The following is a 288,358-nucleotide window of genomic DNA, read 5'->3' as shown; positions in this document are numbered from 1 at the left end:
CGTATACAGGGACCTTACCAACACGTCTACAGTGACCTTACAACCAAGTCTACAGGGACCTTACAACCACGTATACAGGGACCTTACCAACACGTCTACAGTGACCATACCAACACGTCTACAGAGACAATACCACCACGTATACAGGGACCTTACCACCACGTCTACAGAGACAATACCAACACGTCTACAGGGACCTTACCACATAGTCTACAGGGACCATAACAACACGTCACCAGGGACCATAACAACTCGTCACCAGGGGCCATAACAACGCGTCAACAGGGACCTTAACAACATTTATACAGTAACCATACCAACACGTCAACAGGGACCTTAACAACACGTACACAGAGCCCATACCAACACGTCTACAGGGACCTTTCCACCACGTCTACAGGGACCTTAACAACAAGTCACCAGGGACTTTAACAACTCGTCAACAGGGACATTAATAACACGTCACCAGGGACCTGACAACTCGTCACCAGGGACCTTACCAACACGTCTACAGGGACCTTAACAACACATCTAAAGGCCCTTAACAACAAGTCACCAGGGCCCATAACATCACGTCACCAGGGACCATAACAACTCGTCACAAGGGACCTTAACAACACGTCTACCGGGACCTTAACAACACGTCAACAGGGACCTTAACAACACGTCAACAGGGACCATAAAAACTCGTCACCAGGGACCATAACAACACCTCACCAGGGACCATAGCAACACGTCACCAGGGATCTTAACAACACGTCACCAGGGACCATAGCAACTCGTCACCAGAGACTTTAACAACGCGTCAACAGGGACCTTAATAACACCTCACCAGGGACCTTGACAACTCGTCACCAGGAACCTTAAAAACACGTCTACAGGGACCTTAACAACACGTCACCAGGGACCTTAACAACATGTCAACAGGGACCATAACAACACGTCACCAGGGACAACAACAACGTGTCACCAGGGACCTTAACAACACGTCACCAGGGACCTTAACAACACGTCACCAGAGATCATAACAACTCGTCACCAGGGACCTTAACAACACGTCAACAGGGACCTTAATAACACGTCACCAGGGACCTTGACAACTCGTCACCAGGGACTATAACAACACGTCTACAGGGACCTTAACAACACCTCTACAGGCCTTTAACAACACGTCACCAGGGACCATAACATCACGTCAAGGGACCATAACAACTCGTCGTCAGGGACCTTAACAACACGTCTACAGGGACCTTAACAACACGTCAACAGGGATTTTAACAACAGGTCACAAGGGACCATAACAACACGTCACCAGGGACCATAACAACTCGTCTACAGTGACCATACCAACACGTATACAAGGACTATACCAACACGTCTACAGGGACCTTACCACCACGTCTACAGAGAATATACCAACACGTCTACAGGGACCTTACCACCACGTATACAGGGACCTTACCACCATGTCTACAGAGACAATACCAACACGTCTACAGGGACCTTAACACCACGTATACAGGGACCTTACCACATAGTCTACAGGGACCATAACAACACGTCACCAGGGACCATAACAACTCGTCACCAGGGGCCATAACAACGCGTCAACAGGGACCTTAACAACATGTATACAGTAACCATATCAACACGTCAACAGGGACCTAAACAACACGTACACAGAGCCCATACCAACACGTCTACAGGGACCTTTCCACCACGTCTACAGGGACCTTAACAACAAGTCACCAGGGACTATAACAACTCGTCAACAGGGACATTAATAACACGTCACCAGGGACCTGACAACTCGTCACCAGGGACCTTACCAACACGTCTACAGGGACCTTAACAGCACATCTACAGGCCCTTAACAACACGTCACCAGGGCCCATAACATCACGTCACCAGGGACCATAACAACTCGTCACAAGGGACCTTAACAACACGTCTACCGGGACCTTAACAACACGTCAACAGGGACCTTAACAACACGTCAACAGGGACCATAAAAACTCGTCACCAGGAACCATAACAACACCTCACCAGGGACCATAGCAACACGTCACCAGGGATTTTAACAACACGTCACCAGGGACCATAGCAACTCGTCACCAGGGACTTTAACAACGCGTCAACAGGGACCTTAATAACACCTCACCAGGGACCTTGACAACTCGTCACCAGGAACCTTACCAACACGTCTACAGGGACCTTAACAACAAGTCACCAGGGACCTTATCAACATGTCAACAGGGACCATAACAACACGTCACCAGGGACAACAACAACGCGTCACCAGGGACCTTAACAACACGTCACCAGGGACCTTAACAACACGTCACCAGAGATCATAACAACTCGTCACCAGGGACCTTAACAACACGTCAACAGGGACCTTAACAACACGTCACCAGGGACCTTGACAACTCGTCACCAGGGACTATAACAACACGTCTACAGGGACCTTAACAACACCTCTACAGGCCCTTAACAACACGTCACCAGGGACCATAACATCACGTCACCAGGGACCATAACAACTCGTCGTCAGGGACCTTAACAACACGTCTACAGGGACCTTAACAACACTTCAACAGGGATTTTAACAACAGGTCACAAGGGACCATAACAACACGTCGCCAGGGACCATAACAACTCGTCTACAGTGACCATACCAACACGTATACAGGGACTATACCAACACGTCTACAGGGACCTTACCACCACATCTACAGAGACAATACCAACACGTCACCAGGGACCTTACCACCACGTATACAGGGACCTTACCACATAGTCTACAGGGACCATAACAACACGTCACCAGGGACTATAACAACTCGTCACCAGGGACCATAACAACTTGTCACCAGGGACCTAAACATCACGTCACCAGGGACCTTAACAACACGACACCAGGGACCTTAATAACACGTCACCAGGGACCTGACAACTCGTCACAAGGGACCTTACCAACACGTCTACAGGGACCTTAATAACAAGTCTACAGGCCCTTAACAACACGTCACCAGGGCCCATAACAACACGTCACCAGGGACCATAAGATCACGTCACCAGGGACCTTAACAACACGTCACCAGGGACCTTAACAACACGTCAACAGGGACCTTAACAACACGTCAACAGGGACCATAACAACACGTCACCAGGGACCATAACAACTCGTCACCAGGGACCTTAACAACACGTCACCAGGGACCTTAACAACACGTCAACAGGGATTTTAACAACAGGTCACAAGGGACCATAACAACACGTCACCAGGGACCATAACAACTCGTCTACAGTGACCATACCAACACGTATACAGGGACTATACCAACACGTCTACAGGTACCTTACCACCACGTCTACAGACACAATACCAACACGTCACTAGGGACCTTAACACCACGTATACAGGGACCTTACCACCTAGTCTACAGGGACCATAACAACAAGTCACCAGGGACTATAACAACTCGTCACCAGGGACCCTAACAACACGTCAACAGGGACCTTAACAACACGTCTACAGGGACCTTACCAACACGTCTTCAGGGACCTTAACAACACGTCACCAGGGACCATAACAACTCGTCACCAGGGACCTTAACAACACGTCACCAGGGACCTTAACACCTCGTCACCAGGGACCATAACAACTCGTCACCAGGGACCTTAACAACACGTCACCAGGGACCTTAATAACACGTCACCAGGGACCTGACAACACGTCTACAGGGACCTTAACAACACGTCACCAGGGTCCATAACATCACGTCACCAGGGACCTTAACAACACGTCACCAGGGACCTTAACAACACGTCTACAGGCCCTTACCAACACGTCACCAGGGACCATAACAACTCGTCGTCAGGGACCTTAACAACACGTCTACAGGGACCTTAACAACACGGCAACAGGGATTTTAACAACAGGTCACAAGGGACCATAACAACACGTCACCAGGGACCATAACAACTCGTCTACAGTGACCATACCAACACGTATACAGGGACTATACCAACACTTCTACAGGGACCTTACCACCACGTCTACATAGACAATACCAACACGTCACCAGGTACCTTACCACCACGTATACAGGGACCTTACCACCTAGTCTACAGGAACCATAACAACTCGTCACCAGGGACTATAACATCTCGTCGCCAAGGACCTTAACAACACGTCTACAGGGACCTTACCAACAAGTATACAGGGACCTTACCAACAAGTATACAAAGCTCATACTAACACGTCTACAGGTACCTTTCCACCACGTCTTCAGGGATCTTAACAACACGTCACCAGGGACCATAACAACTCGTCAACAGGGACCTTATCAACACGTCACCAGGGACCTTAACAACTCGTCACCAGGGACCATAACAACTCGTCACCAGGGACCTTAACATCACACCACCAGGGACCTTAACATCACGACACCAGGGACCTTAACAACACGTCAACAGGGACCTTAACAACACGTCAACAGGGACCATAACAACAAGTCACCAGGGACCATAACAACTCGTCACCAGGGACCTTAACAACACGTCTACAGGGACCTTAACAACACGTCTACAGGGACCTTACCACCACATCTACAGGGACCTTAACAACACGTCACCTGGGACCATAACAATTCGTCACCAGGGACCTTGACAACTCGTCACCAGGGACCTTACCAACACGTCTACAGGGACCTTAACAACACGTCTACAGGCCCTTAACAACACGTCACCAGGGGCCATAACATCACGTCACCAGGGACTTAACAACACGTCACAAGGGACCTTAACAACACGTCACCAGAGACCATTACAACTCGTCACCAGGGACCTTAACAACACGTCAACAGGGACCTTAATAGTAAGTCTACAGGGACCTTGACAACTCGCCACCAGGGACCTTAACAACACGTCTACAGGGACCTTAACAACACATCTACAGGTCCTTAACAACATGTCACCAGGGACCATAGCATCACCTCACCAGGGATCTTAACAACACGTCTACAGGCCATTAACAACACGTCACCAGGGACCATAACATCACGTCACCAGGGACCATAACGACTCGTCGTCAGGGACCTTAACAACACGTCTACAGGGACCTTAACAAGACGTCAACAGGGATTTTAACAACAGGTCACAAGGGATCATAACAACACGTCACCAGGGACCATAACAACTCGTCTACAGTGACCATATCAACACGTATACAGGGACTATACCAACACGTCTACATGGACCTTACCACCACGTCTACAGAGACAATACCAACACGTCAGCAGGGACCTTACCACCACGTATACAGGGACCTTACCACCTAGTTTACATGGACCATAACAACACGTCACCAGGGACCATAACAACTCGTCACCAGGGACCTTAACAACACGTCAACAGGGACCTTAACAACTCGTCTACAGGGACCTTACCAACACGTATACAGAGCCCATACTAACACGTCTACAGGGACCTTACCACCACGTCTTCAGGGACCTTAACAACACGTCACCAGGGACCATAATATCTCGTCTTCAGGGACTTTAACAACACGTCACCAGGGACCATAACAACTCGTCACCAGGGACCTTAACTCGTCACCAGGGACCTTAACAACACGTCACTAGGGACCTTAACAACACGTCACCAGGGATCATAACAACTCGTCACAAGGGAACCTCACAACACGTCAACAGGGACCTTACCAACACGTCTACAGGGACTTTAACAACACGTCTACAGGCCCTTAACAACACGTCACCAGGGACCATAAGATCACGTCACCAGGGACCTAAACAGCACGTCACCAGGGACCTTAACAACACGTCTTCAGGCCCTTAACAACACGTCACCCGGGACCATTACATCACGTCACCAGGGACCATAACAACTCGTCACCAGGAACCTTAACAACACGTCAACAGAGATTTTACCATCACGTCACAAGGGACAATAACAACACGTCACCAGGGACCATAACAACTCGTCACCAGGGACCTTACCAACACGTCTACATGGAGCTTAACAATACGTCACCAGGGACCTTAACAACACGTCAACAGGGACCTTAATAACACGTCACCAGGGACCATAACAACACCTCACCAGGGACCTTACCAACACGTCTACAGGGACCTAAACAACACGTCACCAGGGATCATAACAACTCGTCACAAGGGAACTTCACAACACGTCAACAGGGACCTTAAAAACACGTCACCAGGGTCCTTGACAACTCGTCACCAGGGACCTTACCAACACGTCTACAGGGACCTTAACAACACGTCTATAGGCCCTTAACAACAAGTCACCAGGGACCATAAGATCACGTCACCAGGGACAAACAACACGTCACCAGGGACCTTAACAACACGTCTACAGGCCCTTAACAACACGTCACCAGGGACCATAACATCACGTCACCAGGGACCATAACAATTCGTCACCAGGGACCTTAACAACACGTCTACAGTGACCTTAACAACACGTCAACAGAGATTTTACCATCACGTCACAAGGGACAATAACAACACGTCAACAGGGACCTTAATAACACGTCACCAGGGACCTTGACAACTCGTCACCAGGGACCTTACCAACACGTATACAGGGACCTTAACAACACGTCTACAGGCCCTTAACAACAAGTCACCAGGGACCATAAGATCACGTCACCAGGGACCTAAACAACACGTCACCAGGGACCTTAACAACACGTCTACAGGCCCTTAACAACACGTCACCAGGGACCATAACATCACGTCACCAGGGACCATAACAATTCGTCACCAGGGACCTTAACAACACGTCTACAGTGACCTTAACAACACGTCAACAGAGATTTTACAATCACGTCACAAGGGACAATAACAACACGTCACCAGGGACCTTACCAACACGTCTACATGGAGCTTAACAATACGTCACCAGGGACCTTAACAACACGACACCAATGACCATAACAACACGTCACCAGGGACCTTAACAACTCGTCACCAGGGACCTTACCAACACGTCTACAGGGACCATACCAACACGTCTACAGGGACCTTAACAACACGTCACCAGGGTCCTTAACAACACGTCAACAGGGACCTTAATAACACGTCACCAGGGACCATAACAACACCTCACCAGGGACCTTACCAACACGTCTACAGGGACCTTAACAACACGTCACCAATGACAATACGTATTTAGGGACCTAAACAACACGTCTACGGGGACCTTAACAACACGTCTACGGGGATCATAAGAACACGTCTACGGGGACCATAAGAACACGTCATAAGGGACCATAACAACACGTCACCAGGGACCTTACCAACACGTTTACGGGGACCATAACAACACGTCTACGGGGACCTAAACAACACATCTACGGGGACCTTAACATCACGTCTATGGGGACCATATGAACACGTTATCAGGGACCATAACAACACGTCACCGGGGACCTTACCAATACGTCCACAGGGACCATAACAACACGTCACCAGGGACCATAAAAACACGTCACCAGGGACTTAACCAACACGTCTACAGGGACCATAACAACACGTCAACAGGGATCATAACAACACGTCACCAGGGACCATAACAACACGTCACCAGGGACCTAACCAACACGTCTACAGGGACCATAACAACTCGTCACCAGGGACCTTACCAACACGTCTACAGGGACCATACCAACACGTCACCAGGGACCGTAACAACACGTCACCAGGGACCTTAACAGCACGTCACCAGGGACCATAACAACACGTCTGCAGGGACCATAACAACGACTCACCAGGGACCATAGCAACACGTCACCAGGGATCTTAACAACACGTCACCAGGGAACATAACTACACGTTACTAGGTACCTTACCAACACGACAACAGGTACCATAAAATCTCGTCACCAGGGACCTTACCAACACGTCTACAGGGGCCATAACAACACGTCATCAGGGACCTTAACAACACGTCTACATGGACCATAACAACACGCCACCCGGGACCGTAACAACACATCACCAGGGACCAAAACAACACGTCACCAGGGACCATACCAACATGTCACCAGGGATCCAACATTACGTCACCAGGGACCTTACCAACACGTCACCAGGGACAAAAACAACACGTGTACAGGGACCGTAACAACACGTTACCAGGGACCTAAATAATACGTCACCATGGGCCTTAACAATACGTCACCGGGGACCTAAACAATACGTCACCATGGACCTTTACAACACGCCTGGGACAGTAACAATAATTCACCAGGGACCTAAGCAACACGTCACGTTGGACCGTAACAACACATCACAAGGAACCATAACAATAATTCACCAGGGAACTAAGTAACACATAACCAGGCAACTAAGTAACACATCACCAGGGACCAGGAACAACGCGTCACCTTGAACCGAAACAACACGTCACCAGGGACCATAACAACACGTCACCAGAGACCGTAACAACACGTCACCATGGGCCGTAGCAATAATTCACCAGGAACCGTAACAACACGTCACATCGGACCGTAACAGCACGTTACAAGGGACTGTAACAACACGTCACCTTGGACCGTAAGAAAACTTCACCAGTGACCGTAATAACACGTCACCTTTGACCCTAACAACATGTCACCTTGGACCGTAACAACACGTCACCTTGGACCGTAACAACACGTCACCTTGAACCGTAGCAATAATTCACCAGGAACCGTAACAACACGTCACATCGGACCGTAACAACACGTCACCAGGGACCGTAACAACACGTCACCTTGGACCGTAAGAATACTTCACCAGTGACCGTAACAACACGTCACCAGAGACCGTAACAATAATTAACCAGGGACCGTAACAACACGTCACCTTTGACCGTAACAACACGTCACCAGGGACCGTAACAACACGTCACCTTTGACGGTAACAACACGTCACCTTGGACCATAAGAACACGTCACCTTGGACCGTTTGAACACGTCATCATGGGCCGTAGCAATAATTCACCAGGAACCGTAACAACACGTCACATCGGACCGTAACAACACGTTACCAGGGACCGTAACAACACGTCACCTTGGACCGTAAGAAAACTTCACCAGTGACCGTAACAACACGTCACCAGGGACCGTAACAATAATTCACCAGGGACCGTAACAACACGTCACCTTTGACCGTAACAACACGTCACCAGGGACCGTAACAACACGTCACCTTTGACGGTAACAACACGTCACCTTGGATTGTAAGAACACGTCACCTTGGACCGTAACAACACGTCACCTTGGACCGTAACAACACGTCACCTTGGACCGTAACAACACGTCACCAGTGACCGTAGCAATAATTCACCAAGAACCGTAACAATACGTCACATCGGACGTTATATTCCCAAAATTAGAACATTGACTGAGTTTTAGCTTTTTAGACTATCTGCGCATGCGCGCAGGTAGTCTTAAGACCACAAACTCCAAAGAACTACTTCTATTCATGTCGTTTGAACCCATTTTTTGTCTCAATGCGCTCTATGTTTAGCAGACTGACGTCGAAACCATACAAATGGATTGGTCACGTTGCAGTCCGAGTATGAGTTTTCGCTTGTTCGGCTATTTCCGCGCTGTAATTATGTATCCAGGCGTTTTATTTTTAGCAGAGTATAACTATTTTTAGATCGTTATATTTATCAGATTAATGAGGGTCAAGATAATGGAGGCTCTGGTAGGAAGATAACATACAGTATTGATATTCACTCTAGTTTAGCCCATGATGTTTCAGAAATTATTACCGAACGCAAGTATCCCATCGCCTGCAGGATTTGTTATTTAAACCTGACGTGACCCTGAAGCACGCGTATTTGTAATGGTGATTTTTTATTTGACTTTCATGAGATAAGAAACAAATACAATTATTGTCTTAGTGTTAAAATAGTTGTATCTCAGGTTTCGCATTGCTAATGCTTCAAATATTATACATTGTAATTTACCTGCTACACAATAACAAGATACTATTCATTCTATGATTTTAGGCGTTTATATTTCTAATGAGATGTTTTCATTTTTGCATAAAAGCTTCGTTCCGGTGTATTATTGGCATAGTTTTAGACATTAGGCTTTCAGTTTATATAAGCACACATGCCCTGATACGACAGTGAGTCATGCATACGTTTGGTGGAGCAAAGTAGTTCGGATTAAACCTGTTTAACATCCAAAGAGTACGAAGCATTCATAACAGCACTAGTACTGTTTCTACACAGGTACTTACATTAAACATAAATAACATCAAATTAATCAATAAATTTTAAAAAGCACAATCCTATTCTCATTCATAAAAACAGACTAGTTCCGATAATCTAAAAATAGTTTCAACTTCATTAACTGACCTATATTCTAAACATAGTTTCTACATACATTAACTGACCACATGCCTGTCCTCACCGCGAGAAAACGACCATCTGTTAAGCTCTGCATTTTAAAAGGTATTATTGCTAAAGTTGCTCGTAAAAATAAAATCATTTTCCTTAAAGAATTAAAACGTGTAAGTTCATAAAATTTGTCTAACGTATGCTATCTAATCAAAGCACCGACAAAACCTTTAGACGCGATTGAAAAGAGCATTTACTGTAACTTCAAAATACATGGGGATACGTCGACTGAATTGATATAAAGCTGTGCATTTTGAATGGAATTATTGCTGATGTTGTTTGTAAAAAATGATTTTCCCTAAACAAAACGGGTATGTTAATAAAAGAAAATGATATATATAAGACAAGACGCCATAAAGATATAGATATGTTTGTTTCTTTGCCCAGTGTGGGCACAAGCGCTGTCGGCACATTTTTCACTTTTATTTATGTGCTCTTCACCCATTCCCATAGTTCAAATAAAATTTGGAACTCTCACATATTTGCCCGCAGATAGTCTTTCAGCGCCTCGCGCTTTGATTATCGTTTAGTAGCGGCATTACCTATTTATTAGAAGTTTGACTGAGGCTTGTTTTCTTCAGTTTAATAGCGACATTACTTGTCTATAACAACCGATGCGAAATATGCATACGTTTAGTATCTCTCTTTAATGTCGTGCATATTATTTTCTTTATCAATTTCGTACAATTGTTTCATACCCTGGCTTGAAGTTGTTTAAATTTGAAATGGGAAAAGTGAACATGTATAGACAGTGTGAATATGACATATACAATGACAGCACCGTAAAGGAAACTTTTCTTCATTATTGCAATTCCTGAAAATGAGTTTCTGTTTCTGAAAACAGCCTTACAACAATAACATAGCTATCTGTGACCTGCCTTTCCCATAACGTTCACTAATAAGTATATAAGTATACGCTCAATAGGCTGCAGCGATAACTCTCTGCTAAGTAACTATTAAAAAAGCAGGTTGGAAGTTAGGGGGGACAGGAGCTCACAGCTGGAATCAAACCCACTGGTTGGAAGTTAGGGGGGACAGGAGCTCACAGATGGAATCAAACCCACTGGTTGGAAGTTAGGGGGGACAGGAGCTCACAGCTGGAACAGTTAGGGGGGACAGGAGCTCACAGCTGGGACAGTTAGGGGGGACAGGAGCTCACAGCTGGGACAGTTAGGGGGGACAGGAGCTCACAGCTGGGACAGTTAGGGGGGACAGGAGCTCACAGCTGGGACAGTTAGGGGGGACAGGAGCTCACAGCTGGACAGTTAGGGGGGACAGGAGCTCACAGCTGGGACAGTTAGGGGGACAGGAGCTCACAGCTGGAATCAAACCCACTGGTTCAATTGGATCAATCTGTTAATAAGAACATTACACAGAAAACCAAAGATTACGAGTTCACTTTTCTAGCATTGGGGCATTTTAGGAAGGTACCGGCTACATTATACATGAAGGTTACATGTGTAAGTAGGTAGTAAAACTATCATAAACATAGCAAAACAAGCGACTTAAATGAGTACCTTTACAATGTGCATTTATAAACGTTCAGGTTAGTTTCAACTAAATTAGTTTAGCTCCGTTATGACGAAAGCGGAAAGTATATAGAATCACGTCCGACTCCGTTTCCGGATTAGAAACTAGTATTGATGGCCATTTGTTGAGGCCAAGAGTATGTTCACCTTGAGAGGATCGACCCCGCAATCTCTTAGGTGGAAGGTGGATAACTAAAGCACTATACTACTCTAAAATATTTCAGATTGATGGTCACACAAACGTCTTCAGACAACAGCTAGAACCCACCTCTCCCCGCCCACAACATAGCATCATCGAAGGCAACCCGAAAACGGAGAAGCACCACCTCAAATTCATGAATACCTGACACCCGCCTGCCTGACACGTGCATCGCCGCGCACGTATGCACGTATACACTATTCGAACCACATGAATGTATCCGTATATTCCAATGTACTTTTTCTTGCCTAGAAACTTATTTCACAAACCGCATATTATTCCTGCGGAAACACTTTCTTTGAGAGAAACAGACTAATTAAAGCTATTTTCGCACACGTTCGGAATATTGCCATCCCTATGTTTAAGCAGCACACGCCATCCCCTGGCAAACACAGCCCTCCCTCAGCCTGAAACCGCGCTGTAAATTGTAGTAATTGCAAGTGTTGCCATCTACAGACTTTAGTAATCAATTTGCCTTTTGTGATCCTTCAAAAGAAGCATATATTTGATGGTTTCCAGACGTTCTTAACGCAACTATTTACATACAGATTCATCATATGGTACAGAACTCCAAGCACAAAAAATCTATGTGAATACTCGCGTTTCGGTCCTACTGGGAACCAGAGCGACGGCGCTTTTCCTCTATGACATTTCTATTGCCAATACCATTATACGGAGGGCTATGTCCATTATTCCATACTCGATTGCAGGAATTAATTGGAATTCTTCAATTCTGGGAAATAAGGCATGGGGTATTATTTCACAGATTTTCAGAAGCACGATCTCTTAATAAATGTTTCTGGCACTTTAAAGACTGCTGATAAGATTGTGTTAAACGGCTGGTAAATGACCTTTCTAGTAAAGTACAATGATTTGGGCAGACAACATAGAGATGGAATTATGGAAAATGAGGCTGAAGCTAATGATTTGCCAATGTCAATGATATCGAACCCTAAATTCTAAAGTAAATATAACAAGCGTTAACGAGAAAGGGTTATGGTAGTGAATTAAGTTCTATATTCTAACGGGAACTGGAGTTTGCATTTTCATTTCTGTATTTTATTATGAAACACCCAGCCATTTCCGATACCGTATGTTCATTCAAATTAAACTCATTAATCAAGCTGAAAAGGCGAATTAAGAACGGAATACACTGATAATCAAATTGACAGAAACTTGATTGATATTGTCCTGCTTGAAGGACTCCGTAAGTGCTTGGTATTTATTTTATTTTTGATTTGCCCTACATCAAAGTCAACTAGGGCACGACTGAAATATAAGACAGCAGAAGCTTAGTGACTGTAAAAATTAAATATATATAGCGTTCTCGAGACCATGCTTCTAAATGTACCTGAGTTTCTTAGTGAACTTTATATGTGTAATAAATAAATAGTAACGTTATAATAATGCTTAAACCATTCCCAGTAGCCATTACCACTACGGTCACACTAAACCATTCCCAGTAGCCATTACCACTACGGTCACACTAAACCATTCCCAGTAGCCATTACCACTACGGTCACACTAATGACAATTAAGCAGTTCGAAAGCATTCCGTTGAAAATCCGTCATAAAAATACGACAGCCATTTACTTCATGTACAGTTCGCTCCCTCGTGGTCACGAGCGGTATATACTGAGCACCTCATTGCTAATACAGCTGTAGAAGATCGATTTCCGTTTCTATGACAACCTATAAGGCGTCATTTTCAATATCGTCTATGTGCGATTTGTCCGTTGCACAGCGTTAAAAATAGTGGGCTACGCAGCAGAAACAAAAGGCCGGAGACTCTAGCGGAGGGACATGCAATATTATAGATCATTTGGCCGCAATACGATGGTCATAACACGATCGACTTAACAATAAAGATTGGTTGATTAGATGACGCGTTAATAAAGCTGTAGCCACACGATAGAATGGTTGACTAGGGTGGTTTATTTAATCAATACGTCGTAAACTGTCTCATACGTTTCATGGTAAAACTCGTTCTGATAAAATTTTGCCAATTGTAGCACGTGCATCACCATGGCGCACCATGTTTGTAAGTGATGTCAGTATAAACCGGAGAAAAGTAAAAAAAAAGTGTTTTTTTTCTTTAATCATGTAATCCTATGTGCCTTGGACTGATGACAAATATGCATACCTGGTGATGGCGTTTAAGTCATTTTAATACGCATACCTATAAAAGTTGTTTTAATCATACTCATAACATGGGTATATAATATAATCAAAGTACTGAAAGTACTGAAAGTGCTGCCGATGACGATTGGTAGGATGAACTGTTCTTTGACAAAATCAAACTCAATATGTTACTTTTTCATTTTCAATAACTTTCTATATTTTTTCGCAATGATAACATTCCAGTGTGTTCTTATCATTTGTCGATGGAACTCCTTTATCAGCGGCGACATCAGGCTGTTGTCAAAAATAAAGTTTTACATTAATTGGAAGACTGTGGTATATACTCACTAAGCCATGACATGTTTAAGTTTCACACTGAACGTTTAATCAACCACACGATTTCTGAAAATGAGTAGTTACAAAAATGACTACCGTTCCCAGTTTAACAGAAACAGAAAAAGTGCGTTTTAACATCGCTAAAGTTCGAGTATACAATAGATGTATGTACGTTCAACCGAGTGTTGAGCTCGTTTGCCATTAAGATTCCGGGTGTTCAACATGCTCGACATTGAACTTCAATGAACAATCCCTCAATTAGCCAATACACTCGTTATTTCTGAATGTTCAACTGGCTCATCATTCAAATAGACAATGCACTTGTCGATTGTGAAAACTCAACTGGCTCGTTATTCAACGAAACAGAACACTCGTCAATTCTGAAATTATCAGCTGGCTTGAAATTCAAGTACAAAGAGCACTCGACATTTCCTAATGTTGAGCTGGCTCGTAAGTCAGTTAGACAGTACACACGTCATTTTCGAATATTCAACTGGATAAATATTCAACCATGGTGTATACGCTGTACAGGTGGCTCGTCATTCCGAATATTAAGCTGGCTCGTTATTCAACTTGATACAGCACTCGTCATTTCCGATTGTTGAGCATACAGTCCAGTCGACGTTTTAGAATGTTTTGCTTGCTCGTCATTCAGCTAGATAGTCCACGCGTCAGTTATTTATGTTGAGCTGGCTATTAAACTAGATAGTCCATGCGCCATTCATTTATTTATTCTAAGCTGGCTCGTCATTCAACTATACAGTAAACCCGTCATTTCCAAATGTACTTCTGACTCGTTATGGAGCCATAGAGTACGCTGTTCAGCTGGTTTGACATTTAACTAAACAGTCCACTCCTCATTTTCATATGTCCATTTGGCTATGTACGTGAAGTTAGCGGCCTAGCGGCGTGAAGTTAGCGGCCTAACGGCTTAGCGACGTGAAATTAGCGGCCTAGCGGCGTGAAATTAGCGGCCTTACGGCCTAGCGGCGTGAAGTAAGCGGCCTAGCGGCGTGAAGTTTGCGGCCTAACGGCCTAAAAAAATTGGCCGCTAGGCCGCAAAATTTACGCCGTTTGGCCACCTGGCCGCTAGGCGGCTAACTTCACGGCGCTAGGCCCCTTACTTCACGCTGCTAGGCCGGTAGGCTGCTAACTTCACGTACATCATTTGGCTCGTCATTCAACTAGACAGTCCACTCGTCATTTCCGAATGTTGAGCTGACTCGTCATTAAACTAGACAGTCCACTCGTCATTTTCGAATGTTCAGCTGGCTCGTCATTCAACTAGACAGTCCACTCGTCATTTCTGAATGTTGAGCTGACTCGTCATTCAACAAGACAGCCCACTCGTCATTTTCGAATGTTGAGCTAGGTCGTCATTTAACTAGACAGTCCTCTCGTCATTTCTGAATGTTGAGCTGACTCGTCATTCAACAAGACAGCCCACTCGTCATTTCCGAATGGTGAGCTGACTCGTCATTAAACTAGACGGTCCAATCGTCATTTTCGAATGTTGAGCTGGCTCTTCATTCAACTAGACAGTCCACTCATCATTTCTAATTGTTGAGCTGACTCTTCATTCAACAAGACAGCCCACTCGTCCTTTCCGAATGGTGAGCTGACACGTCATTCAACTCGACAGTCAGCTCGTCATTTCCGACTGTTGTGCTGGCTCATTACTTTGCTAGACAGTCCACACGGCATTCCAAATGTTCAGCTCACATTCAAATACACAGTGCACTCGTTGTTTCCGAAAGTTCAGCTAGCTTGTAATTCAACTAGACAGAGCACTAGCAAGTTTTGAATTTTCAGCTGGCTCGTCATTTAACAGGGAGTACTCTTCATTTCTGAGCGCCCAGGTGGCTCATCATTCAAAATGACAGTGCAGTCGTCATTTTTAAATGTTTTTCTGGCTCTTCATTCGACTCGTCAGTTCACTCATCATTTCCGAATATTCAGATGGCTCGTCACTAAACAGTTCACTAGTCAATTCTGATTATTCACCTGGCTCGTCGTTCAACTACACATTTAACTCGTCATTTCCGAATGGTCAGCTGACTCGTCATAAAGGTATTTAAGTCGCCATTTTAATTCGAATGTTAAGCTGGCTCGCCACATTGCTTTAAAGATATCTTTCTATCAAGCTACATTCAGAACGACGAATTCAGAATATTTAGCCCTATATTCAGACAAAAAATGTAGAATATGAAACTAGCTCGTCATTCATCTCTAAAATCAGAATGAAGGATTAACCAAACAATTAGACGTTGTCTTTTTAAATGTCAAACTGATAGCTCCAAATGGCGATTTAGCCCCCGTCTGAATGTCTAGCTCAATCAACGATACAGCTTGAATTTAGCTCCAAATGGCGATTTAGCCCCCGTCTGAATGCCTAGCTCAATCAACGATATAGCTTGACTCTATCGTCAAATGGCGATTTAGCCCCCGTCTGAATGTCTAGCTCAATCAACGATACAGCTTGAATTTAGCTTCAAATGGCGATTTAGCCCCCGTCTGAATGCCTAGCTCAATCAACGATATAGCTTGACTCTATCGTCAAATGGCGAGTTAACCCCCGTCTGAATGTCTAGCTCAATCAACGATACAGCTTGAATCTAGTTCAAATGGCGAGTTAGACCACGTCTGAATGTCTAGCTCAATCAACGATACAGCTTGACTCTAGTTTCAGATGACGAGTTAGCCCCCTTCTGAATGTCTAGCTCAATCAACGATACAGCTTGACTCTAGCTTCAAATGGCGAGTAAGCCCCCGTCTGAATGTCTAGCTCAATCAACGATACAGCTTGACTCCACCTTCAGATGACGAGTTAACCCCCTTCTGAATGTCTAGCTCAATCAACGATACAGCTTGACTATACATCCAAATGACGAGTTATCCCCCTTCTAAATGTCAAGATCAATCAACGATACAGCATGACTATAGATGCAAATGACGACTTAGCCCCCTTCTGAATGTCAAACTCAATCAAAGATACAGCTTGACTCTAGTTTCAGATGACGAGTTCGACCCTTTCTGAATGTCTAGTTTAATAAACTATACAGTATAAATCCAGCTTCAGATGACGAGTAAGCCTCTTTCTGAATGTCTTGCTTAATCAACGATACAGCTTGACCCTAGGTTCAAATGGCGAGTTAGTCCCCTTCTGAATGTGTAGCCCAATCAACGATACAGCTTGACTCTAGTTTCAGATGACGAGTTAGCCCCCTCCTGAATGTCTAGCTCAATCAATGATCTAGCTTCATATGACGAGTAAGACCCCGTCTGAATGTTTAACTCAATCAACGATACAGCTTGACACTAGCACCAAATCGTGAGTTAGCCCCCGTCTGAAAGTCTAGCTGAATCAACGATACAGCATGACTCTAGCTTCAAATGGCGAGTAAGCCCCCTTCTGAATGTCTAGCTCAATCAATGATACAGATTGACTCTAGTTTCAGATGACGAGTTAGCCCCCTCCTGAATGTCTAGCTCAATCAACGATCCAGATTCATATGAAGAGTAAGACCCCGTCTGAATGTTTAACTCAATCAACGATACAGCTTGACACTGGCACCAAATCGCGAGTTAGCCCCCGGCTGAATGTCTAGCTGAATCAACGATACAGCATGACTCTAGTTTAAAATGGCGAGTAAGCCCCCGTCTGAATGTCTAGCTCAATCAATGATCTAGCTTCATATGACGAGTAAGACCCCGTCTGAATGTTTAACTCAATCAACGATACAGCTTGACACTAGCACCAAATCGTGAGTTAGCCCCCGTCTGAAAGTCTAGCTGAATCAACGATACAGCATGACTCTAGCTTCAAATGGCGAGTAAGCCCCCTTCTGAATGTATAGCTCAATCAACGATACAGCTTGACTCTAGTTTCAGATGACGAGTTAGCCCCCTCCTGAATGTCTAGCTCAATCAACGATCCAGATTCATATGAAGAGTAAGACCCCGTCTGAATGTTTAACTCAATCAACGATACAGCTTGACACTGGCACCAAATCGCGAGTTAGCCCCCGGCTGAATGTCTAGCTGAATCAACGATACAGCATGACTCTAGTTTAAAATGGCGAGTAAGCCCCCGTCTGAATGTCTAGCTTAATCAACGATACAGATTGCATTCACCTTCAGATGACGAGTTAGCCCCCATCTGAATGCAGAACTCAATCAACGATACAGGTTGACTCCAGCTTCAAATGACGAGTAAACCCCCATCTGAATGTCTAGCTCAATCAACGATACAGCATGACTCTCGCTTCAAATGGCGATAAGCCCCATTTCTGAATGTCTAGCTCAATCAACGATACAGCTTGACTCTAGTTTCAGATGACGAGTTAGCCCCCTCCTGAATGTCTAGCTCAATCAACGATCCAGCTTCATATGACGAGTAAGACCCCTTCTGAATGTTTAACTCATTCAACGATACAGCTTGACACTAGCACCAAATCGCGAGTTAACCCCCGTCTGAAAGTCTAGCTGAATCAACAATACAGCATGACTCTAGCTTAAAAGCTTAAAATGGCGAGTAAGCCCCCGTCTGAATGTCTAGCTGAATCAACGATACAGCATGACTCTAGCTCCAAATAGCGAGTTAGCCCCCTTCTGAATGTATAGCTCAATCAACGATACAGATTGACTCCAGCTTCAGATGACGAGTTAGCCCCCGTCTGAATGTCTAACTCAATCAACGATACAGCTTAACTCCAGCTTCAAATGACGAGTTAGACCCCTTCTGAATGTCTAGCTCAATTAAAGATACAGATTGACTCCAGCTTCAAATGACGAGTAAGCCCCCTTCTGTATGTCTAGCTCAATCAACGATACAACTTGACTCCAGCTTCAAATGACGAGTTAGACCCCTTCGTCTAGTTGAATGATGTACTTGCTCAAACATTCAGGTATTACTATCATGATGAATGTTTATTCAGCTGTTTATTTCAAGAAATGTATGCGTATGTTCACTGTCGTTCCTTTATGTGTAAGCGTATGTATTTGTTCAGTTACTTTTACATTAAGTGTACTTTATATAATAAACCTGAACCAATTGATCATCTTTTTATAGAATGTGGTTTTGTTCTACCAATAAATAAAACATGCTTGTATTTATTTAATTTAGTTACAAATGGAAATTATTTATTTAGTTAAAACTATTTTCAATATTTTGACATTAAATGTGATGGACTTGTGAAATATGTTCTCCTAATAATTTTATCTGAATCAAGACATATTATTTGGTGTTCCAGAAACGAGGTTAAAAAAGAAAGTAAAAGTGTTGTTTCAAATGATCTTATTCATAGGTTTTTAAATAGAATTAAACATAGAATAATGATAGATTTTGAAAGGTTACATATTGATAAATTTAAGTCATATTGGTCGAATTTCTGTTTAATAGAAAGCGATAAAGTACATTATTTTACCATTTTAGATACAAATCAGTATATTCGATAGACATTTCTTAAATATAATATAATCATTCTATACCGTGGTTATTCGGTTGCTGTTGTGTGTGTGTGTGTGTGTTTTCTGCTTTCAGGTTGATGGTTGTACGAGAAAGGCCTGACAGCTTGGACCGTCAGCCATCTTCCTGCGAGCTGATGATATTCAACGATTTTTTGTACATACTTGTAAATTACTGTTTGTTTTGTAACTTTCTTCATCGGATTTATTTTTTACCCAGATTCATATCATTTCAAACAACCATCATTCCACTCATCCTTCGTATGTATATATTCTCCCCCTTCATAATACTGTGTTAGATTATTAGTAAAACATAAGAACATTTTTCAATTACTAAATATAAAGTTCATTGTGAACTTTCCAGTGACATCAGTGTAAATATGTGACTTTCATCTTTCACTTTTCTAAAACATATTTTGTACCTGTATATCTATGTTTTAGTTAGTTTTGTTATTGTGTTTTCTTGATGCATGTTTGGTGGGGCGCTATACACCCCACTCTCATGTTTGTTTTATATGAATACATTTTATGAAAAAGAAAAAAACAAACACTTTTGCATTATGTCAATCAATTACAAAGTTAAATGCATTTATTTACGACAGTTTTGACTGAAGTTATTGTATCAAAATCAGTTTCTATTTGTTCTCGTTAGCTTCCATATACGTTTAATGAAGTGAAGCCAATGTGTCAGACTTACTATGTTGTCATCATTGTCTCCCTTCAACTTGATGATACTGTGTCACTAATGTCTCAATACTCTGCTACTCTAAGTTATTGTTAATTTCATACATTTGTTCAAGGATGGCAGAGGTGTGCCTCTAGTGATATAAACAGTATATATCCCTTTATCCATCACGTAGTTCTCTTTTGAAATGTTTTAATATGGGGAGTAAATGTTTTTAACGAAAATAGGACCAAACAACAGTTCTGTCCCCTCCTATATCCGTGAAAGGGATTAGGAGCAGCAGTAGCAGTAGCAGTAGTAGTAGTAATAGAAGAAGAGTCATTAAATAAGCCGCTTCTTCGAAATGATATGTAATTTGCAATGATAAACTGGCTAGTTCTGTTAAAAATAGAATTGTCAAATGAAAAACGTGACTGAGGCTGCTGCGAAATAAAACGTCAAATATCAGAAAAACGAAAAAAGATGTAAATTCAGTTTGATTTAAAGTTCTGTTGAATATGTCTTTCATTAATATGTTTTAACCTTTAATTAAAGTCCGAAATATATTCTATGAACTTCTATAACACTTTTATGCTTTACATTTTGTTTTTGGAGAACGCTTGATCAAAGTAAAACTACAATGTTCCGTTAGGGCCATCGTGTCTTCGCTCTTTCGCGAATGATCGAATAAGCGAATGGAAGACGGAGAAGACACAGCAGTACGAAAGTACGAATGCGGATACGCAAAGATACGATCGGAATTACAAATGGGCGACTGTAACTTCGCTCCTTCGACTGCGTCGGTTTGCTCATTCGCCATTTCCATATCAACAACGAGCTTAGCGCACTCGCTTTTCATCAAGGATTTGATTCCCGGCCTTGGTGCATATGCATGGGTTTGTGGTCATCAATCCGAAGCACAAGACCACACCCTCATTCCAACGGCAGGGATTAATGTAATGTTGCAATAACTTGTTTCACAGGCGTTCTCAAATATAAAAGTTTAAACTTAACAACACGATCAATCGAGTGTTCACCCTACGACACCGAATATGCGTTTAAATGTCTTCACATACTTTATGTCGCTGCTATAATATTCTAATGTTATGAAATCGACCACAGCGCGGCTTTGTGTATATAGATGTTTAGGGTCAATGTTTTCAAGTAATCATTTCGCCGTGCAATAAGAACATTCTTGCATTAGTTCGCAATTTATTTCCCTGGAATTTTCTGATCGCAAATACCTAGGAAAAAGATATTTTGACTTAGGGGCCACCATCTCAACGGGCGTACGACACAATATTGTAAGATCAATTATAGCTCAATAGTATGACTGTACAACCAAACTCTCATAAAATATATCACATAAAACGCTCTTTGTTTCGAAATAGTATAACTTCTCAGAAATACTCAAAAAATCTCCAAAAATCGATCATACGATATTTGCATTTGGTCCCCCAAAGAAAAAAGTAGTAGAATGTGGATTATACGCATAAGACACGATTGCCCTTACATACCACCGTATAAAACAGTCAGTTATAGCAAGTTGCATCACAAACTAAACAATAACCAACTGATTGCACTGTTATTAATAGGCATCAAACGCACTTTCTTTCTTTTACTTTATTTCTATGTGTTAGTTTTGAATGTCGATTGCCCAACGTGGTTCTAGCACAATATTTATATTTTTATTTTCTGTTTATTAAAATTCATGTTTTTTGTTAACTGAAGGTCACATGGTACATATATTGATTTCAAAGTCTACATAGTAATCTTATTATTAAGTGTTAATTAATGGTTTAAGGGAAAACCATGCAAAGAACTGCGATTTAATCTAGTAATGCACTAGCGGATCCGGGGGGGGGGGGGGGTAAATCGACTAAGATTACTTTTTATTTCAATATAGGAGAATAAAGTAATACAATACGCCAAAGATGCATTATTTCGGACTAGAAATCGATTAGATGTTCTTCGGGGAGAACCCCCAACCCTCCTGCCAACAGTCTAACCAAATACATTTCGGTCTCAGGGAGGGGCGCAACTCAAAAGGTTACGCCCCTATGTAACGCCCCCTCTAACATCGAATCCTGGAACCGCCCCTGGTATTAGATTTGTTTAAACCCATTCGAGAACTTTGCACTGATTTGCAGAGAGAGATTGGCATATCCTTTACATTCATTAACTTAAAGGTAAAGTAGTGTGCCCCTTTCGGATATATGTGTTGATTAATGACAATATTTTGCTGCTAACCAACAAATAACTGGTGAGATCCTTTAAAACTACATAGAGTAAATCTTCGTCTAGTACTTGAAAAGAACTAGGATCAATGCTGCGGATGTACATTCATAATGATTTTGTCCCACACTGCACATACTTCTATTCAGCTCTTTGTACACATCACGACGTTTTGTCAATAATTATTCTAAAACCTGAGCTTTAGAGCAAATATAATGACGTGTCATATTACAAGCTAAAATTTGTTTTGTGAAAAAAGTAAATAATTAACGACCAATATAGATGCGACACGTTTTAGCGGTCTCGGTAGAACATTGTCATGTAAAGACATATTAAACCATTACAATTAAAGGCCCACAAGTCCATTTTGGTATATATAGCAAACCAGTGTAAACGTGTTGGTCTAGTTTTATAGATCAAGAAAGAATAACGCATACTTTGGCGACGCATTTAAGATTTTGATTAAAAAGCATGTAATCAAAAAACTATTAGATCATAAGATTAATGAAATGATTTTGTTTCACCTATTTATGACTAATACCATTCCCAGAGCATATAGTAATCACAAGACGCCGTTTATCCGGAACGGACACACATGATAGATATTTTCTCTAGCATACATTAAATTACATTTTTTGTGAATAAAATACATAAAAAAACGCATTTTTGTACATATCACCAAAAAGCGCGTGCGATGATGTTTACTGACGTCATGACGCGCAGTAATTTGTATTCACTGCATACTTCAATAAGTTCCTTCGACATCACGTCTTTTAAAGGTTTTTTTGTTTTGTTTTTTTAAATTTGATTTTAGTAAAGTAAATGTTAATTGAACTCATCTATTTAAATATCAAAATTATGATTACATAAAGTGAATTATAAAAGAAATTGAAATTATTACGTCACAGCGCGTGACTCATCTGGAATGGGGGGATGCCAGATGGAGATTTCCAGCACGGCTGAATTCACCGGAAATGCCTATCCGGTGTGCTAGAAATATATATAGCATTTTAAGACGCCGTGTATATATACCACTTTAGAACACCGTGTATATGTAGCACGTTAAGACGCCGTGTATATATACCACTTTAGAACACCGTGTATATGTAGCACGTTAAGACGCCGTGTATAAATAGCACTTTTGGACACCGTGTATATATATATATATATTTATCACATGCTTACCCTTGTTTTCTGTGTAATATACCCATTACCAATATTTTTATCTTACACATGTGAAAGATAACCTATCAGACATTTCGATTGGCCAGACTAATCACACGCAACCTAGATATCCCTCCGCATTGTTTGTAAACAAAATGGTTTAAATGCCAGCAAATACTTACCGTAATAATGAAGCTGTAAGACTTTCGGGAGAGAAATGGCTAACGAATCATAGTGCCAGAAAGCATCTTGTACACAAACTTTCTGATAACAATGTTCCGCCAACCAGATAATGTAGATTACTAGTCACAGAAATATCCAGTCAGTCAACAAATACAGCCACAATAGTGACAAACACCACAAGAACATTTCAAACATCTCCATCTTGACCAACACAAGCAATGTGCAATCAATGCCATTTGCTTGCCAATTTAATCAGCTGTCGGTTACCGAAAACACAAATACGAATTCCGCAGCACAGACATCTCATTACACATCCCATGGCGACTAGAACATCATGTTCTCTGGAAACATTCCTGGTGGAAATTAACTTTTTCAACAGCAACATCCATGCAGTACAGAGTAAGGCTTTGCCGTTATCATCTGCATGTTGTGAAACGCCATGTTCACCAAGAAAACGCTGCAAAATCATCGTAGAAAGCGACAGCGAATAACTTTTAAATCCGTGCACACAGAAAACTTGACAGACCGATGTAGGTCACATAAACCGCGTAAATGCATGTACTCTGAGTGTGACGTCATCAAATTGTGTACTTATTGGGGTTTTTGGTTAAAATCGTTCGTTATTCATGTTGTTGGATATTTTACTACACACTTTTGTATTTGTGACTTGTTAAGCGCTTTATCAGCTTTTAAAACTTGATAACTGCTAGTTACTTTTGTCATTTAAATTTGGAACTATTTATATGGCGCATCGTTGACATTCTACTCTGAGTACTTTGGCTGTAAAACAATCGGTTCAGAAAGTGGAACTTAATTGGTTATAAAAACACCGTTTTAAGCATGTGATAAAAAAATCTGACACTCGTTGTCATTTAATTCAAGAATTTTATTAAACTCGTCCATGAAAGTTGTTAGTAAGCTCGCCAGAGGCTCGCTCACTAATAAATTTCATGAACTCGTTTAATAAAATCTTGTTTTAAAACACAACTCGTGTCAGATCCTATATATATATAGCATATTAAGACGCCGTATATATATATATATATATATATATATATATATATATATATATATATATATAGCACTTTAAGACGCCGTGTATATAGGTAGCACGTTATATGACGCCGTATATATATATATATATATATATATATATATATATATATATATATATATATATAGCACTTTAAGGCGCCGTTTATATGTAGCACGTTAAGAAGCCGTGTATATACAAAGCAATTTAAGACGCCGTGTATATGTAGAACGTTAAGACGCCGTGTATATATATAGCACTTTAAGACGCCGTGTATATGTAGAACGTTAAGACGCCGTGTATATACAAAGCAATTTAAGACGCCGTGTATATGTAGAACGTTAAGACGCCGTGTATATATATAGCACTTTAAGACGCCGTGTATATATAGCACTTTAAGGCGCCGTGTACATGTTGAACGTTAAGACGCAGTGTGTATAATTATATAGCACTTTAAGACGCCGTGTACATGTAGAACGTTAAGACGCAGGGTGTATAATTATATACTAGTAGCACTTTAAGACGCCTTGTATATGTAGCACGTTATGAAGTCGTGTATAAATAGCAATTTAGGACAACGTGTAAATATAGATCTTTAAGACGCCGTGTATATGTAGCACGTTAAGACGCCGTGTATATATAGCACTAAAGGACATCGTGTATATACCATTTTAAGACGCTGCGTATATGTAAAACATTGGTTTTCGTTCATGCAATCTTATTTTAGCCAGTTTAAATTTATGTATAAGTAAATAATTATGTGATAAACTTCACAAACATTCTGATGCGAATGATAGATAAATTATATAAATAAACCATGCAGCATATGTCTTGTCCCAAATTTATTCTTAAAATTTATTAAGAAACGTATTTCGTGCATGTTTTCGAAAATATAATATAACATACACGACTGTTATCTGTATTCTTTATTATACTGAGTCAAATAATACAAACCGGTTTTACTGGCATATCTATCTGGTTTTATAACTCAAGAAGATGAATATAATAGAATATTATTAGACAAAAATAATAGTTTAGATGTTTAACCGACCAAATAGATTAACACATACACACGACTAAAGCAAATGTAAGGAAACGCAGGGCAAAATAGTGACACTTCTTCTCTCAATTCATGTTCATACGAGACGCAAACTATACAATATAGTTCACCAATTAAAGTTTAACCTATACATAACTACACGTATTCATGCAGGCAAAACATTTCAACATAATGAAATAAAATACTTGGTGGTGTCATCACTTACACAATGATAATAATAGCTTTTGAAATTTTCATCAAAAGACAACCACGAGTCCAAACATTAGAAGGGGCAATTATTAATAGTGGCTATAGCTTTAAAGGAAAATTAGATTCTGTTTTCAATTGAAAAGCGGCACAGATCATACATCGTTGGGTACACACATAAAGTTTCTTATTTCCTTCTCAATACTCGTATACGTCGTTTTACAGATCAAAACTGATAAAACCTGCATGTTTTAGGGGATCTGAGGAATATACTAATGTGTAATAGTAAGTATTATGTATTTCTATTTTTGTTTTCTTTGATACAAAATTGAAACGAAAAAAAACAAACATTCGAACCACACTAAATACGTACATTTCGAACGAATGAGCGGTACTGGTACGAACATCTACTTTTTCAGAAGAAGAACATTGCAAAAAGGTGTTGCTGTTTTGTTTAAATTTAAAAAAAAAGACAGTTTTTGACAGAAAAGTTCCGGTGCAAGCAAACTCTGTGAGTCAAAGTGATGTAAGAAATGTGAAATATTGTCATTTTTATTCATATTTTCTATCAAGAAAATCCATTCGAACAGCACAAGCCATATATGCTTGACCTCTGAAACAACGACATGTGTATAAAATGAGTTCAGTCGCAAAACAAGTACAATTAATTTCAACGTTTTATTGTGTGGCCTGTGGAGTCGTTTTTCCACGTACAAAATAGTACATGCTTGCATTAGAAAGAAGAAGTAGATTATGGTATTACACATGTCATACATGTTCAAATTATTCGCAAAAAACACCAATACCATTGTAGTGGACGTTTCGCTAAAATGAGGGAAAAAATTATATAAAACTGTGTAGTTAAAACAGATTAAGTTAACATTCATACTCGTAGTATTGAACTATGAACTAGTATAATGACTAAGAATTGCGACCTTTTCATTAAGAATCAAGTTTACTTTTATTTGCAGTTGTTTAAATACATGACATCCAGTCTAAATTTTCGGCGGATCCGTAAAGAAAATATTTATTCTAACTAAACGATTTATAAAGACTTCAAATTATTTCACTGAATAGAGTGTCAAAATTCAGTGTTAAATTTATGGGTGCAAAATCTTCTTTGTACAAAATGTGGACTGTATCATTGAAGAGTATTTTCATTTTCTATCGGGTGGGAAGCTTTTGTGGGAAAAAAACATGAATAACCGAAACAGAACTTTTTTAGGATATGATAACGTATGGCATAATTGGAGAGGGCGAGGCAGGGGCGGGAGGGGTCGAGATAAGTTTGTAATAAAGTGTCTATGTTTTATCGTAAATAATCATTAACAGCATCTATATTTGTATAAAAAGTTTTGTAACATTTGGCCATAAGTGAAATACGTATTTCAGTATTTGTCTGAAACATGCCAGATGGATGTGTCGAGCTGAAGGTACAAGTGCATGGTACGTTACTTATTGCTGAAGTAAGGGCTACCCAGAAATCCTATTTCTGTTATATCGGATTCTGGTCTAACATAGGACCGCCAGCTTTCTCCAGAAAACAGACAGAGTAAAGACGTTTTTAAAATGTAAAGCAACGGCTATTAATTTGTCAATAAACGACAATACTTTCAACAAAACCCTAGAGCAGATCAATTATAAAGAACAATACGGGAACACATTTGAAAAGGCAAAAGTTTAGAAGTTATACCGGGAATTATACCCGTCTCCATATTTTGTTATAGAAAATCAATATGAGGAGGCAAACAAGCTCTGTTGGATATAGCCTGCCATTAGGTTGCTATACGGCTACTAGGTTGCTATACTGCCATTAGGTTGCTAGCCTGCAACTTGGTTGCTATCCTGCTACTTGGTTGCTAGCCTGTTACAAGGTTGCTAGTTTGCTACTGGGTTGCTAGCCTGCCATTAGGTTGCTAGCCTGCTACTTGGTTGCTATCCTGCTACTAGGCTGCTAGCCTGCCATTAGGTTGCTAGCCTGCTACTGGGTTGCTAAACTGCTACTAGGTTGCTAGCCTGCCATTAGGTTGCTATACTGCTGCTGGGTTGCTAAACTGCTACAAGGTTGCTAGCCTGCCATTAGGTTGCTAGCCTGTTACTGGGTTGCTAGCCTGCTACTTGGTTGCTAGCCTGCTACTGGGTTGCTAGGATGCCATTAGGTTGCTAGCCTGCTTCTGGGTTGCTAGCCTGCTTCTGGGTTGCTAGCCTGCTACTAGGTTGTTAGGCTGCTATTAGATCGCAAGCCTGGTACCTAAGGTTGTTATTCTGCCACTAGGTTTTAAGGCTGCTATTAGATCGCAAGCCTGGTATCTGAGGTTGTTATCCTGCTACTAGGTTGTTAGGCTGCTACTAGATTGCTATCCTAGTACCTAAAGTTGTTATCCTGCCACTAGGTTGTTAGGCTGCTACTAGATCGCAAGCCTGGTACCTAAGGTTGTTATCCTGCTTCTAGGTTGTAAGGCTGCTAATAGACCGCTATCCTAGTACCTAAGGTTGTTATCCTGCCACTAAGTTGTAAAGCTGCTACTAGATTGCAAGCCTGATACCTAAGGTTGTTATCCTGCTACTAGGCTGTTATCCTGCCACTAGGTTGTTAGGCTGGTACTAGATTGCTAGCCTGGTACCTAAGGTTGTTATCCTGCTACTAGGTTGTTATCCTGCTACTAGGTTGTTAGGCTGCTACTAGGTTGTTATCCTGCTACTAGGTTGTTAGGCTGGTACTAGATTGCTAGCCTGCTACTAGGTTGTTAGGCTGCTACTAGGCTGTTATCCTGCTACTAGGTTGTTATCCTGCTACTAGGTTGTTAGGCTGCTACTAGGTTGTTATCCTGCTACTAGGTTGTTAGGCTGCTATTAGGTTGTTATCCTGCTACTAGGTTGTTAGGCTGCTACTAGGCTGTTATCCTGCCACTAGGTTGTTAGGCTGGTACTAGATTGCTAGCCTGGTACCTAAGGTTGTTATCCTGCTACTAGGTTGTTATCCTGCTACTAGGTTGTTATCCTGCTACTAGGTTTTTATCCTGCTACTAGGTTGTTATCCTGCTACTAAGTTGTTATCCTGCTACTAGGTTGTTAGGCTGCTACTAGGTTGTTAGGCTGCTACTAGGTTGTACGGCTGGTACTAGGTTGTTAGGCTGCTACTAGGTTGTTATCCTGCAACTAGGTTGTAAGGCTGCTACTAGGTTGTTATCCTGCAACTAGGTCGTAAGGCTGCTACTAGGTTGTTAGGCTGCTACTAGGTTGTTATCCTGCTACTAGGTTGTTAGGCTGCTACTAGGTTGTTATCCTGCTACTAGGTTGTTAGGCTGCTACTAGGTTGTTATCCTGCTACTAGGTTGTTAGGCTGCTACTAGGTTGTTATCCTGCAACTAGGTTGTAAGGCTGCTACTAGGTTGTTATCCTGCTACTACGTTGTTAGGCTGGTACTAAATGGCTATTTCTGTTCCTAAGGTTGTTATCCTGCTTTTAGGCTATTAGGCTGCTACTAGATCGCAAGCCTGGTACCGAAGGTTGTTATCCTGTTACTAGGTTGTTAGGCTGCTATTAGGTTGTTATCCTGCTACAAGGTTGTTATCCTGCCAATAGGTTGTTAGGCTGCTACTAGGTTGTTGACTGCTACTAGGTTGTTAGGCTGCTACAAGGTTGTTATCGTGCTACTAGGTTGTTATCCTGCTACTAGGTTGTTATGCTGCTACAAGGTTGTTAGGCTGCTACTAGGTTGTACGGCTGGTACTAGGTTGTACGGCTGGTACTAGGTTGTTATCCTGCTGGTAGGTTTTTATCCTGCTACTAGGTTGTTATCCTGCTACTAGATCGCTAGCCTGGTACCTTAAGTTGTTAACAATTAATTCGGCAGGCCCGGTGCAACTTTCTTAGTGTTCATTACAAAATGACTCTATACCAGCCAGCGCGCATGCGCGAGCTTCTTTAAAACTATACTACGTTGTTATCCTGCTACTAGGTTGTTATCCTGCTACTAGGTTGTTAGGCTGCTACTAGGTTGTTATCCTGCCACTAGGTTGTAAGGCTGCTACAAGGTTGTTATCCTACCACTAGGTTGTTAGGCTGCTACTAGGTTGTAACGCTGCTTCTAGATTGCTAGCCTGGTACCTAAGGTTGTTATCCTGCTACTAGGTTGTTAGGCTGCTATTAGGTTGTTATCCTGCTACTAGGTTGTTATCCTGCTACTAGGTTGTTAGGCTGCTACTAGGTTGTTAGGCTGCTACTAGGTTGTTATCCTGCTACTAGGTTGTTAGGCTGCTACTAGGTTGTTAGGCTGCTACTAGGTTGTTATCCTGCTACTAGGTTGTTATCCTGCTACTAGGTTGTTAGGCTGCTACTAGGTTGTTAGGCTGCTACTAGGTTGTTAGGCTGCTACTAGGTTGTTATCCTGCTACTAGGTTGTAATCCTGCTACTAGGTTGTTATCCTGCTACTAGGTTGTTATCCTGCTACTAGGTTGTAATCCTGCTACTAGGTTGTAATCCTGCTACTAGGTTGTTAGGCTGCTACAAGGTTGTCATCCTGCTACAAGGTTGTTATCCTGCTACAAGGTTGTCATCCTGCTACTAGGTTGTTATCCTGCTACTAGGTTGTTATCCTGCTACTAGGTTGTAATCCTGCTACTAGGTTGTAATCCTGCTACTAGATTGTTAGGCTGCTACAAGGTTGTCATCCTGCTACAAGGTTGTTATCCTGCTACAAGGTTGTCATCCTGCTACTAGGTTGTTATCCTGCTACAAGGTTGTAATCCTGCTACTAGGTTGTTAGGCTGCTACTAGGTTGTTATCCTGGTACTAGGTTGTTAGTCTGCTACAAGGTTGTTAGGCTGCTACTAGGTTGTTAAGCTGCTACTAGGTTATCATCCTGCTACTAGGTTGTAATCCTGCTACTAGGTTGTTAGGCTGCTACTAGGTTGTTATCCTGCTACAAGGTTGTTATGCTGCTACAAGGTTGTTATTCTGCTACTAGGTTGTTAGGCTGCTACTAGGTTGTTATTCTGCTACTAGGTTGTTATTCTGCTACTATGTTGTTATCCTGCTACTAGGTTGTTTTCCTGCTACTAAGTTGTTAGGCTGCTATTAGGTTGTTATCCTGCTACTAGGTTGTTATCCTGCTACTAGGTTGTTAGGCTGCTACTAGGTTGTTAGGCTGCTACTAGGTTGTTATCCTGCTACTAGGTTGTTATCCTGCTACTAGGTTGTTATCCTGCTACTAGGTTGCTAGGTTGTTATCCTGCTACAAGGTTGTTATGCTGCTACAAGGTTGTTATTCTGCTACTAGGTTGTTAGGCTGCTACTAGGTTGTTATTCTGCTACTAGGTTGTTATTCTGCTACTAGGTTGTTATCCTGCTACTAGGTTGTTTTCCTGCTACTAGGTTGTTAGGCTGCTACTAGGTTGTTATCCTGCTACTAGGTTGTTATCCTGCTACTAGATTGTTATCCTGCTACTAGGTTGTTAGGCTGCTACTATGTTGTTATCCTGCTACTAGGTTGTTATCCTGCTACTAGGTTGTTATCCTGCTACTAGGTTGTTATCCTGCTACTAGGTTGTTTTCCTGCTACTAGGTTGTTAGGCTGCTACTAGGTTGCTATCCTGCTACTAGGTTGTAATCCTGCTACTAGATTGTTAGGCTGCTACTAGGTTGTTATCCTGCTACAAGGTTGTCATCCTGCTCTTAGGTTGTTATCCTGCTACTAGGTTGTTATCCTGCTACTAGGTTGTAATCCTGCTACTAGATTGTTAGGCTGCTACTAGGTTGTTTTCCTGCTACTAGGTTGTTAGGCTGCTACTAGGTTGTTAGGCTGCTACTAGGTTGTTATCCTGCTACTAGGTTGTAATCCTGCTACAAGGTTGTTATCCTGCTACTAGGTTGTTATCCTGCTACTAGGTTGTAATCCTGCTACTAGGTTGTAATCCTGCTACTAGGTTGTTAGGCTGCTACAAGGTTGTCATCCTGCTACAAGGTTGTTATCCTGCTACAAGGTTGTCATCCTGCTACTAGGTTGTTATCCTGCTACAAGGTTGTAATCCTGCTACTAGGTTGTTAGGCTGCTACTAGGTTGTTATCCTGGTACTAGGTTGTTAGTCTGCTACAAGGTTGTTAGGCTGCTACTAGGTTGTTAAACTGCTACTAGGTTATCATCCTGCTACTAGGTTGTAATCCTCCTACTAGGTTGTTAGGCTGCTACTAGGTTGTTATCCTGCTATTAGGTTGTTATCCTGCTACAAGGTTGTTATGCTGCTACAAGGTTGTTATTCTGCTACTAGGTTGTAAGGCTGCTACTAGGTTGTTATTCTGCTACTAGGTTGTTATTCTGCTACTATGTTGTTATCCTGCTACTAGGTTGTTTTCCTGCTACTAGGTTGTTAGGCTGCTATTAGGTTGTTATCCTGCTACTAGGTTGTTATCCTGCTACTAGGTTGTTAGGCTGCTACTAGGTTGTTAGGCTGCTACTAGGTTGTTATCCTGCTACTAGGTTGTAATCCTGCTACTAGGTTGTTATCCTGCTACTAGGTTGTTAGGCTGCTACTAGGTTGTTAGGCTGCTACTAGGTTGTTATCCTGCTACTAGGTTGTTAGGCTGCTACTAGTTTGTTAGGCTGCTACTAGGTTGTTATCCTGCTACTAGGTTGTTATCCTGCTACTAGGTTGTAAGGCTGCTACTAGGTTGTTAGGCTGCTACTAGGTTGTTAGGCTGCTACTAGGTTGTTATCCTGCTACTAGGTTGTAATCCTGCTACTAGGTTGTTATCCTGCTACTAGGTTGTAATCCTGCTACTAGGTTGTAATCCTGCTACTAGGTTGTTAGGCTGCTACAAGGTTGTCATCCTGCTACAAGGTTGTTATCCTGCTACAAGGTTGTCATCCTGCTACTAGGTTGTTATCCTGCTACAAGGTTGTAATCCTGCTACTAGGTTGTTAGGCTGCTACTAGGTTGTTATCCTGCTACTAGGTTGTTATCCTGCTACAAGGTTGTTAGGCTGCTACTAGGTTGTTAGGCTGCTACTAGGTTGTCATCCTGCTACTAGGTTGTAATCCTGCTACTAGGTTGTTAGGCTGCTACTAGGTTGTTATCCTGCTACTAGGTTGTTATCCTGCTACTAGGTTGTTATGCTGCTACAAGGTTGTTATTCTGCTACTAGGTTGTTAGGCTGCTACTAGGTTGTTATTCTGCTACTAGGTTGTTATTCTGCTACTAGGTTGTTATCCTGCTACTAGGTTGTTTTCCTGCTACTAGGTTGTTAGGCTGCTACTAGGTTGTTATCCTGCTACTAGGTTGTTATCCTGCTACTAGGTTGTTATCCTGCTACTAGGTTGTTAGGCTGCTACTAGGTTGTTATCCTGCTACTAGGTTGTTATCCTGCTACTAGGTTGTTATCCTGCTACTAGGTTGTTATCCTGCTACTAGGTTGTTATCCTGCTACTAGGTTGTTAGGCTGCTACTAGGTTGTTATCCTGCTACTAGGTTGTAATCCTGTTACTAGATTGTTAGGCTGCTACTAGGTTGTTATCCTGCTACAAGGTTGTCATCCTGCTCTTAGGTTGTTATCCTGCTACTAGGTTGTTATCCTGCTACTAGGTTGTAATCCTGCTACTAGATTGTTAGGCTGCTACTAGGTTGTTTTAATGCTACTAGGTTGTTAGGCTGCTACTAGGTTGTTATCCTGCTACAAGGTTGTCATCCTGCTCTTAGGTTGTTATCCTGCTACTAGGTTGTTATCCTGCTACTAGGTTGTAATCCTGCTACTAGATTGTTAGGCTGCTACTAGGTTGTTTTAATGCTACTAGGTTGTTAGGCTGCTACTAGGTTGTTAGGCTGCTACTAGGTTGTTATCCTGCTACTAGGTTGTAATCCTGCTACTAGGTTGTTATCCTGCTACTAGGTTGTTATCCTGCTACTAGGTTGTAATCCTACTACTAGGTTGTAATCCTGCTACTAGGTTGTTAGGCTGCTACAAGGTTGTCATCCTGCTACAAGGTTGTTATTCTGCTACAAGGTTGTCATCCTGCTACTAGGTTGTTATCCTGCTACAAGGTTGTAATCCTGCTACTAGGTTGTTAGGCTGCTACTAGGTTGTTATCCTGCTACTAGGTTGTTAGTCTGCTACAAGGTTGTTAGGCTGCTACAAGGTTGTTAGGCTGCTACTAGGTTATCATCCTGCTACTAGGTTGTAATCCTGCTACTAGGTTGTTAGGCTGCTACTAGGTTGTTATCCTGCTACTAGGTTGTTATCCTGCTACAAGGTTGTTATGCTGCTACAAGGTTGTTATTCTGCTACTAGGTTGTTAGGCTGCTACTAGGTTGTTATTCTGCTACTAGGTTGTTATTCTGCTACTATGTTGTTATCCTGCTACTAGGTTGTTTTCCTGCTACTAGGTTGTTAGGCTGCTACTAGGTTGTTATCCTGCTACTAGGTTGTTATCCTGCTACTAGGTTGTTATCCTGCTACTAGGTTGTTATCCTGCTACTAGGTTGTAATCCTGCTACTAGATTGTTAGGCTGCTACTAGGTTGTTTTAATGCTACTAGGTTGTTAGGCTGCTACTAGGTTGTTATCCTGCTACAAGGTTGTCATCCTGCTCTTAGGTTGTTATCCTGCTACTAGGTTGTTATCCTGCTACTAGGTTGTAATCCTGCTACTAGATTGTTAGGCTGCTACTAGGTTGTTTTAATGCTACTAGGTTGTTAGGCTGCTACTAGGTTGTTAGGCTGCTACTAGTTTGTTATCCTGCTACTAGGTTGTAATCCTGCTACTAGGTTGTTATCCTGCTACTAGGTTGTTATCCTGCTACTAGGTTGTAATCTTACTACTAGGTTGTAATCCTGCTACTAGGTTGTTAGGCTGCTACAAGGTTGTCATCCTGCTACAAGGTTGTTATTCTGCTACAAGGTTGTCATCCTGCTACTAGGTTGTTATCCTGCTACAAGGTTGTAATCCTGCTACTAGGTTGTTAGGCTGCTACTAGGTTGTTATCCTGCTACTAGGTTGTTAGTCTGCTACAAGGTTGTTAGGCTGCTACAAGGTTGTTAGGCTGCTACTAGGTTATCATCCTGCTACTAGGTTGTAATCCTGCTACTAGGTTGTTAGGCTGCTACTAGGTTGTTATCCTGCTACTAGGTTGATATCCTGCTACAAGGTTGTTATGCTGCTGCAAGGTTGTTATTCTGCTACTAGGTTGTTAGGCTGCTACTAGGTTGTTATTCTGCTACTAGGTTGTTATTCTGCTACTATGTTGTTATCCTGCTACTAGGTTGTTTTCCTGCTACTAGGTTGTTAGGCTGCTACTAGGTTGTTATCCTGCTACTAGGTTGTTATCCTGCTACTAGGTTGTTATCCTGCTACTAGGTTGTTATCCTGCTACTAGGTTGTTAGGCTGCTACTATGTTGTTATCCTGCTACTAGGTTGTTATCCTGCTACTAGGTTGTTATCCTGCTACTAGGTTGTTATCCTGCTACTAGGTTGTTATCCTGCTACTAGGTTGTTAGGCTGCTACTAGGTTGTTAGGCTGCTACTAGGTTGTTATCCTGCTACTAGGTTGTTAGGCTGCTACTAGTTTGTTAGGCTGCTACTAGGTTGTTATCCTGCTACTAGGTTGTTATCCTGCTACTAGGTTGTAAGGCTGCTACTAGGTTGTTAGGCTGCTACTAGGTTGTTAGGCTGCTACTAGGTTGTTATCCTGCTACTAGGTTGTAATCCTGCTACTAGGTTGTTATCCTGCTACTAGGTTGTAATCCTGCTACTAGGTTGTAATCCTGCTACTAGGTTGTTAGGCTGCTACAAGGTTGTCATCCTGCTACAAGGTTGTTATCCTGCTACAAGGTTGTCATCCTGCTACTAGGTTGTTATCCTGCTACAAGGTTGTAATCCTGCTACTAGGTTGTTAGGCTGCTACTAGGTTGTTATCCTGCTACTAGGTTGTTATCCTGCTACAAGGTTGTTAGGCTGCTACTAGGTTGTTAGGCTGCTACTAGGTTGTCATCCTGCTACTAGGTTGTAATCCTGCTACTAGGTTGTTAGGCTACTACTAGGTTGTTATCCTGCTACTAGGTTGTTATCCTGCTACAAGGTTGTTATGCTGCTACAAGGTTGTTATTCTGCTACTAGGTTGTTAGGCTGCTACTAGGTTGTTATTCTGCTACTAGGTTGTTATTCTGCTACTAGGTTGTTATCCTGCTACTAGGTTGTTTTCCTGCTACTAGGTTGTTAGGCTGCTACTAGGTTGTTATCCTGCTACTAGGTTGTTATCCTGCTACTAGGTTGTTATCCTGCTACTAGGTTGTTAGGCTGCTACTAGGTTGTTATCCTGCTACTAGGTTGTTATCCTGCTACTAGGTTGTTATCCTGCTACTAGGTTGTTATCCTGCTACTAGGTTGTTTTCCTGCTACTAGGTTGTTAGGCTGCTACTAGGTTGTTATCCTGCTACTAGGTTGTAATCCTGCTACTAGGTTGTTAGGCTGCTACTAGGTTGTTATCCTGCTACAAGGTTGTTATCCTGCTCTTAGGTTGTTATCCTGCTACTAGGTTGTTATCCTGCTACTAGGTTGTAATCCTGCTACTAGATTGTTAGGCTGCTACTAGGTTGTTTTCCTGCTACTAGGTTGTTAGGCTGCTACTAGGTTGTTATCCTGCTACAAGGTTGTCATCCTGCTCTTAGGTTGTTATCCTGCTACTAGGTTGTTATCCTGCTACTAGGTTGTAATCCTGCTACTAGATTGTTAGGCTGCTACTAGGTTGTTTTAATGCTACTAGGTTGTTAGGCTGCTACTAGGTTGTTAGGCTGCTACTAGGTTGTTATCCTGCTACTAGGTTGTAATCCTGCTACTAGGTTGTTATCCTGCTACTAGGTTGTTATCCTGCTACTAGGTTGTAATCCTGCTACTAGGTTGTAATCCTGCTACTAGGTTGTTAGGCTGCTACAAGGTTGTCATCCTGCTACAAGGTTGTTATCCTGCTACAAGGTTGTCATCCTGCTACTAGGTTGTTATCCTGCTACAAGGTTGTAATCCTGCTACTAGGTTGTTAGGCTGCTACTAGGTTGTTATCCTGCTACTAGGTTGTTAGTCTGCTACAAGGTTGTTAGGCTGCTACTAGGTTGTTAGGCTGCTACTAGGTTATCATCCTGCTACTAGGTTGTAATCCTGCTACTAGGTTGTTAGGCTGCTACTAGGTTGTTATCCTGCTACTAGGTTGTTATCCTGCTACAAGGTTGTTATGCTGCTACAAGGTTGTTATTCTGCTACTAGGTTGTTAGGCTGCTACTAGGTTGTTATTCTGCTACTAGGTTGTTATTCTGCTACTATGTTGTTATCCTGCTACTAGGTTGTTTTCCTGCTACTAGGTTGTTAGGCTGCTACTAGGTTGTTATCCTGCTACTAGGTTGTTATCCTGCTACTAGATTGTTATCCTGCTACTAGGTTGTTAGGCTGCTACTATGTTGTTATCCTGCTACTAGGTTGTTATCCTGCTACTAGGTTGTTATCCTGCTACTAGGTTGTTATCCTGCTACTAGGTTGTTTTCCTGCTACTAGGTTGTTATCCTGCTACTAGGTTGTTATCCTGCTACTAGGTTGTAATCCTGCTACTAGATTGTTAGGCTGCTACTAGGTTGTTATCCTGCTACAAGGTTGTCATCCTGCTACTAGGTTGTTATCCTGCTACTAGGTTGTTATCCTGCAACTAGGTTGTAATCCTGCTACTAGATTGTTAGGCTGCTACTAGGTTGTTTTCCTGCTACTAGGTTGTTAGGCTGCTATTAGGTTGTTATCTTGCTACTAGGTTGTAATCCTGCTACTAGATTGTTAAGCTGCTACTAGGTTGTAATCCTTCTATTAGGTTGTAATCCTGCTACTAGGTTGTTATCCTGCTACTAGGTTGTTATGCTGCTACTAGGTTGAAATCCTGCTACTAGATTGTTAGGCTGCTACTAGGTTGTTTTCCTGCTACTAGGTTGTTAGGCTGCTACTAGGTTGTTATCCTGCTACTAGGTTGTAATCCTGCTATTAGATTGTTAGGCTGCTACTAGGTTGTTTTCCTGCTACTAGGTTGTTAGGCTGCTACTAGGTTGTTATCCTGCTACTAGGTTGTAATCCTGCTACTAGATTGTTAGGCTGCTACTAGGTTGTTATCCTGCTACTAGGTTGATATCCTGCTACAAGGTTGTCATCCTGCTACTAGGTTGTTATCCTGCTACAAGGTTGTCATCCTGCTACTAGGTTGTTATCCTGCTACTAGGTTGTTATCCTGCTTCTAGGTTGTTATCCTGCTACTAGGTTGTTTTTCTGCTACTAGGTTGTTATTCTGCTACTACGTTGTTATCCTGCTACTAGGTTGTTATTCTGCTACTAGGTTGTTATCCTGCTACTAGGTTGTTATCCTGCTACTAGGTTGAAATCCTGCTACTAGGTTGTTATTCTGCTACAAGGTTGTTATTTTGCTACTAGGTTGTTATTCTGCTACTAGGTTGTTATTCTGCTACAAGGTTGTTATCCTGCTACTAGGTTGTTATTCTGCTACTAGGTTGTTATTCTGCTACTAGGTTGTTATTTTGCTACTAGGATGTTATTCTGCTACAAGGTTGTTATCCTGCTACTAGGTTGTAATCCTGCTACTATGTTGTTATGCTGCTCCTAGGTTGTTATCCTGCTACTAGGTTGTTATTCTGCTACAAGGTTGTTAGGCTGCTACAAGGTTGTTAGGCTGCTACTAGGTTGTTATCCTGCTCCTAGGTTGTTATTCTGCTACTAGGTTGCAATTCTGCTAATAGGTTGTTAGGCTGCTACTAGGTTGTTATTCTGCTACTAGGTTGTAATCCTGCTAATAGGTTGTTAGGCTGCTACAAGGTTGTTATTCTGCTACAAGGTGGTTGTTATGCTACTACTAGGTTGTTGACTGCTACAAGGTTGTTAGGCTGCTACTAGGTTGTTATCCTGCTCCTAGGTTGTTATTCTGCTACTAGGTTGCAATTCTGCTAATAGGTTGTTAGGCTGCTACTAGGTTGTTATTCTGCTACTAGGTTGTAATCCTGCTAATAGGTTGTTAGGCTGCTACTAGGTTGTTATTCTGCTACAAGGTTGTTATTCTGCTACAAGGTTGTTATGCTGCTACTAGGTTGTTGACTGCTACTAGGTTGTTATCCTGCTACTAGGTTGAAATCCTGCTACTAGGTTGTTATTCTGCTACTAGGTTGTTATTCTGCTACTAGGTTGAAATCCTGCTACTAGGTTGTTATTCTGCTACAAGGTTGTTATCCTGCTACAAGGTTGTTATCCTGCTACTAGGTTGTTATCCTGCTACTAGGTTGTTAGGCTGCTACTAGGTTGTTAGGCTGCTACTAGGTTGTTATCCTGCTACTAGGTTGTTAGGCTGCTACTATGTTGTTAGGCTGCTACTATGTTGTTATCCTGCTACTAGGTTGTTATCCTGCTACTAGGTTGTTAGGCTGCTACTAGGTTGTTAGGCTGCTACTAGGTTGTTATCCTGCTACTAGGTTGTTATCCTGCTACTAGGTTGTAATCCTGCTACTAGGTTGTTATCCTGCTACTAGGTTGTTATCCTGCTACTAGCTTGTAATCCTGCTACTAGGTTGTAATACTGCTACTAGGTTGTTAGGCTGCTACTAGGTTGTAATCCTGCTACTAGGTTGTTAGGCTGCTACTAGGTTATTAGGCTGCTACAAGGTTGTTAGGCTGCTACTAGGTTGTAATCCTGCTACTAGGTTGTTATCCTGCTACAAGGTTGTTATCCTGCTACTAGGTTGTTAGGCTGCTACAAGGTTGTCATCCTGCTACAAGGTTGTTATCCTGCTACTAGGTTGTAATCCTGCTACTAGGTTGTTATCCTGCTACTAGGTTGTTAGGCTGCTACTAGGTTGTTAGGCTGCTACTAGGTTGTTAGGCTGCTACTAGGTTGTTATCCTGCTACTAGGTTGTAATCCTGCTACTAGGTTGGAATCCTGCTACTAGGTTGTTATCCTGCTACAAGGTTGTTAGGCTGCTACTAGGTTGTTATTCTGCTACAAGGTTGTAATCCTGCTACTAGGTTGTTATCCTGCTACAAGGTTGTCATCCTGCTACTAGGTTGTTATCCTGCTACAAGGTTGTAATCCTGCTACTAGGTTGTTAGGCTGCTACTAGGTTGTTATCCTGCTACTAGGTTGTTATCCTGCTACAAGGTTGTTAGGCTGCTACTAGGTTGTTAGGCTGCTACTAGGTTGTCATCCTGCTACTAGGTTGTTATCCTGCTACTAGGTTGTTAGGCTGCTACTAGGTTGTTATCCTGCTACTAGGTTGTTATCCTGCTACAAGGTTGTTATGCTGCTACAAGGTTGTTATTCTGCTACTAGGTTGTTAGGCTGCTACTAGGTTGTTATTCTGCTACTAGGTTGTTATTCTGCTACTAGGTTGTTATCCTGCTACTAGGTTGTTTTCCTGATACTAGGTTGTTAGGCTGCTACTAGGTTGTTATCCTGCTACTAGGTTGTTATCCTGCTACTAGGTTGTTATCCTGCTACTAGGTTGTTAGGCTGCTACTAGGTTGTTATCCTGCTACTAGGTTGTTATCCTGCTACTAGGTTGTTATCCTGCTACTAGGTTGTTTTCCTGCTACTAGATTGTAATCCTGCTACTAGGTTGTTAGGCTGCTACAAGGTTGTCATCCTGCTACAAGGTTGTCATCCTGCTACTAGATTGTTAGGCTGCTACTAGGTTGTTATCCTGCTACAAGGTTGTCATCCTGCTACTAGATTGTTAGGCTGCTACTAGGTTGTAATCCTGCTACTAGGTTGTTATCCTGCTACAAGGTTGTCATCCTGCTACTAGATTGTTAGGTTGCTACTAGGTTGTTATCCTGCTATTAGGTTGAAATCCTGCTACTAGATTGTTAGGCTGCTACTAGGTTGTTTTCCTGCTACTAGGTTGTTAGGCTGCTACTAGGTTGTTATCCTGCTACTAGGTTGTAATCCTGCTACTAGATTGTTAGGCTGCTACTAGGTTGTTATCCTGCTACTAGGTTGATACCCTGCTACAAGGTTGTCATCCTGCTTCTAGGTTGTTATCCTGCTACAAGGTTGTCATCCTGCTACTAGGTTGTTATCCTGCTACTATGTTGTTATCCTGCTACTAGGTTGTTATCCTGCTTCTAGGTTGTTATTCTGCTACTAGGTTGTTATCCTGCTACTAGGTTGTTATTCTGCTACTAGGTTGTTATCCTGCTACTAGGTTGTTATCCTGCTACTAGGTTGAAATCCTGCTACTAGGTTGTAATTCTGCTACAAGGTTGTTATTTTGCTACTAAGTTGTTATTCTGCTACTAGGTTGTTATTCTGCTACAAGGTTGTTATCCTGCTATTAGGTTGTTATTCTGCTACTAGGTTGTTATTCTGCTACTAGGTTGTTATTCTGCTACTAGGTTGTTATTCTGCTACAAGGTTGTTATCCTGCTACTAGGTTGTTATTCTGCTACTAGGTTGTAATCCTGCTACTAGGTTGTTATGCTGCTACTAGGTTGTTATCCTGCTACTAGGTTGTTATTCTGCTACAAGGTTGTTAGGCTGCTACAAGGTTGTTAAGCTGCTACTAGGTTGTTATCCTGCTCCTTGGTTGTTATTCTGCTACTAGGTTGTAATCCTGCTAATAAGTTGTTATGCTGCTACTAGGTTGTTATTCTTCTACTAGGTTGTAATCCTGTTAATAGGTTGTTAGGCTGCTACAAGGTTGTTATTCTGCTACAAGGTTGTTATCCTGCTACTAGGTTGTTGACTGCTACTAGGCTGTTAGGCTGCTACTAGGTTGTTAGGCAGCTACTAGGTTGTTAGGCTGCTACAAGGTTGTTATCCTGCTACTAGGTTGAAATCCTGCTACTAGGTTGTTATTCTGCTTCAAGGTTGTTATGCTGCTACTAGGTTGTTAGGCTGCTACTAGGTTGTTATTCTGCTACTAGGTTGAAATCCTGCTACTAGGTTGTTATTCTGCTACAAGGTTGTTATCCTGCTACAAGGTTGTCATCCTGCTACTAGGTTGTTATCCTGGTACTAGGTTGTTATCCTGCTACTAGGTTGTTATTCTGCTACTAGGTTGTTATCCTGCTACAAGGTTGTCATCCTGCTACTAGGTTGTTATCCTGTTACTAGGTTGAAATCCTGCTACAAGGTTGTTATTCTGCTACAAGGTTGTTATTCTGCTACTAGGTTGTTATTCTGCTACTAGGTTGTTATTCTGCTACTAGGTTGTTATTATGCTACTAGGTTGTTATTCTGCTACTTGGTTGTTATTCTGCTACTAGGTTGTTAGGCTGCTACAAGGTTGTTATCCTGCTACTAGGTTGTTAGGCTGCTACTAGGTTGTATACTGCAACTAGGTTGTTATTCTGCTACTAGGTTGTTAGGCTGATACAAGGTTGATATTCTGCTACAAGGTTGTTAGGCTGCTACAAGGTTGTTATCCTGCTACTAGGTTGTTATTCTGCTACAAGGTTGTTATCCTGCTACTAGGTTGTTATTCTGCTACAAGGTTGTTATCCTGCTACTAGGTTGAAATCCTGCTACTAGGTCGTAATCCTACCACTAGGTTGTTAGGCTGCTACTAGGTTGTTATCCTGCTACAAGGTTGAAATCCTGCTACTAGGTTGTTATCCTACCACTTGGTTGTTAGGCTGCTACTAGGTTGTTATCCTGCTACTAGGTTGAAATCCTGCTACTAGGTTGTTATCCTACCACTAGGTTATTAGGCTGCTACTAGGTTGTTATCCTGCTACTAGGTTGTTAGGCTGCTACAAGGTTGTTATCCTGCTACTAGGTTGTTATCCTGCTACTAGATTGTTATGCTGCTACTAGGTTGCTAGGCTGCTACTAGGTTGCTATCCTGCTACAAGGTTGTTATCCTGCTACTAGGTTGTTACGCTGCTACTAGGTTGTTATCCTGCTACAAGGTTGTTATCCTGCTACAAGGTTGTTATCCTGCCAATAGGTTGTTAGGCTGCTACTAGGTTGTTACGCTGCTACTAGGTTGTTATCCTGCTACAAGGTTGTTATCCTGCTACAAGGTTGTTATCCTGCCAATAGGTTGTTAGGCTGCTACTAGGTTGTTACGCTGCTACTAGGTTGTTAGGCTGATACTATGTTGTTATCCTGCTACTAGGTTGTTTTCCTGCTACTAGGTTGTTAGGCTGCTATTAGGTTGTTATTCTGCTACTAGGTTGTTATCCTGCTACTAGGTTGTTATCCTGCTACTAGGTTGTTAGGCTGCTACTAGGTTGTTATTATGCTACTAGGTTGTTATCCTGATACAAGGTTGTTATGCTGCTACTAGGTTGTTATTCTGCTACTAGGTTGTTATGCTGCTACTAGGTTGTTATTATGCTACTAGGTTGTTATCCTGCTACAAGGTTGTTATGCTGCTACAAGGTTGTTATTCTGCTACTAGGTTGTTAGGCTGCTACTAGGTTGTTATTATGCTACTAGGTTGTTATCATGCTACAAGGTTGTTATCCTGCTACTAGGTTGTTAGGCTGCTACAAGGTTGTTATTCTGCTACAAGGTTGTTAGGCTGCTACTAGGTTGTTATCCTGCTACAAGGTTGTTATTCTGCTAAAAGGTTGTTAGGCTGCTACTATGTTGTTATCCTGCTACTAGGTTGTTATTCTGCTACTATGTTGTTATCCTGCTACAAGGTTGTTATTCTGCTACTAGGTTGTTATCCTGCTACTAGGTTGTTATTCTGCTACTAGATTGTTATCCTGCTACAAGGTTGTTATTCTGCTACAAGGTTGTTAGGCTGCTACTATGTTGTTATCCTGCTACTAGGTTGTTATTCTGCTACTATGTTGTTATCCTGCTACAAGGTTGTTATTCTGCTACTAGGTTGTTATCCTGCTACAAGGTTGTTATTCTGCTACTAGGTTGTTATCCTGCTACAAGGTTGTTATTCTGCTACTAGATTGTTATCCTGCTACTAGGTTGTTATTCTGCTACTAGGTTGTTATCCTGCTACTAGGTTGTTATTCTGCTACTAGGTTGTTATTCTGCTACTAGGTTGTTATTCTGCTAGAAGGTTGTTATCCTGCTACTAGGTTGTTATTCATCTACTAAGTGGTAATCCTGCTACGAGGTTGTTATGCTGCTACTAGGTTGTTATCCTGCTACTAGGTTGTTATTCTGCTACAAGGTTGTTAGGCTGCTACAAGGTTGTTAGGCTGCTACTAGGTTGTTATCCTGCTCCTAGGTTGTTATTCTGCTACTAGGTTGTAATCCTGCTAATAAGTTGTTAGGCTGCTACTAGGTTGTTATTCTTCTACTAGGTTGTAATCCTGTTAATAGGTTGTTAGGCTGCTACAAGGTTGTTATTCTGCTACAAGGTTGTTATGCTACTACTAGGTTGTTGACTGCTACTAGGCTGTTAGGCTGCTACTAGGTTGTTAGGCAGCTACTAGGTTGTTAGGCTGCTACAAGGTTGTTATCCTGCTACTAGGTTGAAATCCTGCTACTAGGTTGTTATTCTGCTACAAGGTTGTTATGCTGCTACAAGGTTGTTATGCTGCTACTAGGTTGTTATCCTGCTACTAGGTTGAAATCCTGTTACTAGGTTGTTATTCTGCTACTAGGTTGTTATCCTGCTACAAGGTTTTTATCCTGCTACTAGGTTGTTATCCTGCTACTAGGTTGAAATCCTGCTACAAGGTTGTTATTCTGCTACAAGGTTGTTAGGCTGCTACTAGGTTGTTATTCTGCTACTAGGTTGAAATCCTGCTACTAGGTTGTTATTCTGCTACAAGGTTGTTATCCTGCTACAAGGTTGTCATCCTGCTACTAGGTTGTTATCCTGGTACTAGGTTGTTATCCTGCTACTAGGTTGTTATTCTGCTACTAGGTTGTTATCCTGCTACAAGGTTGTCATCCTGCTACTAGGTTGTTATCCTGCTACTAGGTTGAAATCCTGCTACAAGGTTGTTATTCTGCTACAAGGTTGTTATTCTGCTACTAGGTTGTTATTCTGCTACTAGGTTGTTATTATGCTACTAGGTTGTTATTATGCTACTAGGTTGTTATTCTGCTACTAGGTTGTTAGGCTGCTACAAGGTTGTTATCCTGCTACTAGGTTGTTAGGCTGCTACTAGGTTGTATACTGCAACTAGGTTGTTATTCTGCTACTAGGTTGTTAGGCTGATACAAGGTGATATTCTGCTACAAGGTTGTTAGGCTGCTACAAGGTTGTTATCCTGCTACTAGGTTGTTATTCTGCTACAAGGTTGTTATCCTGCTACTAGGTTGTTATTCTGCTACAAGGTTGTTATCCTGCTACTAGGTTGAAATCCTGCTACTAGGTCGTAATCCTATCACTAGGTTGTTAGGCTGCTACTAGGTTGTTATCCTGCTACTAGGTTGAAATCCTGCTACTAGGTTGTTATCCTACCACTAGGTTGTTAGGCTGCTACTAGGTTGTTATCCTGCTACTAGGTTGTTATCCTGCTACTAGGTTGTTAGGCTGCTACAAGGTTGTTATCCTGCTACTAGGTTGTTATCCTGCTACTAGATTGTTATGCTGCTACTATTTTGTTAGGCTGCTACTAGGTTGTTATCCTGCTACAAGGTTGTTATCCTGCTACAAGGTGGTTGTTACGCTGCTACTAGGTTGTTATCCTGCTACAAGGTTGTTATCCTGCTACAAGGTTGTTATCCTGCCAATAGGTTGTTAGGCTGCTACTAGGTTGTTACGCTGCTACTAGGTTGTTATCCTGCTACAAGGTTGTTATCCTGCTACAAGGTTGTTACGCTGCTACTAGGTTGTTATTCTGCTACTATGTTGTTATCCTGCTACAAGGTTGTTATCCTGCTACAAGGTTGTTATCCTGCCAATAGGTTGTTAGGCTGCTACTAGGTTGTTATCCTGCTACTAGGTTGTTATCCTGCTACAAGGTTGTTATTCTGCTACTAGGTTGAAATCCTGCTACTAGGTTGTTATCCTACCACTAGGTTGTTAGGCTGCTACAAGTTTGTTATCCTGCTACTAGGTTGTTATCCTGCTACTAGATTGTTATGCTGCTACTAGGTTGTTAGGCTGCTACTAGGTTGTTATCCTGCTACAAGGTTGTTATCCTGCTACTAGGTTGTTACGCTGCTACTAGGTTGTTATCCTGCTACAAGGTTGTTACGCTGCTACTAGGTTGTTATCCTGCTACAAGGTTGTTATCATGCTACAAGGTTGTTATCCTGCTACTAGGTTGTTAGGCTGCTACAAGGTTGTTATTCTGCTACAAGGTTGTTAGGCTGCTACTAGGTTGTTATCCTGCTACAAGGTTGTTATTCTGCTAAAAGGTTGTTAGGCTGCTACTAGGTTGTTATCCTGCTACTAGGTTGTTATTATGCTACTATGTTGTTATCCTGCTACAAGGTTGTTATTCTGCTACTAGGTTGTTATCCTGCTACTAGGTTGTTATTCTGCTACTCGGTTGTTATCCTGCTACAAGGTTGTTATTCTGCTACAAGGTTGTTATCCTGCTACTAAGTTGTTATCCTGCTACTAGGTTGTTATTCTGCTACTATGTTGTTATCCTGCTACAAGGTTGTTATTCTGCTACTAGGTTGTTATCCTGCTACAAGGTTGTTATTCTGCTACAAGGTTGTTATCCTGCTACAAGGTTGTTATTCTGCTACTAGGTTGTTATCCTGCTACTAGGTTGTTATTCTGCTACTAGGTTGTTATCCTGCTACTAGGTTGTTATTCTGCTACTAGGTTGTTATCCTGCTACTAGGTTGTTATCCTGCTCCAAGGTTGTTATGCTGTTACTAGGTTGTTATTCTGCTACTAGGTTGTTATTCTGCTACTAGGTTGTTAGGCTGCTACAAGATTGTTATTCTGCTACTAGGTTGTTATCCTGCTACTAGGTTGTTATTCTGATACACGGTTGTTAGGCTGCTACTAGGTTGTACGGCTGGTACTAGGTTGTTATCCTGCTAGTTGGTTTTTATCCTGCTACTAGGTTGTTATCCTGCTACTAGGTTGTTATCCTGCTACTAGGTTGTTATCCTGCTACTAGGTTGTTATCCTGCTTCTAGGTTGTTATCCTGCTACTAGATCGCTAGCCTGGTACCTTAAGTTGTTTACAATTAAGTCGGCAGGCCCGGTGCAACTTTCTTAGTGTTCATCACAAAATGACTCTATACCAGCCAGTGCGCATGCGCGAGCTTCTTTAAAACTCATTAAATTAAACCAAATAACGACCAAATAGAAATTGGGCGGTTATTTTCGTGAAAGGCTTTTAAATGAAATAAAGTGAAACTGACCAGTTATCCCATTTGTGGAGGCATGAGTCGGAACACTAACGTTTGTTACAACATGAATACTATGTAAAAAGTGACAGAAACGGAATAAAACCGCAATAACGAAAATGCCATGCTGTAACGCACTGACAATTAGCTCAACATCCTTATCAAGCACTTTTTACATGCTATATTGAATCCATAGAATGGATTTTGAGCTAGAAAATTCATCATGATTGATCGGATGGACCTTACACAATGGGAAAACAACAAATTGAACTCAAATAGTTAACATACTGAAACCTTATTATAGTTGTTCGTTACTGCAGCCTTTGATAGTAAAACTAGGTAGCTCACTTCTTAAATACAAAAGAAATTTACGAAAACTTGTATAGCTAACAAAATCGTTGAAATGTTGAAAAACTGATGGGACAATTTTAGACATGTACGAGGCGACAGACTAGCATCTATATTTGTTAAAGACAAACATTTAACACGTGAACACAATGGTAAGGAAATAGGTTCTAGCAATGAACATAAAGCTATGTTTGCACAAACCCCTAGCAACTGTCCAAATAGTTGCCTTTTATGAAATCTATATTCGAAAATCCTGAAGTACAACAACCATATAAGGATTCTTTGTGTGAAAATTTCTATCCATTTCATTTTTAATCGAAAATATAGATCATGTTATAGCCGTTAAAATCACTCAAAAGTCTTTCAATATAACGCATTTAAGCTGTTGAAAATGAGTTGAAACTATTTTTCATAAGTTTTAGAATTAACAAAAAGAGTTATTGTGTAAGCTTGCACATCTCATGAATAGCTTTATCAGTTAGCTACATGTCATGTCACATTTTTCAGACAGAGTGACACATCACACATGACATTGACCTTTAACTGCACTTAAGGACGGGGGCTGGGTAGAAAGACATACCACACATCACGTTGACCTTTGACTGCTGTAATGGACGGGAGTTAGGGAGAAACACACACCACACATCGCGTTGACTTTGACTGCTGTATAGGACGGGAGTTAGGGAGAAACACACACCACATATCGCGTTGACCTTTGACTGCTGTAAAGGACGGGAGTTAGGGAGAAACACCCACCACATATCGCGTTGACCTTTGACTGCTGTAAAGGACGGGAGTTAGGGAGAAACACCCACCACACATCACGTTGACCTTTGACTGCTGTAAAGGACGGGAGTTAGGGAGAAACACACACCACACATCACGTTGACCTTTGACAGCTGTAATGGACGGGAGTTAGGGAAAAACACACACCACACATCACGTTGACCTTTGACTGCTGTAATGGACGGGAGTTAGGGAGAAACACACACCACACATCGCGTTGACATTTGACTGCTGTATAGGACGGGAGTTAGGGAGAAACACACACCACATATCGCGTTGACCTTTGACTGCTGTAAAGGACGGGAGTTAGGGAGAAACACCCACCACACATCACGTTGACCTTTGACTGCTGTAAAGGACGGGAGTTAGGGAGAAACACACACCACACATCACGTTGACCTTTGACTGCTGTAAAGGACGAGAGTTAGGGAGAAACACACACCACACATCACGTTGACCTTTGACTGCTGTAATGGACGGGAGTTAGGGAGAAACACACAACGCACATCACGTTGACCTTTGACTGCTGTAAAGGACGGGAGTTAGGGAGAAACACACAACGCACATCACGTTGACCTTTGACTGCTGTAAAGGAAGAGAGTTAGGGAGAAACACACACCACACATCACGTTGACCTTTGACTGCTGTAATGGACGGGAGTTAGGGAGAAACACACATCACACATCACGTTGACCTTTGACTGCTGTAAAGGACGGGAGTTAGGGAGAAATACACACCACACATCGCGTTGACCTTTGACTGCTGTAATGGACGGGAGTTAGGGAGAAACACACATCACACATCTTGTTGATCTTTAACTGCTGTAAAGGACGGGAGTTAGGGAGAAACACACACCACACATCACGTTGACCTTTGACTGCTGTAATGGACGGGAGTGAGGGAGAAACACACACCACACATCACGTTGACCTTTGACTGCTGTAAAGGACGGGAGTTAGGGAGAAACACACACCACACATCACGTTGACCTTTGACTGCTGTAATGGACGGGAGTTAGGGAGAAACACACAACGCACATCACGTTGACCTTTGATTGCTGTAATGGACGGGAGTTAGGGAGAAACACACAACGCACATCACGTTGACCTTTGATTGCTGTAAAGGACGGGAGTTAGGGAGAAACACACACAACTCACATCGCGTTGACCTTTGACTGCTGTAATGGACGGGAGTTAGGGAGAAACACACACAACTCACATCGCGTTGACCTTTGACTGTTGTGATGGACGGGAGTTAGGGAGAAACACACACCACACATCGCGTTGACCTTTGACTGCTGTAATGGACGGGAGTTAGGGAGAAAGACACAACACAAATCACGTTGACCTTTGACTGCTGTAATGGACGGGAGTTAGGGAGAAACACACACAACGCACATCACGTTGACCTTTGACTGCTGTAAAGGACGGGAGTTAGGGAGAAACACACACCACACATCGCGTTGACCTTTGACTGTTGTAATGGACGGGAGTTAGGGAGAAACACACACCACACATCACGTTGACCTTTGACTGTTGTAAAGGACGGGGGCTGGGTAGAAACACACACCACACATCGCGTTGACTTTTGACTGCTGTAAAGGACAGAAGCTGGAGAGAAACACACACCACACATCGCGTTGACCTTTGACTGCTGTAAAGGACGGTGGTTGTGGAGAAACACACACAACACATCACGTTGACCTTTGACTGCTGTAATGGACGGGGGTTGTGGAGAAACACACACAACACATCGCGTTGACCTTTGACTGCTGTAAAGGACGGGAGTTAGGGAGAAACACACACCACACATCGCGTTGATCTTTGACTGCTGTAAAGGACGGGAGTTAGGGGAAAACATACTACACACACACGTTGACCTTTGACTGCTGTAAAGGACGGATGTTGGGGAGAAAGACACACCACACATCATGTTGACCTTTAACTGCTGTAAAGGACGGATGTTTGGGAGAAACACATACCACACATAACGTTGACCTTTGACTGATGTAATTGACGGGGGCTGGGGAGAAAGACACAACACAAATCACGTCGAACTTTGACTACTGTAATGTTCGGATGTTGGGGAGAAACACACACCACACCTCGCGTTGACCTTTGACTGCTGTAAAGGACGGGAGTTAGGGAGAAACACACACCACACATCGCGTTGACCTTTGACTGCTGTAAAAGGACGGGAGTTAGGGAGAAACACACACCACACATCGCGTTGACCTTTGACTGCTGTAAAGGACGAGAGTTAGGGAGAAACACACACCACACATCACGTTGACCTTTGACTGCTGTAATGGACGGGAGTTAGGGAGAAACACACAACGCACATCACGTTGACATTTGACTGCTGTAAAGGACGGGAGTTAGGGAGAAACACACACCACACATTTTTTTGACCTTTGACTGCTGTAAAGGACGGGGGTTGGGGAGAACGACACACCACACATTTTGTTGACCTTTGACTGCTGTAAAGGACGGGGGTTGGGGAGAAAGACACAACACACATCACGTTGACCTTTGACTGCTGTAAACTGTAAATAAAGAGTATCAACACGATCGCTGCTACAAGCGGTTAACCTTAATGGATAGCATATAAGCTAAGCAGTATTATTCCATACTTAATATCATTTTCAGTAATGGTTTGAATATGAAGTTTTCGTTCCAGTAGTTAAACCTTCTTTGTGCGGGCGTTAGTTTTTGTTCGCCTACGCAAGCCCAATCATTTTATGTTTAAGAATGTCAACCACTTCTGGTTAAGTAGTTAAAGTGTTAAATACTAGTACACAGGGTTTAATGCTCTAGGATATTACTTAAATCTTAACTAAGATGGATGAGCGCGGGAAGACACCTTACTTCCTCCCTAACTAGACTCATGGAGCTGGATGCCATAATGTTTATAATGTTAAGAAAAAAAATATTATCAACACGTTAAGCATGGAATATAACTTTGACATGAAAAGTCAATATTTAAATTAAAAATGTTAATTTTTCCGCATATACACTTGTATATTCTTGTTTTTATTTTCATCATCTCTCAGACACGCAAAGACTCGCTCATAATTGCCGTTATTTTGAAATATCTACCGACCTCGACGGATGAATAAAGCTTTGACAAGAGTAAAAGAACTACTTGAATGAAAACCCTGTTATCTGATATTTGAACAAACTTGTACCATTGAAAAGGAAAACCATTTTGCAATTATTCCAGAAGCTATTAGCAATTACATTTTTAATATTTAATTCTATTTGAAACTATATTTGAAGAGAGCACGTTGGAACAAGGGAGGACCAATATTGGCTATACCGTCCCGGGACCATTGCCATTGTAGCAGTACTAGAAACTTCTATTGGTTTAACAGACGAGACCTCTTCGCATAGATCCATCTGCTTTGGATTTGGCAGAATCATGGAGAATGTTTTATGATAAAAGTTTAATAATTGTATCCATTATTTTTCATGAAAATAATTTCTATGAAGCAACAAATGATTGCAATATAATTGGACTTCTGCAGTAGCTGATATCGACAGTTAAGATACACATTGAAATAACGACCGAACAACAACCGAGGTAACAGGATGATAACCACGGTAATATAGTTTACTTTCAGATTGTTTTGTTCTGTTTCATTATTTTGCGTTTAATGGATGTCATCATAAATGAACGAGAACCGTGTGTATGCCATATCGTGCTCTTGCTTTAATATTGCATTAAAGTCAAAAGTTACTTTAATTATTAGCATTTATTATTTCACTATTAAAATGACTAAGCAACACATTAACATAAAAAAATAAAATGAGAAGGATAGTCTATTTACATGCAATGTAGGTAATATTCCTTTTGTCAATGCCGTGAATATAGGATATTTTAATTCTATCATGGTTAGCACGTGTGATTGAAACTTTATTTGATTTGCATTATATTTTCTTTAGTGATAATGAAAGTTTCATGATAACACTGGTAATTGTATAAAATATTGCGAGAGAAAATACGAAAATAATGTAGAAATGCTATTCATGGTATCTGATTTTTCTGAATACTTTTGTGTTATCATCCCTCAGGCATGAACATTAGCAAAGTATATGCTTTATCATAAAATACGCAAAAAAAACACATATATTATTTTTGAGCTATTTTTTATTAAGTTTATCCTTTCGTGACAGTAGAACAGTATATTGAAAAGAAATGAGAAATCTAGTTTGCGCTATTCAGCTTAGCATACTGGTATTGAAAACAGAGCTAAATCATTTTGCACAAGCAGTAGGTAACCCATTTCCCATTGTGTTTCGCAAAACGTAAGTTAAAACTATTGTCATCAATATTATGAAATGGAAGAGGACGATGGAAATCAAGATACAAAACCAAAATGGGTAAACTGTCCATACAAGTGACATATGTTTTAAGGTTAAATGTTCGATGCTATGAAAATATTGGTGCAGAATTTTGATTTGTGAATAAAACTTGCGACTCGCTAAGTGGTGTATCAATAAACAAATGAAAACACACGGATTGGTTCTCAGAGTTGCTGGGCTTTGGGAACGGGGCTAAAACATGCGGCACAGGGCTGGGCTAATGGATTATAGAGCTGATCACATATTTGTTTAAGGGACAATTGAGAGTGGGTCAATATTTGTAATAATTTCCCTGCGGGCTAATTGACCATTCATGTATATACAGTTTTCTTGAGTTAAACCATTTGATAATAGCACTTTTGGATTCCATTTTGAATGAGAGGGTGACTGTTTAAACCAGCTAATGGAACATTGTGTCGGTGATATTTTTAAAATTATGGATACTTTTGGGCGAATTAAAATTGGTAATGAATACAAGGTTGTAAAAGGTATTATAATATTTCTAACTTGAACAATTCATAACGCACTCGTTAAAAACATCAAGCGTTTAGTTTAATTATTTAAATCAGATTGTTTAAATTCGAAATTAAAATATTTATAAAACCGACATGCTACTCGTATAATTTGCGCTGAGAGATAATGGGAACTGTTTTATTCAGAATAGCTAATCAATGGTACACAAGCTTTTTCTGATGTGAATATTTCAATAGATCCTTTCAATGAAAGCTATTGAAAATTTGACAAGTGCTGTTATAAGCATATTGACTGAAGACATTTCGATCATATCTCCTCAATTTGCTTTTGTCCAAAAATTGATCGAGCTTCGTTGCTAAGGTCGAGTCTGAAATTTGAAACTTACCACTTTTTGAAGTGGGGTTTCATGATATTTTTTGTTCGATGTTGGTCTCATTAATCAGATAAGTCGATTAAAATGACAAATTAATTATTCGTCTAATATTTCCCAAACATCGAAAAAAACTTAAATATGTTCATAATATATTGTTTTGTGTCTCCTAATACAGGCACGTAGGAAGGAAAATGACACTGGGGCCGCGGAAGGGGTGGGCTGGGGAGGGGTGTCCCCTCCCGTAGAGATTTTTTTTTCAAATTTAAGCATTGAAAGACTCGATTTCCAGTGAGTTCAGGTTTTATTTTTATGTTTATATCTAAACTTTTTTTCGGTTAAAATAATATTATGAGCAACAGCGACATGTTAATTATTGTGCAATCATAAATTATTATAAACAACAGTATTTATTTACTTATAAATATTCATATTTGCGCCAAAAAAAAAAATGCGCAGTTTACCTCTTCATAGTGAAGCCACGAGTGACTTTGGAACCATTGCGAGTTGAATGCCCTGTGTTCAGTTTTTTTAGTGCCAAAAGATCTCTTTGGAAATTTTAAACTTTTAGGCTGATTTGGAACGTCCATTTTAAAGTCAAACTTTATTGTGACAGGTTTGAAATAATACATATTGCTGACTGTTTAATGACAATTCTATTTTAACGAGTAATTGCAATTATCACAATCAACTACAGTTTTTGAAACATCAAAAACGATACAAATTATTATTGTCTTCTTCCACTTACCCGTCTTTAATAATCTGCCGACTGTTTTCACGCCATTCACACGCCAATTAGCTAAATGGTCACAGGTTTAATTATGACATGGTAACCTGTTTATTCAATATCGTGTCAGACTGGTATTGATCTATATGCGCGTAGCTTTATTTAATACTATTATTAAGAAAATCGGTATCAAATATTCGCGGCCCCATTGCCGTTACTAGCCAGAATATTGGGGCCGCGGTCGCGGCCCCAGCTCCTACGCGCCTGTAATACTTCAACTACACATGAACTCCAAATCTTTCGAACTATATAATTATATTTTTATGTTTGCACTTTAACTTATGTGTATTTAAAAATGTACGCTTCGATCTGAAGTCACATGATATGAATGTATCTATACAGAAATTAACGAAACCATGAAATATTTATATAAGTTCAACTGATAAAAATAACTGGATGAAGAACATGTTCATTTTCCCATTATCTCTGTAACATCATCGTTCTCCCTTTCTATCACCTACTGCTGCTGTTGCTGCTACCGTTGCTGCTGCTGCTGCTGCTGCTGCTACTACTACTACTACTACTACTACTACTACTACTACTGCTACTGCTACTGCTACTACTACTAATAATAATAATTATTACAACGGTATACTTATTTGTATGCCTAAAAACAGGAAGCTGCAACTTAAAAGTATTCGAAACTTTGCGGAAATCATTGCGATTGTCTGTCTGAGAAAGAAGAAAATGCCACCCTCTAGGGTTGAAACATATACCCTTCGGAAAGCAATTGATGTATATTTTAGACTAATGCCTAGTGATGGGGAAGACAAATGGATCGTTTAGAAGAAATCTACAGAAATATACGGAATGACATCTGTAGTAATTCCATGCTGCAGAAAATAATGAGATCGGATGTCTTATAGCTAATAATCCATCGCAAAAGTGCGAAGATTAAGTCAATGTCGGAGTAAAAAACTGTGGGTTTGTGCGAGGCAAGATGTTGGCATAGCTGATTACTTAATTTCAGCTTTGTCACATGATGCCATGTGCCGACCATACATATCAACAAGTCAGTGAATAAGGGTACTTAGATAGGGGACCCATCTGTGTCTCTGTAGTCGTCGTGTATGTATAAGTACATTGAGAAGATATTTCTTGACGAAGGAAACCGATGACATCAGTACACCAGACACAACAAAGGCAGTGAAATACTAGTTTCAACTAGTATGTGAATGGGAACTTGAATTCCATTACTATTTTCAACTATGTAAATGGGTACTTGAATTCCATTACAATTTTCAGCTATGTGAATGGGTACTTGTATTCCATTACTATTTTCAACTATGTGAATGGGTACTTGTATTCCATTACAATTTCAACTATGTGAATGGGCACTTGTATTCCATTACAATTTCAGCTATGTGAATGGGCACTTGTATTCCATTACAATTTTCAGCTATGTGAATGGGCACTTGTATTCCATTACAATTTTCAACTATGTAAATGGGTACTTTTATTCCATTACAATTTTCAACTATATGAATGGGTACTTTTATTCCATTACTATTTTTAACTATGTGAATGGGTACTTTTATTCCATTAGTATTTTCAACTATGTGAATGGGTACTTGTATTCCATTACTATTTTCAACTATGTGAATGGGTACTTGTATTCCATTACTATTTTCAACTATGTGAATGGGTACTTGTATTCCATTACAATTTCAACTATGTGAATGGGTACTTGTATTCCATTACAATTTCAACTATGTGAATGGGTACTTGTATTCCATTACTATTTTCAACTATGTGAATGGGTACTTGTATTCCATTACAATTTCAACTATGTGAATGGGCACTTGTATTCCATTCCTATTTCAACTATGTGAATAGACACTTGTATTCCATTACTATTTTCAACTATATGAATGGGTACTTTTATTCCATTAGTATTTTCAACTATGTCAATGAGCACTTGTATTCCATTACAATTTTCAGCTATGTGAATGGGTACTTGTATTCCATTACAATTTCAACTATGTGAATGGGCACATGTATTCCATTACAATTTTCAACTTCTAGTATGTGAATGGGCACTTGTATTCCATTACAATTTTCAGCTATGTGAATGGGCACTTGTATTCCATTACAATTTTCAACTATGTGAAGGGGTACTTTTATTCCATTACTATTTTCAACTATATGAATGGGTACTTTTATTCCATTACTATTTTCAACTATGTGAATGGGTATTTGTTTTCCGATACTATTTTGCAACTATGTGAAGGGGTTCTTGTATTTTATTACTACTTTAAACTACAGTATGTGAAGGGGTACTTGTATACCTATTTCTCAATTTCGTCTTATCTTTTTAAGTTATAAAAGGTTATTTGCACATTAAGCATCTACAAGAAGGACCTGTTCGGGTGCAGATCAGCCTTCTAAATTCCAGGTAGTTTTGAGAGCACCTTATTTTCTTTGGGATGCTTTTTCATACCCGACTGGCCTTTAAGCCGAAAGAGTTGTTCCCATATTTAAATGTTCTTACTGATGGCACATCTACAAAGACTTCATATCCGAGATTAAAATTACATGTCTGAAAAGTTACAGGAGTTTGAACATATTCTGGTTTGATACTGTACAGACATTTGTAAGTTTCAGTGGCGATGCATATTACCCTGCTGAGATGTAATGTTGGCAATTGAAATCTATGAAGAAGATTTTCGTAAGTTGAGAGGTAATCATTAAAAACAATTTTTAAAGCTTTGTATTGAATCTTTTCTGAACGAAATCTGTGTTGGTTTTACTACAAAAATACCAAACAACAGAAAAGTAGTTGAAACTGGATCTTATAAAATATTTAAAGATAATAAGCTTAGAAGTGGTTGTCAAATATTTGCTTAGCCTTTGAAGGATTTTCAGTTGCTTAGCTGCTTTTTTGCACATTTTAGAAATCTGTGCATCAAAATTTAATAAACTTTCTACCTCAACCCCTAAAAGTTTAACTTGCTCTTTACATACAATAGTGTTATTAGGTATATTGAATTGTTTTATTTCTTTAACAGACTTTGTGCCAACTAAAATTGTTTGAAATTTGTCAGGGTAAGACTGCATTTGATTGGAAGTAAACCAGTTTATCGAAATGTTACTTTGGTCTTATCAACATCGGGAATTTTATTACACACAGAAAGAGTAGTGTCATCTGCATAATTTTACAAGACTGCCTTATTGTGCCCTTAAATTGATCCTTGTGTCATGCCTTTCAGGACGGAGTGCCACTAATTTGACCTAGTTTAACCCGTTGTTTTCTGTTTGTAAGCTGCACATAAGTTTACATGCTAGGGCTGAGATACCACATTGCATTAAGCCTTTCAAAGATGAGCTCATGCGGCAGGCAGTCGAGCGCGTTTAAGAGGTACATTAGAACTGCGCCTGCATATTTGTTCTCATCAAGGGCCTTTGTCACGTCTTCCACCAGCATTTACAGGGTAGATTGACATCGATCCATTATGTCGTACTGCATGCTGCCGTAAAAGGGTGAAAAATGTTATCAAGTGATTAATTTGTTGCTCACTTATGATCCGTTCATATAATTTGGGCACTGATTGTAAAATTACATTATAACATGTATATTTAACTTTATGTGAAGGGGTACTCTTATTTCATTATTTTTCTAAACTTTACCAAACATGTGGTAGAATACGGTACCCTAGCTACCTTCACTATTTATGTCGCTTTGATTTCATAAATTTAACGAAGTAATATTGAAACAAGCAAAGGAAGTCGAAAGAAGTTATAACTACTCGTCAAATGTGACAACCATGATATGTTACCGTTTTCTCTTAACTTTCGTGTGCGTTTTTTTAAAGTGACACCCTTATTTAAAATCAATACATAAACATGTATAACAAACATTCAATGTGAATTATATTGTAATGATCTTTCTGTAAAATGATATTTTTGTATCCGTACTTTTAACAATCTTTTATGTATACAATGTTTTGAATTTGATTTTGGAAATGATTTTTCCAATCCTTGTTAACGCAATGTTATATCACAAGAAAATCAGTTGCATTACATACTGAACACCCCTCGTGAATGGTATTAGCGAAACACCCATTTGGCTCGGCATTGTCTGGGTTTTTAATGTACCTTTTAAATATAATAATCCTATAAAAAACACCGCTAGTATAAGCAAAAACGGTAAACAGATTAAACCCAATCAATAGAAAATTCAAAAGTTTAAACTTAAATTTAAGATATAAAACGTATCGACAAACTCTTTCACAAACAACAACGTAACAACAATGTACTCGTACTTACACGCATGACAGATTGGCAATGTACTCGTACTTACACGCATGGCAGATTGGCAATGTACTCGTACTTACACGCATGACAGATTGGCAATGTACTCGTACTTGCACCCATGACAGATTGGCAATGTACTCGTACTTGCACCCATGACAGATTGGCAATGTACTCGTACTTGCACGCATGACAGATTGGCAATGTACTCGTACTTACACGCATGACAGATTGGCAATGTACTCGTACTTACACGCATGACAGATTGGCAATGTACTCGTACTTACACGCATGGCAGATTGGCAATGTACTCGTACTTACACGCATGACAGATTGGCAATGTACTCGTACATACACGCATGGCAGATTGGCAATGTACTCGTACTTACACGCATGGCAGATTGGCAATGTACTCGTACATACACGCATGGCACATTGGCAATGTACTCGTACTTACACGCATGGCACATTGGCAATGTACTCGTACATACACGCATGGCAGATTGGCAACGTACTCGTACATAAACGCATGGCAGATTGGCAACGTACTCGTACATACACGCATGGCAGATTGTACATACACGCATGGCAAATTGGCAATGTACTTGTACGTACACACATGGCAGATTGGCAATGTACTCGTACTTACACGCATACTAGATTGGTATCACTTCTGTTTAATTTCGACGTCCATCCGTTTCAGCCATTGTAAACTTGTTTTTGGTAGAGCATTTTAAGTATTTAAAGATAAGCGTACTAGAAAGGAAGTTGTATAGAACTAAATTTCCCTTGAACGTTGGCAATTGTATCTATGAATAAAAATAGTTACCTGAAATCTTTATCGGTTACTGCATCAACAACTTCTACCCCAACGCTTCCGCGCGAGTGTATGCTTTCAATCAGGAGGGTTGCGGGTGATTTCAATCAGGAGGGTAGTGGGTGATTTCAATCAGGAGGGTAGTGGGTGATTTCAATCAGGAGGGCAGTGGGTGATTTCAATCAGGAGGGTAGTGGGTGATTTCAATCAGGAGGGTTGTGGGTGATTTCAATCAGGAGGGTAGTGGGTGATTTCAATCAGGAGGGTAATGGGTGATTTCAATCAGGAGGGTAGTGGGTGATTTCAATCAGGAGAGTAATGGGTGATTTCAATCAGAAGGGTAGTGGGTGATTTCAATCAGGAGGGTAATGGGTGATTTGAATCAGGAGGGTAGTGGGTGATTTCAATCAGAAGGGTAGTGGGTGATTTCAATCAGGAGGGCAATGGGTGATTTGAATCAGGAGGGTAGTGGGTGATTTCAATCAGAAGGGTAGTGGGTGATTTCAATCAGGAGGGCAATGGGTGATTTCAATCAGGAGGGTTGTGGGTGATTTCAATCAGGAGGGCAATGGGTGATTTCAATCAGAAGGGTAGTGGGTGATTTCAATCAGGAGGGTAGTGGGTGATTTCAATCAGGAGGGTAATGGGTGATTTCAATCAGGAGGGTAGTGGGTGATTTCGATCAGGAGAGTAGTGGGTAAATAGTGTTGTAATTTATCCGCATTATAATTATTGCATAGTTAAGCTAAGCCTACTTGTTACCATATATAAACGAAAACGAATGGAACCTCTATATTCCGCCAACACGGTACAGTCAAAACCTCACGACCACAAAGACTTATTAACAAACATGAGTATAACTTAACCTTTATTTAAGCCTTTTGTTGAATCGCGCTATTCAAAATCATGGAATTGCCACACTTTAGTTTATCATCATGACAAAAAAAGTGCATTTTGCATGACATGAGGGAGTCTCTTAAGGCTAATAAATATACCATACTAAATGTTATCCGTATTATTAAAATATATTTATATTTTGCTTGCGTCTGGTTTGTCTTCAGCGTTGGTATTCCATTCGCCAATTACGATGTCAGATACAAGAGCATCCATGTGACGTCGAGGGCGAGTACAGACACGCCTTAAATTCATGTAGATTGAACGTAAACATTCCCGATAATAATTTAAAGATTCATCGTTGCCTTACATGATCTAATAGTCAGATAGTTTGCCAGATAAAAAAACACAAAATCAAGCACATATCACCAATCCCTATAGTTTAAGGGACATCCAAATTAACTGGTCGCCGCACTGAATTCTAGTTCACGGTTAGATGTGAGTGAAGGTTTCCTGCAGCCATTCTTATTAGTTTCAATTTCCATCAAAGACATTTGTGTCGTAAGTGTACATACTTTGGCATTTTTATTTACCCCCCCCCCCACACCCCAGGATCTACGACGAACACGTACAGATACCATGTTCTTTGTCGTGACAATCAAGTACGTGTTAGGAAAGCTCAAAATTTGAGTGAACCCGAAAACAAACTCCTGGACAAGGTGAACACCGAGAGGGACGGCAACATCGATAGGGACGGATGACAGGGACGGCAACATCGAGAGGGACGGCAACATCGACAGGGAGGGCTACACCGACAGGGACGGCAACATCGACTAGGACGACAAGACGTACAAGGACGGCAACACCGACTACGACGGTACGCTCCCTTTGTTGCAGAATTGAACATACATTTATTGTTCTCCGATTCATTATCGGCGACCCATACCCCACCCACCCCCGTTCTATCCCATTTTCTTCCAAAATCAACAGCTGTAGCAAGGTTACCTCGCTGAATATCCACCTTTATTCTACAATGATGTCGCAACTCACTGTTAGCAAAATCAATGCTACTTAAATTAAAAAAACGAAAAGAATTTAATATGAGAAAAGAACCAAGCGAATTTTGGGCGACAAACATTAATTTTAATAAAACACCATTTGTCTCTTGCGGCTAAGCTCTAAGGTTTTTATTTTCATTTTGTTGCAGTGATTTTCTTTGTTTATTCATTAGTAGATGGCATACCTGGGAGCAATAATAATTCGTGTTCCTGCTCATACCATGTCAAAAAGTTTGCTAACATAAAGTCGGAATGACCCACCTTTGAGGAAGTTTTAAAGGGCATGAAGCTACAGTTCCGTTAGAAATTACTCTACTTTTACGACAGTGTTTCGACATGATGTAAACCAACGTTTTGGGTGTGTGTGTAAGTTTATTTATACTTGCACTCGGGCCTTGCCCATTCTGCGAGTGCTCCTTTAAGATTGTTAGTCATTTTAGGGTTTTGGAGCATAATGCACAGACAGAATGAAACACTGGTTAGAGCTACCCTGGTTCTTTAACGTGCACCAGCGTATAGCACTGTTACATGGGACCCCCATTTAACGTCCCTCCCGGAAGACGATTAGTATTTTTTTTAGTGATGCGACGCGGGATCGAACCTGCGACCCCTGGATTGATAGTCAAGTGTGTCACCACATGACCACGGGTCCTCCAACGTTTTGTAAACTGGCAGACACTTATATAGGACCGGTCAATCGGATAACGACCTGTTACGGTCAACACCATAGCGACGTGATTATTGGTCTGTTTTATCAGCCATTGGTGCAATTTACTTTCAAAAAATAAGAAAGTAGGCTAACAGGTCACAGTCAAGGTCATCCAACAACTGTTTTTTGTTTACATAATTGTGAACATGGTCAAAATAGCTTTGCTGTAGTTTCAAAAATAAGACAGTAGGTCAAAAAGGGTGGGACCGAATTTGATCCAAGGGGCGTAATTTGCACAATCTTGGTAGAGGACCACTACATGACGCTCGTAACAAATTATTAAAGGTCTCGGCCTAGCGGTGTCAGACGAGATTTTCGATAAGTCCACAGGAAACCTCATGGCATAGCGAGTTTTGACCCCAGAGTTATAATTTGATTTTCACAAGCAATAGTGCTACACACACGAATGACGGACAGCGAACCATCCAATAAAATATATACCTGCAATAAACTATGAGGATTTGATAAAACTACATCATATATGCTATGTCAGAAGGCAACATTTTGCCTAAAAAGAAGACTTAAATCAAAGATAACTTCTTTTTCTACACCATTTTAAATGCAACAAGAGTGGTCACAGACAGCTATATCCCCCGCCTCATGGGGCATTTTTTTGTAACGAAAGCCAATCAATGGTAAGGGTAGTTTCTCAGGAACATAACAGATGCGTAAAATTAAGAAAGGGCAATAACTCTTTCAAAAAAGGTCAAATTGCAAAAGCCTAACATGCGCTGCATCACTTTATATTCATAAACGTAAGAGGAGTTGCGAAGAAACCAATTTTAAATGTAAAATAAGCAAAGGGCAATAACTCTTTCAAAAATGGTCAAATCAGGAAAGCCCGACAATATGCGCTGCTTCACTTTATGATCATCAATCTGTGAAAGTTTGGTAAAAATCGCATGAAAAACGTAAGGGGAGATGCAAAGAAATGAATGTGGGCCAGACGGACACACACACACACACACACACACACACACACACGGAATCCCGCCTACCATTACTATATCCCCTCGCCTTTTCAAGGCGGGGGATAACAAAGGGCAGTCTATGCCGCTTAAAGAGCAGCATCCTTCGTTTTATTACTGGAGTTTGACAAGGTGATTAGTTTCATCAAACACTTCGACAAACCTGTTTTCAAAATAATGTTTTGACAGTGCTATGTCAGACGGCCATATGGTAAAAAGGTTTGTTACAGTGTTTTAAGAAACTACACTCTCAATCAAACTCTGGTGAAAGACCGTAGGCGGGGCTCCGTAGGCGGCGTAGAATGTGCTATGTTTTTATTTAAAATGGTGAAGAAATAGGAAGTTATCTTTGTTTAAAGTCTTCATTCGAAGCAAAATACTGCCTATTGACATAGTATTTATCACATGAAATACATACACTGTAACATGGCTTTCTAAATAATCAATTGAGTTAAAGTCTTGTTTATATAAGGTGTATTCACTAATCACGTAAAAGATAATATTGTAAATTACAATGGTCTACATGTAGTTCAATGGAAAAGTCTGATTATTAAATTCATCATTGGGTAAAAATAAAATTCTTAAAAATAAAGAGATATATTATTTCCTAACCTACAAACCTATAAAAAAACAAGTATTACCTTAGAAGTGACTAAATTGAAGAATTAATAAAATATAATCCATTGTTACTAAAAATGGTATAGTAAAACTAAAAATAGAAAATGCACTCTTCAACAGTAAGGGAGACCATATAGCAAGATTTGCTGCCCTTGCTTCAAGCGTAAACTTTACTTAACTATCAAGATTTTAACAAAATGTATTTTTAGTGAACTTGTTACCCACAAGGTGGGACCAATTTTGACCCCAGGGGCATAATTTAAACAAACTTGGTAGACAACTACTGGACAATGTTACATACCAAATATCTAAGCTCTATGTTTCATGGTTTTTGTCAAGAATTTTTGTAGTTTTTCCTTTAAGTTGCCATGGCAACCAGAGTTCTGCATGGAATTAATTTCTTTGAACAATTTTGAAAGAGCACCAACCAAGGATCATTACTATAAAATTTCATTAAGATTGTCCAAGTGGTTTAGGAGAAGATGACATTTATAAGCAATTGTTGATGCCGGACGACAGACATAGACACGGCGAAAACTCTGTACACTGTACTTCCTCTCACTGTGCCTTACAATCGTATAAAGTCTAATTGAATTCAAACCAGTGGATTTCAAGTTATGCTCCGGACATGATAAATGCAAGGACCAACAGACAAACAACAAAGGGACTCAAATATACTCCCTCAAATATCGTTTACCAGGGGTATAAATACGTGTAATATTTGTAATGAACAATGCACTTGTTATGTTGTTAATACATGCTGAGACCAATAATACAATCTTACTCCCAGATACATGTACTTCATTTATTTAATTTTTTTCTCTCCATTTTTTTTATTAAACAAAACAAACAAGAGGTTAAATATCAATTAAGGAATGAATTGCGGGATTGATGTCATTATCGGGGTATGAACGCAATTGGGCTGGTCAAAGTGTGTGGAATCCGAAGGACTCCACGCGTACTTTGACCAGCCCAATTGCGTTCATATCCCCGATCCTTTCTTACCCATTCTGTAAATAGAACAAACTGACTGTAACCGGAAACGTTTTATCAAATGACGTCACGATAACGCGGGAAAAGATCAACCACTTGAAATCACTTTTTAAAAAACGTAAAATTGAAACACATAGCAACGATACATTTAATATATCATTATTTAAAACTTTATAAAATGTTTATTTATATTTAACGGCACCTGCTGAAACAATACAAACATTAACAAGATAAAAAATCCATGTATATTGTTAATCGATGAATTGCTATCCGAACATATCCGAAGATGTTGCGATCATCGATTGATCAACGCAATTGCACAAAGGCAGTTCATTTAAGGAATGGAAGTTGAGGTGTAAATATATACCAATATGACACATTTATTTTATACTCAAGGAATGTATTCCAGAGCATACTTGTGAACATTCCAGGAATCAAAGTACTGCTGGACGGTGATTTATCTCATCAATATTACTTTTTGACTTTCGTTTTTCGCCAGTATTTTATTCATACCATGGGGCCATTCTAATGGCGTCTTTATAAAGCTTCTCAAATAATATGGACGACATTGATATATGAATCATTTTTATTATGTATATCTATATTTTCTTTGTTATATTCTTAAATCTCCTATGACTAGAAAAAATGCATTCGAGTTTCTTAATTGGAGGTCTCCCTTTACGCATTCATATTCAAACCATCTTAAGTATTTCCACATACTCAAAAGCTTATTGCAGAAGACATATACTTACTTGTATATTATTATAATATCTAATAATAGAGGAATACTGTAGCAAATTGTAAACAAGATCTGTCGTAAGACAGCGGGCTTAACTATGCCGCTTCGACTTAGAAGTGAATACAATAATGATGTTATATTTGCCTGTCAAAATCAATAAAAAAGATCAAATTTAAAAGTAAACAAGAATTGCAATGTGACAAACCCAGGTTTTTAATGATTGGCAGAAGAGATTCAGTTTCAACTGCTTTTTTCTATTTTTTCTAACAGTGACATTGATCCTAGGGGCCCCAAACACAATCCCATGGAAGTCCTCCATAATCTCTTCCTACATATCAAGTTTGGTCTCATCATGTCAACCGTAACTTAAGTTATTCAGTACCAAACAGTAATCTATTTTTAGGTGTAAATCTATTTTAACAGTGACCTTGACTCTAGGGGGCCAAAAGGCAGTCCAATGAAAGCTCTCCATAAACTTGTCCTTTACACCAAGTTTGGTTATGTCAACCCTTACTTAAGTTATTCAGTACTAACCATATTTCCATTTTAGCATCTAGGGGCCTCAAAAGTTTTCCATAAACCCTTCATGTATTTGGTCACTATATGTCAACCTACCTAAAATTATTTAATACAACAGTTGACTTTGATGCTGCCCTCCCACCAGCCCACCCGAACAACGACACAAGTCATTCTAATAACTGGTTTTCCCTTTTTGAAAACCTGGTTAAGAATATAAAAATGTGCCTGTCAAAAGAAAAAAAAAAGTCGATCAAGGGACACATCCGAATTACAAAAAGTATCACCAATCCCAACACATTTGAGTTTCATTTATGTCCGGCATCCGACTTCTGCAATTGAACGATCTTGTTACCGTCTTGAAAACAGCAAACGAATTATTGAAAAATATAATGATTAAAAAAAGAATAATTTGTGTCAAATTTATTTAATCTACGTTTATGGATTACACAAAACAGATATTAACCACAATAACTTACACTTAGCTATTGTAAGAAAACGGTATAGCACATATGACAACAACTTAAAATAGCACATTTGTTATGCCTGTTTGTTTTCTACATGCAGTATAGAGAAAATTCTTTGTCACGTAACTTTCAATGTTGTCAAATTTTTCCATGATGTCATCAGCGTCCTTGTGCGTTTCAATGAATAGCTTGAGCCATAAATGTCTCTTTAATCAAAAACATACACAAACAACTTTAATTATTCACACTTACCAATTAACCTCTAATTTTGAAAGTTTGTTATTTTGACAGGCACTATAATTTAGGGATATGCCGCAAACCAACATGAACATATTCGCACCTCCAACTCGATCTACAGTTCGACATAAGAAACAAGGAAAATGTGTGAAAATCGACCATAGGGACTGAAATAGGTCGACATTGCGAAAAAGTCGAGATAGAAAAATCAACACAAGCAGATTTATTTTATATAGGATAAGAAGGAATAAATTTGGGACCGGAGAAAAAAGTTGACATAACCGGAAAGTCGAGATATCCGACATCGACATAGCGAGTTTGGACTGTAGTTTAAGCTAGACAAGCTAGACAATTTATCTACATTATCTATCTACATAATACTGTCATGTAATAAAGTTATGCAGTGAACAGATATTGATTACAAGAGTCACACTGCTACAGCGTTGAGTGTGACAAATGGGAGAACTCAGCACGAAGACTGCTGATGAGGAAGCCCTGATCATACAGAACATCATACGCCTCTAACGACTCCAGCATCTGAAATATAACAGGTTAATAGTAACTTTTCAGACCCACTGATTTAAAGGGATGAATTATGTTATCCAGGCATGCAGACTGCTATTAAAATTAAAACTATAACTATTGTTTCTAACTAATTTCTTGTAAATTGACGGTGTAAAAACCCAATAGCTTACAGGATCAGACTAGAGTTCATTTCCTGTCTAAAAACAAGTACTTATTTTTGTTGCACATGGTTTTCGATAGAAATAACATCAATGTTTTTCAATCTAAGGTTATTAATACTAGCTGAAATGTGTAAATACTGATCTTACTCAACATGGCAAAGTTTTTTTTTCTGAATTTCAGACTTTGAATAAAAAAAACTCCATTCAAATTGTTTTAATTTAAAACAAGAATTGCTGATTGTTATAGACAAACATGGCTTGGTGATGTAAATAATTCCTCACGTTGTGATACTTATAAATGCTTTAAGACTATATTGAATGTTGATACCTTTAATAATATCAGTTTACCGTTTCCTGTACGAAAATCATTGGCTAGATTTAGAACCTCTAGTCATAAACTCCATATTGAAATTGGTCTATTTTTTAGTATTGATAGAAACGATCGCTTCTGTTCTCTTATTGTTTATTGGATAAAGACATACTTGTTATTAAAGATGTATATCATGTATTTTTTAAGTGTTCAAGATTTAATGACATCCAGGAAAATTATTTGTTTTCTTAGTATCGTGAAAATACTGACATTGTTCATATGATGGCATCGGAAAATGCTACCCATGTTAAATCCATTGCTCTTTACGTTCATAAACTCATGTTAGCTATAGATAACACTTAACTTTGTTAACCAAGAGACACAACTCATATTTTATAATAGTTACATATATGCATTTTGTTATATTTGATTTGCATTGTAACATGTATTATGGGCTGGAGGCCTTTTATTGAATAAACTTGTTCGTTCGTAAATTGTGATAAAGTTTTAATCTGTTACATTATGTGTATATGCAAAAAAATCACAAACTAATACTGTTTAAAATAAAATTGCAGAATCCATTTTGACAATCAAACTGTCTTCAAAATGGACTGACTGATCGTCATGAAACATTCAGGATGTCTCAATGAAGTCGACCAATTTACATCTAGATAAGTCTTCTTTTCATTACAGCATTTTCTTTTTCAAATCTGCTAAATTTTGGTTTTGCAAAGAAAAATAGTTTGAATTGAAAAAAATTGATACATTTTACACAGATAAATATTTCCTTCAAATTTCATTTAAAAATATCAAATAATAAAGGAGACTTTTAGAAAAATCTAATCCAGTGTGTAAAACACACAGCAAATAGTGTACTCAGGATAGAACCCACAACTTCTGCAGTATGTGGACACAAGCCAGCTTCAATCATCATTATCTTACCTTATCCAGACAAGACATGTGCCTGTGCTTGGCATCTGGATAGTGTGTAAGCGTGTACGCCAGGCCTAGATCTACATGGTTGGGGTCCTTCCTGTAGGTTGACACGAGCATCTTGGCACACTGTATCACCTTGGTAACATCCTCTTCACTGCACGGGTACTGGGAGAAGTCAAACTTGTAGGGGATATCTGTAGGAACAATTTTGATGTTCGCAATAGGATGCCAACACTTTGAGGGTTCAGCGCACGACAGACAGTACTCCATATAAAAACAAAAGAAGTTATGTTTTGCTGAGTCCACCAGCGTGTTTGTTCTTCACGTGTTTGTTCTTCACGTAATCAAGGAACATAACTATAATATCTAAGCAAGAGGGATGGAATTTAGAACATACGGTTTGCGTGAACAAACCCAGTTGTCATTTCAATCTACTGTGAAATCATTAATGTTCGTGGGCATGAAATTTCGTGGTTTGCCGAAAAAAAACAATTTCGTGGGTACTTAAATTCGTGGATTTTCATTTTTGAAAAAAAAAATTCGAAGATGCGATCGTCTGCATAATATCCACGCGCTGGCCCGTGATTTCCGTCTTCTACGTCACTCGGTTTATGACACTCGCTAATGTGGTACGACATGCCAATTAGTGCATATACCCATGTCACTTATCGATTTAATTGGGAATAAAGGTAATAAAAGAAGATGTACCCTGATCATAAGTACAGATAGGGGAAGCAATTTAATGCCAATTAAGAATTTTGCAAACTGTGAAAACACCGAAAAGGTGCGTATATTGTCACGTTCGGTGCTTAGTAACCTTCAATGTACTAGTAATCGATTAATTATTTCATTAAATAAAAAAAATCGAGTACAGACACTCATCACGCACATCTTGTAAACTTGGAGATTTTCATTAACAGCACACGTTTAAACACGTGCTTATAACTGTCATTTGCTGCATAAAACACATTAAATTGATTTGGTTCATTATTTGTTAAAGGCAGTTATAATATATTAACAGAATAATGATCGTAAGTTATACAGTGAGACAGGTTTTAACACTGTATACTGCGACCTTTGTAAATAATATACTAGGGTATGTGCGTAATAAGGCAATTGAAAAAGTGAATAAAGGGTTTATATTTCGTGGGATCTTGAATTCGTGGATCACCCAACCCACGAAAACCACGAACATTGATGCCCCACGAACATTAATGATTTCACAGTAATTGGGGTATGGAAACATCGTAAGCATCAGTTGGCAGTATATATCAGTACAGAGACTGAGATTTAATATTTCAAGCTATTGTGATTACAGAATGGAGTAACTTCTAAACAATCATGATACATCCCAGGAAAATATTTTGACTATGTTACTTATATGTCGAATGTTTTGCTGAAAACATCCATTATTTTTAACAAGCTCCACATACTGCACTGAAGATCTGCAGAGGCAATGGTATCATCGCTGATGGTTAGACAGTTGATCTGTGAACACATGCTGGAGCTGCCAATTTGGTACGGGCTCACTATCACTCCGACAAAATGGCCGCCTACCGCTGCAAACAATTCCTGCAACAGACATACACGCATTGTAAACATACACAACAGAACTGGATACATGAGAAGAACATAGAGGAACATTGAGTTTTGCTAGCAATACAAAAGTCTCCTACCACTTTTATTGAACAAGTACCAAATGATGTGCATAATGTTCTTTTTGGCCTCTTACGACTTCCTAACAAAGTTTCATGTACCTAGTTTGCATATTTCTAAAGTTATCACAGGATCCGTTTTTCCAATTGGACAGAGACATAAAGATTTTGTTTGTTTTCATAGAAAAACATTTTTGTCCAACAAATTGCCATGCATTATCCCCTATTGCCCTCTATCCAAATAAGTTTGTAAAACCACCTATGGGACTTAGATCTTCATAGCGGGTTGGTCTGAGTTTGTGCTGATTAGGTTTGTGGATGGTCAAGTGGTGGAATTCATAAGATTTCTACTATGTACAATTTGTACATGTTGCGGTTATAGTGAATACTAATCAAGCAGAGAAAATACTTAAACAGTTATGTCATTTATTAGTTTACACCATAAATTGTTCAAAGAATAACATTTATTAAAACAACACAGTTTCAATGTCCTGTTATTAAAATTTCACAATAGGTCTCCCCGAAAATCCAATCAAAAGCATTAAATAAATGAAAAACTCATCAATTATCAAACAATTCTGTGTTTTTCACTCTAATCTTGACTCCACCATAAGGCGACTACTTGTTGTCGTAAAGTGGTCGGTGATTATCCTTAAACCGGGACACATGTTCTACCCTTCTTTGTATTGCGTGTCAATTGTGTCAACACAAACATGTATTGTACCTATCAACAAATATCCTGGGGTCGCATTAACGGATCAATTTAACATGCGATTAAGGGTCTGGATTAAGTGGAAAAAGAATGGGTCTGACAAAAATCTGTCTCATTAGCTGGTTGGTCGGAAAATGGGGTGGTCGCAAATAGGTTTTTTTTACTGTACTACAACTTTAATTATACAGCTTTTGTACTTTTGTAATGTCATTTTGTCAAGGTCTGGTCAAAAAGTGTGATTTTAACTATTTTTGCTTGCATAGCCAGGCCCGACCCTAACGGTAGCCATAGGCTACCTGTTTTTCAGTTAAAATACTTATTTCTTACAATTGGGCAGTACACCAGACTTCTCGATTTTAAGAGTGTTTAATGAAATAAATAGCTTGATTATTCAGAACTCCTTGCCCATTTCCATCGAATAACAAGCTCAGATGTATGCTGGTACAATAGTAGAAGTAGTTTGTAAAATTTTAAATAATAGTATTTATTAATTGTATAGTTTTAAAGTGTATTTTGTATATCTAAGTTTAAATTATTTGCCTGTGTTTCATTGCATAAATAATAAAGATTCCCAGGATTAAAGTAATTAAGTTCACTGCTAGATTGAAGTTACCATGCTATCTACTTGCAGTGTAGTTCAATGTGATGATTTCTGACATTGTAAACCATCCATATACATCTGAGGTTTTCGATGGAAAATTGCCAAGGAGTTCCTTATGTCGTTTGATTATACTATTACGAAAGTGAAGCTAGTCATACCCTCAACCGTATTGTTATGAAACACCATGTGGCTTTTGGCTCCCTTGCTTAAATGTGTACAGTATGGTATGGGTTTATAACTAGCTTCACTTCCATATTAGTGTAAACAAATAATTTAAAAGATATTTACATCAGATATACTACATTGTTGCAAAATAAAGCATAAAGATTGTTGAAGGACCTAATCAATTAGAATACTGAGTTTGAGTGGGGATTTTCTGATTCTAAAATGGGGCTACCAAATACCTGGTCTGGCTACTAGATTTTTCAACTTGGTAGTCCTTACTACCTGATGAAATGAGTTAAGGTCGAGGCCTGATAGCAACCACTTTTTGTCTGCTGAAAAATACAAAGTGCCATGTATAATTCCCTAATAGCCCTCTATCCACATACCAACTTTTATAAATGTAGCTTTTACACATTATGAGTGATGCTAAGATCCAGTCAAAAATTGTCAGGATTCAACATTTATGGTAGTCCAACTGTCTGGGACAATCAATCATTTGGTCAAGATAAGTAAATTCCGAAGCTGGTAGCTTGATGAGACAAGTTGATTTCAAATAAAAAAACCCATCTCAAGATCATCTGTTGAATTAGGAAAAATAATAGCAAAACCCAACATTTCATTAAATATCAAATTATACGGCTTTCTTTACATTCTACCGGAAGTTGGGGAAGCAGGTGTGCATCAAAGAAATACGGCTGTAAACAGCTTGTTTTGCGTGGTAACATCAGTGAAATAAATACAAGATATTACATTTTTCCAAGAAATTTGCTTCCATCAATTTTATTGCTGTGTTTTTGTTTTTAAGAGATCATCGAAATATAGAAATATTATATAGTCATTTTATGATATTGAGGAATCTATTTTACATAGACAACTGTCGTCTGTCATCTTAAAATCATTGCAGACTTTTTCTTCCATTTTTCCTCGCCATATATGCCTAAACAATTATGAACATTTTAGGTAATAAATTTATGTGAATATACTTGAATTGTGTTTTGAATCATTTACTGTTGTTACAAATCATTTATACTTTTAAACATTTGGGATGAAATAGGTTGAATGGTAAGGAAAATATTGTTTTTGTCTACTTGCCTGACTGGACAAATGGATTGAAAAGTTAATGTCAAACCTGATGAGTGGTATTTCCACTCTTTTTGTTTCCATAGCAACCACTCTTTTCTCTGACAAAAATAAAACAATATGCATAATCTACTAATGGCCCTCTATCTAAGCACCAAGTTTCATTGGCCTAGCTTGTCACTTTTTGTGTAAATGCAGCTTGTCTATATGGATAGACGGACAGATGGAGGGAAATAAAAGACTGCATTTGAATTATCTCGTGTACATATTGAAGCTATTCATAGTTGTCTTACTTGATGTATTACTATGACTTGCCCATCCGTGTTTTTTTGGCCATGTATGTCCCTAAGTGGATGAAGTGAGTCAGACTCAGAAGCTTTATCGAAGCCTTTACTTAAAACCATCATACCTGGAACTTTGTCTGTGTTTCTATATCCCTAACTGAGGGGTTGGGCGCAAATGAAGGGTGAGAATGATACCAGCCCACGACCTCTAGTCCTGACCTTGATATATCCTCACTAGCCAGGGTTTGAGACACTAAAAATTGAAATAGAAAATGAACAGTGCTAATAAGAATGGAACAAGAGCTGTCAAAGTTAAGTAACAAATGCCCCGAAATGCCAGTTCAATGGATATTGCAATTACTAAGATGACTACATTCAGGAAGAGTGCACATAAACTATAAGCATATGCAAGACCCAATGATGATTAAACTGAAGTGTAGGTCTAGAGGAGTGATGAAGTAAGAGGCAGGGATGTGGGTCTTGCACATGACACCTCACCTTTATGTATAGAACACATGTGCCAACAACTTTATTTCATGAAGATATAAACACATTAAGTTACAATAGTATATTGTTTACAATGTGGTCTTCAATGGATTCTACAAACCTATAAGTATACATTTCTCATTCAAACAATAATGTGCATGTATGTGCATGTATGCAGCATCCCATTATGATTAAACTCTAAGTGTGACATTGTCCTTTGAGGTAGGGTCATGGGTCTTTCATGCAAGACTTTACCTTTATTTACCAAACACATGTGCCAATGAATTTCAAAATCCCTCCTTTCATAACTAAATTATAGCATTTATGCAGCTTCCTATAATGATAAACCTTTAAGAATGACCTTGATCTTTGAAGTCGGGATATGGGTCTTGCATGCAACACATGGTCTTTATATACTGAACACAAGTGCCAAGTAATTTTAAAATCCCCCTTGCATGACAAAGTTTCAGCCAACACACAGAGAACAATGTGATTTTAATGTGCCCATATTGGGGGCATAACAAGCAGCGCATGTAAATATAATTCTATATGTTTTTTTGGTTCCTGTCAACTGGAATTATTCAACATACAATTTAGCCATAGTTATTGGTTTCACTACGCATGACTGTGTGTATATTCTTAGTCAGGTTGTGTACAGGTTGTATGTTATGAACATGTGTATTATATAAAGTTAATATATGTGTTTCTTTTTTCTACATGGACAAGTTTAGCACATCGACACAAATGGAAATGTCATGCTACCGCAGTCAGATTTGACATGTCTGGCCCTCATCTCACCGCCAATGACACCAACAGTTTTTCTTCACCATACAGATGAGCTTGTCTTATATTATTTTATCTTACCTGGATCCATCTCACACTGCATGCCAGTACTGACACTCTTACACGGAATGGCTTGGACTACAGTAAGCTTTCCCCGCCCTGGACAGTACCGGCCCCCTAGCATACCAATCACTTCTGTCTTTGAGATGTGACTGTGCATGTCCATTATCATCAGCGATGAACAGTGGATCTCCACTTTAAACGGGGGCTAAAATGATGATGGTTATTGAAACATTGCTAACGACAATTGAGGAATATAAGTATATAGATAAGTATGAAGGTGAGAAAATATTGGAAAAAACTACAAACTATAATATATTTGATGATGTAGGTTGAAGATATTAGTGTCTACTTTAAAAGGCAACATCCCTTAAAAATTTGCTCTCACCGGTTTATCAGAAGAAAAGGGCAGACACGGAATGAGCTTGAATGGATCATACTGGTCCTTAAAGAGAGTGACCACAGGTTTCCTCATTTGCCTTCTCCTATCTGCGTTTGGGGATGGCTGTTTTTTTTCCTTGCGAGCCTCTGATACCAGGATGGACAGGTACTGGGGGTCACTCAGCTTAAACAACTCCAAAGGAGCTGAACCGTCATCTCCATGCTAAGGTGTTACAATGTGCTTTAATTAAATTTTGAAGAGTGAAAGGGAAAGAAATGGTTCTAAATGCCATTTATAAAATAAGCACTTGGTAGGAACTGTTGCACATTCAACTCTTGAAATAAACAAGGTTCAGTTGAGTTGTTTAGAGCAAATGTTTAATACATCACCCATTGAGTTTAAAAGAATAGCATTTATATGTACCTTGTTCTATAGCATTCAACCTTTCAGACAGTGATGTTGAAGTTTTACTTACGCCGTCGGTAATTGATATTGATTCTACGGAAACCAAGTCAACAAATTCTTGTCTCAAAAATCTTTAATTTTGCAAATGCTATTAATTATCACAAATTTATGTTGATCTCTGAAATCCATCTAATTTTGGGAATAATGATGATTCACATTGTAAATGAATACAACTGAATAAAAAAAAGTTATTGATCTTTTTTGTAACTTTGGTATGTTGGCTGTACTACAATATTATTGAAAACAAAGAGATGCCACAGAAACGGATGGCCATCTTGGACAGATAGCCATTAGTATTTGACCTGTCTACACATATAGTGTTCAGTATCTAACATATTTTTATGGTGACCTATCCTACCTTCCCAAGAAGATTGTAAATATCTATAAGTCAATAAAGGGTTACAATTCGTATTTAAGATCAAATAAGGAATATGAGCAAAAAATAAAAAAAGTACAACAATGATGCTAAATTGCAAACTGTACACATGGTCCAAATTTTATTTCTGTAGCTTTAGAAACAAGAGGGCCATGATGGCCCTAAACTGCTCACCTGTGTAAAAGTGTTGAACCCTTGTAATCAATATAGCTTGATATTTGTTCTCAAACCTGTACATATGATCCAAATTAAGAAAGTAGGTCAGAAGGTAACCTGCCAATGTCAATATTAATATATGTTTTCAAGCTGTACACATGCTCGAAATTTCATAACAGAGACTTCAAAAGTAAGAAAGGTACTATGGCCAGTAGAGCTAAAAATATTCAAAAATTAGAAGCTCAGTTACAAATTTTCTTACTGGCTAAGGTCACAAATTCGAACACTTGATTTGTTATTTTTTCCATGTCGTAAATAAAACTTACCTTTTCCTTACGATTAGGCTTTGCGTATACAGTATCATGCAGATACATGTAACTGGCAGATTTCAATACACATTTCATTAATCGTTACATTAATTTATTAGCAATCATCAATGGTTATTTATTTCTCGAAATTTAAGTCCCATCAACTGCAATCCAAACAAACACCTGCGAAAAATTAACTTATTAACACATGTAATGGAATGTGTCGTGTCTGTCGGCTGCAGATCAAACGGTACAATTTGTGACGTCACAGCACGATAAAAAGATCAAAGGTGCATTGCAATGGTTTGTGTTTAAATAGGTCAGTCGAATACTGTGTGAACCCATTTAACTCCCAAGATTGCGTGTAGGCTGGTTAGAATATACCCTACGATCGGAAAATAAAAATCAATAATCCTTGTCTGAAAACCTTCAAATCATGGCCCATATGTTTGAGTTTCCTACAAATATGAATGAACCTTTGGCTGTACAAAACTAGAACTCCGCGAGTCGGATGTGTCGCCTGACGAATTATTTACTGTCGACATTAACGCTGTTAGATTTGCATTTTATTCATTTATAGACAATGATGTTGCCATTTAACTTGCAAGTGTAGGTGGCATTTGAACCCTCAATCAGATATACCTACGGAATAAGTTTCAGGTTGAAACCTCCTATAGTTTACGAGATATGCCACGGACAAAACCTAAGCAAGAAAATTAACAAAGGGCAATAACTCTAAAAATATGGCAGCAAGAGTAACGGTTCTTGTGCACTGCACTTGCCCTCAATGAGATCTATCTAGCTATGAAGTTTCAAGTTGATACCTCTTATATTCTTCAAGATATGCCCCGGACAAAACTTTAAGCATGAAAATTAACAAAGGGCAATAACTTTAAAACTAAGAAAGCAAGAGTTACTGTTATTTTGCACTGCACTTGCCCTCAATGAGATATATCTAGCTATGAAGTTTCAAGTTGATACCTCTTATATTCTTCAAGATATGCCCCGGACAAAACTTTAAGCATGAAAATTAACAAAGGGCAATAACTTTAAAACTAAGAAAGCAAGAGTTACTGTTATTGTGCATTGCACTTGCCCTCAATGAGATCTATCTAGCTATGAAGTTTCAAGTTGATACCTCTTATATTCTTCAAGATATGCCCCGGACAAAACTTTAAGCATGAAAATTAACAAAGGGCAATAATTTTAAAACTAAGAAAGCAAGAGTTACTGTTATTGTGCACTGCACTTGCCCTCCATGAGATCTATCTACATATGAAGTTTCAAGTTGATAACTCTTATATTCTACAAGATATGCCCCTGACAAAACTTTAAGCATGAAAAATAACAAAGGGCAATAACTTTAAAACTAAGAAAGCAATTAGATCTATCTACATATGAAGTTTCAAGTTGATACCACTAATAGTTTAGGAGATATACCCCGGACAAGCGAAAATGGGACGCGGACGCCGCCGCCTTCAAAAGTAACCTCTATATGTCGTCTTTTCAGGCGACACAAAAATGATACTTTAAATAAATCCTTAACCGCCTAACCTTGTTCTATTATTAACCTACCTCCACAGAGAGTTCACAGTTGACATTAAATTCTTCAAGCAAATGAACAAATTTAGTTGATAATTGACTGTTTAGCTTGTACATTATCACAGACTTGGGAGAATTTCAAGTGCTGGATTTGCTCTAAAAATCGACCCTGTATATTAATTATAAACGAGTCGAGACAAAAATACCAGATTTCATGGGCAAAGTTAGGGGCTCTTCTTATAAGCAGATCGCCTTATAGTCGGGGAAATTGGTAATTAAACACTTAGATGCAATGTTATTTATTGTTTACGCTGTTTTTCAAAACATGCTATTTAAATGTAGAGCTTGATTTCTATTTATAAATATCTTGAATGTATGTCAACATAGCTGAGAGGCCATAAAAGATGCGCATGCCCTCTGTGAAGTCATTCCCCCCAACTGCTACATTTTGATCTTCAAGCGTATTAGAACATTGATTTTGATCTTCAAGCGTATTAGAACATTGATTTTGATCTTCAAGCGTATTAGAACATTGATTTTGATCTTCAAGCGTATTAGAACATTGATTTTGATCTTCAAGCGTATTAGAACATTGAATGGCATTTTTAGAAATATACTCAACGAAACTAAATGAAACTTCACAAACGTGACCAAGGCAATCCTCATTGAATAATCGATCATATTAAACAAATGCGTGTTTTAACAGGTGTTCAGGATTTGTGCCCTGTTTTCGGAAATGTACCGCCAACCAGTATGGGGCAGACATTATACCATGATTAAAGAATTGCCATTTTACATTGATATTACAGTTTTACTAATTGGGAGCATGAATTGTAAACTTTCCTCAAATGTGTTTCTTTAAGACATTTCCTTTCAATAAGAAAATGTTTCTATGGAAGCATATCATAATTGACAATGACATAATGCCCATAAACACTATCACCAAGTTTCATCATGATTCGATAATACTACAATCTTTTTAACATTAAAGGGATATAACTCTGGCGTTACTTCTGGCCATGTTGTCAGGATTATTTGGACAATTGGATGAAATATGCATGGACTGAAATGACAGCTGATTTGTCACTGGCATTGGATGCCTTTGAGGCAGTTTTAAGATTATGACCATTGTGAGGATAGTGGGTAAGAATGATGCCATACCAATGTGGTAAGAATTAAGAGGGCGAGGCATTCTTCAGTTTTTCATTTAGACAAGCTTTTTGTGTTGAGAGTCACTGTGACCTTGACCTTTGCCTCTATGACCTCAAAATCAATAGAGGTCATCTACTGTTCACCCCCAACCTACATGTCAAGTTTGAGGGCCATGGGTGCAGGCAATGAGTTATCACACAGACAAGCTTTTTGCGCTCAAGGTCACTGTAACCTCGACCTTTGACCTGATGACCCCTAAAATCAATAGGTGTCTCTTACTGGTCAGGCCCAACCTCTTAGTCAAGTTTGAGGACCATGGGTGCAGGCATTGTTGAGTTATCAATCAGACAACCTTTTCGAATTCAAAGTCACTGTGACCTTGACCATTGCCCCGATGACATTTTTAATTAATAGCGATCATCTACTGGTCATGCCCAGCCTTCATGACCCACAGACCTACTGACATGTGCAAAGCAATATTCTTTGAAGGGGGGCATAGAAATATTAGTTTTTATGTTCCTGTTTTTAAACCACCAGTGTATGAGTATTAAAATATGGTAAAGGGGAGATAATTCAGTAAATATGGAAAGTAAAATTAAAACTCTTGAGTACTGCACTTTCTCAAATTGCTATGTTTATTCCAAGTTTTATTTAAATCCCTTGTACTATTTGAAATATGGTCTGGACAAGCAGCTTCCTTATTTATGTATACTGTTAAGTGAAAGGGGAAGATAATTCAGCAAGGACTGAAGCTAGGAACACTTAATTCACTCTGTTTTTCTACTGTACATTTATATTTCTAGTGAATACAGCCACTCGGTGATTATTCTGTGATTATGCAATCAAATTTCTTGGCAGTATTCTCTCATCATTTTATTCCTAGTAAACATAGTTCACACATACCTGAAATGTTTTCCCTTCAAAGGGCAATTTTAGCGGTCTTTTTTCAACACTATCCCACACCACATAGGGATCCTTTCTCTTTCTGGTTCGCTAGGGGATAGAAAATACAGACAATTCCATTAGTTCACAAAAACTAACCAGCACAAGAGTTTAATACGGAAACACATATTGGCAAGATATTTAATTTTGACAAATGTGATTTTGCAGCAGGATAAATGTTTTTAGTAGAAAAAGTAAATACTGCTGACCCATATTCACACTGGTCCAACTGAGTGTTTGATCCCAGATTATCCATATTCACACTTGACTTAAATATCATGTTGACAAATAGTCTGACCAGTGGCCTAGTGGTTAAGGTGTCCACCTATGGAGCGGGAGGTCGTGGGTTCGATCCCAGGCCGTGTCATACCGAAAGACGTTATTAGTTGGTACAAGTAGCTCCCTTCCCTAGTACTCGGCAATTAAAGGGTAGTGCTTGGAAAGGTGGTGTACTCAGTACTGGTTTAACCAAGGAAAGTTGTACTCCGTGTATCGGTGCTTTACACCGAGCAGGTAAAAGAACCCAGGGGTCTCTTCAAAAAAGAGCTAGGGTATCGCACCCGGACTTCCTTGTATCCCACCACTGTCTCTTTCGTGTTCTGTCCCTTCGGCAAAAACAAAGGACCCCGTTGGAAATAAGTGCTTGCACTTTCACGGGTTATCCTTGACCGCAAGGTCTTAAGAAATACATACATAGACCAAGTTTTTGAAGATTAGATACTGTCCAATAAAGACTATTGAATTTATGAGCACAATTACACTGGTCCAAAATATCATCATAAGAAATATTCTGACTGAGATTCTTGAAAAGTTAATGAATACTGAATTTTGTCTTCATATTTAACTGTGAGATGGTTTTTGACCAGGGATTACCCATATTCACTTTGATCTTAAGAAATCATGTTGACAAATAATCTAACCAAGTTTCATGAGGATCAGCTAAAAACTGTTGCATTAAATACAGGAAAAAAACCTCTTAAAATCATTACAACAACAAAACACTCAAAGTGAAACCACCGGGGCCCCACCTACTCAGTTTCTGCCATTCTGTAACCCAGAAACTTTTGATGCAATACCTTGCTAATCTACTGAAAAGCATGAGTTAAAGGGCAACAAAGTACACATGTATAAACATGTATACATAAGTATAATAAAAAGCATTTTATCTGGTTCAAGATAATATAGTTGAAATATGTTTTTACAACCGTTTTACAAGGTTTTTTTTCTTTATTTACAATTGCAAGTTGGAAGTTTGCTGCTCATATAAACAAATTTTAATGCAGAAAAGAACAAACTTTTTCCAGTGACACTGACATTATAACACAAAAATAATTCGTGCAAGTATAAAATTATTCATCATAGTGTAATTTAATGTAACTACACTTTACAAAAGTACCATTTTTCTTTTCTTACCCCAGATTCTCTCTTTTCCACATCATATGTGCTGCTGGTTTTGTTCTTACCCCGGATGCCAGAGTTTGGTATGGGTAGGGATCTTGGTGTCTTGTACATACATTGATCTAGATAATAGAAATGATACTTGTGATTCTATACAGTATATACATTGATCTAGATAATAGATATACTACTTGTGATTCTATACAGTATATACATTGATCTAGATAATAGAGATACTACTTGTGATTCTATATTGTAAATACATTGATCTAGATACATAGAGATACTACTTGTGATTCTATATTGTAAATACATTGATCTAGATAATAGAGATACAACTTGTGATTCTATATTGTAGATACATTGTTCTAGATAATAGAGATACTTCTTGTGATTCTATATTGTAGATACATTGTTCTAGATAATAGAGATACTACTTGTGATTCTATATTGTAAATACGTTGATCTAGATAAATAGAGATACTACTTGTGATTCTATATTGTAAATACATTGATCTAGATAATAGAGATACAACTTGTGATTCTATACAGTATATACATTGTTCTAGATAATAGAGATACTTCTTGTGATTCTATATTGTAGATACATTGATCTAGATAATATAGATAATACTTGTGATTTAATACTGTATATACATTGATCTAGATAATAGAGATAATACTTCAAATTCTATACTGTATATACAATGATCTAGATAATACTTGTGATTCTATATTGTAGATACATTGATCTAGATAATAGAGATACAACTTGTGATTCTATACAGTATATACATTGATCTAGATAATAGAGATACTACTTGTGATTCTATATTGTAGATACATTGATCTAGATAATATAGATAATACTTGTGAATTAATACTGTATATATGTTGATCTAGATAATAGAGATAATACTTCAAATTCTATACTGTATATACAATGATCTAGATAATACAGATAATACTTGTGATTCTATACATGAATGATAATATTATGTAAACATAAAAACAGTTACATAATGTGACAGACCATACATTTAACCCCTTAATATAGAGAAAAACTGTGATTGCTCGAGGATGACGGGGACCGAGCCAAAACCTCGAGGGAACCGATGTTTCAAACGACCCAAATTTCAATTTCCAGTTTGTTATGAAGTATCTTTCAGTGTATTTTAAGTTGAAGTCATCAAACAGACTGTTTACTAAGACACCGATTATGTGTTGCGTTGTGTAAATCCCTCATATGTTCAAAGGCTGTCTTATACTAAATGTAAAATGTAAAATTAATATCAATAAATGAATAAATAGAAATGTTTATTTTTACAAAATTGCCATATTGCAAAGCAAAGTGACAAGAAGGAAGTCTTTTCAGAAATTCCAATGTTGGATCGATATGGTAGTGTTTATTCATATTTTTATTACTCATTTACATTTCTCACAATTAACTTCTCATTATCTTCTCATAATTATCTTCTCAAATGCCTTATCAACTACTTTCAGTCATGGGTGTTTTCAAAAAAAATGCAGCCTTTCCTTTAATCAATGTTTTAATGAGATATATAGCAAATATATGCAGATAGTGTGTACTATTATGTGGAGGGCTTGTTTGCCTATAATTGTGCCAAATTTTAGAGATGTAGCATTATCTGTTAAAAAGTTACAGTGAAATATGTCATCAAAAATGTCACAAGTGTAACGCTTTTTGTGTGACATTTTTAAATTACCCTTTGTGTAATTTGTTAATTAAAGTTCAAAACTTTTTTGTATTGAAAAATGACTCAATGTAACTGAAAATTTGCTATAACCACTTCAAACAGTTTTGTACTTTCACTTATAATTCTTACTAGTTAAATTCATAACTAGCATGTTTGAATTCACACCAGTTGATTTTTCAATCATTCAGAATTTCAGAGTTCTCAAAGTACTGGAGCTGCCTTGAAAAGTTATAAGGCACTTTATAAAGAGACTATTTTTCTGATGAATAACAATCTGTTGGCTTTGTAAAACAACTAGCATATTAAACTCAAAACAAAGAGAATTTGTATCTAGTCTAGACTAACTAACATAACATAGGAATGTCACAAGTGTAACATTATGTGTTTTAAACATCATCATTTTTCCCATTCATGTGTAACAATGCATTTTTTTTCTTTTTTTCACTTCCAGGAAGTCCAAAAACAACATGTATAGAAAAAATGATCAAGTGGGAAAGTGAATGACTTCACTACCTGATCATAACTGCATGATGTCACAAGTGTAACGCATTTTGAGCATGTGGCATATTTTTAGACATCCATAACTCCATTACTCTTCGTTGTGTTAAGTTAACATGCAGGAACATGTCAATTCACTAAATTGTTAATGTCAAAGATTGAAGTTAACTGCAACAAGCAGAAATGGGTATGGTAGTAAATTATGAATTACTATTGTTTGCAAATGAACTTAGCCAAACCTACTCATCAATACATGAATAAAATCATAATCATAGTCATTTTACAACAAAGAGACAGTTAATTTGTACTGCCCCCTAAGTGGTTTCCATAAAGTGTCATCCTAGTGAGCATAGTTTAAAGCTTTGATTTGATTTGTTGGTTGATGTAAAACCCAGGTGACCCAGAACAATGAAACCCATGAGAACTCTATAACAATAAAGATTGGCTCCCATGTTTGTGGAATCAAGTCAAGGATTAATTACCAAGTATTTACTGATCCGATTGATTATCATTATATATTTTTTGTACTGAAACAAATTGTCTGATTTAGAAATACAGTTGAACACCCTTCATCCGAAATATTAGGGACCCAACAAATTACTTCGGAATAGCGGTGTTTCGGATTAACAATTTTCCGCAAATGAGAGCGTTCCTGAAAAAACTTTGACACAATCAAGTTCGAAAAAAGAATTGATGAATAGGTGTGAAAAACCAAATCAGGACCATAATATTTACTTCAGAATAGATATTGAGTTAAACAAAGAAGGAGTAAAATCGGGACCGAAAAATAATTTCGAAATAGCGATAATTTCAAATAACCGTGATCAGAATAGCGGTGTTCAACTGTAGTTAATCTTGAAAATTATAAGTTTATATCACAACCAAGAAAAAGTCTGGAGGCAATGTTGGCCTATTCATTGAAACGAAATGTTTAATTAATTTGAATTGTAAGAAACTCAGTCTGATTATATTATGTGGGTAAAGGCTAAAACTGTTTTATTGTCAATTAAATATCAAGTAAGTTGTACTGGATCTAACTTACATATCCCAAGAAACTTCTTGATTCTTTAACAACAATGACATGCTTTTCTTTGAAAATGAAATCAGTGATATGTGGAATAGCCAAGATAACATTAAATAAGCTTGTGTGTGCAAATACACTTCAAATGGCCACATTTAGAATCTTTAGGATTTTATTAAAAATGACAATTTCATTTCAGATTTATTTTGTTTTGATAATGAGATTCCAATTTATTTTAACCAGATATGAAAACTTGATTCTGACAAGTTTCAACTTAACTGTGCTACTGTTGATATATGAACAACTGCAGTTGGAAATATAATTTTGCAAATACATGTAAATATAATTATCTATTCATTTTAAATATAAGATTTGGCAATGATAAAGATGTAGTTAAAAGTACATAATTTTATAAGCAAAACTCAGTGCAATCTGATTTTATCATTAGCTCATTGCATTACTGGAATATCTTGCAAACTTTTTTTAATTTTATAAGGTAGACTATGTGTGATGTTCATAGTTTCAAACAATGACTGCATTGTATCTTTGAAAAGTTTTTGCATTAGGTGCTCTGAATTGTACTTGGGGTTTACCTATAAGTTATTATTTGTTTTATTGTTAAGTTTCCTCAAGTTAATGCATACTTTCATAAGATTTACCTTTTGCGTTTCATCTTTATGTTGTTGGGATAAGAGTGAGGTTTGTGCACTTAAACTGATTTAAACCCCTAGTAAATTTACATTTTACTGACCGTTCCAAGGTGGTACCTAAAAATCCTTGATAAACATACCTAGTTTTTTTATAAATAGTATGTATGCACTGTGCTGCTTGTAGAGTTTTGTGCTGTTCTTCCATGTTTCTTGTTTGTGATTTTATTTTATATGTCTTTGGCGTTTACCCAGTGCCATTAAACCGGGTTTATGTTTAAACTTTTTGCTACTGAGCTTGTTTCTGTAGCTTTTCACATATATATGGATCTGCTGTTTTCAGACATTCACACCTTATTGTCCCTAGATATTTCATGGTTTACAGAAAGCAATATCAGTGGTCGAAATTAGCACAAGCCCGCAAGCCCTGCACTGGTAAAATGTCTTCCGGGCTTGCTGAAATTCTGAAGTTTATGTAGCAGGGCTTGTTAAAAAAATATGATTCCATGCAATAGTATAAGAATTCAGGCTTGTTTATCCGAAAGTCTAATTTCAATGACTGCAATATGCCAGATAAAGTAAATTGTCTAGTTTAAAATATAAATGGAAGGGTGAAAAAACAACAAGATCTCGTAATTGAATTAAGCAATGACAAAATTGCTAATCTAAAGCTATGTTAAACCAATTTGTGAGCAGTCAAGAGGAGTAATTAATAATTAAAAGATCAAGGCTAATACACTGAGGAAAACAAGCAAATTCGTTGAATTGATATTTCCCCGCCTGATTAGGTAAAGTTCATGGATTGGAAATGAAAAGTAGGTGGAATATTCCTATATTAACATGTAATATGGCTCTAGAGAAATGGACCATTATGAACGTTGGATATAAGTTTGAGTTTGTTTGGAATTATTTGAAATAAAAGTTTTGTATATAGAGTAACATTTGTAACGGACTGAATGACTGACGGACGGAAAACGCCAAAGCAATATCCCCCTCCCAAAAGCTTTGATTTGGCTGGGAATAAAAAAATCAAGAATAGGAGATTCATGTTGGTGATTATTGAATATAACCTATCATAATCAATTATAATGGAAGTTTATGGAAGTAAATCATCATAAAATACGTATTTTATTTTATATATTTTCTCATTTTTTTATAATTTCGATCCAAAACGACTATGTCAGTAAAAATTGTAGAAATTGTAATACACAAACATTCTTGGTCATTCGCACATTCAAAACTACCCTCCAATAAAAGTGTCCTAGTTACCATCAGACCAAGCGAACAGCTGATTTTTCTGTTTCGCTGAACACTTGATTTTTTAATTAGCAGACGCTTGCAATCGGTCCAATCATGTGTAGTGGTAGGTCGCAGAAGACACAATTAAACAAATTATAAGTCAAATATGTGCTTGCAGATATCCTGATTAGGTGTTAAAATCGGTTCATATTTTCACATAGCAATCTGCTATGTCGTTGATCATTACATGATGTATCCATTTGTTCATTTCTGTTAAATCTAAATTGTAATAATTTAAGTAGCATTGCTGCATAAGAACGGTTTTTAAGATAAATACTATTGTCATTGTTAATCCGCGAAAGCATTAAAATTCCAAATTAATTAACATAGTCCGGTATAGGATATCAACAGAGACACGCTTGATTAACTACAGAGTCTGAAAGCTGAGTGCGAATACATCATTTTAATACACTGTAATGAAAAATTTGTTGTCAATATCAAACGTATAGCTAGAAGCGCGGATTATTAATCAAATACATATGATTATTCAAGATAATTAAGCATTAAGCAAATAAATCATAATACAGGGATGTGATTGACCTGGCAGCAAGAGGGCTGAAACATTTTCGGCCATGGGTTTATGGGGCGCTCTTGGGGGTCAAAAGCACACTGCTGTAGAAGAAAAAATGGCTTTTTAGAAGCTATTGAGGGCTCCCCTGACTACAAATTTGAAGCCAACTGGATTATTAGCTTAAACAACTGAAAGCAACCAAATTTTTTATTTTATTTATTTATTATATATTTTTTTTTTTTTGGGGGGGGGGGGGGGGGGGGGGCTCTGGGGCCATTAGATCCGTGGAATTCCGCGAATCCGCGGACAAATCACACCCCTGTAATACTGAATATTTCAACATTCCAGCCACAATTAATTACGATCTTACTCAGCAGCGTTAAAAAAAAAAAAATGGGTGGGGGGGGGGTCGGGGGGGGGGGGGGGGGGTGTTGTCACCGGGTCCGGACCGATTGAGGTTCCAAAATTTTAGAAGCCCTGCTTATAATCGATCATTAAGGGTTACTAATATTCCCATTAATCTCACAATAACCCTACATAAGTTAAGTTGCAACTTTATTTTCCCAATCATAACAATGGTATGGCATGTCAAATATGGACAATGACAGTGCCCACTCTGTCCGGTAAAAATGGACACATTTGCGTGATGACATGTCATACTTGACAAAAACAAAGACAAACATTTATTCATTGATAATTAATGGCAACATCCATACGTGTTCAAATTCAACTGTATAACTAAATATGCGCAATCAAAAACTGCTAATTATTGACCCATTATCAATTATAGTTATCCTCTGGCTGTCAGACTTTTCAACCCCAAGACTTTTCAACCCCTTTGTGATTTGTGAAATCAAAGACTTTTCAACCCCTTTGTCATTTCAACCCCTAAAAGTGCTAAGACTTTTCAACCCCCCTCAAAACAAAGACTTTTCAACCCCTAATAAACGAAGACTTTTCAACCCCTTAAATTCTCACCTTTTTATATACTACCTACACTAATAAGCAATTTATTTTGATTTTTTTTTAAAAATCAAGAATATAGTTAGAATAAAAATGCAACAATTAGTTCAAAGAAAATACATAACAAATATGAAATACATATAAAATATACATAAGAACACATGCTTATACAATAATTCATAAAATAATACATGGAAATAAATATAAAAAAGAATGACTCAGTTCATTAAAAGCTGTTTAGTCGCTTAGCAATAAATCTTCTATCTCCCTGAGGAAATCCTCACACATTATATCATGTGCATGCATGGTACTGCTCCCACAATTAATTGAAACAGAATATTAATTTTTTTTCTTTTAGTTTGTCCAAAATACATAGAATTAATAAACATTTTTTAAAACATATTTTTTCATCAATAAAAAATACACCTAAATGTGTTGAACTTCAAATAAAATTCTTCACAATTTTTCAAAATATCTATATTTAGCAGAAATACAAAAGTATATATTGAGTTTCAAATGCTTTGAAATTACAAATAGAATAACAAAGAATAATAATTATATCAAGCCTAGATGAAACAGTTTTAAACAGTGAATAAACAACATTATGGTCGGAAGAATAAAAGGGGTTTTATCACTGCTTTTAAAATGTGTTGATAAAATGTTACAAACATAAACCAGTGTGACATAAGATTGTATTAATGTTTTTTTCTCAGATTAAAAAAATCATTCTATTATTAAAGCTGCACTCTCACATATTGAACGTTTTGACAACTAATTTATTTTTTGCCTTGGAACGAGCCAATTTTAGCGAAAATCGATGGCAACTAGTGATACAAGACTGCTGACAAAAAATAGATCCAAAATTGATATTTTATGCATTTTTCTTAAACCGTTAGTAACGGCTTATGCCATAAAACATTAATTTTCGAACGGAAATTTGTAAATCTGCGATCTGATCTTTTGTCAGCAATCTTTTATTATTGGTTTGTAGATATTTACGGAAAAATTTGCTCTTTCCAAGACAAAAATTAAAAAAAGTTGTGAAAATGGTATATCTGTGAGAGTGCAGCTTAAATTGGCTTATATATATATATATATGTAAAAAAATGCTATAAGCATTGTATTGTTTTATGCAATTAAAGAATTGGATGAAGGTCGCACATCCGTTAATGGGCAGCAGGTGTGACATGGTCATAAATTCTTAAGGGATTAAGGGGCTTCATGACACCTTTTTATTTAGGTTATAGTGAATTGAAAATGACAGTTCAAATTAAGGTTGTAATACCCTGATGGCCATCATTTTAAACTTAGAGCAGCTTGTTAAATTTTGTGTATGATTTTCAGATTTAAAAACTGAACAAAAATAATTTAAGAACAAAAATAATTTAACTTATTTACCCCCCCCCCCCCCCCCCCCCCCCCCCCCCCCCGTGCTCAGAGTTTATTGATTTCATTATCAGCAACTAAAATTGAACTGTACTAAAAAAGCAATATGGTACTACAACAAAATGTTTCGACCGCTGACCTTTTTTAAAAGCAATAAGTTAAAAATAAATTCAAGTAGAGGTTTTTATGGGTGTTCTACAAGCAAATGGAGATTGCTCCGTAAATCCTTCTTTGCATTTATTTTCTTTTGCAATTTTTTCAATTCTTGTATTTAAATTTATACTCACATCATCATGTGAGGCATTGCAACTAATGGCTAGATGCCAGCTAGAGCACATTTTGAGTAATATATATTCTAGTTAAGCAAATCCACTGTTTAAAAAAATCATATATTTAATCAAAGGTATTATTTGCCTTCATTAAACAAGTTATTAGTAAATCAATGCAACACCTTTGTCTCAATTTTATCCAATACTTTGTAGTAAAGAGTAACAAATAACACTAACAAATCTTTAATTGTATTTCAAAAACAATTTGTGAAATTTGTTAAGTTTCTTGCCAAAAAAAAATAAAATAATACACCTGGCTGACAAAAAATAATAGGGGTTGAAAAGTCTTTGATATAGGGGTTGAAAAGTCTTCAATATTGCTATTAAAATATGTCAACTAGGGGTTGAAAAGTCTTTGATATAGGGGTTGAAAAGTCCAAACAGGTAGGGGTTGAAAAGTCTTTGAAATAGGGGTTGAAAAGTCTAAGGGTTGAAAAGTCTTCGTTTTGAGAAGGGGTTGAAAAGTCTTGGGGTTGAAAAGTCCTGCTCCCTTATGCTCTTACCGATTTGATGATAATCCAAGTACGCATATCGACCACCTCTTATCCATCAATTAAGAAATGAATTGCAGGATTGATGTCATTATTGGGGTATGAACGCAATTGGGCTGGTCAAAGTGTAGTAAGCACGGGAAGTAGTACTTTGACCAGCCAAATTGCGTTCATATCCCCGATAATGACATCAATCCCGCAATTCATTACTTCATTCAAGAATTGTTAAAAAATACTTTATTTCATTTAAGATACCCTTTCAGTAATCCTTTCTTACCCATTCTGTAAATAGAACGTACCGACTGTAACCAGAAACGTTTTATCAAATGACATCACGATAACGCGGGAAAAGATCAACCACTTGAAATCACTTTTAAACGTATATTTGAAACACTAGTGGCAATGATTCAGTAAAAATATCATAATTTAACACTATCTAAAATGTTTATTTATATTTTACTGCACCTGCTGACACAATACAAACAATAACAAGATAAAAAAAATCATGTATATTGTTATTCGTTGAATTGCGATACGAACATATCCAAAGATATTGCGTTCATTGTCCAAAGATCTTGCGTTCATTGATTGATAAACACAATTGCCGAAAAGCATTTCATTTAGGGAATGGAAGTTGAGGTGTAAATATTGAATAATTGACATCTGTAATTTCCTCTGTATAAACAGTACAGTCCTAAGAAAATATTTTATTGACAAAAACTGCACTAAGTCTTGCATATTTACTATGTATGACTTTCTCCCATACAGCAGGTGCCCTGACGGCAGATTTCATTGAAACCTGTGTATTGAAAGCGTTCTAAATATAAATATGTACGAAAAAATAAACACAATAAATGTATTATTAGCATTTATCTTAAATTATGGTAGTCTGTACTTTATCATGTTTTCATCTACATATCTTTTCATTTCTTTGTATTTTCTATTTTGTAATCACATAATGTATATTGCTTGACATGTGATATTAAGTCACCACCTTATCATTATACATTTACCATGTGAATTGCCAACTTGCTAACTTGCTTGTTATGTTGTTATGCATGTCTGTTGTCACAGTGTGTGTGCATGTTTATGCGTGCACGTGTATGTGTGTGTGTGAGTGTGTGTGTGTGTGTGCGTGCATGTGTGTGACAAATGCAAATTTACATGTGTGGATGGTTTGCAGGATATGAGCACATGTCCTAAGTAGTTAATTCATTTTGATAAGTGAAAGAATATGCCAAATAGCTGATGATTGGCTTTCTTTGATGTGGGAAGTCAAACGACAGGCTATAGTTATTGATTTAGGTGGACTCAAGCCACCATCAGTCAATGCATTAAAGACTTGAAATGCTGAATTCATTTGCAAACAGTTTTATCCCTTTTTGACATTATTAAAATTTTCAAATATCTTTACCCAAAAAAAGAAACGTTAACACCTTAGAGGTACCCATGACCTTGATAACCACATCAAACCATAGGCACAGCAGTTTTATTTTTAGTCTAACTTAACAATTAGTATAATTAGTAGGGCTCAGGGTTCACAGCAAAAAGAATCACTGTGAAGGTGAAATTGAAGATAACCCACCACAGCCATAGTTTATGGCCCCTTTGGCTTCTAAAAATGCGTGTACCCGGCCAATGGCATTCACATCCCCACAAGACTTCAGGTAATGTCGCAACCTTGTCTTCGTCAAGTAGTCAGGTTTACATTTCTGCCTGCAAATATAATTAGTGGGTTTATTAATGAACAACAGATATAGTTCATGGAATTGTTCATAGGGTTTTAACCTAGTTTATAAAAGTGCATGGTGCTGCAGAAAAGGGGAAGGGTGCTAAGGAAACAAGGCAGTCCAAAGGACAGCTATATCCCCCGCTGTTGTTATTAAGTATATTTTGTTTTTCTCGCAACCGGACTGGTACGTCGAATCTGACCAAAATTGTACACAACCACTAGTCAGGAGTGGGAATATAGGAAATACAAGTTGTTTGATCAGTATCCTTAATATTCTTGGATATATGAACATATTATAAAAGGATATTGGTTAAAGTTTTTCATATTGTGTGTAGTGTAGGTAAGATCAATGTCAAGGTTATTTTGGCTAAAAAAAGAAGGAAAATGAGTCCTTGATTTATAACATCGATGAAATAGCAAGCCTTAAGTATTTTCGATAAAGTGATACATATATATTGTGGTGACGTCATAACATTGTTTTACTGCTTTTGAAGAGAAAACACATGTTATAAATATATTATTACATTTGTGTCCATTGCTTTTTTTAAATAATAAACTTGTTGCACATAATGATAATGCTTGGTAGAGTGCGCTAAGTATCAATCTGTGCAACTTGTTTAACACTTTCAATTAACATTAAAATCTTATCCTCTACATAGCATTGTCATAATATGGACCCGATACTTCATGATGGATTACTGGCACAAATTGCAATTGGTTTGTGTTCTAGGATCAAATTCAGTTATTGTTGCTAAAAGTACATGAAATGTATAAAGTCAATAAATCCAGTAAGAACTAACATGTCTACATTGCTAAATGTTAAAAGCCCGGACACAAGCATGCGTACTCTGACCTTTAAATGTCAGATGTGACCTTGACCTTTGAGGTATGGACCCGGGGTCAAGGTCACTGCACATGGTCTCAATAACATGGGTGAAAGTTTGAAATTTTGAAAAACCTGAAATATTTTGCTGGGGGCTTGGAATTGACTATGAAATAAAAATGAAGCCTGACTTAAACTACTTTAATGTATGGCTAAATAATATTTTCCACCCTATTAAAAAGAACAAAATATAAATATAAGAAAATGATACCATTAATGAATTTTATTCCTTAACTGATTCGTTTGGTAGGAAATGTATCAACAAGCATAAATTGTACATAATTTATAACTGTCATACATAGACACAATCATTACAATAAGAGTGAACCTATTATATACTAAATTCAAGCAACTTGTGAATCCTTTAAATTTTGATATGATAACATTTATAACACACACAGGCCTTCCAGCAGCCACTAACAAAAAAGTAGGAGAAAAGTAGGAGGTTTTCTGACAGAAAAGAAGGAAATAGTAGGAATATTTTTTTTAAACAAAAAAGTTGGAATATTTTTGGTAAAATATGTAATTATTAATAGCTATTAACTTACCCAGAGGAGATGTTTTTAATGCAAAATATACCATTCTATATGCCACATTGAATATTTTAGTGAATGATGCATGGTCAGTTTCTGTTGCTGAACTGTGTGGGTGAAAAGATGATGCACATCAAAGTGGCACATGTTGCCACACCTTTCAACAACAGAAACCAGCCAGTTTGACATCTCTTGTTCATTTTCTGCAAATAAAACTTGCACAAAGATCAAACTTTAATATTTTTGCGGACTTTATTTTCAAAAAAGTAGGAATAGTAGGAGTTTTTTAGAAAAAAGTAGGAAAAAGGAGGAAGCTGTTAAAAAAGTAGGAAAAAGTAGGAACGCTGGAAGGCCTGCACACAAGTCACAAATACGTATAAGGTAGAATTTCTTCATTTATTCATAATAATTAAGCTTTGGACCAAACAAACTTATAATATTTCAAACTGATGCTTTTGTCAACATTCTTTTAACAACCATTAATCAACCAAGTTTGAAGCTTTCCCACTAATCTGACTGTTGCTACCACTTTCATTTTTTCATTTTCTTTTAAGCAGCGTCTGTTTGGCCAGTCTGTGTAATTTTGCAACCCTTTTTGCTTTTTCAGTTTTGAGAAGATGCAGGGAAGCATTCAGTTTTTTCTGCATATTCTTCTGCTTAAGCAGCTTCTTTTTTCTTAAAATGCTCTGTATCCACTGTAGGCATTCATACATGCACATTTCATCCATGCATCAACCTTCTTAGTGGTGTTTTTTTCATTTTTCTTCTTAAGTCTTGTCTTAATGATGGCAATAGCTTCATAATTTTCATGCTCTGTCCTTCTTGACAATGTCATCCATGATGTTGAAGCTAGATTCAACCAATGGCCAGCTAAATATTGTCAACAATGACGAAGCCAGTCTTTTCAATGCTGGATATCTTGTTGGTTGAAGCTCTCAAGTTTGAAAACCTTTCCCCAGAACCCTTCATCCACGTTTTTTTCTAACTCCTCTTTGTCTTCAATCAGAGTTTTGGCAAGTTTCAACAGGTCTTCTGCAATACTGAATGATAAACAGTATTCACTCATGAATGCTGTTGTGATTGCCCTGACATTTGCAGCCCGATCTTGGATAGACTCAGTCCACTTTGATGCTTTGGAGGATCCAGGAAGAACCTGAAATTATTTGTTTACGAATGTTTTATTTTTGTTTACCAGATTGAATACATGTATGTTTACATGATAAGTGTCACGTCAGTCATTTAATTAAGACCTTTACTTTCACCACTCAGAGCAATTATCAGGAAATATGGCTTTTAAAATGATTGCTGTGAAATGCAATGATTCAAAAATATAAAAATATAGGTAAGTTTTATTCGCCACAACAAACTGTAATTAATAAATTTTATTTACCCGATTGGTTTTTACACATGATTTCTTCGCGAAATGATTACGATCCGCAGAGTGATTTCCCCAACCATCAGGGTTTGTGTTTACCTCAGACAAACATTCCCACCTCCACTTTTTTTTACTTCCTTTTCTAAGTCCTTCGTATTATAACCCGCTAGCAAAAACTTAATTTTCAAAACCATTTTGTTTGATAAACAATCGTCTGCATTGAATGACAGTTGCTAATAATAACAATGTCGGCCATCTTTATGTGCGGTCCTTAAGTAATAAAAGACACGCTATTTCATTGGAGGGCAAAATCGAGTACGCCAATCAAAAGTATCCTTTCACACGAATGACGTATAGGGTTTTCCTCGACCTCGTTTGTCGGAATTAAGATTCGGCGATTCCCGATGAATGTGGATCGCATACCGAGTCTGTTTGGCCATAATCGAACAAAAAGATCAGTTATCTCCGTAAATGAAATAAAAACGAGCACTTGCTCAAGCGCGCACCTGCTGGATCGCAAAAATGGAGGTTATGAAATCGGACTTATTGTTGACCTCTGCAAAATATGATCGAAATTCGCAGGAGGAGTTTGGTCATACCCCCTAACCCCCCTCTGAAAATCTCAACGGATTTACACGCTTTGGAAAAACGACCCCTCTGGATCAAGATAAACCGGAAAATCCGGCATATGCCGGAAAACTTTCACCCATGCAATAAGGACAACAATTGTACCAAGTAATATGGTAATCCATCAATGCAAAAGTAAGTAATAGCGTGGACATAAGCATGTGTACTCTGGCCTTTAAATGTCTCATGTGACCTTGACCTTTGAGGTATGGACCCAGGTCAACGTCACTGCACATCGTCTCAATGAGGACAACATTTGTACCAAGTAATATGGTAATCCATCAATGTATAATTAAGTTATAGTGCAGACACGAGCATGTGTACTCTGACCTTTAAATGTCTTGTGTGACCTTGACCTTTGGGGTATGGACCTGGGTCAAGGTCACTGCACATGGTCTCAATAAGGACAACATTTGTACCAAGTAATATGGTAATCCATCAATGTATAAGTAAGTTATAGCGCGGACACGAGCATGTGTACTCTGACCTTTAAATGTCTCTTGTGACCTTGACCTTTGAGGTATGGACCCGAGTCAAGGTCACTGCATATGGTCTCAATAAGGCCAACATTTGTACCAAGTAATATGGTAATCCATCAGCAGTGTGTGTATACCACGTGATAAATTGCGTCATAAATGCTACGTCGGAAGGCCATAATTTCCTTCAAATGAAGACTTAAAACAAAGATAACTTCACTATTTCTTCACCATATTAGATGAAACATAGCGCAGTCTACGCCTCTTACGGAGCCTCGCCTTCGGTCTTTTACCAGAGTTTGATTGAGAGTTTAGTTTCTTCAAACACTTCGAAAAACCTTTTCACTATAAGGCCGTCTGACGGAGCACTGTCAAAACATTATTATGGAAACAGGTTTGTTGAAGTGTTAAAGGAAACTAATCACCTAATCAAACTTCAGTAATAAAACGAAGCCGGGGCTCTTTAAGTGGCATAGACTGCCCTTTGTTTTATTTAAAATGGTGTAGTTAAAGAAAAGTTATCTTTGATTTAAGTCTTCATTTTATGCAAAATGTTGCCTTCCGACATGCATATATGACGTAATTTATCACGTGGTATACACACACTGATCAATGCATAAGGAAGTTATAGCGTGGACACGAGCATGTGTACTCTGACTTTTAAATGTCGCATGTGACCTTGACCTTTGAGGTATGGACCCAGGTCAACATCACTGCAAATCGTCTCAATAAGGACAACATTTAAACCAAGTAATATGGTAATCCATCAATGCATAAGGAAGTTATAGCCCGCACACGAAATGTTACAGCCAGACGGACGGACGGACAGACAGACCGACAAAGTGCATTCCTTTAATCCCCTCCCCACTCAGTGGCGGGGGATTAAAAAAGGAATAATTTATATGCAACAAATACCTTTAAACCATGCCCAAATTTCACCTCGTATAATTATGGAGACAGTATTTTAGAGTTATTTTCTTTTTCATTCACACAGATTGAATAGCAACCCAATGACAAAACTGGTCAGAACAAAAAAAGATAAAGCAAAAAGGAATTTTAACCCTCATTCAAAATTCTGTATCATTATCTCTGAAATGCAAACAACCTACCAAGATTCCAAAACAGTGTTCCTAATTCTGATGTATCTGTTCGGGTTCTTACTGCCTTTGCTACATGCATCAAAGAACTCACTCATCACATTTCTCTCTTCTTCAGTCACTTCCATGTTGCATGCAATCTTTGTTTCCTCTGTAGGGAATGGGAAATGAACCACCTCTCCATTCTTTAAGATTACTACATTCACTGCAAAAAAAACAAAAACAAATTCATTGAATTGATATCCCCCGCATGATTGGGCATGATTGGTCAAGGAATGGAAATCAATTGTTGGTGAAATAAATATATACATATATATAAATATGAGTTTGAGTTTGATTGCAACTGTTTGAAATAAAAAAAAATGTTATATATAATGTAGCATTTAGAATTGACCAAAAAACCTAGTTTATGACTCTATGTTACCCAGTTCCAAACTAATCTAAGATTTCATCAAGGCAAACATTCTGATCAAGTTTCATGATGAAGATTGGTCCAGATATATTGCAAAAAAATAAAGCCTCTAGTGTCCACAAAGTTTTTTTTTTAAATTTGACCCATTGACCTCATTTTTGACCCCACATGACCTACTAGTTTCAAACTATTCTAAGATTCTTCTGATTAAGTTTCATGGAAATTAGAGCAGATCTATTGCCTCTAGAGTGTCCCCAAGATTTCTGTAAGATATGACCTGGTGACCTAGTTTTTGACCCCATGTGACCAATTTTAAAACTCTTGTAAGATTTCATTAAGGCAAACATTTTGACCAAATTTGAACATAAGTGACTATTCAATACCAATGTTTGGTTCGGGACACAATTTTTCAAAGATTTCACCTACTGACCTGGTTTCTGAACCCATGTGACCCAGTTTCGAACTTTTCAACAACAATCGAGGAAAACAGTCTGATTAAGTTTCATGAATATTAGATTGCCTCTAGTGTGTTCCCAATATTTTTTCTAAGATTTGACCTATTGACCTTGTTTTTGACCCATTTTTAAAATGCAATTGAAAACCCAAGAGAACATTCTGACCATGTTTGAACATAATCAGACCAATCACTACCATAAAATAGTTTTGACAAGATTTTTGAAAGATTTGACCTAGTGACCTAAAAAAATTTCACATGTGACCCAGTCTAAAACGTGTCCAAGACTTCAAGGAAAACATTCTGATCAAGTTTCATGAATATTAGACCATACATATTGCCTCTAATGTGTTTCAAAGATTTTTCTAAGATTTGACCTAGTGACCTGGTTTTTTACCCCATGTGACCCACTTTTTTAAGTGGTTCATATTTCATCAAGGGGTACATCAAGTTTGAACATAACTTGACCAATCATTATCATGATATGGTTCCAGACAATATTTTTCTAAGATTTGACCTAGTGACCTAATTCTTGATCATTTGTGACCCAGTTTTATTTACGACCAACAGTTCATCAAGGAAAACATTCTGATTAAGCTTCATGAATATTTGACCATGTATAATGCTTCTAGAATGTTCCAAAGATTTTTCTAAGATTTGACCTAGTGACCTATTTTTTTTTTACCCCATGTGACCCACTTTTACAAGTGGTCGAAATTTGATCAAGGGGAACATTCTGACCAAGTTTAATAATCCCCCCCCCCCCCGAAACCTTCAATTCGGCAGGGGATAATAATATGACTAAAGATTTTACCACACTCATAACTTCAAAAAAGTATTTTCCTACAAACAAATAAACATTAATTTTCATAAATGAAATTTTGACCACTGGTTAACTGCAATCATGAAATGACATTTAAATATATATTTAATGCCATATTTAATGAAGTAGTACCATACTGAAGACTGTTTTCATATATACATTAACTCCAATATCAGATAGATTACCAAGTAGGTGGAGGTTAACTGCCCAAAAAGTATAAGTGTGCAGATTAATTTAATGCTGTTCACTTATACAGACACTACTTATTGAATGCTGTCCAGACGGTCACCTGTATTAAGCAGTAACCTGTATCATCTGGCCACTGCAAATTCCTCCCGTACATTTTTACTATATAAAGTACTTAGATTCACTGACTCTTCCAATAATAAGGCCAGCATTTTTTTATTATTTGGTTTACGGGAGCTGTCACAGAGACCGCGCGCTCGACTATTCAGCCACTTTTCGGTGTATGGATTGAAAAGTTTTGGCGAAACATGCATGGATCACTGTTAGATTAGATTGTACAGGTTGGGGGCATGATGGTGAACAATTGTGCAAAGTTTAAAAGCCATATGACAATATTTGAGGTGGTATACAAACTCTTAATAAAACTTTAACATAAGTGGTTACGCCGACGCTCGGGTGACTAGGATAGCTCTCCTTATTCTTCAAATAGTCGAGTCAAAATATTACCCAGTCGACCAAAAAAATAAAAATAAAAGTCAGGATTGAACATTGTTTTGTTTTTTTACAAATGTTGTATATTGTCTTTTTTTCACCTTGATAATACTTTCGAACTGAAGTGACACTATTCTGAACTGAAAATAAGGTGATTATAAGTTGTTTTATGCTCTTTATAATACTTAAATATGTTTAAAAAAAATGTTTCTGCATTTTAATCTTGTTCATTAATGAAAAATATTTGTTAGATAAGTCTGTTGGATTCATATCATGCGTTCTGTTTTACATGTCTCTTTGTAATACACTATAACGAAAATAAATGTCACAGTTTGCGCGTGCAAGATATATGTTTCAAATTTTTACTAGTAAAAATATATATTTATATTGTTTCCAACTATAACATTCTAGTTCAAACCCACCACACAAAAATAATTACTGTATTTCTTTACAATTGTGCTTGTGTCACATATTAAAATACAGAGTTTCAAGCAAAACTACTACTACAAGAACCAAACAAAATTTATTACACATAGATGGTCGTCACAGGGCTCGACGTTAACTTTTAAATCCACTGGTCCATTCGGACTAGTAGATATATTTTCTACTGGTCCTGACCTAATATCCACTGGTCCTGACCAAATTGATACTTTTTGATGATATGATTTTAATTCTTTGCCTGTGAAGGTTTATTATATACACACATGATGAAAATAATAGTGAGCTTTTAATTTTAATATAAAACTTTAACTGGTTAACATTACAACAATGAAACAATAGTATGAGGATTGACTAGAATATACGTTGGATTATCAGGCAGCAATAAAAGATATATAGTACATATCTGACTTGAATGTACATTAAAATTTGTCAATCACATTAGCAAATGGCTTTAATTTACTATGCATACGATAAATACTTAAAAACCAAATTCAATGCTATAAATATGGACGAAATGATTTGCTAAAATAAGTTATTGGAATTTTACATCGTAATAAAGATTGACCTAATTCCGATGATTTCACAGCTATCGTAAACTGTTCTGTGCTGTTTACTTCCGGTCGCAGATGTAACGCATGCGCAAGGGAATGTAAATAAAAACAACGAACGCTGCTTGCACTCAGCATTTATTTGTTGGATTATACATATTGTCAGATTTAGTCAGGGATCGTGCTTAACATTTCTGATTAAATTATTTCTTCTTGGAAATTTCACTGGTCCAGTCGGACTAGCCAGAACTGGTTTCTACTGGTCCGGACCATGAATCTGGTGGTCCTGGACCATCCGACCACCGTTAATGTCGAGCCCTGCATCATATTACAGCTTTCCATTAACAAGTAAATAATGTCTCTATTAGAAAAAAAAAAGCTCCCAAACATAAAAACAAAATGTCCCTATCACAAATAAAAAAATAAAACCTCCATTCTATACAACAATCTTAACAATGTCCTGCTATGACTAAAATTAATTGTTACACCTATTAACACATCAGTTTTTATTGTCTCTATTAAGACTTCAAAACATCTCTTTGTGGTGATATGAACTGTGATTTTTTGCACTCTTATTGTTTACATAGCACATCTCATCTTGATAGGTTTTGTTTCCCTGCATGCTTCACATATCGGACAAACCATGCCAGAGTGTTCCTTTAAATCTCGCACTTCATCAGTGTCAAGAACATCACTGTCCCCACAATAGAAGCAGATATCGTCAAAAACCATTGTTTGACCTGAAAAAGCGAACATTTTCGTTTGTAACCTTCATTAACTGGGTTCGTTATACAGGGTCGAACCAAGCATTATGGAGTAAACGAAGTTGTCAGTAACCTTGAATAACCAGGCTGCCACTAAAAAGATGCTTTGCCAACAATCATCTTTTTATAATTCATGAGAATAAACTGAGCACTGATGAGGCTTGTATTCAAGTAGATGATGTCCAACCTGCATAATAAGATGCCTCCATTAAAGTACTGCATGACAAGCCTTCCTTGACAATGATTTGGTACCTTAAGTCCGTGCGTGGATGAGTGGATCCCCGCATATGTAAAGAAGCTCTTCCTCAACTCTGATGACAGACTGAGCCTCAGACATACATGTGATAACGTCCCGGACGTCCGGGATTGTCCCGGAAATCGTATCTCTGTCACGGAGTCACGGAGGGTGCATGTTTGTCCCGGAAAGTCATAAAAAAAAAAACGAAAAAAAAAATCTCGGAATCGGAATCGATTATCTTAATTTTACCATTGTAAGTCAGCTATTTTGCCTGTCCGGGACACTGGTCGTAAAACACAGGACATGTTGACACAAATCCGTTAATTGGTACGTGTGTCGTCGAGGTCATCGTCAATCACCCGATAATTGATCTATCGGCCTATTGTTGTGCTTAACGAGTGGGGGAGGGTTCTTGTATACTAATTCATTGTTTTCATATGGATTTGTTTGGTCTTATGAATGATAGCTTTTAATTGATGAATTGATATTTTTCACACATTTTACCAACAAACGAGCATGAAGGTAAGTTCAAAGAAAGTGACAAAATGAGTAAAAAAAACAAAATTAAAACACGGAAAACAAGGAATTTTAGTGTTTTGACCGTTTCCGAACTATCGTGTGTATTTTTACGTATTTTTACGCCGAAATAAAACTGACGATATGGGGTTTACAGACGGTTATATAGAGTGCTTTAATCACGTGACCATGGTAAGTCACGTGATCGCTTTATACAGCTGATTGTTGACACGTCTCTATCAAAATTATATGCATCTCCAAACGGAAAAAAGCTCATCGACTTAAAAATCTTCTTTATCGTCTGGAAAATATTGTGTGTCATTAATTGCAAACGTTTTAAATGTGATGAAAAAATAAATATTTCGTAACGCATGTTCTCAAAAGCGCGGGAAAACAGGTGCCCGTATAGTTGTTTATTTCCTGTTTTGATGAAACCGAAAGTAGACTGCATATCCTCCTGGTTAGCACTTCATTTAAAGCCTGGGAAAATATCTGGTGGTTTTATTTTTTCAAGAAAATGCAGAAAAAAAAACAACCATGTCAGGTAAAAAATACGTCTTGACAGTCAAAATAGGTACATTTTCCCGACGTTAAAAACGACTAAAATAGCCCCAGATATGCTATGGAATGCACCACAGACGTTCCCCATTTAAAAAAAATTCCGGGGGGGCATGCCCCCGAACCCCCCTAGTGTGCGTTGACATTACGACGAGTGTCCCGGAATCGACCCAAGAAATTATCACATGTATGGCCTCAGATGATGTCAATTTTGCTGGGCCTTACACAATCCTACGTTTATCCCACTGCTGGCACACAATGAACGCCTTGACCTAGACTGAAACATCATTTAAAGATGAACATTAAATATAAATGAAAAATAAAACTGGAATCTATATAGTCCTTATATAGTTTCACAAAAAGTTTCCGTAGAATATAAGTATCTATCATGTGTTTCCGGTACGGATAGAAAAATCCGACCCGAGGGCACGCGCGTAAGCCGGTCACAAGGCTTGCCGAGTTACCGGCCACGCAGCGTGCCTGAGGGTCAGATTTTTCGATCCGTACTGGAAACACATGATTGATATTTTTTTCTTGCATATCTTAGACTATCAATTTGTGGAAACAAGAGGCCCAAAAGGGCCTATACTCTACTGGCATGGCTTTTGTGGTCATATCAATCCAGAGGATGTATGTATGGGTAAAGGCAACAGACATATAGTTTATGTTTTGTGGTGTTTGGGTTACCTGAAAACGTAGCACTTTCAACATCTGAGCCCAGAAAGTATTGTAAGCAGATTAGTTGCCTGAACTATTTTAATATGTGCCAAGTAAAAGTCATCTGACAAAAAAAAAAAAAATGCTTTCAAAACTGTACTCATAGTAAAATTTTCTGTAGTTTTAAAAGTTAAAAAAAAGTTGGTCAAAAGGTCAAAGTCAACGGCATCCTAGGACAACATTGATCAATTTGAACAAACATTCACAATCAATTGTGCTGAGATGGATGCACGAACACACAAAAAGATTTTCAAACCTTTCCAGATTTATGTTTACCAAACCTGTGAACCCTGGGTGTGGCCAGTAATGACACCAGGTGCATAACTTAAACATTCACAACCAATTTTGTTAAGATGAATGCGGAAACTACAGAACTTAAAGCTAAAAAATGGCCTCTGGGCTTTCAACAAGAACAAGGCAGAGTAATTCACAAAATCAACTGCAGAAGCAAAAAGAAAATTGTCTCTCAAAATCCTAGACTTGCAAATTGTCTCTCTTAACTCTAGACTTGAATTTACATGTACATGTAAACTTGGCTAAAAATAGAATTCGCTCATGCAGACCTGGCTAAAAATAGAAAGCATTTCTTTAAAACTTTCATGGCCCATAATCTAGGCATTTATGGGCGGATCTTGCTGGTTTTCGAAAGGAACCAAGCTCTAATGGATATCTAGATACTGTACAAGTTTCATTGAGATACGATAAAAACTGAAGACTGTATTGTGTTCACAACCAATTGTATACACAATAGCATTTTTTTTATACTATCAAGGGCCATAATCTAGGCATGCATGGGTGGATCTGGCTGGTTTTCGAAAGGAACCCAGCTCTAATGGATGTCTAGATACTGTACAAGTTTCATTGAGATATAATCAAAACTGAAGACTGTATCGTGTTCACAAGCAATTGTTTACAGACACACGGACGCACGACCGCACGGATGCACATACTACGTACACATTACCATCGCATAAGCTCTTCTGGCCTTTGGCCAGTAGAGCTTAAAATGACGCAGAAAACAAACTTTTGTAAATTTCACCAAAAAGTGCTTGCGACGTTGTTTACTGATGTCATCAAGCACAGTAATTTTAAATAACTAGAAATCACTTTTTTTATGATTATTTTTTTTTAATTTTAATTAAGTCTTGCATAGATATATATTTGATTGTGCTTTATTGAAATAGCATAATATTATTTTCATAAACCATGCAGTAAAAGAAATAAGAAGTGGCGCGTTGTTGCGCGCGACTCATCTTACATGGGGGGTTTAAGATGGGTTTTTCCAGCACTGGTCACATGACCGGAAACACACGTCTGGTATGCAAGAATACCTTAAACAAATAATCAGCAAATCAGTACAGCATTTGGACATGTTTAAAAAAAATCTTTTGGCAATGAGTACCTCATTGAAATATATATGTTTGATAAGGACCAAGAAAAGTTTCTTCAAAATGCTGATTTGTTGTTCTTTTTTCAGTTGAACTCTATAAATATACATGCATAAAAAGCCATCTAAGACCACTTTAAACATTATTACGCCTCAAGCTTGAGCTAATAAGGGTCATACCTGCAACAATGATGTGTTCCAACGTCTTGTCCCTCTCAGATGAGATTTTTTTTTTGAAAACTCCAACCACCAACTGTGACTAGTGTCAGCTTCTTGGCAAGGACTTTCTTTATTTAAACGTCCTTTGTAGCTCAGCATTAAATTCTTCCACAACTTCATTAACTGATAACGATAATGTTTCTATGCGTATTAATGATTTCGAAGTGTTTTCGTCAATTAGAATCAATTTGAAATATTTAATATCACTTGTATTGTCGCTTACATCAAATGCCGACATCATGGGCCCGATTGTTCAGAAAGTCGCTAGAAGTTAGCGATTTGTCAAATTAACAATCCCTACATCTTAAATGTATCGCTTGCTAACAAATTGTTAAAATTCCAATTGTTCAGACTATTGTTATCGCTATCGCTAACTAATAATCGTTAAACTATTTAACGATATCGCTAGGAAGGCGTAGGACAACGTAATTACAATGATTCTGATTGGCTTACATCATATTTAGCATTGAACATCCTATTAAAATAGCCGCAATAGACGCGGAATAGTATAAAATTTGACAAATCGTCTCCGAATCGTCGTCAGGTTTTCGAACACATGTGAAAATGACTGTCGGTGGCCAGAATAAAAATAAAAGATAACAATAGAACTTTTATTTTTATTTGGTTATGGCAAAAATAGGGTCGGCGCTCCCGTAAACCACATTATAAAAAAATGCTGGCCTAAATACTCACACTGACAGATAAACAATTAGATGGCATGTTTTCCAATACACGGCTATAATTATATGACAATCTCAAAAATTTCCCTCATCAAAATGAGTCATCACACAATCACACATCACACAATTACCCCACTTGTTTACTCATCGAGGATTCATATTTATAAAATGTTTTTTTTATCAGAATTAACACAAACAAGAGGCCCAAAAGGGCCTATGCTCTACTGGCATGGCTTTTATGGTCATATCAATCCAGAGCATGTATGTATGGGCAAAAGGCAACAGACATATACTTTATGTTTTGTGTTTGGGTTACCAGAAAACGTAGCACGTTCAACATCTGAGCCCAGAAAGTATTGTAAGCAGATTAGTTGCATGAACTATTTTAATATGTGCCAAGTAAAAGTCATCTGACAAAAAAAAAAATGCTTTCAAAACTGTACTCATAGTAAAAATTTCTGTAGTTTTTAAAGTTAAAAAAAGTTGGTCAAAAGGTCAAAGTCAAGGGCATCCTAGGACAACATTGATCAATTTGAACAAACATTCACAATCAATTGTGCTGAGATGGATGCACCAACACACAAAAAGATTTTCAAACCTTTCCAGATTTATGTTTACCAAACCTGTGAACCCTGGGTGTGGCCAGTAATGACACCAGGTGCATAACTTAAACATTCACAACCAATTTTGTTAAGATAAATGCAAACTACAGAACTTAAAGCTAAAAAATGGCCTTTGGGCTTTCAACAAGAACAAGGCGGACGGATCTGGCTGGTTTTCGAAAGGAACCGAGCTCTAATGGATATCTATATACTGTACAAGTTTCATTGAGATACAATCAAAACTGAAGACTGTATCGTGTTCACAAGCAATTGTTTACAGACGCACGACTGCATGGACGCACGAACTTTCATGGCCTATAATCTAGGCATTTATGGACGGATCTGGCTGGTTTTTGAAAGGAACCAAGCCCTAATGGATATCTATATACTGTACAAGTTTCATCGAGATACAATCAAAGACTGTATCGTGTTCACAAGCAATTGTTTACAGACGCACGGACGCACGACCGCACTGACGCACGGATGCACATACTACGTACACATTACCAACGCATAAGCTCTTCTGGCCTTTGGCCAGTAGAGCTAAAAATAAAGAAACTAGAAGAAACATGAAGTTTATGTTAAAATACTGACAAAGAACATTGGCAATTATGGATTTACAGTTTGCTTTGTCCCTTGAAGCGATGAAAGAGGTTGCGATTTGTATTCATTGTTTTGCATGGATTTCCAATTTTACGAACAATTACTGTGCATTGCGTGTGATTTTCACCTGGATCAAGAGGCCACCTGTCTTAAGCAGACACTTTGACCTTTTCCCAATTGTGGCCACTTAATACAGGTTTGACTGTATGGTACAAAACAGCAGGTATTACACCCATAACCATTGTGATTGAAATTAATTTTTAATTATACAACTCAGACTGGTGTATAATTTCAATAACTCCATACTTGGCGCAGTAACTATAACTTAATACCAAATATTAACCATGAAAATAACTTCAGATAGAACTCATACCAGTATATCTACAGTATGAAGGCAAATGTCAAATACAGGAACAAATGAATACCTTTAACTCTTTCAACTGTTGGTACAGGCTTTGAAATTTCCCCATCTGAAATTTCTTTCTGTTGAGATTCTGAGTCTGAACCAATATCTGTGTATTGTTCAGCTGTTTCATCCATTACAGTTGCTAATTGGTTTTCAAACTTGACCCAGTTTTGCTCTTGTTTTAGTGCAACTTCATGCATAGCAGTAGTTGCTAAACTATTTACCTGAACTGTTTCATCAGACTGATTTTGAATATCTGGGGTATCTGGTATTTCCACTTTTACATGGGACTTTATATCTTGTCTATCAAAATTATCTTCATATTGTGGCTTATATTCAGATGACTGGTCAATAAAATCTAGACATGTTGAGTCTTCTCTTTCTACATCAATGACTGGTTCCCAAGTATAATGACCACCACATTTAGTTCTCGGATGACTCTTGATATTTGCACTGCTCAGTAAGCTTTCATAGATTGAGGTAGGTGACACCGATCTTCCAGCCAGTAACGGATTAACCTCTTCTTCCTCCTCATCATCTTCAATGTTTATTACAGTATCTTCTTCATCATTTTCAGCCTTGTCTTCAACAGAACTAGATATCCATACTTGTACACCTGAACCTATTCCATCTATGAATTCAGTGTTAACAACTGGATCAGAAGAGTTTGAATGATCAAGTCTTAAAGTATTTACTGGATCAGAAGAGTTTGAATGATCAGATCTTAAAGTATCAGTTACATTTTGGAGCTCTCCACTTATTCCTATATTATCAGTGGGAAAATATTTACTGCTTGTGTTTGGCTTTCCATGCTTTTTCTTGTAAGATTTATTCCTTTGTTTTGGAATGCATCTCTTGTCATGTACTTCATTGATTTTCTGGCGTGTACAAGTCCTGATTGTTGTGTTTCCAGTGGCCACAGAATACAACATTTCTTGTAGAGGGTCAAGCTCATAATTTGTATCAATAGAGTCAATGCTATGAGAAGCTGGATTCTCTATCAGACCTTTCTTTTCCTACAAAATAAAATGTATACATCTGTAGAAGTGTTTGTTTTGAGACCAACTGATGCTTCAAAAACTAAATATGGCCACAATACTTTATAATTGATTACACATGTAGTACATACCATTGCCTTTATCTGCTGATATGCAAAACTTTTTGTCTGTCTGTATGTTTTAGTGGGAATCATTTCTGCAACTTTTAACCATCTTTTCCCATACATTTCCTAGAAATAAATTAAGATAATAACATAATGCATTTAAAATATATAGGTGTAGATCCGAATCATAATGAACTTTTGTCAGTGATCCATTGTGTTGCATATACAAAATCCTATACATGTACACACTATTTTTCCCGGGGACTGATTATTCTATTAAATAGGGATAAGATGATACAGAAACATTCAATCATTTGAACAGTTCTTTAAAATTCAATTTTCATTATGTACAAGTGACTAAACTGATATTGACGATCAAAACAATTGATTGGTAACTGACAAAGACAGTGAATTGTAACTATGACATTGGGAGCACCACTAATGGAAATGGGAGTTGTTGTGACAGGCTGACAGCCACAGCACTTGAAACAATTAAGGACATGACAGCAACTAACAGGGAAAACAGGTAGTAAGTTTACTTCAACAGAAGTAGTAACAGCAACAATGAGAAAGGTAACAATGGCTTCAGGGGTATAAACAATGGCAACAGTACACAAAACTGTGAGGTAAATGAAAAAGATGCAGACAGAGGATGCTTAAGTCAATGGCAGTTGAAATAAACAACAAAGGGAGCAGATATTTGACAATGGCACAGCTAGAAACTTGAAACAATGCCAATTAGATGTAAGTGGTTAAAGGGACTGCAGGGGGTAAGCAATGCTCAAAGAAATGTAAAAAGCAACAGTTTTCTCCTAGTACTCTGGTTGCCTCCACAACAAAAGACCATTATAACTCTCACGCAAAATTGTGCCAACGAGGGCGACTTAATTAGCATAAGTTAACATAAATTTCTTTACAATCGCAATGGGAGGTTAGCAACAGCAAAACTTCAACCAAATTTTGTTATTCCAATGGGGCACAATCATTTTTTCCCAGCTTACTTTTGTTTTGGATAAGAGCAGTCATAGACTGCCATATCCCTTGACGAATTAAGAACAGTGTCAATTTCGCCTTTTATAAAGGATAACAATGAAAATTAATGAAGGGCAATAACTATAAAGAACTGCATCCAGAGTTATGGTTTTTATGCACTGCAATTCTCTTAAAAGAGATCTATCTGTATATGTCATTTTAAGTAAATACCTCAACATTTTTCTCCAGGCAAACAATAACTATGAAAATTAACAAAGGGCAATAACTAAAAAAATACTGCAGCTAGTGTTATGGTTCCTGCACACTGCGCTCCAGACAAAAATAAGTTAAAAATTAACAATGAGAAATACCAAAGAATCTATCAGTGCATATACCGGCATGCAGCATTCCATAATGATAAACCTCTAATTGTAACCTTGACCTTTGGGGTAGGGTCTAGCACGCATGCACATGATAGTGACTTCCACAGAGACATTAACCAAGCTGTAATAGAGACAATGATGCGAGAGTGCGTGCTGATTCCTTTGAATAGTCAAGCTAATAACTGCTTTTTCTGAAAATTGGTACACTACAATAAAATCTACATAATTATGACTCCATACCATTCCATCTATAAACAGCCTTTTTTCATCTTCTGTCCATTTCATCCCGCGGATTTTGTCTATTTTGTCTGACCCTGCTTCAGTTTGTAGGTCCATCTGTGATGGTCCTGCATCAGTCTGTGATGGTCCTGTGTCCATCTGTGATGTTCTGATGTACATCTGATTTGATTCTAATGACGATATCACAACCTCCTGATTAGCCTCTGGTACTGCTAGGGGCAGTAACTCTGTTTTAGGTACTGCCAGGGGCAACAACTCTGATTTAGGTAGTGCCAGGGGCTGTAACTCTGATTTCATGTCTGGCTGTTCAGGTAAGGATGGTGTTACAGTCGCTTCAATCACCTTGCTGGAATTTGCTTCGTTAACAGACATTTCTTTAATCAGTTGCTGTTGTTTTCTTTTAGGCATTTTTCCACATGTGTAATATCTGGTATATGTTAAGGATCATCACCTAGTGCAGTGTTTGACACTTACAGTGTACTGACACTCCAAGGAAACCAAATTTCATGAAGGGCACCAGGGGCCATACTCATAAAGCATCTTAGTGAAAATGTTCAACTTACAACATCTGCATACTAGATTTTAATCTCTCATGCATGCAAAATAATGATGAAATTTCCAAAACATACAAACAGGACTTGTACTTGTGTACTTGTAGCATTTCATCCATATAATTATGATCTTAAGTGTTTTGTGCTTAAAGCATTTCAAATCAACATTTATAAGAAACTAAACTGTATTATTCAAACTTCTATGCCATACTTCATGTAAAATTTATTGTTAACCAGGCATATAAAAGCCCTTACTTAAACACATAAAACAAAGATATATTTTCAATGAGACACCTGACATCAAGGTCGGACACTTGATTTTAACTGGTTGTACATTCAAGTTTTTCCTTCATTTATCTTGTTTCAATCTATGCTTGGAGGCATCTTTGACATTATCTATTGGAAAATTTTGTTGCCTAAAACTATACCCAAGGAAGTGAAAAGGCCAAATTTTTGGCAACTTTTACCAATTTTATTTTCGTAAATACATAATAGTTTGCTCTGGTGAAACTAAAGCTATCATAGAATGTGATAACTACCCCCTCACTCTCAAGTTTCAAAATACTGCCTGGATAGCTACCGACAAACAGACAGAAAATTTACCTATAAATGTAGGCACAGACTTACCTGACATTGTGTTAGTGTTCAGATAAGCTATATAATCTTAGCTGGGTGTTTAATTAACATTACATGGAAGTTAGATTTGACAGACTTGTTTAAGTCTATTTTAGCGGCCGTTACATTTGACATTCTCAATATGCATGCATGTACATATGTAATCACTGAATATCAATTGCCTTTGTTCTTTAAACTCTTAAACTACAAAATATTCTGCAAGGGAAATTTATTTCAATAAGATTGCTAGTAACTTGTGAAAAAATTTAATGACAAAAATTTGATCGAATGTTACTAATTTTTTTCAAGTCAACTGTCACTTCCACTCATAGATAAAATTGTCAAACTGTAACGGGCACATTTAAAGTAATTTTGTGGTATTGCACCACAGGATATATCAAATAGATTTTACCAGAAAACTTTTACTGAAAATATATTGCGTGACAAATCATCAACCTTATAAAAGGCTTAATGTCCTAAACACAGCAGCAAATAATTTGGCAGTTTAAAGGTATGTCCAAAACGAACGTGACAACAGTAAAATGACAGACATGAAAGCTCCCCTTGCTGTCCTCCATGCTTGCCATTTTGCGCAAAATTGAAGTTTTACACAAACAGTGTTCATTAACTGAACAAAGACTGGAAAACTATGCTCATACTTTGTTCTAGTATATGGCGAACAAGGGTCTGAACTGAGGTTACAAAATTGACAGACATATGACATCTTCATAATAAAATGGTCATACTTTTAAAGCCTGCAAATTAATCATTATGATGATGTTTCAAACAACTAGTTTAACATTTTTCCCAGAAAAAGATAACACAAACTGTCCAATATTGCACTTACAGGCCCTTATTTCGAAGCAGTTAAATACTATGGTTTTGACAGACAGCCTTGCATAAGCCTCACAACGAAACTTTCTGTTCTAGTTTAAATCCTTGAACATATAATAATTACTCAATATAAAGTAGAAAAGTTATTTTGGTTGTCAAATAGTATCAAAACTTGCAATTCTTCAAAGTGGTTGTGATCTCACCTATTTTGACAGACAACATCCAACATATCTTTATAAGAGGCCAAAAACAATGATTTTTCATACCAAAATCAAAACTGTGTCAAATTTATCAACACCTTGAACTAAATTGTGTTATGGCTATCTCATAACATTTACATTATGTTCGATTTGGTCGGACAGATTTGGAAAAAAACCTGGGCCAAAAAATCAAATCGGAACCCTTATAACTTCTATATTGTTAATAATAAATATTTCATATATAAAGGTTTAAAAGGACACTGTTCCTCAAGCAGCATTTTTTCAATGGTAGCCTTGGACTTCTCATCCATGCATGCGTCCATCGGCCAGCACTGGTCCAGCATCCAGGGAGGGTGGGTAAACTCGGGGAGAAGGTTCGCACTCTGGGAAGGAAGCTCATTGGCATCATACATACCATCATCCGCCCTGACAGGAAACAATTAAGCATGATCATTAAGTGAGTAATTAGATTGATAATACAACACAATAAAAAGAACTTGTCTAAAGTAAACACTGTAAAGTAAAAGTAAAGTGTTTGTTTATATAATTGTCACTCATATATATATATCAGTTACGTTGTTGACTTGTTGAAATCCATTTGTGTTTATTGCAATTAAAATAATTATTTAATACACAATATAAATAGCAATGTTATGGTAAGAATTTGGGACTTGCTGATTAGATTGGACTTAAAAACAAACACAAACTTAGTTTCTACCCTATACCTAGCAGTTTTGCGTTAAGATCAAACTCCCGGGGCGCTTGTATTTTGACATGTGAAAATTTTCCAATAGCGAGAAATAGTTCAGCTATGATCAGATTCCTGGATGCTTGCATTTTCTTGACCAGTTAGCCGTGCCAAACATGGGTATTACGTTAGTTTCAATGACACAGTACAAGGGCAGTAATTTCAGGTGCGTTCAGGTTTCCTGGGATGAAAAACGTCCTTGATTCGGTGAGTATAAACATGGATTTCTATATGTTACAGCTACATTTAAGACGTTAAATTGTTGACCGTTTTTTGAAGGTTTTCTCCCTTTTTATTCTGATTGCCAAATTTAAACATATTGCTTGAAGGCATCCACAAAGTACTCTGTAAGGTAATTGTTTTTTCCTTTTTATTGTTAAAAATTTTATTTGATTTTATATAGACCATAATTTTACCATTTATTTTATTTAGTGATTAGTCTACATCAACTCAGTTGATCAACACGTAGCAATAGAATGCAACTATTTTTTATATACTTTTAATATCTTCTTTATTCATTTTATCATCAATTTCAGTTAAAAATGTCAGTTACCCCAGTCTGTCGTCAATGTGGGGAACAGTACGCCAACACAAAAAGAGACATGCTGGGAAAGGACTCTATAATTGTGATTTATGCAGGCAGGGAAATGCATCACGTTCATCCCATGCATTACACATGCAGCAAAGCATCATACAGACACTAATGCATGATGTGTGTGAAAGATGTGGAAAGTCTCTTTTCATGCTTGTGTTGTGTTGAAATACTTTTCCCCACAGTAACGACAGACTGAGATTTTTGACATTTTGAACTGAAATTGATGATGAAATTACAATCTTTAGAAAATCTTATTAAATGTATATTAAAAAAGTTTTATTCTAATATTCTATTGCTAGGTGTTGATCAATCTAGTTGCAGAAGACTAAACCTTTATCACTAATGGTAAAATCGTGGAGTATTTAAAATTGCCTTTTTAAAACTAAAACAATCAAAAGGAAACAACACCTTTTAATTGCTATTTAAGTGTGCCATAGATTTACCAGATTTAGGATGAGCCTAGATTCTAAAAATGTACCAAACGAACCCATAAGCATTTTCTTAAATGTGCCAATTTATCTCGAAAAAAAGGCGACCTGCACTCAAAAAAGAATAACAATATCTTTTATTGACCAAAACAAGATATCAGTTGATATTTGCAAGAAAGAGAATGGTATAAAATCGTAGTTTTGAAATATAAAGTGCATTGAGCGAGTCGGTAAGCCTAGTAAGAACATGCATTGTTTTCAAGAGATGTTTTAATAAGACATGATTTTAATCTAAAACAAGCGTCATCGTATACAAGCAATTGCTCTTCATTCGGTGCACAAGGTCGTTTCTAATAAATAGCATTGGAACATATAGAAAAAAATGTTTATACTCACCAAATCTTGGACGTTTTTCATTCAAAACACTGAACCAGGAAACCTGGACGCACCTAACATTACTGCCCTTGGATGTTGTTTTAGTAGCTTATTGTTATCAGATAAATCATTTAGCTGATAACAATAAGCTACTAAAACAACTCTAAAATGACTCTCTTTATGACCAATCAATAACTGATTTAAGCCAGGTGCTATTTCCCTGCAACTTCAGTTCTTTCATACAAATCAGGGATCAGGGTGTCACTAAAGTATGTTTTCTTGGGAGATTATACCGTAGATCCAAAGTTTGGATGAGGCTGCGAATCCCTTATTAGTATCCACACTGAATGGCCGGAGATCTGTTAAAATCAAATCTGCAACCTTTCTGTGATGGCACTCGCCCTATCTGAGTTAAACTTGTATAACTGTGACCTCTACAACATTTCATCTACCTTAGGCCAGAGTTTTTTATTTTTCGTTTTATGGGAAAATTTTCAGAAGTAAGCGCCAGGAGAAGGGAATAAAATTAAGAAAAAGATGTCAAAAAATGAGTGTCGAGAAAAATAAATAAAAATAAGATGGATTTTTCATATTTTTTTCTTTTTTTTCCGAAACATTTAAAGAATGTATGTTTTGAAGTTGTGCACACTTGTTTCGTACTCCATACTGCCTGTTGTATAATAGATCTGTATAATAAAGTCAAAACAAGATGTCATTTTCACAAGTAGCCACAATAATGCACCAGTCAATTGTAACCAGCCCCCCCCCCACCCCCAGGTCTGGAGAATAGCGGGGACTTTGACTTTCAGTCCAGCCAATCCTTGGTAAAACCCCGCCATGCGTAGAGACAAACTTCAGTCTACTGGTCAAATCCACGCCCTGCACCCCGAGGTAAGGCCCATTCCCCACTATTTAAGGCACAAAAACAAAACCGCCACATTCACTCAGCTGACTGCGTGGCCACCTGGAAGGTAAATATACGGCTCATTTCTCTCGTTTTCCCCTTTATACCCCCGGACTTGGGGGCCGTGGTTACAATTGGCTGGTGCATAATCTGGTGCATAATGCACGATTAAGGAACCTTTTTTAACATTAATTTTGGATATTCATTTTACTCCCTAAACACCATAAGTCAACTGATTCACACCAATGTAAATATATTCTTTAACTGTAACTCCACAGTATTTAACACTGCACTTTTAAATAAAAATTAGTAAAATTACACATAAATTATTATATATGCATGATTTTAATGAGCATTAATACTTTTGCAGTGCTTTTTATAGTCACTGAAACTGCACTGGCAAAACATAAGTCATCTGGCACATTGTTTGTGTCTAAAATGTTGATTAATATCATTTTGGGTACATAATTAAATTGAGATAACAACACATCTGAAGAAATTCAATGTCTTTGATATACAAGAAAAGAAACCAGGTATGTAACTCAAACTTACCAGATTTCACAGTAGAGTTCAATTTTGTTAGTTTTTTAATCAACATACAAACAATCCATTTTAAAATGGGTGACATGAAAAGAGGAGTCAATGCCCATTAAAATGGTATGCGATATGTTGGTATAACTTTATTGCCTTTAGACAAACAAGCCAAATCCAATGTCACATTCTCGTCTTTTTCTGTAGTAGCATGAACCATTGATTTTTTAAATATTGCAATATTTTAATGAAATTTTGCACACCTATTATTCAATTTAAGAGAAGTTCAGAACAGTTTAATTTTTCAAATTTGACCAAAAAATGATTTTTTAATAATTTTTTGAAAATCGTTACCAACACTCTAATAAAAAAGCCTTATTTTTCAACCCTGGTAAATTGGCCTAAAACAGCTATAAGATGTTGTTTAAGGCCCGGTCACACCGCCCGAACTTTGTTGGAGAATTCCTTGAACGGTAGGGAGAGAGGACCGAATTTCGACAACGCTCGTCACCGTGCACAAAATGGGAAAAAAATCGAATACAAGGGCGTTGCCTTAGCGGTGAACCGCTGAAGCCGGCGTTGCTATAGCGTTGGCTTAACGGTAGCGAGCGTTGGTTTATTCTGGTCCCGCTCCGACTCCTCCATACCAACGCCAAACCAAAGTTCATCACCGCAATGGATCGCTGCTTCAACACCGACACCGTTCCAGCAATCCCGTGTCCGCTCGTAAAACGCTTACAACCGCTCCACCAAAGTTTGTGCAACGTTTAATCACCGCCCGGGCAAAGCTGGCGAAGCAGCGGTGGTCCAGCGTTCAAGATTTCTGCGTTGACCTAGCGGACCCAAGCGTCCACGAACTTGCGTCTAGCGGTGCCAAACTTTGACTGGGCGTTGTTGGAACGGTGGTGAACTTTGCCGGAGCGGAAAATTGCCCGCTCCTCACCGCTCGCAATATTTTGTGCAGCTCAAAACTTTCGGAGCGGTCACCGCTCCAGGAACGCTCCAGCAAAGTTCTTGCGGTGTGACCGGGCCTTTACCAGCTGTAAAACTGTTTTCTGTAACTCTTTTATGTAATCATGGTAGTATAGATTCTATTAAACTATCTTTGGAAAAAAACAATTGGAAGATATTTGTCTATGAAAAGCATTAAATGATACATTTTATATATAGAATATTGGTGAATTGTCAACTTGGAAATGAAAGTTACATGTAATTGCAGCTTGCAGGGACTTTGCACTTTTCAATTTTGATCTTAAATGTTACTATATCTTTAACAAGAGAGAAACAAACAAACAAAAGTATTTGAATCACATAATTAATTAATTTTCTGCTTGAAGTATGAATATAAAATGATATATGTCATTTTGAAATCTTAGCCACAATATTAGTACATGTATTACTTTACCAACCCAAAACTTCCTTTAAATACATTAAATGTTGATACCAGAATGATGCAATGAATAACACTTGTTGAAAGTTAAAGCATTAATGTTTAAGTTCCATTAATCTAAAATATTACCATATCAAATTTTATTTTACTGAATTAAAATACCTGTTCTTTTACAAAAAAATCATTATCCATAAACTAAAAACGTCATACATAATTATAGTTTTAATATAAAGCTTTTCATTATTTCCCTTACAATTTATTACAAAAATTAAAACAGTATCAAATTCAATCAAAATTAAGTAGATGAATTCAAACACATCCCTTTAAGCAAACTTTTAAATATTCGTCCGAAATATATACACACTTGAATTTTCAGGTTTTATTGATATTGAGCATTTCTGCAGTAAAGAAACCAAAACACGAAAGACCATTGATGCAAAGAAACAAAGGGCGCCGTTTAATAGTTTATGCATTTGTTATATGTTGAAAAACAAGGAATGTCAAGGCCAACAAGCATATTACAATGCATCGAACCGCATCCATGAAATTCTCAAAATATTTGTAGTATTTTGCTTAACAACATAGGCTAAAGCATTGAAATTGAAGAGTTTCAAGTTGAACATTTCATTAGGGGTGTGGTACATTAATGAACACAACAGAATTAGGGTGCTTGTGCACTGTACTTTTTGTCATTGTCGCCTATCCATAAACCAAGTTTTATTTCAATATCATGAGTATTTTGAAAGTAATGCTCTGGTCAAGAAAAAGAGGCAAAGGGCAATAATTCTGTAATTAGCTGAAATACAGCTATAGTCATTGTGCACTGCACTTCCTCTTGTGCTTTACCATTGAATAATGTTTAATGAAATTCCAAAAAGTAGTTTTCTTGTTATGCTACGGACAGGAAAAGGAACAAAGGGAATAATTCTTGCAATTCGCTGAAATAGAGTTACCGTATTGTTCTTGTACACTGCAGTTCTAATCATTAAGGGGGAGGGGGCAAAGTCACCATGCTGGAATGACAACTTGAAGGGAAGAATAAGTTTCCTGATTATATGGGGAATTCATCATGAAGAAGTGACATGAAATAACAATTTTTGTAGTACTTTAATAAACATTATCATTTCGTGTGAAAGTTACAAACATAAATAGAACAAAATTATTGAACTGTTATATAAAAAGAGAACATTGTTTACTAGATGAAATGCTTTTATGACATAACATGCCTTGTTTTTAGCTGTTTAATAATACTAAAATGTATGAAATTGGACAAATTGCATAAAAACTGGTCAATGGAGTTGTAATGTTAACTTCTCCATTTACATGGTAAAGAAGAGTTGAAAATGGATGTTTTTAGTTTATGGTGATATTAACACAAAAATAGCATGTGTCTTATAGGACAATGGCAATTTTTTCAAATATGATAAAAATAATGCATACAAACTGAATATGTATCAGACTATGCATGAAAGAAATAATACTGTTTCTATTTTTCACAAAGGTTTTGAAATACAACAATGCACATATAAGCATAAATAGGCCAAATATGCACAAAATAATATTAAACATTGTGTGAAAGTGATACTGAACACTTAAAATAATTTCTTTGTGCATTAAATGAATATATACCAGAAAAGCAATACTAAATAAAGTCCAAAATGTATAATAACATGAAGAACACCCCTTTATGAATATCTTCATAACAAATCAGAGTACATGTAAACAATAATCATTTATATAATTAGTATCATGTGTCTACTTTAAAGTGTGTTTTCATTTGCATTAAATTAATATATACCAGAAAAGCAATTATAAAAATCCTTAAATGTATAAGAAACTGAAGACAACAAAGAATAACACCCATTTATGAATATCTCCAAAACAAATCAGAGGTCACCTAAACAATAATCATTCATACAATTAGTATCAAATGTGTCTAGTTTTTGTGTGTCTGTTCATTATCTTTAAATGAGCATCTTTAAAAGTGAAACTCTTATTTGAAATCAATACATATAACAGGGCTTCCATTAAGAATTTGAAACTAGAAGAATAAACTTCCTGTCCATCAATTTTGGAAGTTTTACACTGAAATGTGGAAGTTAAAATCTCCCGAATACAATATCTTTTTCCACTATTTTTCAATTAGAATGTTAAAAATCAAGTAATTTGTAACTTTAACTTGCCAAATTCAAAGACTTATATTGTAATAAATCATTTTATCTTAAGACTGATTGAAATTGTGACCATAAAAGTAATATTGACACAAGGTTTGAATATTTTGAACTTCCAAGCTTTCTACTTTGGTGGTTTTCTTCAAAATTATGGAAGTTTTTGTACTTCCTAGAAATCAATTTTAAAAGTTTTAACCCATCTCTAAGGAGTAATATACTTCCAAACTTCCTTTAATGGAAGCCCTGCATATAATTGTATTTATAACACACATCAAATTGACTGATAAAACAATAACTACTTACTAAATAATGCATTTACTGAAATATTGTTTACTGATTTATAACAAGCTTGTGACCCTGTTTATAATAGCAGAAAGCATGACAAATATTAAATGATTGGTGATTGCTAAAAGATTTACTGTGGTCTGCTATAGTATCACAAGGCAGAAATACAATGTTTTATGTTCATTCTTATTAGCAAATTGAACTCAAAATCCTTCATTAGAAACATTGTTGTTGACATCTATCAACCCATTTTGAAAAATCAAAACAATAATATTAATTGTGATAAGTCTTGTTTGGGAGTAAGAGTGCATCTTTAAAAATAGTGTGTGTTTTTTTCACTTTATATGAAATATGTACCAATTCAATATGACAAATGAGACAAAAAAGTTTTTTCCCTCAGATTTTGATGCAAAAAAATGCCTGCGTATAATACCCAGTAACAATTTTTTGAACTTTTTTTCTGAGGTCAATTTCAAGCCGAGAGTTTGTTTAGATTTATGTAGAAAGGGATGTTACTCGCGTCATATTGATCGAGTATATACGGGTTAAAACGGCAGTTGAAGATCGGGATACGGTATATCGTAAGACATTTATAATTTCAACAAAAATATTTTTCGATTAAAGTTACCGTAATTCACCTAAGAGTTCGGACACTCTAAATATTTGGACACCCATAATTATTTCCCAAAATATTTTATTTTGCGTACCTAATTTTCGGACATCAATCATAACTTTCATAGTTACCAAGTTTCACAGACGAAGATTATTGATTTTTATCTTTTCAATGCCTGGCTAGATTACCTAACCGTATCCACCACTGTGACAATTTAATTAGTTACTACCCATCCTAAACAATTTATTGCCTGTTGAAAAGGAAGTGTGATATATTTATTTGAGGATTAAACAAACAACAAGGGCAATCAAGGGATTAAGAAAACATAGACAAGACATGTTTGTAAAACGATCTACAAATAAACTTTCAAACTTGTACCACACTTAAAGACTGTAAGAATCAATAATCGTACAGTTATACATTAATCCTGCATAGCAATGTCCATGCTCTCCACAAGATCCTCGTGGGTATAACTGTAAGTTATGTGACGTCACACAGTTCAGTGCATGTATAAAATGGTGTTTTAATTAACTTGATGAAGGATTTACACTTATAGGCGTAATAAATAAGTTTATGACCATTGATTACTACGGATAAATTAATAAGTGGTAAAAAGCAAACATGAAGAAAAAAGGCAGGTTAAACAAACATGTAAATGAAATGTAAAAATGATAATTTTCTATGTATTCGGAGAGCGAAAAAATAATTAATTTATGGTGTCCGAACTCTTGTGAATTACGGTATTCAATATTATTTTGAATAATAAATTGAATTAAACAATAATCAAACTTACATATAAAAAAGCAATGTTGGGCACTGTCAAAATATTTTTTGCATAACATAACTTTTCATTCTCGACAGTATGGTTGTATGGTTTTAAAGATAACCATCGCCATTTTCACGATTTTTTTTTTTTTTGTCACTGTCAACAAACATGGTGGCTGAAAATGCCGGACGATTTTGACATTTTTTCTATGCGTCTTTTAACCAAAAACATAGATTAAAAGTTTTTTTCTCGGACTTTTCACAGATGTTTTTCCCTGCGTCTAATACCTCCATGAAATAAACACAACAGTTTCTGGTGAAATAAACTTCAGTTAACAGAAAACATAAGATCAACCGAACAGCATTATTGATACACATGCAAAAAAATCATTTTGATTGATCTTGTGAGTCTTCTGAACAGAGCAGTATTTCGATGTTTGAAAATATAAAGCAGTTTTATGAATTCATAAAAAATAATTAATAATAAGACAACCTGCTGAAATCATTTTAAATATTTTCTATGATGACTAATGAACAATTTAAAAGACAATTTATGATAGTTTACCGTTCAATTTTGAAGAAAATATACATAATGTCATGTAACCATACATTTTTATAGCTAATAAAATGCTTAAAAATCAACCCTTTTCTTGTAATAATTGATAAAGCTTTATTGGACTTATTCATAAAATGTAATCATTCAAATAAATGAATTTTACGTATGATACTAACTCAGAATTCAGATTTAAAAACAATGAATGTCCTTTCAAATTAAAATATGTAAAGAAACAAGAACACTATGTGCATGTAGGCGGTAATGCCCCTCCAAAAATGTCAGAGTGAAAGTTCTCAACTTATTTGTCTTTTTAATATTATAACATGTAAACAGTCTCTGTAGGTAATCGATGTCTATTTGCTTTATTTTGTCAATGGTATTCTTACATTTAGAATTTTTCACAATAAGTCTTCACTCTTCAACATTTGATGTTTGGTCTGTTCCCATGCGTTTGTACTTGTAGTGTGTGCACAGATGATAATTACTCAATACTGAGTCAATGCTGATTTGGTTTTTATGCCCCTTCAGGTTCTTTACCCATCTAGAATTTTTAGTGCTGTAAAGGAAAAAAAATGTACTTTAAAAGCCTTTCTAACTTATTAGTATAGATAATAATACTGCCATACATATACAAAATAAAATATAAACAGTTTAATATTTCTCGACATTATTTAAAAAAACAACAAGCTGATACATACATGTAGATAATATATAAAGACAAGAGGCCCAAAAGGGCCTATGCTCTACTGGCATGGCTTTTGTGGTCATATCAATCCAGAGCATGTATGTATGGGTAAAAGGCAACAGACATATACTTTATGTTTTGTGTTTGGGTTACCTGAAAACGTAGCACGTTCAACATCTGAGCCCAGAAAGTATTGTAAGCAGATTAGTTGCATGAACTATTTTAATATGTGCCAAGTAAAAGTCATCTGACAAAAAAAAATGCTTTCAAAACTGTTCTCATAGTAAAAATTTCTGTAGTTTTTAAAGTTAAAAAAAGATGGTCAAAAGGTCAAAGTCAAGGGCATCCTAGGACAACATTGATCAATTTGAACAAATATTCACAATCAATTGTGCTGAGATGGATGCACGAACACACAAAAAGATTTTCAAACCTTTCCAGATTTATGTTTACCAAACCTGTGAACCCTGGGTGTGGCCAGTAATGACACCAGGTGCATAACTTAAACATTCGCAACCAATTTTGTTAAAATGAATGCGCAAACTACAGAACTTAAAGCTAAAAAATGGCCTTTGGGCTTTCAACAAGAACAAGGCAGAGTAATTCACAAAATCAACTGCAGAAGCAAAACGCAAATTGTCTCTCAAAATCCTAGACTTGCAAATTGTCTCCCTTAACTCTAGACTTGAATTTACATGTACATGTAAACTTAGCTAAAAATAGAATTCGCTCATGCAGACCTGGCTAAAAATAGAAAGCATTTCTTTAAAACTTTCATGGCCCATAATCTAGGCATTTATGGGCGGATCTGGATTCGAAAGGAACCCAGCTCTAATGGATATCCAGATACTGTACAAGTTTCATCGAGATACAATCAAAACTGAAGACTGTATAGTGTTCACAAGCAATTGTTTACAGACGCACGACCGCACGGATGCACATACTACGTACACATTACCATCGCATAAGCTCTTCTGGCCTTTGGCCAGTAGAGCTAAAAATTACTAAATTTATCAATTCAATTCATCATCATCATCATCATCATCATCATCATCATCATCATCATCACCACCACCACCACCACCACCACCACCACCACTTGATTATTGAATACAGTGAGTTTATAAAACAACAAACACCAACTCAAATATGTTTTATATGAAATACTCACATCATCTCTATCAGATGTGACTGCCTTGTGGATGACATGGATGTCAAATCTGCAGTCTCAATGATCCAACATAGGCAGGCTTGAATTCTTCATAACCCTAATTTGTTGACTTAGTAATATTCAGTTATTTTCCTACCTGAAAGAAATTAGACTTCTGATTATCAACCGGCAGAAACTACAGCTGTGAAAGACAAATGCACATGTATCAATTATACATTCTGCACTAATATCCGTTTTAGCCAAGAGTACCGGTAAGTTGGTAAGCACAAATGTGTAGTTGTTGTGCATATGGTTGATAATGATTCACAACAGTACGGGGTTTTAACAAGACCTACATCAAGCAAATGAAAGTCGCTAGTGTCAAAGCTGTCGTGGCTTCCAGCCCGAAACCATGTACGTCTTTTCATACAGGTTTATTTTGAAAATATGCAGCTTGTAAACAAATAATGGGTATGTTCATGTATTATGGTTTGTTAAAAATAGGTCACATACCAAAACACATCATTTTTAAACAAAATTTTAAGTCTAATATTTTTCTAAGATAAAACAATCAAATAAAAGATTACATACTCATATCATATACATAAATAATGTGCATTAGTACTTTAAAAATATGAAACATGTACATAATGCACCAGTCAATTGTAACCATGGTCGGGGATAGCCGGGGAAACAGGCTGTGTTTTTACCTTTCAGGTGGCCCTGCAGTGCCGGGTGAATGCGGTGGTTTTGTCTTCGAGCAAAATATAGCGGGGAATATGCCTTACCTAGGCTCTCTGGGGTGCGGGGGCATATGGCAGGGATTTGACCATCAGTTCGTCCTCGCAGGACGAGGATTTTACCTGGGGTTGGCTGGACCGAAAGACAAAGTCCCGGCTATTCCCCTGACCTTGGGGGGGGGGGGGGGGGGCGTGGTTACAATTAATAATGACAATGCATAATGCACCAGTTAATTGTAACCACGCCCCACCACCGCATTCACCCGGCACTGGGGGGACACCTCGAAGGTAAAAACACAGTTTCCCCAGCTATCCCTGGTATACCCCCGACCTGGGGGGGGGGGGGGGGGCGTGGTTACAATTGACTGGTGCATAAGTAGATGTAACATGTATATTTATAATAATATATAATTATAGTACATGTATGTAAAAATATTAACACGCTGTCTTAACATTTAGCAAATAAAAATGATTTAAGAATTCCAAAGATAAATTAAAAAACAAACATTTTTGAACACATCAACGTACAAAACTACTCAAAGATACTTACATACATAGCCCTTTGATACGAATATCCCAGTTCCATGCCGATTGTTGACATTCGTTTTTTCGACAGAAAATCTTCTCTTACGCATATAATTCACTTATAATCCATGTTTTACTGTAATGACTCAAATTGTTAGGTGTATCGTAATCAACTGTCAGTGTGCACTTTTAGTGTTTACTTATTTTAAACGTATATTAATGATAAAATCATCACCCGAGTTTCCAAAAACAGTTATTAAACTTATTTGTCGTTCTTCCGAAATAATGTTTTGAAGATAAATTGAAGACGTTCTTCCGAAATAATGTTTTGAAGATAAATTGAAGACTATCTATTTAACCATAAAAAGCATTTTTAACACCCATGCAATTGCCACCCATTTGCATTTTTTAATCATTATAAAATAACAGTAAAACCCAACTGTCAACCAACTTAAAAACCGCTCCTACCATTAACTAAAATAAATTCCCATTCCATAATAGGCGCGCACTTCACTTATTATACACAAAAATATTTACTAATATGCCTAAAGTCAATGGTTCCTTCTATCCCAATGCATCCAAACAGGTTTATACAATGGTCAAGTTTTAATATTTAACAGCCCATTAATGTGGATTTTTTTGCATTTCTTTAAAGAATGGGTATAAAACTATACTTCTATTTGATTTTTGGGGAGCAGGACTTTTCAATCCCAAGACTTTTCAACCCCTTCTAAAAACGAAGACTTTTCAACCCCATAATCCCATTTTTAACAAAATCTAAAATTTTCAAAAAAAATAATTTTCCAGTATTTTTTGCAATTTTTTATTTGAGAATAGCGTGCACCACAAGATCAAAGTATCAACTTTAACCAACAGTCGTTTGTTTTGCTTCAAACTAATGAACCTTAAAATGGCATAAATGGAACCCACTAAAATCCCTCCATTTTGTTACCAGTTTTTGGACAGTGAAAATAGTGTCAATTTGAGTTGTCCTGCTTGCGGTTCATGCTACAGTCTGTAGTCGGAACCTGTACAGCAAATTCCAATTCTCAGTTTATCCCAGTGTAAACAGGGTTATACACAGAAATATTTAAGTGATTTTATGCTTTCGTATAAAAAAAATACAATTTCCATTCCGAAATATCACAAAATTACAAAAGCACTGATTATAAGGACAACAGTCTTCAAACTAATTCCGTAAAAGGTGGCCATTTTCCTTACAAGCGCTTAGATGATGATAATAAGCAAGTTTCAAGTTTCATTTTCATCATGGCATATAATATGCATGTGATATCACAAAACAATGAAACATATTTCAGTTAACATCATAAGCAGGAAGGTTACACACCACCATTGTCATTTCATCTATAATTCAATGTGAAATGATTATTTTTAGACAACATTTAAAGGCATTTCGAGCGAATGCAGACTATGATAAACATATATATTAGGACAAGCTTTTAATTACCTTTTAAGCCAATAAAAAAGGGGGGTCAAGTTATTCCTCTCAAAAATCTCTCTACTTTCAGGAAAAATGATATTTTTGATTTACAGTGTATTGAGCAAGTGAAAACATGTCTATCAATCATAAAAACATTTTATTGAGAATTTTCCACACGACGGAAGTACATATGACGCAATGGTGACATCATACCGGAAGCGCTGGCTTCCGCCATCTTGGAAATTGTGCGCGATAATTTTTTGTTGTTGTGAAATTAGCAATAACGTATTTTCTCGACTATAAGACGGGGAAATTGGGTCCCGATTTTTACCCCCAAAGTAGGGGTCCCGTCTTATAAGCGAGTCGATAAAATATTAAAAAAAGATTCAAGTCAAAATCAGTAAAATTTTACATAGGGTATTCGTCTATCCAGTATATCGTCTGCTGATACAAGTATGGGGCAATTTAGTAAACAACAACAGGAAATCTCTTCACCGCGCGTGCTCTGACGTCACACAGTGTACCGTTATTTCTGCACCCCATTTTTTCTCATGGCGCGTGTCAGTATAATTATTTTGACAGATATATCAAATCAATAAATTGGAATCTTAATATGATGTAGGTACCTAACTGTCAATTTGATTAAGCAAACAAATGACAATGCGAATATGAATCCTTTATGATCGTTGCCAATCAAGGACAATATTGCCTAAAGCATTATTGCTAAACAAACACCTATTCATGCCTCGGCTTTTCGCAGTTATGTTATTGAAGCCATTTATTTTGCCGAAGAACTTCATTGGTGTCTTCAATAAAAAAAAATCAACTAAAACAAACATACGTTGTTATTGATTAATTATTACAATTCCGATAAGTAACGACCCGTCCTGCAAACTTAAACGCGTAACCATGTACTCATTTTTAACCTACCTCCAAATAGAGAGCTCACAGTTGACCGCCATTTTCTTTGAGTAAAACAAAATCAGTTACCGCGAAATTTGATAATTGTCCGTTGAGCTTGAACATTTTTACACATTAAGAAGAATTTTAGCATTTTAGATTTGCTTAAAAATTGACCCCGTCTTTTAAGCGAGTTGAAACAAAAAGCACCAGATTTCATGGGCAAAGTTAGGGGGCCGTCTTATAAGCGAATCGCCTTATAGTCGAGAAAATACGGTAGGTTAAAAGGTTGGGTATAAAAGACTGGCCGGACCGGACCAAATCCGGACCAATTGAAATCTCCGAACTGTTAGGGAATTCGTTTGTGTTGGTATAAAAGACTGGCCGGACCGGACAAAATTAAAATATGCATTGCTATGTTTTATAGATATTTTATTTATTAAAATTATATTTTATTATGTCTGTCTGTGCGCCTGTACGTGCATATGTATGTGCGACTATATGTGCGTCTGTATGTATGTCTGTCTGTATGTATGTCTGTATGTGCGTCTGTATGTGTGTCCGTATGTATGTCTGTCTGTATATATGTCTGTCTGTATGTATGTCTGTTTGTACAGCTGTCTGTGCGTCTGTATTGTGCGTCTGTATGTACAGGGCTCATCCTACCAGGCGACTTAGGCGATTAAGTCGCCCTGCCCGCGGCTATTTTCTAAGATCAAAGCGAAGTCAACTTCGCCGACTTTTTCAGATATCAATAAACAATATCGCTCTCAAAATATATACCCGACATCGTTTAAAACTATCGCTTGTCATAACAGAGCGACTCCACCTCCCGTCTGTCAGTGCAATTGACAAACAGCCAATCCTGTTAAACCTAGTAAATTTGGTCCATTTACTTCGGCCAATGAGAACGCTTGTTTTATTCAATCGAGGCACGTGTTTGCACCATTGAATTTGTGTACATGCACTACGTCATCGATGTAATAAAATTGTAAGGGATTCACATTTACACTTGCCGTTGTTTGCAAAAGTCAATTAGTGCTAAATAGGATTTATACCTGATGACAATAACGGTTTAAACGATGTGCATTGATGACAAATGAACTTAAATGGGTGTGATTACCGCGAAGTTAGCGAGAAGAAGGGCAAGTGCGAATCACACTTCCAGGTTTTTATTTCAGAAATGCTTTCATTATTATTTATTCTTCGATAGGTTAACATCAATATTCTATATACGAGATATTTTGCATTCTGTTCAATAGTAATCATGCTTTCTTCATTGTTTCTGCGGGATTTCCCAGGCCTGAAACGTTATGATGACGATGTTGAAAGCGATGACATGATCGACAGTCCAAATAAGAAATCATTCAAAAAGTAAAATTATCAAAATAATTTCAGTTGGTACAAACTTTTATATGAAATATTTTGTGTATTTTCAGTCAATCAGCACATTAGGCCGCCTTAGAGAACACAGTTCTGCGGTCCGAGGAGCCAATGAAGAAAATTGTACTGGCCAAACTGTCCCAAGGATGACGAGCTTGGGGTCAAGCTCCTTAAGACTGCCTACAACCTGGCCAAGTGGGAGCTCCCCAAGGAGTAGTTTCACTGATGATATATTGACTAGTTTTGTTTCGTTTTTACAATTGGTGTCATGTTGTTTGATATAAGCTAGTTCTGTTTGTATAAGCTTATTTGATTCATTGATGCAGTATTTAATTCTGATATATTTATGTGTTCATGATAGGTTTGCATGACATAAAATATTTGAAACTTGCATTGTTTTATTTTTTTAAAGATAATTACAACAAATTAATACCAACTAAAAACAACCAGCATGACCATTTTAAAACAAGAACAACACCTATTTGAATGCATAGAAATGTTGTCCAGGACACACCAGAACCCACCATTTGACATTTAAAATCTCACACTAAATTTTATTTTATATTGGAGATTGAAAAACGGGTGGCGGAAAAAATAAAATAAGTAAGGAATTTGAATCTTTTTCTTATTTGGGTTTTGCAATATTTAGGTACGGCGCTCCCGTAAAACGAAAAAATAAAAAACTCTGGCCTTAGGTTGTTCTATCTTAAGCGTAGGGCTTCTCTCTTTCCCCCTTACAATACAGATTTTAGATTTGAGTTTGTCTTTGATATTAAAACTTTGTGGTGTCTCTCTAAATGTGCAAACATGTTTGACGTACCCCAATTGAATTAAAATAACTGCACTTTAGCATCGATTGCAACAGCTGTAATCATCAGGGATTTCTGTTGCATCACATATTCTTCACATCATAAAGGCAAAATGTTCCCATACAACGCTTTTTTCCCTTGGTATTTCGAACGAATTCACTCTCACTCCTATCTTCTGCCATTGTTATGTTATTATTGCGACTACGATGTAATTCAAGGTGTACTGAATTTCGCTACATATTTAAATTCTAATTTAAATATAAAATTGTTGAGGACTAAATTTGATATTGAGTAATAAAGGTGTTGAGTACCATGTATTAAAGTGTGAATATTTTTCCTGACATTATTTCTTTTGTGATACATTTGTAACATTTCAATTGTTTTTCCGCATTCTATATAATATTTTCATTGCATTGTTTATCATCACCATATAAAAGTATGAAGGTAACTCATGTGCCGGATTTTAAAAATCACCGATTTAATCTGCGAAGATATTGTCGGGAAATTATTAGTATAAAATGCAATCTAGTATTTTGGGCAATTTTGATATGCAAATTTTGTAGTGACGTATTGTGCCGCTTTTGTGCAATAAATTTAGAAATACTTTCGGTTATGTGACTTGTTTGTTGTTGCCAAAAATGCATTTTTTAGCAAACTGGAGGTTTAAAATGCAAAAAAGTTTAGAGTAGTTAATTAATTATATGCAGAAAACAGTATGTTTATATAACTTTAAGATACTGGGACTAAAGTCAAATGAGCGAGATATAATAATGCATTTAGAACTGGATCAAAAATGGACATAGACATACAGTTGAACACCATTAACCCGAAATCTTTGGGACCCAAAAAATTATTTCGGAATAGTGATATTTCAGATTAACAATTTTCAGAAAATGACAGCGTTGGCGAATTATAGATGACGTGAAAAACTAAGTCATGAAAATTGCAATGTCGGTTACACGTTACCATAATACATTCGTTTTTAGTAGGGATGCAAACGAATATTCGATCGAACGTTTGGTATTCGAATGTCAAAATTGGTATTCGAATATTCGATGATTTTGTTGAATTAATAAATAAATAAACTTTTTGCCTACTGTGTTCTTTGTCTGTCTTGTTTTGACAACGATTGGCCCCTTATGCCAAAGGTGTGAACTTGATGACACTATACACGCGTCATATTGGATATATCGTCGGGAACTATAAACAGTCCCCGTAATTTTGAATTTACTGGCTGTAAAGACAAGTGACATTAATCAAATTCCAATTATTTTGGGTACATTCAAATGACCATGCTAATTAAGGGTTTAAGAGATCGGCCTGTATACCCATGTGTTATCTTCATTGCTATCAAGCTTGGCAATATTGCTCAAATCGCCCTGATGATATGAAGGACATCTGCTAGTTATGTGCTTAAGCTATTTTCCATGTTTCGATATAACGCTCTTGCCTTGAAAAGTAACTGAATGGTTTAGCATTTAAGAATATAAATTATGTCCTGTATTGTTGTACAATACATAAGTCAAAATCGCCGTTTGGTCATGGTGTCGTTTTCTATAAATATATTTCGTAAACATCAATCCCAGAACGAGGCTGCAAGTCCCATGTTGGCGCATATATTTATTTAACCGGTCAAGTACGAAAATCCCCGATCTTATTTTGCATTGTTAAAAAATATGAACGCACAGGAATTGGAATAATTCGATATTTTTAAAAATGTATCGCTTTTTCTTGGGGTATATACTGAAAATGGGGAATTCAGAGGATAATTTGTGGAACAATAATCGTCCGTCGTGTTTACCGGATACGACAAAGAAGGGTAATAGGGCCCCGACCATTACAATAGTGAATAATAGTTTACTACAATTCTAACAGGTTCATTTTGGTATTCGAATATTAGATCGAAAGAATTACCAAATATTCGAATATCAATTTTGCCATTCGTTTGCATCCCTAGTTTTGAGTGATCTTTCGTATACAAAAATATTTGTTGATTTATTGTTTAATTTCTTTACTTAGGCAACATAAACATTCAAAACAAAGTGACAGCACATGTATGCATTCTGAACATAGCACGAATTGTTGGGTAGCAAGTCGAGTAAGCAATGCGGCAATCGAATCTGATGAGATAGACATTTTCGAACAATATTCAGGTTGTGTTAACAAAAAATTATATACACACTACATCACCAAAAGGAATCGCTCATTATCTGACATCGATGTTTGTAACATGCTCAATGTCATTCTTTAACTGGCGCTACTTGTGCTCCATTGTCACCTTAAGACGAAGCCCGAGTGCATTCGAAGTATGGTGTGAAAACTTATGACATGTTCAAGTTCGAAATAAGAATTGATAAATAGGTGTGAAATACCAAATCCGGGCCGTATTTTTTACTTCGGACTAGCGATTATTTCAGACAAGCCATTTCGGATTAAAGATGAAAAATTTAGTTAAACAAAGGAGTAAAATCGAGACCAAAAAATAATTTCGAAATAGCGATTATTTCGGAAAAATGGTGTTCGGAATAGTGGAGTTCAACTGTATAGTGAATTTGTGTGCTGTTTAAGGATTACCAGTCATATTATGTGCAAGTGAGTCTGAAAAATGTTGAAACAACACAATAAAACTATTGAAAATAAAAGGTAATCAAAAAAATTAAACAAACTTAGATATATGAACAGTAGGAGATTTTTTCGGTTTCCTCAAAGTTTCGCGGTGATTTCACTCCGAGTAACGCAGCATTTGAAATGATATGGTCCACTGATCAACTGGGGATGGTGAATGAGTTAAAATGCCGAGGAAAGCGGATTTAGGTAAATTGGATTTCATGTCCGCGATGATGACAATCCGCCAAGGAAAACTGAAAGTGGTAGTTCCGCGAGGATTGTACTATATCTTGCTTGCAAATTGGTCCATTGTTGATAGAATATATTTAGGATTTTATTTTGTTTGTCCTTTGTAAACGAGATATTGTCATTTTACCTAATATACAGTGGTTTTGAAATGTGCAAACTATTTTGTTTCTCTTAAGAGAAACATAGCTTTTTTTCTAACGTTGTTTAATATTTAGAACACTAGAGGAGCTTTCTCCCAAAAAATGGTGTTGGGGGTAGTAAAGCCTTAGAAATCAGTGTTATCATGCATGCATATAACAAAATACAACATTCAAGAAATTTATTTCATGTTGGATATACATAATAACTGAGTTCGTGGCCTAGTGGTTAAGGCTTCTGCCTACGGAGCGGGAGGTCGTGGGTTCAATCCCTGGCCGCGTCATACTGAAAGACGTTAAAAGCTGATACAAGTAGCTTCCTTCCCTGGCGCTCGGCATTTAAATGGTTGTGCTTGGAAAAGTGGTGTACTCAGTACTGGTTCAACCCAGGAAAGTTGTATCGCTTGTATCGGTGCTTTACACCAAGCACGTTAAAGAACCAAGAGGTCTTTTCGCAAAGAGCTAGGGTATCGCACCCGGATGTCTTGTATCTCACTCAGTTTCTTCAAGTCTTCAAATGACTGGATTTGACTGCGAATTGCTGTCACTTCTATCTCATGTCACTAATGGCATTTAAACACAATTTAAGTCGTGATGGCTTCAAGGCGGGGTAAAGCAATAATGCAGCCAATGAGCGCAGGCAGACCTTAATAAACTCAAATAAACAAACAGGATATACATAAATGACAACTCTAGCTCGAATAGCTATTTCCAACAATATTAAGCATATTGGTCTGACTATAATGCACCAGTCAATTGTAACCACGGCACCCCCAGGTCCGGGGAATAGCGGGGACTTTGACTTTCGATCCAGCCAACCCCGGGTAAAATCTCAGCCCTGCGGAAACGAACTGATGGTTAAATCACCGCCAAATGCCCCCGCACCCAAGGGAGCCTAGGTAAGGCAAATTCTATTTTGCGCGAAGACAAAACCACCGCATTCAACCGGCACTGCGGGGCCACCTGAAAGGTAAAAACACGGCCCATTTCCCCGGCTATCTCCGGACCTGGGGGCCGTATCCCCGGACCTGGGGGGCCGTGGTTACAATTGACTGGTGCATAATATTTAGATTAGAACTATTTATTTAGTGGTACCCGTGTGTTTAGGCTTTCACAAAAACAAAGTTATACAAGTTGAGAACTTGATAACTTTGGATAATTCTTTGCAATTTATAACATCAACCTTACAAAAGCATGAACTCACTGCAGTTTAAACTCGAAGTCTCCCAATACATCCACAACTTCTCCATCGTCAGCCATTGTGATGGAGGCGGGTATGTATAAAATCCGGGCCTATTAGGTCTCTACAGAGGTATAGGTAAGAAAAACACGGCCCTCGGGTCTAATTTTTTCAATTCTTTACCTATTTAATAAATTTTGGTATCGTTGTAAAGAAGAAACAACCAGCTTTCAGAAAATGGTTTTGGTTTTTAATTTCTAGTTTTGCAACAAAAACGATTATCAAAACCAAAACGCAACAGCGGTATCCTGACACCAAGACGGAAAACAGCTTTGTTCATGAAATCTTCTGGAATTAAAGGAGAAAAGGCTAGAAAGCGGCTCTTGTTTGGCAATGTATTGTTGCACGACATGAAAACAGATAAAAGCGATAGAGGCCGAAATACGAGTTTGTATAGTGCAATTGCCGGAGATGTAATAAAAAAGTACAAGTGCATTTTCAAGCTTGCTGCAGAGCTTGATGTAAATATAAACAAATTGCCAGAAGTCATTATGAACGGTGTGAACTTTGCCAAAATAAGACGACGGAGGTTAATACTTAATAGTAATACTTAAGCTACAAGAGAGTGTCACCAAGTTCTTTGAAAGGGAAGACAACTGTAGAATTCAGCCGGGTAAAAGAGATTCGACGAAATGCGAAGAAGGAAAGGTCCAAAGCCGGGTCCTCACTGATTATTTGGCAAACTTACACCAGAAGTATGTAGCCGAACACCCAGATAACAAGTTGTCATTATCAACGTTCTGTGACACACATAGCAATAACGCGCTAAATAGTGCACGTAGGTAAATGCAGGTAATTTGTGATTTATTGGACCCTAAGTGCAATATGTTGTTTATGGACAGTTGTTTATTGACACACCGAAACTCCTATCTGATGGAACGGAGCGCTACCGTAAGAGGGCGTGTCTAAGCCATTAAGGGCAATAAATCTTATGTTTCAAAAGATAATGTGTGAAAGTGATGTTTTAATTTAATTTTTAATTGACGTAAGCAAATACTTCACGAGTATAATTTTTTTTAAGGAACCCACCGGCAATGCAACCGGACTGATCTTTTATCTGTAATAATAGAGTTGTTATAATAAATGCCAATAATGTGTATATTATGTCTCTTAACAGCAATTTGCAGCGCCGAATTTATGAACATTTAATTATAATTTTAAGATATAAACTTAAACATAATATAAACTAAAAACAAGAACACCATGTGAAACCTTGAGCTCTCATCTTTGCATTGACACATTTATCTGATTAATTGGTTTAAAAATATAGTAATCAGATCACAGTGCCGTGTTTTCCACTTAGCCCCGGTGCGACATTTTGTGAATTTCAACGATGAATTCCAGACAAGTTCATTATACTCAAGGTATAAATTTAAAACAAAAAAGCAGCATGTAAAAGCCAATGATTTTCAAAGTTGATTTAGAAATTTTGGAATTATACCACAAAGCCATGTTCGTCAAACCTGTTATCATTTTACGGTATATAGCACGTTTGCAAAGATGAATACAAGGCAAATTTATCATATTTTTTCACAATAGGAAATAAATTACGAAAACATTTTCTGAAAGCTGGTTGTTTCTTATTTGCAACGATACCAAAATTTATTAAATTGATAAAGATTTAAAACACTACGGCCGTGTTTTTTCATACTTTCGCTACTGTGCGATTTTACGCGAATTTCAATGATGACTTTCAGACATTATTTGCGTAGCTTATAAAGGTATGAATTTTCAACCACAAACATTTTCTGAAAGCTGGTTGTTCCTTCTTTACAATAATACCAAAACTTTAAAAAAAGTATCAATAATTATTTGTTAATTATTGATACTTTTTTTTAAAGTTTTGGTATTATTGTAAAGAAGGCCGTGTTTTTCATGCCGTGTTTTTCATACCTGTTTCTCTGTGTGAAAATACGCGATTTTCCACAATGACTTTAAGATAATATTAGCATTATTTTTTAAACTAGTAATTAAGAACCAAAACCATTTTCTGAAAGCTGGTTGTTTCTTCTTTACAACGATACCAAAATTTATTAAATTGGTAAAGAATTTAAAAAGTTAGACCCTAGGGCCGTGTTCTTCTTACCTATACCTCTGTAGAGGTTACACACCACCATTGTTATTCCCTATATAATTCAATGTAAAATTATAATTTTCAGACAACATTTTTAAAGGCATTTCGAGCGAATGCAGGCTATGATAACCACATATATTCTTAAAGTACAAGCTTTAAATTACCTTTTAAGCCAATAAAAAGGGGGGGGGGGTCAAGTTATTCCTAAGAAAAATCACTCCACTTGAAAAACAAACTCTAAAAATTGCACCGTCCGCCATGACAGATCTTCCAAAATGAACTTTCAACTATAGGGCAGCGGTTTATGCTTTAGTCTCTACTCTAAATGATAAATCAAGCAAGAATAGATACTTAAGGTATAAAAATTTCAGGATTAATGATAGTTTTGATTTACAGTGTATTGAGCATGTGAAAACATGTCTATCAATCATAAGAACATTTTTTTTTATTGAGAATTTTCCACACAACGGAAGTACATATGACGTAATGGTGACGTCATTCCTAGAGGCCTTATAGGGCCGGATTTTATACTTTCCCATGGATGCCGGTAGATTTAGTTTCGTAGTCTTTATTTTTAATAAAATAAACTATTGAATAACAAAACAAACACTAAATTATATTTTCCATAACATTTTAATTTCCTTAAGTCGTTATGTATCATTCCTGAAGAAGATAGGTCAGAAATATTAAATACGAACTTATCAGAATTGTTCTGACACTTTTTTCGATTGACTCAGGAGGCAAGTTACCATATTTTGAATATTGTAAGTTTGTCACAAGTTTAATTTGTCACACAGTTTGTTCTCATTTATAAAAGTGTCTTTCAGTGCAGATGCCAAAAGGTGGTTGAACTATTTTCAGCACACATTTAGGTGGTTAAACCAAAATAAAATTACCATGAAGGCTCTTGTACAGCAAAGGAACTATCAGGAAATTAAAATACCACATTTAAATAATGTTAATTTACAGAAACCATTGCAAAAATATGTGTTTTTGGAACTTAAAAGTCATAAAAAGTATCAAATTCTCGCTTCCCACATTTGTAAACAACAGACTGGCCGAAGGTATTCCTTAAATATCTTTTTTATTCCATAACCTAGCCGCTAGTCCAAATAATTGTACATTGACAGATTTTTTTTAGATTTTTGATATGGCAAATCCTTCACGTACAAATTGTTTAGTATCAAAAGTGGGTAGTTGTTCCGATCAGGATTCCGGGTTAAAGCATACAGCGTCTATAAAATATCATAAAAACAAGAAATCAGTGCTCCAGCTAGCCCGTTTTTCAATGGCGCAGCGCCCGTGCCCTTTTCTGACCGCCCTGCCCCTTTTTTGAGTAGTGCCCTTTTCACAAATGCTTTAATAGCATCAATTATCCTGTTAGTGCCAAAAGATTGACAGCCCTTAATCCGCTGTCATAAATGAGACAAATTACGTAATACTTATGACAATTCAGTGTTCCCGCTAGGTGTCACCATGCCCACATTGACTGCTTAAATTATGCCGCACTGCCCTTTCAGCTTCTCATGTGCCTTGTCCAAGTCATATGACAGCTAATTGTGTATATGTGTAGTGAGCAGACGACCCGTGTATTCATAATTGGTCATCTTTTAATCCAATAATTAAGAAGAGCCAAATAGGGAAACATCTGCAGGAGGCGGAGCTATTGAATGTCAGCCAATCAGAATATACATTGAGAATTTGTCCATTCAATGATGAAAGTTCGTAAAATGCGATAGAAAATGCGTAGGGATGGTGAAAAATGTTGTCAAGCGCAATTAAATCTTATAAAATAATTGTTAATTATATTGTACAGACGAGACTGCCATTTAAACATTGTTGATTTGAAGCAGACGGTCACTGCCGAATTAAACATAACAAAGGTGGTGCTAACACAATCAAATACGTCACTTTTTCAGTAAATGTTTTGAAAGCTTATTTGTAAAATATTCATGATGAAAATTTCTTTGTTTCCTACAAATATATGTTGATGCGTTATGTAGCTATTACCTATCATGGATACGATCATGTCAAAAATCGCCGAAACCGCCATTTTGTCAGAACGAATTTCGGAGTTAATTTATCAATGTTCTATGTTTTATAAGTGATTTTTAAGCAAGGGCAGTGATTTTTATTGCCATTTTATTCTAAAACATTAGCATATTAAACATTATTTTACCAAAGACAATTAAATAACAGCCAGGCTGAATGTAACATTCGTACCCAATCCAGATCGTACCAAACTAAGATTCGTTTTTTTGTGTATTTATAAAAAATTTATTTGATTGCTTCAAATTTTAACTGTCTTTGTTTTTTTCTTCATTTAACATGTTTTTTTTGAGAAATATGTGACATTGCACTAAAGAAGATTCCAGACAAGTACAATCATACTACCACAGACAAAAAGACAAATTTTAATTTTGATATTCAAATACACCCTTCTAAATTTTGAGAAATCAACACCATTTTGTTCAAGTCTGGAAATCATGGAAAATGATTTAAATTGAGTATGGTATGAAAACAAAACAAATTCTAGGGGGAGACCCCCCCCCCAAAAAAAAAAAAAACAACTTGTGACAGGGGTGGACCCCTCCCCCAATTGCCCCTACACGACTCATGTAGCTTGCCCTTTTCAAAACTCCACCCTGCCCTTTTCAAATCCTGGCTGGTGCACTGGAAATATTACCAGATAATGTTATTTTATATTATTCCGTACACAAAAAATAAATATCCAACTTATAATTATGAGTTTGACGGGTTTTTTTCATTTCATTCTGTCAAAACATAACGATATTTACATGAAGGGCACCTGCAAGGCTTCAGGGCACAGTTTTAAATCGCTCGGAACATTTCGGCCATGGCCGAGTTGTTATGATTGTATAACAAGGTCTATCTCAAAGCTTTGTCGGAGGAGGCCGAGTTATTACGATTGTATTGAGTTGTTCCCCTTCTCATAATTGTTGTTTGTGTCAGTCGACTTTCGTTTTATTGGAAAGGTAAACAACTTGTTTTTATGCATTAAATGCTTGTTCAGTGCAAAATAACATTTCACTTACATGGTAAAATATGAATATAACTCTTTATGATCAATTTCAACCATAAAATACTTCACTTAAAACAATTTCATTATTTTTAAAACACCCCCTTTTTTTGCACATTCCCGTTTAGACGTTAGGGATTGGAAGAATCCCGTATAACACGTCTATTATTTTAGACTACCTAGACGCATGAAATAAAAAGCCGAGTGAGGCATGGTAATTGTAGAGCCGAATGCGCGTCATGATATTTTTGAAATATATACTTTATACCACTTGCCAGGTGAAAACAGGTTCCAAAAATCCTATTCCGTCATGGTTTCGCCGCCATCTTGCATATCAAGCTCCAAAACCTCACTTAAACCCTTGCAGATTCGGAATACGTGTACCCCCCTGTAAGTAATAAAAAGAAATTATTTCAATAATCAAAACAATGATCAATCGTAACATATAAAATTCAGCACATTGATTATATTATGCCGCTCATTTTCAGCCTACTAAATGTTCGATTTTTAACACATAAAAAAATAATTGTAATTTTGCAGGAGATCATAATTAGATATTAATGGCATTTCCTCAAATACTGAGATATTTAATTTAGGACACATAAGTAATAATTATCACTTCCTACATCTCTAAGTTTGAGACAGGGTCTAAATAATCATTAAATGATCTTTCAGTAATTGACATTATTATGTCATTATTTTGCTTAAAGACAAATATATTCTTTTTTTGATAATCACATTCATCACCTGTCATATTTTATCTAAATCTGTATCTCATTTTAGGAGTATATAAACACATACATGTTTTCATTTAAATAGGGATGATTTAGTAATCAATAAGGCAACAACTTTGTGTAACTTTGTGAAAGACATTATACTCTATGTGTAAAACTTTGTGCTTAATACTTTGTGTGCATCTTAAACTGTGTGAACATTCTAAGTGACTCAATTTAATTGAACGAGCTAATAATTAGGCTTCTATATTTAAGTTAAACTATTCATAATACTCTGTTATTTGTTACTGGAATAAAACGTGAAAACAACATGGCGCTGCACGTTCCTTTTTGTCGGAGTAACGTTATGTGGCAGACACACGCAATGTCGTGTTGCGGGTGTGAGGCGCACAATGCCGTGCACCCGAACTGTCGCATAAATAAAAATTACAATAAACATTTAAAATGTTAAATTCTGTATCTTAACTGACAATCAGTATATATTCCACAGTGATTTGGTGAAAAATAAGTTAGTTACGTGCTTTTCAAAAACACCACCCTACATGTACATACGAGGGCCTTCACATGTCAACCTTTACTATATAATTAAAGTAAATATTGGGAAAAAACTTTTAGTGAAATTTTTGGTTGATATTTATGTTTTTATGATAAATGATCATGTTCCAATCATTTTTGGTCTTGAAATTTTTTTTTTTTACTAATTTTTTTTTTTAGAGGGGGTTGGCCATAGGGTGGGTCCTGTCAACGTAACTGCTGCCTGTGGTGGGAATTAGCTCCTCTTTGGTGTCATTAGACCTGTGCAAAATTTAGTGACATTTAACCTAAAATATATTTTTTTTTCTTCAGATTTATCAAAGGGGTCACTCCAACCAACTATCTACTGACTAGCATAACATAACTATGAATTACTGCACTTTAACAATGACCCCTTTGATAAATCTGGAAAAAAAATAGATTTTAGGTTAAATGTCACTAAATTTTGTAGATGTAAAATGACACCATGCGAAGAAGGAGCTCAATCCCACCAAATCACTGTGATCTATTCTGGATGGTTTCGTATTTTCAGACAAAGTATCCTGGATGTACCAATTTCCAGTGCATTAAGAAACAATCCAGTGGAATTTTTGCCAGGTTAAATGCAAGTTTCTTTAAATTTCACTCATATTAAATAGACATGTGAACCTTTGGCAATGACAGAAAGGTAGATTTATGTCTCAAAAGCGGTAGAATTTCTAATTTTCAACAAAAACAATGATGGAAACAATGTAAACAAAAACTTGATATTTGTTACTATTTTTATATTTTCGGAAAATAGGGATAAATACGTCATGGTTGAAACTCGTCAAGTGTCAGCGTTTTTGATTGAGAGACAGACAGAATATTTCCTCTGACTTGTAAAAACAAGTTTATATTCAGAAGAGCTGCTAAAAAATCAATTAAGACTGCCAAAACACAGGTCGGAGTGTAATTGCAGACAACTGCCGAACTGTACTGTATATGTCCAATATCCCGCCAAAATGTCGTAAAATTTTATACACTGTACAGATAATTAATAACGCCTTGGAAATGTTGTTTTCTTTGATGTTTTGACAGTTTTATTACATGTATGTTTTTAATATTTACAAAAATGCTTATTAGTAGGATGCCAATTAACAACGAATGCTGATTAGTGGTCTTTTGTACCATACCGGTAACTTAGCAACGATCTCGGCCGAAGTGTGAAGTAATTTGACAAGATGCTTATTGCACCATGTTCTTTAAAGTGACTGACTAATATGGTATTTTAGCATGGTTGATTTAATTTTGAGGTTTTTAAAATAAAATTTAAGGCCAATTTGATATAAATTTGAGAATTTTTAGAAGGGCCATACTATTTCTCGGTCCCGGTCTCATCCGGTCTCTGTTTTCAAAATTATACAGTAGTTATCGGGCGTGATCGAGAAGGTGTGAATGACCACGGGGGGTAATAGGATTACAAAAGATTACAGTTGATTAACATGCTAAGTAAACAAATATTATATACAAGGTGATAATTATTTCAACATTTATTATGTCTCCCCCTCTCTGGGGGAGACATATTGTTTTTGCCCTGTCCGTCAGTCCGGTAGTCCGTCAGTCCGTCAGTCCGTCCGTACGTCACACTTCGTTTCCGATCGATAACTGGAAAACCGCATGACCTAGGATCACCAAACTTGGTAGGGAGGTTGGTCGTGAGGTGTAGAGGATCCCTATTGTTTTTGGGGTCACTAGGTCAAAGGTCAAGGTCGCGGCGACCCCCAATATAAAAAACATTTCTGCTCAAAATCTTGAGAACGGTTTGACCTAGGTTCACCAAACTTGGTAGGGAGGTTGGTCATGAGGTGTAGAAGATCCCTATTGTTTTTGGGGTCACTAGGTCAAAGGTCAAGGTCGCGGCGACCCCCAATGTAAAAAACATTTCCGCTCAATATCTTGAGAATGGTTTGACCTAGGTTCACCAAACTTGGTAGGGAGGTTGATCATGAGGTTTAGAAAACTCCTATATTTTGGGGGGTCACAAGGTCAAAGGTCAACGTCGCTGTGACCTCTAATGTAAAAAAATATTTCCGTGCAATATCAGGAGAATGCTTTGATCTAGGTTCACCAAACTTTGAAGTGAGGTTGGTCATGATGTCTAGATGATCCCAATTGTTTTGGGGGTAACAAGGTCAATAGTCAAGGTCGTGGTGACCTTCCATGTAAAAATCATTTGCGTGTAATATCTTTATGTCTCCCCCATTCATGGGGAGACATATTGTTTTTGCCCTGTCCGTCAGTCAGTCCATCAGTCTGTCAGTCAGTCAGTCAGTACGTCACACTTCGTTTCCGCCCAATAACTATAGAACTCTTAGACCCAGGAACTTCATACTTGGTATGCTAGTTGGTCATGACTAGTAGATGACCCCTATTGAATTTGGGGTCACTAGGTCAAAGATCAGGGTCAACGTGACCTTGAGGTGAAGAAACGGTTTCCACTCAATAACTAAAGATCCTTTGGGTCCAGGAACTTCATACTTGGTATGCTAGTTGTTCATGACAAATTTCATGTCCATCATTGATTATTTCTCACCTACGACCACACAACGGGGGAGACAAGCGCTTTTTCAAAAAAGCAATGTCTAGTTTCATATTTTATATCAATAAAACAAATAATAATATCTGTACTCCATTATTTTAATTGTTCAACATAAAATGGTGTTGTAAATGTATCCTGCAGACCATTCATTTGCGGAATGTGTTTCCTTAAAATGGCAGACACAGCGTTCATGACTCAGTCTCACTTAAAGGTGACAATAGCATACAGCAAAATGTCAAAATTTCAACAACAGTATTTACATTATCTGTATTGCTTGCAATGATAATAAGTATATATCCGATCATTTGGCAAAATTTTATGAGTACAAGTGTTCTGAAACTAAATATATGGCCATTTTAAGGTAGCCACTGTCGAGTTTCTTGCAGTAATTTTCGAGTCACACCTTCAAAAAACAAGTACAAAGTAAACCACTGTTACCTATTAAATGAGTGTCATTTTGTGTCAAATTCTGAAACTAGATATATATTCTGAAATGAATCAATATACTTTATGTTTATTTATTGTGTATTTTGATGAAATTGGCAAAAAAACGAACTCGTTTATTCTATTTTTCTAATTTTAATTTGAAAATCTAACTGTAACATAACAATAGTAAATCAAACAAACATGTTTAAATCATATCAGTAGCTTTTTTTGATACATCAAATCATTTCATTTTAACATGTTAAACATGGATTATGTTGTCAATAAACAATCAATTTCTATTTGATTTAAAAAATTGTCCCGTAAATTACAAGAAAATGTATCGTAAATTATCTTAATAAGATATCTCATTTGAACATCATATAATGAATTTAAACATTTATATATATACATAAACATTAAACTAGAGGCTAGGGTGTATCATGTTTAACATACAAACTATATATACCTGGTTAACATATGACTAGATACATAACATGATATAACATTTTGCGTTGTAAGCAATTACAAACAGGTTTTGAACAATTAACTACATGTATTAAACATTAACAACACAAGATTTTTCATGAACTTGTCAATTTCACATGCTAATTTCAGTTTTAACTAGAACATTTTTGTCCATTGTCAGGTCATAAACTATTCAGCATACGCTATAAGTGCATAGCCATTGTATGTCCCGTAACTGACAAACGTTTGTCAAAAGTGTGTATTGGTAAATGGTAGTGTTTCTGCATCAACGCTGAAAATTCTGCAAGACTTTCCAGTGGCTACAGGCTCTGCGATCTTTTTCAAAATACTTTGGCGATTAATCCATATCTTGTCCTCGTTTCTTGGCCATTTGTATCGACCTACAGTCTTACCACACGACTCCATACATGCTACCTCTAGTTCACCATCTTCTTTGTCAATATCTGTGACTTTTGCGATGTAGTATTTCATGTCATAAGCGATAACAACATAATCATCTACATTGATATCAATCTCTGGGTTTTCCTTCTGGATAGTGCTTTCATTTGTTGTATCAGATACAATTTCACCATTTTTCTGTGACTCACCATCATTTGCATTTGCATTCTTTTTAGGCTTTAATAATGAATGTCTCTCCCATTCACATGGTGAATTTTCACTGAAACCTCCCTCTTGAAAACATTCATCACATACACAAACGGTCTCCCTCGATAGGATATTCATTGGTGATACACCAATAACACTGTGCAACTTCATTGTTCCCTTTACTGGTTTCAGCTCTATATTTCGCGTATCCACAGCCTCCTTACTTTGGTCAAACTCTTCTGGTAATATCTTTTTGTATTTGATTTGACCTTCTGTCTGTATTGCCCATTTGTAAAAATCCTCCGCGTCTTGAATGATTACTTTGCCCTGCTTTATTGCATTATCTGCATTCCTCTTGGTCGTGCCACCAATGCCGTCACAGGGGCCCTTCCCATGACCTGATTCGAAATAGTGCCATGACCCTTTGATTCCAAACTCTGTTTCCAGACGACTTACAATGTCAAATACAGTACCATTCATGAGAATGTCGATAGGTTAGTTGAATAAAAAGTTTGAAAACAATTAAACATTATATGAATTATGCTAATATTTTCCCCATTTTTGCCAAAACTATATTATTTTATACCTATCAAAGGACCCCACCACCATGTTCTTAAAAACCAAAAAACCTCAATGGAATTCAATATTGGTGTCTTTATTCAACATCGAAGAGTCAGAAGTTTATTTGAGTAGCAGTGTTTCCAAAAAGCACTTGCTCTGTGGTGACGTAATCAACAAGATGGATGCCGACTGTCAAAATATGTTTTGTGAATTATTCAAAATTTATTCATTGATTGTAACATGTATGAATAGAAAAAGTTCAAAACTTATGTTTCCGATGAATTTTGTTATAATAAATGGGGTTTATTACCATAAGAAACTTCATATTTATCAAAAGTTTCACATTGACATATATCAAGAGATATTGTAAACAAAGGATACCGGAAGTGTTCTTCTTGAACTAGATATTTTCAGATTACACCAGTAATAGGTAACACCGGTAATTTTTACATTGGGGATATAGATATTCATGTTTAATAGTCATTTCTTACCCTGACCATTTCGTACTCTCCAATTTTTGGTCATTTTATACCCTTTAGTACCCTATATCCTTTTGAATACCGCTACCGTACATCGACGCGCTACCATAACCACCTAATGCAGACCAATTTTTCAAGGGTGCTGGTTACCGCTACTGTTTTACCGTACTGTAGGAATACTGTAGACGACTGAAACGTACTGAAATAGTAGGTACGTCAAGTTCCACAGCCGCAAAATGCACATTTTCCACAAATTTGTGGTACGTTTTTCATTAAAATATGAAGGATTGTGAATTTTAAAAACAGCATTAGTACGCTATGGTACTTTGTCTTAAAAACAGTTACTACACTACGGAATTTCTTCCAAATAAGATAACCATGCAAAAAGAAGCAACGGTATTTCTTTAAAAATTGTCATTTAATATTATTCGGCTCTGGCTTAAATTGTATACATGCTTTAATAAAACAGCATGCTTATGTTTTTCATCTTGTATCAATAGTACCCTGTGGTATCACTGTTAAATTTAAGAAATGAGCAAAACTGCGCAGTGGTATTACTGTGAGATTTGTTTTACGGACTGTGTGTTAACTTTGATAAGGTATACATTTCATGATTGAATTAAAATCAGTCACTTACCGGTAAGTGCACATTGGTAGCGTTCTTGAATATAGAAGTATGAAAAACTACGCAGCAGTATTTCCTGTATAAACATAATACGTAATCAACATAACACAACCCATTTCAAAGGGGACGTTGCCTTTGAAGGTCATTTAACGCTAGTTACGCTCCCTTTAACTGTTGAAATATTTGCTATAACTTTCTTATAAACCCAACCGGACATTTATTACCTAATCACTATAAGGTTATCATGGAAACCATAGTGACTGCAAATATATCAACAGAACATCCATTACCAAATAGCTGCCACAGTTGCTATGAAAACCACTGCAATAGAAAATAAACCAACCGGACAGATATCACAAGGTCGCTATCAAGGTTACATTGGAACCACAGTGACCGTGGCCCTGTTATGGAAGATGGGAAAGCAGCATGACTAAATATAACATGCATCAATACATATCTGTCGATGAAGCAATGATCAAATGTCACGGTCACTATTCAAGAATCGTTGGTGCTCCTAACAAGCCCACAAAAAGGATTTAAATTTCTCGTCTGTCCCGGTGCTGTCATGGGGTATCTCAAGAATTACCTGGTGTACTTAAGTCTAAAGATAGAAGTAGGGTTGACTCAAACAGTTGTAGAGAACTGAAGAGAAAACATCACAGGACGAAATCATGTTGTATTTGCCGACAAGTTTAAAACATCAGTTCCCCTGGCGTTTGGAAAAAAACTACACATTTGTGTCTCGCATTTAACACCGGAAGGAGATATTGGTCAATCGCAAAATCAGACTAAAAAAGATGGCAAAGTTAGGATGTTCAGCAGAGGGAACAACATGGCATGAAATACCTCGGAAGGGAAGCTTATATCCACTACATGAGAATAATCTATTATGTGTGCAACCCAATTACATGTTTCAATCCTATAATAAATAGCCAACAGAACAAGGTTTTGAGGGAAGAAGTAAATACTAAAGGAAAGTGGGAAAAAGCATGCATCAAATTCCGCAAGGCCAAATGGAGGTCAAGTCCAACAAGACTATGGCTCCAGAAACACCAAGGAACAAAAAACAACAACTCAAGTATGTAAAACATTTTTAATAACGTATGTTTTTAGCTCACCTGAGCACAAAGTGCTAAAGGTGAGCTATTTTGATCGGTCTATGTCCGGCGTCTGTCGTTCGGCGTCAACAATTGGTTATAATCATCTTCTTCTCCTAGACCGCTTGGGCAATTTTAATGAAACTTCATAGGAATGATCCTTGTATGGTCCTTGTTCAAAATTGTTCAAAGAAATGAATTCCATGCAGAACTATGGTTGCCATGGCAACCTAAAGGAAAATGTCAACAATTGGTTATACAGTAAAACTGCGATCGCTCGAGGTCGCCAAGGACCGAGACAAAACCTCGAGGGAACCGATGTTTCGAGTGACCCGATTTTCAATTTTCCAGTTTGATATGAAATATCTTTCAGTGTATTTTAAGTTTGAAGTCGTCAAACAGACTGTTTACTAAGACACCGATTCTTTCCTCATCATCTTCTTCTCCTAAACCGCTTGGACAATTTTGATGAAACCTTATAGGAATGATCCTTGGTTGGTGCTTTTTCAAAATTGTTGAAAGAAATGAATTCCATGCAGAACTCTGGTTGCCATGGCAACCTAAAGGAAAATGTCAACAATTGGTTATAATCATCATCTTCTCCCAGACCGCTTGGACAATTTTAATGAAACTTCATAGGAATGATCCTTGTATGGTCCTTGTTCAAAATTGTTGAAAGAAATGAATTCCATGCAGAACTCTGGTTGCCATGGCAATCTAAAGGAAAATGTCAACAATTGGTTATAATCATCTTCTTCTCCTAAACCGCTTGGACAATTTTGATAAAACTTTATAGGAATGATCCTTGGTTGGTGAATTATTCAAAGAAATGAATTCTCTGCAGAACTCTGGTTGCCATGGCAACCTAAAGGAAAATGTCAACAATTGGTTATAATCATCTTCTTCTCCTAAAACGCTTGGACAATTTAAATAAAACTTCATAGGAATGATCCTTGTATGTTCCTTGTTCAAAATTGTTCAAAGAAATGAATCGCATGCAGAACTCTGGTTGCCATGGCAACCTAAAGGAAAATGTCAACAATTGGTTATAATCATCTTCTTCTCCTAATAAACCGCTTGGACAATTTTGATGAAACTTTATAGGAATGATCCTTGGTTGGGGCTTTTTCAAAATTGTTCAAAGAAATGAAATCTCTGCAGAACTCTGGTTGCCATGGCAACCTAAAGGAAAATGTCAACAATTGGTTATAATCATCATCTACTCCTAAACCCCTTGGACAATTTTAATGAAACTTCATAGGAATGATCCTTGGTTGATGCTTTCTAAAAATTGTTCAAAGAAATGAATTCCATGCAGACCTCTGGTTGCCATGGCAACCTAAAGGAAAAGTGTCAACAATTGGTTATAATCATCATCTTCTCCTAAACCCCTTGGACAATTTTAATGAAACTTCATAGGAGTGATATTTGGTTGGTTCTTTTTCAAAATTGTTCAAAGAAATGAATTCCATGCAGAACTCTGGTTGCCATGGCAACCTAAAGGAAAATGTCAACAATTGGTTATAATCATCATCTTCTCCTAAACCCCTTGGATAATTTTAATGAAACTTCATAGGAATGATCCTTGGTTGGTGCTTTTTCAAAATTGTTGAAAGAAATTAATTCCATGCAAAACTCTGGTTGCCATGGCAACCTAAAGGAAAATGTCAACAATTGGTTATAATCATCATCTTCTCCTAAACCCATTTGAACAATTTAAATAAAACTTCATAAGAATTCTGGTTGCCATGGCAAATAATATGATGCCTAGTGCTTAAATATTTGGTGTGTAACATTGTCGATTGGTTATTTACCATGTTTATTCAAATTATGCCCTGAAGAAAAAATGGCCTCACCCCGTGGGTTACAAGTTCATTATAAATACAATTTGTTAAAATCTGAAAGTGATGTTAAGTTTACTCTTGAAGCAAGGGCAGCAAGTCTTGCTATATGGTCTCCCTTTTTGTTGGAGAGTCCACTACTTTCTATTTTTAGTAACAAGGGAATAGATTTTAAATTTTATTAAGTCTCCAACATAGTCACTTCTGAGGTAATTATGTTTTTTTTTAAGGTTCATAGATTCAAATAATTATTATACACTTTATTTTTTAGAAGAAATTTCATTTTTACTTAATAGTAAATTTAATAATCAGACATTTCCATTGAACTTCATGTAGATTATTGTTCATGCAGATGCTACAATCTTATTTTCTGTGTGGATAGTGTTATTCACTTATAACTTATATAAAGAAATAAGTTATTATGAACATGAGAAGGAATGTGATGTTGTCCTAGTTGATAAAATGTGATATTATTGATTGAAGGTGTTGAATGTGATCTGATATTTGATTTTAGAGCTTAAGGCAGTTTATTGATTTATTGGATGGTGCACAGTTTGTTGTTTGTGTATAGATCTATGCTAAAAGTTCTTTCAGTGTGCAAGCAATTTAACATAGTTTTGTCAGTGTGCAGGCAATTGAACAAAGTCCTGTCACTGTTCAGGCAATTGAACAAAGTCCTGTCAGTGTGCAGGCAACTGAAAAAAGTCCTGTCAGTGTGCAGGTATCTGTACCAAGTGCTGTCAGTGTGCAGTCAATTATCAAGTCCTGTCAGTGTGGTGCGCAGGCAACTGAACAAAGTCCTGTCAGTGTGCAGGTGGGAATCAAATTCTATCAGTGTGCAGTCAATCATCAAGTCCTGTCGTGTGCAGGCAACTGAAAAAAGTCCTGTCAGTGTGCAGGTATCTGAACCAAGTGCTGTCAGTGTGCAGTCAATTATCAAGTCCTGTCAGTGTGGTGCGCAGGCAACTGAACAAAGTCCTGTCAGTGTGCAGGTGAGAATCAAATTCTGTCAGTGTGCAGTCAATCATCAAGTCCTGTCAGTGTGCAGGCAACTGAAAAAAGTCCTGTCAGTGTGCAGTCAGTCACCAAGTCCTGTCAGTGTGCAGGAAACTGTGACAAGTCCTGTCAGTGTGCAGGCAACTGTGACAAGTCCTATCAGTGATTATCAAGGCAACATGTTTGACCAGTATGTTTTTATGCCCCTGAGAGGTGGGTATATTAAAATCGCACTGTCCGTCCATCCATCTGTCTGTCCCTCTTGTCCGTGTGTCTGGCTCAATAACTCATTTCCATGCTGTAACTTTCTCTTGTATGGACAGATAATAATATAACTTGCCACATGTGTTCGACATACCAAGACGACGTGTCGTGTGCAAGACCCGTGTCCTTACCTCTAAAGTCAAGGTCACGCTTAGTGTTTATTCACAATGGAATGCTGCATATAAGAACTTAAGAGTATAAGTTATCATGTCCAGGCTGAAACTCTCTCTTGTATGGACATATTTTAAAATAACTTGCGACATGTGTTCAATATACCAAGACGACAGATCACATGCAAGACCCGTGTCCTTACCTCTAAGTTGAAGGTCACACTTAGTGTTTATTCACAATGGAATGCTGCATATAAGTACATGAAGTATAGGCTGTCGTGTCTGGGCTGTAACTTTCTCTTGTATGGACAGATTTTAAAATGACTTGCCACATGTATTCCACATACCAAGACGACATGTCGTGTGCAAGACCATGTCCCTACCTCTAAGGTGAAAAATACACTAAGTGTTAATTCACACTGGAAAGCTGAATATGAGGACATAAGAGTGTAGGCTGTCAAGTATGGGTGGTATTTTTTTATGTTCAGAGGCAATTTAAAATAACTTGCCATATGTATTTGACACGTAAAGGCAATATCAACTTTTCATGTACTTGTTCATAGGTCAATGTCACATTTGGGGGCATTCGTCACATACTGTGACAGCTCTTGTTCAATATTCTTTGAGAAACAAGCTATATTGAAAACAAAGGTTAAACTCTTTTACTCAGGTGAGCAATTTAGGGCCATCATGGCCCTCTTGTTTATATTATTGCATTTTGAAACGACCCTTAAATCGAAGCAATGAACAGCCTTTTAAGTTAATGAAAATGCATACATTAAATTATTTCTACTGTTTAATGGCACATCTTGAATTTAAGAGTCTAGTACAAGAAAGCGTCATTTAGATCAATCAGGTATTAAAATAAATTTTCAATATGGTATTGATGAAATAATTATAACAAAATGTTGTTTTAATGTTTTTATAGAATCAAACATTTCATGCTTAATATGAGGACATTTTTTAAGAAAGTACACATAAATAATGCAACGTGTCTTTATAACAAATATTCATCAATATGTGATTTCTTTTCACAGACCGATGATATTGCATTGCACCAGAAACTCCACTAGACTCTGTTGCCGTCTCGTTAATCGCATGCTGTGATTAGACTGGTGTTGTTTCCCGTGACATTTTTTGCAATATAATAGTTACAGTCAAATACTTTGATTCCTGTTTTGGTCTATGTTTTTCCTTTATACAATTATGTTCATTTGTTCTTTGTTGATATAGAGAATATTATTATCATAATTGATTATCGTCATGTTTGATTTTATCCCTATGTATTCCCAAAGTTCCTATGATGTAAATAAATTAATGAAATACAATCCATGATTTATACATTTTATAACCTTGATGTATGAATGAATTGTGAATCCGTATTTGGATTTGAGTCCTATAAGTATACATTTATATGGGAAATGAATGAGCATGTGTGTAAAATATCAGGATAGAGAATTGTTATCTTAATTCCATTCTGATTTATTTGTCAGATAAAAAAAACCATATTGTTTTGTAGTCGCTCTATGCACGTTTAAATAATAAAAGAAGAAAAAAAATGCATAATATAATGAAAACTACAGGGACAAGCCCATTTGTTGAACATTAAAAAATAAGCCCTATTTAGGGGTACAAGTAAAGGACCCAAACAACAATGAACTTAGAGACACAAACATATTTACACCACTTCTTCTAAGTTTTACTTTTTGTTTAATTACTGAATTTTACATGGAATGACACGTGCCTGGAAAACTGTAATTATGTGATTCTAGAGAGTGTTTATGTGGATTTCTTCAATTTACTCAGATTCAAGCACACACATGCATAAATTGATTGAAATAAAAAAAACATTTCGCAATGTTGCCTTACAAACATCTTTTGAAGCATTGTACTTTTGAAATATTTTGGAAAACCTTTTTCTACTACTGAAGTACAAAATTGCTGTTTTAGAAATATCAAATACTAGCAGTAGGGTATTTATGAGGAAAACAACAGACATTAATATCGAGTTACTACAAAAGTTAAAACTGCCATAGTGTATCTATGCACGCACACGTGGTATAATTTCAAGATTGATAATAACATCAAACGTCTCTGGCAATTTTGAAATACATATACATGAAATGTTTGTACTAGAACTATCAAGGAGCTTCGCAAAACCTGTGCTGTTTTGAAAAGCTGTGCTTTTTCAGTGAACAATTTCAAAGCTTCGCAAAAGCTGCGCTTTTTTCAGCCAATAGCGCATCGTTTTGCGAAGCTTTAAGCATTGTTTTGCGAAGCTTTTAGCACCGCTTTTGCGAAGCTTTAACGCAGCTTTTTTGGCCGGGGAGTGTATTAATGCATAATATTATCCTTTATGTACTTAACAAACTGTTAAAAGAAGCAATTCCTATCTACAAAACTTAACTATAATAGTGGTTTTATAAACATTAAAAAGTAGCCAATACCAAAGATGAAAATTACCACAATCTACTTATCACAGGATTACCATTGCGCTGTTTTGCATGTGCGTTTACCTACTGATGATGGTCTTTAATTAAATTACTTCAATACACGTCTACAGTTATTGCTACATTTGTTCAATATTCATCATATCTGTAGTGTATTAATGAGAGTTTTGTATTTTTCCGAAGTCTACCAGAGCGTAGTTATGCCGATATGTCATATTTATTTATAAGTGAATATTTTAGTTGTCGTTAATAACATAATAAAACCAATAAAATTTGTACTGTTTCGTAATTGATAAAAGAATTACCTAATTGCTAACGCATTTTAATCAGGAGATTTAAGTCTCTGCTTTTAGCAAAACATGTACAAGATTATAAAAATAAGCGGTAGTCCCACGCTGTACGATAGCGGTAATCAGAAGCCGAAAATTTGAGTACGGTTTAGACTGCTGCAGTAGTTCGCCAGTGTACAATAGAGGTAATTAATGGAGACACTCGAAATTAGGGTCTGCTTTAGGCGGCTATGGTAGCGGAAAGGATATTTTATGTATATTTAAAGTTATTTTTTCATATGCAAAACAATCTAGTGACCAGGGCTCTTGCGAGGGGGCGTCTTGGGCGAAGTGTTTGCCTAAAATTCCCAGACTTAGCCCATTTGTATCTTCAAAGCGACATTGACTTGGCCGACAGTTTTAGCACATTGTAAATCTGTCAATCAGCGAGTTTTTGTCCACTGTCCCATTAGTCAAAACATCGCAATTAGCCATTTATTATTTTGGTAATCTCCTAATCCGATAATTGAGCCGTGTCATCCAATTACAAAAACATCGCCAGTAGGCGGAGCTATTGAAAATTAATTTACTAATCAGAATGTACATTGAGAAGACACTGATCAAATGATATAAGTTTATTAAAATGCGATAGAAGAGGCGACATAATTATGAAAATCTTGTTAAGCATATATCAAGTTAAAAAATAATTGATATATGTATTGAACAAACAAAGCAAGACATAGTTGCTAAAAATTGAAGCAGATGGTCATAGCCATCTCGGGCCATTGGCATGGTGGCGCTAAGAAATTCAATTACATGACGTATTAACAAATATTTGATTGGTTTTAGTGAAATGTTCATGATAAAAAATTGTTTTGTAATCACAATTTTTTTTTGCTTTATGTAGAGTTTACTTACAGTATTTTTTTCCTATTTACGATGTCAAAAAATTTGGTGAGATCGCCATTTTGTCAGAACAATTTTCCGAGTTAATTTCTCAACCTCCCATTATGTATTGGTATTTTTTTTATCAAGGACAGTGATTTAAATGTCATTTGGTTCTTAAATGTCAGCATATTGAAAATTATTTAGCCAGAGACAAGTAAATAACAGCATAGCTGGCAAAGTTTTTGAATCAGGTGTTATGAAAAGTATCAATTCTCCCTAAAGTCTCCCCACTTCTCCCTAATTTGACTGAAGGGAGAAGTCACTTCTCCCAAAATTTTCAGCCTTAATAAGTGAGAGCCCTGGTGACTATAGAGTCAATTAGTTAGCATATGTATATATGAAAAAAAATGAATCTGGTACGAGTCTTAAGAATTCTGATTTCATTAGAAGATTCCTTAATATTAATAAGGTGCTAATTGAGGTGCAAAACAACTTTAATTTGATCAGATGGGCAGGTTTAAAATAATCAAGAAGTGTTAAGTTCTTTGTGTATTCCTGGTAAGTGGTGTCACCTGTTTAGTTTTCTTTGATAGTTTTGACATGACAATTTTATTTTTTTAAGTGACAATTTTATCAAACAGCTTTATCAAAAACATTATAATTCATTTCATTTGAACTATCAAGCTTATATGTTTTAAACAGTCATCTTATCAGGGTTACAGACATTGTGAAAACCTTCGGTCCGGCGGTCCTGACCAGTAAATTTGACTCGGTCCAACCTAATTTGTGATGGGATTGGTCTGTCTGACCAACAGTTTTCACAGCCAGATGTAAAAATAATGAAAATTTAATCTTTATCAATTATCAAACACCGCTTAAAAGTAAGAATAATTATGCCCCCCTTTGAAGAAGAGGGGTATTATAACAGTGTGTGAATCTAAATTTTAAGAACCAAAGCCAATGGGGCTATGACTTTGAATTTTTTCATAGCCAATGTCGGTAGACCAAAGCTTGTCCAAGTAATAATTTAACAATGCCTGGACGTATGGTCACCAAACTTGACATGAATGTTGGGCATGACCAGTAGATGACCCCTATAATCATTGGGTCAAAGGTCAAGGTCACAGTGACCTTTAATGGTAAAAGGTTGGCCGAGTGATAACTCAACATTGCCTGCACCTATTGCCCTCAAACTTGACTTGGAGGTTGGGCCTGACCAGTAGATGACCCCTATTGATTTTGGGGGTCATCAGGCCAAAGGTCAAGGTCACAGTGACCTTGAATGATAAAAGGTTGTCCGAGTGATAACTTGACAATGCCTGCACCCATGGCCCTCGAACTTGACATGGAGGCTGGGCCTGACCATTAGATGACCCCTATTGATTTGGTCTTTGGACCAAAGGTCAAGGTCACAGTGACCTTTTAATATAAAAGGTTGTCTAAGCGATAACTCAACAATGCCTGCACCCATGGCCCTCAAACTTGACTTACAGGTTGGGCCTGATCAGTAGATGACCTCTATTACTTTTGGGTGTCATCGGGTCAAAGGTCAAGGTCACAGTGACCTTGAAGGCAAAATTAACAATTCCTTGACCTATGGTCATCAAACTTGACATGAAGGTTGGCCCTGACTAGAAGATGACCCCTATTGATTTTTTGGGGTCATCTGGCCAAAGTTCAAGGTCACAGTGACCTTTAATGCGAAAAAGTAAATCATTTCTCCCAGTGATACCCTAACAATGCCTGGACCTATGATCATCAAACTTGACATGGAGCCTGGGTCTGACCAGTAGATGACCCCTTTTCATTCATTTGTCCAAATAATCATGACAACATGGCGCTTGGGGAGGGGGTGGGGGGATGCATTTATATTAATGATGTCAAATAACCATTTGATTACGAATCCGATGTTGTTTTCCGGTAGTGTATAGATGTCGGAATGCGTACCATACGAAATAAAACACCATGCAGCATTTGCCTAAAATAAATTACCAAATAATGTTTACTAATGTCTTCTACTGTGTATATATCACGCGATGTTTTGAAATGCTAAAATGATAAACTTCAAATTGTCATGAACATTGGAATGTTTTAAATGATGCAACATGTTATTGTTAGAAAATAACAGCGTTCGTACCAACATGTTGCATCATTCAGTATACATGCACTGAAAATAAACTTAATTAACTCACTACAGATTGGTTATTTTTAGCTCACCAAGGTGAGCTATTTTGTGATTGGTCTTTGTCCGTCATCCGTCCATCCGCTGTCAACAATTGCTAACATCTCCTCTTAAACCACCCGGCTAAATTCAACGAAACTTCACAGGAAGCTTCCTTGGGTGTCACACTACAAAAATACAACAAGGGGTCACAATTGATTAACAACAACAACAACAAAATGGCTGATTTCCTGTTTTGATTTAAAAACGTCTCCTCTGAAACTACCACTGCAAATTCAGTGAAACTTTTCAGGAAGCTTTCTAATGGGTGACCCTCTACAAAAATACAACAAGGGATCACGATTAATCAACAAAAAAACATGTCCTTTAAAACTTACAGTCCAAATTCAATTAAACTTTACCGGAAGCTTCCTTGGGTGACCCTCTTCAAAAATACAACAAGGGGTCACGATTGATTAACAACAACAACAACAATATGAATGACTTCCTGTTTTGCTTTAATAAACATCTCTGAAACTACCAGTCCAAATTCAATGAAACTTTACAGGAAGCTTCCTTGGGTGACCCTCTACAAAATTACAACAAGGGGTCATGATTGATTAACAACAACGGCAGCAACAACAAAATGGCTGACTTCCTGTTTTGCTTTAAATAAACATCATTTTAACCTTAAACCGATGCGGGCGTGCTATCTCAGTTATGGTGTGAAAACTGTGATATGACAGAGTTTGAAACAACATTTGATTAACAGGTGTGAAATAAGGATTCGGGATCGTTATTTTAATTTTGAAATAACAATATTTTAAAAATAGCGATTTTGCAGCATTTATGGAAATTTTAATTAAACAAAGAAAAAATTAAATCGGGATCGAAAAATAAATGCGAAATAGCGATTATTTCTGATAAACTGTGTTCAGATTAACGGTGTTTAAATGTACATGATAATAAGGTATAAATCTTGAAAGGACCCATGAGATCACAAATTGCAGGAGAAACTTGTCAAAATTAGGAATCTGCATGATTTTAATCAAATTCTGTGTCCTGGGATGCTGAGAACATGGCTTGCAGAGGATCACAGATCCGGACCAAGCATATTGTGCTGATGATCGTAAGGGTAGAGTTTTGTGCAGCATGCATACATTTGGAGTATGGCATTTTTTTAAAAAAATTTTATTAATTATAATGAGTGTAGTGAAAACAATTTTTCGGGATTGAACGCTTATTCTCATTCCATTGCGATGACTTTGGCTTAATTTACTTTCAAAGCAGCATTCATATGACATATACAGGATTGTGGGAGCATACATGTACGTGTCCTATGGACTCGATTCTAGTTTATTTGCAAACCTTTGTGTTTCAGGTTTGTGCCAAAATTTCAAAATCTTAATACTAGTAATATAAACCCTCAGATATGTCATCTGGTTAAAGAAATGTAATATTGTCCATTCGTCCGTCCCCATGGTCTTCAATCAATGACAAGCTAACATTTATGCCCAGTGCAGGTATGCTGGTTGGTCATTTCCAGTAGATGTACCCTATTGATTTTTATGTCAGTGGGTCAAAGGTCATGGTCATGGTCACCATGAGCTCAGCAGATGACCACGATTGATCCTGAGATTAGAATATAAAAGGTCTTGAGGCCTCAATGTTTTTTTTAGAACAGTTACTGTTGACTGCTATTACAGGGACCATAATTGTATCATCACAACAATATCTGACATTGAAAAATGAATACCCGGCTCCCACTGCCAAGCCAGCCTGTTCTTGGATCAGTCCCATGGCCTCGGTTCAACCCAAGACCCCCAGTGCTTGTATCAAACCCAAACCCATCACTACCTTGGTTTACCCAATGACCCCAAGTGCTTATTTCCAACTACAGACACCCACTGCAAGGATCATACCTAATACAAGTGATACAAGTGCAGAGATCAGATCCCAGACCTCCAGTATCAATGGCGTCGAGTTCAAGCCACCCTCTGCTGGAGTCGGTGGGTAGCAGGTTCCAGCAAAACAGGGCACAGCAGCAGGATCAAGTAAATATGATTATTTTTTAAATTCACATTGTGTATCAAATACAAAAATCACTGTCTGAATTGATGCATATTTTTTTCTGTCACAAACTTGGAGGGGAATGTAGTTCTCTTCGTTGTCTGTTTTTTATACAGAAATTAACCCCAAAAATATGCTCATAATGCCCTTCAGCCATTGAAGGATTGATGATGAAATTTGGTACAATAATAAAACATTCTGAAACATGCCATTTCAAGGTCGCAAAACATTACGTCCATGGTGTGAGCCTCTCATTTCTTGTACATCCCGTGTCTCCTGCACTTATTGGGAAATATTGAATTTGCTGCAGCAAATTACAGAGTTACTGCCCTTTGTTGTGAGACTTTTGTCCGGACATTAACTTGAAAACTAATGGATGGAATTTATTGAAACTTCATACAATAGCAAAGCACAAGTGAGGAAGTGCTGTGAACAAGAACCATAACTCTATTTTAGCCAATTACAGAGTTATTTTCGTCGTTATTTTCTTCTTGTCTGGAACATAACTTGAAAACTAATGGATGTACATGTAATTTATTAAAAAATCATACAATGGTAAAGCACAAGTGAGGAAGTGCTGTGAACAAGAACTATAACTCAAATTTATCCAATTGCAGAGTTATTGTCGTCGTTTGTTTCTTCTTGTCGTGAACATAACTTGAAAACTAATGGATGTACATGTAATTTATTAAAAATTCATACAATGGTAAAGCACAAGAGAGGAAGTGCTGTGAGCAAGAACTATAACTCTAATTTATCCAACTGCAGAGTTATTGTCGTTGTTTGTTTCTTATTGTCGTGAACATAACTTGAAAACTAATGTAATTTTATTCATACAATGGTAAGGCATACTGAGAGGAAGTGCAGTGAACAAGGAACATAACTCTATTTTTGCTGAATACAAAGAGTTTTTTCCCTTGGTTACTTTTCTTGCCTGGAGCAAGTTTGATAACTAGCAATACTACCTGTTCAGAGTCAGTTCAAAGTTATTGCTCTTGAATTGCTTGAAATACACAAACTTTATGTTTTGTTCTGGCTCCAAGACCTTTTGTCCAATAATTACCAATTTGTACAATATGTGTACGGGCAGAATGTCTCGGCCAAGTTTGATACCCAGCCATGTTGCCCCAGTCACTTCAGAGATGGCCCTTGAATTGCTTTAATTACATAAACTTAAGAAAATTGATTCAATATTGATAGTCTTATCTTTTGACAGTTTGCCACTTTAGTTTTCACATTCTTTCCTAACTGTAACACATAAAACCTTTCAAATGATACCAAAACAATATGGGGTCACCAGGCATCCCAAAATTCACATACTTGTACATCTGATACATGAGGCAATGATTAAGATCACAATATTAGGTTGACTCACACTACAACGAGTGACTTGTGTTTAAAATTCGCTAAAACACTGTGTCACAACTCTAGGTCCTTAGTTTATAAGCCCCATTATGTAGATCTTGGCCAGATTATTTGTTTGTCTGTACATGTTCTGAAGTCACTGGAAAGTATTCAAATGTGCAGAAGTGCTGTGATGGTAAGGCATGATTTCCCATGGAAAATTTCAGATATTTAAAAAGTTTTTAGGTCACCTGAGTGCTCTGTGTGAGCTTTTGTGATCTATAGAGTGATTGTCTGTCGTTCTTTGTCAACATTTTCCTTTGAACAAACAACATCTCCTCCTGAGACATTTGGGCAATTTCAACCAAACATTCCCACCAAACTTCACCTGAATGTTCCTTGGGTGGCCCTCTATCAGATTCCTTCAATGAAAGTGGTTCCATGCAGAACTCTGGTTGCCATGGCAACCGAATGGAAAAAACTTTGAAAATCTTTGCAGAAAACGCTGTTCATCACAGAAATGTTCCTAAATTATATATAATAGGTGACCCTGTATCAAATACCTTCGTCCCATGTTGATTCATAAATAAAGGGAAGCCAGAGGGTGCAGCTACTTTTCACTATGTGCCTATATATAGAAAACTTAAAAAATATTTTTCTCAGAAACAATTGACTTGGTTTCAAAATAATTTCACAGATTTATTCCTTTGGTGACCCTGTATCAAATTCCTTCACCCCTAATTGATTCTTAAAAAAAACATGGCTGCCAGGGGCCGGGCTACTTTTCTCTGTACGTCTATATGGAAAACTATGAAAATCTTTTCTTGCATACCGGACGTGTGTTTCCGGTCATGTGACCAGTGCTGGAAAACCCCATCTTACATACCCCATGTAAGATGAGTCACGCGCAACAACGCGCCACTTCTTATTTCTTTTATTGTATGGTTTATGAAAAATATATTATGCCATTTCAATAAAGCGCAATCAAATATATATGTTTGCAAGACTTTTAATTAAAATTGAAAATAAATAATCGTAAAAAAGCGCTATTTTTAGTTATTTAAAATAACTACGCTCTATGACGTCAGTAAACAACGTCGCACGCGCTTTTTGGTGTAATTGTACAAAAGTTCGTTTTCTACGTCATTTTTTCCACAAATTGATAAATTAAGATATGCAAGAAAAAAAATCAATCATGTGTTTCCAGTACGGATAGAAAATCCCACCCTCGGGCACGCTGCGTGGCCGGTAACTCGGCAAGCCTCGTTACCGGCTTACGCACGTGCCCTCGGGTCGGATTTTTCTATCCGTACCGGAAACACATGATAGATACTTATATTCTTCAGACTATAAGCCCGATTTCAAAATAACTTCAAAAACAATGTTTCTAAGGTGACCCACTGTCAAATTCCTTCACCCCATTTTGATTTTAAGTATTATAACTATCAATAACTTAATAACCCTTTGTCCAATCAGGTTAGCGATATAGGGCCATTTTGGGCCTCTTGTTTATTAAAATTGTCCACCTCACTTCTGGAAAAGGAATGGTATACCTGTTACCGTTGTGAATATTTTCCGCTTATACCCTGGGCTGGTATTCATAAAAAAAAATTCACTTTCTTAATTTAAGTATCTCATTGCTCATATGATCAAACTGAATAATTTCTGAAATACATTATTTTCATAAACCTTATTGAAAAAAACAACTTGTTTAATTATAAACACTTATATACATTCTTTCAATTTGACTATGAAAATTTTAAGAAATTGACTAAAGTTTGGAAGTAACTTACAATGCTTTATGAATATACTATCCCTGGAAACCTCCTGAAACTACTAAGTTGTGACTTTGAAGATGTTCTGATTTCTCTCTGGAAAGGCTGAAAAAGAATTTAATCTCCCACAGATTTTGGATTTTAAAAAGAAAAAAATTGTGAAGATTTTACAAGTTTTTGTCTTCAAATCGGACTTGAAATATTTAATCGGACATTTGTCAGGAGTTTTTCTTTTTTGAAAAAATGATCATAAAACAACAACAGCAACAACAACAAAATGGCCAACTTCCTGTTTTGCTTTAAAAAAACATCTCCTCTGAAACTACCACTCCAAATTCAATGAAATTTTACAGTAAGCTTCCTTGGGTGACCCTCTACATAATACAACAAGGGGTCATGATTGATCAACAACAACAACAACAAAATGGCCAACTTCCTGTTTTGCTTTAAAAAAACATCTCCTCTGAAACTATCACTCCAAATTCAATGAAACTTTACAGTTAGCTTCCTTGGGTGATCCTCTACAGAATACAACAAGGGGTCATGATTGATCAACAACAACAACAACAAAATGGCCAACTTCCTGTTTTGCTTTAAAAAACCCATCCCCTTTTAAAACTACCAGTCCAAATTCTATTAAATTTACAGGAAGCTTCCATGGGTAACCTTCTACAAAAATACAACAAGGGGTCATGATTGATCAACAGCAACAACAATCTGGCCAACTTCCTGTTTTGCTTTAAAACATCTCCTTTGAAACTACCAAGCCAAATTCACTGAAACTTTACAAGAAGCTTTATTGCATGACCCTCTACAACAAAAATCTCTGAAACTACCAAGCCAAATTCAATGAAACATTACAGGTAGCTTCATTGCATGACCCTTTACAAATATAAAACAAGGCATCCTCATTTGTAAAGATATGTTTAAACTGCAACATTTTTATTAATGCTTTATCACAGAGTCGTGGTCCTTTGCTTAGGTGAGCATTTTAGGGCCATCATGTTTGATCTTCACCAAACTTGCACATAAATTAAAGACCCATGAGGCCTTGGTTCCTTTCGAAAAATAAACAGGCAGAGTCCTTCATGCATGACTGGATTTAAAATTGGCAAAATTTCTGTTATGAATAGAGCTTCCATATTCACATTACATGTTATGTGTTACTATAAGTATCTATCATGAAAAATCCAAACCGAGGGCCATGCGAAAGCAGGTAACGAGGCTTGCCGAGTTACCTTCCACGCAGCGTGCGCGAGGGTCGGATTTTTCGATCTGGACCGGAAAAACATGATTGATATTTTTTCTTGCATATCTAAAATTATCAATTTGTGAAAAAGATGACGTTGAAAAGGAACTTTTGTACAATTACACCAAAAAGCACGTGCGACGTTTACTGACGTCATAGAGCGCAGTAACTAAAAATAGCGTTTTTTACGTTTATTTATTTTCAATTTTAATTAAAAGTCTTGCAAACATATATATTTGATTGCGCTTTATTGAAATGGCATAATTTATTTTTCATAAACCATACAATAAGTTAATTTATTTTGCTTATTTTCGCGAGATTGAATTTAATGTCTGTTGTTATGTTGCTAAGCAATCAGAACACTCTCAGCCTCTATCGGTCAAGTCAATGCGGACTGGTTCTCGATATTTGACACTGGTTTAAAGTGCACTTTTGAATTAAATTAAACCGGTCTATTAACGGGGAATCTTTCTTTGCTAGCGAAATCTCGTGCGGAGAGGACCAAAATTAAAAAGCTCTTGAATAAATAGGAAAATAAAGAAGTTTAGTACTTTAATATCTGACACTCGCGGCTTAATACGCCTGTTTCAACAATGCCGGGTAGAGGACGTCCTAAAGGGAGGAAAAGGTAGGTGGCGGAAGCAGCAGAAGTAAGGGAAGAGGAACAGCCACGTGCACGGCGGCTAAGGCAACTGCCTCATGTCAATTTGGAAGCACAACTCCCACAGGCGCCACAGATACCCTTGCCAGACGCGGAGCTGGGAAACAACAATGAGGGTAATGTAATTGACTCTCATGATATCATTACTAGGTCTCATATTTTGCCCCCTTTAACCACAGAAACTGTGGTTCCTACGGGTAATAGGCAAAGTCCTTCAGATACTGCGGCTGCCTGGGGGATTGGATTTTATATTGACGCTTTAAAGGATTCGATAATGCATTACGTATAATTTCATAAACATATTTTTTTGGGGGGGAAATTATTTAACAATTTTGTGGCGGGAAAAAAAAAGTGCAAGCCGAGATCGCGAGCTGGCTAGGCTGTCATCCATTTCAATTTAAAAATGCATACATATATAATTTATGATTTAGATGTATTTGGGCTTGTTGAGACCTTTTACCTTGGTCGAGCACCTCGGTGCTAGTTATCACTTGGTATGGGAATCAACAAGAGGGTTATACATGTGAAATTGGGAATTATAAACTAAAATCAATTAATTAGGATGAATATAGATATAAATATCGTTTATTATCCCGTTGCTGGAATAACAAGTTCTTAAGGAGTCTGTTGCATGTCTGTTGCTCAAGGCCGGGAACGTCCTAGTACTTGGCGTCCCGGTGGTTGCGTTGTTGCGTTGCGTTGCCATGAGATTGCGGAGATATATTGCGGATGTTGCATTGGCTGTTGGCAATTGTGGGTTGCATTGTTGCGTTGCGTTGCTAGGAGATTTAGGATATACTGCGGGTTTTGCAGTTGCTTTTGGTAAGGAGCATTTGCACGTAGACCGTAGTTGCTGGGTTGTCGCATTTTGCCTAACAGTCTATTCCAGCACGGGCATATCATAGGACACTATAGTATTTATAGAGTACACTTTGAATATACATTTAATACAACAGCTCAGCCTAGCCTCTCTCGGCTTGCGTGGTTCTTTTCCATTAGGACTTCCAGGCGTGTGTCACTATGACCTATCATGGAGTCCGTTCGTTTTCACGGCCATATTTTGCCAATCCTGTAATTTTTGTTTGTTAAGCTGTTGTACCAATTGCAGTTATTATATAGCAAGGCTATTATACGTTTATAATATTTATTATGCAGAAGTAAAACTTAGGAAATGTCAATGTTGTTTATTATTCAACGAACTGGTAAAATAAATGAAATAAGAAGTGGCGTGTTGTTGCGCGTGACTCATCTTACATGGGGTATGTAAGATGGGTTTTTCCAGCACTAGTCACATGACCGGAAACACACGTCCGGTATGCAAGAAAAGACTGTAATGGCAGGGTCCATTAACTAACATGCAAATGTTCCAAGTGAACTATCAGTATGTTGCATATTTTACAAACATGCTTTTTATTGAAATGGATCAAACAAGCCATGCCAGTTGAGCATAGGCTCTCATTGGCCTCTTGTTACATGTGTATTAACTTTTTAACCATGTTAATTAGCCAAAATTACCTTGATGTTATTGACATGGTTTTTAATGATTTAAGTTATAAAATTAATTTCCAATAATTCTGCATATAGTCCGGCAGATAGAAGCCAACATTCAACTAAACCGTGCAATCTCGTATATACAAAATGTGTTTGCTTTTTTGTGTAGGTTAGAACTTATTGTTAACAAATCTGAGTGATGCCACGTTGGCATGGTTGGGCAACTCGCTAAAACAAGATGGCCACAAACATGGCTGCCGACAAAGGAAAAAACACATACAATTCCTATATTTCTTTATTAAGATTTATGTTTATAAAAAAAATGATTACATTGCAGCAATAACAATCTCCTGTGTACATGTACTGGTTTAAGACGGCTTTGCTCATGAAAAAAACATCAAATTGTCTTTTTCTGATAAAAATCAGTTACCAAAGTAGTACAACAAAGTTATTTTAAGAAAGGAGAATCATATGAAGTGTTTCGTGTTATACAGATTTGGGATTGGTAAGATAACTACGTGCTACCAAAACTACAATTATAATAAATTTTCAAGTTTGAGCAGATAACTATGTCATGTAGGTAATGTACGTTACAATGTCTACTCAACTCATTCACATTATCTTATTTTGGGATTCATAATCATCGTGTTTAAGATGTAAAAATGTATCCAAACTAAAAAACTTTACTGCATAATTTCATAATTATAAATAAGCAACCCATGAAATGCATGGTTACAATGAATTGTAACATACGTTACCACGTCCACTTAATTTTAGTTCTTTTTGACGACTGATATGCATCGTTATGAAAATATAAAACCATAACATGACAAAATAACTGAAAAGAATAACGTTATAATTATATATTTGCAAATTTTATTTTTAGCAGAGGATCATGTAATACATGATTATGTAATAAAACATACGTTACCACGTCTACTTAATTCCAATTCTATTTACGATAAATTAACATTGTGGTAAACATATTGACCGATATCAAAGAGATAAAAACGGAAATTATGATGGACTGAATATACTCAATACTAATAACACCACAAAAAGAAACTAAAAAGATATATGAAAGAACTCTTTAGGCATTTTGATTTCAGTGTTTCATCAGTCTAGTTTAATAACATATAAGCAAGCTTATATATTGATTTCCTAATTGATTAATTCCTGTATGTTACAACACATATCTTTTCCACGACAATCACAGAACACATTGCATGACAGTCGAGAGCTATTACAACTGCATAGCACACTAAAGCACGGCATTTGGCTTTCACATGAACACCTTATCATTTATCACTTATACACTCATATTACATTATCGATGAATGATTTAGTTGTTGGGGGGAGTGACTGAAGCTTTGGTGCTTATGCTAGAGACTTTTCATCCTTTTTAGTCCATACAACAATTCTCACGTCTGACATTGAATTTATTCCGTCGAGCCCGTAACAAGCAGCAACAATTCCTTGAGGATGACGTCTAGAGTCGATGCTTTATTTCCAATAGACTCGAGTGTGTATTAATGAGATTTTAGAACCGTTATAACTGTATCCTTTCCGATTCCATAAAAACACGCCACCGTGTCACAACCTGATAATCACAACAGTCGTGTTGATGTCAATAACTGCACGGCCTTGTATTGGGGATTCCATTAATACTTTCAAAGACACAGACACTTGGTGTACTTAAAATGATAAAGGGCCAGCACAAACACCTAAGTGTCGTCAGATATTATGCATATACCACTTTTGGTGTCATTGGCAACCAGAACCATTTGTTGAACAAGGATATTATCCGCCTCTTTATGTGTTGATTGCATGTCTTCCCGTCTTATCGTTACACTCTCTGTAACTTAGAGGGGTACATCATCTTCCCTAGACAAATCGTCTAATATGAAAGAAAGCAGTTTCCTCTCAATATATCTTCTAAATTGGAAAATGTAACCCATGACCATTCCATTTGTGGGCCAACAAATTATATATAAAATTGCAGAGCCGTCAATTATACCTCTCTCTATCTGCTTTAATGATCGTCTTGCAGATGTTTCTACCTGTAAAATCTTCTTCAATTGTGGCTTTGATTTGGAAATTCTGAAATCACCTGAAGCAGTAAACAAAGAGGTGGGAACAGGCGACAATTAATATGATAACACATTTCTCAAGTCAATTTCCCGTGTCACGCTAGCAGACCAATCACTCTGATATATATCAACTCCATGTCAAATGATTTCAACTCGCCTATCTTAAGTGACTTCTTTGATGTGGCATGCGTTGTAACTGATCGCGAAATAGCTTCGTGGAATGATTTTGGCCATCCGTTTTCAAAGTCTTTTATTTGCTTCGTACCAATTGCAATGGCATCGTGTGCATTTACTACAGGTGGAGCAATCATTCTGGTTACAACATTTACCAGCTCTTGTGGATGAGCGATGGGCCGCAGTGGATGAGTGCATTCATTGATCTTGGTCTGGATAGAAATGAGGTCTTTTCTATCGGTTTATATTCTGCTTTTCATCTCTTCTTTATGATTGCCTCTGTTTTGTGGCCGTTCTCCATCACAGAGTAATTCGATGTTATGGTACATTTATGCCATTAAGAAAATACCAAAATAAAATATGAACGCGAAATGCACGGTTCATTCCGGGTACAAAATATCAGTTGGCGGCCATCTCGAATTCCACGGGTTGCCCACTGATAAGTGACATTATTCAGATTCTGTTATAGTACAGTCATGCCATTAAGAAAAAGCTAAAACTTTTTGTATAAACGCCAACGCACGGTTAACTCTGGGTACAAATTTTCCGTTGAATTCTTGAATCTTGAATTCCAAGAGTTGCCCACCGATGCCAAAGTGGCATCATTTAGTACAGTCATGCCATTAAGAAAATGAAAAAAACAACAGTATGTATAGATGCCAATGCACTGTTCACTCCGTGTACAAATTGTCCGATTGAATGATTGTGAATTCCAAGAGTTGTCCACCGATGCCAGCGTGGCATCATTTAGATTCTGTTATAGTACAATCATGCCATTAAGAAAATGCAAAAAAAAATGTGTTAAGACGCCAACGGCTTTTCACACCGCTTACAAATTGTCCGTTGGCGGCCATCTTGGGCGCCATCTTGAATTCCAAGAGTTGCCCACCTATGCCAGAGTGGCATCATTTAGATTCTGTTATAGTACAGTCATGCCATTAAGGAAATGTAAAAACATTGTGTATAGACGCCAACGCACTGTTCACTCCGGGTACAAATTGTCCGATGGCGGCCATCTTGGACGCCATCTTGAATTCCAAGAGTTGCCCACTGATGCCAGAGTGGCATCATTTAGATTCTATTATAGTACAGTCATGCCATTAAGAAAATGCAAAAACATTTTGTATATACGCCAATGCAAGGTTCACTCCGGGTTCTGCTGGACTAATAGTGATAGTTAGATGACATGAAGTAATGTTTTAATAATTAAGAATGGGCGTGGTGAGTGTACCAAACAAGTCCTTCTGAACCATTACAATATTACTTCAGATCATCTACCTGTCTTAGAATACTACCTCATTGGCTGACACATTATCAACACAAAATTTAAAGCAGGGATGCTTGGCAGTAAGCGAAACACCCACGAAAGTTGAAATTGAAATTCTTAATGATTGCCTAATTGCAATTTTAATGGCTGAAAATGTAGGTTCTGTTCTAAATACTGTATTTCAATAAAACTCTCTGTGGTAAAACTTAAATATTTGTACATTGTAATTGTTTCGAAATTTCTAGATACAACAATGATTATGGATGTAACATTTTAGGTGAATACTTTCATTGAAAAGAGATCTGCGGAGAAGGTCCATTCCCAGTTTATACAACAGAACACAGATACTCCACATAATCTGGGCAGGGCACAGTTTGTCGCCAACCACTTCGCCAAGAAACATGGTGAGCATTTATCAGCTTGTCTGGTTTTTAGCTCACTTGAGCATGAAGTGCGCAAGGTGAGCTATTGTGATCGCCCTGTGTCCGTTGTCAGTCATCAACAATTTGACTGTTAACACTCTAGTGGTCACAATTTGGGCACAATCTTAATGAAACTTGGTAAGAATGTTACCCTCAATAAAATCTTGGACGAGTTGGATATTGGGTCATCTAGGGTTAAAAACGAGGTCACCAGGTCAAATTTAAGGAAAAGCTTGTTAACACTATAGAGGTCACATTTATGACTGTATCTTCATGAAAGTTGGTCAGAATGTTAATATTATTAATCTTTAGGTCAAGTTCAAATCTGGGTCATGTGCGGTGAAAAACAAGGTCAGGTCAAATTTAAGGAAAAGCTTGTTAACAATCTTGAGGTCACATTTATGACTGTATCTTCATGAAAGTTGGTCAGAATGTTTATATTAGTAATCTCTACGTCAAGTTTAAATCTGGGTCATGTGCGGTCAAAAACTAGGTCATTTGGTCAAATCATAGGAAACGCTTGTAAGCACTCTAGAGGTCACATTTATGACTGTATGTTCATGAAACTTAGTCAGAATGTTTATATTGATTAGCTCTGGGTCATGTGCGGTCCAAAAACTAGGTCACCAGGTCAAATTTAAGGAAAAGCTTGTTAACACTCTAGAGGTCACATTTATAACTGTATCTTCTTGAAAGTTGGTCAGAATGTTTAAATTAATAATCTGATCATGTCAAGTTTGAATCCAGGTCATGTGTGGTCAAAAACTAGGTCATCAGGTCAAATCATAGGAAAAGCTTGTTAGCACTCTAGAGGTCACATTTATGACTGTATGTTCATAAAACTTAGTCAGAATGTTTATATTGATTAGCTGTAGGCCAATTTCAAATCTGGGTCATGTGCGGTCAAAAACTAGGTCACCAGGTCAAATAATAGGAAAAGAATGTTAACACTCTAGAGGCCACATTTATGACGATGTGTTCATGGAACTTGATCATAATGTTATTCCTGATGATCTTTATTGGATCAGGTGAGCGATACAGGTCCATCAGGGCCCTCTTGTTTTAGTAGAACAAAAGTTGAGGTATTCTTTATGACCTTGTTGTCTTGATCAACCCAATAGGTCAGTAGTAGTGTCCATGTAGGGAGAGGGAGATTGTGGGTTCAATCAGCAGCATTGTACCTATGACTATAGTGTATTTGAAATAAGAGCTAGTGTAATTCACCCAGAGTCTGTTGTATCTTACACTATCTCTTTTGCTATGCTGTCCCTTTAATGACAACCAAAGGTCCCCATTGGAAATAAGTGCAGTGAATCAGCAATTGTAAATCAAAAATGCTTGTGGATGTACACTGAATGGTTGTGTTGTTCTGGGGTAAATGAGGATATGTGTAAATCCATTTACACAACTTGTTTAAAGTTGAAATAGTTAACAATTTGCTGAAAAGGAAATGGTATAGCAGTTCCAAGTTTTTTAAGTGTGTTTCACAAATATCAAAAATAGCACAAAATTACTTGTATTGAAGTTGTGGGTGAATGCAAGGTATGCTTTAATGGCAATGTACATGGCAAAATGTGAGTAAATGAGGTGGCTAGTGTTGATATAAAATGTCCATTTAGTGAATGTTGTAAACAAGAAGTATTATTATGTTGTATGATTGTGAAATGGCTTATTTGGCAGATTAGTGAAAAGTTTGAAGCTGGAGTGTTAGTTTTCAATGTGGTAAAGGTGCTATATGAGCAAGAATGCACTGTCCAGCACATTTTCGTTACATCGCAAATAGCTTGGTGTCCAATATGTAAGAGTTATTCAAGCTGTCATCTTTGCATATATCTTCTATTCTATTAATGACATATGGCACATAAGCTTCAAGATAATGAAAGGACAATATAAAAACACCACATGGAAAGTAAATACAGCCATTTAAAAATTTCACTTTGTGATGTAAAAAGGCCAATATGACAGAAAGATGGCACCATCTGCTTCTATGTGTTGATGTCAAGTTTTTCTGTATTATCTTTACATTGCTGGCAGTTAGACGATCATATTCAACTTTAACCCTTACCGTGCGGGGTCCGAATATAATCGGACTTAGTAGTGTGTAACCCGATCCGTGCTAAGTCCGGATATTTTCGGACCGTAATAATTACCATACGAAGCTCACCAAATCCATTTCCACTTCCAATTTTAGAGCAAGTTACCATATCAGTGCATAAAATTCACATAGCTAAGTAAAATATCTTGCATGTGACTAAGTTTTAAGTACCGATAATGGTAAAGTGAGAGAGAAATCCATAATTATGTATCAGCTTTTTTTCATTTTCTCCTTACTCCGCCATTTGGAGTATGCGTTCAACGGGCCCCTATATATTTAGCTGATTATTTATCGTAAAAACGGATATTCCCTGGTTATATTTGGAATTTTTATTTCAAGAGTTTTATAAGATACATAGCGAATGTGCATGGACTCTCTCAAATGTTTTTCCATCTTGTATTTTCATATTTTCCTCAACTGCAACTTCCGCCATCAATGAAATGTCCTTCACACATGTGTTCGTAGTTTTAATTATTGTTTAAACACTATTATGAACGCAAATTTGTATTAATTTTCGTAATGACAATCACATGAGTCGAATTAAAAACAATGACGAGCATTTCCAAACCAGTGTATGGTTGTTAATCCAGAAATATCTCCGGTCGAAAAGAAGTCCTTCTGCAGGGTAAAAAATGTGAAACTAGGTCAGCGGTGTCAACATAAAATATTGTGGGAATATTAACTTTCGGTTTTATCGCTCACACTAAGTTGACTGTAAGTTGATATTTAGTGAAATTTTATTATAAAAAAATAAGCTTGCACTCTTTTTAAATATATATTTGTCTGGGAAATCGATCGAAGCTGCTGACACTGTTATATTTCATTAATAACTAACATTGTTTTGATGAATTACGGACACTACGGACCAGACATTACGGACCAGATTTAGGGACACTGCGGACCAGATTTAGGAACCTTACGGACCATGTTCGGAATCTTACGGAGCATGATTTAAACCTTTTTTTTTTTTTAAATTATTCACTCATTAGTTTTTAATTTGTTAATAAATACTTGAATATGAGTGCTCAGTATGACGTTATATCTTCCATATAACTGTGAAAAATCCCGTGAAGTTCGAATAGATCAATGGGTCAATATAAAATCTTGTGAAATTCCAAAAGGTGTTAAAGACCTATGTATTTATAACAATTATTTGAAAAATAATGAACAAAATTTGAAAGATTGGCAGTAAAATCAGTTAAAAGCAACAGAAGAAATATTTTCCAAAACAGTTTATTTCCCAAAATAAATCGAGCAGAAATATTTTCCAAAACAGTTTATTTCCCAAAATAAATCGAGCACATAGAAGAACATATCAGTGTTTGTTGCAATTCTTGCAAACTGATATTTAAAACTGGCAATTTCTGTTGCCTTTATTAGTGTTTATAAGTTATAAGTGTACCCGTAATTATCGGCGGTATATTACAAAAGAAACAAACATTATACTGACAACCTTTAATTGGCAATCATAAATGTGTGAAAACCCATTGTGACTGCGCACTTTCACTGAACCTTTCAATTAAAACAGATGAAACGGAAAACAAACAAATATGACGATCGAAAGTTTATTTCAGAAAGCAATCGATCACATATGAAAACATTAATATTCACATTAACAATTATAAGATAAACACATATTTCGTTCGTTATTATTCACATTATTATAATATTTTATTAAAAATACATTGATGTTTAACATTGGAATTTCATGGGATTTTTCAGTTACATTAAAGATAATTGTCATACTGAGCAATTATATTAAAGTATTTATTAACAAATTTAAGACCAATGAGTGAATAAATTAAAAAAAAAATGTTTAAAAACATTATAAATCATGGTCCGTAAGTTTTTGAAGATGGTCCGTAATGTCCCTAAATCTGGTCCGTAATGTCTGGTCCGTAATGTCCATGGTCCGTAGTGTCCGTGACCCGTTTTCATGACCTAAATTGGCGGGGGAAAAACAACAATCACGTGACAGTTAATGTTTATGTCGGCTGTTACATCTGTCAACGTGTATTTCTATTGATATCTTTATAACTAATTTATATTTTAAAGAAGTATTTCACACAAAGAAAGATATGACCTTCAATATTAAGCCATGGCCAAAAACTCACCTATGTTCATTCAAAAAAAATTAAAAAATGTACATTAATCGTTGCGTGTTTTACATATGCGCAAGTCATATGTCAATATTTTGGCATGATGGCAGGAGATCAACATGATTTTTTCGCCGAGTTAGAGGCTGATTCTGACTCGGGCAGCGATTTCGAAGGTTTTGAGCCAGAAGATATTGTTGCCCAGAAAATCCAGGTAAATTGAGTTTAAAAATTATTACATACATGATTCAATAATACATTTATCTGGAAGAAACAGTTACAATTTTTGTTTACAAATCTCCTGTCAATATTTACTTTGTAGTGTTTTATACATGTATATATACATATAGTTCTATGCAATTTAGTTTCCATTGCTTGTCGAAAATCGTTGGTATGCCCCCCCCCCCCCCCCCCCCCGATTTCGGCCATTACAACAGTGCATGTGATTTTGTTTATTCACCAGGGTAATGAACCCAATGAGGACCCTTTCGAGAACTGGTCCGAGGGGGATCAGGATGCCCAGCCAGAATTACCATTTGCTGGGACTCCGGGCCTGTCTGATGGACTTGGGGAGGGCCAAACCCCTCTACATTACTTCCAGACACTGCTCCCGGGGGAAACAATTGACACTATGGTGGAGGAAACGAACCGGTATGCGAATCAGCAGCTAGACCTCAGACAGGGACAACTAGGGACATTTTCCAGGTATCAATGTGGAGCAAAGTTACATATGAAAACAATTATCAGGAATACTGTGGACAATGGAATGATTACTTTCTATGATAATAAACAATTATCAGGTTTCAAACAGTATAAAACACCTCATAAATGTAAAGGTGAATTTACTCTGGTGTAAGGCAGAAATGGATGCAATTTCTGTAACTGAAAAATACATTGCATTGTATTAATTTCTTAAATCTAATCAGAATTTGTTATTCAGTTCATGTTTATTTATAAAAGCTACGAAACCTACTATCAAATGTATTAAATATTGCAGATTTCGAAAGTGGCATCCCACAAACAGAGGGGAGATGCTGAAGTTTCTAGCCATTGTGATAGCCATGGGCCTTGTACGACAGTCGAATGTTACTGACTACTGGTCTACCAGACCTGTCACCGCAACCCCGTTCTTTTCATCTACCATGTCACGCGATCGTTTTTTGTTGTTGATGTCTTTTTTCCATCTCAACAATAATGCTAGGTATATTGCCAGAGAAAGTCCTGGCCATGATCCGTTATTTAAGCTTGGCACTGTCTATTCTTCTATTCTTTATAAGTTTGCAACTACATACAAGCCCCACCAGTTTATTTCAGTAGACGAGGGTATGGTGCCATGGAGGGGTAACCTTGCTTTCAGTGTATATAGTCCAAACAAACCCATAAAGTACGGCTTAAAAGCTTACATGCTCTGTGACTCTGTGTCTGGCTATTGTTTGCGTTTCAACTTATACACTGGAAGGAGGGTTTCCCTACCATCTGAGCACGGAACAATATATGATCTTGTGATGGATCTGCTCCGTGGCAGGTTCGGGCAAGGTCATGTATTGTTCTGTGACAATTACTATTCCAGCCCTCGTCTATTTATGGACTTGTGGGAGCTTGGTGTGACTGCAGTTGGGACTTGCCGCAAAAACAGGAAAGGCCTCCCCCAGCAACTAAAACTCAAGCAGTTAGCAAACAAAGGTGACACATACATTATGAGTACTGGTCCACTATCTGGAATGAAATACAATGATTCCAATATTGTGTACATCTTAACCACTTCATACACATGTGAAAATGTCACCCACAAGCAGAAAATTAGACCAAAGTGTGTTGTTATGTATGACAAATTCATGGAAGGTGTTGATCGTTCAGATCAGATGGTTGCCAATTTTAGGCTTGATCTGAAGGTTCTGAAGTGGTGGAAGAAGGTGTTCTTCCACATTCTTGGGTTGACTGTGCTGAACTCATACATTAAATATAAAGGCAATGTCAGGAATCCAATGACTCACAAGCAGTTTAGGGAACGCCTTGTTGAGGAGCTTGTCGAGTTGGGGAATATTTGTAATACTATTCCTGCTCCGTTGCCTGGTAGACCAAAATCTCAACCGTTAGACAGGTTAACTGCTAGGAGCCACTTCCCAAGGAAACTTGCAGGAATCAACCCTTCAGCAAGGAGATGCATTGTCTGCAATCCTGCTGTTAGGGAGATTCATGCAAGTAGAGGGGAGAAAAGGAAACGTCCCGGCCATGAGACAGTGTATTTTTGCCCTCACTGTGACGTTTTTCTTTGTGTTGTGCCTTGTTTTGAAATATATCACACAAACCAAGATTATATTCTTGCATACAAACGCCATTTGTCGGACTCCAATTTACTTCAAGTACAGGAATACAGTGGAAATCATATGAAGGTAAAGACGTAGGCTATGTTACGAACCTGAGCCAATCCAATCTACTTGGAAATTTTACAAAGTTATTAAGCAAACACACTTCAGATTTATTAAAATCTATACTTATGTGTAATCTTAACTTATCTGACAAAGTTAGCTAAGAAATCCAGCACTTATTATATGAATTTTCAATGTCAGAAGATATAAGCAGCCATTATGTATCGATTCGGTGAACCTCGGACTCGGTCGTTGTGTATCGTTCATGAATAGGATTGTGGGTAATTCTGTGAGTATATAAGAGCGGCAAAAAGCTCCTTTGAACAGTGCTGCCCTAAAATTGAGTTGACATCATGGAATCATCTTCTGTTCAGGTGACCACATTGCAAGAATTCCAATTTGGTATTAGGTCAGCACTTCTCCATCTGCAGTACCAGTTCTGTGCCGAAAACCATTTTTTTTATTAGCCACTTACTTTGTACCAATCTCCTTAGAATACCATATTGGTTTAAATCTCCAAAGGCGAAACCAATTGCAACTGACTGACATTTTATTAAGTATAATAACCAAATCTGGTAACTCCCATACAAACAGTGTCTAAGTGTAATATCCACATCTGGTAACTTACAGTGTTTAAGTGTAGTAACCACATCTGGTAACTTACAGTGTTTAAGTGTAATAACCAAATCTGGTAACTTTCATACAAACAGTGTCCAAGTGTAATAACCATATCTGGTAACTTCCATATACCTGGTGTAAACTAAGTACCCATACCAAATCTGGTAACTGATTCCATACTAACAGTGTTTAAGTGCAATATAACCACATCTGGTAAATATCATACGTAAGCTGTCTAAGTGTAATAACCAAATCTGGTCACTTCCATACTAACAGTGTCTTAAGTGTAATAACCACATCTGGTAACCAAATCTGGTATAATTATACTTCATGAAGAGAAGTGGAGTACTTTATCAATAACAGCGTTTTTCAACGCTATAAGTGCCTTTACCAAACCTAGTAAATGACAACTAAACATTGTTACCAGATCGGTACTATCTTCAACATAGTATTATCAACTAGCTGTCAGCCACCTGTTTTACCAGATCTTCAATCTTCATCCCTTACCAGTTCTGGTGTATTTCATTATGTCTCCCCCATTCATGGGGAGACATATTGTTTTTTGCCCTGTCCGTCCCTCAGTCCGTACCTCACACTTCGTTTCCGCTCAATAACTATTGAATACTTAGACCCAGGAACTTCCTACTTGGTATGCAAGTTGGTCATGACTAGTAAATGACCCCTATTGATTTTGAGATCACTAGGTCGAAACAAGGTCACTGTGACCTTGAGGTGAAGAAACGGTTTCCACTAAATAACTAAAGATCCTTTGGGTCCAAGAACTTCTTACTTGGTATGCTAGTTGTTCAAGACTAGAAGATGACCCCTATTGATTTTGAGATCAAAAGGTTAAAGGTCAAGGTTACCTTTAGGTAAAAAACGATATGTTGGCGGTGATCTTAAGCTTAAAAATGGTTTCTGCTCAATAACTAAAGAACGCTTGTACCCAGGAACTTTATACTTGGTATGCTATTTGGTCATGACTAGTAGAGGAACCCAATTGATTTTCAGATCAGTAGGTCAAAGGTCAAGGTCGCCATCAAGGTCACTGTTACATTCAGGTAAAATGTTGGTGGTGACCTTAAGCTTAAAAATGGTTTCTGCCCAATAACTAAGGAACGCTTTTACCAAGGAACTTCATGCTTGGTATGCTAGTTGGTCATGACTAGTAGATGACTCCTATTAATTTTGAGATCAGTAATTCAAAGGTGAAGGTCACCGTGACCTTGAGGTGAAGAAACAGCTTCCGCTCAAAAACTAAAGAACGCTTGCACCCAGGAACTTCATACTTGATGTGCTAGTTGGTTATGACTAGTAGATGAACCCAATTGATTTTGAGATCAGTAGGTCAAAGGTCAAGGTCGCCATCAAGGTCATTGTTAACTACAGGTAAAATGTTGGCGGTGACCTTAAGCTTAAAAATGGTTTCTGCTTAATAACTAAAGAACGCTTGTACCCAGGAACTTCTTGCTTGGTATGCAAGTTGGTCATGATAAGTAGATGACTCCTATTGATTTTGAGATCAGTAATACAAAGGTCAAGGTCACTGTGATCTTGAGACGAAGAAATGGTTTCCACTCAATAACTAAAGAACGCTTGCACCCAGGTACTTCATACTATGTATGTTAGTTGGTCATGACTAGTAGATGAATCCTATTGATTTTGAGATCAGTAGGCCAAAGGTCAAGGTCAGGGTGACCTTGAGGTGAAGAAACGGTTTCTGCTCAATAACCAAAGAACTCTTGCACCCAGTAATTTTATATTTGATATGCTAGTTGGTCATGACTTGTAAATGAACCCTATTGATTTTGAGATAAGTAGGTCGCAGTAGATGTTCATTATTTGATCTTCCACCAAATGCCACCCCAACGTTGCCACATGGCAATATTTTTCACCAAATGCCACCCGAACGTGGCAGTTGATGGAGTATTGGAACATTTTCCACCAAATGCCATATGGCAGTTGGTGGAATTTTTTTCACCAAATGCCACCCAAACGTGGCAGTTGATGGAGTATTGGAACGTTTTTCATCAATTTTCCATCAAATGCCACGTTCAGTTTCTTTGATCTTTTTTCACCAAATGCCACGCCAACATGGCACTTGGTGTAAATTACGTGGCACTTGGTGGAAATAAAATCATGGGATTATAAAGTATGCATACAACAACCTAGGAACAAAAAAAAAACAATCATTCTTTGCAGTCTTTGCAGTCATTTAGTTTCATGTGTACACAAAATTACAAAGGATCACAGTTGATGGTGAAGAGCTGTCTGCATTTCTACATTTGGAAAAATCCTGAAAACAGTTTTAGTATAATTTAATTTGGAGGTTTAATTTTAGCTATCATTATTCAAAATTTATTTGTAAAATTAGATGCATAAATAAAATGACAGCATTAAAAACATACTCTAAATATGTTTCTTCAGCTTTGGGCCTAGCCAGATTAATACCAAGTATTACAATAAAATGATATATGGTAACAAAATATTAGGATCCAGCCTCATACATTGAATCATTGCAAATATGGTTTACAAGAGCACTCCTCTGTTGTATTAGCTATGACAATACTGTCTAACTGATTTTTTACCCTAATATAGACAAGGTAAAAAGTTAATTTAACTACCGGTTTTGATATTTTGAATATTGAATGTCAATAACCTGTTTCTTTTCTTTAGTGATGCACATCCGGTTGTTGTTTTCTGCAAGTTTGGCTATACTTATTCTGCTAAAGAAGCCCTCTATTCATATTTCTTTCTGAAAAAGGGAACATTTTAGTAAATCTGTTCAATATAACAGGGTTTACCTCACAGAAGAATGTTATTTGTTCTACAATTTGTTCTACAAATGTCTTTGGAAACATGTATACACTAAGATTCACTTGAATACCTTTATTTTTTCAAAATCATGCAACCAACAACATCAATAACACCAAGGCTTTGTCAATACCTCAACTGTTTTTCTTTAACACACACACATACACACACACACCCTAGAACATATACATCATTTAAAGTAATTGTAATATTCAAATATTTACCCAAACGGTCTTAGAATCTTGACCAGGTACATTGTCATCTTTATGGGTGGTTTTGTCTGAAAAAAAATGTGTATTATAACATTTCTTTATACATCTTTATCTTCATTGTACAAATTGAATGATATTTTTTAACTTAGTACATTCCTACAATGAGTATTTGTCAATTCTGTTGGAATAAAGTGAAACATACTTGACAGTACATGCATAAAGCTTATAAATCTCTTAGTCAAACTTTAAACAAAAACAAAGAGCCTAATATGTGTAAAATAAAAAATACATATGATAAGTCCTGATCTTATTTGTTTGATAATATGATAAAAAAACACTTACCTTTTAATCAATCCATTTAATTAAACAAAACTGCACAAACAATTTCTCACTATTCAAAGTTCCACAAATGCCAGTAACTGTCAGATCATTCAAATATTTTGAGGAGATTTTCCAGCAGAGAGGTCATTCCGAGTTTAAATCAAACATTAATGGGATCCCTGTACCTTTGGGGAAATAGCAACAGAGCACATGTACACAGAAAACTGAGTTTAACTCATTACTATCATGATCATGATAATCATCATCACATTGCTGTTGTTGTCATCATCATCATCATCATCTTCATCAACATTTTGTTGTTGTTGTCACCACCACCTCAATCATCATGATCACCTTCACCACCACCACCACAATCATCATAATCACCAACAGCACAATCAACCACCACCACCACCACAATTGTCAAAATCAACCACCACCACCACAATCACCATCATAATCACCACCACCACAATCATCATAATCACCACCATCATCATAATCACCACACCACCACCATCATAATCACCACCACCACCACCACAATCATCATAATCACCACCACAACCACAATCATCATGATCACCATCACCACCACCACAATCATCACAATCATCACCACCACAATCATCATAATCACCACCACCATCATAATCACCACCACCACCACAATCATCATGATCACCACCACCACCACAATCATGATCACCACCACCACCACCACCACAATCATCATAATCACCACCACCACCATTATCATAATCATCATCAATAGAACCACCAACATCATAATCATCATCAATAGAACTACCTAAACATCATCATCATTATCATCATCATCATCATCAATAGAACCACTAACATCATAATCATCATCAATAGAACCAGCAACATGGTGAAGAGTAGTGGGACTATAGTTATAGTAGTAGTGGGAAAAATCCCCAAAAGTAGTATTACCAGTTAGTTTCAAATAGTAGCATAATTATGTAATGATGCTAAAACAGCAGCATGAACAGCAACTGAATGCTATTCTTATTCCATTATGATAATGGTGAATTCTACTGAGTTCCATCTTACAGAACTCTTGAGTTTTTCTGATTCTTTTTCACCAAATGCCACCCAAAAAATTAACTAAGTTCAGTTGTTCACCAACTGCCATATGAAAAATTAACTAAGTCCAACTTTTACACCAAGTGCCACATGAAAAAAACAACTGCAGCCAATTGTATAAACAATGGTAAATAATTACCTCGGTAAGTGAAACCGGTAAATTCTTGGTAATATTACCATGGCGGTAAATACGTTGTATAAAAGAAATTACCAAGGCGGTAAATTTACCAGGGTAAATTTTACCAAAATGTCCCATAATGCAATGAGTGACGTCATTTTCCCGCATAGCTGTCAGATTGGAGGTATCTTTTTTATAAAAAAATGAAAGTCCACATTCCATTTTTATAAAAAAAAAATCTAAAAGGCAGTTTTAATGACAAAATTCATTGAATCGATCCAAAAAGTTACATGGTAAATATTCAACAAAACAGTACAAAGTATTTATAAGGCACTCTGTGGCTAATCAATAAAACACATGCAACACTTTAAAGTGACACTCTTATTCAAAATCAATACATACACATGCATAACAAACATAAATTTTGACTGATAAACATTTTACTACTTACTTAATCATGCATTTATGGAAAATGTCCCCTCATCCAAGCTTTAGTGCAGGATGAAGGGCATTATTGGAATTAAGCCGGAGGCTGAGCATGTATACATAGCATATTATTCTGTACGTTTCAACCAGACCGCTCTTTAAAAAGACGTTTTAAATAACCCGCCTTATCACTGTGCATGCGCATATCCACAACCGGAAGACAAGACCATGCCGTGTCACTCTTAAAAGAATTAGTTTTAGTTGCATCTCCAAAGGGATGGGTATATGATAACCAATGAAGGGCGGGTGCATACATGCTCAGCCTCCGGCTTAATTCCAATAATGCCCTTCATCCTGCACTAAAGCTTGGATGAGGGAACATTATTTTCATTAAGCCTTCGGCTTTCACATGTATACATAGCATCTTCAAAGGTGACTAAAACTATAATCAACAAAGTAAACAAAAACACCTTTCAATATTTATAAAGTAAATAATGCATTACTGAATGAAATATCCTGCTTCCTTAAACACTGTCTATAATAAAATTTTCTGAAGTTCTTATCAGATTTCCAATTAGCAGTTTTCAAAATAGACTTCAATGAATAACCTCTATTAAATGCAGCAGAAGTAGCTGCACCTCTAAATGAATGTGCCTTGAACACTTCTGTGTCTATTCCTGCTAAACTTAAAGTCAATTTCAACCATCTAGCTATGGTACTAGTAGTAACCTTCTTAAACATAAGAAATAAAGAGGGAATTTGACAATCTCACTTTCTTAGTGGCTTCAATATAGTCAAGTAATGTGTGCATAGCACATAAAGATTCATTTCTGAAATGTTCAATCCTAACTGAAAATGAATCACCATGAGCAGTAGTCTTCAATATATCTGAAATCATAAACACTATAGCATCCTTTTCCACAATCATATTATTCAAACACAATGATATTAAAGTCTGAGCTCTAGGAGCTATCGCAAGAGCCACTAAAGCAACAGTCTTAAAAGTTAGAATTTTCAATGAAAGATCAGAGTTCTTGCCCAAAGACTCCAAAAATCTTAACACAATTGACACATCCCACATAGCAATATATCGAGGTTTCGGAGGTTTACTAATGAAAACACTTCTTATAAATCTTGAAATTAAATCTGTATTTTTACACCAAGAATTCCCAAAAAATGGTAAAGTACATAACAACATAGCCTTGTGTGTATTAATAACGGAGTAAGATTTACCACTCTTATGCAAATAAAATAAATATGTCAAGACAACCGTTTCAGACGTCTGAAAGGCACTGCTACACCTGATATCGTTCCAAATACCCCAGTGCCTCCAGGCATGTTGGTATTGCTTCCTAGTACCATGACTTGATGATGAAATCAGCAAGTTCTCCCGAAAGACCTCGACCTTGGAGTGCTTCCCTGATACTGTTGCTGCGATGAGTCGAAGCTTCCTCCCTAAAGGATGTTCCTCTCTGTAGTGGGCTAATGTCAATAGGTCCCGGTGTCTTGGTAGCCTAACAGGAAAAGAACACATGTTTTCTAATATCATGGTAAACCAAGATTGCGCACACCAAAATGAAATTTTATGATACACTCATCTACCTTATCTTGTATGATCTTGTTTATCACTTTCCCAACAATATTAAAAGGGGGGAAAACATATGGTGACACAATTTGCCACGAGACACTGAAAGCATCAGTAAAGCTAGCGCCAGGTTCTGGAAACCACGAAACAAACTTGTTTAGTCTCTTGTTTAATCGAGAGGCAAATAAATCAATGTCAGGCCTGAAAAAATGCAAACATATCCTTTCAAATATGTCCATTTTTAGCATCCACTCAGTTGATGAGGAAAAATTTCTTGAATAATAGTCTGCTTTATTACTTTTACCAGGTATATGAGTAGCTGACAAATGAATATTTCTTTCTATGCACCACATCCAAATGCTCTTTGCTAAAACATCCATATCAGAGGAAGCCATACCCCCAAATTCAGATATATAAGAAACTGCTGTTGTATTATCAGACTGAATTTCTATATGCGTATTTTGTACGTCATAATACAATGCTTGTAATGCATAAAATATTGCCAACAATTCCAAGTAATTTATCGATTTGTTATGCTTTTCTTCAGATGCCCATCTACCATTTGTATGCTTTTCACTTGATAAATCAATACCTCCATAACCCAGAAACGATGCATCGGTTCTACAAATCACATGTACGGGCATGGGTCTTATCAATTTCCCATGTTTGGTTTCTACATTATTGAGCCACCACTTTAGTTCCAAGATACTAAAATCCGACAACTGAACCTTTTTATCAAAATCCATTGATCCTTCTAACCCTTTAATCATGTTTCGTTCAAGATCTCTAAAGTGTAATTTTGCCTCAAACACAGCATAAAAGGCATTGACTATTAGACCAATAAAAGAGGCCAAATCTCGAATGACAACAACCCCTTCTGATAATAATATTTTGGCCTTTAACAAAATCTTTTGCATCTTTCGTTCAGTCAAATACACTTTAAAATCTACTGAATCCAGGATAAAACCAAAAAAGAGGATTTGTAGGCATGGTTTCAGAACAGACTTTTCTCTATTTAACACAAACCCCAAGGATTCTAACGTGTCTGTCATAATTTCTGTATTTCTAGAGCAGATTAACTTATCTTGGTTCATATTTAACGAATCATCTATGTAATAGGAACATTAGACACTCTGTTTCCTGAACCAGGCATAAATAGGCTTCAAAATCTTAGTGAACAGGAATGGCGCAATAGCCAAACCAAACGGTAAACAAATAAACTTGTATAATTGACCATTCCAAGAAAATTTCAGATACTTAGTGGAATCATCATGAATAGGCACTGAAAAATAGGCTTCTGAAAGATCCATTTTAGTGAAAAAATCATTTCTTTGCACTAAATCCAAAACAACATTAAATGTCTCCTGTTTGAAATGATTATAACAAACAAATTTGTTTAGAAATCTAAGATTAATGACAGGTCTAAATTTGTTGTTTGGTTTTGGAACAATGAATAGATTTGATATAAACTCTTCTGATTCATGAACAGTTTCAACAATTGCACCTTTCTCTAACAAAGAATTTACCTCATCATTAACAATTTCCCATTTTTCCCCATCAAAAGGTATCTCATGTGGGACTTTTCCTTGATATGGTTGTTTGACAAAATCAATTTTATAGCCCGAAACAGCATTAATAATCCAAGGATCATTGGTGTAATTTTTCCATTGATCAACATACAATTTTAGTTTACCTACCGAACTCTCTATTGATCGTTTGGGGCTGTGACCATAGCACTTCGGGAATGCGGCCTAGACCTCGAACCCCTCCAAGAGCCAGCGCCTCTTGGCCTGTACTGCTCATATGGCTGGTACCTTGGCTGATAATAGCTTCCATAACCACCACGCCTTTGCTGGAATCTGCCACGACCACGAGCAAAGGTACCACGCTGTGGGTATGAATCCTTCCCAATGGAAGACAAAGTTTCACAACTTTTTATCTCTTTATCAATATGGTCACCAAACAATTTCTTCATAACTTCTGTTGACAGATTACATAGACCAGCATATTTTTTCTTCAAGACAGGCCTAATCATGTACCTCCTTCTCATAGAAAGATTGTATTGTGTCTGGCAAAGTATAGTCAAAGTGTCTGACAAAACACCCTTAGCCTCAGTGCCTAAACTCTGATCCTTTAAAAGGTTTACCAATTTCAAAACTGATCCAATGCCAGCAGCCACCAAATTTTGAATATCCACCATCAACTTATCATTTAGATGTCCCCTTTTATTCATAATCTTCCAGATTTCCTGATTAACTGTAGGTGGCGTTGCTAAATCACAGTTGGATGGAACTTTGTATTTAGTCACCACACCATCCATTTCACATTGCTTAGTACTAGCAACATTCGAAAGTTTAGCTAATGGTTCACTTACTGGCTCGCCCATCTCTGGGGCTTTTAGCTTTGGCATTGTCCACCCAAATTCTGAGGAAACTTGGTTATTGTTACTGTCTGTATCAAACATACTCGTAAAATCAGGAGGAGGTAACACATTTTCTTCAGCTAGTTCAGTATCTGAAATGTCATTAGCATCAATCTGAATTTGCATCCTGGGATAATCTTGTGGGGAAAATTGTTCAAAATCATTAAATGATGAACTGTCTATCCCTAACAAACCCCGAAGGGAATCAATATTTTCGGGAGTAAGTTTCAAAATATCAATTCCATTATTGTCCGAAGACTGCTTATCCGAATTTCTATTCTTGTCCGAAGACACTTTTTTCTTGTCCGAAGACTTCTTTGGGTTTTTATTCAACGGTTTCTTAGTCTTACTTGTTTTAACCAAAGTCTTTGACTTTATTGGAACAACAACAGATTTAACAACTTTTTTCGGCTTTTTTGTCATTATTTCAGAACCATCCGAAGAATGGTTCTGGTTATCTTCCACAGAAGAAAACCCACTGAACGACTTATCAGTATGGTCCGAAGACATACTTACGCTGTCCTCTAACTCTAGCACGTCCATGACACTTCTTTCTTCTATGCGACCGGTCTGGTCCACGCCAAAATAAAAAGTGACAAGGCATGGTCTTGTCTTCCGGTTGTGGATATGCGCATGCGCAGTCACAGATAAGGCGGGTTATTTAAAACGTCTTTTTAAAGAGCGGTCTGGTTGAAACGTACAGAATAATATGCTATGTATACATGTGAAAGCCGAAGGCTTAATGAAAATAATATGAATTACTGATAAGAAGATTGTGACCGTGTATTTAATAGCAGAGAGCGCAAAAATATTAAATGATTGGTGAATGCTAAAAGATTTACTGTGATCTACTATAGTCTCATAAGGTAGAAATACCGTGTTTAACGCTCATTTCTTTCAAATTAAACTCGGTATCCTTCATAAGAACCATTGTTTTCGAAATGTATTCATCCTTTTTGGAATATTAACACAATGTTATTAAATGTGGTAAATCGTATTTGGGAGTAATAGTGCATCTTTAAGGGGTAGGTTTATTCTGTGTTAAGGGGTGTTACTATTTACTTCATACAAAACGGTCAGCGAATACCGCAGGAAAATGCGAACATTATTGCAATGATATGCAAGTCATAATGACACAATATATCTGAATAATTTGAAAACAGAAATTAACTGACAAGCAATTATACTTGCTTACACAAAATACAAAAAATATCTTTGAAGAAAATTTAATGGCATCGTCCGTTTTTCTCACGCTGACACCTAAGGAATTTATAGTCAGTTTCAACTTGTTTAACATCAAATAACAATGTTATAGAAATGATGCACTCAGAGTTTCATAGAATTCATTTGATTCTCATTAAAGTGATCAATAATTCATATCTTTAATCTAAAATGTACTATTGTTTCAGCTTTCCATGTATTTGTTAATTAAAGCTAGGGGTATTTTAAACTGAAATATTGCTGAAATTAAGAAAATATGTAAGCAAACACCACTGATTCTTTTAGTGTCAATACAGACACATATTATAAGTGTACTTGATCTTTTCTATATCTCCTATGTGAAATGTCAATTCTTGAAGAATTCCATTTATTAAATGCTACATCCAACCACTTTGCAAATTCATAAGATTATTAAACTATACTGGTATGCGACATTTGTTTAAGTATCAGTTATGTTTATTATTAATGACCAGGCCCCAATTTCTCGAAACATCTTAAGCTTAACAGGCTTAAGTTACTTATTTCAGTTAGCCAAAATACATACTTACAGTGATATTTTATAAATGAAAAATGGTTTATTGTGATAATCATAACGATAATTCCTATCTTAAGTATTAAACCATTTAAAGGAGTATATAAAACACAAAATATTAAAAGACAAAAATAGTGTTTTAAGTGTTGGAAGTACTTACTCATATTGTCATCATATTTCCATTTTACAGGAGCATAAAATCAATATACAAGAAGTGTAACATTTATTTTCTATTTTCATTAAACTATAAATAGTTTTAAATTCAAAATCAAAGCCAATTCTTATGTAGATACCAATAACCAGAATCAGCAAATGAATGTTAAACAGCATATAATTCACTAGCGGCTCCATGAAGTTCATTTTTGATGTTATCTTGACCGCACATTTGTCATATAACCTTGGTCCTCCACTGGTGGCAATCTAAAGAAAAGAAAAATTATTTTGTAATCATTAAAATTATATGTTGTCTGTGAAAATCAGCTTCATATCTTAAATGGCTGATTAATGAATATTTGGCGCGGATATGGAAATATGGGGGAGGGGGATGATGGCATTCTGGAGAGGCCAATGTTTGTTTAAATTTGAAAGATAAGTTAACAAGAGCGTCAATAAGAAATGATGGCTTTCACAAAAAACAAACCGGTTATTAATATTTTGCTTTCACTCAAATGACAGTATACTGATAATTTACAGAAGAAAAAAAAACATCTTATTATTTCCTCTCTGGTTTTGGTGTCTTTAATCATGTTTCTGTTATATGTTCTAACATCACACTGGCTCTGCTGGCTTCCGCTGATGAAAAGCCTAAAATGATTATTCATATTCATTATCACAATTATGAAATAGTTGTGTACAATTGTATTGAACATAAATGTGTTAATCACAGAACTGTATATGTAACAGTATAATTTATTTACATTTTAACATACTCAAAAAAATCATACTTCGGTATGTTGTCATACCACAGCTGTTGTTTTTATCAAATATACAGTCAACTTTTATATTATCAATGTACTCTACAGTATTTTGTTTTGTGCCTCTATATAAAAGAAAACTTTAGAAATAGACTATAGACTAAGGGCATTTTTCATAGAAAATGACGTCATAGCTGTCATTTATTGTTCAATGTTTACAGGCGGTTCAATTTGATTGTAAATATTTATGTGCAATATACTCAAAATATGTGCAAAGTGGGATACACTTCAACAAAGTAAGGTCGAGACCTGCAATCAAGTGTTGGTCTCGAACCATTGCATTGAATTTTGAAAGATTTTGGAATTATTTAAATGCGAAACAAGGTAAATACATTCTTAAACTTCAGATTTCTTGTGTCACTGTTTTTGTACATGAAATGTGTTCGTTGGAATATTTTTAAATTTAATGCATTAATTTGTTCAGACAGTGGTTATTGACGATTTCTTACTTCTGTATTCCTGTCTTCTATTGATATGGATGTAATGGAACAGTTTTCTATTCACGAAGTTTCAATTTGTCTTTAAATTCGACAAAATGAGTTGTGAATCGAGCGTTTGTTTATGTCTGGTCCGCCATCTTGATTCTGGTAACTGAGACGGTAAATCAATTTACCCATCTCTTGGAGGAGGGTAAATATTACCACAGTAAATAGCTTGGTAAAATCTTAATTTTGTTTTATACAATTGCTTACCGCCAATTTACCAGAAAAATTACCGCCGGTAAAATATTACCCTGGGTAAATCTGTTTATACAATTAGCTGCAGAGTTCAATTTTACTCCAAATGCCACCTCCAGTTGGGTGGAAATTTCATGACAGTTGGTGAAATTCTTGATATTCCACCAAGTGCCACCCATTTTCCACCAAGTGCCACCCAAATCCATGGCATTTGGTGGAAGTTGGTGGCAAATTTAGGGAAGGGATAAAAATAAATAAGCTATTACAAGTTTATTGAATATAAAATTTTACCAAACTTGGAAGAGCGTAACTGTCAACATGATAGAAATACTTATTTTTAACGTCCATTTGTGTATGAACTACATTTTGGCTGTTTAAAGTCGGTTGAGTCCGAAGGACTTCACTGACACTTTGAACTGATCCAATGTAGTTCATACACTGATGGATGTTAAAAAAGCAGTTCAGTACTACTTATATTTACATTACATTTATGTATGGATAATCCGTTTTCTATAAGAATTAAGTACCGGTAAAGCCTTGAAATGTAGCAAAAGCGGGTCAATGTCGCAGGTCATGGGAAACTGTGCGTGAATAACTTCACATCATTATTGGCAAACAATTCAAAGCAATTACACAATGTGGCAAATTATTGTGAATATTCATAAATTGAATGACTTAAAACTGATGCTATCTGAAATGACTGCCTTTATACAGTAAAGAACCTAATGTCAACTAATATGGTTCATTTAAGGAAAATGTAATGTAATCTAAATATTTTACATGTTAAACCACATGGTTTTGAATGTTCAATTTGTTTAATTAATTATTTTTTTAAAATGTCCAGTTAAAATGATATTAATATGTTGTTGTTGTTTTTAAAATGTTCAGGTAAAGATGTCCTGGATATACTTTATGGGTCTTTAACTAATCAAACACTGACTGTTTTTCAGTTCTCGTATCACTGAAGAAGTACATCTGAAAAGAAGAAACGAAAATGCTTACTGCCTGCCTGTCCTAAGACAAACAATGTCCCAGAGTTATTACAATAGGCCAATTTATCACATTATGTGGGACCCACTTTAATGTCTCGAATGAAACAGTAAACTACTAATGTTCAGATCAATTCAGAAATTATTTTAAATGCTATAACTGTAATGCTTCTAAAAGTTATGGCACATGAATGGGTATGAATTAAATGGAAATGCATACACAGAGATGTTTAGTTTTTTTATTAAACCAGATGTAATGAAGACCACTAAATTTGCATCTTTATTTACCGTCAATGTTATGTCTTTTAGCAATCTCAGATTTTTGATAAACATTTCTGTTGTTTTCATTTCAAATGATAATATTTTCCAAATGTTTATTTAACCAATCGTGTATAGCAACAAAAAAAGCATAAACCATCTAAAAAAACGAAGTATCATTTCTCGTTGTTCGATACGTTAATAAGATACAACAGGGAAAATGGACTGTTCAACTTTCTTCAACAACAACATGAACTTGAATGATTTCATGCGCATGTGAACAGGTGAGAAATGCACTCTTTTCCACTAGAACACCAATTCTATCGGAATGGGGTAATGGTTTGTCTCATAAAACAACCTTTTTAACACTCAATCGATGCGTTCGAGACATAACACGATGAAAATACTCACACATGTTTATTTTGACAGTCCTCCATTTTTTCCAAATATCGTCCAAGCCTCGTAACCCTGCGTTATGAGGCTGATGTCATTTGTAAAAAGAAAAACAAAACTGGGAATCCCCCATTTGCGCCCACCTGTGAAATCAAAGCCTTTTCAGTGCAAGTTCAGTTACATAACATTTTGACGGAAAAAACGCCTGCCGATTTGGGGATAAAAATAAGGATATATACACATTTTCCAGAAAAAACACAAATATGTTTCCTGTTTATAACATACCTATGTTTTGATATTATTTCAATAAAATTAACTTTTTATGCACAACTGCTTGGTAACTTTGTCCGGGAAAGACATTGACATGAAATGTTATTATCCCAAATGCGCTTTAATAAATCGGAAACCGGATATTTCAAATATATCGTTTTCCTTTGCTCTAAAGTACATTTTCACGCGACATGTTTGGTATATAATTTATCAAAAGTTGCATACCAGTAGTCTGAGCGTTGACGCCATACATTAAACATTTCCAATCGGCTTGGTAAAAGTTTGCGGGCGCTTCATTATTTGAAATTGTAAACAATCTGGCACCAATATTGCCAAACATAGTCCTATGTATACTGATTTTGAAAGTCTCACTTTGACTTCAATAGATGAAGATACCAAACAACAACAGGAACTTGGCAATCATGCCTCCATAACCAGTTTCCACCCGAGTGTCCGAACTATGATGGCAACAGTAAAGGTCATTGGATTTGTGTTCAATTATTCAGCAAATCGTCTAGCAGCGTTCCAGGACGAGCTTTCTAGAGACCTTGCAACGAAAGAGGAAATGAACCGGCGCACTAAGCTTCGCTCGTTATGTGAGACACGGTGGTCCAGTCATGCGGACCTACTTGAAACGTTCCAAAATGCGTTCCCTGTATTGGTCCATGCACTTGAAACTATTAATGAAGACGGAGACGAGAAGGCCGGCCAGTATTTGTCCAACTTACTGCGCTTTGAATTCATTATCTCACTTGTTGTTGTTTATGCTACTTATGCCCCTGATCTCCACGAAACATTTGACACATTTAAAACAGAAATTGCATGGAATGTGAGATGGAGCATCACAGCCGCAAGTTTATCTATACTACAAGATACCATAAAGCAGACCAACAAGGACCTGTATCCTAGCATATTTACAATAAAATGAAAGGTCGTTTAGTGGAATGAACGAATAAAAAACATCCTGTGAATGACAATGAAAAGCTACAGGTTGTCATCCTTGGCCATAATCCACAGCCACAAGAGCATGATCATAATAGATGTTGAATGTGTCATCAATGTGTTTTCGACGCATAAATGCCGGAAACTAGAGAGTTTTTTTAATGATCCCTGAAATTCAAATATGCTGTATGTATAAAGCGACATAATATATATATGGCATTGTTTGTGCAAATACACATTTGATTAACTTAGATTTTGGCATCAAAATGCATTAATATTGAGTGCAATTTAATTAATAAAATTGTCAATGTTTTATTTCTTTGACCTGTCTTCTTTAGCTAAAATACTTACAAAATTAATTTAAGGTAAAACATAATGACATTGTTGCTCTCATTAATATTTTTACAACAACGAAATATATGCCAAAACGCACCTACAATCACCTAGCTAAACAAAATTTCCAGGGGGATGGGGGGCATGCCCCCGGGCCCCCTAAAAAGTGGCCTACACATATATTTTTGTCAAGCTACGCCATTGGAATGTGCGAACAAGAAATGAAATGCATGAAAGGGAAATGGCTTACATTTTTAGCTCGTCATTCGAAGAATACTTGGGCTATACTACTCGCCCCAGCGTCGGCGTCCGGTTAAAGTTTTAGGGCAAGTTGGGATTTTCACTTATAAGTCCAATACCCTTCATTCAATTGACTTAATATTTCACACAGTTGTTCAAGGCCATCACATGATGAGGTGAGATAACTCCATATTATTCTTTCCACAGATTATGGCCCATGATTGACTATGGAACTTAGGTTAAAGTTTTAGGGCAGGTTGGGATATTTATTAATAACTTCTATACCCTTTGTTCAATTGACTTAATACTTCACACAGTTGTTCAGGACCATCACACAATGAGGTCACATAACCCCATATTATCCAAGTTATGGCCCCTGATTGACTTAGGTTAAAGTTTTAGGGCAGGTTAAAGTTTTAGGGCAAGTTGGGATTTTCACTTAAAACTCCAAACCATTCATTCAATTGACTTAATACTTCACACAGTTGTTCAGAGCCATCACATAATGAGGTTAGATAACTCCATGTTATCTTTTATACAAATTATGGCCCCTGATTGACTATGGAACTTCGGTTAAAGTTTTAGGGCAGGTTGGGATATTTATTGATAACTTCTATACCCTTCATTTAATTGACTTAATACTTCACACAGTTGTTCAGGACCATCATACAATGAGGTTTCATAACTCCATATTATCCTTAATACAAGTTATGGCCCCTGATTGACTTAGGTTAAAGTTTAAGGGCAGGTTGGTATATTTATTTATTACTTCTATACCCTTCATTCAATTGACTTAATACTTCACACAATTGTTCAGGACCTTTACCCAATGATGTTACATAACTCCATATCCTTAATACAAGTTATGGCCCCTGATTGACTTAAATTAAAGTTTTAGGTAAGTAAAAGTTAAGGGCAAGTTGGGATTTTAATTAAAAAACTTCTATACCGTTCATTCAATGCACTTAATAAAATTCAAAATTATTTACGACCATCTTACAACAAGAAACATAACTCCATTTTAACCCTAAATACAAATTATGACCCTTGAATTTTTTATTTCTTTTTATTTCTTTTGAAAGGCATATTTGTATATTCTTAACCACATTTTCATAATGGGAAATCAAGTTATTTGAATGACTTGCGCCATTGTTCGGGCGGGCTGGTGGGAGGGCAGCATCAAAGTCACCTTATGTATCGAATAATTTTAGTTAGGTTTGACATAAAGAGACCAAACTTGGTAATATTACATCGTTGTTGTATTCACTTCTAAGTCAAAGCGGTGTAGTCGAGCGCGCTGTCTTACTACAGCTCTTTTTAAGTGTGATTTGGCGATATGTCAATAGGTAGACAATTACAAATAGCGAATAACCTGGGTTAAGCCAGAAGCTGTATACAAGTTAGTTTGTTCGCTATTTGTAATTGTTCGCCTATTGACATTTTATTGACTACCTGTGCAACATTTTCCATATTTACATTACATTACATTCCCCATATCAATTGAAAATTGTGAATTTTGCAAAAAAAATATCCTTTGTTTAAATGAAGAAATGTTTGGAAATACAATCATGAAGGTACAGTAATGCATGCAGATTGTGCGATTTTCCAGAAGGGGTGCATGAAATGAATGTAGGATTGGTGTCGCTTTATTGTCGTGAAGATTTCTATTTTATGCGATTTTAATAGGAATGGTTGCTGCGTCATTGGTTACATAATTATTTACTGTAATTACGTAATGAGCTGCCAAAAGTTGGAGGACTATGGATTGTGTCCCATTTCTGTTAAGCACTGTAAGGCCACAACAAATTGATCATATGTTCTACAGATATTGCCCAAAAAAAGTAGTAGTAGTTCAGCAAAAAAACAACAAAAAAACACATTTTTTTTTTTTAATTTAAGACAAATCAGAGGCGAGCACAAAGCGAAAATTAAAAAAAAAATAAAATGTTTATTTCTTACCAAATTAAATATCATACAATCATGTCTAGAAATGCTTTTTAATTGCCAAAAAAGGTTGTTGTTATTTTCATTTTTTGAATTTTTGGTGCGGCAAATCTGACAAACAAATGATCAATTTGTTGTGGCCTAAGTGATATAAATGAATGAAATTTCGGAAGAGGCAGTTTTACCGAGATGTCATGCTAGCAAATGCCAAAACCCTTGTGACAATTGAATAATTGTTTAATGATCAATTATAGACACATATGCTTCTAGGTATATTGCCCCTGTTAGTTTAATTGCGAAATTTGCTATATGAATGCGTGGGTACTGTATGTATGGGAATGTGATTGGAGTTGTTTGTGGATATGGAATGGCAATGTTATATTTTATAAGAAGTGTGATAAGGATGTTGTTGAAGGCAAGGGTAATGTTCAATAAACTTCTTTCTATGAATCATACAAGGCACAATTGAACACAGATAAACCAAATACACAAACATCATTGGCGCCGCACTGGAGTGCGCGCCTATTATGGAATGGGAATTTATTTTAGTTAGTGGTAGGAGCGGTTTTTAAGTTGATTGACTGAGTTCATTTATTTGAATGATTACATTTTATGAATAAGTCCAATTAAGTTTTTTACAAGAAAAAGGTTGATTTTTAAGCATTTTATTAGTTATAAAAATGTATAATTACATGACATTATGTATATTTCCTTCAAAACTGAATGGTAAACTATCATAAATTGTCTTTTAAATTGTTCATTAGACATCATAGAAAATATTTAAAATGATTTCAGCAGGTTGTCTTGTTATTAACTATTTTTTATGAATTTATAAAACTGCTATATATTTTCAAACATTGAAATACTGCTCTGTTCTGAAGACTCACAAGATCAATCAAAATGATTTTTTTCCATGTGTATCAATAATATGTTCGGTTGAACTTAATTTTTCTGTTAACTGAAGTTTATTTTACCAGAAACTGTTGTTTATTTCATAATCTCTGATAATGTGAAAAAAAAATCAAATATAGACAAAATATTTTTAATTCACAGTAAAAAATCTTCAAAATTTGGATAAAAGTCCCATAGTGTACCATGATAATAACTGTTTTCGGTAAAAGCTTTATAAAAGTGTGTACTACTTATACCTTAATTCAGTTTAAATAATTATGGCCTTTAAGGATTTGTGTTTTCATATAGATTTCCTGTTATATTGAGCTTTGTCAATTTTGTTGTTGTTTTGTATTATGTACAATTACTACTTCTATTTCCTAACTTTTGTCTTATTTGTCAAATTGAATTGTTACATATTTAAGTGAAAACACACACACACTATTTTTAAAGATGCACTCTTAAGTAACTCCCAAATAAGACTTATGATAATTAATATTATTGTTTTCATTTTTCAAAATGGGTTGATAGATGTCAACAACAATGTTTCTAATGAAGGATCTTGAGTTCAATTTGCTAATTAATAAGAATGAACATAAAACATGGTATTTCTGCCTTGTGATACTATAGTAGACCACAGTAAATCTTTTAGCAATTACCAATCATTTAATATTTGTCATGCTTTCTGCTATCATAAACAGGGTGACAAGCTTGTTATCAGTAAACGGTATTTCAGTAAATGCATTATTTAGTAAGTAGTTATTGTTTTTTCATTCAATTTGATGTGTGTTATAAATACAATTATATGTATTGATTTCAAATAAGAGTTTCACTAGATGCTCATTTAAAGGTAATGAACAGACACACAAAAACTAGACACATTTGATACTAATTATATGATTGATTAATGTTTTATATATAGGTGACCTCTGATTTGTTTTGGAGATATTCATAAATGGGTGTTATTCTTTATTGTCTTCAGTTTCTTATACATTTAAGGATTTTTATAATTGCTTTTCTGGTATATATTACAATGTAATTTAATGCAAATGAAAACACACTTTGAATTAGACACATTTGATACTAATGATATAAATGATTATTGTTTACATGTACTCTGATTTGTAATGAAGATATTCATAAAGGGGTGTTCTTCATGTTATTATACATATTGGACTTGATTAAGTATTGCTTTTCTGGTATATATTCATTTAATGCACAAAGAAATTGTTTTAAGTGTTCAGTATCACTTTCACACATTGTTTACTATTTTTTTTTTTTTGCATATTTGGCCTATTTATGCTTATATGTGCATTGTTGTATTTCAAAACCTTTGTGAAAAATAGAAACAGTATTATTTCTTTCATACATAGTCTGATACATATTCAGTTTGAATGCGTTATTTTTATCATATTTGAAAAAATTGCCATTGTCCAATAAGACACATGCTGTTTTTGTGTTAATATCAACTAAAAACATCCATTTTCAACTCTTCTTTACTATGTAAATGAAGAAGTTAACATAATAACTCCATTGACTAGATTTTAATGCAATTTTACATTACATTTTAGTATTATTAAACAGCTAAAAACAAGGCATGTAATGTTATAAATGCAAGAGTTATTCCCTTTGTATCTTTTCCTGTCCGGAGCATAACTAGAAAACTACTTTTTTTGGAATTTCATTAAACATCATTCAATGGTATTTAGCACAACGAGAGGAAGTGCAGTGCACAATGACTATAGCTGTTTTTAAGCTAATTACATTATTATTGCCCTTTGCCGCTTTTTCTTGACCAGAGCATTACTTTAAAACTACTTATGGTATTGAAATAAAACTTGGTATATGGGTATGTGGCAATGAGAAAAAGTATAGTGCACAAGCAACCTAATTCTGTTGTGTTCATTAATGTACCCCACCCCTAATGAAATGTTCAACTTGAAAATCTTCAATTTCAATGCTTTTTGCCTATGTTGTCATGCAGAATACTACAAATATTTTGAGAATTTCATAGATGCGGTTCAATGCACCATAATATGCTTGTTGGCCTTGACATTCCTTGCTTTTCAGCATATAACAAGTGCATAAACTATTAAACGGCGCCCTTTGATGCTTTGCATCAATGGTCTTTCTTGTTATATATATACATGAACATATAATAAGGTTGGAGTGCAATGCATTTCACAACATGGCCAGTATTGCACTGTGATAATATTCCAAACAAAGCCTTAGAAAACGGCTGCAAAAAGAAGTGTAAGTAAGTCAACAGTGAAAACCAAAATTATGTGCAGGAAGGTGTGTGGAAGGCAACAATATTTGCTTAATCGTATTCACCAAAAGAACTGTCAAGCATTAAAAGAAAATGGAATGGTATGATACTCCTTTTCAATTTATCCATGCATGGTTTGTAAGGCTTTGTATGTGAATAGCATTTATGCATAGTGATACTTTTACAAGTCTTGGAATGACTAGATACTTAGTTGTTGTATAACAGGCACCTATAGTCTTTGAAGTGTACAGTCCAACCATGAAATTTACCACCTGCCTCGCTCACTCCGAAGATAAAATCCGAAGATAAACTCGCTAAATCTGGAATGCCTGCGAAGGACATTACCCCTGGTTAACAACCAGATCATATACACTTCAAATGATTAAAATGGAAGTCATATATGTAGATTTATATAGGGGTGGATCCAGGAATTTATGTCAACTTAGTTGTGGACGCTTTTAGCATGCGCCCCTCCCTTTTTGCAACAATAGTATTCTGATGGATAAATTGTCTTGATATATTTAACTGACCACTGCATCATGTTTTGCAATAATTAATTTTAAACACTGCCCAGGGATGAATCCAGTAGAAATATCCACAATTATGTACAATAGATTTATACAAGTTGTATATTTAGTTGTGCATTAACCACTGCCTTCAGACTATCATTATTTGAGATGGGATACTTGCACTGCTCATTGCCAGGCAGAAATTTTTGGTGAATAGTATTATATACACCCTTCATTCAATTCACTTCACACTTAATACAATTGTCCACGTTTACACAATTTACACTCCATATTATCCGAAATTATGGCTCTTGATCGACTTAAAAGATTGGTTAAAGATTTAGGACAACTTGTGGGTTTAGCTCAGATCTCCAATACACTCATTCAGTGGACTTCATACTTCACACAGTTGTTCAGGGCCATTATACAGTTAAATTAGACCACTCTGTATGACACTAAATAAAAATTGTGGCCCTTTACTAACGTACAGTATTTTCTTTCAGATTTAGGGCATGTTGTGCCTATATGAGACTAAATATCAACCATACAAAGTCACTAGTTTTGGCTAGTTTGATATCCTGAATATTTCAAGGCAGGCTTTGTTAGATTACTGTTAAAGTGGAAGATTACAATCATATATATATATATATATATATATATATATATATTTATATATATATATATACATGTAGTTTGGTTACTGTTACCGTTATGCTGTAGGTAAAAAATGTCAACTTCTGTACATTGAATGCTTAGTTAATTATATTATTTTAATTTTTTGTTGAAGTTTTATTAGTGGTAGAAATTTAAAAAAATATTATTTTGTTAATTATTTAGAGGTTAATACACGGCGTAGCCGGGCCATTGAGTGATAATTGGCCCCAAGTGACTCATAATGGCCCGAGACGTAGCATTAGAGTTGTCACCCAGTGCATTCTTATTTTCCTTCTGGCTTGACTACGATGAGTAAACTCACTCTCAATTTAAATTTAGTTTTTGAGAGTAAGCAAAAAGGCAAACAACATTTTGTTGTCAGTTCATGTTCCCATCAATTTAAATTGATCACCGTGAAAATTCCACAACAGGTCCATCTGAATTTTTCTGTACAAATCACTGGCATCTGTCTGTTCATGTCATGAGTGTCTGAATTCAATTCAATAAACATAAACACTAAGCAAGAAGAATGGCTGTTTGTACTTAAATAAACTGATACCTCATATTATTGATGTCAACAGTTGCTTTTTTTTCAAGTAAATTTAATTTTGCCGCTTCCTTTGTTTTGTTTTTTGAATGTCAACGCAGAATAAAAAACGCTGCCCTAACGGTCCACACAGGTTATCAAACACTAGCATATATATCTTCCTAAACTGCGCTCGCGTTTGCCTTCCTTTAGGATTTTAAGAATAAATATGTTCAAGCAGATCAATAAATTTTGATTATTTAGTCAAGACATTACTACACAGTCGTCAAAATTGATTTTAAGGGGAAAATTAAATTCACATGCGAACGTTCTACTGGCCGCAAAATGATAATCGATAATCAGCCCGGACCGCAAAACTGATAATCGCTGAGTCATGCAAATAATCGCGGAATCCCTGTACAAATGTGTTACTATATATAGTAACATATGTATTAACTAAAGCTTATATACAGTTTATAGAATTGCGCCAAAATATTCATGACGTATGATGACGTCATAACAATGTGTGCATGATGTCAGTGAAATGACGTCATAAACATCATCATTTGCTCTCAAAGAGCTGCTGAGGTCCGATGTGACTTTGTCTGCTTTGATTATTTTATTATTTTAAGTTTAACATTTGAAAGGCAGAGTTCATACTGTTTTGCTCTCCAATTATGGTATATAACTTACGGAGTATTGGGCAATCTTTGATACCTAAATCAAGTAAGTTCCTGAAAAATGCATAATGAACAATGTTTTAATTTTCATTTAAAATATTTTGTATTGTTCAGGGGTCGGATCCAGGATTACATTGTCCGTTGTCTCTAACATGACCATGTTTACAGAAATTGAGTTTTATGTATGCAGATATAATAAAAATAATGATAATAAGATGGCTGCCTAAAACATTTCATATTTTTCATACACTTACAGGTATCAAAGATGCATCCAACCTCAACAGCCAAGGTCAGGGAAATGCTACCTCAGGCACTCCATCCTCAACTGCCTCATCGCGGAATGCCAAAGGGACAGGGGCCATGCCAAAAACTAATGTACCGTCACTTAGGACCAGCGTTGAACAACAGCTAGGGACAAGTACTGGCAGTCAGACGTCCACTCCAGGCACTTCTACAGCTCAGGTAGAAAACCGTGGCCAGAAACGCAAGAGAACTGTGTCTTCGTCCTCAGGGATAATAACCCTGGACAGTAGCATTGATGAGAGTTTTACTATAAGCAATGAAGATGGGGAAGTCGCATGTCCTGTACTCAACTGTGAGGCCAAATTCTCATCAGAGACATCTCTTGGACATCATATGAATTTGTTCCAGCACTCACCATGTAATCCCTTCCTCAAGCTGAAAGATTGCAAGCAGATGGTAGCTGAGCCATTGCTGCACATGTGTCCTGAGTGTAATGCGACTTTTAAGACTGAGTATGGGTGTAGGGAGCACATGAAGGCTAAGGGCCATCTCATGTTTATGGATCCCCTGGAGGTTACAGCATTCATGTGTCCACAATGCCTTTACTTGTTTGAGAACAGGGAGGTTTGCCAGATGCACATCACAAAGAGCAAACATCACACATGTGCCTACCCCTTCTCAAGTAAGGATGTTTCTTTTTATGATTAAGGTGTAGGGGATGGCAGGAGGTCACAATAACTTAAATATATAGGCAGTTGTAACTTATAAATGGCATAAACCGCTCAATATTAAAGCTTGAAAATGAAAAAAAATATATTAAGTAAGCCTAGATTGATATATGTTTTGGGTTTGCTTTCACAGCATATTCAGTCAATTATAACTTGCAAATCAGCTTTTCATTTTCTAATTGAAATTACCAAATAAATGCATTGAGAACAAAAAAATCTCAAAAATTGACCAAATAACATCTCCATCTTCACAAGCCATCAAAACAGCCTTTGTCATACAAAATAACATTTGTAGTAATTGTATATGTGGAGATATTTTACCTTCCTCAATCCAATTCTCCATCCAACTAATGATCTAGATATGTCTTTCATTTTGAATTATTGATGTTTTTTTTTTATTTAAGTCAGCCTGTGGTCGTTGGTCGGCCCGTTCCTTTTTACCTTGTCACTACTAGATGTAATTAATGATTAAACTTCAGACGAGGATAGAACATAATGAGAGGAAGTGCAGTGTACAAGAACCATAACTCTATTTAAGCTATTTACAGAGATTTTGCCTTTGTCACTTTTTTTTGTTTGGAGCAAAACTACTGACTGGATTGAAATTAAACTTGGTATATAGATCTATAGATGGCAATGAGAGTAAGTGCAGTGCACAAGCACCATAATCCTATCTTTAATCCCCCGCCACATAGTGGGGAGGGGATTATGGGAATGCACTTCGTCAGTCCGTCCGTCCATCCGTCCGTAACATTTCGTGTCCGGGCTATTACTGCATTGATGGATTACCATATTACTTGGTATGAATGTTGTCCTCAGTCGATCCGTTGCAATTTACCTTGTCTGGAGCATAACTTAAAAACTACTGGATGGAATTGGATTAAACTTCATACAATGGTAGAGCATAATGAGAGGAAGTGCAGTGTACAATAACCATAACTCTATTCTTGCTTATTACCGAGTAATTGCCCTTTGCTACTTTTTTCTGTCCAGAGTATAACTTGAAAAGTACTGGATGGAATTCATTGGAACTTCATACAATGGTAAAGCAAAGTGAGAGGAAGTGCAGTGTTCAAGAACCATAACTCTACTAGTTACTGAGTTATTGCCCTTTATTTGTTTTTTTTGCTGTCAATATTTTTCCAGACATTAACTTGCAAACTACTAAATGGAATTTATTAAAACTTCATACAATGGTAAAGCACAATGAGAGGAAGTGCATTGCACAAGAACCATAACTCTATTTCAGCTTATTACAGAGTTACTGCCCTTTGTTACTTTTTTCTTGTCCGGAGCATAACTTGAAAACTATTGGATGGAATTTAATAAAACTTCATACAGTGATAGATCATAATGAGAGGGAGTGCAGTGTACAGGAACCGCAATTCTATTTCAGCTAATTACAGAGTTAGTGCCCTTTGTTACTTTTTCTTGTCCGTAGCATAACTTGAAAACTGTTGGATGGAATTTAATAAAACTTCATACAGTGATAGATCATAATGAGAGGAAGTGTAATGTACAGGAACCACAATTCTTTTTCAGCCAATTACAGAGTTATTGCCCTTTGTTACTTTTTTCTGGTCCGGAGCATAACTTGAAAACTATTGGATGGAATTTAATAAATCTTCATACAGTGATAGATCATAATGAGAGGAAGTGTAATGTATAGGAACTGCAAGTCTATTTCAGCCAATTACAGAGTTATTGCCCTTTGTTACTTTTTTCTTGTCCAGACCGTAACTTGAAAACTACCAGATGGAATGTAATAAAACATTATACAATGGTACAGCACAATGAGAAGGAGTTCAGTGTACATGAATCACTACACTATTTTAGCAAATTACAGAGTTATTGCCTTTTTCTGTGTTTTTTTGTCTATATTTTCTCTGGAGAGTAACTCGAAGACTACTAGATGGAATGGCATAAAACTTCATACAATGATAAATCATAATGAGAGGCGGCGTTCGGGGGTATTAATCACCTTCAGTGATAGCTCTAGTTATGCATTGATGGATTACTAATATTACTTGGTATATGTTGTCCTCATTGAGATGATGTGCAGTGACCTTGACCCGGGTCCATACCTCAAAGGTCAAGGTCACATGAGACATTTAAAGGTCAGATTACACATGCTCGTATGCATTGATGGATTACCATATTACTTGGTACAAATGTTGTCCTCATTGAGACGATGTGCAGTGACCTTGACCTGGGTCCATACCTCAAAGGTCAAGTTCACACGCGACATTTAAAAGTCAGAGTTCACATGCTCGTGTCCGCGCTATAACTTACTTATGCATTAATGGATTACCATATGACTCGGTACAAATGTTGTCCTCATTGAGACGATGTGCAGTGACTTTGACCCGGGTCCATACCTTTAAGGTCAAGGTCACATGAGACATTTAAAGGTTAGGGTACACATGCTCGTGTCCGTGCTATAACTTACTTATGCATTGATGGATTTCCATATTACTTGTAGTACCGTAAATGACTGGGTATTAGACGCATTTTTTCCCCACAGATTTCGATGTAAAAAAATGCCTGCGTATAATACCCAGTAACAAGCTTTTGAACTTTTTTTCTGAGGTCGATTTCAGGCCGAGAGTTTGTTTAGATTTATGAAGAAAGGGAAGTTACTCGCGTCATATCGATTGAGTATATACAAGTTAAAACGGCAGTTGAAGATCGGGATACAGTATATCGCAAGATGTTTATAATTAAAAAAAAATATTGTACGATTTAAATTATTAAAATTATTCAATATCAATTTGAATAAAACAATAATTATACATGCATTTAAAAAAGCAAAATTGTGCACTGTCAAAATATTTTTGTCAGTTGTACAATAATGTGTGAAAAATTTGCACTGCCTTTAGACCTGTTTAACATACCAATACTACAAACTGATGCAATAATGGTCATGATTTTTCGCACTTGTTCATGTTCTTTATTCTTTTCTGTAGGTGTTGACACTTTGAGAACAAGCCCGTACAATATAAAGTTTTTGCATACAGTAACTTTCCTATTCATTCTCGACAGATTATCTTCGATATACTGTCAGAAAGAAATCTTACACTTAGTCATAAAAGGTACATTTCAGTGCCATCCAGAAACAATTTGTCACACTAAGTAATTTTCAGTGCCTATCCTTACATGAAACGAATAAAAATGAAACAAAGTTTGCATTATCATTGTATGGTTTTAAAGATAACCATCGCCATTTTCACGAAAAAAATAATTTTCGTCACAAACATGGTGGCCAAGATTGGCAGACGATTTGACATATTTTCTATGCGTCCTTTAACCCAAAACTTATTAGATTAAAAGTTTTTTCTCAGATTTATCACAGATTTTTTTACACCCATTCATTTACGGTGCTTGGTACAAATGTTGTCCTTATTGAGATGATGTGCAGTGACCTTGACCCGGGTCCATACCTCAAAGGTCAAGGTCACACAAGACATTAAAGGTCAGAGTACACATGCTTGTGTCCGCGCTATAACTTACTTATGCATTAATGGATTACCATATAACTTGGTACAAATGTTGTCCTCATTGAGATGATGTGCAGTGACCTTGACCCGGGTCCATACCTCAATGGTCAAGGTCACATCTGACATTCAAAGGTCATAGTACACATGCTTGTGTCCATGCTATAACTTACTTATGCTTTGATGGATTACCATATTTATTGACCTTATACATTTCATGTACTTTTAGCAACAATTACTGAATTTGATCCAAGAACTTGAAGCAATTGCAATTTGTGCCAGCAATCCATCATGAAGTTTCGGGTCCATATTATGACAATGCTAAATAGAGGATAAGATATAAATGTTAATTGAAAGTGTTAAACAAGTTGCACAGATGCAACAAGTTTAATATTTAAAAAAACAATGGACACAAATGTGAAAATATATTTATAACATGTGTTTTCTCTTCAAAAGCACTAAAACAATGTGCTTGTCACCACAATATATATGTATCACTTTATCAAAAATACTTAAGGCTTGCCATTTCATCGATGCTATAAATCATGGACTCATTTGGTTTTTAACCAAAAAACCTTGACATTGATATGACTTGCACTACACACAATATGAATAACTTTAAAAATATCCTTTTATAATACAGTCCAGACTCGCTATGTCGATGTCGGATATCTCGACTTTCCGGTTATGTCGCCTTTTTTCTCCGGTCCCGAATTTATTCCTTCTTATTCCTTCTTATTCTATATAAAATAAATTAGCTTGTGTCGATTTTTCTATCTCGATTTTTTCGCTATGTCGACCTCCTTTTTCAGTCCCATTGGTCGAATTTCACACATTTTCCTTGTTCCTTATGTCGAACTGTAGATCGAGTTGTAGGTGCGAAAGCTGTCATGAAGGTTTGCGGCATGTCGCTAAATTACCGTGGTGTCAAAATAACCAACTGTCATAATTTGAAGTGTGAATAATTGAAGGTGTTTGTTTATGGTTTTGATTTAAGAGTCTTTTATTGATGCTATTCATTGAAACGCACAATTTTGGTTGACGATGACATCATCAGAAAATTCGACAACATTAAACATTACGTGACAAAATAATTTCTCTATACTGCATGTAGAAAACAAACGGGCATAACTAAGATGCTATTTTAAGTTTTTGTCGTATGTGCTTTACCATTTTCTTACAATATACAAGTGTATTTAATTGTGAATTTATATCTGATTTGTGGCACAAATAATTCATTTTTGTATCACTTTATTTTCCACGACCGCAACAAGACCGTTCAATTGCAGAAGTCGGATGTCAGACATATCAAACTCATATGTGTTTGGATTGGTGATACTTTTCTTGTAATTTGGATGTGTCGAATGTTCGTTATCTCGACTTTTTCCCCTAGGTCCCGATAAAGTCGACATAACGAGTTTTGACTGTATGTTCATATATCCAAGAATATTTAGGTCAAACAACTTGTATTTCCTATATTCCCACGCTTGACCAGTGGTTGTGTACAATTTTGGTCAGATTCAATGAACCAGGTTGCGAGAAAAACAAAATATACTAAAAATCAATGGCAGGGGATATAGCCATCCTTTAGACTTAATAAGGTAGCATGCCCTTAATGAAAACTTCAACTTGAAACTCTTCAGTTTCAACGCTTTAGTCTATGTTATTAAGCACAGGACTGCAAATCTTTTGAGGGTTTCATGGTAGCATAAAGCCTTTTTTTATTTTTTTTATCAGTTTTATTGTGATCAGTCTTAGTCTGACTTCTGTCATCCGGCGTCCATCGTTCGGCATCAACAATTGGTTATAATCATCTTCTCCTAAACCGCTTGGACAATTTTGATGAAACTTCATAGGAATGATGCTTGGTTGATGCTTTTTCAAAATTGTTCAAAGAAATTAATTTAGTGCAGAACTCTGGTTGCCATGGCAACCTAAAGGAAACGTGTCAACAATTGGTTATAATTATCATGTTCTCCTAAACCCCTTGGACAATTTTAATGAAACTTCATAGGAGTGAATTATTTGGTTGGTTCTTTTTCAAAATTGTTCAAAGAAATTAATTCCATGCAGAACTCTTGTTGCCATGGCAACCTCAAGGAAAAATTACAATTTTTTTTGGCAAATACTACGAGGCCTAGTGCTTAAATATTTGGTGTGTAACATTGTCTATTGGTAATCTACCATATTTATTCAAATTATGCCCCTGGAGAAAAATTGGCCTCATCCCGTGTGTTACAAGTTCATTATAAATACATTTTGTTAAAATCTGATAGTTATGTAAAGTTTTGAAGCAAGGGTAGCAAGTCTTGCTATATGGTCTCCCTTTTTGTTGGAGATTCCACTTTTTTCTATTTTTAGTAACAAGGGAATGGATTTTAAATTTTATTAAGTCTTCAACATAGTCACTTCTAAGGTAATTCTTTTTCTTTTTTTTAGGTTCATAGATTCAAATAATTATTATACACTTTATTCTTTAGAAGAAATTTCATTTTTACTTAATGATAAATTTAATAATCAATTAAAAAATTGGGTGACTTTTCCATTGAACTTCATATAAATTATTGTAAACTTCATGTAGATTATTCAAAACTACAAATCTTATCTTCTGTGTGGATAGTGTTCAGTGTGTGTATACCACGTGATAAATTATGTCATATATGCTACATCGGATGGCAATATTTTGCTTAAAATGAAAACTTAAAACAAAGATAACTTTTACTACACCATTTTTAATGAAACAAAGGGCAGTCTATGCCGCTTTTAGAGCGCCGCCTTCGTTTTATTACCGGAGTTTGATAAGGTGATTAGATTCATCAAACACTTCGACAAACCTATTTCAAAATAATGTTTTGACAGTGCTCCGTCATACGGCCGAACTGTGAAAAGGTTTGTTGAAGTGTGTAAAGAAACTAAACTCTCAATCAATCTCTGGTAAAAGCCCGAGCGGCGTAGACTGCGCAACGTTTAATTTAAAATGGTGAAGAAAAAGTGAAGATATCTTTGTTTAAAGTCTTCATTCGAAGCAAAATTTGCCTTCCGACGTTGCATTTACGACGCAATTTGTCACGTTGTATACACACACTGGTGTTATTCACTTACAACTTATATAAAGAAAAAATTGATTCTTAACATTAGAAGGAAGGTGATGTTGTCCAAGATGGAAGAAGTGATAATATAAGTTAAGGTGCTGAATGTGTTCTGATATTTGATTATTAGAACTTAAGGCAGTTTATTGATTTTATTGGATGGTGCACTGTTTGTTATTTGTGTATCTATACTAAAAGTTCTTTCAGTGTGCAAGCAATTTAACATAATTTTTTCAGTGTTCAAAGCAGTTGAATGAAGTCCTGTCACTGTGCAGGCAATTGAACAAAGTCCTGTCAGTGTGCAGGCAACTGAAAAAAGTCCTGTCAGTGTGCAGGTATCTGTACCAAGTTCTGTCAGTGTGCAGGCAACTGAACAAAGTCCTGTCAGTGTGCAGGTATGAGAATCAAATTCTGTCAGTATGCAGTCAATCATCAAGTCCTGTCAGTGTGGAGGAAACTGAAAAAATCCTGTCAGTGTGCAGTCAATCACCTAGTCCTGTCAGTGTGCAGGAAACTGTGACAAGTCCTGTCAGTGATTATCCAGGCAACATGTTTGACCAGTATGTTTTTCAATATTCTTTGAGAACAAATATCAAGCTATATTGATAACAAAGGTTAAACTCTTTAACTCAGGTGAGCGATTTAGGGCCATCATGGCCATCTTGTTTTCAGAAGCTTACATTTTTAGCTCACCAGAGCAGGAAGTGCTCAAGGTGAGCTACAGTATTGTGATCGGTCTTTGTCAGATGTCTGTCAGTCCTTCAACAATTACTTAAAAAAACATCTCTGAAACTACAAGGGGTCACGATTGATCAGCAACAACAACATCAGGAACAACAACAAAATGGCTGACTTCCTGTTTTGCTTTAAAAAAATATCTGCTCTGAAACTACCAGTCCAAATTCAATAAAACTTTACAGGAAGCGTCCTTGGGTGACCCTCTACAAAAATACAAGAAGGGGTCACGATTGATCAACAACAAAAGCAACAACAACAAAATGGCCAACTTCCTGTTTTGCTTTTAAAAAAAACATCTCTAAAACTACCAGTCCAAATCCAATTAAACTTTACAGAAAGCTTCCTTGGGTGACCCTCTACAAAAATACAACAAGGGGTCACGATTGATCAACAACAACAACAACAAAATGGCCAACTTCCTGTTTTGCTAAAAAACATCTCCTCTGAAACTACTAGTCCAAATTAAATTTAACTTTACAGCAAGCTTCCTTGGGTGACCCTCTACAAAAATACAACAAGGGTTCACGATTGATCAACAACAACAATGATCAACAAAAACAACAACAGCAACAACAACAAAATGGCCAACTTCCTGTTTTGCTTTAAAAAACATCTCCTCTGAAACTACTACGCCAAATTAACTGAAACTTTACAGGAAGCTTCATTGCATGACCCTCTATAAAAATACAACAAGGCATTGAGATTGATTAACAACAACAAAATGGCCGACTTACTGTTTTGCTTAAAAAAATCTCTGAAACTACCAGTCCAAATTCAATGAATCTTTACTGGTAGTTTCATTACATGACCCTTTACAAATATTAAACAAGGCATTGTCATCAGTAAATATATGTTTAAATTGCAACATTTTTATTAATGCTTTGTCACAGAGTTGTGGCCCTTTGCTTAGGTGAGTGTTTTAGGGTCATCATGGCCCTCTTGTTTTACAGAAGTTGATGTATTTTCATTAAACAGTAATTAAATACGTTTTTTTTAAAGATGCACTCTTACCCCCAAATAAGATGGACCACAATTAATACAATTGTTTTAATGTACCAAAAGGGATGAATAAATATCAAAAACAATGGTTTTTAGGAAGGATAGTATTACCATGTTTAATTTGAAAGAAAGGTGCAGAAAACACGGCATTTCTTCTTTATGAGACTATAGTTGATCACTGTAAATCTTTAGGACTCACCAGTCATTTAATGTTTGTGCGTTTCCAGCTATTAAATACACGGTTACAATCTTGTTATCAGTAATTAACATTTTCCATAAATGGGTGCTTTTCAAAATAATGAGGCTTTTTCTTTTATCTCTCCTAACTTTTATTCCTTTCCCTTTTGGAAAGTGTTGTCAGGCACATTATGGGCCAATCAATGTTGTTAAGAAAATTGTTGAGTTTTAAATGGATGGCTCAATCAGCAAAAAAGTTGTGTAAGAATATGTTGCTCAATTTGTCCCCTGTGCACCCAAAAAAGTGTGACATTTTACATGAAGACCTTTATTCAAATGTGTTTTATTTTTTGAAACTGAATGATATATTTTTATGTAACTGAACCCTTTCTCATTTTAAAAAACATACTTCAAATAAAAAAATATGTATTAACTTAACCAAATTTTGTCATATGACGGACCCCCATTCATTTAGTAAAGAAGATATTCAATTCACAATATTGAGAACACTACGATTCCATTTAGGCACTATTTATATTAAATTACTATGTTATTTTAATAACTTTAACCCGTCAGCTTTATATAAATAACATAGTTTTATTATTTCATACATTATTTTGTCCGTAACTCAGATGCATGTCTTATTACTCCAAAATGTCCCCTGTGCACCTTTTCGGTTGTTAGTTGTCAGATTTCTATAATTTCTATAATTTCTTCAATAAAATGATATTCTGCTGTATTTCCCAGAAAAGAAAGTTACAACAAATGCAAAAACAGTTTTCAGCCTCTCACATACAGAGATTTGAAGCATCTGCATGGTTTAAAGCAATGTCCCCTGTGCACCCTGTTTTAGCAGATTTCAATAAAATGTCATAACTGACATTAATATGGTGCTATTTCAACATTATGGGAAGTGTGTATGTTATATTTAGGCCACAACAAATTGATCATTTGTTCGTCGGATTTGCCGCACCTAAAATTCGAAAAACGAAAAAAAAATAAAAAAAACTTTTTTTTTGCGCCCGCACTTACTATTTGGCCGCGCATATTCTTTTTTTTTGTTTACTTCTGAATTTCCTCTATTTTCTGAAGTTCTTTTACTAAGAATTTAATCCTTCAACGTCAACTTCGCCTTTTTTGAAGGTATTTCCATGCTTTACATTCTTCACGAGCAAAATTTCCTCGTGTCTGGACAAAATCAGGTCCGGGTAACCGCAAAACAGCCGATATTTGTTGACAGTCTTTTTTGTCGGGAATATTTTGCAAGACGCACCGTTGTTATTTATTTCCGATAATGATTTTGAGGTTACTTTCAGTTTTCGTAATGTAAAATACACGTTTTAAATGAAAATCAGTGTCAAAGTCAATGGATTACAGTCTTCAGTAAACAACAACAGTTTCACAGCGTCGAAGGCAATAATTATCTATGTGTGTTTTAAGTAATTCATTGTTTTGTACTCAAAATTTTGTGTAAAATAATAACTAAATCGGATTTTGAGTGCAAAACTTATATTAAAATACACGGACACACGACTTAACACAATTGAACATGTTTTGGTGAGTTATTTTTTAAATTTTCTAAAATGCATTTCTCAGTTTTCATATAATCATAATCGTTATAAACAGATAAAAATAGTAGGACTTGTAAATGTTTTAGAAACAGCCTGTACATTGAATTTATGAACCAGTCAATCCACGCCCCCTTCCCCCCAGGCCCTGGGGTATACCAGGGATAGTTGGGGAAATGGGCCAAGTTTTTACCTTCCAGGTGGCCCCACAATGCCGGATGAATGCAGTGGATATACCCGGGGTTGGCTGGACTGAAAGTCAAAGTCCCCGCTATTCCCCGGACCTTGGGGCGTGGTTACAATTGACTAGTGCATTACATACACATGGACAGTATAAAAAAACATCAGTAAAATCAGAAAATAAAACCTTTTATAAGTAAAATGAGTGTTTTAATTATCTCAATTCTTCGTTTTTATCCACTTGTTTTCTTTGATCCATTTGTATAAAATGGCCTGTAATTAAAGTGGCCTGTTTCTTATGGGCATTGAAGCTATGGAGGCCGACATGATATTCTTTTTCAAGGCACGGACCTATAAACCAAAGGTTCGGGGTAAAGGCGGGTTCTTTAAAGGGAAATATCTTTATTCCACCACCTGCTCTAATATAATGACTGGTGCCACATTTGCAGATTTGTTTGATACTGCTTCATTTATGTTGTCCCGCAATTTAATCCACAGTGTCTTTTTTAGATATGTTCTCTGTGTTATTTACATTTTCGATCTTCTGAAATGTCAAAGTCACTAGTAGTTGACACCAATTTAATCATGTGCTTCAAGAGGTTCAAATTTAGACCTGATCCAATATTTAGAAATGCTCAAATCATGAATAACTCTTACAAATCTAAAATGTTTTTTTTTCTAATAGTAAGTTACGGAATGAATACAATAGTTTTCTTTTTGGTCTTCGAATAATTGTATGTTACTATTAGGAATGTTGTCTTTACAATAATCCACGTTTAAATTGAAGTTAATAGTAAAGCACTGGACCTTATTGCCATTTGTTAAATATTGAGACAGATTTGCATGTCACTGTGATACAATCAAAACCTTTTCATTAATAACTGAACATATGTTTGCAATTAAAAAGCATTTCTTGACATAATTGTATGATAAATTTGGTAACAAATATACTATTTAATTTTTTTTATTTTTCGCCTTGCGCTCGCCTCTGATTTGCCTTAAATTTAAAAAAAAGTATTTTTATTTTTTTTTCGCTCGCTCGCTCCTACTTTTTTTGGGCAAAATCCGTAGAACAAATGATCAATTTGTTGTGGCCTTAGGCATCACTTGATAGTTTAGCATCTTGATGGTAAGTGTGTTATAAATACTTTTTTTATTATTTAATTATAAAGCCATGAAATGTTTACTTTTATAGGTTTATTAAATTAATTCAAATTCAGTTTCAATATTGAGGCACATAAGATAACATATTTTGTTTAAATATTCTATTTTGATTTTATCATAACAATTAAAGAACATTGAATCAAATTGAAATTATTCATGTAATGCTTTTATATGTGCAAGGTATAATATGCTTCAATTCAGTGCACAGCCGCCTGAGGGGACATTTTTTTATATGGATAGCACATATACCAGATTATAATTCTGTACAGGAAACAAGTACCCTAGTGGAAAAGCTTGTAGTTAAGCTTCCTTTTCCAAAGAGATTACATAGAAAATATGAAAAAAAAATGAAGAAAAGACTGTTGAAAACATTAACAAAATGAAGTCTAGGAAGCGCAGAGAATGACTTAGGAAAGATCAAAAGTTGCAGAAAATGTATGACAGAGATCAAGATACTCAGAGAAAAAGAGCAGGATTTTCCAGGTATTGCTCAAACCCTAAGAAAGAGGACAAATAGATCCTATATGATTTACAAATAAAAGAAGAAACTAAAGAAGCAGAGGCAGAGAAGAAATAAAATGAAGCGAAATGAAGAAACAATAAAAGTCCAGAAAATGACAAGACAGAATAAAAGAAGAAAGGTTAAAATGAGAAGGTATGAACACACACAGTTTAAGCAGCATCAGTTCAGAAAAGGCACAACATGCAAAACAACCCCTTCAGAGGGATTCCATGGCATGGGCCTCCACAATTAACCGTCTGGTAAAGAATGCCATACCGAAGTGAAGGTCTTAAAATAAGTCATGTTGTAGAAAATTACACAATTGGTGAAGTCTGTCAGTCATAGTCATAAAAAAAGTAGGCACACCAACTAAATCAGGAAAAAAATAAAAAGGCAGCTAGTATACACAAGCAATGCTAAGAATATGTAGAGTTGCAAGAAGTCTTTGGCAATTTGAGCGCCTAAAAATGGACCAAAGTAAAACCATGTCAAAGTCAGGTAAAAGTAAATCCTTGTGGAAACCAAAAGTTTCTTGAATTTATTTCTTGAATAATGCCTAATAAAACAGATACTATTCTATTGAGTAGGATGCCAAAGGCAAAGAGACATCTTTTAATTTAGACATCACATGTTCACAAAAGTGTTTAATGGTAACAGGTGCATTGAGACCAAAAACTTTATTCCACTCTGTGGACATATTTTATTCCATTGTTTAGAAATTTAGTTTTGTAGACTCTAATGTAATCTTTCAAACATTTACAGTATTGTTTTAAGCTTTACTGAAAGTCAAGTTCCTCTTATTGTAAAAATGTTTACCAAGAAAAGTTAAGTTATAAAGATAATTACATAATTAAAAATATTACTTGCATTATGATTTGTCCCCTGTGCACCCTTTCCATTACATAACAAAGTACTAAACATGTATGAATTCTAGTACTTTATATTACCATTGATGATATTTTCATATATCTGGACTTAATATGAAGTAATAAATGTTATATATGTGACTGTTTGCTGTAGTTGTTCTCTTAGCCATCATTTTCCATTTGCATCATTACATGCTGTTGAATTTTGAGGAAATTGTTGAGAAAATGTCATACTGAAGAAATTTTGAGGAATACACTCTATCATATACACAGAAATGTCTTGAGTTGATCACAAATATTTTTTTATTAACATAAAAGAGAATATAAATGCATATTATATTGGCTTCCAATGTGTCCCTGTGCACCGAAAAATAGCTCAATTTTGAAATGAAAAATTTGGCAATAGTAAGTTACAATACATTCTTGAAATTTGGTATGTGGTCTATAAAGATGCATAAGGTGAGGTATATGTAGATTTTTCCCTTATTTGATTCTTGTTTTAATTACAGCAAAAACTTTGTGAGGTAACAATTTATTTTTGGTTTCAAATTTAGACGAAATGTGTTGATTTTTTTGATTTTTCTTAAACAACTGAGTTATTATGCACATGACTACACACAGGTACCAATTACTGATTATAAAATTCAGAAAAAGCATCTGATTTATGCTAGGTTCTTCGTTGTCATAAGACACTTTTATAAATCAACCATATTGTTAAAAATGTTCGCAATATTTGGATTTAAGGTCAAAATATTTTTTATTTGTATTTCCTGATACTTTCCCAAAGTTATTTCCGTGTAATTTGAAGTATTTACTTTCATTTAAAATAGGTGACAATCATGAAAACTGGGTTTGAATTTTCAACCCCTATGTCACACTTTTGCCTCATTATTTTGAAAAGCACCCAAATGCTTTGTTTAGTAAGTAGTTTTTTGTTTGTTATACATGTGTATGCATTGATTTTAAATATGACTAGAGTGTCACTTTAACTCTTCAATTTAAATGCTAAAGCCTATATTTGTTAAGCACAGACTGGCCATAACTTCAAAACTACTGATGGGGTTGAAATAAAACTTGGTATATAGATAGATGGCAATGACAGGGCTCTAATTTAAGCTCCGTATACTCGCTAAATGCAATTCAGTTTTGCCGATAGCGACCTGATAAAAAATCTACTTGCTAAAATTCGGGAGTCCAATATTTCAAAACAAAATACCAGAGGACGAACGCTAATGACTACGCAACAAATATCATGTCGCGTAGACGCTTTACAACACATCACAGGTAAGCATTAAACGCTTTTCTGACACTGATCGCGAGTGCCAATTTTGATGATGTAGTACACTTTAATTTTGTAGTATACAACATTCCAAAGCATTCATCTCCCTTGACAATCGGAGAAGTACAGCAAAGGGACAAACCGCTTGTTTGTTGTTTTTTTTCCCTGAATGTGTCGTCTGCAGATGTTTGTCGTTTGTCAGATAGGACAAATTTCTAAAACGTACAGCTAGCACTTCCAGTACTGAGTCTGATAAAAATGAAGAAACTAGCAAACCTAAGATTATTAAATCATCAGAAGCAACTGGAAGCACTGTAACTTCTTCATCAAAAACTGTAAAAAAAATGGATGAATGAACTGAACATCGATCTTGAATACTCAGTCAATACGTTGAACCTTGTGAACAAAATAACTTGCAAAGTTTGCAAGGAACATGCACCCCCTGGCATGTCATCAAATGTAAATATATATAATCTTTTCACACCATAAGTTTAATCTCCAAAATTGAATCTACTGTACAAAATATAAAACAAAATACAAACGTGTGTTTACAGAATCGCGCTCGGAATATATTTTTTGTGCTGTCATTTATAGATTTTTCATATAGTCACTGAGTCAGACTCGGGAAGTGTACACTATTAAAGCATGCACAAATCTGTAAATACAATGAGTGTGTTTAAAATGTGAATTCAATGAAATTAGGCTGAAGTTTGTTTTGTTTGCTTTTTAAAAGAGGTAGGGGTTGTGTAGCAAGTAAATCAAGATTCAAATGTTTTTTTATTTAAGTAATCTATTTCAGAATACAGTTGTGTTTTTGCAAGAGAGTACTTTCATTTAGTACCATTTCAGTTTATATACATGTAATTTCTGTAAGTTATAAAACTGTTGTCCCTTCAACCATACCTAAAAATATATTTAGATTAAATGCAAATCTCTTTTTAAGCTTGCAATGGGGAGTACCACAGTCAAGCGAGAGTCGGTGATGTTCCACGTAAAGTCAGTGATGCACTCAAGGGCCCTCAATGCCAAGTCTGCAAGTGAAAAATCGTCCAAAACCAGACGCATGGAATTCAAGAGAGTTTTCTCAAGATGGACATGGAAACTTCAGAAAAGATGGGTAAACTCTTCAGAACGGCATATTACATTGCATTGAATGAGCATCCTTTTACTGACTTTCCAGAGCTGATTGGTCTACAAGAGGTAAATGGACTGACATCATTAGGAGATACCTATAGAAATGGTAAGAGTGGCAAAACTTTCATAACGCACATCGGTGGAGTTTATCATAATCAGGTCAGCTGTTTGATACACCAAGCTGATTATTTCAGTATTTTCTGCGATGGGTCTACTGACAGGTCAGAAATTGAGACAGAGGTGATCTTCGTGAGAGTACTGGAGGATTTCTATCCAAAGATGAAATACCTCAAGCTTGAAGAACCTGAAAACACGAAGGCTGGGGGTTTTCTTGGGGTGGTCCTTAGGGCATTCCTTGAATTTGACATGCATAATTATAAAGAGAAGACAGTTGGGTTCTGCTCTGACGGTGCAAGTGTAATGATGGGGAGCAGAAAAGGAGTTATCAAGCTTCTTAAGGATGCAGGAAATGCCGAATGGATTCTTCCAGTGTGGTGTCTTGCACACAGACTTGAATTAGCAGTGAAGGATGCTTTCAAAGGCACATATATGGATACAGTCATCGTAATGCTGGTGTCTGTTTACTACTTCTACTGGGGGTCTGCCAAACGGTACAAAGAGGCCAATAGCAGATTTATTGGGCGAGACATTTCTTAAACACGATAAGGCAAATACTTCAAGATGGGTTGACCACAAGTTGAGGACTGTGACAAAACTCTTAAAAAACTGGCCAGTTGTTATAACACAGATGGAAAATTACTCAGAAGATGACTCCAATAAACCGCAAGATAGGGCAAAGGTGAAAGGTTACCTGAAAAGGTTGAAGCAACACAAGATGGTTTGGTATATGGCTTTTGTTAAGGATGTTCTAAATGAAGTTGCAAAGGTCAGTTAACTGTTTCAGAAAGATGACATAACAGTGTCTTGTGCTGATTTTCCAAAATTATAACCTCATTTTCCGCTAAATCCGAGCCAAAATGATAAATGGGACTGTAACCTACCAGTTGAATTTTGTACATTTTGGAAACATTGCAGAAGTGTTCTCGATAACGGTTAAAGTTTCAAGGAAAACATGGATATGCTAATACACACTAGGTAGGTGGGCATATGATAGGCTATGTTAAAAATTTAAGAAACTATTATAATTATATATATTACCTTGATTTTCGGCTCGAGTCGAGCGTTTTGGTGACGCCATCTTGCACTGAAACCTACCATTTGGTCACGTGGATTCCCCGCCGTGAGTGTTATCATGGACATTCTACATTCTAATGAGAATCAAAATTGAAAACATCAGTCAGTGAGATTTTGATCCAAAGATGGCTGTAAGGAGGTGGTGGTGGTTGTCTGGCGAGAGGCAGAAGAGGCCAACAACACTGCCATACGGACTCAGAAACTAGATTTTTGTATGCCAGCCTAAGTAATGTGAAATGTAAAAATGTCATATTGTGCTATTGATTTAAACTGACATGTGCTCTTATAAAAAAAGTAATGTTTGTCACTTGTTCATGTAACAATTAAATAGAACTCGCTTGTATTGACTTTTGTTACTTTATTATATGGCATACCGTAGAGTGTTTTATTAACCTAATTGAATACTTTGGAAAAAAGCAAGTAACTCTTTGAAAATGAAAGTTGGTAATTTACCCACTGAAAAGAAAAAGAGGTTTCATACAAGCCTATGGCTTTCTCCTCAATTCTAAATATTATATGTGTATGTTGTAAATGTTAATTTGTCAGAAAAAAATAAAAACTGTTTAAACCAATTTACCCACTGGTGAAAAATTGCAGGTAGGAAAAAAAGTTTAAATTCGAGCCCTGAATGAGAAGAAGTGCAATGCACAAGCACCATAATCCTTCATGTATTATTAAGGTAGCACACCCTTAATGAAAACCTCCACTTGAAACTTTTCAATTTTAAAGCTTTGAGTAATGTTGTTAAGCACAGGACTTCAAATCTTTTGAGGGTTTCAAGGTACATGTAGTGGTACATCAATCAGTTCTTTTGTTTTTCAGTAGCTCACATTTTTTAACAGAAGTTTATCACCCTGTCAGTGTGGTTGGTTGGTAGTATGGTCCGTTGCACATTTTCTTGTCTGGAGCATAACTTGAAAACTGCTCAATGGAATTATTATGTCTCCCCCTCTCTGGGGGAGACATATTGTTTTTGCCCTGTCCGGTAGTCCGTCAGTCCGTCCGTACGTCACACTTCGTTTCCGATCGATAACTGGAAAACCGCATGACCTAGGATCACCAAACTTGGTAGGGAGGTTGGTCGTGAGGTGTAGAGGATCCCTATTGTTTTTGGGGTCACTAGGTCAAAGGTCAAGGTCGCGGCGACCCCCAATATAAAAAACATTTCTGCTCAAAATCTTGAGAACGGTTTGACCTAGGTTCACCAAACTTGGTAGGGAGGTTGGTCATGAGGTGTAGAAGATCCCTATTGTTTTTGGGGTCACTAGGTCAAGGTCGCGGCGACCCCAATGTAAAAAACATTTCCGCTCAATATCTTGAGAATGGTTTGACCTAGGTTCACCAAACTTGGTAGGGAGGTTGATCATGAGGTTTAGAAAACTCCTATATTTTGGGGGGTCACAAGGTCAAAGGTCAACGTCGCTGTGACCTCTAATGTAAAAAAATATTTCCGTGCAATATCAGGAGAATGCTTTGATCTAGGTTCACCAAACTTTGAAGTGAGGTTGGTCATGATGTCTAGATGATCCCAATTGTTTTGGGGGTAACAAGGTCAATAGTCAAGGTCGTGGTGACCTTCCATGTATAAATCATTTGCGTGTAATATCTTTATGTCTCCCCCATTCATGGGGAGACATATTGTTTTTGCCCTGTCCGTCAGTCAGTCCATCAGTCTGTCAGTCAGTCAGTCAGTACGTCACACTTCGTTTCCGCCCAATAACTATAGAACTCTTAGACCCAGGAACTTCATACTTGGTATGCTAGTTGGTCATGACTAGTAGATGACCCCTATTGAATTTGGGGTCACTAGGTCAAAGATCAGGGTCAACGTGACCTTGAGGTGAAGAAACGGTTTCCACTCAATAACTAAAGATCCTTTGGGTCCAGGAACTTCATACTTGGTATGCTAGTTGTTCATGACTATTAGATGACTCCTATTGATTTTGAGATCAAAAGGTCAAAGGTCAAGGTTACCTTCAGGTAAAAAATGTTATGTTGGCAGTGACCTTAAGCTTAAAAATGGTTTCTGCTCAATAACTAAAGAAAGCTTGTACCCAGGAACTTCATAGTTGTTCATGACTAGTAGATGACTCCTATTGATTTTGAGATCAGTAGGTCAATGGTCAAGGTCACCGTGACCTTGAGGTGAAGAAACTGTTTCCGCTCAATAACTAGAGAACACTTGCAACCAGGAATTTCATACTTGGTATGCTAGTTGGTCATGACTAGAAGATGACCCATATTGATTTTTGAGATCACTAGGTCAAAGGTCAAGGTTGCCATGACCTTGAAGTGAAGAAAAAGTTTCCGCTTAATAACTAAAGATCCTTTGGTTTCAGGAACTTCATACTTGGTAAGCTAGTTGTTCATGACTAGAAGATGACCCCTATTGATTTTCAGATCAAAAGGTCAAAGGTCAAGGTTACCTTCAGGTAAAAAATGATACGTTGGCGGTGACCTTAAGCTTAAAAATGGTTTCTGCTCAATAACTTAAGAACGCTTGTACCCAGGAACTTCATTCTTGGTACGCTAGTCGGTCATGACTAGTAGATGACCCCTATTGATTTTGAGATCAGTAGGTCAAAGGTCAAGGTTGCCATGACCTTGAGTTGAAGAAATGGTTACCGCTCAGTAACTAAAGAACACTTGCAACCAAGAACTTAATACTTGGTATGCAAGTTGGTTATGTAGATGATCCCTATTGATGTTGTGATCAGTAGGTAAAAGGTCATGGTCACGATGACTGTGAGCTGAAAAATGGTTTCCGATCAATAATTGAATAACGCTTGCGCCCAGGAACTTCATACAATGCAAACTTCGTTTACATTTTCCATGATTAATCAACAACACTTTCTTCTCTTCACTATTTAATATAATCGAATAAACCAAACTTCACTGTTGGTTTGTCTCCAGTCCAAAGTTACAAATTTCATGTCCATCATTTATTTTTTCTCAGCTATGACCACACAATAGGGGAGACAAGCGCTTTTTCAAAAAAGCAATCTCTAGTTTAATTAAACTTCATAAGATGGTGAAGCATAATGAGAGGAAGTGCTGTATACAAAAACCATAACTCTATCTTCACTAACTACAATCTTCAGGGCAGTGAATTCTCTGATCTGTAATATTGTCTGATTGAAAAATATTGTCTGATTGATTTTTTGGTGGATTAAGATTTTGACATTACTGATGACGTCTTCAGGACTAGGCTTTTAAAAGCCTGCAATTTGCCCGTCTGGACCGATTTTGACTTGGCCAGACCGGTTGCAGTTACAGAAAATGGCTAGAAAATTGGTCCGAAAATTGTGGAGTTTTTTTTTTTTCAATTTCGGTCCAAAATGACGAAGTTAGTAGAAAAAACAGAAATTGTAAAATACAAACAGTCTTTGTCAAACCACATCCTCAACTACCAGGGGACATCCTATTGTAGCTAGGGGACATATCCTTGAGGGCGAGTATAAAATGGTGTTTAATTAACTTGATGAAGGATTTACACTTATAAGCGTAATAAATAAGTTTATGACCATTGATTACTACGGATAAATTAATAAGTGGTAAAATGCAAACATGAAGAAGAAAGGCAGATTAAACAAACCTGTAAATAATATGTAAAAATGGTAATTTTCTATGTTTTCGGACAGCGAAAAAAATAATTAATTTAAGGTGTTTTGTTTATTGACTTCGCTGTTTTCATTACATCAAAGTGATGTCAGATTCGCCGTCTTTTTCTCATGGAAACAATTGTCACACTTTTGCTACGATAATCCATTATCATTATATTATTAATGAAATTGTCATTGATAATTCGCGAAAGCATTAAAATTCCGAATTAATTAACCTGATCGTGCTATAATATCAACAGCGACACGCTTGATTAACTACAGGGTCTAAAAGCTGAGAAGCGCTGCTTATGTCATTTAAAGAAAATATAATGAAAAAATTGTTGTCAATATCAAACTTATAGAATACCTGATTATGCATATAGATATATCTCTTAATCAAAGATTTTCAGTTGAATGTTGATCCACTGTTGTAGCATTACTCAAATAAATTATAACACTGTTTCACTTTTTGTCGTCGGACAGCTTTTCGCTGGTCGCAATTAACGATCGCAGTGTTCCTTGTTAGAAACGCTGCAGAATTTGATGAGAATCTCATTCAGGAAACAATTTAGTATCAATAACTATTTAAATCAGCTATGATGGCTCTAAAGCACTGCTAGTCGCAAATATAATTGACAGAATACACATCGCGAAAATGAATGACAAAAATGTTCGGACATTTTTAGAACCTTTTTTTTTAGGGGGGGGGGGGGGGTGATGTTGTCGGGTCCGGACCGGTTGAGGTTCCAAACTTTTAGAACTTTATGATATAGCTTAACCAATCAGCTTTGTGAATTCATCAAGCTTTCCAAAATGGCGGTATTTGTCTGTTCATGAAAAATATAAATATGCTATCTATACCTTAAATGGACGCCCTTTGAGTAAAAGAAATAGATTTGAAATGGATTTTAATTAAACAACACACTTTGGTTAAGCATGATAAGAGCAAATACAGTGTATAATAAGCTTGGAGTTATGGCCTCTTCTCAAAGAAATTCTTTGCCATTCCTGTGTATTTGTAACTCCTGAGACAGCTCTGAGTTTAATTTAAACTGACAATTCTATATAAAAATTAGAGACCATTGAATTATTTCAAGGAAATTATACCTGCCTCACCATAACGCTGTTCCCTGTATCCAAGCCGATGATGGCAGAGTTGGTTTGACTGACCTGGAAATTTATATTTGGTGTCGATCTAATTTGATCCGTAAACCTATTTCAGAGAAGCTATACAGGAGCAACCTTACTATACCCTCTGCCTAGTTTCCTAGCCCCTTTTAATGGAGTTGGGTTGACTGAGCCGTTATGTGCCGTTCCTTTGCTGTCTTTCTAACTTGATGCTGTAAATAATTTCAGAGGAGCTCTACAATACCAACCTCACCATGGCCCCGTGCCCAGTCTCCCAACCTCTTGTGACAGAGTTGGTTCGACTGAGCAAGAATGTCCCGTTCACCATTAGCTGCCTTGAATGTTCCATGGTGTTTCAAAATCCTGCAGAGCTGCGTCATCATCTTCGGGAGACACAGAATATTCACGTGGCTTCAGTCTTTACAGACTCTAGCATAGTATGTAATTTTGTTTGGTAATTTTATAAGTGATGAGTAGGAATACATAGAAGATATGTTGATTTCAGTGTAAGATCATATTTTTAGCTCGACTATTTGAAGAATAAGGAGGCTTTACTACTCGCCCTGGTGTAAGCATCCTGTTTACGTTTTAGGGCAAGTCTAAGCATTTTCACTTATTACTCCAATACCCTTTATTCAATTCACCTAATACTTCACACAGTTGTTCAGGACCATCACACAATAAGGTGTATAACTCCATATTATCCTAAATACAAATTAGGCCACTGAATGACTTAGAAACTTATTTTGAAGTTTTAGGGCACATTGTGTCAGGTTAAAGTTTTAGAGCATGTTGGGATTTTTACTAATAACTTCTATATAGCCTTCATTCAATTGTCTTAATACTTTACTAAATTATTGAGAACCTTTTCACAATTATGTTTCATAACACCATTTGGCCCCTGATTGACTTAGGAACTTAGGTTATTGTTTTAGGGCACATTGGGTTTGGTTAAGGTTTAAGGGCAAGTTGGAATTTTCACTTTCTGTGAAATCATGAATATTGGTGGGACATTAATTTTCGCGGATGTCATGGGTTGGCTTAGGCCAAAAAAAAAAATATGTCTGGTTCAGGAAACCCGACCGACCCTATGTTTTACCCGCCGACCCTAAACTTTTTTTTCGAAATCGCGGCCGAAAACCGCTATACTGCGTATTGAAAATTTTCTTTTCTGTAGTTATTGCTCTTTGGGTTAATAGAGCGCGTTTATATCGATCTTTGGGTTAATAGAGCGCACAACAATGGCGGCGCCCATGGCGTGTTCACCAGCCACTTTGATGGCCATAAAACTCCAAAAATGTGAACATGGAGCAGAGCGGCAGGTCATGAAAGCGGTCCAGCATGGTTGCACAGCTTCGGAAGTATTCGAGGAGCTCCACCAACACCACTCACAATGTGCATTTGTTACAATGACAGAATTCACAAAAGAGATGTATTAAAGTGACTTATCTTTACAAGATATTTTAAACAAAATTGTGACAGAAATCTTTAAAAAATGGAATTTTTATAAAATACTAGGTTGTACATGAATCTCTTTTGTGAACTCTTTGTGCAGGTTAGCATTGTACAGAGGGTGACTAAAAGGCATAGGGTACATAAACAGCAAGCATAGAAAAGGAAAATAATGTGAATAAACAAAGATGATACATGGTTAGATAGATTAGATAGATTTATTCGACATAAAAATTGCATATAACATGACAAATACAAATTTAAACATGTATAAACATATATAACATTTATGTCAAGGATAACACAAAAAAGAGTTAAAATAAAACCTTATTTCCATTGTGGTCCTTACAGATAATACAGGGTTGAAATGCTCTGTTATTATGTGGTTAAATGACTGCATTGAAACAAGCACACATCACAATACCACATGTTGGGAGTTACAAAGTGATCTGACTGCTCTGTGCATCGTCTACACATAGACAACATACGTCCAAAAAAAAAAAAAAAAAAAAAAAAAAAATGGAAAAAATGCCTACCCTCCTAATTTTTTGGGACAACGTTTCCTGAACCAGACATATTTTTTTTTTTTGGCCTTATCCATGAGTTTAAGATCCCAATGAAATTTTGACCTCTGAAATTATACTGTCTATCATATGTAAAAGGGTATACATATATGTACATGGTCACTGTATACAATTTAAGGGTTCCTATATCATTGTTTATATTACTATTAATATGTTTTATTAATATATTCTTTAACCTCAAAGATTATAATTTATAAGTACTTGCATTCATTTTTTTTTGCATGACATTGCTAGAACATTTTACATTGTTTCTTTATTTAAATATTTAATGGATAATTTCTGAGCTGCATAAATATTAAATGTACAGATAAAAAGTGAACATTAAATTGACATTCAAAGGCTTCACTTTTTCATATCCTTGATGTGGGTGAATCTTTATTTATGACCCTTAAATTACTGATCAAGCGATAACAAACATTGCTATCTGCACTAGCTTGTATTGTCCCATTGTAATAAGTGTCATAATCTGTGTGACATAGATGAACATAGCATGAGGTTGGCCCTTGGTGATTTTTGCAGACGATTTAGGATGGCTGTTCGATTATTTGTTTTTTTCTCTCAAAAAAATAAAATCCATAAATTGAAGTACCCACGAAATTGTCATTTTTTGGAAAACCATGAAATTTTAAGCTGACGAATATAAATGATTTCACAGTATTACTTCTATACCCTTCATTCAATTGACTTAATGCTTCACACAGTTGTTAACCTCCATCACACAATTATGTTACATAACTCCACATTAACCCTAATTACAAATTAAGGCCTGTGATTGACTTTTTTTATTCTTTATTGCTTTTGTACATGTTAATATTTTAAACTGAAGTGCTTTTGCACATCTTAATATTTTAAACTGAAGTGAAACCTGGTTATTATCCCCTGCGGAATAGAAGGTTTTGGGAGGGGGTTATTGTTTTGGCGTCATCCGTCCGTCATACCGTCCATCCATTCGTCCGTCCGGAACCATATCTTTGTAGGCATTGATCAGAAAATGTTCAAACTTGTAAAAGTAGGTCACATGGGGTCAAAAACTAGCTCATTAGGTCAAATCTTAGAAAAATCTTTGGAACAAACTAGAGGGCGTTAAGGCCGAATAACAAAAGCATTTTGAAGAATATGAGAAAATAAATGGCCAGTGCTTAAATACTCCCTTAAATGGGCGCCATTACCGATCAAAAAAAGTTTGCTCGAATGGCGGGTGGTGAACTACCGCCCATGGCCGTCCAATACCAATCATGGTTTGGTTCGTTTTTAGTATGTCTGCCGGTTTTGTAAAATATTTTTGTCATTACTGTGAATTGTATAAACTTGACAGTATTAAATCAAAGCACTGAAAGTGCTGAGGGACGGAACTGCATAAAGCTGGCAGGAGTGTTAAAACTGGTAGTATAACTGGAATATGCGGGGCAAGAGGTGAGTGAATCAGACCGTACAACACTTATAGTCTGTGTTTTTTTGGTAGGGGAAAGTTTCTTATGTGGAAATTCATGACCCGAGCTATGATTAAAGGAGACAGGGTGCTAGATCAGACATTCAACTTTTGATGCGCATTGAATGAGCCCTAATGGGGCATTTGCAAGGGTCAATGTTCAAAAGATATTGTGCATGAGTTGTAACTACTCTCAATACCAATACAAATGGTAAGGGAAGCTGCTGTCATAAATAAGTATCACAATTATGTATCTGTATTATTTTTAAACTTTTTTGAAATGACATTTTGAATATCAAATATAGTTAAAAATTATTGATGGAAGCTCTGTCAACCTAAAAGGCACAGTTGGGAATAGTAATACAGCAGCAAGGTGTCAGATAAGGGAAGCAGGTCACGTTTTCTGCTTTTTAAGGCCTAGCTGAAGCACGGCAATGTTAAACAAGAGCTGTTGTAAGACAGCATGCTCGACTACGCCTCTTTGACCTAGAAGTGAAAACATTTACAATAATGATGTGATATGTGCCTGTCAAAAGCATTAAAACACTCAAATTAAAAAGTGAGCACCATTCCGATTTTTAATGATTGGCAGTAGAGATTCAGTTTCAGTTGCTTTCGTCTATTTTTGTAACAGTGCGACCTTGATCCTTAGTGCCCCAAACGCAATCTCATGAAAGTCCTCCATAATCTCTTCCTATATATCAAGTAACAACTCTCTGTGACCGAAACAAAATCTCAGAAAAGGTCTTTATTAGCTCTTCCTTTATATCAAGTTTGGTCACAATATGTAAACCGTTACTTAATTTATTCAATACCAACCCCATTTGTATTAATAGTAGTTTGACCTTGATCCTAGTGATCTCAAATGCATTCGTATAAAATGCCTCCATAAACTCGTAATAACTACCAAGTTTGGTATCTTTATGTCAAACCTAGCTAAAGTTATTCTTATACATAAGGTAAGATGCTGCCCTCCCACACAAGCCCACCTGAACAATGGCGCCAGTCATTCAAATAACTTATTTCCACTAATGAAAATTTGGTCAAGAATATAAAAATGTGCCTGTCAAAAGGAATTAAAAGTAAAATTAAAAAACACAAAAAAATGCAATCAAGGGTCATAATTTGTATTTAGGGTTAAAATAGAGCAATGTGACCTTATTGTACGATGGCCGTCATGAAGGGTGCAAAGTGCATTGAATGAAGGACATGGATTAAAAACCAACTTGCCCTAAAACATTAACCTGCCCTTTAATTTTAACGGAAGTCAAATATGGGGCCATAACTTGTTTAAAGGATAATATGGAGTTAGTTACCTCATTGTGTTATGGTCCTGAACAATTGTGTGAAGTATGAAGTCAAATGAATGAAGGGTATAGAAGTTATCAATTAATATTCCAACTTGCCTTAAAACTTTAACCTAAGTTCCAGAGTCAATCAGTGGCCATAACTTGTATAAAGGATAATATGGAGTTATCTAACCTCATTATGTGATGGCCCTGAACAACTGTGTGAAGTTTTAAGTCAATTGAATGAAGGGTATTGGACTTATGAGTGACAACTTGCCCTAAAACTTGAACCAGAGGCTTAAGCTGACGGCAACACTGGGGCGAGTAGTATAGCCCTCCTTATTCTTCGAATAGTCGAGCTAAAAATTGGGCAACAACTAATAGGATAAGACAACAACTAAGTTGGCTTTGGTAAGATGAAAACCATAAAACATGAACACTGAAGTGCATACGTAAATAAATTTTATTGTGAGGTTGTAAATGTTTTAATGAATTTCATAGGAATTAACAAGAGCTGTCACAGAGACAGCGCGCTCGACTATTCCGCCGATTTTCAGTGCAAGGATTGAAAAGTTTTGGCGAAACATGCATGGATCACTGTTAGATTAGATTTCAATGCAATACATGATGTGCGGAGATATTAACATAAATGTGGTTACATGCAAAATTTTAACAAGAATTTTTAAGTGTAATAATAAAGGGCCATTATTTGCAAAACACAAATAACTTGATTATTCAATTAGGTTGGGTGGTTGAATACCATTGTATAAAGTCTCAATGCAATACATCAAGTAGTTGCTGAGATATTATCCTATGTGTGCTAACATGCAAGACCTTAACCAGAATTTCTAAGTCACATAATCAAGGGGCAAAAATTATATAATATGAAAGATAGAGTTATCTTACTTGATTAAATAAGAAGGTTAAATGGTTGGGAGCCTGTGTTTAAAATTTCAATGCAATACATGATGTATTTGCTGAAGCATTGACTTAAAAGTGGTTACATGCAAAACCTTAACCAGAATTTCTATGTTGAATAAAAAGGGGCCAATATTTGAATTTAATGCAAACTAGAGTTATCTTACATGGTTATTTAAGTAGATTGGATGGTTGAGTACCATTTTATAAAGTCTCAATGCAATTCATCCAGTAGTTGCTGAGATATTAACCTTATAATGTGTGCTTACATGCAAAACCTTAACCAGAATTTCTCAGTAAAATAATAAAGGGCAATTATTTGCATTAAATGCTAACTAGAGTTATCTAACTTGGTAAATTAAGTCGGTTGGATGGTTGAGTACCATTGTATCAAGTCTCAATGCAATACCTCAAGTAGTTGCTGAGATATTAACCTATGTGTGCTTGCACGCAAAACCTTAACCAAGGGTTGACGTAGACGCGGACGCTTGGGTGAGTAGTATAGCTCTCCTTATTCTTCGAATAGTCGAGCTAAAAACATTTAAACAATTAAATGTTGAATATGACTTATAAATGGCAGCTAATATAAGATTAAAGATATTGGAGGTTCTTCATTAGGTGTAGCAGCAAAAAATGCTGACAGTGGTGTATTCATATGATGTTGTTATCATAGCTGGTTAAAATTAAGCATCAACAGTCAACCACACCTGTCATAGACCAATGCCTTAACACCAGAAGTTCAATTACAGGAAAGAAAAAAGAACAAGGTACATTTGTGTATGTTCTCTTTTGTGTGTTTTTATAACTGGTCTATGATTAAAAGTTGTAGTCCATGCAGTATCTTATTTCATAATCAGAATAGGTCTGAAATTGAGCCCAATTAACATTTCAAATGAAGCGCCTCTTTATCTCGCAATAATGATCAATATTATACCAGGGTTTATAAGATCAATTGGGGATGAACCAAAAATCCATCAACAACAGCCAATTCAATTTTTCCTCCAAAAAAATTATCAATTTGGGCTAGTATGAGGTCAAAAAAGCAAACTTATAGATTAAAAAATAAATATTTCTATCCCTGTCTCAGCTGTGTGTATACACTTAATAATAGCATGTGAGGATCCTGTGATGTTTACAGGAACACACTCAGAAGCTATTTTTTTTAAATAACTGGGATTTACTCGGTCCAAAAACTTTTTTTCCATCTTGCAATGATATCATCTGGTGTCTATAGGCCCTTGAAATGAATTTCAAGCATGCCTGAATGACAGTTAAGTTGTGCCATTTAAGTAACGTGTTGATTTTTGCCAAAACACAAATGAGTACAACGGAGTAGATAATAGCAATTGTCCAGATTAGAAAAGCACAAAACTGGAACTAAAAAATAGTTTACTAATAAAATAAACCAGTCTGTAGTGTTATATGTATCTATAAGGAACTACTTTGGCAAAATGATAATGTACAGGATATTGGGATTATTAATATAACCCCTGTTCTAATAGCAACAACATAAAACCATCACACATAATATTAAATCTGAGGCAAAGTGAAAGTAATGCAATTCATGGAAGATGATGAAGATTTCAATTATCAAATAACATTTAATGACAGGAAGAGTATATCCATTATCACACTCTTTTGAGCAGCATTTGTCATTATTTTCAATTGAACAAGAAGAAATTTACATGAAATGAGATAATCACTGAATCATGAGTAAAGTAATAATGTGAAAACAATGAATCAAAATGATACACATGAAAACACTATAACATTGTAGCAGAGAAAACATGCAACAAGTGAAAATGTTTACAATATGTCAAACATCTATGTCTCATACAAAGCAATGCATACAAACACTAACATGTATGTTGAACTAATTTATAAGTATATTTACTAGGATTTGTACAGCAAGTTCCATAGGATTTGAAAAGTGATTATTTTCAGTTTGTAGAAGTAATGTAATTTAATTAACTATCATTTATTTATAGGTAAAGCAGTGCATTTGGCTGGGGGAAAATCCCATATGTTTATTATTATATATTGTTTAAGGCTGTAAACTGCAAAAAAAGGTTTGTAAAAAAAAAATCATAACAGTTGAGGAATGTTTGAAATATGTTTTCTGAAAGTAGACAAAACAATAGAGCATTAAGTTATTATTATTTTATATTAATTATCAATGTGGAAGACATTCCTAGGCAGGCATGGAGTGATCAGACTTCAAACATTGAAAGAAATGTTAATGAAAATATATAGACAATTGAAAGCAGAAATGTCAACAGGTTTATTGCTGAGTAGTTATAGGAAATAAGACATTGACTGCCTGCACTATAATGAAGAGTACTTACCAAGTGATATGAAAATGAGAATAAGCAACAGTGGTTGAAATAAATAAAAACAAAATAAAATAGATTATCTGTTATTCAATCAACACTGGTATGGCAACAGAAGAAAAGTAAGTGAACATCATTACAGAGTGGAAAATCACATCTTAATGAAATCATTGTTGACATCAAGTACAATATTTATGCATAGAGCGCTGATAATACACCAGTAAAAATGTAATAAATTTGGCACTGTTTGTACATACTGGTGAGATCAAGTTACAGCAGAATTCATAACACAGGAGTTTTTCATTCTTCAACAATGACTGAAGACAGCATGATTGCCTTTCAGACCTTTCTATTAATGTTTGAAAATGAGGAAATGGTAGTCGAAGTAGTATACTGTTTAAGCTGATGGTCCAGGTACACAGTTTGTGTTAATGAAGGAAGATGGTGTCATTATACCCCCACAAACGAAGTTTGAGGGGGTATATAGGAGTGAGCTTGTCGGTCAGTCGGTCTGTCAGTTGGTCAGTCGGTCTGTCTGTCTGTCGGTTGGTCAGTCTGTCGGTTTTCATGGTTTCCTGACGATAACTCATGAAAGGCTAGACAGATTTGAAAAAATTTTGGTACACAGGTGTAACATCAGAAGATACAGGTCAAGTTCAATATTGGGGCTGGTGGGGCCAAGGTCAAGGTCACTGTAACTAAAAATAGAAAAACGGTTTCCGGACGATAACTCATGAAAGGCTTGACAGATTTGGACAATTTTTGGTACACAGGTGTAACATCAGAAGATACAGGTCATGTTCGATATTGGGGCTGGTGGGGCCAAGGTCAAGGTCACTGTTACAAAAAATAGAAAAACGGTTTCCAGGCGATAACTCATGAAAGGCTAGACAGATTTGAACAATTTTTGGTACACAGGTGTAACATCAGAAGATACAGGTCAAGTTCAATATTGGGGCTGGTGGGGCCAAGGTCAAGGTCACTGTAACTAAAAATAGAAATACAGTTTCCGGACGATAACTCATGAAAGGCTAGACAGATTTGAACACTTTTTGGTACACAGGTGTAACATCAGAAGATACAGTTTGGTACACAGGTGTAACATCAGAAGATATAGGTCAAGTTCAATATTGGGGCTGGTGGGGCCAAGGTCAAGGTCACTGTTACTAATAATAGAAAAACGGTTTTCGGACGATAAATCATGAAAGGCTTGACAGATTTGAACAATTTTTGGTACACAGGTGTAACATCAGAAGATACAGGTCAAGTTCGATATTGGGGCTGGTGGGGCCAAGGTCAAGGTCACTGTTACTTAAAATAGAAAAATGGTTTCCGGAAGATAACTCATGAAAGGCTAGACAGATTTGAACAATTTTTGGTACACAGGTGTAACATCAGAAGATACAGGTCAAGTTCGATATTGGGGCTGGTGGGGCCAAAGTCAAGGTCACTGTTACTAAAAATAGAAAAACGGTTTCCAGACAATAAATCATGAAAGGCTTGACAGATTTGAACAATTTTTGGTACACAGGTGTAACATCAGAAGATACAGGGCAAGTTCGATATGGGGCTGGTGGAGCCAAGGTCAAGGTCACTGTTACTAAAAATAGAAAAACGGTTTACGGACGATAACTCATGAAAGGCTAAACAGATTTGAACAATTTTTGGTACACCGGTGTAACATCAGAAGATACAGGTCAAGTTCGATATTGGGGCTGGTGGGGCCAAGGTCAAGGTTACTGTTACTATAAATAGAAAACCGGTTTCCGGACAATAACTCATGAAAGGCTAGTTTTTCTTGTCAGCAGTGTAACTTCTAAATTACCCAACAGATTTAAATAAAACAATACATGCATGATAAAAGAATATGCAGTGTGCAGTAACCTTGGAGTTATGGCCTCTTTTCAAAGGAATGGTTTGCCATTCCTGTGTCCAGGCGGCATTTGGGGGTATTCGTCACTCCTGTGACAGCTCTAGTTTCAATCTGTTCAGTTACATGTAATCTTTACAAAATGGTGGCATTAGAACCGAATTGTTTAAAATAAAAGTGAAGACTTCCTTCTGCTGCCAGTAGGAAGCAAAATCAGCTCTGTGGAAACAGTCAGCATTGTGTCATCTGAAACTTCACCATCCAATCCTCTCTTGGCCTCTTTCACAAAGGTAGCTCAGATTTTCTGCAAATGTTCACACATGCTAATAAAAAATTCAAACCTTGAATACTTCTAAATACCTAACAACTAACATATTTCAAACAATGGATTAGAAATACAGCAGAAATTAGAGACAAAATAAAGAATGTATTGTATAAATTTGGCAATGAGTGTTTTTTCTTTAATTATGGGCATTTGTTATTATGTATCTAGGCATACATAAATTTTAAGTTAAATGAAACAAAATTAAAAAAAGTTTTCAAACAGCATCGATACTTGTTGTTTTACGAATGACCTGACAAAATTTCTAAGCTTTTGGACCAAAATGACTGGCACTAATCTTAAATTTTCCAGATCTCTGGTGGTGATGCTGAAATTCTATTTACCTGCATTATCAGTTTAATGTTTGTTGTGGTAGTTGTAGTGAATGGTTTGTAGGTGTTGGCAACAACATCAGTAAAGCAGGTCATCAGTATGTCTCCCGGCCTCACATCTTTCAGCACAGCATTGAGCCTAATATTAGACAGTAAGACCTGGACTTCTTCCTGCATTAGAAGACAAGAAAAAAATGCTAAATAAACTCAGTGATTCACATTTACAGAGAAACACAAAAAAATATGTACAAACCCTATAAAAAAAAAGCAAAGTTATATGCATGTTACTATTGGCTGTTTGAAAAGGGATAAGGGCACACATAGTAATCTGATATTAACAAGTTGATAGAACTTAAATATTTTTTAGAAGTTTAATTTATATTTTGAAGGTAAAATGCATTTTGAAAAATGTATGATAAATGAAAGATTCCATACCTGGATTATTTTGCTGGAAACTGACACCCTTGTTTTTTGAAGTGAATGTAGGGCATCCTGAAGGAAGACAGTGGCAGCCCCTGCAGGTTAACAAACCTGCACCGGATGCATTTGCTGTTCATGCACAACCAAAAACAGCTGTTACATAAAGTGGAATTTCTTGTCCCAAGTCTACCTAAAAACTGTCTGTGGATGGAGCACTTTTGACCTGCTGAATTTGTTAGGATATGTTATTGCCATCATGGAATGCCATCTGAGCTCCTGTGGTATGCCACATTCCCACAGGCAAAGAATGGGGTATGGCACACTTTTTTTTTTCCAAAGGCTTCATTGATGGAATTCATCTGCAAATACATGTTTCATTTTATTTTAAAATGATGAGCAAAGAGCATATGAATACTGGCAGTGGTGTAAATATTTATACAGACTTCTTAATATGATAATGTGAAAACATCTAGGTATTATATTAGTCAGACAGGCGCATTGTTGCCTGAGCATTTTTTCAGTCAAAGAAGCATAGTTCGTAACAAAACTGTCAATCATAATATAGCCTTTAACTAAAATTTAGTCAACTTTCAGGACAAGGTACAATGGTTTGTGATCAGAGTAGTATGATTCGAGAGTGCCGTAAGATCTTAAACAAGTTGAATCCAAGTTTGTGTATATATGGTCTAAATATGAGCCATAATCAGTTGTAACTGAATCTATTAACTGGGGTAGATGGAAATTGGTATGAAATAAGTGTGCAATAGAAGCCCTTTCATTTTTGATCATAATTGAAATCTCCGAATAAAGCGATCTTGACCTGTCCAGGAATGGCTTTTTTGAGTTCTTGGAAAAAAACTGAATAATTTGTAGTTGTTGCTACTTTTGGAGGGCAATAAACAAAACAAATGAATAAATTGTTTCTGAGCTGTGTAATGGCACACTCGATACCTGCAAAGGTATTGACTGAAAAATACCGTGAGATGACTGATCAACACTGGAACAATACATATCAAACCTTCCAAATCATATATGCAACTCAAAGGACTATGAAGCCTAGTTTCTACGAAACCTATTACATCTGCATGCAACAAATTATGTTCATATTTTATATCTCCAATGTGCTTCTGTAATGATCTGCAGTTTAGAAAGCAGACACAAATTTCTCCATCATACCATGAACCTAAATTAGGCACACATGTTTTAATCTGTCTACTGCTTCTGAGCCTCTCCATTTCTGTAGCTATAGCTTGTGATGTGGAGATCTTTTCATCGTTTAATTTCATAATATGTACGTCAGACAGACTTGTAACTCTGCTTAATCCAACATAAGTATGTGTTCAACTTTTTAAGACCCAAAATGAAGAACAGCACCTCTCTTTATGGTTGACCCTTGGGCGTTATGTATGGTTTTCCCAGCAGACATTTGTATTGGAAACTGTCGTCACGTGACAAGGTATGTTTTGAAGTATTGGACAGAGAACTTCCTACAAGTTTCAAGAATGGGTGTCCATAATAAAGATATACCCTCTACATACAAATGCTTGTACCGTAATCGCCATTTCTTACCAATTGTTTCATCCTCAAACAAAACCCAAACAAATTGCTGCATCTGGATGAATTTTGCACCCTGAAATCAAATTTCTTGATAGTGCAGGCTGCGCCATTGGTTATGCCATCCTCAGTATCCACATTCAAACATATTTCCCCAGGAAGGTTGAGACCAAGGGTAAGCAGATTTGAAAGTCCCATAGTTTTGCTTGGGTCTGTTGGAATTTTGGACAAAACAGTTTCACACAAAGATTTGTTCAAATCTCCAGAAATAGAATCAATAGCCTTGATCTGCTCTAAGTTTGATTGATCCATGCCTGACAGAAGGGTCTGATTATGGGAGAAGACCTCTTTTCTTGTGCAGAACAAGTGGGGCATATTTTTTATTTCTACATTTGTCACAGTTGGGATATCTATTAACTTTATATCTTCCTCAGTGTGTTTGGATTCTCTTAATCTGTTCAAAAGAAGTGCAAATTCAAGATCATCTTTTTGGCACATGACTGTCTTTAACTCAAAAAAGTCAAACAAATCAACCCAAAGATTTGTGGCCATACAATCAAGCACAGGCACCCGGTAAACTTGAGAGAACAACCTAGTGTCAAAGACAGGTTTCAGTTGAAATAAATCCCCTACAGCAAGAACACTTACACCACCAAATAGACTAGTTGTTCCCATTACTTCCCGTAGTCTCAAATTAATGAAATTGAACATATTTCGACCAACCATGGAAATTTCATCAATGATCACTACTTTAAGGTCATGGTAACGAGATCGCATGGTATTCAACTGCTGCATATCTAAAGGTTTGAATTGAAAACCCTGGCTGACTGGTATACAAAGGGCAGTGCGTATTGTACTGCCACCAATGTTGTGGGCAGCTTTGCCTGTTGGAGCACATAACAACAACTTAATGCTGTCTGGGTCCTCATTCCTCAAATGGCTTAAGTATTTCAGAAGAGCTTGATGAATAGTCTTTATCAGCACACTCTTACCAACACCAGCACCACCAGACAAAAAGGTATAGAATGATACTTGCTTTGTTTTCACTTTGTGAAGAATGTGATAGAAGAAACATTTCTGTTCAATATTCAAAAGTCGTACTGACTGCAAGTATTTCTCATTTTCCATTTCCTTGTTTGGTAAGATATCATTTGTTACACAATGTCTGGCAACTCCAATATCTTCCCCTATGTCATACTGATGATAGGAAGGATTTTCACCCACTCCTGGATCAAAGCAACCATACAATTCTGACTGGCAAGTACCTTCATCAGTATCTAACATATCTTGATGACGAGCCTCAGGATGAATCAATGAGTTGTCATCATTGTCTGCATTTTCCATTTGACACGTTTCATACTCTACAGGATCCACTTTTTCATATTGAAATTTGCTTTTGACAATCTCTTGAAGTTTTGAATGATAGCTTTCTTCAAAAGATGTAAAACCACCTAACAAGTCATTCTCATCAAGACGCCAGTGTGTGTAAAGTATTATCTTCTCCCGAAAATGCTCTTCTTTATCATCATTAATTGAAGTGGTGTGACTGTAAATAACCTTTTGGTGTGAGCGTTTCCTTACTCTTGTACCACAGCGGAATTCAATAACTGTACCAGCTGCATTGCTTTTAGTGTTTTGCACATCATCATCATTGTACTCAAAGTCATCATCTTGATTATACTCATATTCAGACTCAGGCAATTCGTCTATATCAGTATTTGTCTTTTGGTTAATCTTTGATCTTAAATCCCCTGCGAAAACTTCCAGAACAGTTCAAGAATAATTCTTGAACTGTTCAGGAATTTAAAATCAAGAACGTTCTTAATTAGTTCAAGAACAGTTCTTGAACGTTATATGGCCCATAAGTTCTTAACATGATTATTTCAAGAACTGTTCTTAAACACAGTCAGTTCTTGAACTAACGTTTGTCAAGAACAGTTCTTGAATTATGCTGTTTAAGAACAATTCTTGAACTGTTCTTGACAAACATTAGTTCAAGAACAGTTCTTGAAATCATAATGTCAAGAACTTATGGGCCATTTAACGTTCAAGAATTGTTCTGGAACAGTTCTTGACATGTTTAAGAACAATTCTGGAACATTTCTTAAAATAATATTCCATTAGTTCAAGAACAATTCTTGAACTGTTATCGACCATGGTAGTTCAAGAACTGTTCTTGAAATAATTATGTCAAGAACTTGTTGGCCTTTTATTGTTCAAGAACTGTTCTTGAACTAATGAAATATTATTTCAAGAACTGTTCCAGAATTGTTCTTGAACACAAACGCAACACGGACAGACACACTCGACAGACATTAGGACGGGTATTTCTCGCTACCCTCGCAGAGGACTTGACAAAAAAAACATCAAGAATAAATATTAACTGGTATTTTTTTAAATTGCAAGTCCATCTTAAAATACAGCTTCAAAAGGGTTAAAATACATCATGTTTGACAAAAGACTCAAAATTATCTTATTACAGGATCTTCATATTATTCTTTCTGACAAGTGGCCAATCTAGATAACAAGATTCGAAATGATTAGTTGAAAAGTGCAATGGTCTTAATCCTTTACCCCATGTGCTATTTTTAGACTATAATTCACAAGGAAAGAATCTCATGAAAAAGATGAATACCTATAAGAGCAAGGACACATAATTTTGAAAATATTGTGAAAAATTAAGCATACATGCTTATAAGACTAGTTATTACATGTTAAGATGTTTGGTCCAAAATATGTTTTAGGGTATAAGCTTTGTTTAAAAACACCGAATATGTTCTGGGAATCTTACTAAACCAGCATACTCCGGAGGAATGTTCCTCGTAAAACAACTAATGGTTGCCAAATAAACAACAAATCACTTAAAGCAAACCGCTCAACCATAAGCTAGACCAACAGATCAAAATAAGTCTTCCACATTACTATTCACTAAATGTATATAAAAACTAGTTACATTGTAATTAGATGGTAAATCTTAACTTAAATTGCAAAAATGTAACAACCTTAAAATAACCAAGAGTACGAGTACGAAGCTATTGGTTACGAATAACATAATCGCGAAATTTATAAGACATTCGTTAAAATACTACTTAAAGTTTGAGACAAGACAAAAACTAGAAGATGTCAATCTATACAAGTACCATACTTATGGCAATATAAGAAACTTACACTATGAGGGGCTCAAGGACTAGATATTTTAGGTTTAGATGTGCGGAGCGCACACAGCATACGTTGGAACAACGACACAATCCCGTCAAAACGTGAAAAAATACCAAAGTCAAATTAACAACTAATGACGTCTAAACACATAAAAAATACATAACAATTTCAAAAACCATGGAACTATATGAAAGTTCCAAAACACTCCCCGGCTGGTATGCCTATGCCACTTTAATTACATTTAAAAAAAATCATCAAAAGAAAAATGGTCTCAAGTCGCTTTAACCAAGTTCCACAAAATTGTATTATTGAATGTTTAGAAATTATCAGTACATGTTACAAAATAACTTCTACACTTATAAACGGTACACAATGAACTTTAAATAAAACTGTAATTTGCATACAAGTATTACAGAAAAGAATACTTGATATTAAAGGAATAAATTCACATGTTCAAAAATGTTCTGTACAAAGCAAAAGAATTCAAGACATTCTGGTTCCTAATGTACACACAAATGTATCAAAAATAAAAAATAACAAATTGAAATATCATGGTATTTAAGAACATATTAATATCAATGAATCAGAAACATATTATGCATAATTTTTCATAATTTAAAACAATCTAAGTTTTGAGAAAGCACACAAAATGAGTTTCAATGTTTTTTAAAATCAATGAAATAAGTCTATACATAAATCATGTTCAAAATAAGATTCACTTGTTATAATACTTTAGTAATATGTATTACTGCTCATCACTACATATATTTTATAAGCTCAAGCCAAAGTCACAGGTAGATGTAGATAAATGGAACACATTTAGGTGAAACCTCAGTTTGTTCATGTATTATTCACATCTGGAACTGATGAGTTTTGTGTACGACCCCTTCCGCTGTCTGCGCTGGGAGGCCAATGGTGGGGGTCATACTTCACTGATAAGAAACTTCACTTTCCTTTCTTAGAAACATTATTATCTAAACCGAACACTCTAGTAATCTCTAGAAATATAGCAAATATTTACACTGATGTTAACAACAAATTACGCCTTATCACTAATAATCTCACTCTACAAGAAGAACCAGCTCAGTAACTGGTCGCACATAATTCACACACTTTCCGTTCTTCACAATACGCACTTCAACCGAACGCACTTTGTCGTCCGATTCACTCGCGAAACAGTGAGGTACAATGTAAATAGACTATTATACTGCCAATTAGGTTTGTACATGTTGCGTTTAAGGTATTTATACAATAGACATGGATACATTATACTTACATGTCTAATTTTAAAGCTTCTTGACATTTATGACAAACTGTTTTTTTGTAACTTGGCTTTTAAGTTTAACAAGAGGATCTCACAAAATAATTAGGTCTCTCAACAATTATGATCACTTTCAAGACATTCTGTGGTTGCTGAAGTACATCACATAAAGACATTGAAGGTTCTCACAATTTTTTTTAAATGTTCAGTATTTCAAGAACAAAGTTCATAAAAACGCATCAAGAGCTGGTGAAGTACTGAACATTAAAACTGATAAAAAAATAATCTTGAACAGCTCTTCCTTGTATAATAAAACTTTTTAAAACATTTCAGAGCAGCTGGTGCATTTGTTTAGTTCCTGAACTGTTCTTAAAATGTTCCATATATAAAACAATAAATATTTAAGAACTTTTCAAGGCACTATCAATTCTTGTACTGTGAGTATCCACTAACAAGTTCTTGACATGTTCTTAATGTGTTCATGGACATTTTAAGAACAATTCAAGAACTTATTATGTTCTTGACTTGTTCTTAAATTGTTCATAAAATAGTTCAAGAACTGTTCAAGAACTTAAGTTCTTGAATTTCTATTAAGATCTGTTCAAGCACAGTTCAAGAACTGTTCCCATCTGTTCAAGAACTGTCAAGAACTGTTCTTGAAAACAGGAACTGCTTTTCGCAGTGGTTAAATTACATAAGTCATACCAAGCAGCAAAATCTGCATAACACTTTGGTCTTCTTTTATACCTCTTCAAGACATTGTCAGACTCTACATTTTTGGAGGTCTTTGGAAGCTGTTCTAGATCAGAAAAGGATTTAAGGAGGGATGTTCGCCCTTCCAGTTTTGTAGTATCAACAAATACTACTTCCCTAGTACATCTTCTCAGAGGCATTTGTAAAACTAAATATACAGCTTCTTGAGCACCTATCTCAACACTTGACAGAAACTGATTGCCAATTCTTTTGACCTGTTGTCGAATGTCACTGTCCAATTCTCTCGCTTCTGTACAAGCAACCTGGAGTAGGTTTGAGAGGCCACGCTGACCTTTAGAAATGTAGGAAACTATATAAGAAACACAGGCATACGGATCTAATATGTATTGAATATCCATGTTAGCCTTCCAGCATTGAATCAGTACTTTATTGTAGCTGTTTATTTGAATTTCAGAAATCGCTCTTTTCAAGAAAACTTTTGGTCTACTAATAGTTGACCTGACAGCCAGCATGTAGTGTTCTAATGTCACATCTAGTTTTCGAAGGAATTCTTCCAATGACATATGCAAGACACCATTATCTTTTTGCATGTCATCCAAATCTGATTTAATCTGTTGATACATTTTTGAATACAAATTTTTATCAGCCTCTTCCAAGGGATGTATCACGACTGTTTCAGGCATAGGAGGTAAAGGAAAATTGAATCTACATACTGCCTGTCCTCGTTTCTACATGTTTTGGCATGTCTATGTGACTGGTAATTAATTAAAATTGGCATTGTTTCATCTTTACAGCAAATGATGTATTTGTCAACAAATTTTGATATGTCTAAATCAGAGGAAGTTCCATGACCTGGAGCATTTCTGATCCATATGAGCAGGGCTTCTAAAAAACGGCAATTTGCCGGTCTGGACCGATTTTGACCAAGCCAGACTGATTTCAGTTTCAGAAAGTGTAAAAAAAATCGGTCCGAAATTTTCTCATTTTTTTTTATAATTTTGGTCCAAAACGACTGGGCTAGTAAAAGTTGCAGAAATTGTAGTACACAAATATTCATGGGTCATTCACACATTCAAAACTACCCCCAATAGGTCATAAAAGTGTCTTAGTTACCATGTGACTAATGCGACCAGCTGCTTTTCCGCTACACTGATCACTCTATAGCCTATCTGTTAATTAGCAGACGCTTGCAATCGGTCCAATCACGTGTATTGGTAGCCCTTCCCTAAATTTGCCATGAATTGGACGTGGAAAATGGGTGGCAGTTGGTGGAGTATTGGAACGGATGGCACTTGGTGTAAAACGATGAAAAACAGAAGAAAATGGGACTTTGATATAATTTTTCACCATTTTCCACCAAATGCCACCCCAACGTGGCAGTTGGTGGAGTATTGGAACGTTTTCCACCAAATGCCACATGGCAAATTTTTCCACCAACTGCCACCCCAACGTGGCAGTTGGTGGAGTATTGGAACGTTTTCCACCAAATGCCACGTGGCAAATTTTTTCACCAAATGCCACCCCAATGTGGCAGTTGGTGGAGTATTGGAACATTTTCCACCAAATGCCACGTGGCAAATTTTTCCACCAAATGCCACCCCAACGTGGCAGTTGGTGGAGTATTGGAACGTTTTCCACCAAATGCCATGTTCAGTTTCTTTGATCTTTTTTTCACCAAATGCCATGCCAATGTGGCACTTGGTGGAAACTTTGTGGCACTTGGTGGAAATAAAATCATGGGATTTATAATGAAGTATGCATACAACAACCTAAGAACAAAAAAAAAAAAAATTCTTTGCAGTCATTTAGTTTCATATGTACACAAAATTACAAAGGATCACAGTTGATGGTGAAGAGCTGTCTGCATTTCTACATTTGGAGAAATCCTGAAAACAGTTTTAGTATTATTTATTTTGGAGGTTTCATTTTAGCTATCATTATTCAAAATTTATTTTAAAATTACAACATTAAAAACATACTCTTAAATATGTTTTTTCAGCTTTGGGCCTAGCCAGATTAATACCAAGTATTACAACAAAATTTTATACCATAACAAAATATATAATCCAGACTTATACATTGAATCATTGCAAATATGTTTTACAAGAGCACTCCACTGTTGTATTAGCAATGACAATACATGTACAGGTAAAAAGTTAATTTAACTACCGGTTTTGGTATTTTAATATCGAAATGTCAATAACCTGTTTCTTTTCTTTAGTGATGCACATCCGGTTGTTGTTTTCTGCAAGTTTGGCTATACTTATTCTGCTACAGAAGTCCTCTATTCATATTTGTTTCTGAAAAAGGGAACATTTTAATAAATCTGTTCAATATAACAGGGTTTGCCTCACAGCAGAATGTTTTTTGTTCTACAATTTGTTCTACAAATGTCTTTGTAAACATGTGTACACCAAGATTCACTTGAATATCTCTATTTTTTCAAAATCATGCAACCAACAACATGAATAACACCAAGGCTTTGTCAACGATTTTTCTTAAAAATACACACACCCTTTAGATCATATACATCTTCTACATCTTTTCTTGACTGTCATTTAATATTGTTTATCTCACCCTTTTTAGCACTTAGTACTTTTAAATAAGTATTATAGCTAATAAAATATGATAATACTATGAGGTCAGTCTTCATTTTAAGTTATTGTAATATTCAAATATTTACCAAATAGGTCTTAGAATCTTGTCCGAGTACATTGTCATCGTTATGGGGGGTTTTGTCTGAAAAAAAATGTGTATAACATTTCTTTATACATCTTCAACTTCATTGTACAAATTGAATGATACTTTTCAAACTTAGTACATTCCTTGACTGAGTATTTGTCATTTCTTTTGGGAAAAAAGTGAAACATACTTGACAGTACATGCATAAAGCTTATCTCTTAGTCAAACTTTAAACAAAGACAAAGAGCCTAATATGTGTAAAAAAATAAAATAAAATGATAAGTCATGATCTTTTTTGGTTGTTAATATGATAAAAAAAACAGTTACCTTATAATCAATCCATTTAATTAAACAAAACTGCACAATTTTTTTTCTCTCTATTCAAAGTTCCACAAAATTAATGCTAGTAACTCTCAGAAGATTCAAATATTTTGAGGAGATTTTCCAGCAGAGAGGTCATTCCAAGTTTAAATCAAACATTAATGGGGTCCCTGTACCTTCGGGGAAATAGCAACAGAGAACATGTACACAGAAAACTTAGTTTAACTCATCATTATCATGATCATGATAATCATCATCACATTGTTGTTGTTGTCATCATCATCATCATCATCATCATCATCATCATCATCATCATCATCATCATCATTCATCATCATCATCATTCATCATCATTATCATCAATAACAACATGTTGTTGTTGTCACCACCACCACAATCATCATGATCACTATCACCACCACCACAGTCGTCATAATCACCAATACCACCACAATCATCATATTCACCAACACCACAATGAACCACCAACAACACCACAATTGTCAAAATCAACCACCACCACCACAATCATCATAATTACTACCACCACCACCACCACCATCATAATCATCATCAATAGAACCACCAATATCAATATAAATCATTATCAATAGAACCACTAACATCATAATCATCATCAATGGAACCACCAACATCGTAATCATCATCAATAGAACCAGCAACATGATGAAGAGTAGTAGGACATGTAGTTATAGTAGTAGTGGGAGGAATCCCCAAAAGTAGTATTACCAGTTAAATAGTAGCATATGTAATGATGCTAAAACAGCAGCATGAACTTCAACAGCAACTGAATGCTATTCTTATTCCGCGATGATAATTAATGGTGAAATTTGCTGACTTCCATTTTACTAAACTCTTGAGATTTTCTAAGTCTTTTTTCACCAAATGCCACCCAAAAAATTAACTAAGTTCATTTTTCCACCAACTGCCATATGAAAAATTAACTAAGTCCAACTTTTTCACCAAGTGCCACATGAAAAAAAAAGTTCAATTTTACACCAACTGCCACCTCCAGTTGGGTGGAAATTTCATGGCAGTTGGTGAAATTCTTGATTTTCCACCAAGTGCCACCCATTTTCCACCAAGTGCCACCCATTTTCCACCAAATGCCACCCAAATCCGTGGCATTTGGTGGAAGTTGCTGGCAAATTTAGGGAAGGGAGGTCGCAGAAGACACAATCAAACTATGTGTTAATTGTGTGCTTGCAGCTATCCTGATTAAGTGTTAAAATCGGTCCATATTTTCACATGGCAATTAATATGAATATGCTATGTCGTCGTCGATCATTGCATGATATATCCGTTTGTTGATTACCAAACTGTTAAAACTAAATTGTTCTTTTAAATTGCATATGTCATTGTCAATCCGAACCTAGTCATATATCTATAGGATATAAACAGCGACACGCTTGATTAACAACATAGTCTGGAAGCTTACGTCATTTTAATTCGCAGTAATGAAAAAATCGTTGTCGATATCACACATATAGCTTGAAGCCCCGATTATAAATCTAGATATACATTATTATTATTATCCAAGAGTATCAGTTGAATGTTGACCCACTGTAGATGCAATAAGCAAATAAATCATAATACTGTTTCACTTTTTGTCGTCTGACCGCTTCCCGACAGCCATAGTTATTTATACGATCGCAGTCGTTCTTATTAAAAACGCCGCAGAACTAGAACCCTCTTAGGAATTGTGACATCGCGAAAAAATATTGACAGAAAAGACGTCGCGAAAATGTGTGACATTTCTACGTAATCGGACTTTTGAACAGGTCTTTTTTTTTCGGGGGGGGGGGGGGGGGGTGTCGATGGGTCCAGACCGATTGCCGCCAGGTCCGGACCGATTGAGGTTCCAAAGTTTTAGAAGCCCTGCATATGAGCATATGAATGTGTGGAGACCGACGCTGCTGAAATTCTACACGTAAGAAATAATCAATGATTTGACCAACTGGTTCAAATTTGTTTTTCAACACATGCTTGATAAAAGTTTGAACCCTATAGTCAAAGTACCGTGCACAAGTGACTGGGTCTGACTTAATGAGATTGCACTTGTCTTGCCTGGATAATTTGTTTATTTCCTCTAATGTCAAATCTTCACCATTCACAAGTTTTGACAGCGAACGCAATAATGCCTCTCACTTTGTTTCTGCAGCAGAAAAGGAACAAAACCAAGTTGATATGCCTAGTTGTCAAATCATTGCAAATACATCACGTTTAGCCTTTTTCCAGTATGGCGGTGAACCACGTAGAGTGCGAAGTACCTTGTAGCCATCGTTTTGCATAGTTAATTTGTCAACAAAACCAGGTGTCAAAATATCACCAGCTGTGAACTTTGCTCCCTTTATTTTACATTTACGGACAGCAAGAGTGACGTTGTCTCTTATCTGTTTGACTCTTCTGTCAACATTTCTGAGTTCCCACTTGCATATAGAGCTGTAGTGAAGGGGCACAACACGTTCACTGTTGTCTACACGTTTTTGTCCACAGAATATTGAAGGAAAAGAAAGGAATTCAGAATGAAAGTCCTGAAAAAGGCCAACAGGGGTATTGCACTCACCAGGGGCAACACACAGTATTTGATTAAACTCTCTAAAATCAACAGACTGTAGGAAAGTGTCCAAATTGCCAGTAGTTTGATCATAAAAGTTAGTCTTCAGTCCATCCATCATTTGCACCAGTGTCAGAAGTTGTTGATAGTTGTTCACTAGATTCTGAGACATCATGAGTTTGTTGAAGCCAGTTTTCATTGATTGTAATTCCTTCATTCCTGAACAAAGAACTATTGCCAACCAACCACTGTGCTGCAGCAAAAACTTTGTTTGGCCTTATGTTTTTAAACGCTACATCGTGTTTGTAAGACACTGTCTGCGTTTCAATTTCAACATAATCGTCTCATTTTCATTCATCATCTGAGGCAGAGATTTGATGGTACTATTTACATCTGAAGGCACATTTACAATGTTGCCTTTCAAATTTATTAGGCCTCCTCGTGGCATTTCTCACAATTGCATGAAAGGCAATCTTGGTGATACCAACCATTCTTCCAGGTTTGATAAGTTCAGTTCTGCTGGTTTGACAGGGAATCTTTATTGCTGTCCAACAACTTTGACAAATCCATTCTTTGGAATCAACACTTCTGTAATGATTAAGATATTTGTTAATTTCATTCTTCCCTTTTGCACGCAGTTTTGCAACATTCTTTACGGAATGCTTAAAAAATGTCTGTGTACAACATGAGCATACATAGTTGGGCCCAAAACAAACAAGGCTTTCAAAGAACATACACATATGTTGTATATCCAAACAGCTGTGTGGTGTACATGTATTAGAACTTGTTGCATTGGAGACATGCATATCATCAACAAGACTGTTATAAGTTTTCCCTTTCATCAGGTCCCGAACTTCTTGTCGTTTTGCAGGAATTTCACAATCGAAAAGCATGTTTGCAGGTGTCATTTCGCTACAGTCATTGCCTGAATAACCCTGTGAATCACATGTATTTACAGACTCTGTATTTGTGCTATTCATAGTGGTAGCTATTTCACTATGGTCATTGTATGAATAAGCCTGTGGGACACTTGGATTAAAAGACTCTGCTCTTGTAATATGCAGCAAGTTGACAGGTGCCATTTCGCTATTGTTACTGACTGTATTACCCTGTGAGATGCTTGTATGTATGGGATCTGTATTTGAAACATGCATGTCTTCTACAAACACTTGGAAACTTTTTCCTTTTATCAGATCCTGAATTTTTTATCTCTTGTTATATACTTCTTCCTCAGAACCCACTATTTTCTTCATTACAGTTTTTGGCTTTGTTGGCTTAATTTCATATCCCCTTCTATTGTCAAGAATATGGATAGTCCGGTCAAACTCATTAAACTTTCTTCTCCTTTTTAGGAAAGAAAATGAATGCAAATCAAACTGCATTGCAGCTAACTGGGTTCCTCCAACAGAGAGTGACAAAGAACGCAAAAATTTGCACAAATGTTGAAGTGACAGAACTCTACCAAATATGCATGTCCCTGTTGGGCAACTCGTTCCACCTTTATTTCGTGAATGGCTGTCGAAAACATAAAAGCAAGAATCTTCAAAATGCAATCCAACTGATATTCCACTAAAGACAATAATGAGGTCTTGTGACAGAGTACATGCAGTATTAAAAGCATCCTCCAGTCTGAAAAAATTTTGGCCATCAACTTGACAACTGTCTCCAAAGAAACCAGAAAACACGGCATTGTGTTTAACATGTACAGTTTTACCTTTGTAGTATATTCTTTCAGAAACATTTGCAGGATCAACTAATCCAGAACTGTTATCAGTCACATCAAGTGCACAATAAAGATGACTGCCCGCAAACAATATGTCATGTAAATCTTCCTTTTTTATATCTTTAATGGCTGTAATGTACTTCAAAGTGATCAAAAACATCAAACAGGTTGGAACACACGGTCTTCCTCTTGCATTTTCTGGAAGGCATTCATCAGCCTGATTAAAATCAGCAGCAATAATCAAAGAAAAATCCATTGTCAATGTTCAATAACCAGCCCTGTTACTGTATAACATAAATGTGTTTTACTGACCGTTCCAAAGCGGTACCTAACAATTTTTGATAAACATACCTATTTTATATATATATAGTATGCACTGTGCTGTTTGTGGAGTTTTGTGCTGTTCTTCTATGTTTCTTGTTTGTGATTTTGTGTACTATGTCTTTGGCGTTTGCCCATTGCCACTAAACCGGGTTTATGTTTACTTTTTGCTACTGGCCTTGTTTCTGTACCCTTTTGCATAACTATTCAAACCAAAAGGTTATTTGTTCAAAGTTCAATAAGTATACATGTCAACCAGTTCAACTCCAGGTTTGTTTGTTCAATGTTCAATTAGTGTACATGTCAACTAGTTCAACTCCAAGATTATTTGTTCAACTCCAGATTCTTTATTCAACTCCAGATTGTTTGTTCAACTCTAAGATTCTTTGTTCAACTCCAAGATTATTTGTTCAACTCTAAGATTATTTTATTTGTTCAACTCCCAAGATAATTTGTTCAATTACATCAACTCCCAAGATAATTTGTTCAATTACAGATTGTTTGTTCAATGTTCAGTGAGTATGTCAACAAGTTCAACTCCAAGTGTTCAACTCCAGATTGTTTATTCAACTCCAGATTGTTTGTTCTACTCTAGATTGTTTGTTTAACTCCAAGATTGTTTGTTCAACTCTAAGATTCTTTGTTCAACTCCAAGATTATTTGTTCAACTCCAGATTGTTTATTCAACTCCAGATTGTTTATTCAACTCCAGATTGTTTATTCAACTCCAGATTGTTTGTTCAACTCTAAGATTCTTTGTTCAACTCCAAGATTATTTGTTCAACTCTAAGATTATTTTATTTGTTCAACTCCCAAGATAATTTGTTCAATTACATCAACTCCCAAGATAATTTGTTCAATTACAGATTGTTTGTTCAATGTTCAGTGAGTATGTCAACAAGTTCAACTCCAAGTGTTCAACTCCAGATTGTTTATTCAACTCCAGATTGTTTGTTCAACTCTAGATTGTTTGTTTAACTCCAAGATTGTTTGTTCAACTCCAAGATTATTTGTTCAATGTTCAGTGAGTATGTCAACAAGTTCAACTCCAAGTGTTCAACAGATTGTTTATTCAACTCCAAGATTGTTTGTTTAACTCCAATATTGTTTGTTCAACTCCAAGATTATTTGTTCAATGTTCAGTGAGCATGTCAACAAGTTCAACTCCTAATTCTGTGTTCATTTGCAGATTGTTTGTTCAACTCCAAGATTATTTGTTCAACTAGAGATTATTTGTTCAATGTTCAGTGAGTTTGTCAACAAAATCAACAGCAGATTATTAGTTCAACTCCAGATTGTTTGTTTGATGTTCAGTAAATATATCAATAACTTTGACTACAAATTGTTTGTTCATTACCAGACTGTTTGTTTGATGTTTAAAGTTCCGTGACAATGCAGACAAGTTCAACTCCTGTATTTTGTTCAATGTTAAGTGAATTATGTCCACAAATTTGATCCAGAATATAAATATATTGCATATATATATATTTAAATTGAAAACAAAAACAAAACATAAACTCCTCAATTTTTGATTGATGTATAACTACTGTTCGTTATCAAGGTACTCAATTAAAACAACTGTCAACAAAAAAAGGAAAATTCAAATAGTTTTTGTGTGTGATCAATTAAAAATGGACATTAACATAGGGCGATTAAATCAACAGTTTGCCACAATCAAACAAGTACGCCAGTATGATATGTGAAAACGTGGACTGTGGCCGTCTTTTTATTTTGGCTTTCTTATTAAATTGACAGTTTTCTTCTAGACACAGCTTTTTTCCTAATTATTAGTTACAAAGTTTAACAGTATCCTGTTCCAAACACCAGACCTATTATGCTGCCTGTGTTATCAACAAATTGTACAAATGTATATGGATCATTTGATGAACTTAAATGTCCATGTAATTTAACTTCAAAATTGGACTGTTTTTAACCCGATAATTTATCATAAACAAAAAAGGACTGTAAGTTTTAAGTATAACAACAACAACAACAACAACAACACAACACCATGAATATTTAACATTTGCAATAAAAATAGTAAACACACAAATCCAACCTAAACAAACTGTAGTAATTATGCAGCCAATTGAGTAACCCTTCTTAACCTACTTTCTACGTCTATTTTTAGACTTGGAAGTTAGAGGATAAACAAACAACGACTATATTGCACAGTCTTGATGCAGTGCAGTTAAATACAGACCGACGGGCTCTGATACAAAGCTGATACACAATAATTTCACGTTTAGATGGCAATAACAATACTCACTATACACAGAGACGTTGAAGTCAGTCGCTTGTTCAGTCCTTGTTTTGTTCTGTAAAGGTCCGTGAAAACAGCGTGTGTATGACTCGTATCAATAGGAAGAATTTTAACTGAACGAAAATAAAAACAGCAACAAAAATTCCAGTTTTCTACAAAATAATATTTTTTATAGCTTGATAACTGACCGAAATAATTATTTAACCGTATATGCTTCTACATGTCATTTTCAAAATATCCGAACAAAATACCAAAATCAGCGTCATAAAAATTAAAGAACAAACTAAATTCGTTCGAAAATTCGATTGTAAGTAGTGACTCACCGAAACTTGCCGACTGATGATTGGAAGATGCATTGAGCTATGTGTATTCGTACACCATATAAAACATCAATGAAATCCTTCGAAGTAAAGAACTTGTTTGCGAATTCTGTATGAAAGTATCCCACTTGTTGTTTTCCTAGCCAAGATTGAAAGATCCCAGCGCTTAGCATCTCTCCGTTCACTTGTCATTCCATATTATCGAATGGCAAGTGAACGGAGAGATACTTAGTGCTGACCAAAGGGCTGAACAAATAGATCTATATAGAGGAAAGACTGATTAGGCTGGAAAAGGCTGAATAAAAAAAAAATGTTATGAAAATATTTTGATAGTTTTATGGGTTGCCAAGTTTTAAGATATGTTTAACGTATGTGGTGTGGCCTAGATGTAGATGGATACTTCTATATCTACAAATGATATAAAAGTCATCCATCTTCAACTAAACGATCTTACAAATTATACCAAAAATTATAATAAATCATTTATAATACATAAAACAATTCAAGGAAATTAAAAAAACATTATTAATTCAACAGGAAAAATTTAATTTTCATTTTTCTGGTCAGCCTTTTCCTTCTACATTTGTATGGTAAGCTCTCTGGTCAGCCTTTTAGATCAAGACAACGAGCACCTGCTAAGATAGTTCCAAAATGGAGATGTTTTGTTGACAGAAGCCGATCTGAATAAGCTTTTCAATGAAACACTAGCGTAATAAGACAAAGGTATTACATAAAAACAATTTATGTGTAAACATTGTGTAGGGGATATTTTAGTATATTTGGACTTTGTAATTTTTAGCTAGTCTCTTTTTTAAAGCTAATTTTCACTTTCAAACTTTGGAATACCTGTCTACTATCAAATGTAATAAATGAAATAAATAAACCGTAAAAGGATAAAATCAGACGAGCGTTCAGTACCTGCAGGCGATGCTCTTGTTAAGATGATCTTTTAATGAGCTTGATATGTTGCCATTTGGCATCTAGTTTTTAAGGTGAGCTCTTGTGATATAATAGGTCTATGTCCAGCGGTCAGTGTCTATCCTATGTTTTCCTGCTTCAACAATTGCTTAAAAAAAAATCATCTTTTTTTTTTTGATTATATGTTTTACGAACAGCCAGAGACATAAAGTGTCAGAGGAGGAGGAAATAAAGACAAAAATAAAATTACATTTCTGGAATTTTATTTTTTGGTCTGAAAAAAACCCACAGAAAAGCAAAAGCTATGACGTGTCCTTTATGATTTTCTTTTTGAATGTGAAGTCAAAATGTAAGTGTTTGCACATTTGTTTTTGTTTTATCTGAAAACAAAAAGAACTTTTTATCTGTTTATTCCCTTCTATACAGCGAATATTTATTCACCAGGAACTAGTGAGGGCAGCCATTTTTTAGCTCGAATATTCGAAGAATAGCTGGGCTATACTACTCGCCCCGGCTTCGGCGTCCGGTTAAAGTTTTAGGGCAAGTTGGGATTTTCACTTATAAATCCAATACCCTACATTTCAATTGACTTAATACTTCACACAGTTGTTCAGGGCCATCACATGGTGAGGTTAGATAACTCCATATTATTCTTTACACAGATTATGGCCCCTGATTGACTATGGAACTTAGGTTAGTTTTAGGGCAACTTGGAATATTTATTAATAACTTCTATATCCTTTGTTCAATTGACTTAATAATTCACACAGTTGTTCAGGACCATCACACAATGAGGTTACATAACTCCATAGTATCCTAAATACAAGTCATGGCCCCTGATTGACTTAGGTTAGGTTAAAGTTTTAGGGCAGGTTAAAGTTTTAGGGCAAGTTGGGATTTTCACTTAAAACTCCAATACCATTCATTCAATTGACTTAATACTTCACACAGATGTTCAGAGCCATCACATTATGAGGTTAGATAACTCCATATTATCTTTTATACAAATTATGGCCCCTGATTGACTATGGAACTTAGGTTAAAGTTTTAGGGCAGGTTGGGATATTGTTTAATAACTTCTATACCCTTCATTCAATTGACTTAATACTTCACACCATCACCCAATGAAGTTACATAACTCCATATCCTTAATACAAGTTATGGCCCCTGATTGACTTAGGTTAAAGTTTGAGGCAAGTAAAAGTTAAGGGCAAGTTTGGATTTTGATAAAAAAAACTTCTATACTGTTCATTAAATGCACTTAATAAAATTCAAAATTATTTACGACCATCTTACAACAAGAAACATTTATAACTCCGTTTTAAGCCTAAATACAAATTATGGCCCTTGATTTTTATTTTTTTATTTTTTTTTTAATTTCCTTTGAAAGGCATAATTTTATTTGTATATTCTTAACCACATTTTCAAAATGGGAAATCAAGTTATTTGAATGACTTGCGTCATTGTTTGGGCGGGCTGGTGGGATTTCACCATCAAAGTCACCTTATGTATCGAATAATTTTAGTTAGGTTTGACATAAAGAGACCAAACTTGGTATTATTACATCGTCATTGTATTCTAAGTCAAAGCGGCGTAGTCGAGCGCGCTGTCTTACGACGGCTCTTGTTTATGATAGGGGTAATAAAATTTAGATCGATCCCAGCATTTTATTACCCTTTGATTTAATGAAATAATGACATTTCAAAGAAATGTTACAATTCCATCTTGGAAATGCACTCACAGATGAAATAAAATAATTTAATATTTCATCATGACACCATTTATTAGATAATTCAATTATCTATAGAAAATGAATTCACAAGATTTGGCCACAATTATTTGGAGTAGTATTGATTTAAAGGTCATACTGCTGTATTAATTTGCTCATTATCAAATCTCCTAAAATGCCTATACAGATAAGGACTGCTTATCAGTAAGTTGGCTATTGACTGGGAGGTGTAATCTGGCCACTTGCCTTTGTGCTAAAGGGTTAATATGTGCGGGTGCCAAAAAAATAATTGTAATTTTTAGGTGTGGCAAATCTGACAAACAAATGATCAACTCGTTGTGGCCTAAGGTGACCCTCTGTCAAATCCTTCACCCCATGTTGATTCATTAAAAAACATGGTTCCCAGTGGCAGAGCTAGTTACCACTATATGTCTATTTGGAAAACTTCTCTTCAGAAGACATTGACCTAATTTCAAAATATTTTCACAGAAATGTACCTAATGTGACACTTTTATCAAAATTGGTAAACATTTTTATTTATTTTATTTTTATGCCCCCCCTTCGAAGAAGTGGAGTATATTGCTTTGCACATGTTGGTCGGTCGGTAGGTCCGTCGGTAGACCAAAGCTTGTCCGAGTGATTACTCAACAATTCCTGAACTTATGGTCATCAAACTTGACATGAAGGTTGGGCCTGACCAGTAGATGACCCCTATTGATTTTAGGGCTCATCAGGTCAAAGGTCAAGGTCACAGTGACCTTTAATGGTAAATTGTTTTTAAAGCTTGTCCGAGTGATATTTCAACAATGCCTAGACCTGTGGTTAACAAACTTGATCTGGAAGTTGGGCCTGACCAGAAGATGACCCTATTGTTTTTGGGGGTCAACAGGCCAAAGGTCAAGGTCACAGTGACCTTGAATGGTAAAAGGTTGTCTGTGTGATAACTCAACAATGCCTGCAACCATGGCCCTCATACTTGACTTGGAGGTTGGGCCTGACCAGTAGATGACCCCTATTGTTTTGGGGGGTCATAGGGTTAAAGGTCAAGGTCACAGTGACCTTGAATGGTAAAAGGTCGTCTGTGTGATAACTCAACAATGCCTGCACCCATGGCCCTCATACTTGACTTGGAGGTTGGGCCTGACCAGAAGATGACCCCTATTGTATTTAGGGGTCATTGGGTCAAAGATCAAGGTCACAGTAACCTTGAATGGTTAAAAGTTGTCCGTGTGATAACTCGACAATGCCTGCACCCATGGCCCTCAAACTTGACTTGGAGGTTGGGCCTGACCAGTAGATGACCCCTATTGATTTAAGGGGCATAATGTTCGACAAACATCATTCTCTTGTTAAAAGATTAATTTATTGTTTTACAATCATTGAATATATCAGCTTCAAACTTCATGAACTTATTCACAGTTACAATATGCTCTTTTGTGACATGTTATACAACTCTAACAACTTTAATATTGTAAGAATTATGGCTCTTTGAAATTTTTTTAACAAATACTAAGGATATATTTTATGTTTTAAAATGGCCTTGGAAAAAATTAAGAAGTATTATAGTTTTACATGCAGTACGTGTACGGGTGGGAGGTGTCCAGTATGTTGTCCGATCAATGACTTTATAACCCTTTGTCCAGTCAAGTGAGCGATATATGGACATCTTGGCCCGCTTGGTTTAATATCAAATTATTATTTTGGAAATAATTTACTGGTTCAAAAGTGAGGTGCTCTGTTTTGATCGAAGGGAAGAAACTACATTTGATTTTAAAAGTAGTTCTTAAAGTGGATATTTTCAATCATTAGTTTGTTGTTATTTTACTGGAAAAACATATTTCACCGAAAAGCATGAAAGAAATAGAGCATTATTGTTTGTTTCAGTGTAAGAGTGCAATTTATTTCATGCATATCGGTGAAAGAATGAAAAATATTTGTGAATGATAACTCTGGCTCATGTGAAATGATAATATTTGATCATTTCACTCTGCAGACAACCTGGTAATAATTTTTGCCATCCTTTATAAGATTTGCTTCCCTTGACTTGAAAAAGTACATGTATGTAACAAGTAGAGTACATATTTGTTGTCATCTGTAGTGCAGAAATAGACACATATTGGCCAAATTGTATAGTCAATATCAAATTATAAAATAGTTTTAATAAAACAATTTTTTTAGCTCAACTATTCGAAAAATAAGGAGGGCTTTACTACTCTCCCCAGCGTCTGGTTAAAGTTTAAGGGCAAGTTGGGATTTTCACTAATAACTCCAATACCCTTCATTCAATTCACTTAATACTTCACACAGTTGTTCAGGGCCATCACATAATGAGGTAAGATAACTCCATATTATTATTTATACAAATTATGGCCACTGATTGACTATGGAACTTAGGTTTAAGTTATAGGGCAGGTTGGGATATTTATTAATAACTTCTATATCCTTCATTCAATTGACTTGATACTTCACACAATTATTGACGAACATCTTACAACAAGGTTATATAACTCCATTTTAACCCTAAATACAAATTATGGCCCTTGATTGACTTTTTCTGTTCAATTAGTCTTTTTTAAATTTTTTGACACATTTTTATATTCTTATAAACCAGGTTTTCACAAAGGGAAAACTATTTATTAGAATGAGTTGCTTCATTGTTTGGGCAGGCTGGCGGCATCAAAGTCACCTAATGTATCGAATAATTTTAGCTAGGTTTGACATATTATAGTGACCAAACTGGGTATATAGGAAGAGTTTATGGAGACCTTCATGGGATTGCGTTTGAGGCCCCTAGGATCAAGGTCAATGTCAAAGTTACTATTTATAGAAAAATGGTTAGTATTAAATAACTTAAGTAAGGGTCAACATATTGCGACCAAACTTGGATTTTTCCAGAGACATTTCATGAGATTGTGTTAAGGGCCCCAAGAGTTATGGTCAATGTCAAGGTCACTGTTGCGAAAAAAATTAGAATTGGTTAGAACTGAAAAACTTAAGAAGGGGTTGACATAGTGTGACCAAACTTGGTATATAGGGAAAGTTTATGGAGACCTTTCTTTGGATTGCCTTTTGGCCGCCTAGGGTCAAGGTCACTGTTACTAAAATAGATTACCGTTTGGTACAGTCGGTACTTAATAACTTTAGTTAAACTTGATATGTAGGAAGCGTTTATGGAGAATTTCCAATGGATTGTGTTTGAGGGACCTAGGATCATGGTCTCTGTTACAAAAATAAGAAGAAAGCAGTTGAAACTGAATCTCTTCTGCTAATCATTAAAAAAAACCCGGGTTTTGTCACATCATGGTTCTTGTTTACTTTTTAGTTTACTTTTTTTAATTGCTTTTGACAGGCACATATTACATCATTGTATTCACTTTTAAGACAAACCGGTGTAGTCGAGCGCGCTGGTTTACGACAGCTCTTGTAGGGATTGCTTATATTAACTATTAATAAAGAATGAACTTACCATTTAATGTATGAACTATTTCATGGAACATACTGTTACAATTAACCCTTTTGGTAGGTATCGGTTGAATATTTACTTGGCCACATACATGTGCTAGTAAGAGAGTTGATAGATCATTTCTATCTACAAACTCTAATCGCGTACATGTATGCACAAGCATTTTGAATTTGACTACATTCCTTCAACTGTTTACCTTCATCAGTTCAGCAACTTATTTTTCTTTTTAAAATAATGATCAGAAAAGGCTTATCCAAAAGCTGAAAGATAAAGGAGTCCCACCTTATCAAATAGTTCAGATCTTCGGCCAAAAAAACCTGAACAATTATACACGATTGAAATCAACCAGGCCATGGTGATTTCCAACATCTTGTCGAGGTGAAATCTTCCAAAGTCTGCGCTCCATCCTTCTCAAAAGCATCTTCGGGTACATCCTCGACATTTTGTCTGGGGTATTCGTAAACCCAAAATTTAAAGGAAACATGACATTCATCTTTAATAGATATGAAACTAATTCGCTGTCTCAACAAAAAACACTGCACAACATGAATTCACTCCGAAAAAATACTGTAAGATCTAAAGTCTGAGAGGGACAGTGAATCTTAGAATAGATATACACTACGAAAAACACTGATCGCAGACTTCCGATTTTACCCATACACACTATTAGAAGTCCATATTCGTCAATTTAAATCTGTTGAAAATGTTCTTGAATGTGCAAAAAATGCCACATGCTCCAGTTTGATTCAATTGTATTTCTACGTGATATATATTTTTTTTTTCTAAATGCTTTTTATTAAGTACTTGTTTTGTGCCTCAATAATTGTTAAAAATAATAGGTTTCGTTGAAGGTAGTAGAGTTTTATCTAAGAATAATTTCAATTGCAACAACCATAAAAAAATCCATTAAGTGTGGAACTTTTTTTGTAGTGGACGGACTGCTCGCGCAAAAAGGAGGTAACCTTTACATAGCAGTTATGCCGCAGTTACTTCCCTTGGAAAAGAGGCCACAAAAAGGGACTGTCAAGAAACAAAATTTCCTCCAGTGGGGAAATATATTGAAAAAACACGATAAATGCATGAAATAATTTGTTGAATTAAGTGAAAGATTGTATTTTATTTCACGAGTGGTCGCAGAAAAAATATTTTCACGAGTGGAAATATTATTTTTCTGTGACCACAACAAATATCCTCTATTTTTTTCATGCTTTTCGATGAAATATGGAGTTTTATCAGTGAAATAACAACAGTGAAAATATCACTTTGATGTTTTCACTGCAAAATAAGGAGTGAAAATATCAACTTTCAGACTACTTTTAATATCCATTGTAGTTACTTCTCCTTGATCAAAACAGAACACTTCACTATTGAAACGGAAAATGTTTGCAAATAAAGTATTTGAAATTTAAAGAAAGTTTAAATTAAGATATATTTGGAAATTAACAACTTACCGTTTGTTAGAAAAAATTGATGGTTATCCCGTTGTTTTTTATGCCCCCACAAAGTGGCGGCATATAGGGTTGCCCTTGTCCGTACGTACGTACGTCTGTCCGTACGTACGTACGTACGTACGTACGTACGTACGTCCCGAAGATTCTTTCCGATCTAATTCTTGAAAACCGTTTGTCCAATCCTCACCAAACTTTAAACACATGTTTGTGACCATAATATCTTGATCAAGTTCGATAGTCATGGAAATCGCTTTAGTCATTTAGGAGTTACGGCCCTTTTTTGCCAAAAATTCCCGAAGATTGTTTCCGATCTAATTCTTGAAAACCGTTTGTCCAATCCTCACCAAACTTTAAACACATGTTTGTGACCATAATATCTTGATCAAGTTCGATAGTCATGGAAATCGCTTTAGTCATTTAGGAGTTACGGCCCTTTTTTGCCAAAAATACTTCAAAAATATATGTTTCCAATCTAATTCTTGAAAAGTATGTGTCCAATCCTCACCAAACTTTACATACATGATTGTGACCATAATATCTTGATCAAGTTCGATAGCCATGGAAATCGCTTTTGTCATTTAGGAGTTACGGCCCTTTATTTGCAAAAAAAGACTTGAAAAATACGTCCCGAAGATTGTTTCCGATCTAATTCTTGAAAACTGTTTGTCCAATCCTCACCAAACTTTTAACACATGTTTGTGACCATAATATCTTGATCAAGTTCGATAGCCATGGAAATCACCTTAATCATTTAGGAGTTAGGGCCCTCAGATTATCCTGAATAATCATTATGGCTTATTTTCTGTGACAAAAAATCGAAGTGGGGGCATCCGTGTCCTATGGACACATTTCTAGTTTAACATTTTCTTGATCTTGAAGCTGAATGTTCAAACGTTTGCTTTCATACCAAACAAATTACAGACGAAAACAACTGTGCGAACATAAATAGAATGTTATATCATCGTTCAAATGTATTTTGAACTGTGTGTCGTTGTAATACGTAATACGAACTTACTGGAAAATTCACAACAATTTATAGATTTGCTGATATTTTTTTTTACCCCACCCATTCCTCAAAATTTGTCAACGAACTAGCGTGGTCCTCATCATTACCTGGAAATTGACCTGTATTCAAGAAAAACAGACTGGTCTCTGACAGTAAGATGACTGAATATCCATGTATCATGAAACACACTCTTAAACTAAGAAAAATGTTTTATATCCAATGATTATGCGCAATATTGTTTTGCCAACACATTCGACCTTTCAAATTTTCATTCAATAAATGGCAGCGTAATAATTTGGTTATGTATAATACCATGCTGAAAATAAAATTGTTTTCGTTATTTTTGGAACATGGATGCACTTATAAAACTGCATTGATAACTGTTCGTAAAATCTTTGCACTAAAAAACGTGCAAATAATAAACTATAAAACAGAATATCAGAGAACTCTTTCTCAACAAACCGGAAATAGAAAATTGACAGCTATAATTTTGCTTGGGGGGCACCCCACGGGTTACGGGGCGTAAATAACACCCTTTTCAAAAAAGGGGGTAATTAAGAAAATAAATTAAAATTCTATAAAACTCGGAAAATAAGCATAAAAGAAACAGAAAATCCTCTGTATATTTCACCGAGTGAGCACCAAAAGTTACATTTCACAAGTGACATACAATGTAGCCACAAGTGAAATATTTACTTTGGTGTTCACAAGGTAAAATATATATCAATTCTCTTTTATTATATGCCTAAAAAGGATATTAAATGAAAGTTAGTTGTTGTTCATCAAAAAAGCATGCCAAATTGTATGCAAACAACGTAATTTGTGTCCCAGCCCTGTCTCTGCTGACGTTGGATTTGGAATTCAGAGAGGGCTAAATACAGTAAAAAATATCAAAATGTTATTTCACTGTTTGAAACTATGAGGGCCAAATAGATATTTGCTATTAAGTTTCTATATATGGTTTGAGAAAAAAAAAAAATGTTGCTTAATAAGTTATTTTCTTACTTCAGTACACCTATGACCAGATTGAAGGATTTCTTTAAATATTTTAAAATATAAATCCCAAGACTTACAGTCCACAGAAACAGACTTAAAAGCATGTCTGTTAGCATTTTGATAATTTTTATTTCAGATAGAGATATTCTCGCAGTTTCTGGCCTCCTATTCTTGCCAGAAGTGCCATGTCCTCTTCAATGAAGATTCATCTAGCAACTTTGTCCACATGTGCTCTAGTTCCGAAAAAGGGACAATAATTGAAAATGACACAGCATCTTTCTCTGAATTTGTTAAAAGGTGTGCTGTAACAGTTCTTAACACAAGAAAGAAGAAGGTAAATGATGGTTCATCAGTAAATTCGACAACACTATCTCAGAATGGCTCAAAAGCTGCATCAACTAAACACAAAGCGTCTATTCCAAAAGAAACGTTTGACATTATGATAAGTGATAGTGATGACGACAATGTGCTTGATCTTGTGCACGGAGCTGCTGCTCTGGACTATCGGACAGACGCTGATTTTATTGACCTAGAAGCGTTGTCTTATTCAACGTGTGTTGAGGACATTAACCAGCTTCCAGTTGAAATAGAAAGCGGTGCTGGAGGCTACAATTCCAGCAAAAAAAATGGGGAAACTACTGCAGCTAATTCAGGAAATGTAGTACAACCAGAAAAGGTCAAGGCTGCTAAAGCTCAACAGGAATGTGAACTAACTAAGGTTGATCTTACAAAAAAAGGAAAAGATCATCTAGGATCCTCAAAAGCAGGAAACTTGGCAGTGAAGTCTGAGGCTGCAAGTAATATCCCAGGACCCAGTGAGATTACAAAGCAACCAAAAGTTGAGGTAAGGAAATGTATTTTTTTTTACTTATGTTCTAGAAGAGAAAAAAAGCATTGCACCCCAACCAAACTAATTTTAGGCAGTATAGGAGTGAGCATGTTGGTCTATGTCTTGAAAATATCTCATGAAAAAGTTGACAATATAAAAATTCATTTTGCTAAACATGTTTAAGCAATAAACAGGTCAGGTTTGATTTTGTTTACAAACCACTAATTTTTGACTGATTAAGGTTGCATTTCAACTTTGCCAAAAATATGGTGTCCCTACATTATGACTCATAAAAGGGTTGACAGATTTATATTTTTTTTGTAACACATGTTGAACACCATAAACTACAGTTTTGGATGTTTTATTATAAAAATGGACCCTAAATGACCCTGAGCCAATAAACGAATGCACAGGAAATTGGCCCCTACTATGACACCAGTGCAATTAGCAGGAAATGCACAGCAGGGGATTATCACGCCAAACATTCCTTAAACTAGGCCTTTAACCCTTTAGCACATAGACAAGTGGCCAGATTATACACCTCCCAGTCAATAGCCATCTTACTGATAAGCAGTCCTTATCTGTATAGGTACTTTTCAGGATATTCGAAAATGAGCAAATGAATACTGCAGTATGACCTTAAAATCAATATTACTCCAAATATTTGTTTCCAAATATTTTTTATGTGAATACATTTTTTAAAGGTAATTAATTTATCTAATAAATGGTGTCAATGATGAAATATAAAATTCTTTTATTTCATCTGTGAATGCATTTCCAAGATGGAATTGTAACATTTCTTTGAAATGTCATAATTGCATTAAATCAAAGGGTAATAATATGCTGGGATCAATCTAAATTTTATTACCCCTATCATAAAAAAGACACATCTGGATTAAAAAACCGACAATTGAGTTTCTTGTGTATAATACACAGAAATGTGGCAGGAATATCCGGTGTCATCCAGCTGAGAGATCCAGTCCAGAGTGTCTGTTTAACTTTATTACCCCCTCATAAAATTCTTTACAAAAAGAAAGCCGATAAATGTTTTCCAAGTAATGAATACAAAGATCTAAATCATCAAACGCTTGCACAAATGTTGTTTACTTGACCTATTTTACGACTGGAACCATGCTGGCCATCGATTAGCTCAGCAGAAAATTTATTCGTCATTTTCTCAGCTACTTATTGTTTCTATTGTTTGTAACACGAAATATTATCTTCAAATAATTATTATCTTTATTGATTTCAATGGTAAATTAAACTGACATAATAATTTCATTGATTTACGCATCAACGTTTTGGGGGAAATTCCATACTGTACAGTACTGCCATTCCTCGAGGTTTTATTACGTCACAGTAGGATCTCACACCTGTGATTGGCAGTATAAATAATGACCTTCAAGTTTTAGCAGACGACATTTTCGAGGGAAAATCAATACACAAAAGGTTAATCTTCAGCTTTATAAACATCCGGGATATTGTTTACAAAAAGAAAGATGCAATATTGAAGTATTGAAATGACCCTATTGAAATATGCGGGAGATGCGTTTACATCCAGTAGTGTATAGGGTCGGCCAGATGCGTTTACATCTGCTAATGAGCTATGTCGGCCTATCTCGTATACATGCGCTAAAGGGTTAACACAGTTTATAAGTTGGAAAGCCATGTTACAATGTGTGTATATCATGTGATAAATTGCGATAGAAATGCTATGTCAGGTGGCAATATTTTGCTTCGAATGAAGACTTTAAACAAAGATAACTTTCCTTTTTCTTCACCATTTTAAATGAAACATAGCACAGTCTACACTGCTTATGGAGCCCCGCCTTCGGTGTTTCACTAGAGTTTGATTGAGAGTGGCACTTCGACTAATCTTTTTACAATACGGCCATCTGACAGAGCACTGTCAAAACATTATTTTGAGAACAGGTTTGTCGAAGTGTTTGATGAAACTAATCACCTTATCAAACTCTAGTAATAAAACGAAGGATGCTGCTCTTTGAGCGGCATAGACTGCCCTTTGTTGCATTTGATTTAAGTCTTCTTTTTAGGCAAAATGTTGCCTTCTGACGTAGCATTTAATGATGTAATTTATCACGTGGTATACACACACTGATGTTATGAAGGATGGAAATTGAGACACTGTTACTTTAGGCTGTTCATAGTGTAGTTTTAGCAAATCCTCAAAGTTTATAGCAGCTATATATTATATTGGATGGTGCGCTGTCCGTCATTCGTGTGTCTTGTGAAAATCAAATTACATGAATGCCTCTGGGGTCAAATGGGGTCTATGCCATGAGGTTTCCTGTGGACTTATCGAAAATCTTCTCGTCTGACACCGATAGGCCGAGACCTTTAATAATTTGTTATGAGCATCATATAGTGGTCCTCTACCAAGATTGTGCAAATTACACCCCTTGGGTCAAATTCGGTCCCACCCTTTTTGACCTACTGTCTTATTTTTGAAACTACAGCGAAGAAATTTTGACCATGTTCACAATTATGTAAATAAATAACAATGTTGTGGTTGGATGACCTTGATTGTGACCTGTTAGCCTACTTTTTTTATTTTTGAAGCTACAGCTATGAAATTTGGACCATGTGAAGAGTTTTGAAAACAAATATCAATGCTGTGCTTGGATGGCCTTTATTGTACCTTATAATTTGAAGTCTTTGTTATGAAATTTCGAGCATGTGTACAGCTTGTAAACATATATCAATATTGACATTACCAGGTGACTTTTTGACCTACTTACTTATTTTTGAAGCTACAGTTTTGAAATGGATCATATGTACGGCTTTGAGAACAAATATCAAGCTATATTGATTACAAATGTTTAACACTTTTACTCAGGTGAGGGATTTAGGGCCATCATGGCCCTCTTGTTGATTTTACCAAAAGTGCAATGTCCTGACAATAACGGTTTCGACAGATTTAAAAAAAATAATAGTACACATGTCATAAATTGACATGATGTTAAGTTACCTTAGGTCACAAACCACCATTTTTGGTGGACACGGTGTTGTCCCTTTTCCAGTGTTCATAATAAGAAAGGGCTACCGGCCAAAATGGATGATTCAATGGCAATTGTGCATCTTCAAATTTGAAAAAAAAATGAATTTTAAGTAGAATAAATAGTAGCTGGTCGGTCATTTTACCATTTGAGACGGTTCAACCGAAACTTATTGAAAACCCTACATTTCAACTGAAAATTCGTCAAAATGAGGTGTCCAGACAATACCTCATGAAAGGGTGGACTTAATGGTTACAATCCAACAATGTTTGCCAGAGTTACGGCCCCTTTTCAAAGAAGTAGTCTACCGTTCCTGTGTCAAGGCATTGTGAAGGGGTATTCATCACTTCTATGACAGCTGTTTGCTTTATCTTACAGGTAGATGCCATTGTGAGGCGTGATCGGTCTCGAAGCCCCATTGACGGGCCAGTGAACCTCATTTCCACGGCACACCTGAGCCAGATGACCCACATCATCTTCCTTGACCTTGACAATTGGCCATGCTTTTTCTCCAAACTACCTCGAATTCTGCCTAACGGCACGTTCGTGTGGGGATTCAAGGGAGGCGGTAATGTGTGGCGAGAGCCTCGATTCTGCAACATTTTTAACATGATGAAATTGAACAAGATGTTCTATCTTCATGGACAGTGTGGCCTCACCAAAGATGCAGCTGACTTCGCTATAGTACTTACAGTATGTGGAAATTTTTGTTGACTTCTGGTATCCAATGTACAATTGTGTCAATATTGGATGCCTGGTAACCCAATCTCCCTTTTGCCTCATTTGAAAGGGATTAGTGTGTAGAGGAGGAATATGTTAATGAAAACAGAACTTTCACAGAAATGTAACAAATGCCCCCAAAACCTCTCCTTTGACAGATAGCCATTCAGGTTTTTGGGGGAGCTATTTTTATAGCCATATTTGGTCATGTTTCCAATGGCAAAAAGTATCTTTTTTTCCCAATTGTCCAATACAAATTCCCAAATAGAACTTCCATAAATTTTGAAAGAAAATATGATGATGAAAATATAAACAAAACAGTTATTTCCCTTACATGCAAGCGTCTATTCACTGAGACAAATAATGCTGGTTTCATATCCGGGTGCCAGTATCATAGTGGTATAATATCCTTGATACCTTTGTAGCCCTTCATTGGCAGTCAAATTTATTGTCTACGTTATTGTAACACTTTTTCGTCTATATTATTTAAATAAACAATTTAATCGTTATTTATTACAACAACTACACTGTTCTTTAAATAAAGTTATAACACCTAGAGTTTATGACCCGCATAATTAGGTAATTTTGCATAACAAATACGCTGTATGTTCTTATTGGGTAACAAATGGCATTTTCTGATAAATAATAACATGTCTTACAGCCCGTGTCTTAATTACACTTTTATTAACATACGTTTATTCTGATTCTGCATCACACACAAACTGCATAAAACTTCCTCGCCCAACATAAAAGGTGTTCAAACATAAAAAAATCGGCCATATAGTGCCCATGCAAGTGCACTAACTGTCGAAAATAAAAAAAAATATGCAAAAAGTCAATGAAAAATAGTTATAGTGATAAAACTTACTTACCAGGTGATAATATCCTCTTAAAACACCTAAATCTCTTCGAACACCGCCATTTTATTCTGCCTCACTTAAAATTCGGAAAACACAAAACACGTTGGACCCCCTGTAATTGTACATCAGATACCTTAAGATGTGACGACGCCTTTAGAAAGGGGTACAAAGTCGTCATATTAATTATTGATAAAATCTAGTTTAAAGTTTCGCTGGATTTTATGTTAATTGCAATCAATTATGATCAATATTCAATCAATATTACCTTTATGAAACAGGTTTACATTTTTCTCCAATTCCATTTGTGTGCCTCAGACAACGATGATTTGAGAATTCACATTTACTTCCCTTTGTTAACACGTGTTATTTCTAGTCAATGGTCACCGGTGATTTTTTACAACTACAGCCATTTATCCAATGTTTTGGGATATCTTGGCAATACAGCTTGAAAGGTATGTTGCAAAGCATATAATGTATTATACTATGTATAGGACGCTAGCATAGATAGGACACAGGCAAAGAAATGGTGAAAAAAACGGGTAAAAACCCTTAATAGATAACGCAACGAAAAAATGTCAAAATCGGAGCCGAAAAATTTAGGTTGGTCAAGTACAACATATATAAAGGTAAAAACAATAAAAGGCATATTTCAAACACTGTCTTGTGTATTTCGATAATTATCGTCGTATATCGGTAATTTAGCGTATTTCGGTAAGTCCAGTTTCCGCCATATTTGTTTTGACGATTTATTTTTTGGGATCGTGAAAATGGCAAAGGTCATTATAAACCATGGGATATTAAATTTTATAGCAAACTGAAATGTACTTTGTTGTTTATTTGAAATAAATTTATACATAAGATACACAAGAAAAGTAACAGTTGCACAGGTAATAATACAGTTTTATTCCGTCAACATGATGACGTTTTTCTTCAATTCGCCTTCATTGTGATATAAGTATTATAGTATGCGTGAATGTTCTCAAAATGTCAACACCCTCAGATAAGTATTAAAACACATGGTAGAGTGCGAACAAACAACCATGCGGTATGCACATTCATTTATTATTATTTGAAAACAGTAACATACAACAAAATGTTTTGTAAAATATCGAAACATTAAAATCATGAACACTGTTTAATTGATATTTACCTCATATCCCGATTTTCCGTTGCTGTTATAATTCAATCCAGTTAAAGCGCTGACTCACTTCGAGTTTTTGTGAGTAGCGTCCCTTTTGTAAAAAAATAAACACTCATGTTTGTTTTCAATTTATGTCTCAATAAATCATTTCAATATATTTCTGCGTGTGTTAACTTGCGTGATTTTACCTACGTCAGTTGTTCTCTTCGGAGACACTGAGTTGGTATGGTACTTACCATAACCATTTTTGTCTCCGGTCCGACATTTTTGGCCTGAAATAGACTTGTGAAAAACGGATAAATTCCTAATACTGTATTTTCTCAACTATAAGGCGATTCGCTTATAAGACGGCCCCCTAACTTTGCCCATGAAATCTGGTGCTTTTTGTTTCGACTCGCTTATAAGACGGGGTCAATTTTTAAGCAAATCTAAAATGCTAAAATTCTTCCTAATGTGTAAAAATGTTCAAGCTCAATGGACAATTATCGACTTTCGCGGTAACTGTTTTTGTTTTACTCAAAGAAAATGGCCGTCAGCTGTGAGCTCTCGATTTGGAGGTAGGTTAAAAATGAGTACATAAGTTTGCAGGACAGGTCGTTACATATCGGAATTGTAATAATTAATCAATAACAACATATGTTTGTTTTAGTTTATTTTTTTATTGAAGACACCAATGAAGTTCTTCGGCAAAATAAATGGCTTCAATAACATGACTGCGAAAAGCCGAGGCATGAATAGGTGTTTGTTTAGCAATAATGCTTTAGGCAATATTGTCCCTTGATTGGCGAAGAACATAAAGGATTCATATTCGCATTGTCATTTGTTTGCTTAATCAAATTGACAGTTAGGTACCTACATCATATTAATATTCCAATTTATTGATTTGATATATCTGTCAAACTAATTATACTGACACGCGCCATGAGAAAAAATGCAGATATAACGGTACACTGTGTGACGTCAGAGCACGCGCGGTGAAGAGATTTCGTGTTGTTGTTTACTTAATTGCCCCATACTTATATCAGCAGACGATAGACTGGATAGGTGAATACCCTATGTAAAATTTAACTGATTTTGACTTGAATCTTTTTTTAATATTTTATCGACTCGCTTATAAGACGGGTCCCCTAATTTGGGGGTATAAATCGGGACCCAATTTCCCCGTCTTATAGTCGAGAAAATACGGTATTTATTTTAATAAATATAGTGGGTGGTAACGTTTTGTCGACTACGGTTACTACGGCATGGTTTGACCCGTTTAAACAGCTGTTTCCTGTGTCACATTGCAATGTTTTCAGGTTATGACACATTTCGATACCAACTATATTCATTTCTTATCGCTTGTATTGTGTATAGTAATTGTTATGGCGTTAACATGTTAAATAATCACATCCTAAAAGGTAAATGTACTATTACGTTCGTTAATTCTTTGTTCTATTCGATTGAAAACCCCGGAAGTACAAATTTAAGAAAGAGTTTAGTTAGCGAATATTATTTGAACTGTTTCCTTAAGGTATGTAAGTTTACACACTCAAATATGTTTTAATATACAATTTTATATACTAGCCAGTATACAAATGACATTTGTCATTACAAATAAGTAGACCTATTGTCAATTACAGTATCCTCTTTGTTTGTTATTGATATGATTTATTAAGTTTTTCATTGCAGGCTATCTTTTGAAAGAAAAGCTCAGTCATCTGAGATGCAGTGTTGCAGCACTGAAAAGCATTGGGTATGACTGTATATCTCAGCGTATAATTAAACCAACTATTGCAAAAACTATGCAAACAGTAATCGGGGAATAGGATTATTATGTCTCCCCCTCTCTGGGGGAGACATATTGTTTTTGCCCTGTCCGTCAGTCCGGTAGTCCGTCAGTCCGTCAGTCCGTCCGTACGTCACACTTCGTTTCCGATCGATAACTGGAAAACCGCATGACCTAGGATCACCAAACTTGGTAGGGAGGTTGGTCATGAGGTGTAGAAGATCCCTATTGTTTTTGGGGTCACTAGGTCAAAGGTCAAGGTCGCGGCGACCCCCAATGTAAAAAACATTTCCGCTCAATATCTTGACAATGGTTTGACCTAGGTTCACCAAACTTGGTAGGGAGGTTGGTCATGAGGTGTAGAAGATCCCTATTGTTTTTGGGGTCACTAGGTCAAAGGTCAAGGTCGCGGCGACCCCCAATGTAAAAAACATTTCCGCTCAATATCTTGAGAATGGTTTGACCTAGGTTCACCAAACTTGGTAGGGAGGTTGGTCGTGAGGTGTAGAGGATCCCTATTGTTTTGGGGTCACTAGGTCAAAGGTCAAGGTCGCGGCGACCCCCAATGTAAAAAACATTTCCGCTCAATATCTTGAGAATGGTTTGACCTAGGTTCACCAAACTTGGTAGGGAGGTTGGTCGTGAGGTGTAGAGGATCCCTATTGTTTTTGGGGTCACTAGGTCAAAGGTCAAGGTCGCGGCGACCCCCAATGTAAAAAACATTTCCGCTCAATATCTTGAGAATGGTTTGACCTAGGTTCACCAAACTTGGTAGGGAGGTTGGTCGTGAGGTGTAGAGGATCCCTATTGTTTTTGGGGTCACTAGGTCAAAGGTCAAGGTCGCGGCGACCCCCAATATAAAAAACATTTCTGCTCAAAATCTTGAGAACGGTTTGACCTAGGTTCACCAAACTTGGTAGGGAGGTTGGTCATGAGGTGTAGAAGATCCCTATTGTTTTTGGGGTCACTAGGTCAAAGGTCAAGGTCGCGGCGACCCCCAATGTAAAAAACATTTCCGCTCAATATCTTGAGAATGGTTTGACCTAGGTTCACCAAACTTGGTAGGGAGGTTGATCATGAGGTTTAGAAAACTCCTATATTTTGGGGGGTCACAAGGTCAAAGGTCAACGTCGCTGTGACCTCTAATGTAAAAAAATATTTCCGTGCAATATCAGGAGAATGCTTTGATCTAGGTTCACCAAACTTTGAAGTGAGGTTGGTCATGATGTCTTGTTGATTTTGCAATCAGTTGGTCAAAGGTCAAGGTCACTGACCTTGAGGTGAAGAACCGGTTTCTGCTCAATAACTCAAGAACGTTTACACCCAGGAACTTCATACTTGGTATGCCAGTTAGTCATGACTAGTTGATGGCCCCTATTGATTTTGGGATCCATCATTGATTATTTCTCACCTACGACCACACAATGGGGGAGACATGCGCTTTTTCAAAAAAGCAATCTCTAGTTATTATATTTTTTAGTGTTTAAGACCCAGTCTTTCAAAAACAGATGCAATTGCCATTATAACATAGTATGAAATAAGAAAATACTTGCTACTGCTTCTTGCAAACTACCGATTTTTTACCAATATATGTAATCTTAATACAAAATATCACTGTCAAGGCAGGCATTTCATTTGAATTTGAGAAATGGCTTTTACAAAACAAATTTGTACTGTAGTGTTTTTTTATCACTTAAGATAAATGTGTACTTTTACAAGAAATATTACCGGTATCAAGAATTGTATTTGAAAAAAATGTAGACCATGTCTTTTTTATTTTACTAACAACTTTCACGTTTTATGGATAATAGTAAAGATTATGTATCTTCTATTTTACAGGTGCCCATCATAGAGTGTTTCTCTTTTCCTGCAATCAGGATACATCAACTGACCTTTGAACTGTGTTTTCCAACTTGGGATTCAAACACATGCAGGATGTAGGAGAAAGTCAGACAAACACCTGTGGCTATATCACTATACTTCTTCAAGTCTTGCTCTATGAGTGATCATGATGTGAAATAAAACAAAATGCAGTCATCTTTTTGTTATATTATGAACAAATAAAATATTTCAAACGTTTTATTAATTCTTTATTTTGAAAAACAGTATGAATAAACATACATGTATACCAATAGACAAACAAATAATTGGCAAAGAATGGGCACAAAAATATGAGAATATTGAAGTTGGAGATTTATTGTTAATATTGATTTTAATGTGACAGAAAATGCCCCAATTTGCCAAAAAGCATTGAATATCAAATGACAATGCTTGGATTTACAAAATTCTGCCCAAATGAGTATAGATCTGTGAGTTGCTGTTTGGTATTTGTTCATAAAAGTCATGATATATAAATCAAAGTTTAAAAAAAAATGTTACAAACATAAAACAGTGGAGGATCTGATGTTATGTTGAACTGATATACTTGTATAAGCTATATAAACTGTATATGAGCAGATTCTTATGGAAATATGAGCTTTTAAGTATTACTTTATTCCAAAATGGTGACCTAGAAGGTTTAGTTCCTTGTATTGGTCAATGTTATATTGTTCACTTAACAGCTTGAGGTAAATGCAAGATATAATACAGTCAAGTTCAGAAACTGCTCAACAATAAACCCTTCCTCTCAATATGGTGTATATTTGTGGGAAGTTATATCAAATCCTTCAAAAGGTTAAAGAGACATGGAGCAGACACAATTTGTTACAGACGGACAGACAGACAACTGGAGCTAAAAGAATTAGTCTATTTCAGGAGGAGACATACTTAGCCAAATGGTTCTTGAGAAAAAGTCATTAAAAATATTTTATAAAAAGTACAATAAAACAGGCAGTGATAAAAGTTAACATGAACACTAACTTAGGCTTAGATGAGCTGGATGAAAAATGTCTTAAACAAAATAATTGAGAAGTTGCCCAAAATGTTACAGCTACATGTAAGAAATGAGCCAAGTATCAACAAGAGATGTTTGTCAAACATTATGCCCCGCCCCCTGAGCGCCATGTTGTCAGGATTATATGAACAATTGAATGTAATAAGCATGGACCGAGATGACCGCTGATTAGTCACTGACATTGGATGCCGTTGAGGCAGTTTTAAGATTATGACCATTCAAAGTGTGAGGATAGAGTGACTCTATGACCTCAAAATCCATATGAGTCATCAGCTGGTCTACAAAAATCTAAATGTCAAGTTTGAGGGACATGGGTTCAGGCATTGCCATGTTATCACACAGCAGTGTTCAACACTAACGGGGTCTCGGGATCCCGAGGACACCAATTTTTCGGGAGGAACACCTGAACTTCAAAGTCCGGTATTCCGTCGGGACAGTTAAATTTTGACCGATAAAAGGTAAATATCAATAAATAAATAGCGTTTCATGAATTAATTACCTAAATTTGGGTCCCCCTAACTTTCTTGACAGTGCATGTAAAAAAGATATTAATATTAATACGTCGCACACACTAAAGCGAAAGTATGGCTGACCTTTTCACTATAATTACGTCATGAATCTATAAATAAACAAGTCATTTCACAGTGCGCATGTTGGTTAACGCTTCCGCTTTGTTGTTTACATTATCAACAAGGTCAGAGGTGACGGACTTTAATAATCGGTACAATAATTATGGTGTCAGAGGTGACGGACTGTTATAATCGGTACAATAATTATGGTGAACTAGTTTGCTCATGTGTCAGAACCGCCCAAAAAGATGCCAAAACTGCTGACTTTGATGCCTTAATGATGTGACCATCGAGTTGTTACAGTAACATTTACGGCACAAAAGACTGGCATCCTACGGAACTAGTTTACTGGGAAGCCATCCTACTATTCAGCATTCTTTGTTTTATGCCTTGATCAAAACATTATAGAAATAAAATTCCCAAAGTTTTATTATATATCTTCAATCAATGGATAAAAAAATTATGACATTTTGGCGCGAAAATAAACATACACTATTTTCCAGTTGTCTGCTCTTCCAGTATGCACTACACTTGTTGGACAGTCTGATTGATTCACAAGCCAGATGTAATATTTCTACTGTTTTTCAATCAAAAGCAATGACATCTGACAAGACCCTGAACCATGGCATTTTTAATGCGTATTTTCCGAAAATCTAAACATAGTAACAACATCAAGTTTTTGTTTACATTGTACCCATTGTGTGACTACCACTTTTGAACCAAATCTACCGACTTAAGACCCATATCTTTCTCTCTGCCATTGCCAGAGGTTCACATGGGTGACATTGTGCTATAACTAACTTGTCATTGCATGCTGTTGAAAACATGTATAATATGGTGTATACTTAAAAAGTAAAAGGCACTGGATTTGTTCAATTTAATATTAAAACAGGCTCATTAATGAAAAAAAATGTAAAAAATGGAAGGCACTCTTAATTTCAGGAAGGGACACCTGATTTCAGATGTTGGTGTCCCTTAGGGATCCCTTGGGAAAATGGTTTGTGTCGACCCCTGCACAGACAAGCTTTTTTCAATCAATGTCACTGTGACCTTGACGTTTGACCCGATGACCCTAAAATGAAAGGGACTCATCTACAGGCCAGACACAACTCCAAGTCAGGTTTGAGGGCCATGGGTACAGGCATTGTCAAGTTATCACTCGAAACATTTTCGCATTCAAGGTCACTGTGAACTTGACCTTTGACCCAATGACTCCTAAAATCAATAAGTGTCATCTCCTTGTCAGAACCAACTTCCATGTCAAGTTTGATGATCAAAGGTTCAGGCATTGTTGAGATATCCCTGAGAGAGGATTTGTTATCTTTTTGCATTAAAGGTTATTGTGACCTTGACCTTGGCTTGATGACCCTCAAAGTCAAGAGGGGTCATCTACTGGTCAGGCGGAACCTTTATGTCAAGTTTGATGACGATTCAGACTGAATGGCATGATTGGTCCAGGAATTGTCGAGTTTGCTTTCAAGATCACCTTGACCTTTGACCCCTAAAATCAATAGGGGTCATCTACTGGTAAGGCCCAACCTCCGAGTCAAGTTTGAGGGCCATGGGGTCAGGCATTGTTGATTTATCACTTGGACAACCTTTTACCATTCAAGGTCACTGTGACCTTGATCTTTGGCTCGATGATCCCCAAAACCAATAGGGGTCATCCACTGGTGAGGCCCAACTTCCATATCAAGTTTGATGACGAAAGGTCTAGGCATTGTTGAGTTATCACTCGGACAAGCTTTAAAATTAATTTACCATTCAAGGTCACTGTGACCTTGACCTTTGACCCGATGAGCCCAAAAATCATCTACTGGTCAGGCCCAACCTTCATGTCAAGTTTGATGACCATACGTCCAGGAATTGTTGAGTTATCACTCGGACAAGCTTTGGTCTACAGACGGTAGACGGTACTGACCGACCGACTGACATGTGCAAAGCAATATACCCCTCTTCTTCGAAGGGGCGCATAATAAAAAATGTCTTATTATGCACAGCAGTATTGACATTGACAGAGACATTTTTCCTTTGAAGTAGCTGAGTCCTTGGATGACATAACAGTGTAGTATGTTGGTTATAATATTTGTTTCCTTTTTAAAAGATATGCCAGCATGTATAAAGATGGTCTCTTCTTCCTGTATAGAGTCAACATCAAAGTCCACAGTAAATAGATTCATGTGAGTTGCACGAAGACAGAAGTTTAAACAATTTACAATGTTGAACTGATGTAAATAGTTGCTCAGATCACAGCAAGGGTAAACTGAATCAGAATGAATCCATTGAAGGTGTTGAAACAGTTTCTGTTTGAAGGCTGTTCAACTCAAGCACAATCCTTTGATATGAGATGGTGGCATAAACTGTTTTGTGAATTCTGTCCTTGAAAAGTCTTTGTTAGTCTCAAGTATCACCTTGAAAAACAGTTAAGATGAATTTTGTAGAGATTGGAAAGTCTATTGCTCTTTCGGTAACTTTCATTCTAGGTTCTGAAGTATTTGTGACATGGCGCTGAGTCTCTGAAACGAAAAACAAAAATTATTTAAGAGCAAAAAAAAACAATGATGAAAAAAAAATGAGTTCATATACAAAATATTTTAAATATACACCTTTTAACAGTCACAGAATATTTCACAGAGCCACTTGTAAAATACGTATAATAAAACATCAGTTGTTTTCTCAGTTAGATAAAGGGCACAGCTCAAAATCTCTTAAAGCCGAATTTATAGACCTAATAATTAGGACCAATACATCATATACAAATATAATACAATAACATTAGTGTATTGTCTCTGACATGACAGACGGCTATAATGATACCTTGAATTTGGTTCTTTGACAACAGACTTATCTGCTAGAAATCATTAAAAACCCTTTTATTTCATTTGTTTTCTTTAAGGCTGCACTCTTACAGATTAAGTTTTGATAAATTTTATCTTTTGTCCAAGAATGAGCAAATTTAGTGTAAACATCTGAAAACCAGCGATGCAAGAATGCTGACAAAAGATTTTATCGCAGTTTTTCATATTTCTGTCGCAAATTAATGTTTTTGAAAAATGCATAAAACATCAATTTTTGAAAATAAATATGAAAACTTGCAATGTGATTTTTTCAGCAGTCTTATATCACTTGTTTCTATGCATTTTTACATGCAATGTTACAAATATACAGTATCCAGTGATGTGGATCATTCCATATATATGCTGCACATCTTTAATATTATAATTATAGAATGTGCATCAAACTATATGCATGATAAGCTTAAAAGTTTGTATTAAATTGAGATTTGGTAAAAAAAAATGCTACAAACTGACTGTAAATACATACATAATGCACAATTTCCACTTGATTCGCTCTTGCGGTGTATTTACTTTTATCTTGCTTATAAATAAAACAAGTAAACCGGAAATATGGAAATTTAGTTACCTATCCAGAAACCTGCAGTTCTGTGTAACAATCCGTCCCGCCTAGTTACCAGAATCTTGGATCCATTTCAAGATCTGAAATAAAAAATGAATAATCTATTTATTTATAAACAGGCTGTTTTCTTTCTGAAGCTTAAAAGATGGTTGACATTTTTCTTTAAATGCAAGGTGGTTTCTGTTTTAATAAAGCCATTGCTTGAGCTCAAGTAGTCATCAGTCGTGGGGTTCAAGATCTCAACCTGTCCCACTTTTGCACCCAGGTTTACCGTACTAATATTATACCGTTCATGAGTGTGTCCTAGTACTAACCCATAAAGGTCAGATTGTTTGCAAATTAAGTTATCAGGAACAGTTTGTCGAGCTGGTTGAACAATTCAACTGCAAGCTTTAAGTTATTTTAAGTTCTAAAGGCCTGTGATCCAAGTTGATAGAGCACAAACTTGCAAACAGGGAGCCCCCAGTCCAAGTCCCATTACTAGCTGCAATGTTTTCAGAACCACAAGAAAATTGAAAAAAATGTAGTATGGGACAAACAAGTCTCCCAACTGTGACCAATAGAGCTTATGCTTACCTTCTGGCTGCTCTGGATATTTTAAAAAATACTTTTTGACCCATCCCACCCCCCGCATCCCCACCCCCAGGCAACTTTTAAATTTATAAGCTTCAATGTTGATTTAGAATTTCTGAACACTATTAGAGACATGATAATCTTGTAAATATAAGTCAAAGCAAGTTATTGAAAAATGATAAAAACTTTGACAGATGAAATGACAAATCAGTGTAATTACTGTCATAAAATCAGTCTGTTTTTAGCTTGTTTGTTTAAAATTCATATACCATGAGTCTAATGGTTGGATAGTATTTCAGTCTATATTCCAGTGTTCTTATCACAACAAAACTCTTGAAATGCATCGAAATAAGAGCATTTTGTTTTTCAAAACATTTTGACAGTTGGCGCGAGGTTGCGTCCCCTGAAAATTTAGTCAAAACGGCGTCTTAACGATTTGTTAATTTACTCACCGGGTTGCAGATTCCACAGAGTCGTCTTCTGTCTTGAAATTGGCGGTTAGTTTTGTTTAAATACGCCATAATAAATGAAAGATCGCCAATATAGAATATTTCTGTTGTTGTGGCGGCCATTTTATAGTCTACGAAGTTCGTACGCCACCCTAAGAGCTTTCGTAGAAATTTTCGTAGATCTACGAAGATACAGGTGCTTGTTCGTACGAAATTCTTAATTAAACGGCTAAACAGCCTGAGATACATCGTACAAAGTTCGTAAGCAAAACAGACTTCATACGAAGTTTAATAAAACTGGCCACTATTCTAGTAGAGCTTGGAGTCCGGATTTATTCTAGCAAGTAATTTGGTTGGTGCCAAAAAAAGGAAAAAGTCCAATGTCATTAAATGTAACGGTCAGCTCGCGCAGGAAAAAATCAAGATAAAATAAATCATGCATTCTTAAGTAATGTGTTTTAAACATATCCTTTGTGCTTTAGAATTATAGGTTTATTGCATAATTATTAATGTTCTTGTAAGCTATTGAATATTACTGGTGTTTTAAGCATTGAAAAACCGCACTCTTTCTTCGACCGAGACAGGCGGTAAATCGGTTTGTAACTTTTCAGCCGATTGCCCCTACTATGAACGCTGCCCTGAGCGGGCACCGTCCAAAAACCTGTTTGGTACTGAATAAATTTAGTTAGGGTTTACATATTGTGAACAAACTTGGTATGTAGAAAGAGTTTAAGGAGAACTTATATGGGATTGCATTTGGGGCCCCTAGGGCTAAGATCATGTTCACTGTTACTTAAAATAAAAAAAACTGTTAAAACTGAATCTCACAACGAAGGCTAAATTTCTTCTGGCAATCATTGAAAACCTGGTCTTTTCTCATTGCGGTGTTTCTTGTATATTTTTTAATTTGTCTTTTTTTAATGGCTTTTGACAGGTACATATTTAAAAAAAATTATAACATCATTATTGTTTTTCATTTCTAAGACAAAGTGGTGTATAGTCCAGCACGATGTCCTATGACAGTTCTTGTTAAAGTTACAATGAATTAGCTTCTCATCCACATTCATTAAACTATACATTTTAGGGTATATGACCTGTCAATATTAAGTGTCATTGCAAAGTTGAGGATTAACTGATCATACATGTATTTGTACTTTCACTTTACTTAATTAGCTGTTCAATGTGCAGAACAGATCTTCTAGAGGAGCAGCAAGTCCACAGAGTTTCAAGCAGTGCACCTTTTTGTTCGGCTGAGCTGTTGAAGAATATAAAGCTGAGATAACCTTAGACTAAGCCTTATTTGTGAAAGAGATCCAAAGGACTGGGTCAAATTCCAAATCATTCACTTAGTTGTTCATGTGTATACTTATATTCATATGATTGAATGAAAAGGACCAAATATGTAAAAATATTGTTCTTAAGTTTCTAGTCAAGTTAGATAAAAAAAAACCAGTTGATACATTATTTTATTTTGCTGGGATTAAGTGATATTGCAATCAAACTTTTGTCTTTAGTTGCAAAACAATGAACAGTTTTATTTATTCTGTATAAAACATTTGTAGTTGTATTGAATCTTAAAGGGACTGTACTCCATATGATGAAATAGCGAAGAAAAAAAAGAAAAAGAAAAAAATGGTCGAAAACTGACATAAACTTCATATCGATGTGTAACATGCATTGAATCTAACTTACTGAAGTATGACATAGTTTACAATGAATTTATGTTTCGAAGTTTTTTCCATAAAAAAAAAGTTACTAGGTATGTCTACCTAGTAGAATTTATTCCTTATGCATGATTGGCTAGTCTATGTTATCACGGGATATTACCAAGTTAGGTTTATAGCTAAAATATTCCAACTGTTTAGAGTAAGCCTTCGTAGCCCAGTGGATACAACACTGGACTGCAATTTTGGCGACACCGGTCCGAGTCGATTTTTTTTTTACATTTTGGCATTTTTTTTACAATTATGATATCAAAGAGTAAAACATTTTATTAAATAATTGTCCTGAGATTTGTTACAGAAAAAAACTTTTTTTCGTGCCAATCTGGTGTACAGTCCCTTTAAAATAAACATCTGCAAGATGATTTTGAAACAAAAAAGATCATGTAAAACTGTTGTCATGGTAACAATTCTTATCATGATTAAAAACACTATGGTAGCGCATGACTATTAATATTGTTTTTAGACTGTAGTCCACTAGGCCTGTTCTAAATGAAATTATAATATTTCATATTATCCGGTATCAGTTTTATTGATCGTTGTTTTTCATATATCAATATAGTTTTTGGCTTGACTATTTGAAGAATAAGGAGGGCGATACTATTCGCCCCAGCGTCAGCGTCAGGTTAAGTTTTAGGGCAAGTTGGGATTTTCACTTATGAGTCCAATACCCTTCATTCAATTCCCTTAATACTTCACACAGTTGTTCAGGGCCATCACATAATTAGATTAGATAACTCCATATAATCCTTAATACAATTTATGGCCCCTGATTGACTTAGGAACTTAGGTTAAAGTTTTAGGGCAAGTTTGGATTTTTATAAAGAAAACTTCTATACTCTTCATTCAGTTGGCTCAATACTTCGAACAATTAATGACAACCATCTTACAATAGATTACATAGCTCCATTTTAACCCTAAATACCAATTATGGCCCTTGATATTTTTTATTGATTTTTTTTAATTTTCTTTTTATTTCTTTTGACAAGTACATTTTTATATTCTTAACCAGATTTTCACAAAGGGAAAACATGTTATAAGAATGTCTTAAATTGTGTTGGGCGAGCTGGGAGGGCAGCGTCAAAGTCACCTTATGTATCGAATATTTTTAACTAGATTTGACATCTATTGACCAAACTTATGAAGAGTTGATGGAGACCTTTCATGGGATTGCGTTTGAGGCCCATATGATCAAGGTCAAAGCTACTGTTAATAGAAAAATGATTGGTATTGAATAACTTATGTAAGGGTTGACATGTTGCGAGCAAACTTGGTATATATAAAGAGTTTATAGAGACCTTTCATGAGATTGTGTTTTGGGCCCAGCTGAGAGTTCTGGTTACTGTTTACTTTTAATTTGATTTTTATTGCTTTTGACAGGCACACAACATCATTATTGTATTCACTTCTAAGTCAAAGTAGCGAAGTTGATCGGCTGTCTTACGACAGCTCTTGTTATGTTTTAAATAGCCTTAAATCTGCTCTTACTTGACAATTTATTAATAAGATTGTTAGTAGTGTACTTACATGAAATAACTGGTTATGTGACTGTGTTGCATCAAACCATTTATTCGTGAAGTTACATACTAACAACCCTTAACCATTTCTAAATGCATATTATACACTTTTACAATTAAAATCAAAGTGCTTTAAAGCTGTACTCTCACAGATTGAACGTTTTGACAACTTTTTTATTTTTTGTCTTGGAACGAACCAATTTTGGCGAAAATCCATAGAAACCAGTTACATAAGACTGCTGACCAAAAATCTGATCGCAGATTGTTATATTTAAGTACAAAGATTGATGTTTTATGCATTTTTCTTAAATCGTTTAAGCCATAAAACATTAATTTTCGAAAGGAAATATGAAAATCTACGATCTGATTTGTTGTCAGCAACCTTATATCATTGGTGTGCTGATATTTACGCAAAAATTTGCACTTTCCAAGACAAAAAATAAAAAAGTTGTTAAAATGGTCAATCTGTGAGAGTGCAGCTTTAAGCTTTGATAGGTTTTCAGCCTGCTACAATTTGTGAGTATAGTCATGTAATGCCCAATGGAATGCAAAGTGTGTGAAGATTTCTCAGTTTGTCTCAGTAATTTCAGTGTCTTGAGCATTTTGCATTTGTATTTTTAAACCACTGATGTAAATCTGTTCAATTTGTCCACAAGTTATATAGGTTGAGGGCAATATTCAGATGCATCAATACATACAGGCAAGATATTATATGGATGATGGGATCGAGAGGAATTTTGCACAATGATCCTGTCATTGTAGAAAGAGACCTTCAACATAAACTCTATTTACATGGCCATTGCATTTTGCAGAATGAATTTGGTTTAGGGGCATTCTCTGGTAGTAAATTTAGTATGACTCAGTCATGTTTTAAGAGTATTTACTAAAAAATGCCTAATATCTTTTTAATGACGGATACAACAGTTTCAGCAATTTTTTAGCTCGATTATTCGAAGAATATGGAGAGCTATACTACTCACCCAAGCGTCAGCGTGGGCGTCGGCGTCACACCTTGGTTAAGGTTTTGCGTGCAAGCACACAGGTTAATATCTCAGCAACTACTTGAGGTATTGCATTGAGACTTGATACAATGGTACTTAACCATCCAACCTACTTAATTAACCAAGTCAGATAACTCTAGTTTGCATTTAATTAAAAAAAATAGGCCTTTATTTTTCTACTTGGAAATTCTGATTAAGGTTTTGAGTGCAAGCACACATAGGTTATTCTTGCATATCTAACGTGTGTTTCCAGTCATGTGACCAGTCCTGGAAAAACCCATCTAACAAACCCCATGTAAGATGAGTCACGTGCAACAACGCGCCACTTCTTATTTCATTTATTGTATGGTTTATGAAAAATATATTATGCCAGTTTAATAAAGCGCAATCAAATATATATGTTAGCAAGACTTTTAATAATAATTGAAAATAAATAATCGTAAAAAACCCCACTATTTTTAGTTATTTAAAATTACTGCGCTCTATGGCATCAGTTACAAGATCGCACGCGCTTTTTGGTGTAATTGTACAAAAGTTCGTTTTCTACGTGTTTTTTCCACAAATTGATAAATTTAGATACGCAAGAAAAAATATCAATCATGTTTTTCCAGTCCGGATAAAAAAATCCGATCCTCAGGCCCGCTGCGCGGCTTACACACGTGCCCTCGGGTAGGATTTTTCCATCAGTACCGGAAACACATGATAGATACTTATAATATCTCAGCAACTACTTCAAGTATTTTATTCAGACTTGATTCAATGGTACTCAACCATCCAACCTACTTAATTAACCAAGTTAGATAACTCTTGTTTGCATTTAATGCAAATAATTGACCTTTATTATTCGATTTAGAAATTCTGGTAAAGGTTTTGTGTGCAAGCACACATTATTTTAATATCAAAGCAACTGCTAGATGAATTGCATTGAGACTTGATACAATGGTACTGAACCATCCAACCTACTTAATTAACCATGTAAGATAACTCTAGTTTCATTTAATGCAAATAATTGCCCTTTATTATTCGACATAGAAATTCTGGTTAAGGTTTTGCGTGTAAGCACACATAGGTTCATTTCTCAGCAACTACTCGATGTATTGCATTGAGACTTTATAGAATGGTATTCAACCACTCAATGTAATTGAATAACCAAGATATATAACTGTATTTTGCAAATAATTACCCTTTACTATTAGACTTTCTGTTTGAAATTTTCCATGTAACCACATGTTAATATCTCAGCACATCATGAATTGCATTGAAATCTAATCTAACAGTGATCCATACATGTTTCCAAAACTTTTCAATCCTTACACTGAAAAGCGGCAGAATAGTCTCTGTGACAGCTCTTGTTTTTAAAGTATTTGCAAAGGAACTCATGAGCATGCATATACTATCTTTAGATGTTCATGTTAATTTGTTTTACAATAACATGACTATACTCACAAAAGGCAGGCCGAAACCTTTGAATGCTTTCATTTTACCTGAGATAAAATACTTTTTGATTCTGCATTAAATTTTGATATTAAGGCATGCTTTAGTCATAGCATAATACATTCATAACATTTCAATACTGTTACCATCGTGTACACTTTAATACTGAAAAAATGAATAAAAAATGTTTGTTGACACAGCTGCTAACACAAAAATTTAAAAAGCATGCTATATGTTTAGATAGAATGTGTAGGCTAGAACGGTGTATATAACCACAGCAATTTTTGTTTTAATATCTTGAGCGTTTTAGCAATTTTAGTATGGATACACAATCATTTTAAGCTATTTGTTCGGTTAATTTATGGTGCTCATGATTATATAATTTTCTTTTTCAAACTCTTGCACATCTGAAATAAATTCAATAAATTTTGTAAAATAATCCTGCTATGAAAATTGTGACCTTTTAGATACAGCGTTTTAGTGACTTATGTCATAGACGCTGTTTTACCATTAAATGATATCATATAGTAAATTAACACTGCTTTATCTTCTAAAGATTTGCAACAAAAAAGCCTTGAGCTGTTTTGGTTTTATGATTTGGTAGCCATAGCAACATATTTTCATTGATTAATATTTTTTGATGTCAGGACACTCTAATCTCGATTCAAAATTGTGAGTGTGTATTTTAAAATATTTGTAATAGAATATACAACATCATACTTTTTGAAGCAATTTCATGTTATTTTCCATGTACCCTAGTTAGACAAAATTTGTCTTAGCAAAACTAATTATTTGAGATATTCAGATTTTTTCCCGCTGAAAGGCTCCCAGGACATGAGCTTAGAGTTTAGTTAAAACTAAGATTTTTCCACCTTTTGACCCCTTTTACAGGCGTTGTCACAGATCATGATTCATTCTTCATATAAGTATTCAATAGTGCATAAATTTTGAAAATAAATTTTGAAAACATATTTAGCTAATAATGTTTAACGAACTTTGTAAGTTCAATAATTTATACAAATAACTACAGGGACAAGCCCAGGCCCAGGTTCTACATACACTTAAACAAGATATGCACAATATGCAAAACAAAACAGACAGACCATTATAATGCATCGTAATATATCAAGACAATTTGAGCAAATTTTTAGTAATTTTATGCCAAAACTTATCTGGCATAAAAAATTATCAATTTCATGAGTCTTAAAATATTCAAATTCATTATAAAGAGGTAAAATGAGCAGGTTTCAACCAAAACTTATTCTCTTGAACACTGTTTTCAGGTCGGCACAATGCATGAGAGACTTCCCAAACATATTCCATTTACAATTCTGTCCGGTGACAAAGGTTTCCTGGAGGTGGAGCGCCAGATGAGAAACGAGGAGCGCAAAGCCAGCGTCCTTGATCCACACAGTGCAGCCAAGTTCTCAAATGAGATGATTTACATGCTCATCTGCAGTATTACTGACAATTAAGGTTGTTTCCTAAAGGGTTATATTTAAACAGTTGGTAAAAAAACTGACCTAAAATTATATTACCACCAGAAAACTAATTTAAAGTTACTTTTTTCTTCAATTTCTTTTAATTTCTGAAAGTTGTTTAAAGTAGGTAGATCTTCAATTTTCACAAACCTCAATCTGAAATTTTATTTTTAAATTACTTTAATGCAATATTTAAGTGTTTCAATACTTTCCTTTGACTTATTTTCTTTTTGACTTCATTTAATATACTTAGTATATCATTTTTGTATCATGATGGCTTTTCTTAATTTTCACTGATGCTGATGTCATGCCATTTGTACAGCCTCTAGATTTTTTTCTCTTTCAATTTAACATACCAGGAGTAATGCATTTACAACTTTGGTTTTGTAATAACATTTTTCAAGAAATAAAAAAGGAAATTTAATAAACATAGTTACTGAAGTTTTTCTCTTCTGTGTTTTAGTTCACCTGAGCACAAAGTGCTCAAGGTGAGCTTTTGAGATTGGTCTATGTCCGGCGTCTGTTGTCAACAATTGTGACTCCTTAACTGCCTGGCCAATTTTTATGAAACATCATTTAAATTTGTTCAAAGAAATGAACTCCATGCAAAACTTTGGTTGCCATGGCAACTGAAAGGAAAAACTTTTTGACATAAACCATGAAGCCAAGAGCCTCGATATTTGGTGTGTTACATTGTTCATTGGTCCTCTACCAAGTTTGTTCAAATTATGCCACAGAGGTCAAAACCAGCCCCACCCTGGGGGTGACAAGTTTCTTGAATACTTATATAGGGAAATCTTTGGAAATCTTATTGTCTGAAACTGCAAGGCCAAAACTGTTGATATTTTGTTTGTAGCATCATGTAGTACATGTAGGCCTCCACAAAGTTTGTTTAAATTATGCACCTGTGGACAAAACTGGCCACATCCTGGGCCAGCGTCTTGTTTTTATTTAGAAAACGTTTCCTCAAAATGTATTGAGTCAATTTTATTGAAACTTCACTGGAAGGTTCATTGGGTGACCATCTACAAAAATACAACAGGGCATCTTGATTGACCTACAACAGAAGCAAAAAAGTGGAAGACTTGCCTAAGATACAGGAAAATCATTCATACATACTTAAACTTTTCCTGGTTTAATTTTAAAACAAATAGTTTGATGCTGAGTGAAATTCCATATTTTGACCTTCAAATTACAGGTCTGACATCAGCTACTTCCTACACATTTATACCAAATCTTCAGAGCTCATGAAACTAGCAGATAACATCTTTTATGATGCATATACCTTAATATTTATGAATCCATCAGCATAAGCCCAAATGGTGACATAGGTCACATTTCTGTGACTGTTCTTGTTTGCTTCTAAAGAAATACTTAATAGTTATTCCAAAACAAAGTTTGATGCTGGATTCCTGAGAACTATATTCTCTGTCAAAAGTCAATTTTACTTTTATATCAAATACAAAAAAAAAATATGAAAATAATGTTGACCCGATTAAACATGTTTATAACAAGTAAATGGAAAACATTTGTAAAATAAAGCAAAAACATTGATTCTGAAACATTATATACCATAATAGTCTCTGTTTAAAGCTGCACAGATCGACCATTTGGACAACTTTTCTATTTTTGACTTGGGAATGGGCCAATCTTTGTGTAAATGTCTGGAAAACAGTAAGATAAGATCGCAGTTTTTAGCTGGATTTTTCAACAAAAAATTACGGGTTATAGAATGGTGAAAAACGGGTAGGCGTTAACAATTCTGCATTAAAGTTTTCATTTTATGTAATAAAATCAAGAGTTTTTATCCAATGGTTATCAAACTTGGTCAGACTATTTGTTAGCATGTTATCTTGAATATGGGTCATCTCGGGTCAAAAACTAGGTCAAACATTAGAAGAAATATTTCACGGTAATAAATTCAACAATTTTTATCAAATCTTGATGAAACATGGTCAGAATGCTTTTCTGCATAATATCTTGCATATTTTTTAATATTGGTCATCCCGGGTCAAAATCTAGGTCACTAGGTCAAATCTTAGGAAAAATATTTCCACATCATAAATACAACATTTTATCCCCCGCCAAATCGAAGATTTCGGGAGGAGGATATTGTTTTGGCGTTGTCCGTCTGTCATTCCGTCCGTCTGGTACCATATCTTGGTAGACATTGATCAGAAAATGTTCAAACATGGTCAGAATGTTCCCCTTGATCAAATCTCAACCGCTATTAAAAGTGGGTCACATGGGGTCGAAATCTAGGTCACTAGGTCAAATCTTAGAAAAATCTTTGAACATACTAAAGGCATTATACATGGTCATATATTCATGAAACTGGGTCACATATGATCGAAAATTAGGTCACTAGGTCAAAACTTAGAAAAACCTTGTCCAGAACCATATCATGGTAATGATTAGTCAAGTTATGTTTAAAATTTGTCATGATGTACCCCTTGAAGAAATACGGACCACTTAAAAAAGTGGGTCACATGGGGTCAAAAACTAGGTCACAAGGGCAAATCTTAGTAAAATCTTTGGAACATACTAGAGGCATTATACATGGTCAAATATTCATGACACTTAATCAGAATGTTTTCCTTGATGAACTCTTGGTCGTAAATAAAACTGGGTCACATGATCGAGAATTAGGTCACTAGGTCAAATCTTAGAAAAATCTTGTCCGAAACCATATCATGGTAATGATTGGTCAAGTTATGTTAAAAATTTGTCATGATGTACCCCTTCATGAAAATGGACCACTTAAAAAAGTGGGTCACATGGGGTCAAAAACTACGGTAAATGACTTGGTATTAGATGCAGTTTTTTCCTCAGATTTCAACATAAAAATGCCTGCGTCTAATTACCAGTAACAAGCTTTTGAACTTTTAACAAGCCTTTTGAACTTTTTTTCTGTGGTCGATTTCAGGCTGAGCGTTTGTTTAGACTAATGTAGAAAGGGATGTTACTCGCGTCATATTGATGAGTATATATGGGTTAAAATTGCAGTTGAAGATCGGGATATGGTATATTAAAAAAAAAAAATTGTATGATTAAAATTATTCAATATCATTTTGAATATAACAATAATTAAACATGCAAATATAAAAAGAAGCAAAGCTGTACACTGTCAAATTTTTTTGTCAGTTGTACAATAAGGTGTGAAAAACTCCCACTGCCTTTAAGCTGTTTAACATACCAATACAAACTGTTGTGATAATGGTCTTGTTTTTTCGCACTTTGCCACGTTCTTTATTCATTTCTGTAGGTGTTGACATTTTGAGAACAAACCCGTACAATATAAGGTTTTTGCATTACTGAACTTTATATTCTCAACAGATTATTGTTTACGATATACTGTCAGAAAGAAATCTTACAAATTATCATACAAGGTACTTTTCAGTGCCATCCAGATACAAATTTTAAATAATGTGTTATGTTTTTATTTAACATGAAACGAATAAACAATGAAACATATTTTGCTTTGTATTAGTATTGTATGGATTTAAAAATAACCATCGCTTTTCACGAAAAAATAATTTTCGTTACTGTCAACAAACTGTCAACAAACGGCCGATCGCGGCAGATGATTTTGAATTTTTTTTTCTATGCGTCCTTTAACCCAAAACATAGATTAAAAGTTTTTTCCTCGGAATTTTTACAATTTTTTTAGCCTGCGTCTTATACCCCCTATCGTCTTATACCCAGTCATTTACAGGTAGGTCAGTAGGTCAAATCTTAGAAAAATCTTTGGAACATACTAGAGGTATTATACATGGTCAAATATTCATAAAACTTGATAAGAATGTTTTCCTTGAACTTATTTAAAACTGGGTCACATATGATCGACAATTAGGTCACAAGGTCAAATCTTAGAAAAAATTTGGCCGGAATGGAAATGATTGATCCTGAAACTTGGTCATGAAGTACCCCTTGATGAAATATGGAGCGCTTGTAAGTGGGGGCACATCAGAATGCTTCGATTAAATCTTGGAATAGTTTGAACCTAGGTCATGTGGGGTCTAAAATGAGGTCACTGGGTCAAATCTTAAAAAAAAAACATTGTGGACACTCAAGAGGCTATATTTTTTGCAATATATCTGGACCAATCTTCATGAAACTTTATCAGAACTTTAGCCTTGATGAAATCTGAGATTAGTTTGGAACTGGGTAACATGGAGTCATAAACTAGGTTTCTTGGTCAATTGTAATTGTTACATTATATACAATATTTTTAGCTCACCTGTCACTTTGTTACAAGGTGAGCTTTTGTGATCGCCTTTTGTCCGGCGTGCGTGGTGCGTCGTCCGTCAACAATTTACTTAAAAGACATCTCCTCCTTAACTGCTGGGCCAATATTAATAAAACTTCATAGGGATGTCCCTTGGGTGGTCTTCTATCAAAGTTGTTCAAAGAATTCAATTCCATGCAGAACTCTGGTTGCCATGGCAACCAAAAGGAAAAAAAATAAAAATCTTCTCCCAAACCACAAGGCTTAGGCTGTTGATATTTGGTAGGTAGGATCACCAAATGGTCCTCTACCAAGATTGTTCAAATTATAGCCCTTGGGTCAAAATTGGCCACGCCCCGGGGGGTTTTGGGTTTTCTCTATATGTTTATAGTGAAAACTTAAAAAATCTTCTCCTCTGAACTTACTTGGCCTAGAGCTTAGATATTTGGCATGATTCATCGTCTAGTTGACCTCTACAAAGTTTGTTCAAATTATGGCCCCGGGGTCAAAATTGGCCCCGCCCCGGGGGGTCATGGGTATTTTCTATATGTTTATAGTTAAAACTTCAAAAATCTTCTCCTCTTAATTTACTTGGACTAGAGCTTAGATATTTGGCATGATTCATCGTCTAGTGGACCTTTACAAAGATTGTTCAAATTATGGCCTTGGGGTCAAAATTGGCCCCGCCCCGGGGGGTCATGGGTTTTCTCTATATGTTTATAGTGAAAACTTCAAAAATCTTCTCCTTTGAACTTACTTGGACTAGAGCTTAGATATTTGGCATGATTCATCGTCTTGTGGACCTCTACAAAGATTGTTCAAATTATGGCCTTGGGGTCAAAATTGGCCCCGCCCCGGGGGGTCATGGGTATACTCGATATGTTTATAGTTAAAACTTCAAAAATCTTCTCCTCTTAACTTACTTGGACTTAGATATTTGGCATGATTCATTGTCTAGTGGACCTCTACAAAGTTTGTTCAAACTATGGCCCTGGGGTCAAAATTAGCCCCGCCCCCAGGGGGTCATGGGTTTTCTCTATATGTTTATAGTAAAAAAATCAAAAATCTCCTCTGAACTTACGTTGCTTAGAGCTTGGATATTTGGCATGATTCATCGTCTAGTGGACCTCTACAAAGATTGTTCAAATTATGGCCTTGGGGTCAAAATTGGCCCCGCCCCGGGGGGTTAGGGTATTCTCTATATGTTTATAGTTAAACCTTCAAAAATCTTCTCCTCTGAACTTACTTGGACTAGAGCTTAGATATTTGGAAGGATTCATCGTCTAGTGGACTTCTACAAAGATTGTTCAAACTATGGCCTTGGGGTCAAAATTGGCCCCGCCCCCTGGGGGGTCATGGGTTTTCTCTATTTATAGTGAAAACTTCAAAAATCATCTCCTCTGAACTTACGTGGCTTAGAGCTTGGATATTTGGCATGATTCATCGTCTAGTGGACCTCTACAAAGTTTGTTCAAATTATGGCCCTGGGGTCAAAATTGGCCACACCCCGGAGCTGATGGGTTTTCTCTATATGTGTTATAGTGAAAACTTAAAAAATCTTCTCCGAACCTGAGTTCATTAATAAAAGCAATTAAACTAATTCTTGTTGTTCATTCACCAGACTCCATGTTATCATCACTGTTCAACATATCATCCTCTTACTTGATATACTCCATAAGTCCTAGCTTATTCCAGACTTATAAAAAACTACTTTGAACCATCCAGATTTCTTATCAAACCAATGTGCAATATATGACAGGTGAGCAATTCAGGGCCATTTGGCCCTCTTGTTTTTATTTCAAACAGTTGCAATCAAACTCAAACTCACATATATATTTCATCAACAATTGATTTTCATTCCTTTACTTAGCCCAATCGGGCGGGGGATATCAATTCAATGAATTTGCTTGTTTTTCATATCTTGATGAAACTTGGTCAGAATATTAATCTGCATAATATCTTGCTTATTTTTTATATCGGTCATCCCGGGTCAAATTCTAGATCACTAGATCAAATCTGAGGAAAATCTTTCCACATCATAAATTCAACATTTTTTGTCAAATCTTTATGAAACTTGGTCAGAATATATGTCTGCATAATATCTTGAAAGTTCTTTAATATGGATCCTCCCCTGTCAAAATCTAGGTCACAAGGTCAAATCTTAGGAGAAAGATTTCCACATTCATAAAAATTCATTATTTTTTGTCAAATTTTTATGAAACTTGTTCAGAACTTTTTTCTACATGTTGTCTTAAATATTTGTGAATATTGGTCACCTCAGATAAAAAACAAGGTCAAATCTCAGGAAATATTCTCCCGAGGTCATAAAAAAATGAAATCTTAGATGATAAAGTGTGTCATCTAGGGTCAAAAACTAGGTCTCTGGGACAGATCTTATTGGAAAAGCTGATGTAATTATAAAATGTTCATTTTTCCTCACACAAATGGAATAGTTTCTGTTGATCAGGTTATTTGTTTGAACGATATCTCCGATCTCTTTCCGCAGTTTTCCAAACAAATGACATTTTGTAAGTTAAGCTGTAGATTGAGTGGAAATCTTAGAAAGTAGGTTTTGGTAAGAA

At 36.3% G+C, this 288,358-nt stretch overlaps 2 protein-coding genes and 2 long non-coding RNA genes across 6 annotated transcripts; 1 reads left to right on the top strand and 3 right to left on the bottom strand.

Moving 5' to 3' along the window:
* Nucleotides 1–66,083: 66,083 nt before the first annotated feature.
* LOC128213430 (histone H2A deubiquitinase MYSM1-like) lies at nucleotides 66,084–133,501 on the bottom strand. 3 transcript variants are annotated; one of them, XM_052919116.1, is made up of 15 exons: nucleotides 133,422–133,501; nucleotides 112,492–112,656; nucleotides 110,031–110,457; nucleotides 108,463–108,561; nucleotides 107,353–108,349; nucleotides 97,300–97,492; nucleotides 92,150–92,280; nucleotides 81,717–81,823; nucleotides 80,265–80,354; nucleotides 75,369–75,584; nucleotides 75,002–75,188; nucleotides 73,777–73,904; nucleotides 70,588–70,726; nucleotides 69,161–69,348; nucleotides 66,084–67,759 (listed from the first exon to the last, which is right to left on the bottom strand). In XM_052919116.1, exons 1-15 carry the CDS (start codon nucleotides 133,475–133,477, stop codon nucleotides 67,658–67,660), a joined length of 3,225 nt encoding a protein of 1,074 aa, XP_052775076.1. In that variant the 5' UTR covers nucleotides 133,478–133,501; the 3' UTR covers nucleotides 66,084–67,657. The 3 variants fall into 3 exon arrangements, with proteins under 3 accessions (XP_052775076.1, XP_052775078.1, XP_052775077.1); XM_052919117.1 differs by lacking the exons at nucleotides 66,084–67,759; nucleotides 69,161–69,348 and adding an exon at nucleotides 72,527–72,619 and having other exon boundaries at nucleotides 70,592–70,726; XM_052919118.1 differs by lacking the exons at nucleotides 66,084–67,759; nucleotides 73,777–73,904 and having other exon boundaries at nucleotides 69,209–69,348.
* A 2,754-nt stretch (nucleotides 133,502–136,255) lies between these two features.
* LOC128213369 (E3 SUMO-protein ligase ZNF451-like) lies at nucleotides 136,256–285,002 on the top strand. Its single transcript, XM_052919015.1, has 9 exons — nucleotides 136,256–136,295; nucleotides 140,372–140,436; nucleotides 157,538–157,691; nucleotides 168,036–168,162; nucleotides 198,925–199,593; nucleotides 220,982–221,190; nucleotides 258,295–259,002; nucleotides 262,383–262,697; nucleotides 281,351–285,002. Exons 3-9 carry the CDS (start codon nucleotides 157,611–157,613, stop codon nucleotides 281,540–281,542), a joined length of 2,301 nt encoding a protein of 766 aa, XP_052774975.1. The 5' UTR covers nucleotides 136,256–136,295; nucleotides 140,372–140,436; nucleotides 157,538–157,610; the 3' UTR covers nucleotides 281,543–285,002.
* Nucleotides 230,803–231,813, bottom strand: LOC128213371 (uncharacterized). Its single transcript, XR_008257720.1, has 3 exons — nucleotides 231,715–231,813; nucleotides 231,292–231,450; nucleotides 230,803–230,929 (listed from the first exon to the last, which is right to left on the bottom strand). It is a non-coding gene; the product is annotated as an uncharacterized LOC128213371 (long non-coding RNA).
* Nucleotides 240,178–240,684, bottom strand: LOC128213372 (uncharacterized). The gene is made up of 2 exons (XR_008257721.1): nucleotides 240,592–240,684; nucleotides 240,178–240,273 (listed from the first exon to the last, which is right to left on the bottom strand). It is a non-coding gene; the product is annotated as an uncharacterized LOC128213372 (long non-coding RNA).
* Nucleotides 285,003–288,358: the final 3,356 nt, after the last annotated feature.

This window comes from Mya arenaria, chromosome 13, assembly GCF_026914265.1.
Source record: "Mya arenaria isolate MELC-2E11 chromosome 13, ASM2691426v1".
Lineage (NCBI taxonomy): Eukaryota > Metazoa > Mollusca > Bivalvia > Myida > Myidae > Mya > Mya arenaria.
The sequence above is the reverse complement of the archived record's forward strand: the minus strand, read 5'-3'. Positions and strand labels throughout refer to the sequence as shown.

Bases quoted from the DNA above. Each gene is read 5' to 3' on its own strand.
- LOC128213369 (XM_052919015.1), top strand. From the start codon at position 157,611: ATGGCGTCGAGTTCAAGCCACCCTCTGCTGGAGTCGGTGGGTAGCAGG. The intron at 199,594-220,981 runs GTAAGGATGTTT...AAATAATTTCAG, and splicing joins ATGTGCCTACCCCTTCTCAA to AGGAGCTCTACAATACCAAC. The intron at 259,003-262,382 runs GTAAGGAAATGT...TTTATCTTACAG, and splicing joins CAAAGCAACCAAAAGTTGAG to GTAGATGCCATTGTGAGGCG.
- LOC128213430 (XM_052919116.1), bottom strand. From the start codon at position 133,477: ATGGCTGACGATGGAGAAGTTGTGGATGTATTGGGAGACTTCGAGTTT. The intron at 110,458-112,491 runs GTGTCCTTTTAA...AACATATACCAG, and splicing joins AAAATGCTGCTTGAGGAACA to ATATTACACATGTGGAAAAA. The intron at 75,585-80,264 runs GTATGTGTGAAC...GTAACACCTTAG, and splicing joins TTGAAGGGAAAACATTTCAG to CATGGAGATGACGGTTCAGC.